General features: G+C 48.7%; 1 protein-coding gene across 1 annotated transcript; it reads left to right on the top strand.

The window, feature by feature from the left end:
- The first annotated feature begins 183,164 nt into the window (after positions 1-183,164).
- On the top strand, positions 183,165-287,753 carry LOC135887576 (zinc finger protein 420-like). Its single transcript, XM_065415302.1, has 9 exons — positions 183,165-183,348; positions 184,113-184,361; positions 197,909-198,006; positions 201,528-201,670; positions 202,662-202,852; positions 208,358-208,471; positions 208,816-209,803; positions 262,490-263,454; positions 286,978-287,753. Exons 1-9 carry the CDS (start codon positions 183,165-183,167, stop codon positions 287,751-287,753), a joined length of 3,708 nt encoding a protein of 1,235 aa, XP_065271374.1.
- The last annotated feature ends 605 nt before the right edge of the window (positions 287,754-288,358 follow it).

Here is a 288,358-nt window from a genome sequence, read left to right as displayed (position 1 = left end):
TTCAGAGTTTATCACAGGAGGCTCTGAAGGGTGTCAGCTCACTGCTTGTCACCTCTTCACAGCTGGGCGTGGCATGGCAGCTCTCTCCCTCTTGTGGTGGCAGCTGCCTCTGTAATGCTGACAGACCCTGGTTGTTGGGACCTCTGGAGCTTAGTGCATGAGCCTCTTCAGCATGAGCTAAAAGCCAACTGGCTGTTAGTTAAGACTGTAGAGCAGACTCATTTTATCTTTCTCTCTAAGTGGTCTCGGTGCCACTAGATGGGACACACCACCACACCCAGAAGGTGTGTGGGTTACATACTTCCCCTAGCTGAGGAAGCGCGTCCTGAGCTTCAGAGACTTCCCAGTTGAAATCCCAGATGACCCCTGTAACGATGCGGCCTCTGGTGGGACACTACTGAGAGTATCAATTCAGGACAAATTGCTTGGAGCAGGGCAGTCACAGCCCAAGGCTGGGTGTCCTTTACTATTAAGGCACGCCAAACCAGCCAAACAGAAAGGACTTTGGTTTTACCCCACTGGCTAACCAGAAGTCATACAAGCAATTCCCTCAGATACCCCAGTTCCCTTGTATCACCACCAGCACCACTCCTTATGAGGATGAATGGTTATGAATACCAATGCAGAAAAGGACCTAGGGGTTACAATGGACGAGAAGCTGGATATGAGTCAACAGTGTGCCCTTGTTGCCAAGAAGGCTAACGGCATTTTGGGCTGTATAAGTAGGGGCATTGCCAGCAGATCGAGGGACGTGATCATTCCCCTCTATTCGACATTGGTGAGGCCTCATCTGGAGTACTGTGTCCAGTTTTGGGCCTCACACTACAAGAAGGATGTGGAAAAATTGGAGAGAGTCCAGCGGAGGGCAACAAAAATGATTAGGGGGCTGGAGCACATGACTTATGAGGAGAGGCTGAGGGAACTAGGATTGTTTAGTCTGAAGAAGAGAAGAATGAGGGGGGATTTGATAGCTGCTTTCAACTACCTGAAAGGGGGTTCCAAAGAGGATGGCTCTAGACTGTTCTCAGTGGGAGCAGATGACAGAACAAGGAGTAATGGTCTCAAGTTGCAGTGGGGAGGTTTAGGTTGGATATTAGGAAAAACTTTTTCACTGGGAGGGTGGTGAAGCACTGGAATGGGTTACCTAGGGAGGTGGTGGAATCTCCTTCCTTAGAGATTTTTAAGGTCAGGCTTGGCAAAGCCGTGGCTGGGATGATTTAGTTGGGGATTGGTCCTGCTTTGAGCAGAGGGTTGGACTAGATGACTTGGTGAGGTCTCTCCCAACACTGATATTCTATGATTCTATGATTCTAATACCCCAGTAAAAGAAAAAGGTTCTCCCGATCCCAAAGGACCAAGCCCCAGACCCAGGTCAATAGACGAGTCAGATCTTACCCACAAATCACGCTGTTGCCAATCCTTTCAAATCTAAAATCTAAAGGTTTATTCATAAAAAGAAAGAAATATAGATGAGAGTTAACATTGTTAAAGGAACAATTACATACAGCAATGGCAAAGTTCTTGGTTCAGGCTTGTAGCAGTGATGGAATAAACTGCAGGCACAAATCACATCTCTGGAGTACATCCACAGATTTGGATGGGTCATTCAGTCCATTGTTCAGAGCTTCAGTTTGTAGCAAAGTTCCTCCAGAGGTAAGAAGCAGGACTGAAGACAAAATGGAGGTGTTTCCCGGGCTTTTTCTATCCTCTGCCATGTGGAAGGACCCCTTTGTTCTTACTGTGGAAAATCACAGCAGCGAGGTGGATTTTGGAGTCACATGGGCAAGTCACGTGTCCTTGCAGGACTCAGTTCTTTACAGGTAGAACAACCATTGCTCACATGCTACCTTGAATGTTCCCAGGAAGGCTTCTCATATGTGGACTGGAGTCTCCCAAGGCCCATTGTCAGTTAAGTGTTTCTTGATTGGGCACTTAATCTGAAAATTCCTTTCTCAAGAAGCTGACCAAATGCTTCACTAATGCTACTTAGAATCAAACACAGTGAGATACAAATACATAACCAATACTCTTAACTTCAAATACAAAATGATACACACATACAGACAGCATAATCATAACCAGCAAATTACAACCTTTTCATAGAAAACCTCGTTTGACCTCCCTTGTACAAGATTTGGTGCAACTATAGGACCTTGGTTGCAACAATGATCTATACGGTAACAGTTCATGTCAATAACGTCACAACCCCCCACTTGTAACACTGACAGACCCCAGTCATCAGCGGGCAAGTTCAAACTTGGGACCTCTAGAGCTTAGTGCATGAGCCTCTATAGCATATGCTAAAAGCCATCTAGCTCTTAGTTAAGGTTATAGAGCAGACTCATTTAACTCTCTCTCTAAGTGTTCTCAGTGCCATTAGATGGGACAGAACACCACACCCTGGTGCAACAGGAACAGGTCGTCCCTTCCCTCAGGGAGAGGGACCTTCAGGCAGTTGCTGAGGGAATGATCCTGCCTTCCTTCAGGGCCTGCAACGTAGAGGTCCTTCCTCTTGCCTGGTCTGCCCACAAGTCCTCGTCCAGTCTGTGCACCCCCTGCAGGTGTGATGGAGCTGGGCTGGCTGAGGCCAGAGCAGCTCCTTAACCCCTTGTTCCCCAGTGTGGGGTTTGTATTCCCAATCACAAGTCCAAAGAGAGGGGAAAAAACCTTGAAGATATAGCTTTCCATACTCTTATTAGCTAACAGGCCTAGCAGGCCTGAGGGCGTATTTTTCCAAGGAGAGCTTTTTGTTATCTTGGTTATGCCGATCTAATGCTGCAGATGGAGACTTTAGATGATGCTTCGTGCAGCAGGGCATTCTTTTGCCTGTGTTGTCTGGGCTTTTCTGTTGCTGGATTCAGGAGGAGGGTTGATGAGATTCCACTCTGCTGCCTGCAGAACGCTGCATTCTAATCAAAAGTATGTTACTTTGGGTCCTAGTTTCCTTCTGTTCCTGGAAGGTGATGTTTGGAAGTTTTTCATGGAGCATGAAACAAAGTCCGAGTCAGTATTGGTAAATGTCCCCAAAACACGACTTCAGCCTACCCTGCATCAGCGAGCTCCAGCCTCTTAATTTCTTTGGTATTGATTTAAAGTAAAATCAGTGTTACTCACACACCTGCATAGGATGTGCATGTGTGAATCCTCCAAGGGCAGAAGTGAGATGGAGTGTACATGAGACTTTGAGTGATATCGAAGCATTCCACAATGTTGGAAATCATGGCCTTGTGGACAGACAGAAACCAAAGTGGGGGATTCTTTCTCCCTCCCACCATGGCAATACAATGAACATACCCTCCGTTTCATTCCATTGGAAGACACTTCCACACCTGCTGGGTCAAGCCAGCTGCCTGGGACTGCGGGTGCTGCAAGTGGCCAGCAGTGGGCCAGGAGGAGGAGGACCATGCAGGAGCTTTTGGAGATAGGGGCAAGGAGGAACAAGGAGCACGTTGCTTTCAAAAGTTCCAAGGAGGAAAGGGACACGGTCCAGGAAGAGAGGAAGAGCAGGGAGCAGGACTGATTGCTCAGAGAGAGAATGCAGGATATGGGGGCCAGCAGGGTGGTTCATCCAGGTCATGTCACAGCGCCAGCACCAGTGCATGTGCCAGCTGCTATGTCTGCAGGTGTGCAGGTACATGTAACTATGACAGTGGAATGGTATTCCTGGTCCTGGCTCAGAATGGTTAGAAGGTGGAGTTTGTGGCAGAGCTAGTGAGCAAAATTACAGATGGGGTTTCGGTTCCCAACTATTGACAGTTGTGTGTCTCAGAGAAAGATCCTCTAACCCCTCTCTCCAAGAGACGTACCCTTGTCTCCAAAACCAGTGAGGTGGCAGAGCGCCTACTGGTTTATGCCATATACTACAGATTTTCTGGCCAGCCTTGAACTCTCCAATTCCCTGATGAATGTTCTTCTGACACTTAATGGCTTTTATATTTTTGCTCTAGCAATTATTCAGACACTCAGCCCAATAGGCCAGATCCTGCTTCCATGTGGAGCCTCACTTTCCTCCTCTCTGAAGTGGGGATAATCCTAACCAACAATTAGACAGTGTTTGATCCTCAGATCTTGCTTCCCAAATCCCTGCCCTCCTGGTCCAACACCGGCCTCTTCCCCATTTCCCCAAACTTCCATATCTATGCTAGTGCCTGTCTCATCCCCCAACTGCAAGGTCTCATACACGGTCTCCTTCCAGCAAGCTGAAGCTGCCCCTGGCTCTGGAGCTGGAATCGCATGTCCTGAGAGCTTCCCTTGCATGGTGGATTCACCGTGGGCATGAGAAAGGACAATACCCATATGCAGGTAGAACATCAACCTCCACCTCCGTCCCAGCAGCAGGATGGCCTCTGGTCCCTGCTCCCTCGAACAGCTGGAGCTACTGAGAGGTGGGGTTGGAAGAGCATGAGAACAGCCCATGAGGTTAAAAAATGGCAGGGAGAGCCTCTTCCCTCCATGGGACATTACGTTGTCCCTCCGTGGGCAGTCCTTTCTTTCTGCAGGCTGTGCTTTGGTTCCTGGACTCTGCCCAGAGGCCCAGCTCCCATCCCTAGCAGCTTGGCTGTTCCCTACCCTGCTGTGCACCAGGCCCTCTGCAGAGAGCTGTTCTGGGCAAGGACTGCAGAGCCAGCTGTCATCCTCGCAGGTGTAACCCCAGGTTCCATAACCCTGACCCATGGTCTCCCTCCGCTGACAGGCTCTGAGCAAGGCCTGCCCAGAGAACATGGATGACGAGTTCTAGATCCTGGTGACAGCAGCCCCCAGCACAGACAAACTCCAGCACATCTTGGAGGTGAGCAGAATGGGGAGGGGCAGCAGGGGTTTTACCTTAGCGCTGGGGACTCCTAGAAAGAAGAAACTGGAAAATCCATGTTTCTATTGGATCCTTCCGAGTATGCATTCGTGATATAAACTCACTGGGTGACCTTGGGGTTAACTCACTTCTCCCTTACGGCATCAGTCTTCTGCCCTATCAAATCTACCCTGGGGAATAAGGACAGAAGCCCCGACAATCACCTTCACCTGTGGGTGTCTGGCCCAGGGAGCCTAAACCAACTGGACTATCTGCCCCATCACCTAAACTGCCCTGTATTTTCCTCCTAGGGCCTTAAATGCTCAGCCTGACCCCTTCCCGACTTGTCCCTGACCTTTAAAGGACTATCCAAGCCCACCACCCATACCCGCTCCCCTTGGGGTCTCTCTCCTGGCTGAGTACAGGCTGCCCTTATATCTCTCAGCAGGCCTGGGTCCCAGTCACATGCTGATTCTTGTCACGTGACCCCCACACTTATTCCCTTCACCCTAGGGAGCTGCATAACCTGGGCTAAGTGCAGTTGAGCACCAACCCCTTTCCTGGCCATCTCACCCAGGGACAGGTTGAAACTGGAAACCTGTGGGCTAACAGCAACTGTTTGGTCCCAAAGGTGCTGAAGACACAATGGAAGAGGAAATCCTTTGGCCTGGATTTAAATTATTCCAACTGAAAGTGAATGAGAGAAAATAGATCCAGAGTTATCTTCCTAGCAGCAGAAAATGTGGAGACTGATAGACGTTAAGGTCAGAAAGGACCATTACGTGCATCTAGTCGCACCTCCTGTATAACTCAGGCCCTAGAATGTCACCAAGTGGTTCCTTCAGCCAACCATAGCATGGGACTGAGCCAGAGCATGTCTTTTGGAACGACGTCCACATGCATTAGAGGCAGCTGGCTAACAGAAAATCTCTCTTCTGCAGTGACGTGGGATTAAGGGACATGGGGGAAAAGACATGGAGGCTGTGATTAAAGTTAGGGCAGCGAGGCCAGGATAACTGGGACTAGGTCCCAGGACTGGCTATCACAAGACCTGCCATTTTCTATTCCTGGCTTTGGGACCATGAACAAGTCTCTTCACCGCTGGGTGCCTCGGTTTCCCCAACTATCAACCAGAGCTAATCAAGGTTTTGTTTGTTGTCCCCATTTTACAGGGTGGGAAACTGAGACACAGTTGGGACCTGGCTACACTACAGGTCTGTAGTGCATTTGTAAGCTGCTGACCCCCACATGTTGATCAGAGCCTATGGACAAGACAGCTCCTAAAGGTGTGTTTGTTCTGTGCTTATCCCCTATGTACCAGCAGGGCTGGACGGCCTTTTCTCACTCATAGACTCATAGACTTTAAGGTCAGAAGGGACCATTATGATCATCTAGTCTGACCTCCCGCATGATGCAGGCCACAAAAGCTGACCCACCCACTCCTGGAATAATTCTCTCCCTTGACTCAGCTGTTGAAGTCCCCAAATCATGATTTAAAGACATGAGCTCCCAGTGTGATGCTGTGGTGAACAGGGCTAGAGCCATCATTAGACATACGAGCAGAGCCGTGAGTACTATAGGGAGGTGATACAGCATCAGGGAGGCTGATACTGGAATACGGCATCCGGTTTTGGTGTCCTCATTTGGAAAAGATGTTGAGAAATTGGAGCTGGGGCAGCAAAGAGCCACCAAATGTTCTGAGGGCTGGAGAAAAATGCCTTCTAGAGCGCTATTGAAAGATCTCAACCTGTTTAGCTTATCAAAGGAAGCTTGAAAGTTGACTTCATTGAAAAGTTGAAGTGCCTTAATGGAGAGAAAATATTGGGTATTAAAGGGCGCTTTAATCTAGCACAGAAAGTCATAACAAGACCCAATGGCTGGAAGGTGAAAAGAGACAAATTCCTATTACAAATAAGGCACAATTATTCAACAGCAAGGATGATTCACCACAGGAACAAGCTACCAAGGAAAGTGGTGGATTCTCCATCTCTTGATGTCATTTAATGAAGACTAGACACCTTTCTGGAATGTGTTTGCCCAAAAGTAGATATTGTGGTATGCAGGAGGCCTGTGATATGCAGGGGGTAAGATTAGATGCTCTAAAGGTCTCTTCTGGCCATAAAGTCTACTAATTTCGGAAAAACTGAGTAGCATTGGGAGCAACCTCTGATGTTTTACTGTCTAGCCGGTTTGTTTCCTAGTATGAACACTCATTGAGTGGGATGATCCACAGGGAGTAGCTCAAACCTCCAACGTGTCTGGCCAGCGGCAGGACATTAGCACTGCAGGGGAGGGGTGTGTGTGTGTGGCAGTGACATCACAAAGGCCTTTTGCAGGACCTCAGCCTATCGGTCAAAGGTGGTGGGGAGGTGGGGAGTTCACAGAGAGATGCTGACATCAGCCAGGCAGGACAGGGGTGCAGGGCCAGGGAAACCTTGGAGACCCCTGTAGCTTTCCTTCAGCAAGTCTCCTTCTCGAGGTCTCTCTTTGAGGACTGAGAGAGTATTAGGGCTCACGTATGTGAGCGTGAGGAGGAACCTCTTTTGAGTTTTCTCCTTTCCTTTTACTGATTTTACTAGAAAACAGACATCCCTGTTTAGAAGGTAAGAGCCTCCAAGTGGTTTGGAACCTGTTCAGTCTGATCCACCTGGTGCCAGCTGAATTCTAGGCATGGAAAACACTAGTTTAAGGTGGCAGAATGTTATTCCCCACCTGGGATTTTTTCCCTTAGAATCACTGGGGACATTAGGGTTTCTCCTTTTTGTTTTACCTTTTCCTCCATCTCTCCCTCCTTTCTCTTCATCTCTTACTTCTTTTCTCCTTTCCCCTGTTCCCCTCCCACCACCAGGATGTGTAGAGTTTGTGTGTGTGTGTCGCGGGGTGTGTGTGCTCTGCAGCTCCCATTGTGGGAGCTCCACCCAACAAAGTGGGGCTGAAATAGTCCTCTGACAGTGATCCCCACCGGTGACTTGGGCCAACCTTTGGGCTCTCTGGTGAGAACCCTCAGCCTCCCGCCCCTCAGTGGCTGCCTCCATCCTGGGGCCACTAGATGGAGATGCCGTTCTAGCCCCAGGAGTTGGAGCCTGGCTCTGGGCAATCTGCTAATGCCTCACATCCTGTTAGTTTTAGGTCTTCGGAAAGTTCTTCTCGGAGTGACAGAGAAGATTCTTCCTCCGGATGGCAGTGCTGGCCATCCACGACCCCCTTCTGCGTGTCAGCCAGGTTGGGCTGGTCCTGGCCTACTCCCTTTTGGGGGAAGCTCAGCAGCTGATGGGGGACAAGGTAAGCAGCTGCATTAGACTCAGGAGATTGGGGCGGGGCCCAGGCCTCATTCCCATCCTATTGCCATTCGCTGGCCTGACAGCAAGGAGCCTGGTGGGGAATGAGAGCGAGAGCAGGTGCTACTGGGAAGGGAGATGAATTCACCTCCATGAGCAGGAGGGAACCAGCTTGTCCCCGGAGCAGCTCCAACACAGCTCTTTAGCAAGGCTAATTAATGACAAGCATTACCTCATCACGGACTTATTTTCTTTGGAAACGGTGCTTTTGCTCTTGGGAAGAGCAGACGAGTCCCCTAAGTGCCATCTGTGAGCCTCTCCTGTCCAACAGGGCCTCACCGAGCTCCCGGTGACCTAATGTCTGTGTCAACCAAGCCACCACCTACAGAGAAAGGGAGGATTCAGTCAGCAGGGGCTGCTGATCTGCCCCATTCACCAGGGCCACCATCCTGTGGCTTCAGCATTAGTGTCTGGGATGACTTGGGGCAAGATCTCGACCTCTCCGCAACCCACTTCCCTGCTACCAGAATCCCTCCTGCCCACCCCTGCTAGAGTCCCCTCCCTGCCCAACCTGGGTGGGGGTGGGAGGAGAGGGTTCTGAGAACTTGAGCTGTGGTTTGGAGGTGGATCAGCTGTCAAAGGCACTGAGGGGGAGGTGGCAGGAGCTCACCCTTCAAGGAGGGGGTTTGGCACTGGAGGTTAATAGAAAGGACAACAAGACTCCATTCTGGGGGTCAGGAGGTGAATCCATCCCTCAGTGGAGGGCAGGTGCTGGGTGGAAATGCTGCTGGTTCCAGGTGCTCTTAATTCCCCCTGATTCCTCGGGGCGTTTGAGTCTCTGACAGGTTCTCGTGCCCTTGCAGCAGGAGGACGTCACGGCCAAAGTGAAGCACCAGCTCTGCATCATCCGGCACTTGCGCCAGGTGCCTGAGGCACTGCAGGGGCTGTGCCTCTGAGGCCATCAGAGCAATTCCCGCTCCGTGCTGCAGGTACTGCTCTGGCTCACTGTAAATGGGGAGCTAGTGGAAGGGGAAATGGAGCCCCCTGGCACTCACTAAAAGGGAAAGTGGTGGATTCTCCATCTCTTGATGTCATTGAATGAAGACTAGATGCCTTTCTGGAATGTGTGTGCCCAAAAAGTAATTATTGTACTATACAGAAAGCCCGTGATCATGCAGGGGGTTAGATTAGATGCTCTAAAGGTCTCTTCTGGCAATCAAGTCTACTAGTTTTGGAAAAACTGAGTGTAGCATTGGGAGCAGCCTCTTATGTTTTACTGTCTAGCTGGCTTGCTTCCTAGAATGAACATGCATTGAGTGGGGTGATCCACAGAGAGTAGCTCAAACCTTCAAAGTGTCTGGCCAGCAGCAGGACATTAGCACTTCAGGGGAGGGGTGTGTGTGGCAGTGACATCACAAAGGTCTTTTGCAGGACCTCAGCCTATTGGTCAAAGGTGGTGGGGAGGTGGTGACCTCACAGAGAGATGATGATATCAGCCAGGCAGGACAGGGGCGCAGGGCCAGGGAAACCTCAGAGACCCCTGTGGCTTTGCTTCAGCAAGTTTCCTTCTCGAGGTCTCTCTTTGAGGACTGGGAGAGTATTAGGGTTCACATACGTGAGTGCGAGGAGGAGCCTCTTTTGAGTTTTCTCCTTTCCTTTTACTGATTTTACTATAAAACAGACGTCCCTGTTTAGAAGGTAAGAGCCTCCGAGAGGTTTGGAACCTGTTCAGTCTGATCCATCTGGTGCCAGGTGAATTCTAGGTTCCATAACCCTGACCCATGGTCTCCCTCCGCTGACAGGCTCTGAAGAAGGCCTGCCCAGAGACATGGATGCCGTGCTGAAGAGCTTGCTGATAGCAACCCCCAGCACAGACAATCTCCAGCACATCTTGGAGGTGAGCATAATGGTCAGGGGGAGCAGGAATTTTACCTTAGCCCTGGGGAGACCTGGAAATGAGAGACTGGATGATCCATGTTTCCATTGTGTCCTGCTACCTGAGAGCCATCCGTGGTCAGGGCAGTGAGAGCAGGGCAGTGTTGGGGCCCTTCCACCTTCAGGGATAGAGGGAAGGCGCTGGTGCTCGACAACAGGGCTCTGCCTGGTTCTGTTGAGCACTAATTCCAAGGCCCCAGGCAGGCTTGTGGAGTGAGAGCATCAGACCCCTGTGAGGTCCAGGAGAAGGCCCTCAGAGAAGAACACTGGCTCCTTCCTAGGAAGCTGCTGAGATTCTCAAGGAGGGATTCATCCCTTCTCTCCCATGGACACAGAGGATTGTAAGGAGCAAGGCGTTGTCCTTTATCCAACAGAGACCTGTCGTAGCTCTCACCCACAAACCTGGGAGAGAGCTGGGCACTTGACCGGATCCTACCCCTGCACTTGCCCTGGTACACTTTCTTCTCCCCTTCTGCCTTGGCTATTAGGCTATGGCTCTATGAACATGAAACAAACAGGAACTTCTTCTCTGTCTCTAAGCCAAACTGGTTTATCAAGTCTGACCCCTCAACATATTTCAGGGGGCGTATTTGCAGTACATTTATAGAACTCATTATTCCCCACTCAGACCTGGTCACGCGGATTCGACGGTGTTTCTGCGGGTGATCTGACAGTCCCGTGCCTTCGACATACCTGCCGCCGAATTGCCACCGAAGACTGTCTGCGCTTGCTGCGCTGGTGCCTGGAGCCGCCCCTGCAGGGCAGGCAGCCCTATGAAGTAGTGCAGCAACTGGCCTACTCCCACTGCATGTGCTCTAACCCAACCAATATCCGCCCACCTCCAGAGCTCTCTGCCATGGCTTCTAATCAGAATGGCCCTGTCTGGCTCCCCAGTACAAGAGAAGGGACCAGCCCCTTCACCAGAGCCTAGCAGGTCCTTCTTTATTTGATAGAGTTATAGGGGAGGGTTGAGGGTTGTTCCTGGGCGGCTAGCAGGGCTGTTTTGGAGCTTTGATTTATTGCCTTCTTTTAATGTTTTATCTAATCCAGAGTATCTGGAGAGACATTTCCCTCCGTGCTTTACATACAATTTTATTGTAAACCCTCAGTTGAAGAGTGTCATGTTCACGGTCTCCCAGCTTCAGAACGGCCAGGTCTGTGTTTCAAGTGAACGTATCAGTATTTACGACTGCATTGCCCCCTAGACACGTGTGATAAATGAAGGCGGGGGTAGCTCCCTTTAATGGACACCCAGCCAGCCAGTTAGCTATAAAATCCCTGTTAGTAGCTGTTCTCTACTTGCTTTATCTGTAAAGGGTTAAAAAGTCCATAGGTAACAGGAAGAGAGTGAGCACCTGACCAAAAGAGCCCATGGGAAGTCTAGAACTTTTTAAAATTGGGAAAAAACTTTCCCTTTGTCTGTCTGTGTTTGTTCTCCCGGAAAGCAGGGACGGGGCTGGAACTAGGCTGTAAAAGCTTGTGCCAGGTATGAAAATCATCAGATCATACCTAGAAACTACTCTTTTGAAACCCCAGATATGTAAGTAGATCAGGAAATGTCTAGGAAGACGCGATTAGGTTTATCTCTTTTGTTTCTTTATGGCTTGTGGACTCCTCAGTGCTAACCCCAGGTGCTTTTGTTTTGCTTGTAACCCTTAAGCTGGACCTCAAGACGCTATCTTGATGCTTAATCCTTGTAATTGTTTTTTTTAAAACCTAGCAAAAAGCATAAGTTCCAGATGTATTTTTCTTTCCTTTTGTTTTTAATAAAATTTACCTTTTTTAAAGACCAGGATTGGATGTTTGTGTCCCTAAGAGGTTTGTGCGTATGTTGTTTAATTAGCTGGTGGCAACAGCTGATTTCCTTTGTTTTTTTTCCCTCAGATCTTCCCTGGGGAGGGGGGGTGAAAGGGCCTGAGGGTACCCCACCGGAAGGAATTCCCAAGTGTGCCTTTCTGGACTCTCAGAAGGGTTTTTTTTTGCATTTGGGTGGTGGCAGCATCTACCCATCCAAGTTCAGAGAGAAGCTGTAACCTTGGGAGTTTAATACAAGTTTGGCGTGGCTAGTATTAATTTTTAGAATCCTCACGGGCCCCCACCTTCTGCACTTGAAGTGCCAGAGTGGGGAATCAGCCTTGACATGGTGGCAGAGCGGTGGGATCATTTTGAACCAGAAGCACAGACCTCAGGATTTTAAAAGGACACATTTTTTCTTTTGGCAGCCTGCAAAGCCAGGGAGGTTTCTTTTCTTTTCTTTTCTTTTTCTTTTCTTTTCTTTTCTTTTCTTTTCTTTTCTTTTCTGCCTGAGGGGGAACAGGCACAAAAAGGGTTCAGCCTGCAAAGCCAGGGAGTCCAACATGCATTATTTTTTCTAGCTTCGTGGCAACAAAATAGCCAGGCTAGAGTAGGGCAGCCCTGTGCATGAGGTTGAGGTCGGGCACCAAAACTCTAGAGCAACCAGTCTTCCCAAAGAGGCACGCCATGGAGAAGACAGACACAGACCAAGCCCAGACATCCAGCTCCATGATGGAAATTCAGGGAGGGGATGGGGGAATGGAGAATTCCCAACCGAGATCCTGGTGTCAGGATGGAGGGATGCAATGAGGGGGGAGGGGCAATGGCAGAAACCCATCCCAAGGTGGCTCCTTGGGAGGAAGAGGAGCCAAAGGGGTCGTCAGAGAGGCCAGGGCTGGGAACACATGAACGGACCCCTCAGATCGCCTCCTGTTGCAGCAAGCAGGGGTCACTGCACAGATCTGCCCTGATGTCACCTCACCTACTGCCATGGATCCATACGATTGGTGCTACACTCTGGCTTTCGAACAGTCTCTCAGGAAGCCCTTTGATGTGCCAGACCCCCTAGAGGTCTCACTCTTCCTGCAGGGTAAGACACATGGCTTCACTGCCTCCTGTGACTGGACCTCTGGGCCTTCAGCACTCCTGCTTCACACCAGGAGCAGTGTTCAGCGAATCCAGCTGAGATAGACTCCTGATGGAGACTTGTGTACACTTCAGGGATTAAGGCACCTCACCAAGCATTTGCAGTGACATTCAGAGCATTGACTAATTAACCAGGGTGACGGCCTGTCCCAAATTGGGCGGGACAGTCCCAAAATGCAGAGTTCAAGTCCCGGTCCCGGGCTGAATGACTCCAGGACAGCATCTCCCTCTGGGTCATTTGTTGCTAGTTGTCAATGCCCGGGCAATTGGGTTTGCCATCTTCAGTTCAGTAGGGGTGCAGGGTGCGGCAGGGGGCTTAGGGCAGGGGGTTGGGCTGCAAGAGGGGTGCAGGGTGCGGCAGGGGGCTCAGGGCAGGGGGTTGGGATGCAGGAGGGGTGCGGCAGGGGGCTCAGGGCAGGGGGGCGGGTTGCAGGGTGTGGCAGGGGGTCGGGTGAAGGAGGGGTGTGGGGTGCAGGAGGGGTGCGGGGTGCAGCAGGGGCTCAGGGCAGGGGGTCGGTGTACAGGAGGGGTGCACGGTGTGGTGGGGGTTCAGGGCAGGGGGTTGGGGTGCAAAAGGGATTCAGGGGGCGGGCTCTAGCCCAGTGCGTACCGGGGGCAGGGCAGGCTCCCTGCCGCACCGCGCCGCTCCGGAAGCGGCCGGAACCTGGGGGAGGCAGGGCACAAGGGTCTGTGTGTTGCTGTTGCTTCAGGCACCGTCCCCAGCAGCCCCATTGGCCGGGAACAGGGAACTGCGGCCAATGGGAGCTGCAGGGGGCGCTGCCTGAAGCAAGAGCAACACACAGACCCCTGTGCCCCCCTTCCCCAGTTCTGGCCACTTCCCGGGGTGGCGCGGGGGCAGGGCAGGCAGGGAGCCTGCCCTTCCCCCGGTGCGCGTCAGGCCGGAGACGCTCTAGGTAAACGTTGGGGGAGGGTGGGGGGGCCACGAGGACCTTGCGGGCCGCAGAAAATACCCGGCCCACGGACTGCGTGTTTGAGACCCCTGGATTACAGCATTACGGTGCAAAACTCATTGGTCCCAATGAAGGAAAATCACTGTATAAACAGGGTGTCTTGCCATGAAACTTTGGGTTTGTCCTGCCAAGACTTCCCTGGGGCATCATGTCATGACCAACAGAACCTGGCACCTACCTACCTGTGACCAACCTAGCTGGCCACTAGATTGATCCAGACTCTGGACTGGTAACTATAACATCACCTGGCGGGGGGGGGGGTGCATGTGTATGTGTGTGTGTGTGTGTGTGTGTGGTGATTAAATACATATGCTAATTGTTGTATCTTTAATAAATGCGGCGTATTGCCTTTTCCCCTGAAACAGCTCCCATGTGCTTCTTATAAGCATAACAGGGTGGGGTGCCTTACCCTTAGCAACCCTAATCATAACTCCAAGTGGCCTACCTACAGGAACCCTAATGCTAGGTCAGGGAGCCATACCCATAGGAATACTAAAACTAGGGCAGGGAGCCCTAGCCATAGGAACCCTAACCCTAGGTCAGAGAGTCCGAAACACAAGAACCCTAACACTAAGGAGGGGAGCCCTAGCCAGAGAAACCCTAACCCTAGCCTGGAGAGCCCAAACCGTAGGAACCCTAACACTATAGTGAGGACCCCTACTCACAGGAACCCTAATCCTAGGGTGGGAAGCCATACCCATAGGAACCCTAACCCAAACTCCAAGTGGCCTATCCATAGGAACCCTAACCTTAGGTCAGGGAGCCATACCCCCAATGGGTATGGCTCCCCACCCTAGTTTTAGGGTTCTTTTCTGTAGGGATCCCAGTCCTTGGGTTAGGGTTCCTATGGGTATGGTTCCCCAGTTTAGGGTTAGGGTATCTATGGATAGGTCACTTGGAGTTAGGATTACGGTTCCTATGAGTAGGCTACTTGGAGTTAGGGTTAGAGTTCCTATGGGTTGAGCTCCCCTCCGTATGATTAGGGTTGGTATGGGTTGTGCTCCCCGCCTAGAATTAGAGTTCCTGTTGAAAGGGCTCTCCACCCCAGGGTTAGTGTTTATATGGGTAGGACTCCCCACCCTATAGTTAGGTTTCTTGTGGGTAGGGCTCCCTGCCCTAGGGTTAGGGTACCTATGGGTAGGCCACTTGGAGTTAGGGTTCGGGTTCATATGTGTAAGCCACCCCAGAGTTAGGGTAGCGCTGGTGGCATTTTACAATGCTGAGAATGAGGGTCCTATCTTTAATTTCATGGCCTCCTTCACCACAAAGAAGATCTTTCTTTTCTTTGCAGTGTGGGGTCCCAGAGACAAGCTCAGGCTGGCTCCCCCAGATCCAGAGTAACCTGCGGCCAGCACTCCGTACACCAGCATGTATTTAGCCCCAGCAGCCCTTGTACCATTCCCCTCCCATCTGAAGAAACAGGGCCAGCAGGTTAGTGCATCGGGGCCACGCAGGACTGAGGGGGGAGAGCATTTTGGGGGGTTGGGGAGCTGCCGGCAGCTCCAGTGCCTCTGATGAACCTGGCATTGCTTGTAGCTCGGAACAGAGGCCCCTACCCTGCTGATGCCAAGCACAGCATCCCAGAGGTTCAGCCATGCCGGTCGCCCTGAGCCTATCGCCCTGGTGCTCCCTGCTCTGCACTGGATCCCCCAGAACGCAGTCTGTGCTGACGCTCCCAGGCCCCATGGGACGGGGTCTGGCTCGCTGAGATACACCTCTCCCTCACCCACCTTGGGGTGCCTGCCGCCAGAGCTGTGAAACCACCAACCAGCAATGGGCACTGCTGATCAGTGACCACAGCAGCCAGGCCCAGCCTGGGGAGCTCACCATGGTGAGAGACACAAGATCTCGTACCTTATGGAGCTCAGAATTAAAGCCAGACGCTGCTTCTCTCGGCAATAGACGCACCCGTGTTCATATGCTCACACATTCACACACACGCTCACACTGACCTGCCCCCAAACACACACATTAAGGACTGGTCAACATCTAACCGAGTGATTGAGTCCTGCATGCCAGATGAGCGGGGAGTGATATTACTGTGATAAGAACATAAGAACGGCCATACGGGGTCAGACCAATGGTCCATCTAGCCCAGTGTCCTGTCTTCCAACAGTGACTGGTGCCAGATACCTCAGAGGGAATAAACAGAACAGGACAATTATCAAGTGATCCATCCCGTGTCATCCAGTCCCAGTGTGTTGTGCTACCTTAACAGTCTATCAGTGTAGGATTTTAATGAATGGTCTGTTTTGGGGGGTTTGTTTGTTTGATTGATTGTTTGTTTTAGTGCCTCAATTCAGTGGGGAGAATTAAATAATTGTCGCAAAACTTGTATGTATCTTTAAAATGAGCTAGTAAGAGACCTTAAGGAGAAGGGAAACTGATCCTTGGTTTAAATGCATGAATCTTAGATTGCAGAGAATAAACATGTTTTTGAAAATTCACTCTGATGATGTCAGGCACTTTTCTAAATATATTATCTAATTCCAGGCTCTATCATGAGTCCTCAAAGGTGTACAAGATGGAGCAATTCTATTGGAAAAAGGCAAATATAGTGCCCATCTTTAAAAAAGGGAAGAAGGAGAATGTGGGAAACTACAGACTGATCAGCCTCACCTCAATCCCTGGAAAAATCATGGAACAGGTCCTCAAGAAATCCATTTTGAAGCACTTGGAGGAGAGGAAGGTGATCAGGAACAGTCAACATGGATTCACCAAGGAAAAGTCATGCCTGACCAACCTGATTGCCTTCTATGATGAGATAACTGGCTCTGTGGATATGGGGAAAGTGGTGAACGTGATATATCTTGACTTTAGCAAAGCTTTTGATACGATTTCCCACAGTATTCTTGCCAGCAAATTAAAAAAATGTGGATTGGATGAATGGACTATAAGGTGGAAAGAAAGCTGGCTAGATTGTTGGGTTCAACAGGTAGTGATCAACGGCTCGATGTCTAGTTGGCAGCTGGTATCAAGCAGAGTGCCACAGGGGTCGGTCCTGGGGCTGGTCTTGTTCAACATCTTCATTAATGATCTGGATGATCGGATTGATTGCACCCTCAGCAAGTTTGCAGATGACACTAAGCAGGGAGGGAGAGGTGGATATGCCGGAGTGACCTAGACAAATTGGAGGATTGGGCCAAAAGAAATCTGATGAGATTCAACAAGGACACGTGCAGAGTCCTGCACTTAGGATGGAAGAATCCCATGCACCGCTACAGGCTGGGGACCAACTGGCTAAGCAGGAGTTCTGCAGAAAAGGACCTGGGGATTACAGTGGACGAGAAGCTGGATATGAGTCAGCAGTGTGCCCTTGTTGCCAAGAAGGTTGGATATTAGGAAACACTCTTTCACTAAGAGGGTGGTGAAGCACTGGAATGGGCTACCTAGGGAGGTGGTGGAATCTCCATCCTTAGAGGTTTTTAAGGCCCGGCTTGACAAAGCCTTGGCTGGGATGATTTAGTTGGGGTTGGTCCTGCTTTGAGCAGGGGGTTGGACTAGATGACCTCCTGAGGTCTTTTCCAATCCTAATCTTCTATGATTCTATAACTATTGCTTTCCCCAGACTTGTGGCCACTTAGCATAGGATTTTGGTGTGCCACAGAAGAAGCATTCAGAGGTGGAGTAAAAGCTCCTGGCAAAGTCATGTTGCACGAGTTGTACCCTGGTATGAAGGCCATTTAACTAGACCTGCCTGTTGAGGTCTTACTAGACAATGTCAACATTCAACTCCAACAAGAAGCTAGTCCTTACTTTTGCAAAAGAATCTTTCGTCTGTTATACAGTTTGTCCTTCCATTCTCCCTCTCCAATTCAAACCATGCCCTGCTAGTTAAAACCCCAGAAAACAGTGTCTCCCATATTTCTGGGTAGGAAGTCTTCATTTCAGGCCCACTGAGAGAATATTGTGGCCTCTCATGATGCTACTAAAGTACTCTTTGAAAGGAGTCATGCCAGTTTTCTGGGAGAGCATGAGTAGTGATAACATCTTGGTGCAGCTGCTCTGTAGGAGATGCAAACAAGCAAACAAACAAAAAAGAATCAAAACAAAAACAAACAAAACCCTGACCTTTCTCATAAAAATAGGGGGTTTCCCGAGTGCCCCAGCTAAAATGTCCCCACCTTTCACTTTTAGGTGAATGAGTGTGTTAGCTGTTGTCTTCCACCCCAGAAGTGGCAGCATTTCAGAGGTACTTTCCTCTTCTTCTAGAAAGGATGGTGTTATACTTTGAATATTGTATGGTAAAGAGCACTTGGATGGGTGTGACACTCTGTACCCCAAAGCAACACCCTGGAACCCCCATATTCACCAATGTCAGGTAATTATGATAGGTTTCATACAAAGCATGCCATATAAGGTATCATATAAAAAGTCATGATCTGCTGATACCCATTGTTCTGTCCAAATCTGTATATCATTAGTGTGTATAAGTTATAAGATGATAAGATTTTTCTGTATGGTTGTTACCAAAATACGTTACACGCTGAAGAGTCTCTGCAGCCAGGTGGGTGTTGACTGCCCATTAATCAACTGTGTGATGCAACTACACAACGGAAACTGCTCGATCACTGTGATTTGGGGACTGCTTGATCACTGGGACTCAGCAAAGCCCATCAGGACATGCCTGGGCTAGTGTCTGTGAGGCCCGTGGGCCAAGGGTATAAAACAAGGGCAATAGCATCATGTCTTGGCCTTTCTCCCTCCCCCACTTACGCTGGAAGCAATGAAAATGCTGGAAAGGCAGAAGACTTGAACTGAAGGAGATTGATCCCCAGTGAAGCTTGTGCATTAAGAACTGTAACATCCAGTTGGGTGAGAAAACTACTTGAACTAAATATTGCCTAGTGTTATAAGGTTTAAGATTTAGATTGTGCACTTACCTTTTATTTTCTTTGGTAACCATCTCTAACTTTTTATGCCTACCACTTATAATCACTTAAAATCTATCTTTCTGTAGTTCTGTTTTCTATTTTACCTAAAACAGTGTATTTTGCTTGAAATGCTTAGGAGTTCTCAGCTGAGTTACACAGGCATATGCATGTCCTCTCCACATTGAGGAAGGAGCGGACTGGGTAGTAAACCTACATTGGTGAGGCTTCTGACCAGGTCTAGACGGTACAGCTCTGGAGTGCAAGGCTGGGGAGAGGGGGGGAGTTGGCTGGTGCCTTTCTGTGATTCATAAGTGTCTCTCTGAGGATTCATGCAATCTAACTGGGTGTGGAACTCCATATACTGGTGGCTGAGTGGGGCAAGGAGGGGTTTGCTGCTTGTCACTAGCAAAGCGTTGTGAGAGACAGATCAGGCTGGAGAGTATCCCAGCTCCAGGCTGTACCCTGGGGATCATGTCACAGTGGGATCCTTTATCAGTGATATTTGGAAGAGAGGCAACAGACAACAACAGTCATTCTGCTGATGCTGCAGTGATTTTGGGGTAATGGGATAGTTTGTCAGCCATGCACCTATTCCCCTGGCTGTCAGGCCAGTAGGCCAGCCATAAAATGCACAGGGTAGGGAGGAAATTATCAGGGGGTAGCCATGTTAGTCTGTATCCACAAAAACAAGGAGTCCAGTGGAACCTTAAAGACTAACAGATTTATTTGGGCATAAGCTTTCGTGGGTAAAAAACCCACTTCTTCAGATGCATGGAGTGAAAATTACAGGGTAGGGAGGAATCTCTTTATCTCTTGATTTATAAAATGCACTTCCCAAGCAGCTTTTTGGAGCTGGGCAATGTCTGCTTGTATGTCTGGGAAGCACCTAGCACATTGTGGCCTCTAAATAAATAATACTCTGAGTGTATGTGTGAAGATTAAAACATACGCTGCTCACTGTCTGCTGATTTCTGCAAAATGCTGCTAATTGCTGCCTTCCTCTCGCTCATTGACAAGATGAGCCTTATGCACTTCCTGAAGGTCAGCGGAACAATTCTCCCTAATCTAAGGCACCCTAGCTCTGTGCGCATTTGTAATCAAAGTCCACTTCTGAGGCAAAACGTTCATTGACTCTGTGGGCTCAGTTTAGAACCGATTCCTAATGACTTAGCAGGGAAGACGTCCTGTGGTAGCTGGTAATGAGACTTAAAACTGCTTCTCTGTTTCTGCAGATCTCTGTACTTGAGCTCCCTGATGTTTATATGCAGGGAAAGATCTTCCTGCAACCAGACTCCTTGTGTGCTGATGCCGTCGAGGTGGGCTCCCCATCCCAGATCCGACACATCGGAGACCAAGGTCACTGAGGGACACAGGCCTGAGAATGGGATCCCCTCCAACACCGATCGGGGTTCCGTCTTCCACATCAAGGATGCCAGGATGTGTGATGGCTCTGTAACCACCTAGTCCAAGTCGTGCCTGCCTGGCACATAGACCGAAGCCAGCCATACCTGCAGCGGTCTGAGACGCAGACGCGCATGCTGGACACGTAATACATGAACCCCAGACCGTTCACACAGGCCAGCAGGTGGCTGAGTGGGGCCAGCGGCCAGGACTCTGGCTGGCAGGAGCCGGCAGACAGAAGGTGGCACGTGAGCCAATTTTTTTTTTAATGGCAGACTGCGGGTCCCAGCTGCCGCTGAGCCCGCTGCTGGTCTGGGGTTCCGGCCACCAGCGCCTGCCAGCCAGGGTCCCGGTCGCCGGCCTGCTGCCGGCCCCGGTCAGCCCACTGCCGGCTGAGAGAATGGAACTCCAGGCCGGCAGTGGGCTCAGCGGCAGCTGGGACCCACAGTCTGCTATTAAAAAAAAATCGGCTCACGTGCCACCTTTGGCACGCGTGCTGTAGGTTGAGGACCCCTATTCTAGTGTATACTGTGTGTAATGTACTTTATGGAAATTTTCACTATATGCGATTTTCCTCTTTCGCGCTCACTTTAGAACCTAATCCCTGCGTAAGATGTGACGCCGCTGTAGTGTAAAAACATTATTTTAGGCACTGCTTTTTAGCGCCCCCAAATCTTGGCACCCTAGGTGGTCGCCTAGTTCGCCTAGTGGTTCCACCGGCCCTGCTGAGCGTGAGCCCTAGTTCCAGTTCTTTCTTGCCGAGAGCAAGGAGGCAGGAAATGGGGTGGGAGAAGGAGACTTTGTGCTGTTTCTTTTCACCTGTATTTGCTGAAATGCCGATTTTCTGTGTGTTCTTTTCCCCCCCACTTGTCCTCCATGGACTCTGGTTACAACTCATATGTGTGATGAAGTGGGGAGTTTGCATAAAGTTTTGTATGAATGCTCCATGTGTCCCTCACCAGGGACTCTAAGCAGCTTCTCATTGCTGCCCATTAAAGCTCCTTCCCCTTTGGGTCTCTATGTTCTGGGGCAGCTGCTCTCCTCAGGGACACTGCGCCGGCTTAGGGCAGGTGCATGGCAAGGTGGAGATTGTAACTTCTTCATCACAAATGTAAATAAAATTAATCTGTGACAACCAGCGGCATTGGGCTTGTTTCTTAAAGTGCAGAATAACACATGGACACGCTCCACCACACGCAGTGAAATGAAGTGCCCCTTGTGACCAGGTTGGGCAGTACATGGTGAATATCTCTCCCATTGGGACAGTGACCCTTGCTGGCCAAGTGGGATAGTGCCCTTTGTGTATCTCCATGTGGTGTCCAGGTGTGGCAGTGTCCTATGTGCATCCCCACCACCCCCACTGCAGGACATGGATCAGCGGGCATGTCACACGCCCCGTGAGTGCCCAGCCCGGGCCGGGGAATCTAATGATCCAACCACCGGACCAAATTCAGTGATGAATCCTGGTCATGTGCCACCTGAGGCAGGTTGCGCATATGCTAAGAACCACAACCACTGTGACAGTGACCCCTGGTGGCCAGGCAAGCAAGTGCCCTGGAGGTGCCTCCCTGTTGGAGCAGTGACCCCTGGTGGCCAGATGGGACAATGCCCTGTATATATTACCCCCACCCACACCCCACCATTTCTGCAGTGACAATTGGTGGCCACTGAGGGCAATTACCTGTGTGATCCACCCCCACAATTGTGGCAGTGACCCCTGGTGTCCAGGTGAGGCAGTGTCCTGTGTATATCTCACCCACTGGAGCAGTGCCCTCTGTGTATCCCACCCTCAACTCAGTGACTCCTGTTGGCCAGGTGGGGTAGTGCCCTAGGTGTATTCCCCAACCCAACCCAAGGTGGCAGTGATCCTAGGTGGTCAGGTCGGGCAGTACCCTGGGTAATGTGGCAGTGACCCTTGTTCCCAGTGTGTATCACCGCTCCGCAATGGGGACTTGTCCACTGATGCCAAAATGGGGCAGTACCCTGTGTATATGCCCCCAAATGAGGCAGTGACCATTGCTGGCCAGCTGGGACAGGGCACTGTATGTTTCTCCTCCATTTGGGCAGTGACCCCTGGTGGCTAAGTGAGGCAGTGCTCTCCGGTTATTACCCCCCCACACACACAGATAGTGACCTCTGCTGGCCAGCTGGGGCACTGCTCTCTGTGTATCTCCATCAATTGGAGGACTGTCCCCCCAAGTGGCACGGTGTGGCAGTGCCCTATATGTATCTGCCCCACACTATTGTGGCAGTGCCACCTAGTGGCCAGGAGAGGCAGAGCCTGCATGTATTCCCACCCCATCATTGCAGTAGTGACCCCCTTGGAGCCAGCCAAAACAGTCCATGCTATGTGGCCTCTGGTGGCCACTAAGGGCACTGGCCTGTGTGAACGCCACCACCACCACCGTGGCAGTGCCCTGCATGGATTCCCATCCCACCACTGCATTAGTGACCCCTGGTAGATAACATAGTGCATGCTGTGTGACCTCTGGTGCCAGGTAGGGCAGTGGCCTGTGTGAATTACCTCCCCCGACAACCATTGCGGCAGTGCCCCCTGGTGGCCAGGCAAGGCAGTGCCCTGAACATATTCCCCACCACCGCTGCAGTGCTCTCAGGCGGTCAGTTGTGGTAGTGGCCTGTGTGTACCGCACCTGTTGGGCTGTGACATCTGGTGGCCAAATAACACAGTGCACTCTGTGTGACCCCTGGTGGTCATTTAGGGCAGTGGCCTGTGTAAACCCCCACCACTGTGGCAGTGCCCCCTGGTGGCACCACCTCTGGGTTAGGCACTAGGGTTGGTAATATGGGTGCGGATGGGTCCACGCTGTACCCAGAAGCACTGGAATGGCTGGTGTTCTGGGTAGAGGACTCCACCTGGTATTTAGCTGTGACACTCTGAGCACCTTTACCAGCCCTTTAGAAGAGCCCTGCCTGGCTCAAAAGCTTGTCTCTCTCCCCAAAAGAATTTATTCCAATAATAGATATTACCTCCCCGCCCTGTCCCTCAGCATTCTGGGAACATGTGAGTGGCCACCTTCACTGTCTTGGTTGCTGCAGCTCTCCAGCCCCCCTCCACCCGCCAATCCTCCCATCTTCCCCTGACCCCAACCTCCCAGGGCACCCCACCCAGGGCCGGCTCTAGGCACCAGGAAAGCAAGCAGTTGCTTGGGGCGGCAAATTTGCAGGGGCGCAAGAATCCAGCATGGGAGCTGAGAACCAACAGGGGGCCCTGGGAGCTGTAGTTCCTTAGTTAGCTCCCTGCCTATAGAGCCAGCCCTGGAGCAGGGAAAGAACGACATTTCCCAGCATTCCCTCAGCCGCAATTAACAGGAAAGGGAGGGGGAAGGAGTGTGGAACTGAAACCTCACGCTGCAGCTTGCTGTGAATGGTAGGGGCAGAGCCAGCTGTTCAGAATCAACTTGGCATACCATGACATAAAAACTAAGAAAGCATGTAAGGTTTATGTGTCTCTTGGAGGTGGTGGTTTTTAACCACCATGATGTGGTCCAGGTCAGGTTTCAATCCAGTCTCCAAAATTATGTGCCCCAGAAATAACAACTCTGTTTGTCAGAATTGGCATTTGGCGCAATTCAGTTTCAGCCCTGCAGTTTTGATGTGGTTTAGTACTAGGGTGACCAGATGTCCCGATTTTATAGGGACCGTCCCGATTTTTGGGTCTTTTTCTTATATAGGCTCCTATTAACCCCCACCCCCTGTCCTGATTTTTCACACTTGCTGTCTGGTCACCCTATTTAGTACTGCATGGAAATGTTTTTCATGTTCCTCGTAAGTCTTCCCAAACACAATAATTTCATCCAAATAATACTGGACTCCAGGCTGATTCTTCAGAATCACTGACATTATTCTTTGGAAAATGCTGGGTGCCAATACAAGTCCGTATGGTGCATTTTTCAAGTGGAATAGATCCTCAAGCGTAATAATGCTGTGAGATCTCTCTGTCCTCCTGTAGTATAACTTGGTGATATGCATTCTGTAGATCGAGAGTAGAAAATGTCTTTGTGTCACAAAGATCCACCAATGCTTCTTCTATGTGTGAGTGGATAGCTGTCAATCACAATGGCCTTATTAGGCTCCCTTAAATCTATGCTAAGACAAATACCTCCAGTCTTTCTCTTTATCACTACTATTGGTGAGACTCATTCAGATGATGCAATCTCTTCAATAACACCATTTTGTACTAATTTTTTTAACTCTTGTGCTACAGCATCCCTGACGGAGAATGGTAGAGAGGGAAACTCTGTCATATAGCTGTCACTTGAGGTCAAAATTTAATTTCGTGAGCAAATCCAAATGCACAGCCACTGGGGCTCCTCTGTACCATCCTCGTTAAGAGCAGAGACCAGAGTTTGTGCTGTAGTGGTGCCAGGTGGGGTAAAAGCAATGTGCCCATTGCCTGCCTACATGTTTAGTGAGGGAAACAAATCGCTGTTTAGGATAGCAGTACCCCTAGGCATAGGACAGAATTCTGCCGGTACACATTATGTATCAAATGTCAGGGTTGCAGGTAGTCAACCAAGCACAGGGATGTGGTTCATCAAGTAGTACACTAGGTGTAAGCTCAGCTCAGTAACTGACACATGTCCAAAGTATTGCAGGCAAATCAATTCAGGTAGTATAGAAACTGCTGAGCCAGTGTTCAACATTCATTCCACCACCTGGGGCTTCACTCCTGCATCAGCAGAGACATGAACAGCACACATTATTTTATCCACAGTGTCTGTGGAGCTGCTTCCATCCACACCCAATGCAGTAACCTCTGGCATGGTAACCGCACGTACTTGTTGATTAGGATGGGTTGCTTTAGCATACCTTAGGGAAATGTCCACTCTTTTTGCAGGCCACTGAGCTCCCTCTGCAAGCTTTCCAGTATAGTCCAGGGATCGGCAACCTTTGGCACACAGCCTGCCAGGGTAAGCCCCTGGCGGGCCTGGCTGGGCTGGTTTATTTACCTGCCGCGTCCACAGGTTCGGCTGATCGTGGCTCCCACTGGCTGCGGTTCACTGTCCCAGGCCAATGGGGGCTGCAGGAAGCGGCACAGCCCGAGGGATATGCTGGCCACCCTTCCCGCAGCCCCCATTGGCCTTGGACGGTGAATCGCGGCCAGTGGGAGCTGCGATCAGCCAAAGCAGCAGACGCGGCAGGTAAACAAACTGGCCCAGCCTGCTAGCGGCTTTCCCTGGCAGGCCACGTGCCAAAAGTTGCCGATCCCTGTGTAGTCTGTAGTGGGGTGTTACATTCACAGTGGTGACATTCTTTTCCTTGTGTGTTTTGAAATCACTGGGCATGTTACTTCTCATTTACATTGCCCTTGTAATTTTTCAGCTGCCTTGTTGTAGTCCAGATATAGTGGTTGCACGGCTTGCATCGCACCTGCTGTTCCTGAGCTCATTATATTCACCTCCACCATTGCTGACTCGATGTGATTAGCAATGGTTACAGCTTTCTGCCATTTCAATTCTGGTTCAAGCAGTAGATGTTCTCTAATACGAGGCACAGCTGTTTTCTCCATGAGCCGATCTCAAATAATTTCATCTGCCATGTTGCCAAAAATCACATGTGACAATCAGTTCCCTTAAAGCAGCAATATACTGATCTGTCAATTCCCCTGGTTTCCACGCTGGTGGAATTTATAGCATGCAGCTACCACATTCACTTTAGACACACACAAAAATTAATGCAGAGAGTGCTGTATCATATTTATTATTCAGAAGGGAAGCATGTAACATATAGCTGCCCTTCTGCTCCAAGGCACTTAAATAAGCAAAGCACATTTTCTTACTTCAGAGAGTTCTCTGTCATTAACTGCAAGGACATTGTACTCAGATACTCTTATCCAAGCATTAAAAGCAATTGGAAGCTCTCCTAGGCTTTGAAGAAAGGGTGCAGGTGGATTCAGGGGCAGGAGAGCCATCCTATTCACCACTTTGTTGAGCAGTGGAGGCCGAGACCAAAAAAGTGAAATCCAACATCAAACACTTCAGAAGCAGCTGCTGCAGCAGCCCCTGGCCTCAGCACATCCAGATGCGCTTACCCTTCCTGCTAGTTCTCTAACCTCAAAGACTACAGCTCCCAGAAATCAATACTGTATCTAGCAATATCACACGGGGCTCTGCTAGGCCTAGTTTGCACACTGGGGGGAGTTGGGTTGGGGACTCTCAAGTATTCATAGAATGTCCCCACAAAGCATGGCAGGGAGGCAACTGACAATTCATTCTCTAATCAAAGAATCTGCATTGCCTTTGTTGTAATAACCTGGAGCTACCCCCTCTCTGAGCCCTGAGTATTTTTCCAGGGGAAACCCCTCACTTCACACGAGTCCCAAAGTGGATTTGGATCTCAGTCAGTGTAGGTCAAAGACAAAGAAACATAATCAAAAGAAGAAATAAAAGATCTGGTCCTGCTGATGTAGATGCTGCTCTCTCTGTAGTTTCCAGCCCTTTCTAGGATGGACACTTCAAGTCATCAGAAAAGGATGTTTCTCTTTCTCCTGCACACACCCTTAGAAGTTGTGTGGCAAGAAACAAGAGCTGATTTTCAAGCATTTTTCTTCACCTTTTTATCTCCTCTTGCTGTTTTCTCCAAAATTAAAGGTCTAATAGTCTTTAAAAGTCTTTCATAGGTTCATTCACAGATTCATAGATTCCAAGGCCAGAAGGGACCATTATGATTCTGACAGCAGATCTTTTAGAAAAACAGCCAATCTTGATTTTAAAATTGCCAGTGAAGGAGACACCACCACAACCCTTGGTAAGTTGTTCCAATAGTTCAGTGGTTCTCAAACTTTTTTGTTTGGGGACCACTTGAAAATTGCTGAGGGTCTCAGCGGACCACTTAACGATCTTTCCAAAAGTTGTTGTACCATTAACTAACTATTGTAAAGCGCGTTGGATAAAAAAACACCTTAATAATAATTAACATTTTTTTTTGTTCTACAAATAAAAGCACACAACTCATATTTTAATATCAGTATTCTTACCTTTCTAATGCGATGGATGTGCCTCTCTCCCCCACCACAGCCGACACAGAGCTGAGGCTGGGAAGGAGTGGGGTCTCTCCCTCACCACAGCAGCCACAGAGCTGGGACTGGGAAGGAGGGGGGTCTCTCCCCCGCCCCAGCACCCAGAGAGCTGAGGCTGGGAAGGAGGGCCTTCCCTCCCCAGCAGCCGCAGCCCTGGAGCTGAGGAAAGTCGCCTTTCTCTGGCCGCTGCAGCCCTGTATGTCCCAAATTCCCCCCACCTCCTCTTCTCACCCCACTGCCCCCTCCCACTTACCCCCTATTCCCCCCAAGGCCACAACCTCACCTTACATATGTGTCTTCTCCAGGGTCCAGGCACCTAATTAGTGGAGCCACGCCTGGGTGGGTGGCCCTTCATTCTCTCATGTGCGGCCTTAGAGGGAACTATCTGCGGACCACCTGAATGGAGCTCGCGGACCACAATTTGAGAACCACTGCAATAGTTAATTACTCTCACTATTAAAGAATTATGCCTTATTTCCAGTCTGAATTTCTCTAGCTTCGACTTCCTGCCATTAGCTTGTGTTACACCTTTCTCTGCTAGACTGAAGAGCCATTATCAAATATTTGTTCCCATGTAGGTACTTATAGATTTTCTCACAGTTCTTGCACAACAAAGATGTGAAAAGAACACCCAGAGTGTGGAGAGACACACATTGAAATCTGTTAGCTTATGCCCAGGGCATAGGCTCCTGAACAACTGATGGGAAATAACTGGCAGATAGAAGGGAATTCTGGATACTCGCATGAAAATGAGACACATCAAGTTCCACATCAAAATAAATTATTATTCTGCTGGGAATTCAAATTAGCAGCCCAAGTTACTGACCTGTCACCTTCAGTTCCAGAGTGGCTTCCGCATAAAATCTGCTTGATCGGAAGAAACAGATAAACTGCCCATGGTCAGAGGGGGTGATGTTGCGTATACGCAGGACAACGCTTCCATCCACAATACCATCCTTCAGTAGCTCTGTTCTGCCCTGATAATTTGGTATTTGCTGCTCAGCCTGATCTTTTTCATTCTAATACAGATGGACAGGTTCAGAGAACTTGGATCGGTACCAGCGCACCTTCATCTTCTGAGCACTTGTGTTACGGAAGAGGTGACAGGGTAACAGGGCATCTTCACCTGCAGAGACCATGATGGGATGATGAGGTCCAATCACCTTGAAATTCACTGTTAAAGGAACCAAGACACACAGAAAATTAGACCAGAGGGGAGCTGGATTGCTTTCATAGGTAATGAATGGTGATCTCTCACAACTGCCTAGGCTGCAACTTGACCAGCTAAAACTGAGCTAATGGTGTCTCACTTTATCTGCACTGGAAAACAGGTCAAGTTAGGACAGGCTTAGCTAGCACATGTTAGCTAACCCTTGAGCTAAACTCAGCCACTTTTCCTAGTCAATACCAATCCAGACAGAATTAAAAAATGGGTGATCTCTGTCTCTAAATGTTGTGAGCTGGTTAATGGCTGAAACCAGAACAATTAACCTGTGGAAGACTGTTTGCTAGACTGGAACCGAGGCAGGTGGCCTCTAGAGAGAAGGATGATACAGAACACCTGAAAGGAGAGGCTGTGTCTGTGACATGCTGTGGAGCTTAAGGCCTGGTCTACATGGGAAAGTTTTACTGGTTATGCAGGTGTAATTATACTGGTATAACTCCTATGTGGACCCCCTTATTCTGGTATAATAGTGACCTTTTTCAGTTTGCCTTAAACCCCTTCCCCAGTGACATAAGCTAAACTGAAAAAAAAAAGTACTTTGTTTTATATTTGTAACTTGCTATGTATCCTTTCAAATATAGATATTTGAAAAACAATAAAATATAGTACAAAATCCTTCTTTACCCCTTCCACTTATGACGTTCTCTGCTTGGTAGCACATCACACAAAATGAATTTACAGCATGTGTCAGTCACATTCAGTTCATATCACTCTGTTTCATATATTTGACTTATTTGTGTAATGTGCAATTCAAACTTTTGCAGCATAGATTCATAGATTCCAAGGCCAGAAGTGATCATCTAGTCTGATCTCCTGTGTAACACAGGTCACAGAACTTCCTTGTATTTCACACTGGTGACGCCCCTGCTGGAATTCTGTGTCCAGTCCTGGTTCTCACAATTCAAGAAGGATGTTGATAAATTGGAGCGGGTTCAGAGAAGAGCTATGAGAAGATTAAGGAATGACTTGATAATGAGCTCAATTTAGCAGAGAAAGCTATAACACAATCCAATGGCTGGTACAGAAGCCAGCAAAACTAAGTAAATAAATAAATAAGAGGTGAAAACAGGGGAGTTTGAGTGGGAGTTCAGTGGGAGGAGAAGGAAGGAGGCAAGCACCTATTCCATAGGGGACAGTGAGTGAGTTTTTGTAGTTTTGTGTGGGTTTTTTTCTTTTTTTTTTTCTTCTTTTTTCTTCAGTTTGCAGAGGCTGGTAGGGCATAGTTTTTTGTGAGAGAAGCAGAGTTCAGATTAGGGGGCAGGGCTTCCCTGATTAGGCAGTGGGGCTTCTCTGATTGGGGGTCTATAAAGGCAGCCAAGCAGCCATCCAGTGGCACAGGAACCAGCAAACAGAGCTGAAAACAGGGGCGTTTGAGTGGGAGGTTGGGGAAGGGAGTGTGTAATGGTCTGTTTCTGCTTTGGTGTTCATTGGGGGGGGATTTTGTTTGGGGAGCTGTTATTTTCTCCTTGACAGGAGCTTAGGCGGGAAGGCTGTGACAGATACAGAGGCAGCAGTGGTAGTGAGACAAGGAATGGGTGAGACAATGAAGACAATCAGATGTGGAAGCTGCAGGATGTAAATTATCCGGAAGCGGGTACACAAAAAGAGCTTGGTTTGTATGAAGTGCCGCCTGTTAGACTAGATGGAAGAGAAGATCAGAGACTTGGAGATGCAAGTGGAAACTATGGTTGTTTAGTTTTGATGGGGATTCAAGCAGATGATGGAGGGAAGACAAGAGAAGGCTGAAGGGAAAAGTCAAGACTGGCAGATGCAAGCTGCACTGATGAACTCTGAGGGGAGACTGCTGGATGAGGAATGCGGCCACTGGAAGCATGTGACTATGAGAACCAGGCAGAGGGAAAGACTGGCTAATGAAGGAGAAATAGAACTCAGGAATAGGTTTGCTGAGTTGGAAAATGAAGAAGGGGCACAGCAGGCAGTCACAGAAGGTGGGAGGTCAAGGAAGAAGAGAAGAACGGCTAGTCCTATAAGAAGAGGGGAAGGATACAGGATGACTCACAAAAGATTGCAAGTGTCAACAAAAGACAAGAGGACTTGCAATCAGAAGGAACAGGAGGAAGCAGGGCCGGCTCCAGGCACAAGCACAGCAAGCTGGTGCTTGGGGCGGCTCATGGAACGGGATGGCACGTCCGGCTCTTCAGCGGTAATTTGGCGGCAGGTCCCTCAGACCCTCTCGGAGGAAAGGACCTGCCGCCGAATTGCCGCCGAAGAATGAAGCGGCGCCGTGGGGCTGCCGCCGAAGTGCCGCCGATCGCGATCGCGGCTTTTTTTTTTTTCCGCCGCTTGGGGTGGCAAAAACCCTGGAGCTGGCCCTGGGAGGAAGCCCAGAAAATCACAACAAAACCAAGAAAAGGAAGGTCTACATGATTGGGGACTCCCTACTAAGAAGAACAGACAGGCCTGTCACCAGAGCTGATCCGGAGAACAGACGAGTGTGCTGTCTGCCAGGAGTTAAGATACAGAATGTGGACCGGAGGCTGAAAAGAATTCTAATGGGAGCAGTAAAGAATTAACTGATTGTCCTTCACATGGGGAACAAATGATACTGCTAGATTCTCACTGAAATGCACCAAAGGAGACTATGCCAAGCTGGGGAAGACACTTAAAGAAATGGAGGCTCAGGTGATCGTCAGTGGGATTCTGCCTGGCCCTAGAGGAGGAGAGTGAAGGCAAGACAAGATTATGATGATCAACAGATGGCTCAGGCAGTGGTGCTACAAGGAGGGTTTGGGGATATTTCATGACTGGGATGCATTCACGGACAGAGGACTGTTCTCATGGGATGGACTCCACCTGAATAGGGAGGGAAATAGACTGCTGGGGTGGAGGATGGCACAACTGATTAAAAGAGCTTTAAACTAGGAACTCAGGGGGAGACTGCTGGGAGATGCTCATGTAATCCTCATGCCTTATTCTAATATTGACCGGCAGGAAAGTCAAGAGAGAATACTCCAATGGGGAAAGGAAGAGCAGTATGTAGGAGAATGGACAGTAAGAGGAAAGATAGTGCCAATACCAATGAAGCTAAAGTCAAGTAGGCAATACTGTAAGTAGAATAATTGTACTCAATCGGGTGAGGAATCTGAGTGAAGCCAAGCAGCAACAGTTAAGATGTTTGTACACCAATGCAAGGAGCCTGGGTAACAAAATAGAGGAACTAGAACTACCAGTGCAGGAAGTGAAACCAGATATTATAGGGTTAACAGAAACATGATGGAATAGTAGTCATGAGTGGAGTACAGGAACTGAAGGGTACGTGTCGTTCAGGAAAGACAGAAATAAAGGCAAAGGTGGTGGAGTAGAATCGTATATTAATAAGGAGTTAAACTGTAAAGAAATCAGAAGTGATGGAATGGATAAAACAGAGTTTGTTTGGGTCAAAATCACTTTGGAGAAGAAAGCTACCAGAGGCTCCCCTGGATAGTGCTTGGGGTATGCTAGAGACCCCCTCCCCCCACACATCTGATTTGGATATGGATAGAAACCTTTTTATGATTATGGGAGACTTTAACTTCCCAGATATAGATTGGAGGACAAGTGCTACTAATAATAGTAGGGCCCAGATTTTCCTGGATGTGATAGCTGACAGATTTCTTCTTCAAATAGCCACCAAACCAAAAGAGCTGATGCTATTTTAGATTTGGCATTCATGAGTAGTGAGGACCTCTTAGAACAGCTAGTTGTAGGAGACAACCTTGGTTCAAGTGATCATTAGCTAATTCAGTTTAAACTAAATGGAAAGATAAAAAATAGATCTGCAATTAGGGTTCTTAATTTCAAAAGAGCAAATTAAAAAAAGTAAGGGAATTAGGGAACTGGACTAGACTGAGGAACTCAAGGATCTGACTGTGGAGGAGGCTTGGAATTACTTTAAGTCAAAGTTGCAGAAACTATCTGAAGCCTGAATCTCAAGCAAGGGGAAACATTTGTAGGGAAGGGTTACAGACCAAGTTGGATGAGCAAGCATCTCAAACTATTAAGAGAAAGCAAAAAACCAACAAGGAATGGAAGATGGGATGGATCAGTGTGACACTCTTTACCTCAAATTAGCACCCTGGACCCCTCATATTCACTATTATCATGTGATTATGGTTTGTTTTGTAAAAAGTATGCCTTGTGAAGTATCATTTTAAAAGTGTGGATCTGTTGGACCTTAATATGCTGTGGATTTTATGTACTATCATTGTATGTGAAGTTATGAAGTATTGCTATACATGTTACGGAAATATGTTATGAGGTTGAGAGATGCCTACAGCTGGACTTTCAGTAGGGACAAAGAAGCCGCCATCGCTGGCCAGACAGGTGTTAATGGCTCATCAACACCCAGCCTTCTATCTCAGAGACTTCTTGGAGAAGGCACATATGCAGTGGGGCAACCTAACTCACGTTACAGCAAGGATCTTTCTAGCATCCTGAAGAAAGCATAAAAGAGAGACAGTGACATCATCTCTTGGCCTCTCTCCCCGCCACCTCCATCTCAACACCTGGAAGATCGTCTGGAAGAGAATGGTCCCAGGCTGGAAGGGTGTCCAGTCCGTGTATTAAGGAACTGTAAGCTACCTGTAGGATCTGTTACGGTGAGAGACAACTTGATTCAAATCTTACTTAGTCTGTTAAAGTTAAAATTTAGATTGCATTTCTATATTTATTACTTAGGTAACCAACTTTGATTTCTATGCCTGCTACTTATAATCACTTAAAATCTTAGTTAGCCTTTTTTGCATCTCCATCACATTGTTGACTCATAGTTAAGGCTAAGATTTTGGTATGGGTATTTTTAATAAAAGTCACGGGCAGGATGTGGGCAATAAACAATAAATCATGGAAGCCCAAGCCCCGCTATATGGGGCTGGAGCCTGAGCTCCACCTCCCAGGGCTGAAGCCTTAGCTCGGCCGCCCGGAGCTGAATCATAATTTTCAGGAAGTCATGGAGGTCCCATAAAATCATGGAATCCATGACCTCCATGACTGACTCATAGCCTTATTCATGTTCAATCGGTGATCCACTGTAAGCCCCGGGTCCTTTTCAGCAGTGTTACCATCTAGTCATTTATTCGCCATTTTATAGCTGTGCGTTTGATTTTTCCTTCCTTAGTGAAGTGCTTTGAACTTGTCTTTATTGAAATCCATCCTGTTGATTTCGGACCAATTCTCCAATTTGTCCAGGTCATTTGGAATTCTTATGCTGTCTTCCAGAGTTGTAGCAACCTCTCCCAGCTTGGTGTCATCTGCAAATTTTATCAGCATACTCTCCAGTTCATTATCCAAGTCATTAATGAAAATATTCAATAGTGATAGGTAGAGTCGCAAAAGTTTAAGATGAGACAGGAGGAAAGTTTAAGGTGAAATATGATGTAAAAGTCCACTGAGTACAGGTTACACTGAGACCAAGGGGAGTAAAAAGGGAGAAAAATCAATATCTTCCCCTGCCCCCCCCCAAAAAAAGATTTTCTTTCTCAAATTTACATAAAATGCTCTTATTATGAATTGTTTCAAAATAACAAAAGATCAATGGTATTCAAACTGTTGAGAGAAAGTAGAAGACACTCTGTGACAAGAGGCTTCCTACCTGATTCCAATGTAGAAACATGGACCGTAAAAAAGAAAAGGAGGTAACTGGACAGAGAGGGGTTGCCCATGGCACAATGCGAGTGGAAGGAAATCCTCATCTTCATTGTAACTTGATTCACACACCAGAAAGGAAAAGAAAAAACAAATTCCAAGTGAGCAACATGCTGTAATTTGGGATACAAATTCATTGAGCACAATATGAACCCTAGGACATGTGCTAATTAATAATTGCATCAAAATGTGCGTGTTTGCTACTGTTTTTGTCAAAAGACATGTTACAAGACATAGCAAAACTCGGCTTCACTGTTCACCATCTCAAATTACAGTCCAATATTCTGGACAAAGGCCTTAATACTAGCATTTGCAAAATTCATTGAAAAATATCACAAAAATCACTAACTTTTTGGTTGTAAAATTACAAAGAGAAAGTAGCCAAGAAGAACAAATGTATTTTGTATCTGTTTTTATAATGCAGTGTGAGAAAAGGCATTGCAATTTCTGGGTCTGGGTCACGTGGATAAATACAGAGCATCTAAAGTCATTAGTGAAGCTTCTCAAGTGGAAAAAGGAGCATTTTAAAAACAAATTAAAGGATGAGAACTTCCTGCCACGTACCTCATGAGCCCAGGAGAAACTTCCCAGCAGTTACAGGATCACTGGGACATTTCTAGCTTCTCACAGTCAGTGAAATGGACCCTTAGTCCAGGAGGTGCCTTACAATGAAAGAATTCAAGTTATAGTATAAAGCAAAAATAATTTAGGAAAAGAGAATCAGTTCAGTATCATCTGTCCTTGTGCACTTTTATGGTGATGTTTTTTAAACAGCAGCAGAATTTACTCTTTTCTCCTGCATGTAGCAAGGCTGAAGATGCAAGTGAAATTGTAAAGCAGAAAGCCACCATTATCATGTAGATGGTGCTATGAAATTAAAGAGTCCTTATGGAAATCTGCATACAGCAATGTGCTTATCCTCTCAGACCCAGCCGGCTTAGCCTCACACACATCCCGGTTGGAGCAGAGTCATTCCCACTGTGGAAGAGGCTGCTTCATCCCAGTATGATGGAGTGATGATAGTCACTCCATAGTTTAAGACTCTAATAGTTTCCTTTATAACCCTGATTTTTGACCCTACATCTATAAACTACAGGAAGATCCTATCAGCCTCAAAATTGGAACCTTAAATCTGGGGCTGAAGTAAACTATTTCTACCAAATTTGATGTGAATTGGACAAGTGGTTGCTGAATTATAACACCCTGGAAAGGAGGGTTCACCAAAGTTAAAAATCTTTTTTGCTGCTTTAAAGCATAAAGAACAAACACAACCACCCATTTGCTTATGGCTCCCTGGCCCCTCTGCTCCCTGGACCCTCTACAGCAGAGGTTCAGGGGCTGCCCCACATATGCGATCCCTGGCACAGTGCCCTAACCCTCTGAACATTCTGCTTTCACGAGACTTGCCCAATGCTCGGCTCTTCCTGCAGCCTCTTGCCTCGTTCACGTGGCTGGGCAGGGGTAGCTCCATTGCACAGACAGCATAGCTAAGCACATAGATTTGGCACAGTCATTCCAAAAAGGCAATGGCTAAGTGGGAGTGACTTGGGTCTGCCTCAGGAGAGACTGACCTTCTCTTCCTAACTCTGCTAGAAGTGAGCTTGAGCAGTGTCTCTGGTCCTCAGTTACCGCCTCTGTTAGAAGGGGGAGAACGGTACTTGTTGGCCTCCTAGGATAGGGACATGGGGTGGTATTCACAAAGGTACTTCGGTGCCTGAGTCCCATTTTTAGGCACTGCTGAGACCCCCGAAACTGCTGCTTGGCTGCTGCACAACCCTGTAGGTGCCTTAGCTCACTTGGCTGCTTAGTGCCTAAGTTTCTGCAGCACAGATTCCCTACGTGCCTAAGTCTCTGCCTCCATGCATGTGCTCTGCTGCCTCCCTCTAGGTTTCCAGATGCCTCTCCCCTGCCTAACCCCCAAATGTGTCCTTTATAAACAATTGATTAATATGGAGCTTCCCTGAAAGTTTTATTACTGGGGGCAGGAATAATTAACAATCAAACCCAGTGTCTTCATTTTAATTTCAAGGGTCAGTTTCCATATTATTCTAAATAAGGAGGATTTTTGGTCACATATTTGCAGATTTACTATGAAACAAGCGATTTTCTGTCTTTATCGAGTACCTCTATGCTTTGCCCTAGGGAGAAGGCTAATGAAAAAGAAAAGCAAACAGGGTGAGGCAGTGAAGTAGCTTCCTGCTCTGTAAAGCCTCCATCACACACAGCACATGCTAGTCAAGGGCTGTTAGAAAGAGTTCTTGGTTTCCCAGTTTGTAATCCAGGGATGACAACACACTCCTGCCTTTGAACCTGTGAAGGAAAAGCCCTGCAGAGGGGCTCAACCGGTCATGCTGATGGTGCCAACACTTGACCCCAATTCCCCACACAGCTTTGATGGCTGCTTGTTTTGATGCCCTTAGGAGCCTCAACTGCTAATGAACAGCGCCCGGACACTTGTTTGTGCTGCAGACTTTGTGGAGAGTGATTCCCAAGGGCTCTGGGCTCAGCGGGCAGCAGCGTGGCCTGTACATGACTGGGCCCATAGAGCAGTGGTTCTCAAACTTTTGTACCGGTGACCCCTTTCACATCGCAAGCCTCTGAGTGTGACCCCCATTATACATTAAAAACGTTTGTATACATTTAACACTATTATAAATGCTGGAGGCAAAGCAGGGTTTGGGGTGGAGGCTGACAGCTTCCAACCCCCCATATAATAACCTCCCGACCCCCAGTTTGAGAACCCCTGCCCTAGAGGGCCTGGCCGGGCTGGTGCAAGCCCTGGTGCACTCGAGCAGGGCCCCACACAGGCGCTGGGTGTTCCCAGGCCAGGGCCTGGCCCAGCCCCTGGGGAACGGGCAGCACAGGCAGTACAGCCAGATGAGCCCATGGGGTGGCTCCCTGGCACTGCCGGGCTGCAGCTGCGGGGTCTAGGGCGCCACCGATCCCCCAAGAGCCGCAAACGGAGCTCGCGGGGGGAACGGGAGGAAGGAGGAACTAGAGGATATGTTGCCCCGGTGCTCCCTCTATTAGAGTCTAACCTGGAACAGTTACCGGAAGTTATGTTGCCCCGGTGCTCTCTCTATTACAGTCCAACTGGGAACAGTGACCGGAAGTGACAGCACTCAGTAACTCCTTCTAACAGATTCCCAACGGGAACAGTGGGCGGAGGTTGCTCCTCTTCCATACCTGGGGGATTGGGAGCTAGTGGAGAGGGGGAGGCCTGGCGGCATTGAGACTGGGGGCACCTGGCAGGTATTGGGGTGGGGGGGGGAATGAGGAGGGGCGGGGTGTGGGGGTCCCTGCTGCAGTGCAGCAAGCTGGACCCTGCACCCGCGCGCGCACTGGGGATGGTGCAGAGCGGCGCGCGGGGCAGGGAGAGAACATCTCCTGGGGGGGCTTCCCAGCAAGGGCGGCCCCTCCCCAGCGTCACAGTAGCTTTCGCTTTCGGCCTCGCACCACCGGCCCCTCCCTCTAGAAATGGGAAGGCGGGGCCGGGCTTGGCAGCAGCTAATGGGAGATGGAGTCAGGGGAGAAACTACATCTCCCATGGTGCCATGGGGTCCGCAGTGGCAGATGGGAGATGGAGGCCGGGGAGACACTACATCTCCCATGGTGCCATGGGGCCCGCAGTGGCTGATGGGAGATGGAGGCAGGGGAGACACTACATCTCCCATGATGCATTGCCTCACTCCCGCTGCTTCTTGCAGGGGTAGCCTCACAGGGTTATTGAGCTATGGCCCTGGGATTTCCCCTCCCCTGCCTAGAGCCCCCCAACCCCAGGCTCCGTAGGGTTTGCAGGTGGGGTCAGGGCCGGCTTTAGGTTTTTTGCTGCCCCAAGCAAAAAAAAATTTGGCTGCCAACCCCCACCCCCCCCCACACCAGCCCTGAGCTCTCTCTCTCTCCCCCCCCCCCCCCCGCACCCTCCTGCTGCCCCAGCCCTGGGTCACTGGTAACTCGCTCCCAGGGCGGGTCATTCAGCAGGAATTTTGGATGTTCACAGAACACAGACAGGATTGGTTCCCATATGGTTACAGAACTGCAGTAAAGTGGAACAATTTTCAGCTTGTGTGATTGGAGGATATCTGGATGCATATTATAAGACTGTCCTACATAAATGAGGACAAGTTGAGGTGCCTTTATTATTCTTTTGTTCCATTCTTTGTTTCTATGGGGAATTTGCCAATGCAATATTACTGTCTTCCTTTCAAAGAAATAAAACTAAAACTAAAAAAAAAAAAAAAAAAAAAGCAGTGACTGTTGAAAATAGCAATTTCAGTCCTAATAACCACTGGGAAGCATTTCTTGCTCAATTTATTCTACTTTTTCTACAGCAAGTTACAGTGGATCAGTATATTTGATTTGGGAGAAATGAAGTATCAGCTGCCCAAATTGCGCTTGAGCACTCCTGAATTTTGAGGGTGTTCAAATCTGGAAGGCAGGTGCTAGATTCCCTTTCTGAATATTAGCTATATCTGGAAAAGAAAAGTCAATTTCTGCTTCCATGGCTCAGAAGTGTAAATCCTCCTACGTGCCTGGTACTGTATCTAAAGCTGCCCAGGTCCTAGTAGAGCCTCCCCTCCCTTACTTTTCCATTTAAATTCTAGTGGGATCCACGTACCTCCCTTGCAAGGCTTCAGATAGAGAGGTGCACTGTCCATTTAGTCCACCCAATTCTTTCTTTGGGGGAGAGCCCAGGGCTGGGGTGGCAGGAGGTGCGGGGGGGGAGGGAGCCCAGGGCTGGGGCAGCAGGAGGTGGAGGTGGGGACCAGAGCTGGGGCAGCAGAGGGTGCGGGTGTGGGGGGGAAGAGCCCAGGGCTGGGGCGGCAGGAGATGTGGATGGGGGCCAGACCTGGGGCGGCAGGAGGTGTGGGTGCAGGGGGGGGAAGAGCCCAGGGCTGGGGCAGCAGGAGGTGCAGGTGGGGGCCAGAGCTGGGGTGGCAGGGGATGCGGGTGTGGGGGGGGGGAGAGCCCAGGGCTGGGGTGGCAGGAGATGCGGGTGGGGGGAGAGCCCAGGGCTGGGGCAGCAGGGGGGTGCAGATGGGGGCCAGAGCTGGGGCAGCAGGGGGTGTGGGTGGGGGAGAGTCCAGGGCTGGGGCAGCAGGAGGTGCAGGTGGGGACCAGAGCTGGGGCAGCAGAGGGTGCAGGTGTGGGGGGGAAGAGCCCAGGGCTGGGGCGGCAGGAGATGTGGATGGGGGCCAGAGCTGGGGCGGCAGGAGGTGTGGGTGCAGGGGGGGGGGAAGAGCCCAGGGCTGGGGCGGCAGGAGGTGCAGGTGGGGGCCAGAGCTGGGGTGGCAGGGGATGCAGGTGCGGGGGGGGAGAGGCCAGGGCTGGGGTGGCAGGAGATGCGGGTGGAGGGAGAGCCCAGGGCTGGGGCAGCAGGGGGGTGCAGATGGGGGCCAGAGCTGGGGCAGCAGGGGGTGTGGGCGGGGGAGAGTCCAGGGCTGGGGCAACACGGGGGTGCGGGGGGAGCGCTGGGGTGGGGGGGGCAGCAAAAAACCTAGAGCACAAGTTGTTTTGAAACAGTGAAAGATTTGACTGAAAATAGTCCAGCACTTGCATTGTTTGACCCTGCCTCAGACTACAGACTGGGAGCAACTCTTACTCAAATCCAGGATGACAACATGGAGGACACTGTTGCATTTGCTTGAAGAACACTTACAGAAGCCGAGAGGAAGTATTCATCTGTTGAAAAGAAAGCACTTGCTTGCTATGGACTATGGAAAAATGGAGAACTTAGCTCTGGGGCCAGACTTTCAAGTCGCATACAGATCATAGCTCTTTGATGACACTGTTAACTTCGAAAGGACTTGGATGAGTGAGAGGCCAGATTGCTAGATGGTCAGCAAGACTACTGTCTTTCATGTATGTCACAGAATAACGGCTGGGAATTCAAAATGTGATGCTTGTCCTCCCTGCCCTTGCCGACAGATGGTGACAATGTAGTTGCACTTATAGCAGGCACCCCCACATCCGTTACACAAGAATAATTCAAAGCTGCTTACTTAGCATGCCCCATTCAACAAAGATTGCAGGAACAGCTGATAACAAAATGGCTACACAACCCCAAATGCTTGATCCAGCTTTGCCCCTTTACTGTGGCATACTCAAAACAATTCTGTTCTAGATGGATGGGTATTATGAGGTACTGACTGGTTGATTGTACCCGACACACTGCAGACAAAATTCATGCATCTGGCACATGATACACATCAAGGGACTGACAGAATGAAAGAGTGTCTATGTGACCTGTATTGGGGCCAAGAATGCATGCTCAGGTTGAAGCAGCTGTAAAAACGTGCATTACTAGCCAGTTACATGACAAAATGGTGGTGATCATGTGCCACCATTACAGCCTGTTCTTCTTCCAGATGCCACATGGGAAAAGCTTGCCATTGATATTATATGTCCATTATTATATTTATATGTCATCTCTGCTACACTCATCAAGTTTGTGTCGATTGTCTTTAGCAGGGAAGGGAACCTGAAAAATGTGTGTTGGACAATGGAACACAATTTTCCTCACTGGAATTTGAAACCTTTCTGGCAGAAGGGAACATAAGTGGCTCTGTGGATATGGGGAAAGTCGTGGACGTGATATAGCTTAACTTTAGCAAAGCAGTCTCACACATTCTTGCCAGCAAGTTAAAGAAGTATGGATTGGATGAATAGACTATAAGGTGGATAGAAAGCTGGCTAGATCGTCGGGCTCAATGGGTAGTGATCAACGGCTTGATGTCTAGTTGGCACCCGGCAACAAGCGGAGTGCCCCAGGGGTCGGTCCAGTTTTGGGCACCCCCACTACAGAAAGGATGTGGACTATGACACTCTGTACCTCAGAGTAGCACTCTGGAACTCCCATATTCATCACTGTCATAGAATTATGATACGTTTTGTACAAAGTTTGCCTTGAGAGGTATAATTTTAAAAGTCTTGATCTGTTGAACATTAATATCCTGTTGGATTGTATGTGCTATCATGGTATAGGAAGTTATGAAGTTTTGCTATGTATGTGTTACTGAAATATGTTGTGAGGTTGGGAACACCCACAACCAACCTTTCAGGTGCAACAATGGAGGAGGCAGACAGTAGTTAATGGCTCATCAACACCCATCAAGGAAAGGATCTCAGAAACTGTATACAATGGAAACTTCTCAGAGAGAACACGTAGACAATGGAGACTGCTTGACCAATGGAGACTACCTGATCCCCACACCACAGCAAAGGATTTTTCCAACAAGCTGGAAGAAACTATAAAAGAGGGGAAGTGACAGCATCACTTGGCCTCACTCCCCCCCACAACTCAACACCTGGAAACATGTTTGGAAGACAAAGACTTTGTATGTGGGAGGGCGGTTTCAGGCTGGAAAAGAGTCCCAGCCTGTGTATTGAGGAACTATACTATCCTGTTTAGTTTATAGAACTCAGATTGTGAATTTACTTTTATTTCTTAGGTAACCAACTTTGATCTCTACATTCGCTACCTATAATCACTTAAAATCTATCTTTCTGTACTTTATATTTTACCTAAAACAGTGTGGTTTGGTTGAAGTGCTTGGGAAATCTCAGCTCAGTTTACATCGAAGCAGGGGCAGTCTGGGTAATGAACTTATTCTGGTTAGGCTTCTGACCAGGGCAAGATGGTACAGCTCTGGGGTGCAAGGCTGGGGAGCTGGGGGGAATTGGCTGGGGAGCTGGGGGGGGGAATTGGCTGGAGCCTCCCTATTGTTGGTTCATGAATGACTGGGAGAAGCATTCATGTAACTCAGCTGGGTGTGTTGCTGTCTATGGATGGCTGTGTAAGGGTAGTGCCTGCCAGGGGTATGTGGCTTGACACAGCATCACAGTGTGAGGGGCACCCCATGTTGGAGGGACAGAGGGCTCAGTGGTCCCACAGTCCATGTTGCACCCCAGAGACCCCGTCACAAGGACCTCACGCTTACAAGCTGTCAGATGGTCAGTCTGGAGCACTATTCATCTTGCCCCTGCTTACTAAGACATAGTGCAATGTTTCAGACTATCTAACTAGCCCTTTGCTGCTGACAATACAGGATAACTGAGAGGATATTGGGCCTGACAAATATGCTGTCAGAGTCTGACAGCCAACTGTATTGGCTAGAGACTGTGTTCTGTAATTATTAAAGGAACAGTCTTCTATTATAACTAGAATTCTAATTACAGTTACATAACTACTTCTTAGTTATTGTTTATTTGCTAATTACATAATTTATGTTTATTATAGTAGCAGGTTATTGGATTATTATTACTGCCGTAAGATTGAGTTTGTTCTAAGACGAGGGAAATGTGGTGTTGCTAGATCCAGCATTAATTGCTGAGAGCTGTAGTCTTTGTTTAGAAGCCAACAGGAAACAGGAAGTGTAAATATGGGTGTTGCTTCATTGTTGTTGTAATAAACCTTGTTGGATTTCACCCTTTTGGTCTCAGCTTCCACTGCTCACCAAAGAATGAGATAATATTCAGTTAGGTAATAAATACACCATGATCTCCCCAGGCAGAGCTGCCAAGCAGCTCCTGGTGCCTTTTCACAATGAGGCTGCCAGAATGTGACTTAGGGCTTTCCTACACTAGGGGGGCTACAGTGGCACTCTAGCTATGCCGCTGCAACCCCATAGTGCAGATGCAGACTAAAGCGATGGCAGGGTTTTCCCATTGCTGTAGGTAATCCACCTTCCCAAGCAACAGGAGCTAGCTCAATAGAAGCACTCTATTGTAATTCTTCACACCCCTGAGTGACATAGCTGTGTCAATCTACATTTTAAGTGTAGACCAGGCCTTAGAGCCTCTGGCCTTCTCTGCATGGGAAAGTTGTATCAGTTTAAATTAAATTGGTTTTTAATCCAGTTTATTTAGATGAGTGCGAACTCCTATGTGGACGCTCCTACATCCGTTTAAAGCAGGGGTCTCAAACTCAATTTACCTTAGGGCCAGTGCCAGTCCTCAAATCCTCCCAGTGGGCCACTAGTGTGACTGAAGATGGTGTTCAGAAAAGAAAACGTTTATATTGTATTTTTTTTTTTGAGTTTCTTAGAAATAATAAAACTGTTATACAACTTTATACAATTCTTCGCCTGCCAGAGAGTTTTCAGTGTTTGCCAGACACCTGGCAATGCTTCAGTTCTGTCAGTTTGTTGATGTTTGGCCTCAGTGACTGTGCAGTTGAAACCTTCAGGATTGCAGCAAGGTGTGCATCAGATAGTTGTGTTCGGTATTTTGACTTGTTTATATTCATTGTGGAAAACCGTGATGCTGCCTCGATGGCTGACTCTGCCCGGCAACTAATGATGCTGCCTCCATGGCTGATTCTGCCCGGCAACTAATGATGCTGCCTCCATGGCTGACTCTGCCCAGCCATTAGTGATGGTATCTCTGTCCCTCTCCCCCAGCCAATGGAAGCTGCAGGGGCCGCGCCTGCAGCAAACATTGCTGGCAGCGTGTCTGCATGCGTTTCTCCTCCGCAGGTCGCAGTGGGGAGGTTCTTGGGCCACAGATGGCCTGCAGGCCGGGACCTTGAGACCCCTGGTTTAAAGGCAGCTATCACTGGTTTAGTTAAACCTGTTCCAAACTGAGTTAAAATAAACAATAAAACAAAAGGCCTCTCTTACACAAAAATCAATTTCATGTGGCATTTTGCACCAGTTTAACTAGATGGTTTTCAACTTACACCTTGTGTTAAATCACTGCAGCTTCACAAGGTCTTTGTTTAGCAACTTAGTCATGAAAACCTGCAGCAGCCCATGGTGCTACAGCCCAGGTCTACCCTAGGAGTTTGTTCCTAGTAGCTATGCCAGAGTACACTGTCTTCAGATGTTGATAGATATTTGGCTGTGTGTGTGTTCTTTCAGCGTGCTTTCCAGCTCTGCGCAGATAGCAGAGACAGCAGGCTGTGATTGAACCACCCAATAAATTCACAGACTCGGTTTTCAGCAAAGTTACTTGGTCAGGTTTATTGCTGACGAGGCATGGTACTAATGCCCTGGCTCAATGGTTACAGGTACACTAACACATGTATGCCTGTGACAATGGACCAGCTCAGTGAATGGCCCCGACTTTCCATTTTCCCCTCGGCCAGACAAAGACACCCCCTCTGAGATACATCTTTATACACATGTTGCCTGCCCAGAACTGGGCCCCGAGATGGCAAACAGGGTTCATTGCCCGGTGTGCTTGGCACCAATAAAGACACCGAGGGGAGAAAGCAAGCCAAGTTTATTTCAGAGCTCTGAAATGGCACTAGGAGACCAGCATGTCTCAAATCCAGTGTAGCACATACAAATAAAATTTTCCCTTTTATATTCCAAGCTGTTTCTGTGTAAGCCTTTGTCTGTTACTCCCTCTTACCCCTCCCACCCCTCCCTTCTGTAGCAGTTACAATTAGAAAAATTCCCATTCGTCTGCTTATCTTTTGGCCTTGCAAGGCCTGTTTACAGCAGTCTGAGCAAAACAGCAGCTGTATGCTAGAGAAAAGCTGACCAGTACATTTCTGCTTCAACATGTAAGCAGTTAGCATAGAAGTAGGTGAGAGTTCACAAGATGGAGTTTTGTGGTTCAGGTAGGCCCAGAGCAGAAGAGCTTCATCGGCTCTTTTGGCCTTCCACTCCCCTGAGTTACCTGGTAGCTATGCCTAGTGACACCAACACACAGATACAAACAAGTTACTCATTACTCCTGATGTACCAGGGTGCCACCCTCTGACGTATTAGGGTGCCACCCATTGATGTATCCAGGAGCCACCCATTACCTTGTACATGTTGGTTCGATCAAAAAATCTCTATCCATCATGCTGTCATCTTGACTTTTTCCTTAAGATGGGTCGTCAGCGTGTTCCTGTTCTCTTTGGGGAATGTGCTTGCTATCGAGGTGTTCTGGTGCCACCTTTCTGGAATGTGTTTGCATATATTTGTGCCTAACACTACTTAGGAATGTGTGTTTCTGCAATATCAGCCCTATTCTTGCCAGATTCTGTCTGCTTGCAAGCAGGCAAAACCCGACTTTGCTTCTTTGCTTTATATCAACAAAACTACTTTAGTTCAGGCTAGGGTGACCAGACAGTGAAAAATCGGGACGGGGCTGGGGTGTAATAGGAGCCTATATAAGAAAAAGACCCAAAAATCAGGACTGTCCCTATAAAATCGGGACATCTGGTCACCCTAGTTCAGGCCTCAGGCCTCACACCAGGCCTCTGATACAAGGGCTTATGTTTCAGGCCCTCTTCCTGCTACATAAACTATACCAGCAAAACGGTCCTGGTGGTTTATACCGGCAAAGTGACTTTGTACCACCTTATTTCACCCACCCTGAGCAAATCAAGTTTTACGGGGAATGGTCACAGCTTTGCCAGTATAACCGTATTTACACTAGGGGTATCTTGCTTTCTAGCATTGCCAGGCAACTGAGAATATCTTCCTTATGAGTGTGCTACAGAATTCAGGAAACAGAGCAGGACCAGGGATATAAAGTTTAAACCAGAACTCTCGTTATAACATGACAAGATGGCTCCTACAAACTTTCAGTATACAGCCTCTGCGTGTATCTGATTCATGTGAGAGACCCCTGATAATGGGAGGCCTTCTGGTGATTAAACAACTAATTTTAAAGAGACTATAAATACAATATACTGCTGCATCACCCTTGCTTCATTCTTTAAACTTGTCCCAATAAATAACTGATCTTCTCAAACAAACAGGCCAGAGGCATGAGTAGAGAATTACAGCACTGATTGCTGTTAAATCTTCATCTGCGTGGGTCTGAGACTGTTAACGCTTAACCTGCTGGCACTTATTTTTACCACTGGCGCAATCTGTCATCTATGTATGGGGGGAGGGATAGCTCAGTGGTTTGAGCATTGGCCTGCAAACGCAGAGTTATAAGTTCAATCCTTGAGGGGGGCACTTAGGGATCTAGGGCAAAATCAGTACTTGGTCCTGCTAGTAAAGGCAGGGGGCTGGACTCAATGACCTTTTAAGGTCCCTTCCAGTTCTAGGAGATAGGATATATCCATTAATTTATTTTATTTTTATTTATTTATGTCATCTCTGTAGACAATTGTCATACGAATCCTGGTTGCAAATGTGTGTGTGAGAGAGAGAGCGGGGGGGGGGGGGAGGCAATAGGCCACATGTCCTCCCCTTCCTTACTAAGGCTGTGGAGTAACTGCTCACCTGCTACTGCAACTTGGCACTTAAGGTTTCTAATCCTCAGCCCCTCATACATTCCATAGAGTCATAGATGTTAAGGCCAGAAGGCACTTTTATGATCATTTAATCTGACCCTCTGTATGACACAGGCCAGAGAATTTCTCCCAGTGATTCCTGCATCCAGCCCAGTAACTTATGGGTGAGCTAGAGCAATTCTTTATTAATTTATTTATTTTTAAGGAAGAGACTTACAATTCTGATTGAAGGACTACAGGAGATGGAGACTCCACCATGTCCCTTGTTCCAGTGATTTAAGTACACACATTGTGAAAAATTTGCACCATATTTTGTCTGGTTTCAACTTCCTGCCACTGGAATTGTTATTTCCTGGAGCTCACAGCCAGTTTAGTTGGGCTGCTCGCTCTGTTCAATTATACGCCTTATCATTTTATCCTGGAGGTCTGGAATGTGTTTTCCAAAAAAGTAACTGTTGTGCTATAAAGGAAGCCCATGATATGCAGGGGGTTAGATTAGATGCTCTAAAGGTCTCTTCTGGCCATAAAGTCTACTAATTTTGGAAAAACTGAGTGTAGCATTGGGAGCAGCCTCTGATGTTTTACTGTCTAGCCGGCTTGCTTCCTAGAATGAACATGCATTGAGTGGGGTGATCCACAGAGAGCAGCTCAAACCTTCAAAGTGTCAGGCCAGCAGCAGGACATTAGCATTACAGGGGATGGGTGGGTGTGGCAGTGACATCACAAAGGCCTTTTGCAGGACCTGAGCCTATTGGTCAAAGGTGGTGGGGAGGTGGTGACCTCACAGAGAGATGCTGACATCAGCGAGGCAGGATGGAGCGCAGGGCCAGGGAAACCTCAGAGACCCCTGTGGCTTTGCTTCAGCAAGTCTCCTTCTCGAGGTCTCTCATTGAGGACTGAGAGAGTATTAGGGTTCACGTACGTGAGCGTGAGGAGGAGCCTTTTTCGAGTTTTCTCCTTTCCTTTTACTGATTTTACTAGAAAACAGACATCCCTGTTGAGAAGATAAGAGCCTCGGAGAGGTTTGTAACCTGTTCAGTCTGATCCACCTGGTGCCAGCTGAGTTCCAGGCATGGAAAACACTAGTTCAAGGTGGCAGAATTTTATAGCCCACCTGGGATTTTGTCCCGTAGAATCACTGGGGACATTAGGGTTTGTCCTTTTCGTTTTACCTTTTCCTCCATCCCTCCTTCCTTTCGCTTCATCTCTTACTTCTTTTGTCCTTTCTCCTGTTCCCCTCCTACCACCAGGAGGTGTGAGTGTGTGTGTGAGTGTGTGTGTTGCGTGTTGCGGGGGGTGCTCTGCATCTCCCATTGTGGGAGGTCCACCCAAGAAAGTGGGGCTGAAATAGTCCTCGGACAGTGATCCCTACCGGTGACCTGGGCCTTCCTTTGGGCTCTCTGGTGAGAACTCTCAGCCTCCCGCCCCTCAGTCTCTACCCTGATTGGTTGAGCAGGGGGTTATTGAGAGGGAGGAGACTCAGGTCCTTTTTGTTCTCTTTTAAGAACAAGTAAATAAGTCATAACCAGTTATCTGTTTGACAAATTTTGCTGCTTCTCTACATTAATTGTCTCTGCGCAGTTCATGAACTGTTGTTGGTCTGGAGCTCATTTGAGAGCACTTTATTCAGGCTCTGGCTTTGGCAGGGATGGGGAGGGACCAAAAAGGCTGGTTAGTGAGAGGCTGCCTTGACCCCAGACTCATGCCTGCTCCCCGCTCGGTTCCAGGCTTTCCAGGCTCCTGAGGAGGTTCAGGAAGAAGGCTCTGCAGGTGGCCCCAGAGCCTGAGGGAAGCAGCTGCCATCTTCCCAGGAGCAAAGCGGCTTCTCCGTCCCTGCTGGCGGGGAAGGAGCTCCCGGCCGAGCGAGGAGGTGGAAGTGCCCAGCCTTCTGGCAGAGGAAAGCCGCTCCTGGTGCAGGCACTGAGGTGAGAGAGCCACCAGCCAGGCTGAAATGGAGCTGGCCCAGGATGCGGCTGGGCAGGCAGGACCCAGCCCAGAAGGGGAGCCGGGCAGGGTGGCTCTGGGGCTTGTTGTGTGGGAAGCACCGGCCCCAAGAGCCCAGCCCTGATTCTCAGCAGGAGGCATCGCCCTGCCTAGTCCCTGAGGACCTTCCAGCCTCCCCAGGGCAGGAGGTGGAGGATCCCTGTCGCAGCACCAGCAGCTCGGCCCACTCCCCAGGGGACAGCAGCAGCACCTGGGACTCAGGCAGTAGTGAGGCCGATGGGCGCTGCTGCTTTGTTCCAGGTGAGGAGCCAGGCTGGGCTCAGGGAGGGGTGAGGAGGGGGCTGTGAACACCCTGGGCCACGCACTCGACCAGTACTATGGGGGTGGGTCCCCAGCCCAGGTGTCTGGTCTGAGCCACGTGAACGCCACTGACACTAGATGCTGCCATCCTGTGGCTTAGCATTAGTGTCTGGGATGACTTGGGGCAAGATCTCAACCTCCCTGCAACCCACTTCACTGCTGCCAGAATCCCTCCTGCCCCCCGTGCAAGAGTCCCCTCCCTGCCCTACCTGGGTGGGGCTGGAGGAGAGGGTTCTGAGAACTTGAGCTATGGTTTGGAGGTGGATCAGCTGTCAAGGGCACTGAGGGGGAGGTGGCAGGAGCTCACCCTACAAGGAGGGGGTGTTACCAGATGTGCCCATTTCTTTGGGGTATGCTCATTTATTCGGGTTACTCTTCTGGGGAAGGGGGTTCTGTAATTCTATCAATGTACTGCTTGTGTCACTTGTGTTTTCATATGAAGCTCTACTTCTCCCTTCTGCAAGTCCCCTCCCAGTGGAGCTATCCTGCAGGACCTAGGCTCCCTAGGGCTGGGTTACTCCAGCCCCAGAACTGGATGAACACCCACACACCCACACATACATTAACAGAGCAAGTGTGAGCAGACCGGGTGAATCAGCACTGTCAAGCTGACCCCTTATATGTCTCTGGACTCACTGGGCTGGATGAAGCAGCACTTTCAAGCTACCTCTCCTTATATTTTGGGTGCTGCAGGGATCTTTAGCTTAGGTAAAAGAAGCGTTGCTGTAGAGTGAATGGGGGAAGCTAAAAACACAAAAGAGTAAAGTTCAGCAACAGAGAGAGAAGCAACCAAGTTAACCATAAAAGTTATTTATTGAATAATAGTGATAACTACACAAGGAGAGTTAAACCAACATAACATACATTATTAAAGGTTAATACCTAAGGTAGAAAGGAAAACACAGAGAGAGAAAGAGGGGGGATCTCACCCACTCCATGAGGATTGAACTGGTCGGGGTTCCCAGGTGATGGTGGTCGCAGAGGGTCCTGAATGTAGGAGACAGGAAGAGCCGCCAGCACGATCAGTCAGGAGAAGATGGAGTTCCAGTGGAACTGATGCATAGTTTGGATCTAAGCATCAGAACCCTGACTACAGGGTGAGTAGGGATTTTTGTAGAGAAATTGCAATTGTTCAAGGGAGAACACTAGATTTGTTTATAGGTAAACTGATGACTCAAAGGTTTTCTTTAGACTAGACAATAGGAACTGATCACTCTTGGCTATGGGTGGTGTTTTCTTCCAGGGAGCTCACAATGCAACTAGGCTACTTCAGTATTTGGATATCAATTAAGGATTCATTACTAGAATTGGTCTGATAATTGCTGAGCCGGGTGTGTGCAGCCATAGGTTCATTAGCATCTGGAGCAGAGATTCCCGTGATGCAGTGCTTCCCTGCTTTTTCTGGTCCCAGAGTTCAGTGTGGTTCTCTGTTCTCCATTCTGTATGTAAATTGAGATGTCTTCCTGTCTCATCTTTCATGCAGATGAGGCTAGGGGAGTTGTCTCTGCTCTCCATTCTGTATGCTAATGGAGATGTCTTAATCTTGTCACCCTTGTCAGGAGGGGTCTAGGTGTGTCACCCAATGCCCTTCACTGCTCTCTGCAAGTTTTTTCCTCTGATGGGTTTTAATTTAAGCAGAGGTGGGGGGGAGGTGTCTTTCATGAATCAGGCTGGAGACTGCACCCTGGTTCCCCAAGAACACAGAGGTGTCTGGTATCAGGGGGTTGCCACTGGAGGTTACTAGAAAGGACAACAAGACTCCATTCTGGGGGTCAGGAGGTGAATCCATCCCTCAGTGGTGGGCAGGTGCTGGATGGAAGTACTGCTGGTTCCAGGTGCCCTTAATTCCCCCTGATTCCTCGGGGCGTTTAAGTCTCTGACAGGTTCTCATTCCCTTGCAGCAGGAGGACGTCACGGCCAAAGTGATGCACCAGCTCCGCATCATCCGGCACTTGCGCCAGGTGCCTGAGGCACTGCAGGGGCTGTGCCTCTGAGGCCATCAGCAACTCCCGCTCCCTGCTGCAGGTACTGCTCTGGCTCACTGTAAATGGGGAGCTAGTGGAAGGGGAAATGGAGCCCCCTGGCACTCACTAAAAGGGAAAGTGGTGGATTCTCCATCTCTTGATGTTATTGAATGAAGACTAGATGCCTTTCTGGAATGTGTGTGCCCAAAAAGTAACTATTGTACTATACAGGAAGCCTATGATATGCAGGGGGTTAGATTAGATGCTCTAAAGGTCTCTTCTGGCCATAAAGTCTACTAATTTTGTTAAAACTGAGTGTAGCATTGGGAGCAGCCTCTTATGTTTTACTGTCTAGCCGGCTTGCTTCCTAGAATGAACACGCATTGAGTGGGGTGATCCACAGAGAGTAGCTCAAACCTTCAAAGTGTCAGGCCAGCAGCAGGACATTAGCACTTCAGGGGATGGGTGGGTGTGGCAGTGACATCACAAAGGCCTTTTGCAGGACCTCAGCCTATTGGTCAAAGGTGTTAGGGAGGTGGTGACCTCACAGAGAGATGCTGACATCAGCCAGGCGGGACAGGGGCGCAGGGCCAGGGAAACCTCAGAGACCCCTGTGGCTTTGCTTCAGCAAGTCTCCTTCTCGAGGTCTCTCTTTGAGGACTGAGAGAGTATTAGGGTTCACGTATGTGAGTGCGAGGAGGAACCTCTTTTGAGTTTTCTCCTTTCCTTTTACTGATTTTACTAGAAAACAGATGTCCCTGTTGAGAAGGTAAGAACCTCCAAGAGGTTTGGAACCTGCTCAGTCTGATCCATCTGGTGCCAGCTGAATTCTAGGCATGGAAAACACTAGTTTAAGGTGGCAGAATTTTATTCCCCACCTGGGATTTTGTCCCGTAGAATCACTGGGGACATTAGGGTTTGTCCTTTTCGTTTTACCTTTTCCTCCATCCCTCCTTCCTTTCTCTTCATCTCTTACTTCTTTTGTCCTTTCTCCTGTTCCCCTCCCTCCACCAGGAGGGGTGAGGCGGGCTGGCTCCAACTGGCTGTAGGATCTGCTGCTGCAGGGGTTGGGGGTTAGTAGTGTTCGTCTTGGGGAGGCAGAGGCAGAGCAGAGAATGAGCTTGGCTGGAATCAAGTTGTTCTTGTCCTGGTTAAGTGGTGACTGGGCTTTTAAGGGGACCATGCTCCAGGTTCATGCCTTCATGTCATCCTGGAGCAGCTGGGGAAGCAAGTCCTCATGGACTGCCCATATCCCTGTTCTCCAGTCTCCCTTGGGGGCAGAGGAAATTAAGGGTCTAGCTCTAGCTTCTATCCTCTAGCATCTCCTGCAGAGGGGCTGAGGGGAAAAAGAGAGTCCTGGCCCACGGGGGACTGGGAGCTGGCAGGAAAATGCTGATGGAGTCCCCTCTCCCTCTCCCTTCCATTAGAACTCAGCAGAATTCCCCAGGATGGGTCACCACGTGGCACAGCTGGCTCTGTTTATCAGTGACCCAGCCCAGGACAAAAGATACATTATAGACACAGCAGGATATTACAGAGTGGTAGCTGTGTTAGTCTGTATCAGCAAAAAGAACGAGTACCTGTGGCACCTTAGAGACTAACAAATAGCCCACCTTAATTGATTTGTCTCGTTAGAGCTGGTATGGCAACACCCATTGTTTCATGTTTTCTGTGTATATATCCTCCTACTGTATTTTCCGCTGCATGCATCCGATGAAGTGGGTTTTAGCCCATAAAAGCTTATGCTCAAATAAATTTGTTAGTCTCTAAGGTGCCACAAGTACTCCTCATTCTTTTAGCAAGATTTTAGATTTGTTCAGTGCCGAGACGACTGCCAGCCAGCTGCTACACATCTTGTTTTATTTATGCATCACTCAAGAATTCTTACTTAAAGGACCAGACCACAGATAAGCCAGGCTGGCTTGTTAAAACTGTGCACACCACACCTCTGAATGCAGGGGAAGGGAAAAGGAAAAATGCAAATACTCCAGTCTAGTTGCCCAATTTCCATTATGGGCTGCATTTACTTCTGTTTACTGATTTCTAGATAGGAAAATAGTCTGATCTGGCCAGGCCTTTATGAGCATGCCATTTGCATCATGTTGTAAGACTCCTACCACTTTGTGATACAGACCAGACTCATTACCTTCAGAACCTCTGTTTGTCATTTTAAAGCTCTGAATAAAATCTTGAATGAAAAGAACAGAATAAAATGTGTTTATATCTGATACCACCCTATTTTGTTTACTCATTCAAGTCTAAACAATTTGCTGATGGTGAAATATTGAATGTGTCTTGCAAGCAGAGTTCTTGGAGTGTGGAAAAAGGAAGGTGGCCAGGGTGATGTGTAGATTCACCAGAAGGAAAGGCATATTAGAAAGACACACACACACATACACACAGAGTCTGGTCTGAAGGCCGGTAACTCCTGCCGCTAAAGACTTGCCTGCATTTTTGCACTGATGTAGCCATTTTGGTTCAAACCCCTATTATAGATGTGCTGCACCAGTGTAAAAAGTGACTTGTGCCAGCCTACCTTTTCCCAGTTTGCACATCAGTATAGCTAGACTAGTGCAAACCCCTCCTCCATCGTAGACAAGTCCCAACTCATTGTGTGACCTTTAGCAAGTTATTTAACATCACTGTGCCTCAGTTTTTCTTCCCCTCCCCCCCCATAAAATAGGGACGATACTGACTAACCTGCCAGACAGGCATGTTGCAAACGTTAGTGACTGTTTGGGGAGCACTGTGAAGTGTTATCATCGCTTGTAGCTACATCACTGGAAGATGAATGATGCCATGGAAAGAGAAGTTCTGCTCCTGGCATCAGTAGAGCTAGAGTTTAACTATGGGGGTCCATGTATTTAGTTAGCCAGGAGACAAAACACCTGTTTACTCGTGGCCGGATGGATGGTAGAGTGCCCCGTTTGGAGATAGATGTACTACACTTGCCATTCTGGGCACATGTAGTGTCCTTCTGCCTCCCAGAAAGAACAGCTCTGTTAGTCTAAAACCCCTGGTTGTAATTCTTGAAGGCAGAGAAAATCCCAGGAGTCAAAGGTGCAGGGCACACATAATCTGGATGTTTTAAGGATTGCCTTTTCACATCCATACACAAATTATTAACCCTGACAGAAGTTAGGACTTGGGGCCTGGGCCCACCTGGGTCATAAGATGATTTATACTTTGGTCTATCAACAAGCAAATAGGAATGGGGCTGGACACATCAAATAAGCTGTTATTGGTTCACAGCCATCTCTATCTGCGTACCACTGCTCATGCCCACAAACAGCAAAGGTCTGGGGAATGTGCGTGTTTGACTGTCTTCGGTTGAGTAAAGCGATGGAAAAAGCCTGAGCGTGCCCTTTCTTCCTTGGAATGCTGTTTGTCAGAAAGAGAGAGCACTGCTAACCACCCGCCCTCTTTCCTACACCTCTGCGACGCGCACACATTCTGTAGGACTAAGCGATGGTCACTGGAAGTTTGGGGGTATGCTTGTGTGTTTTAAGTCTTCTCCCTCCCCTTGATTGGTTTATTGCACCCAGAGGCCTGAATAGCAAATAAAGGACAGCAGCAGTTTAAATTGTATTTTAATGTTATTAGGGTGGAGAAAGGGTGACCAAAATAAAATGCAGCCATTGACGGGGTGTCAGAAAGGAGAGTCAGATTCTGAGAATGGGCCCTTTCTCCCCACCTCTGGCTGAAGGTACTTTCAAATCATGACTGTTGCTGCAAGTAAATGGCTCAGCGAGTCACTGCCATGCAAAGTAAGCCAGTGAATTGGTTTCACTCATTTTTCACAGATAGTAATCCTTGACATAATAACTAAGTTTAGTTTAAAAAGAAACACATGAATGCTCCGTTGCCCCCTAACTCGGATTGTGAATGGTGCTACTTGATTTCAAAAAGAGCTGCCTGTTACGTTGTGCAGTCTATATGGTTTTATAAAAACTTGATAATAAGTCAATATAATGTAACTGGGATAGTTTTAGAGAAAATACGGTAATAAGTGAATGTAACGTAACTGGGATATCCTTCATGCAAAAGGTCTCTTGTAAGGTATCATTACAAAGCTTATAATCTACTGAGCATGATCATCTGATTTGTATAAATGTACCACTCTTGTATCTAAAACTAGAAATATAAAATGTAACTCTGAGGGCCTATTGTAATTATGTAAACTGTGGGCCATTAATGATGGTTTGGAATCTTGATGACTCCCATTAACCAGGACCATTGTCTGCAGATGGCTGTTTACCTGTGAGTCTCCCTGTATATGTGTGTGCTGGCAAGTGAGTAATGAAGTCTTGCAGTGACATGTGATCATGTCACCTGAACTGGAATCCATCTTTAACCTGGTGCTTTTCCAGTGAGGGGGGGTGGAAACCCAGAGGGACAAAGGGTTCCCGCCTTATGCAAAAGATATATAAAGGGGTGGAACAGAAGAGAGAGAGAGAGGAGCCATCATGGAGAATCCCCTAGCTAACACCTAAGCTGGAACAAGAGCTGTACCAGGGGAAAGAATTGTGCCCAGGCCTGGAAGGTGTCCAGTCTGAGAAAAACTTACTGAAGCATCTCTGAGGGTGAGATTATCTGTATTTAGTTTGATTAGGCATAGATTTGCGCATTTTATTTTATTTTGCTTGTGACTTACTTTGTTCTGTCTGTTACTACTTGGAACTACTTAAATCCTACTGTCTGTATTTAATAAAATCACTTTTTATTTAGTAACTTACTCAGAGTATGTATTAATACCTGGGGGAGCAAACAACTGTGCATATCTCTCTATCAGTGTTATAGACGGTGAACAATTTATGAGTTTACTCTGCATAAGCTTTATGCAGGGTAAAACGGATTTATCTGGGTTTAGACCCCATTGGGAGTTGGGCATCTGAGTGCTAAAGACAAGCACACTCCTGTGAGCTGTTTTTAGGTAAACTTGCAGCTTTGGGACAAGTGATTCAGACCCTGGGCCTGTGTTGGAGCCGGACAGGAGTGGCTGGCTCAGCAAGACAGGGTGCTGGAATCCTGAGCTGGCAGGGAAAACAGAAGCAGGGGTAGTCTTTGCACATTGGGTGGCAGCTCCCAAAGGGGATTCTGTGATCCAACCCGTCACACTGCCGATTTGCTGTTTCCAACAACGATTCATTAAATGGGAGTAAATCTGGAGTAACCCCTTGGAAACAATGAGATTCGTGACCCCAGCATCACGACCATTGCTTTCAGTGTGTTTACGCTGAGCACACACCAGTGTAACTGAAAGAAGAGCATGGCTCCTCACTGCACTGAGAGTTGCCATTTTACTGTTTATTGCTAGTTTCTAGCAGGAATATTAAACCAACAAGAAGGGAGCTCTGGTCTGGATCAGGAGAGGGAAACGCAGCTCGGTATCAGACCTCTGGCAAAGGGAGCTGAAATTCAATTTTCTTGTCATGATTTTTCTTTAATAAATCTTAAAACTCACCCTAATGTTGGACATGTCCGATATTCATCAGACTTTCAAAAAGGATCTGATTTTCTGGGCCTGCGTCTGATCATATTTACACCACTGACCTCAAAGTTTGGTGTGGAGGTCATGGGTGTTCCTCTTCAGCTGCAGTAAAATCTTGGATGGCAATGGTCTCTCGCCCTAGGAGCATATCAATTCAATAGTACCCGAACCCTCACTACGATGCTGTCTAGCTTCATTGTCATTACAAAACAACAGTACGTTATTCTTGCCTTCCTCCTGTAACCAACCCCATTGGGCCTCATTTCAACACAGCATTTAAGTTCACGTTTAACTTTAAGCTCTTCCCTAGTCAGCAAAACACTTTACGTACTAGACGGGAAAGGGATAGACTTTCGGACACACGCTGCTGAATGAGGGCATTAGTCTGTATAGCTCAGAGGGAAAAGGTCAAGCAGCAGGCACCATGCCTGAGTGCATGGAGGCAGGGGACGTTTCATTCCTTTATCTATAGCAGGGCAAAGTTGTTCAAACGTCAGCACAGGGCAGGAAAGACACCTCCTCAGGCCACTCCTGACAGGACTCTTTTTCCATGTAGGGGCAGGAGGTCTTGTCTGATGGAAATTTATGAGGGGAAAGAAAGTGCTGCAGAGTATTCACAGCATGTGGGCAATGGTAAAAGGCTTCCTCCAGGGCTATTTCCTCTCAGGACAATTCACGCCCAGCCACCCGAGAGTCATGTATTAACCCTTCGGAACTAGGAGAGACTTTGCTGTGCTGGAATCCTCTCTGCCTTCAAAACAGTTAATTCCTCACTCTTCCACCACCAGACTTCCTTCTCACACCCTCCATCCATCTAATCCCCCCAGGGCGAGCTGGGTACTGGAATCAAAGTGTGGCAAGAAATGAAAGGAAATGTGGCACCTGTAGAACACTCCGAGGAGTCGAAGAGGAGATGGTGTCAGGTGTGGGCCAGGATACACTGAGACGGGAGGGACAGAATCAGGCCCCACCAGTGGTGCTAGAACAATTTTTATAGTGGGGGTTCTGAAGGCGGAAACCATGTATTTGGGTTGTTATTACTAAATCAAGCCAGGGGGTGTGACAGCAACCCTAGCTCCAGCACCTATGGGCCCCAGAGCTTTCCGCAGGCACTACAATATTTACATTGGGGAAAAGGTTTCATTATTACAGCAGTGCGGAGGCCCCAATGTGCTAGGCATTGTACAGACACAGCGCAGCGCCTAGGATCCTAATAGACAAGACAAGGGGGAAAGAGAACATACAAGCCATGTGCCCAGAGGGGAACCTGCCTCATTCACAGCACAGAGATTCAGGAACCCTACTGGGAATCCCTGTAGAACAGGATCCCCTGCTGCAGGATTGCCCTGCTCTGTTTAAAAACACAGGTCCAAATTCATCCCTGCTGTAACTCCAGTGAGGTCAATGGGGTTTGTCACCAGGGATGAATTTGGCCCGCAACATCTCTTGTTCACTGGCTCTCCCTCCACTGCTGCTGTAGCTGAGACTTTTGGAGTGGGATGTGGAAGGAGGAGAATGAACATCCTGACAGCCAAGCTTCCTGGCACCCTATGTTGTAAATGAGTCACATACACCTGGAGGGCAAAGTCCTACCCGCCTCTTTGGAGCTGATCCTGCCCCTGCTGAACTCAGTGGGGAAGCTCCCACAGGCTTCAACAGGAACAGGAACTGTGTTTTAAGGATTGTTCCTGTGATTTGTAAGTCAGCTGTAGGATCCATACCTCTGCCTGCAGATCTGTCCGCCTATGCTGCGAGGCCTCATTGAGCAGTCAAATAATGCAGCTAAGATCGAAATGTGAAAAGCTCAGAAATCAAGCCTTTGGGCTGTACATTTATGGGGATGCACTAGAAGTCAAGTAACAAATATACCCTGAGAGGAGACACTCTGACACTCAGGGACTGATTCATACTGGAGTAAAGCAGAAGCAGCTCCACCAAGGTCAATGGAGTTAGTTAGTTACATTGGGGTAGGTAACATCAGAATCCAGGGTGACATCCTGGCTCTATTGCAGCCAATGGGAGTTTTGTCTTTGACGTCGCTTTTGCCAGCATTTCACCAAAGGTCTTCAAACATGTCAGCTCTCCTCAAAGCTTAACATTAAGACTTTTTTCTCTCCCTTGCCTCCTACTTTCTTTAGGTATCTCTGTCACTATATATATGGCTTGTAGATCTGTTTTATTTATATTAGATTATTATTCATTAGACCATTCTAACGATCATTGCTGCGGAAAGCATAATGTTCATGTCAAAGGGTTAATGCAATACTATATTATATAAACAGATCACTTGTTTTCTATAGAGTCAGAAGCAGGCTATGCAATGGGACACACTCCTAGTAAATGCTGGTACAATGAAACACCTTTTATACAGCACTCATCCCCCTGCTATCCATGTGCCTAGAGATGTATAGAGAAATGGAACAAAAGATGTGCACTGTTCAATGCACTGCAATGTGCAGACCATAGTTCTGGTCACAGAAATCATTCGGGGGTGGGAGAAAGAGAGGGGTTGGGGGGAATGACTCAAGCTTAATAGGAGATTCACTGTAACTAACTCAGAGGTGCGTTTTTACAACAGAAGAGAATAAGCCAGATTCTTCTGTTGCTCTGGATATAGGCCAGTACAAGTACCACCCGAAAGCAGTATTTGACCCAACTTGTCTTTCACCCCAAGGAAGCCTTCAGGACACACATTCTAACAGCCACCCACTGTATTCCTAGACAGCTGTTACTGTACCACTCAGCTGCTGGGAGCTTCAGAAATGGTAACTCCTTCCAACCCTCACCCTCCCTTTGCAAGCAGTGCTCCAAGCATGCAGGACATGAATTACAGAACAAGATAATTAACTTGCATATCTCCATGTGCTACTAATTAGGTTGGGGTTTTTTTTTATAGCTGCATCATGCAGAGAGTTAAGTAGCAAATGTACACACAGCTTCAGCTAGGTAGGTAAAGAGCGAGAGAAACATATGGTTTGCCCAGAGGTGAAGGCTGGTTCTGTTTGTCTTCTTGCCATTCGCTCTCATGAATATTCTGCACACATGGAAACCTAGAATTAAATATTTGCAGAGCGGCGCTATGGCCAGAATTTCGCCTATAAAACAATAGTTGTATGTTTAAATGACAGCGCCTGCCAACTGTACAAACACCCCCTTCCCAGGCAGTTCTTCCCCACCTCCTTGTAATTCCATCTACTACTCTAAGTGCGGTGTCCAGTAGTACATACCAGCAACTCAGGCGGGCTAATTCTTTAGTTTATGGGTAGGAGGAGGAAAATATATAACAGAGGCCAGATTCTCAGCTGATGTTAAGTTCCACTGACATTAATGCTGATTTATATCAGCTGAGAATCTCGCCCCTGCATGATTTTGAAACAGGATGAGAGTATTAAGCAAAAAACATTATTGCAGATTTCTGTGCTGTTTCATCTGGAAGTTAGCATAGAGGCGTGTGGCGATTTCAAACCTGATTTTTACCAGGTGACATCCTGTGATCATTTTATTGAGCACAAGTGAAAATAACATAATAGTTTAAGAATGTCTCAGTGTAGATTTAGCCATAGACTTTGCCACACTGAGCAATTACTCACTCTCAATGTATTAGGTTTTCTCACATTATATAGCCAAGACTGGAAAACAAGGGCAGTGTCTAACAGAACCAGGGATAAGTACCTATCCGAACATTAATACATCCTCTCTGCCCAATCCCTGCATTTTTCAATCCCAAATTATCTGCTCTAATTTAAAAAAAAATGTTCCAGCAGGGAGATGGGAGAAAATACACGTGAAATGAGCTTTGCTGGTCTCTGCCCCAGGTGCATCACAAACAGCACTTATTGGTGACCTCCCACCCTTGCTAGAGGCAACAGCCAAGAGACCAGCCTAGTGTAATACGGGTCTGATATAAGACATCTTTATTTCCTGGTACTTCTCACGTCACTCAGGTTGGTTCATAATCTGCAGGCATTTTTTTGGCATTGGCATATTGGTCAAGAACCATCCAAGCATAATTAAGGAATGAGTGATCTGCAAGCCATTTGTATACGGTGAGCCAGAAAAGCCAGCCTCTATGAACCTCCAGCTGCAATTTACCAAGGAACTTTCCCTTTTTGGGGATTGGGGGGCGGAGGGTTGCCTCTGGCCTTGTTATATCTCAAGCTTTTCCTACAATAATGGAAGTGATGAGAGCAACTCAAAGTCAGAAAAGTTACTTTATAAGAGGCATTGCTGATGAACTTCTAGTATTTTCTTCTCGCTTCAGCAACTTCCCAAATTTGCTCAGTGTTACAAATCAAAAGGATGATTTGTTCCACCTAACAATACAGCAAACTCTTTTAAATTACAAATCATGCTAATTCTCCTTTTTACTTCACCAGCACCAGTTCTTCTGACTGCAGAAAAAGTTAAAGGAGTTGATGATGCAGAATCCAGTTCACTCAAGTTCATTTATTTTTATTTAAATATCTAAAATAATAACTAATAAGCCAAGTCTCCAGGTGCCTTAACACCACCATTAATGATATAACTAAATCCCAACAGCATTAAAATGATGAATGCAACAGGAACTCAGCCAGTCACCCACCTACAAAAACGCCTTCCTGCCCTTTTGTCACCATAGAAAGAATACCTTCAGCCTTCTCACAAAAACACTATCAAAGCAGATGTCTTTTGCAGTGTGAGAGGTGATCACCAAAGTCAAACTATTTCAGACCCATGGTGGAGACAGAAACTTGTGTCTAAGCTGACAGATCTAATTCAAAGATGTAGAGAAGCAGATATGAGTGTTAAAAAGGTACCATTTTAACTCGTAATTTTTATGATTACGAGACACAGAGGGTCAGACTCCCATCTGGTGTAAATTAGCACAGCTCCACTGAAGTCAATAGAGCTAGGCTAATTTACACCTTCTGGAGATCCTTAGTTTCTCTTTTTTGCTTAACAGCAAGTTCCTTTGAACATTGTACTACATAGCTGAGTGTGCTATGTACTCTATTGAATCTTCCTGTTGCTGGAGGATATTGAGATGACTAATACGTTTTAAATTTTTATTTAACTGAGAAAATATATTAAATACATGGGTAATATTATTGAAGTCACCCTTTTCTTTGCAAATACGAGAGGTGGGGGAGGAGGAAGACATCCACACTAAAGAGCTATGTAACTGCACTAATGGTTATCAGGTCATCTAGACATAAACAGTCCCACTGATTTGCAGGTAGCTCTTTTACCTAACTTCATTAATCATTTCTAGTTTAAGTGGATATGACTATGTTTTCCAATCTGTTGCATTAATTTTATGCGATAACTCATAAGGAGTCCTAACTCCCATTCTCTAGTGGTCATAAATTCAGATCACAAGAGATGTGTACATTTTGATTGCGTCAGAGTTCTGCATCGCATGGCAATAAAGGCAGTTAATAAAGTAAACAGACAGTATCTACTTCTCCATACAAATAATCTTGCAGGAATAAAAGGGTTCCCATTTTATTCAAGTATTTAAGAGTCTTAGGTCTACATTCAGCATATTTAGGATATGTACATAGCGGTTAGATTAAGGGAATGGGAGTCAGGACACGTGGGCTCTATTCCCAGCTCAGTCACTATGAACTTGGGCAAGTCACTACCTCTTCCTCAGTTTTCCACCATCTGTAAAACTGAAGTGATACTGATCTACTATTGGACTCGGTAAAGTTCTACAGCTTGTGTTATGCAGGAGGTCAAACTATATGGTCATAAGGCTCCCTTCTAGCTCTAAAAGCTACAAACCTAATGTCAAGGCTGTATCCCTACTTTGAACTTTAGGGTACAAATGTAGGGGCCTGCATGAAGACTTCTAAGCTTAACTACTAGCTTAGTTCTGGTCCGCTGCCACCATCCCAAAGCTAATTCCCTTTCCTGGGTAGCCTTGAGAGACCTTCACCAATTCCCTGGTGAATACAGATCCAAACTCCTTGGATCTTAAATAAGGAGAAATTGACCCTTCCCCCCTCCTTCCTTTCACCAACTCCTGGTGAATACAGATCCAAACCCCTTTTGGATCTTAAAACAAGGAGAAATCAATCAGGTTCTTAAAAAGAAGGCTTTTAATTAAAGAAAAAGGTAAAAATCATCTCTGTAAAATCAGTATGGAAAATAACTTTACAGGGTAATCAAACTTAAAGAGCTTAGAGGAACCCCCTCTGTCTTAGGTTCAAAGTATAGCAAACAAAGATAAGCACTCTAGTAAAAGGTACATTTACAAGTTGAGAAAAACAAAGTAAATCTAAGACGCCTTGCCTGGCTTTTACTTACAATTTTGAAATAAGAGAGACTTGTTTAGAAAGACGGGGAGAACCTGGATTGATGTCTGGTCCCTCTCAGTCCCAAGAGCGAACAACCCCTTAAACAAAGGACACACACACAAGCCTTTCCCCCCCCAAGAATTGAAAGTATCTTGTCCCCTTATTGGTCCTTGGGGTCAGGTGTCAGCCAGGTTACCCGAACTTCTTAACCCTTTACAGGTAAAAGGATTTTGGAGTCTCTGACCAGGAGGGATTTTAGTACTGTACACAGGAGAGCTGTTACCCTTCCCTTTATAGTTATGACACCCCCCCCCAAATCACAGATAGTGTTGGACGTTCGGTTCCACACTGGCTGTGATTTCTTCCTGGAGTTTTAGGAGAAAACAGAGTTAACAAGACACATGTACCTTTAGACATACTACTGATTATATAAAAACTAACAATATGTTTCATTACAAGAACAATTGTTAACCAGTTAACTCTGGGAAACTTTCCCGGGAGAGTGCATCAGCCACTTTGTTAGAAGCTCCCAAAATGTGTTGTATTTCAAAATCAAAATCTTGGAGAGCTAAACTCCACCGAAGAAGTTTTTTGTTATTTCCCTTGGCGGTATGAAGCCACTGTAGCGCAGCATGGTCTGTTTGTAGTTGGAAACGCCGTCCCCAAACATATGGGCGTAACTTTTCCAGCGCGTACACAATGGCGTAGCATTCCTTTTCGCTGATTGACCAGTGGCTTTCCCTCTCAGACAGTTTCTTGCTGAGAAACACGACAGGATGGAATTCTTGATCCGGTCCTTCCTGCATTAAAACTGCTCCCACGCCTCGCTCGGAAGCATCTGTGGTTACTAGGAACGGTTTGTCAAAGTCTGGGGCCCTTAGCACAGGGTCAGACATGAGTGTTGCCTTAAGCTGGTTAAAGGCCTTTTGACACTTATCAGTCCACTGAACTGCATTTGGCTGTTTCTTTCTGGTTAGGTCTGTCAGCGGGGCGGCGATTTGGCTGTAGTGTGGTACAAATCGCCTATAATATCCGGCCAAGCCTAAGAAGGATTGGACCTGTTTTTTTTGACTTTGGAACCGGCCACTTTTGGATAGCATCCACTTTGGCCTGTAGGGGATTTATAGTTCCTTGACCCACCTGGTGCCCCAGGTATGTCACTTTGTTTTGGCCTATTTGACACTTTTTAGCCTTAACAGTTAGTCCTGCCTGCCGGATGCGCTCGAAGACTTTTTTCAGGTGCTCCAGGTGTTCTGTCCATGAATTAGAAAAAATGGCCACATCATCGAGATAGGCAACTGCAGATTCTCCCAATCCCGCTAAGAGACCATCTACAAGTCTTTGGAAGGTGGCGGGTGCATTTCGCAACCCGAAAGGGAGTACATTGAATTCATACACCCCTGCCTGGGTGACGAAGGCGGACCTTTCCTTAGCGGGTTCATCTAGTGGTACTTGCCAGTACCCCTTGGTTAAGTCTAAAGTAGAGATGAATTGGGCATGTCCCAATTTCTCCAATAGCTCATCTGTGCGTGGCATTGGATAGTTGTCAGGATGAGTTACAGCATTTAGCTTACGGTAGTCCACGCAAAAGCGTATTTCCCCATCTGGTTTGGGAACTAGAACCACTGGAGATGCCCATGCACTGCTAGAGGGGCGGATTATACCCATCTGTAGCATGTCCTGGATCTCCCTTTGTATAGCGGCTTGGGCATGAGGTGACTCCCGGTAGGGTGGGGTTCTAATTGGGTGAGCATTACCTGTGTCAATGGAGTGGTATGCCCGTTCGGTCCGCCCTGGAGTGGCTGAGAAAATCGGTGCAAAGCTTGTGCACAGCTCCTTTATCTGCTGTCGCTGCAGACGTCCCAGGGTCGTGGAGAGGTTCACCTCTTCCACGCCACCATTCCTTTTTCCTTTATAGTAGACACCTGCAGGCCACTCCGCGTCATCAGTTTCCTGGGCTGTAAACTGGCAAATGTTTAATTCTCTAGAATAAAAGGGCTTAAGAGAATTAACATGGTATACCTTAGGCTTTATGTTGGAGGTGGGGGAGGCTATGAGATAGTTAACAGCTCCTAGGCGCTCCTGGACCGTGAATGGTCCTTCCCACGACGCTTCCATTTTATGGGCCTGGAGCGCCTTTAAGACCATGACTTGGTCTCCTACTTTGAAGGACCGTTCTCTGGAATGTTTATCATACCAGGCCTTTTGCTCTTCCTGAGCATCCTTTAGGTTTTCTTTAGCAAGGGCTAAAGAGTGTCGGAGGGTGCTTTGTAGGTTGCTTACAAAGTCTAGAATGATAGTTCCTGGAGAAGGCGTAAACCCCTCCCATTGCTGCTTCACCAACTGTAATGGCCCCTTAACCTCGCGGCCATACACAAGTTCAAATGGTGAAAACCCTAAACTGGGATGTGGTACAGCCCTGCAGGCAAAAAGCAACTGCTGCAACACTAGGTCCCAATCATTGGAGTGTTCATTTACGAATTTACGTATCATGGCCCCCAAAGTTCCATTAAACCTCTCCACCAGACCATTGGTTTGATGGTGATGAGGGGTGGCAACCAAGTGATTCACCCCATGAGCTTCCCACAGGTTTTTCATGTTCCCTGCCAGGAAATTAGTTCCCAAATCTGTAAGGATGTCGGAGGGCCAACCTACCCTGGCAAAAATGTCTGCTAATGCCTGGCACACACTTTTAGCCTTGGTGTTGCTTAAGGGTACAGCTTCCGGCCATCGGGTAGCAAAATCCATGAAAGTCAGTATGTACTGCTTTCCTCTGGGTGTCTTCTTTGGGAAAGGACCCAGAATATCCACAGCTACTCGCTGAAATGGGACCTCAATTATGGGTAGTGGCTGGAGAGGGGCTTTAACCTGGTCTTGGGGCTTCCCCACTCGTTGGCACACCTCACAAGACCGGACATAATTAGCAACGTCCTTGCCCATTCCCTCCCAGTGGAAGGACTTCCCCAACCGGTCTTTGGTTCTGTTCATCCCAGAATGGCCACTGGGATGATCATGGGCTAAGCTCAAGAGCTTTACCCGATACTTAGTGGGAACTACCAACTGTCTTTGAGGATGCCAGTCTTCCTGGTGCCCACCAGAAAGAGTCTCCTTGTATAAAAGTCCTTGTTCTACAACAAACCGGGATCGGTTAGAAGAGCTGAGAGGCGGTGGGGTGCTTCGTGCCGCCGCCCAAGCTTTTTGAAGGCTGTCATCTGCTTCCTGCTCGGCCTGGAACTGTTCCCTTGATGCTGGAGACATCAGTTCCTCCTTGGACTGTGGACTGGGGCTTGGTCCCTCTGGAAGCGATGCAGGTGCTGGGGCTGTTTCCATTGACTGTGAACCGCTGTCCGCTGGTGCACTATGTGGTATTTTAGGCTCTGGCTGGGCCTCTTGGGTAGGGTTATGTGCTGCTTTTACCAGTTTAGACTCGCTGGTGCCCTCTGGCATTGGAGTTGTAGACGGGCTTGCAAGCGCTGGACTCAGTGCTGGCAATGGTTCTGGTGCTGGGTGCGTTGCCAGTTCCGGTTCTGGGACTGGCTTTGGCTGGGTCTCTGGGATTGGATCCACTACGGCTGTTGCAGTCGTTGGCAGGGGATCCGGTTCCACCACCGTTGTTTGGGTCTCTGGTAACACAGACGGGGCCCTGGTGGACAGCTCAGGAACAGGGATGGGGGTGAAAGCTTGCTTAGCCTGGCTGCGGTGACTATTCCCACCCTCTTGGCTAGCTTCACATGGTTGGCCAAGTCTTCCCCCAGCAGCATGGGGATGGGATAATTGTCATAGACTGCAAAAGTCCACATTCCTGCCCAGCCCTTGTACTGGACATGCAACTGGGCTGTAGGCAAGGTTACAGACTGTGACACGAAGGGTTGAATTGTCACTGTAGCCTCCGGGTTGATGAGTTTGGGGTCCACTAGGGATTGGTGGATAGTTGACACTTGTGCCCCAGTGTCCCTCCAAGCGATAACCTTCTTTCCGCCCACTCTCAAGGTTTCCCTTCGCTCCGAGGGTATGAGAGAGGCATCTGGGTCTGGGGTTCTTTGGTGTGATTGGGGTGTAATTAACTGTAATCGGTTGGGGTTCTTGGGGCAGTGAGCCTTTATATGCCCCAGTTCATTACATTTAAAACATCGCCCTGCTAAGGTATCACCGGGGCGATGTTGGTTGATGGAGACTGGTGTGGTGGGGTGAGAAGGCGTCTGGGGTTTCCCTTGGGATGTGGGTGGGGCCTTGGGTTGTCCCCGGTGATAAGGTTTTGTTTCGGCTTGCCCCTTCTGATATTCGCTCCAACTGCTACTAGCTTTTTTCTTTTCTGTCACCTCCACCCATTTGGCTCCAATCTCCCCCGCCTCGGTTACAGTTTTGGGCTTCCTATCTAGGATGTACCTTTCTATTTCCTCAGGAACACCCTCTAAAAACTGCTCCATTTTTACTAGGGAAAGCAGATCTTCCAGAGATTTAACATTTGCTCCTGATACCCAGGCATCAAAATTTTTGTCAATGTGGTAGGCATGCCGGGTAAATGACACATCTGGTTTTCACCTTAGGGCTCTGAACCGCCGACGGGCATGCTCAGGTGTTAGCCCCATTCTGAGTCTGGCCTTGTTTTTAAAAAGTTCATAACTGTTCATGTGTTCCTTAGGCATTTCAGCCGCCACCTCTGCTAAGGGTCCACTGAGCTGCGGCCTCAGCTCTACCATGTACTGGGTTGGAGGGATGCTGTATTCAAGGCAGGCCCTTTCAAAATTTTCTAAGAAGGCCTCAGCATCATCGCCTGCCTTGGGGGTGGGGAATTTCCTGGGATGGGAAGGGGTACCTGGAGAGGAGTTGCTAGGATGGTTTGATGCATCCTGCCTAGCACTTGCTGCTTCCAGTTCATGCTGCCTTTCTTTTTCTTTCGCCTCCTCTTTGGCTTTTTCCAGCTCCATCTCTTTTTCTTTCAGCTCCATCTCTCTTTTGTGGGCCTCCTGTTTGGCCTCCTCTTTGGCTTTTTCCAGCTCCATCTCTCTCTTGTGGGCCTCCTCTTTGACTTTCTCTTCTCTTTTATGGGCCTCCTCTTCAGCTTCTTTCTCGAGTTTTTTAATTTCAAGCAGTCTCTGATGTTTTCTCTCATTTTCTTCTGCTTCTAGTCTGGCCAGTTCTATTTTGTTAGCTGCTTCTTTGGTAGTCATTTTCCTGTTTTCTTGTGCTGGGTCACACCCTCTGCAGTTGACTGAAACTGGGATGTATTTAGCTTAGGCTCCTGCTGAGTGCTGCTGAGTTAACAGAGACTTTCTAACTAGCTACTTCCGAGGATGTAAAAAAAAACAACAAAAAACAATTCAGCTTGTAAATTACCTTTACCAGATCAAAGTTTGCTCACTGATTGAACCCTTCTCTTAACAAAGCCCCTCGTTAAAAAAAAACTTAACACCTCTGCCTTCAGGCAAGGAGAGATAAGATATGCATCTACCTTCAGCTCTACTCTCCAAGCAGCTAGAAGGGAAAAAAAATCTCTTACTGGCTTTTGGGTTTAAAACGATCCCACCGCTGCCACCATGTCAAGGCTGTATCCCTACTTTGAACTTTAGGGTACAAATGTAGGGGCCTGCATGAAGACTTCTAAGCTGAACTACTAGCTTAGTTCTGGTCCGCTGCCACCATCCCAAAGCTAATTCCCTTTCCTGGGTAGCCTTGAGAGACCTTCACCAATTCCTTGGTGAATACAGATCCAAACTCCTTGGATCTTAAATAAGGAGAAATTGACCCTTCCCCCCTCCTTCCTTTCACCAACTCCTGGTGAATACAGATCCAAACCCCTTTTGGATCTTAAAACAAGGAGAAATCAATCAGGTTCTTAAAAAGAAGGCTTTTAATTAAAGAAAAAGGTAAAAATCATCTCTGTAAAATCAGTATGGAAAATAACTTTACAGGGTAATCAAACTTAAAGAGCTTAGAGGAACCCCCTCTGTCTTAGGTTCAAAGTATAGCAAACAAAGATAAGCACTCTAGTAAAAGGTACATTTACAAGTTGAGAAAAACAAAGTAAATCTAAGACGCCTTGCCTGGCTTTTACTTACAATTTTGAAATAAGAGAGACTTGTTTAGAAAGATGGGGAGAACCTGGATTGATGTCTGGTCCCTCTCAGTCCCAAGAGCGAACAACCCCTTAAACAAAGGACACACACACAAGCCTTTCCCCCCCGCCCCCCCAAGATTTGATAGTATCTTGTCCCCTTATTGGTCCTTGGGGTCAGGTGTCAGCCAGGTTACCCGAACTTCTTAACCCTTTACAGGTCAAAGGATTTTGGAGTCTCTGACCAGGAGGGATTTTAGTACTGTACACAGGAGAGCTGTTACCCTTCCCTTTATAGTTATGACATCTAGGGTTGGATTTTCAGAAGCTCTCAGCATAGACCTAACTCTGCAACCGTTGGCATCAATGGGAGTTTTATCATTAATTTGAATGGGAGCAAAGCCAGGCCAGTATTGATTGCTTATGAAAACGGCACTTCTGAAGCACTATCTAACAAGCTAAGTGCAATCATTACCACCTCATCTCATCTCACCTCAGAAGGGTTGAAAAGTTTAATTAGTGTTTGCAAAATGAGTTCAGCTCCCCAGTTGAAAGGGGTTCTAGAAGCAGAAATTATTTTCATTCCTCTGTTCTTGCCTTGATATCCTATTGAAAGCCAGTGCAGAGGGTGAAGGACTGGTGTGGAGAAAGTGAAACGCTCCCTCATATAACACAAGAACTAGGGGGTCACCCAATGACATTAATAAGCAGCAGGTTTAAAACAAACAAAAGGAAGTACTTCTTCACACAACAGTCAACCTGTGGAACTTTTGCCAGGGGCTATCGTGAAGGCCAAAACTAGAACAGGATTCAAAAAAGAACTAGAGAAGTTCATGGAGGATACATCCATCAATGGCTATTAGCCAGGATGGGCAGGGATGCAACACCATGCTCTGAGAGCCTCTGTTTCCCCGAAGCTGGGAGTAGATGAAAGGGGATGGGTCACTCAATAATTGCCCTGTTCTGTTAATTCCCTTTGAAGCACCTGGCATTGGCCACTGTCGGAAGACAGTGTACTGGGCTAGATGGACCATTGGTCTGTCCCAATATGGCCATTTTTATGTTCTTATGTAAAAATTAATTATAATAAAAATGTTTAGTACAGAAACTCCCAACACCAGCCAAAATTGATCACTTGGGCAACACAGCTCTGTCTGCTGGATCCCTAAGCAGAGTAGGTGAGTTCATGTAAATACAGTCTGGTCCTGCAGCCTTCCCCCAACCCCGGCTCATCATTAGCTGTCAGGGGAGAGCTCATTCAGACCTTGCTTACAAATCATAATTTTAAATGATGAGGTTGGCCAACATTGCCAAAACCAATGTGCCAGCATTGTCAGAAAAAACAGCAGCTGTGTGAGGAAGCTTCTTTGTTCATGCTTTTCAAACCTATTATACTTTTTCAGGTACAAGTATTTGATCATACATTGTATATGCTTTTAAAGTGTGTATTAATGTGTCACTTTCAATTCAAATTTCCAACCAATGACAAAATTGGCAACACTGTTGTAACTAGTTGATCACTCGGGGAGGGGGTTGGGGAAATTCGGGAGGGGGGTGTACAGCCCCCTGGGGTATCTGGGGAAGGTCTGGTTTCACTGAAAGAAGTCTCCTGCTGCAGCACCTCAGTAGGTTACATCAAAGAGGCGCTGCAGTGGCTAGGCATTCGCATGCCTGTGCCTTTAAGAACCCAGCCCTGGGAAGCCCATGCTGAGAGGTATTGTCCTGTGGGAGGGGAAATAAAATAGAAGAGGGCTCCCCCCACCCTATTTTTTGCCAAACGCTGGTGTCTCAGTCCACCGGGGTAACTGTTACCCCCTCTCTGTGACGGGGTTTTGCCCTCTGTCACCCTCTGGCAGCACCTCAGCCCTGGGCTTAACTCTGTCTCCTTCCCGTCCCATCCCTGATTTTGCCTTCAGCCCCTATCCTAACCATGCTTCCAGCTGCTTGACCCCCCTGACCAGTCAATTTTCATCCCCTGCTCAGACGCTGGCCACTCCCTCCTCTGATTTGCCCCCTTTGCCCCTTTTTAACCCATGTAAAAAGCAGTCAGTAGAATCTTATGGCTAATAAGGACAGGATGAAGGGCAATGACTTCGGTAGATGTTACTGAGCATGCTTAGTTCATGTGAGCATGCTCGGTACATCATAATAGCACATTCCTACAGGGAGCAGTTTCCTGTACTACACCTGCCCCGGCCCAGGACCTGAAGCAACAGCTTGGATGTACTTCTGCTAACAAGGCTTTTTCCTAATCCTGCACATCAACCAGGACTATGGGGAAACTTTGGTTCCTACACCAAAGTTCCTACTAGTGCTATATCACCTTCAAAAACAACTAGACACAGGATACAAATTAGCTACATTTCAACGTTTTTAGTTACCTGTATCAGTTTAATTAAGCTTCACTCAATGTAATCTGAATCTTTAAGAGGCTAGAGCGATTAATCTGTGTATCTAACCGGTTTCATATCACTCTGTCTTCACATGTAGTATCATGGTCCCATGCTATTGTTGTTTTTCTGTATTCAAACTGACCACTTGAGATTCAGTAGAAGCGTCTGCTATTGTTTGCTAGGGTTGCCAGGCATCCAGTTTTCAACTGGAACACCCGGTTGAAAAGGGACCCAGGTGTCTCTGGTCAGCACTGCTGATTGGGCGGTTAAAAGTCCGGTCGGTGGCACAGCGGGTCTAAGGCAGGCTCCGTTCCTGCCGTGGCTCCGTGAAGCTCCCGGAAGCAGCGTCATGTCCCCCCTCCGGCTTCTAGGTGTAGGGGCAGCCAGGGGGCTCTGCACACTGCTCCGCCCAAAACGCCCCAACCCTTTCTCGCTCAGTGTCAGATATAGATATACAGTACTGACAGCTCCACAAATTCAAAGATCATGCACCATGCAGTGCCTGAGGATGGAGCAGTGTGCAGACCCACACCTCCACACAGGAACCGGAGGGGGGGACATGCCGCTGCTTCCAGGAGCCGCCTGAGGAAAGCGCTGCCCAGAGCCTGCACCCCTGATCCCCTCCCGCACCTCAACCCCCTGCCTCAGCCCGGAGCCCCCTCCAACACACTGAACCCCTCAGCTACACCCCCCAACCCGGACCCTCCTCCTGCTCCCCAAACCCCTCATCCCCAGCCCCACCCCAGAGCCCGCACCCCCAGCCGGAACCCTCACCCCCTCCCACACCCAACCCTCTGAGCCAGCCCGGTGAAAATGAGTGAGTGAGGCCTGGTCTACACTACAAGTTTCGGTCGAATTTAGCAGCGTTAAATCGAATTAACCCTGCACCCATCCACACAACGAAGTCATTTACTTCAACATAAAGGGCTCTTAAAATCAATTTCTGTACTCCTCCCTGACGAGGGGATTAGTGCTGGTTCGAATTAGGGTTAGTGTGGACGCAATTTGATGGTATTGGCCTCCAGGAGCTATCCCACAGTGCACCACTGTGACCACTCTGGACAGCACTTTCAACTCAGATGCACTGGCCAGGTGTACAGGAAAAGTTCCACAAACTTTTGAATCTCATTTCCTGTTTTGCCAGTCGAGCTCATCAGCACAGGTAACCATGCAGTCCGAGAATCGAAAAAGAGCTCCAGCATGGACCGTACGGGAGGTAATGGATCTGATCGCAGTATGGGGAGACGATTCCATGCTATCAGAACTACGTTCCAAAAGACGAAATGCCAAAACATTTGGAAAAAAATCTCCAAGGGCATGATGGATAGAGGCCACAACAGGGACTCAATACAGTTCCGCGTGAAAGTTAAGGAGCTCAGACAAGCGTACCAGAAAACCAAAGAAGCAAACGGAAGGTCCGGGGCAAAGCCGCAGACATGCCGCTTCTACGCTGAGCTGCATGCAATTCTAGGGGGGGGGCGCCACCACTACCCCACCCCTAACCATGGATTCCGAGGAGGGGGTACTCTCAGCCATGCCTGAGGATTTTGCGGACGGGGAAGATGATGATGAGGAGGAGGAAAAGCTTGAGGAGAGCACACAGCACTCCGTTCTCCCCAACAGCCAGGATCTTTTTCTCACCCTGACTGAAATACCTTCCCAAACCTCCCAAGGCGGTATCCCGGACCATGAAGCCGGAGAAGGGACCTCTGGTGAGTGTACCTTTGTATATATAATACATGGTTTAAAAGCAAGCGTTTTTTAATGATTAATTTCCCCTGAGGACTTGGGATGCATTCGCGGCCAGTACAGCTACTGGAAAAGTCTGTTAACATGTCTGGGGATGGAGCTGAAATCCTCCAGGGACATCTCCATGAAGCTCTCCTGGAGGTACTCTAAAAGCCTTTGCAGAAGGTTTCTGAGGAGAGCAGCCTTATGCCGTCCTCCATGGTAGGACTTTTTACCATGCCATGCTTGTAGCAAGTAATCTGATATCATTGCATGACAAAGCCTGGCAGCATATGGTCCCGGTGTTTGCTGACATTCAAGCAACATCCGTTCTTTATCTGTCTGTGTTAACCTCAGGAGAGTGATATCGTTCATGGTAACCTGGTTGTAATATGGGAATTTAATTAAGGGGACATTCAGAGGTGGCCGTTCCTACTGGGCTGTTTGCCTCTGGCTGAAAAGAAATCCTCCTCGCAGTTAGCCAAGCGGTGGGGGGGGGGGGGGGGCATTGGCGCTGAGCTGTTCGCGTTTGGCTAGCAGGGATCGTCCCTGATACCAGCCACATGGTGGGGGCAGGGGTAAAGCGATCATCCCAGAGAATTGGATGAGGGGGAGTTACTTTGGTTTCTGCTGCTGCACGTTAACACGAAAACCGCAGCATTCAACGGGCTTTGCTTCGTATGGGAAAGGAGGGCTCTGCTTTTAAGAAGGTTGCAAAAGCCGAAAGACTATGGCTTACTATGGCCACCTGCAAGCCGAATTCTGTTGCCCGGTCCTGCGTCTGTGATCTCTAACACCAAAGCCGCAGGCACTCAAAATGCGACCTTGTACCAAAATCACATGTGCTATGTAATGTGAATAGTGTTGTTCACCGTGAAAGAGTATACCCATTGTTCTCTAAAATGTATCTTTTTAAATACTTCTCTCCCTTTTTTCCCTCCCGCAGCTGCAAATTTTTCAAACCTCCGCCTCCGTCCCGAAGGCTATCTCAGATAAGGCGGCAAAAAAAAACCACACTCGCAATGAAATGTTCTCTGAGATCATGCAGTCGACCCGCAATGAAAGAGCTCATCTGAATGAGTGGAAGGACACAGTATCACAGTACAGGAAAGCAGCCAATGAACGTGAGGACAGGAGGGACGATCGAGATGAGTTGTGGTGGCAGGAAGCTCAGAGGAGGCAGGATGCAACGCTGGGACTACTGCGGGATCAAACGGACATGCTCCTGCATCTGGTGGAGCTTCAGGAACGGCAGCAGGATCACAGAGTGCCGCTGCAGCCCCTGTTTAACTGCCTTCCCCCCTCCCCAAGTTCCATAGCCTCCTCACCCAGACACCCAAGAACAGGGGGGCGGGGGGAGGGGAGGCTCCAGGGACCCAACCACTCCACCGCAGTGGACAGCCCAAGCAACAGAAGGCTGGCATTCAACAAGTTTTGAAGTGGCCTTTTCCTTCACTCCTCCCATACCCCACCCGGGCTACCTTGTCAGTTATCTCCCTATTTTTATAATCAATTAATAAAGAATACATGGTTTTTAAACAATAGTGACTTTATTTCCTTTGCAAGCAAGCTGTGATTGAAGGGGGGAAGGTGGGTGGCTTACAGGGAATGAGTCAACTAAGGGGGCGGGTTTTCATCAAGGAGAAACAAACAGAACTGTCACACCGTAGCCTGGCCAGTCATGAAACTGGTTTTCAAAGCTTCTCTGATGAGCAGCGCTTCCTGGTGTGCTCTTCTAATCGCCCTGGTGTCAGGCTGCGCATAATCAGCGGCCAGGCGATTTGCCTCAACCTCCCACCCTGCCATAATCGTGTCCCCCTTACTCTCACAGAGATTGTGGAGCACACAGCAAGGAGCAATAACAATGGGAATATTGGTTTCGTGGAGGTCTGAGCGAGTCAGTAAAGTGTGCCAGCGACCCTTTAAACGTCCAAATGCACATTCTACCACCATTCTGCACTTGCTCAGCCTATAGTTGAAAAGCTCCTCACTACTGTCCAGGCTGCCTGTGTATGGCTTCATGAGCCATAGCATTAAGGGGTAGGCTGGGTCCCCAAGGATAAATATAGGCATGTCAAGTATCAGAGGGGTAACCGTGTTAGTCTGGATCTGTAAAAAGCAACAAAGAGTCCTGTGGCACCTTAAAGACTAACAGATGTATTGGAGCATAAGCTTTCGTGGGTGAATGCCCACTTCATCAGACGCATGTAATGGAAATTTCCAGAGGCAGTTCTAAATATGCAGCAAGTTTCTTCATGAGGTTGATAGATTGGAGCTTATGCTCCAATACATCTGTTAGTCTTTAAGGTGCCACAGGACTCTCTGTTGCTTTTTATAGGCATGTCAACATCCCCAACAGTTATTTTCTGGTCTGGGAAGTAAATCCCTTGCTGCAGCCATTTAAACAGACTAGTGTTCCTGAAGACGCGAGCTTCATGAACCCTTCCCGGCCAGCCCATGTTGATGTTGGTTAAATGTCCCTTGTAATCACCAGTGCTTGCAGCACCATTGAAAAGTACCCCTTGTGGTTTATGTACTCGCTGCCCTGGTGGTCCGGTGCCAAGATAGGGATATGGGTTCCATCCACAGTTAGGGAATCCCATTGCAGCAAAGCCATCCACTATGACCCGCATGTTCCCCAGAGTCACTACCTTTGGTAGCAGAAGCTCAGTGATTGCCCTGGCAACTGGGATCACAGCAGCCCCCACAGTAGATTTGCCCACTCCAAATTGATTCCCGACTGACCGGTAGCTGTCTGGCATTGCAAGCTTCCACAAGGCTATCGCCACTTGCTTCTCAACTGTGAGGGCTGCTCTCATCCTGGTATTCTTGCGCTTCAGGGCAGGGGAAAGCAAGTCACAAAGTTCCATGAAAGTGCCCTTACGCATGCGAAAGTTTCGCAGCCACTGGGAATCATCCCACACCTGCAACACTATGCGGTCCCACCAGTCTGTGCTTGTTTCCCCGGCCCAGAATCGGCGTTCCACGGCATGAACCTGCCACATTAACACCATGATCTCCAAACCGCCAGGACCCACGCTTTGAGAGAATTCTGTGTCCATGTCCTCATCTCTCTCGTAATCACGCTGCCATCACTTCCTCCTCGCCTGGTTTTTCAGGTTCTGGTTCTGCATAAACTGCACGATAATGCGCGAGGTGTTTACAATGTTCATGACTGCTGCGTTGAGATGAGCGGGTGCCATGCTTGCCGTGGTATGGCGTCTGCACTGAAAAAAGCTGCGAAACGATTGTCTGCCATTGCTCTGGGGAGGGGCGACTGATGAAATGGCTTACAGGGAATTAAAATCAACAAAGGGGGGTGGCTTTGCATTAAGGAGAAACATAAACAACTGTCACACAGAATGGCCCCCTCAAGAATTGAACTCAAAACCCTGGGTTTAGCAGGCCATTGATTTCACGGAGGGAGGGGAGAGCAAATGAATACAAAACAAATCTGGTCTATTTCTTGTTTTGATCCACTCCATCTATCTTTTACATCTTAGGCTAGCAGCAGACGGTGCAGTACGACTGCTAACCATTGTCATCTCCTGGGTGCTTGGCAGAAGATGCTGCATTAAGACTGCTAGCCATCGTCATCTCCGGGCTGCTCGCCAGAAGATGCTGCATTATGGCTGCTAGCCATTGTCATCTCCTGGGTGCTCGGCAGAAGATGGGAAATGACCTAGCTGAGTCACTCCCATGTCTGCCAGGGTGCCCCTGACCGACCTCACTGGCTAAAAGACCACCCAGGAATACAACAACAATGGCTACCTGTCCTAATGCACCATCTGGTGCCAAAAGGCAATGAGCTGCTGCTGTATAGCAATGCAGTCCCATGTCTGCCAGCACCCAGGAGACATACAGTAATTGTCAGCTGTGCAGGCTCCGTGCTTGCCGTGGTATGGCGTCTGCACAGGTAACCCAGGAAAAAAGGCTTGAAACAATTGTCTGCCGTTGCTTTCACGGAGGGAGGGAGAGGGGGGCCTGAAGACATGTACCCAGTACCCAATGTTTTTTGCCTCATCAGACATTGGGATCTCAACCCAGAATTCCAATGGTCGGGGGAGACTGCGGGATCTATGGGATAGCTACCCACAACTACCCACAGTGCAATGCTCCAGAAGTCGACACTAGCCTCGGTACTATGGACGCACACCGCCGAATTAATGTGCTTAGTGAGGACGCATGCACTCGACTTTATACAATCTGTTGCCAAATATCGAATTTTGTAAAATCGGAGTAATTTCGTAGTCTGGACAGCACTTTGAACTCTGATGCACTAGCCAGGCACACAGGAAAAGCCCCAGGAAATTGTTGAAATTCATTTCCTTTTTGGTCAGCGTGGCGAGCTCAGCAGCACAGGTGACCACGCAGTCCCCCCAGAATCACAAATGAGCTCCAGCATGGAGCGAACGGGAGACACTGGATCTGATTGCTGTATGGGAGAAGAATCTGTGCAGGCCGAACTCCGATCAAAAAGAAATGCTAATATATAAATATGCCAAAATTGCACAGGGCATGGTGGACAGAGGCTACAACAGGGACACACAGCAGTGCTGCATGAACGTTAAGGAGCTCAGGCAAGCCTACCAAAGGACAAAGGAGGCAAATGGTCGCTCCGGGTCAGAGCCCCATACAAGCTGCTTCTATGATCAGCTGCATGGCATTCATAGACTCTACCACTCCCCCACCACTCTCCGTGGACATCTGCAAGGTGGGACTCTCCCACAACACGGAGGAGGATTTTGAGGAGGAGGAGAATGCACAGCAGGCAAGCGGTGAATCCGTTCTCCCCAGCAGCCAGGACCTTTTCATCACCCTGGAGCCAATACCCTCCCAAGGCGAGATCCCCGACCCTGAAGCCAGAGAAGGCACCTCTGGTGAGTGCACATTTGTAACTACAGTACAGGGTTTAAAAGCAATAGTGTTTAATGTGTGATTTGCCATGAAGAATTCAGATGCATTCACGGCCAGTACATGGAAAAGTCTGTTAATGTGTCTGGAGATGGAGCGGGAATCCTCGAGGGACATCTCCATGAAGCTCTCCTGGAGATGCTCTGAAAGCCTTTGCAGAAGGTTTCTCGGGAGGGCTGCCTTATTTCGTCCTCCACGGTAGGACACTTTACCATGCCAAGCCAGTAGCAAGTAGCCTGGAATCATTGCAGCACAAAGCATGGCAGCGAATGGTCCTGGGTTTTGTCACATTCAAGCAACATTTGGTCTATATCTTTCTGTGTTAGTCTCAGAAGAGTGATATCATTCATGGTCACTGGTTGAAATAGGGGAATTTTTGTAAGGGAACAGTTAAAGGACCCTGTTCCTGCTGGGCTGTTTGTGCTTGGCTAAAAGGGATCATCCCAGAGAATAGCCATGCAGAGGGGTGGGAGGAGGTGTGTGCTGCACATCCACCCAAAAACCGCAGCCTCTCCTTTTAAATGTGAAACCCAACTGGCATTGCTTGCTATGGGAAAGGAGGGTACTGCAATTTGAAACCATTCCCCCATGTTATGAAGGTGTTAGAAGCCAACCCCACGTACCCCTTGGCTTACCATGGCTGCCTGGCAACCAAATTCTGTTGCTCAGCCATGTGATGTGTCACCACACCAGCAGGTGCTGAATATAAAAGGCAAAATGCGACCTTGTACCTAAAGTACACGTGCTGTCGGCTATGAATTGCTTTATTCGCTATGAACGAGACTAACATTTCTGAGACCAAAAGGATCATCTTAAATTGTACTCTCGCAGATTAGAAGGCAAAAAAACCCCGCACTTGCGATGACATGTTTTGCAAGCTCGTGCAGTCCTCCCGCACTGATGGGGCACAGCTCAATGCATGGAGGTATTCAATGGCAGAGGCCAGGAAAGCATTAAGTGAGCGAGATGAGCAGAGGCAGGAGATGATGCTGAGGCTAATGGGGGAGCAAATGGACAGGTTGAGGCATCTGGTGGAGCTACAGGAAAGCCAACAAGACCACAGATCCTCCCCCCCCCCCCCGCATCCACTGCACAACCGCCTGCCCTCCTCCCCAAGTTCCATATCCTCCTCGCCCAGGAACATGGGGGAGGCTCCTGGCACCCAGCCACTCCACTCCAGAGGATGGCCCAAGCAACAGAAGGCTGTCATTCAAACAGTTTTGATTTGTAGTGTGGCTACAATAAGCAATGTGGCCTTGTCCTTCCATCCTACCCCACCTAGGCTACCTTGTCAGTTCTCACTTTTTCTTAATTAATAAAGAATGAATGCATGGTTTCAAAACAATAGTTACTTTAGTTCCTTTGCCAACTGTGATCAAAGGAGGGAGTGTGGTTGGCTTACAGAGAACTAAAATCAACAAAGGGGATGGGTTTGCATTAAGGAGAAACACACACAACTGTCACACAGTAGCCTGGCCAGTCATGAAACCGGTTTTCAAAGCCTCTGTACTCTTCTAATCGCCCTGGTGTCTGGCTGGTCAAAATTGGGCACCAGGCAATTTGCCTCAACCGCCCACCCTGCCATAAATGTCTCCCCCTTACTCACAGGGAGCACACAGCAAGCAGCAATAACAATGGGAATGTTGGTTGCGCTGAGGTCTAACCTAGTCAGCAAACAGCACCAGCGAGCTTTTAAACATCCAAATGTACATTTTACCACCATTCTGCACTTGCTCAGCCTATAGTTGAACTACTCCTTACTACTGTCCAGGCTCCCTGTGTACAGCTTCATGAGCCATGGGAGCAAGAGAGGCTGGGTCCCCAAGGATAACTATTGGCATTTCAACATCCCCACCAGTAATCTTCTGGTCTGGGAAGTAAGTCCCTTCTTGCAGCTGCTCAAACAGCCCAGAGTTCCTAACGATGTGAGCGTCATGCACCTTTCCCGGCCATCCCAAGTTGATGTTGGTGAAATGTCCCTTGTGATCCACCAGTGCTTGCAGCACCACTGAGAAGTACCCTTTGCGATTTACGTACTGGTTGGCAAGGTGGTCCAGTGCCAAGATAGGGATATGTGTTCCATCTATCACCCCACCACAGTTAGGGAACCCCATTGCAACAAAGCCATCCAGTATGACCTGCACATTTCCCAGAGTCACTACCCTTGATAACAGAATGTCAGTGATTGCATTGGCTACTTGGATCAGAGCAGTCCCCACAGATTTTCCCACTCCAAATTGATTCCCGACTGACCGATAGCAGTCAAGCGTTGCACGCTTCCACAGGGCTATTGCCACTCGCATCTCAACTGTCAGGGAAGCTCTCATCTTGGTATTCCTGCACTTCAGGGTGGGGGAAAGCAACTCAAAGTTCAAGGGAAGTGGCTTTACGCATGCCAAAGTTTCACAGCCACTGTGAATCATCCCATACCTGCAACACTATGTGGTCCCACCAGTCTGTGCTTGTTTGCCGGGCCCAGAAACGGCATTCCACTGTATCAACCAGCTCCACTGCCGCCAGGATGTCCCAGTTGCCACAGCCTGTGCTTTCAGGAACGTCTGTGTCCATGTCCTCCTCACAATTTTCCTCTTAGCCAGGTTCTGTACATACTGCAGGATAATGCGTGAGGTGTTTACAATGCTCACAACAGCAGCAGTGAGCTGAGCGGGCTCCATGCTCGCTGTGCTATGGTGTCTGCATGGGTAACCCAGGAAAAAAGGTGCGAAACGATTGTCTGCCATTGCTTTCATGGAAGGAGAGAGGGGAGACTGACGACATGTACCCCAAAACACCCGCGACAATGTTTTTGCCCCATCAGGCATTGGGAGCTTAACCCAGAATTCCATAGGGCAGCAGAGACTGCGGGAACTGTGGGATAGCTATCCACAGTGCACCACTCCGTGAGTTGATGCTAGCCGCGGTATTGAGGATGCAGTCCACCGACTTAATGCGCTAGTGGAGACACACACAATTGACTGTATAAAATCAATTTCTAAAGATCGACTTCTATAAAATCAACCTAATTTCGTAGTGTAGACATACCCTTAGAAAATGTATAGGGCTGTTGAGTAATCGCAGTTAACTCACACAATTAACTCAAAAATTAATTGTGATTAAAAAATTAATTGTGATTAATCAATTTTAATTGCACTGTTAAACAATAGAATACCAATTGAAATGTATTAAATATGTTGGATATTTTTCTACATTTTCATATACATTGTATTCTGTGTTGTAATTGAAATGTGTTTTTTATTATAAATATTTGCACTGTGAAAATGATAAACAAAAGAAAGTATTTTTCAATTCACCTCATACAAGTACTGTAGTGCAATCTCTTTGTTGTGAAAGTGCGACTTACAAATGTAGATTTTTTTTTGTTCCATAACTGCACTCAAAACCAAAACAATGTAAAACTTCAGAGCCTGCAAGTCCACTCAGTCCTACTTCTTGTTCAGCCAATCGCTCAGACAAACAAGTTTGTTTACAGGAGATAATGCTGCACTCTTATTATTTACAATGTCACCTGAAAGTAAGAACAGACATTTGCATGGCACTTTTGTAGCTGGCATTGCAAGGTATTTACATGCCAGATATGCTAAACATTTGTATGCCCCTTCATGCTTCAGCCACCATTCCAGAGGACAAGCATCCATGCTGATGACGCTCATTTAAAAAAAAAGTGTTAATTAAATGTGTAACTGAACTCCCTGGGGGGAGAATTGTATGTCCCCTGCTCTGTTTTACCTGCATTCTGCCATATATTTCATGTTATAGCAGTCTTGGATGATGACCCAGCACATGTTGTTCATTTTAAGAACACTTTCAGTGCAGATTTGACAAAACGCAAATGTGAGATTTCTAAAGATAGCTACAGCACTCAACCCAAGGTTTAAGAATCTGAAGTGCCTTCAAAAATCTGAGAGGGATGAGGTGTGGCGCATGCTTTCAGAAGTCTTAAAAGAGCAACACTCCAATGCAGAAACTACAGAACCCAAACCACCAAAAAAGAAAATCAACTTTCTGCTGGTGGCATCTGACTCAGACAATGAAAATGAACTTGCGTCAGTCTGCACTGCTTTGGATTGTTATCGAGCAGAACCCGTCATTAGCATGAATGCATGTCCCCTGGAATGGTGGCTGAAGCATGAAGGGACATATGACTCTTTAGCACATCTGGCATGTAAATATCTTGCGACACTGGCTACAAGAGTGCCATGAGAATGCCTGTTCTCACTTTCAGGTGACATTGTAAACAAGAAGCGGGCAGCATTATCTCCTGAAAATGTAAACAAACTTGTTCATCTGAGCGATTGGCTGAACAAGAAGTAGGACTGAGTGGACTTGCAGGCTCTAAAATTTTACATTGTTTTATTTTTGAATGCATTTTTTTGTACATAATTCTACGTTTGTACATTCAACTTTCATGATAAATAGATTGCACTACAGTATTTATATTAGGTTAATTGAAAAATATTATTTCTTTTGTTTTTTTTTATAGTGCGAATACTTGTAATAAAAAATAAATGTACACTTTGTATTCTGTGTTGTAATTAAAATCAATATACTTGAAAATGTAGAAAACATTCAAAAATATTTAAATAAATGGTATTCTATTATTAACGATGCAATTAATCACAATACATTTTTTAATCACTTGACAGCCCTAAAATTTATTATTTTATTATTAAAGCATTTTTAGTATTTTAATAATAATAAAACGTATATGTTCGGGGTACTTTAAACAGCTGACCTTGGTTTTAATAGCCTTTTATTTTTATGGTACATTAACTTTTTGTTCCATTCTCCCATTCTGATTAGCAAAACTGCAAACATGCAGCTATTTGGCCTTGCCTTTCACAGTCCTTAAAATTATTCCTAGCTATATGATATTTGGTTTTCAGCTGGCAGTGGCTCGATACACACAGGGCCGCCCAGAGGATTCAGGGGGCCTGGGGCAAAGCAATTTTGGGGGCCCCTTCCATAAAAAAAGTTGCAATACTATAGAATACTATATTCTCGTGGGGGCCCCTGTGGGGCCCAGGGCAAATTGCCCCACTTGCGCGCCGCCCCCCCATTGAACAGGTTGGACAAATATTTTCCGTCAAAACTTTTTTTGGATCGAAAACTAGGGGTTTTTAAAAAGCAGAAAAAATCACGGACAATGTCTGCTTTCCTTCATTTTGTTGTGTTTTTTAAAATTGAAAAGCTGAAATTAGTCTGCCAAAATCTGAACATGGTATGGGGTTTCAGAAGTGTGTGGCCAAATATTTGCTGCTTGCTGTGTTTGATTGTTTAAAGAAACAATAAAAAAATTCTGCTTAAAAAAAATCCAAAACTTTTGAACCACCTCAGCTTGTGACCAAACGCCTGAGCCCATCCAGTCAGAGATGTTTCCAGGTTTCTGATACTCTGCTGGCTTCCTTGACTCATATCTGTCTCCATAACTTTGGGTTCATTTAGGTTAGAACATAAGAACGGCCATACTGGGTCAGACCAAAGGTCCATCCAGCCCAGTATCCTGTCTACCGACAGTGGCCAATGCCAAGTGCCCCAGAGGGAGTGAACCTAACAGGTGATCTCTCTCCTGCCATCCATCTCCACCCTCTGACAAACAGAGGCTAGGGACACCATTCCTTACCCATCCTGGCTAATAGCCATTAATGGACTTAACCTCCATGAATTTATCTGTTTCCTGGAGACTGGCTCCATGGGGTCCCTCACAAACTGGAGACAGTTACTGTGGGTTTGTCTTTAGTACAGCTTATGTACATACTCCACGAACTGAGCATTTGAGCTTGTTCCAGAATTTGGGATGAGCCTATGTTGTGAAAACTGAAATGCTCAAAATAGCACATGCATGTGAATGGACACAGGGAGTTAAAATTAAATTAACCCAGGGGTTAATTTAACCCCACAAACTGGGGTTCGGGATGCCTCAGAGGGTAATGAGGTTATTACTGGGGGGTCACGAGCTGTCAGCCTCCACCTCAAACCCCGCTTTGCCTCCAGCATTTATAATAGTGTTAAATATACAAAAAAAGCAACAGAGGGTCCTGTGGCACCTTTAAGACTAACAGAAGTATTGGGGAGCATAAGCTTTCATGGGTAAGAACCTCACTTCTTCAGATGCATCTGTTGCTTTTTACAGATTCAGACTATCACGGCTACCCCTCTGATACTATACAAAAAAAGTGTTTTTAATTTATAAGGGGGGTTCGCACTCAGAGGTTTGCTATGTGAAAGAGGTCACCAGTAGAAAAGTTTGAGAACCACTGAATTAACCCCTCTGGAGCCTCGGGGAATGCAGGGGAGGGGGGTCTCCCTTGGTAGGGTTGGGAAGGAGGTAGGTGGTATAGGATATTGCTCTTCTCATGTGATCCCTCCCCCATGGCTCTCTTGGCTCTATCACTGTTAATCTAAAGTGGCTAATTTTAAATGAAGCTACCCTCCCCTGACATGAATCTCCCTATGGCACTGAAATTCAGTGTAGACTATAATTTGGCATTTGAGAAGTGAAAGGGATGGTAGCCCTAAGGGAAAAGATAACAGCTTGGCTCTTTGTGTTAAATAGCTGTCTGCAAGCTTCAAACTGCTGAATGAGCTTTAGGGTAGGGAAGGCTGTGCCCCCCCCAAACAGCCTGGCCCTGCCCGCTATCCGACCCCCACCCACTTCCTGCCCCCCGACTGCCCCCCTCAGAATCCCCAACCCATCCTGCTCCTTGTCCCCTCACCGCCCCCCTAAAACCCCCCCCAACCACCACCCCGGGACCCCACCCCCTGCTCCCTGTCCCGACTGCCTCGACCCCTATCCCCCCCCCGCCAAGTCCTGACAGACCCCCGGAACGCCCACGATCCAACCCCCCGTTCCCCGTCCCCTGACCGCCCCCCCCAGCAGCGCTGTCCAGGGCCGCTCCTGGGTTACCCCCGCCTCTCCCCTCTCTCGGATCCTCAGCGCGCCACGTCCAGGAGCTACCCTGGCCCCTGGACAGCGCTGCAGCAGCGTGGCTCCGGCGGGACTGGAGCTTGCAGCCTTGCCCCCTTACCACGCAGCTCGGACTCGGCAGGTGGAGCTCAGGTCCCGCTGGAGCCATGCCCCTGCAGCGCTGTCCAGGGCCGCTCCTGACGTGGTGTGCTGAGGCGCCGGGGGCTGGGGGAAGGCGGGGGTGGGGCTGGGGGAGCCTCAGACATTTGCCTGGGGCCCACTTGCCCCCCCCCGGGCAGCCCTGGATACACAAAATGGCTGATTGCAGTAATGTCAAGTTTAAGTCTCCCACAACACTCCCCACTTTGCAGCATGTTTTTTTTAATAAGATTTGCACAAACACATATAAAACAACTTTAGTGGATTACTAGTGAGGCCCAGCATAGACTTAAGGTTTTTAACTGAAACCAATCAATAATTATATATTTTTTTGCTGGCACTTTGAGTTTTTACTTTTGATTTTTGCCTTATTAGAGACCAGACTTCATGTAATTTCTTTGAGAGGGGGGGAGCTTTGCAACCAATTTCTTTTTCATTTATTTATTTATTTAGCATGTGTCACAGAGTGTGCGAGAGTCACACTGCACCCCCAATTCCTGAGATTCACCGTGCCTCTCAGCCAGCCAATAAAATGGAAGGTTTACTGGACATCAGGGACACAGTCCCAAACAGGGGGCAGGGAGCTTAGACCCCAGCTTTTGGGGCTCCCTCCATTTCCCCAGCCAGCTCCAAACTGACAAACCCCTCCAGCAGTCTTCTCCAGCCACAGGCTCCTCCTCCAGCCTGTGTCCAGTTTCCCGGGCAAAAGGTGTCACCTGGCCCCAACCCCCTCCTGGGCTCAGGTTACATGCTCAGGTATTGTCACCCTGGTATCCCATCACCAATGCAGACAGTCTCAATACAACTCCCACGCAACATCCCCAGGTCAATCCGCCCCACTCCCTACTCTGTCACACCTCTCCCCCCTTCGAGACTGAACTGAGTGGGGTCACTCTGATCAGTGATTTGGGGAAGGTCAGGGTCCCCTCTCCGGGACAATGCATCCGCTATCATATTGGCACTCCCCTTCACATGGACCACGTCCATATCATAATCCTGCAGGAGCAGGCTCCACCTCAGGAGCTTGGCATTGGCTCCGTTCATCTGGTGTAGCCAGGTCAGGGGAGAGTGGGCGGTGTACACGGTGAAGTGTTGCCCAAAGTGATATGGCTGGAGTTTTTTAAGGGCCCACACCATGGCCAGGCATTCCTTCTCGATGGCCGCGTAGTTTTGCTCCCGGGGTAGCAACTTCTTGCTCAAGTACATGATGGGGTGTCTCTCCCCCTTTTCATCATCCTGCAGTAACACCACCCCCAGCCCCATGTCTGAGGCATTGGTTAACACCATAAAGGGCCTGTCAAAGTCTGGGTTTGCCAGAACTGGGCCACTGACCAGAGCCTCCTTCAGCGCACAGAGAGCCCTCTGGCACTGCTCGGGCCCGACCACCTTGTCTGGCTTCCCCTTCTTGCAGAGTTCAGTGATGGGGGCGGCTATGGAGCTAAAGTGGGGCACAAATCTTCGATAGTACCCCACCATCCCAATAAAGGCTTGGACGGACCTGCTTTTTGGTTTGGGGAGCAGGTCAGTCTTGGATCACCTCCACCTTGACTGGTTCTGGCTTTAGGCAGCCGCTCCCTACCCGGTGGCCCAGGTAGGACACTTCAGCCATCCCCACCTTGCACTTCTCAGCTTTTATGGTCAGTCCGGCCTCCTGGAGTCGGTCTAGCACTTGTTTAACCTGGGACACATGGTCTGGCTAAAGACACAGATGTCACCAATATACGTCACAGCAAAACTCTCCATCCCCGTCAGTAGCTGTGGCTGGCGCCCCCTTGAGGCCAAAAGGCAGGGTCAGGAACTCATAGAGCCCCAGAGGGGTGATAAAGGCCGATTTCAGCCTGGCATCTGCATCCAGTGGCACTTGCCAGTAGCCCTTTGTAAGATCCATAGTGGTAAGGTAACAAGCTCCTCCCAATTTGTCTAGGAGCTCGTCAGGCCTGGGCATGGGGTAGGCATCAGATACAGTGATGGCATTGAGCTTCTGATAGTCCACACAGAACCAGATCGACCCGTCCTTTTTGGGGACCAGCACCACCGGCAAGGCCCAATGGCTGGAAGATGGCTGGATCACCCCCAAAGCCAGCATGTCATTGACCTCTCTTTCCTGAGCAGTTTTCCCTGTGACTCGGAAAGGGGAGCATCTTATCGGCGGGTGCGATCCTGTTTGCACCCGGTGGACAGTCAGATTAGTGAGTCCAGGCTGGTTGGAAAACAGCTGTCAGTACCAATGCAGCACCCCTCTGATCTCAGCTTGCTGGGTAGGGGTTAGCCGATCAGAGAGAGGAATTGTTTCCTGGGAGGAGCCAGCTCCTGTCTCAGGGAATAGATCTACTAAACGGTCATCTCCCTGCTCCTCCCAATGCCCACACACGGCCAACACCATATTCCCCCTGTCGTAGTATGGCTTCATCATATTCGCATGTGTAACTTTAGCGCCCTCGTGGCCAAGATGGAGTCTGCTCTGCAGGCAGCTCTGGTCAAGAGAAGGCATGCGCAGGAATGCAGCAGGAGAAATCCCTTCCACCCCAGGGGCACCTGTTCCAAACCCCCCAGAGTGAACACACACATCCACAGGAAAAGTACAATGGATATAACAAGGGAAATATTTATTTACAGAGGGATGAGAGGAGAAAAACAACAAGGGGAAATATAAGGGAGGGTAAAACAGGGTTGCATCCAAGCCAAGGCCCCACAGGCCCAGTGGTAGCACAGTCTGGAAGGGCAGACACTGAGCAATGTGTCTGCACACAGAGTTCAGGAGTCCTGAGCAAAGTTCCAGTCCAGTGGTGAGTCTTGGGTGCTCTTGGTCATCTTCAGCGCCAGTGAACTTTCCCCCAACAAACCCCTCCGGTGCCCTCTTCTGCCGCTCTCTGCAAAGCCACACAGAGCAACCACCTCCCCACTTAACTAGCTAGCAACCTCCCTCCTTGTTCCCAATGCAGAGTCCCAAGCTCCAGTACTCACAGCCCCATGCAGCTCTGAGCAGCCGTGATACTGGGTCCTTCTCGGGCAATTCCTCCCTGGCACAGTGCTCCTCCTGGCTCCTGTCCTAGGGTGTCCCCGATCGGCCCTGTCCTTCTCAGGCTTCAGGAAGGTTCTCTGCTGCTTCACTTTTCCAGAGCCTGCAGGCTGCCTCTCCCTCTCCTTGGAGCTCCAGCGCTGCCCCCTGGAGTTTCCCTCCTTTTTTCTTACTCTCCCCCTCCCCCTTAGGAAAAAGATTTAAAGGGGCCATGCTCTCTAAACCCCAAAGGGGTTACACATGGTACACCCGGCGGTGATGCACCCAGTTAAACAGTTCCACCACATAGTTTACCTCATTTAATTGCTTGACAACCTTAAAAGGGCCTTCCCAAGCGGCCTGTAGTTTGTTTTTTTTCACGGGGATGAGAACCATCACCTGATCCCCAGTGGCATAGGCGTGGGCCTGCGCCGTGCGGTCATACCAGACTTTCTGCTTCCTCTGGGCTCTAGTCAGATTCTCCTTGGCCAGGTCCATGAGCTCAGCAAGTCTTTCTTGGAAGGTCAAGATATACTCCACCACTGATTCTCCATCGGGAGTGGCCTTCCCCTCCCATCTGTCTCTCATCAGGTCCAGGGGCCCCCTTACCCTCCTTCCATGTAACAGTTCAAAAGGCGAGAACCCGGTAGACTCCTGGGGTATTTCCCTGTACGCGAATAGCAGGTGAGGTAAGTACTTGTCCCAATCCTGCGGGTGCTGGTTCATAAAGGTTTTCAGCATCATCTTTAGTGTTCCGTTGAACCTCTCCACCAGCCCATTGGACTGGGGGTGATATGCTGAGGCCCAGCTGTGCCGGACCCCACACTTCTCCCACAAGCACCAGAGCAGGGCCGACATGAAGTTGGATTCTTGGTCTGTCAAGACTTCTTTGGGGAACCCCACTCGGCTGAAAATGGTCAGCAGGGCATCTGCCATGGTGTCTGCTTCAATGGAAGATAAGGGCACTGCCTTGGGGTAGCCGGTGGCGAAATCTACCACCACCAGAATGTATTTATTCCCTGACTGGGTCATCTTGCTGGGAGGTCCCACTATGTCCATAGCCACCTTCTGGAAAGGCTCCTCTATGATGGAAAAAGGTCTCAAAGCTGCTTTCCCTTTGTCCTGGGCCTTCCCCACCCTCTGACAGGGGTCACAGGATCGGCAATACTGTTGGACAGTGGTAAAGACAGTAAAAATTCTGTAGCAGCCTTTGCCTGGTGCGCCGGATTCCCTGGTGCCCTGCGAGAGGGATGTCATGGGCCAGGTAGCTTGCGGTGATACTTCTGGGGGACCACCGGCTGCCTCCTGATCCCTCATGACTCCATTTCCCCTGGGGGAGCCCATTCTTGGTACAGGAACCCCTTCTCCTACAGGAACCTCTCCTGGCAACCTCTCCCCACTGAGGTACCACACTGAGGTCGGCCAATTCCCTTAGCTTCCTCAAGGAGGAAACTTTCTGCAACTTGGCCTGGAACTCAGCGGCTGGGGAAGGGATGGGGACCTGCTCCTCTCGCCGCTGGGTCTGACGCCACAGCCTCCCTGAGCCTTGTCCCTGGGCACTCCCTCCCCACCAGGGTAGGTTCCTGTGCCTCCAGTGAGGTACCCTCTCCAAGGTCAGGGTGTAGTGCCCCTCGCCGGCTCTGGCTACGGGTCACAACCAGGGCGTTCTGGGGGTTGGTTGGCCAATCCTCTAGGTCCCCCCTCATCAACACCTCAGTGGGCAAATGGTGGTGCACCCCCACATCCTTGGGCCCCTCCTTGGCCCCCCATTTCAGATGTACCCTCGCCACGGGCACCTTGCAGGGAGTCCTGCCCACCTCCGTCAGGGTCAGGTAGGTGTTGGGCATCACCCGATCTGGAGCCACAACCTCGGGCCGGGCCAGTGTCACCTCTGCACCCGTATCCCAGTATCCATTGACCTTCCTCCCATCCACCTCCAGGGGAACAAGGCACGCGCTCTGCAGGGAAAGCCCCGTGCCCATCCTGTAAACGGAGAACCTTGAGTCCAGAGCATCCAGCCCTCCAGAGGAGCTGGTCTGGGAGACTCCTCCTTCCTGAGCAGTTGGAAAGCTGTCAGCCCCCCTTGCCTGGGAAGCCTGCCCCTCCTCCGGCTGGGTCCCTACCCAGTTAACCCTGTGTGGGTTCGGTCTGCTCAGTCTGTCCTTGAGTCTGGGGCACTGGGTCCGTATGTGGCCTCTCTGGCCACAGTAAATAGCAGCTCATGTCCCATTGGTCCCCACGAGCGGGTCAGTTGGTCCTGACGCCAGATGTTCCCTTTGGGAGGGGGTTCTCCATATTCCCCCTTTGGGAGGTCCCATGGTGACTATCTCTCTCTGCATCATGGCGAGCCTGTTCCTTTGGGACTCCTCTCTGTCACCCCTTGACCGGCTCTTCACAAATTCATTGGCCATCTGCCCTGCGCATTGTGGGTCCTCTGGCTTTTTGTCCTCCAACCATAGCCTCAGGTCGGATGGGCACTGCTCATAGAGTTGCTCCAGTACGATTATGTCAAGCAGATCCTCCTTCATCTGGGCCCCATCTGCCCACTTGTGGGCATATCCCTGCATTCAGATGGCCTGTTGTAGATATGTGACCTCAGGGGTTTTACGCTTTTATGCTGACTTCGGGAGTCAGTCCAAACTTGTGTAGCAGGGCCTTTTTGAATAGTTCATAGTCCCCTGCCCCTGCCATTCGGCTGTACATCGCCATGGCTTTGGGGTCCAGTAAGGGGGTGAGGAACCGGAGCCTGTCTGTCGGGTCAACTCTGTGCAGCTTGCAGGCATTCTCAAAGGCATGCAGGAACAGTCATCTATGTCCTCCCCTTCCTTACGCTGGGCCAGGATGAACTTATCAAAGCTCCATGCAGTCCTGGGTCCCCCCTCACTCACCACAGTGGGGGGCTCTATGCTCTTCAGCCTCGCCAGCTCCAGTTCATGCTGATGCTGTTTCTCTTTCTCATCCAGTTCATGCTGATGCTGCTTTTCCCATCCTTCCTGCTCCTCCTGCAGTCCTGCTGCCTCAGCTCCAACTCTCTCAGTTTTAGCTCCCTCTCCCATTCCAGCCACCTCAGCTCCAGGGATGAGGAGCTCCGCCAGGAGGAGCCCCTGCTGGTCGCAGGGGTCACGGTGCCCTGGTATTCGCTGGGCTCCTCCCAGCCCCTCCCCTGGGCATAGGAAGGAGGGGTCTCGGGATGCCCTCAGTAGCAGTCTGACCCCTCCCAGCTGGGACAGACCCCGGTGCCTGCCTTGCATCTGCCGGGCTGCTTCCCTCAGAGACAGGGAATAGCTCCTCCGAGCGATCCTCCTCCTCCAGCTGGGCAATCAGCTGTTCTTTGGTGAGCTTCCCAATGTGCAGCCCCCTCTGCTGTACAGCTCGACCAGGTCGCTCTTAAGGCGCTTGTTATACATCTTCCCCTAGTGTGCCAGCACTTCTCCAGGTCACCACCTCTCTCCCAGGGTCAAGCCGCAGACTCCTCTGCCCCTGAGACTGGGACTGAGCCCCAGGGGGACCCCATTATTGCAACAGTCCTTCTCACTGGTCACACACTCCCAGGGATTAAGCGTAGCTCCTCCGTCTCCCGAAACCGCTCCTCTCTGAATCTTCAGCACGCCTTGTCCCCGTCAATCCCTCTTTGTTTTACTGCTTCCCACTCACTTACTACAGGAAGCGCCGTCCATGGGGTCCCAGTCACTTACTGCAGGAAGCGCCATCCACGGGGTGCAGTAGATCCCACCACTGCTACCAGTTGTCACGGAGTGTGGGGGAGTCAGGGCCCTGCACCCCCAGTTCCTGCGATTCACCGTGACTCGCAGCCAGCCAATAAAATGGAAGGTTTATTGGATGACAGGGACACAGTCCCAAACAGAGTTTGTAGGTACAGCCAGGACCCCTCAATCAAGTCTCCAGGGAGCTTAGACCCCAGCTTTTGGGGCTCCCTCTGTTTCCCCAGCCAGCTCCAAACTGACAAACCCCTCCAGCAGTCTCCTCCAGCCCCCGCCCCCCAGCTCCTCCTCCGGCCTTTGTCCAGTTTCCCGGACAAAAGGTGTCACCTGGCCCCAACCCCCTCCTGGGCTCAGGTTACATGCTCAGGTATCGTCACCCTGGTATCCCATCACCAATGCAGACAGTCTCAATACAACTCCCACACAACATCCCCAGGTCAATCCTCCCTACTCCCTACTCCGTCACAGCATGTTAGCACCAGCAACAACAAATTCTGTCCAAATGCCCCTCCTTCAAATTTTACATAAAGTGTGACCCTCCCCACTACCACGAGTGTACAAACATGCCACTATTGGGGGACATAGGGGCATCTGGCCTCCCTTCCTTCATGTTCAGCCAGCCTTAACAAAAGTTCTGGGGTGCGCAAGCCATTTTTTTGGCCTGCATTTTATGAGCTGTTTTTAAATTTTTACCCACCAGGGATTAGGGGCTTTCCCCACTTTTGTGGGGCCTGCTTGTTTGTTTTTTGTCCTTGCCTTTTTTTTTTTTTTTTTTTTTAGGAGTCTTATTTGGGAGGGTTATTACTTTAAATGGAGTTGCTTCATGCGGAGCCACAGATCCTCTTATGACCATGAAAATAAATAGCAATTTTGGGGCCTAGTTCTTTTTTTGTTAATGTATTACTTTTTTAAAAACTGTTTTTAAGGAAGTAATTAGGATTAGTAGCAAAGTTAATATTCCTATTGCTTGGCAATTATGTTTTTAAGGAGAGTAGAAATATTTTTAGCTGTGGAATTAACACAACTTTTAAAATAAAAAGCACACAAAAGAAAAAAAGCAGTGGAAGTTGTGTGGAGAAAGAAAAAAGCAGAAGCAACAAATCTAACAAACTAAAAGTAAGTGGGGCTTCATGGGCCAAAGCATCTGGAAACCCATAACCTGGTCCCTGTCCTGGCTCTGAGAGGAGAGTGCAGGTTGTCATCTGCTCTTGGAAATTAATATGCCTTTGGGCACCTGTGATAAAGTGTTTTTTTTCCACCTTGTTATGTTGCATGTGAGTCTTACTGTCCTATACTAATACTGTGTACCTCAGTTTCCCTGTGTAATGCACCAATGTCTATGTGGTGGGAATTGGATGTGTCTTTTGCTGAGGTCCTTGGGGCAGGGAAGGCTGCTCAGCTGTCTGTAGGTGGTGGCCGATGCCCTTTGTAACCTGAGAGCCAGGAGGGGGAGACGACCAGGTGACTCTTTGCCTGGGAAGCAGGACAAAGACTGGAGGAGCAACAGGCATGTGGGAGGCCAAGCAGCAGGGTCCAGGGCAGTCTGCCCTGGTGACAGTATGCTCAGAAAGAGGAGGTATGCTACCACGGAGTCCTGACTGGCTTCATACGGAGTTATTCCTGAGCAGCGCCCTGATGACTCTGACAGCACCTTCTTTTTCAGGAGGCATCCCTACTTGGATAGCATAAGGGAGCCCTGCAAAATCCTCTGGGGCAATGCATTCCCTGATCAAGGCCACCACATCTACTGGAGTAAGACCAGGGGTGCCAGCTATCCTTGCCAGCCATCCCAAGGCTGTGCTCCAGTTTAACGGGCCAACAACTTTCCCTATGGCTCTGACCTGGTCAGGAGAGAAGGGCCTGACCTCTACCCCATCTTCCCATCCTTGGGGACCAATCTTCCTTACCATGATGTTTACTGTGGAGGCTATGGTTGGAGGCTTCTGCAACTCTTCAAGTGTATCAAGCAAGGGACCATACGGCAGCCTGGATGGGCCCAGGGGAAAGGGACGCTCATGTGGATCATCGCTCTCATAATTATAATAAAAATGATGGAATTTGAGTCTCCTTTGACCCATCTCCCCTCCCCAGACTGCTACTTCCTTTAATTGCAGCCACTATTCCCTTCTGCTCTCCCAATTTGGCTCCAACAGCATAACTTGGTTTCTTACATTCCCCGGGATTTGCCTGGGTCTTATTCTGGGAATCCTTCAGTAAGGCTCTAACAGTGCCTCCACTTTCCATTGTTTGCTGTTTTAATTCAAATACCTCCTGATTCAGCCTGTCACTCTTTCACTGTCACACATCTGCTTCTGCAGTGCCACTACCTTTGCTGACTGAGTCAGGTTTATTGCCCAGAGGGTGTTTGACTCGGCCTTCAGGCTGGCTTCTTTTTAATTTTAATCTTATTTATTTTTAAAATTTTTGCTTTTAATTAATGTATTTATAATTGCTACTCTCTGCTTACAGAGCTGCAGGAATGCCCAGGGCCAGCGAAGACTCCAGGCTTCCAAAGACCATTATCATGTTCCTCTGCAAAATCAGTCAAGCTGTTTTCTAAAACCATTTTGAGGAAAATGGTTCTCTCTTTCTTTCTAGATGTTCCCTTTCCTTCTGACATTTTTTTCATTCAACCAGGCTACCAGCCTGAGCCCTGAGTCCCACTAACACAATGTATCCGTAAATGAACTCTCAGACTAGGACACAGAAAAATTACAGATAGCTATCCTGCCCTGCTCCCCTCTACTCTTGAACAGCAAACCCTTTGTAATGTTAGGCTCTGGTAGAGGCCTCCCTACGGGATGGGGGAGCAGGCAGATAGCACACACAGTGTTGGTATATAAGACTCTAAATACCTTTATGGATTACAATATAAACCACTCACTCCACATTCACACCCCTTTCATACTACACAGAGTCCAAAGATCAGAACGATATCCCGATGGCCAGTCGAAATTCAGTCCGATCACAAGGTGTGGGCAGCCAACGTTACATGCCTCTTCTTTATCAGGGCTCTGTATCAATGTCTGACTCCAAATTTCAGATATGTCAGGCAACTGTTTATAGATCAGTCATCAGCTCTTTGTCTCTGTTTACTAAGCCTTTTACCCATAACTCCAGGAAAACTGTTCCGGGCAGGCCACCATAATCCAAGACATTCCATTTCCTCTTATGGACATGACAAACTTATTTAACACTAACCAGTCCTTGACCACTTGTTACCTTAAATCCTCGCTTCAGTTGCAACACGTACCTCACGTACTCATGTCAAGCACACAGCATTCATACTAGGCCTCCATGGCCTATAGTGTATTACAATATATATGACTTATATCCCACCAGTACCAGTCATCCCCTCCTCTCCACCACTCCTGGCTGGCTCGCCAAATCTGTTACCCAGGGGTTGCAGAAGCCAAAGCTGTGGTAAATTAACTTTTTCTTTCCAGGTTTACATCAATGGGGACTAAGCTCCTCGGATTGACAAATGATTGATACAGACCAGAGTGCTTTTTAAAAAAAAAGTAGGTTTTAAGCATATAAACAGACATATATGCTATAGCAGTAGGTTTAGAGAATTCCAAACATTATAGTTACCCAAAGTCTGAGATGGTTTCGAGTGATTAACAGTCAGCCTTCCGGGGGCCCTCCTTCTGTCCAGTTGCTGGGGCGTTTAGGTGTCAGGTCCTTGCCCGAAGAAAACCTCCCTTGGACTGTCCCAAAGTATATTTTTTGCTTAATTTTTTATAGCTAACTTAAACAAAGCACATAACTCATAGTGATGCCTAGTGGATCACCATAGGAACCCCTAGTGGGTCACTAATTCTTCTAGTTTTAGCAAATTTATTATTTTTTATTAAAGCATTTTTAGTTATAATAAAAGTTATATGTTAGGAGCACTTAAACCCAAGGTCAGCTGTTTAAACACACCTTTTATGGTACATTAACTTTTTGTCCTATTCTGATTAGCAAAACTGTAAAAACGCACCTATAAATTATTCCTAGCTATGTAATATTTGGGTTTCCACTACCAATGGTTGGACACACAAAATAGCTAATTCCAGTAATGTCAAGTTTAATTCTCCCCACAACACCATGACTGCTTACTTTGCTTAAGAGCGTTTAGTGAGGGACCTTATCAAAGGTGTTTTGAAAGTGTAAGTTTACTGTATCCACTGGATCATGCTTGTCCACATGTTTATTGACCCCCTCAAAAAAATCTAATAGATTGGTGAGGCATCATTTCTCTTTACAAAAGACAAGTTGATTCTTCTCCAAAAAATCATGTTCATCTATGTGTCTGGTAACTCTGTTCTTTTATGGTTTTAACCAATTTCCCTGGTCCTGATGTTAGGCTTGCCTACCTGTAATGTCTGAGATTGCCATCCTCCAGTCATCTGTTACAGAACCGTATTTCAATGATAGGTTCCATACGGCAGTTAGTAATTCTGCAATTTCATATTTTAGTTCCTTCAGAACTCTTGATCAGGAGTGTGATTTACCCAAAGTTGGTGGGCACAAACAAAGATCTCTGAAGTAATTGCCAGTTTTGAGAGAATGCAGTCTCCAAACTACACAGGGACCACAGATAGACTGCAAGGAGCACATGAGTACGTAAATTGCAAAGGGTACTACCCCATTGTTATGCAGGCCTTTGTTAACCACAGAGGCTGATTTATGGATGCCAATGTAGACTGCTGCAGAGCACAGCTCTACCAGTCAGTATTATTTGCAGTACAACTGTATAGGGGGATTCAAACACTATGTTCTGGGTACTGGCTGGGCGTTGCCATGTTGGATGGATCAAGCCTCTCTACACCTGCTCGGCTTTCCCCACCCTGACATACAGCATGCTCAAAATGGCATTGACACCAAAGACTTTTAATGGGTTTATTTCCCTAAAAGTATCAAATCCCACAACCATCAGCGCAACTTGCCACCCAAGATTCTGGTCTGCCTAGTGCTCTCTCTCCCACCTGGTCCACTGGTGCCCTCCCTCCTCCCCTTTCCAAGAAAATGGCATTTTAGTATTTCAGAAAAAAAAAAAAGATTGCAGATACAGAAAGAATAAAGGCAATAGAAAATGTCCTTTGGCTCACAATGTGATCAGCCACCTGCATATCTTCCAGATGTGTCCACTACCTTTTTAAACAAGGCACTTCTGTGCCTATTGGAGACTGCTTCAGGGTAACATCCTCCTTGCTTCAGGGTAACAGCCTGTAGAGTTGCACCCATAGTTACTATCCTGACCCCTGCTCCCAAGGAAAAGCATAGAAAAAGGAAAGGACATGCAGGAAAGGAAAAGACATGCTGCAGAGGTCGTGCTGAAGAACATGCGACAAGGAGCCAAGTTTGCATGTGTGCAAGTGATATGCTGAGGCATCTTTATCTTGATGCAACTTGCATCGACCAAAGTTTGTAATGTAAACGTGGCCCTAGTATCAAATACTTCACTGAATTTATACTTGGTTAACTCGATTTAAAACTCTAACTTGACTTGATATTAAAACTTTTAAACAAAAAATGAAATTGGACAAAACTAGATAGGGTGGATGGGACAATGGAATTTAAATCAGTGTCAACTTAACAAAATCTAGCAAAATCATTAATATTCTTAGGCTAAGCCTGATTCTTAAATGAAATTCACAGTCATATGATTACTACAGTTTGAAATTCAGACATCTCTAGCTGAAAATGGTTAGAATAATGCATACAAAAGTTGGGGTACATGAATTACCAATTCTTCCTGGTTCAAAGCAAGAAAATCACAAATAAACCATTGTCCTGGCTCAGTGCCCAGAGCCAAGTTGGGACATCACATTGACAACCACAGTCAGAGCAGTAGAAGTGTTTCTCTCGTGTGTGGATTCTCCTATGTCTAACAAGGTCTGAGCTCTGACTGAAGCTTTTCCTGCAGTCAGGGCAGTTATAGAATCTCGCTCTTGTATGTAGTATCTGATATTTTATAAAGTATGAGCTCCAACTGAACCTTTTCCTGCTGTCAGAGCAGTTATAGGGTTTCTGTCCTACGTGAAGTCTCTGTTGTGAATTGAGGTGTGAGCATTCACTGAAGCTTCTCTCGCAGTCAGAGCAGTTGAAGGGGTTTTCTCCTGGTTGGATTATACGATATCTGTTAAGATTTGAGCGCCGACTGAACCTTTTCCCACAGTCAAGGCAGTTAAAGGGCTTCTCGCCTGTGTGCGTTCTCTGATGTTCAATAAGGTATCAACTCTGATTGAACTTTGTTCCACAGACAGAGCAGCTATTGGCAATGTTCCTTCTAATATTTTACATCCATGTGGGGAATGAATTTTGTTATATGCACCAATATGGAGGTGATGTGTGGTGGGGGTGGGGTCCGAGCGGTTCAGAGAGTGTGTGTGTGTGGGGGGGAGGGGCTCAGGGCTAGGGCAGAGAGTTGTGCTGCATGGGAGTGAGGGGTCTGGCTGGAGATGCGGGCTTTAGGGTGGGGCTGTGGATGAGGGGTTTGGGATGCAGGAGGGGGCTCAGGGCTAGGGCAGAGGGTTGGGATGTAGGGGGTGAGGGCTCTGGCTGGGGGTGCAGGCTCTGGTGTGGGGCCAGAGATGAGGGGTTTGGCGTGCAGGCTGCCCCAAGGAGAAAGGACTCCCCCAGTCCTCTCTTGCCGCACCAGCCCGGGTCCAGGGGAGAGTGCCTCTCCGTCTCTCCCCGTCCGCGATAGCTCTGGGGCGGAGGGAGAGGCACCTCTCAACCATCCACGATAGCTCCTGGGGTTGGGGCCGGGGGAGAGGGGCCTCTCCCCACCTGGGCAGCCCTTGATAGCCTGCTGCGCAGCCCTGCAGCTTAGAGGGAACTTAGGTTATAGGGTTTCTGTCTTGTGTGAATTTTCTGATGTGCAATAAGGTGTGAGCTTTCACTGAAGCTTTTCCTCCAGTCAGAGCAGTTATAGGGTTTCTCTCTTGTATGTAGTATCTGATGTTTAATAAGGTATGAGTTTCGACTGAACCTTTTCCCGCAGTCAGAGCAGTTATAGGGTTTCTCTCTTGTATGTATTATCTGATGTTTAATAAGGTATGAGTGCCGAGTGAACCTTTTCCTGCAGTCAGAGCAGTTATACGGTTTCTTTCCTGTGTGGATTGTACAATGACTGTTAAGATTTGAGCGACGACTGAAGCTTTTCCCACAGTCAGAGCAGTTGAAGGGGTTCTCACCTGTGTGGATTCTCCTATGTCTACCAAGGTCTGAGATCTGACTGAAACTTTTCCTGCAGTCAGGGCAGTTATAGGGTTTCTCTCCTGTGTGGATTCTCTTATGTCTAACAAGGTCTGAGCTCTGACTGAAGCTTTTCCCACAGTCAGGGCAGTTGAAGGGCATCTCTCCTGTGTGGGTTCTCTGATGTTCAATAAGACTTGAGTGCTGACGGAAGCTTTTCCCACAGTCACTGCAAGTGGAATGTCCCTCTTGATGGGGGATTTTCTGTTGATCAGTTTCTTTGTTTCTTTTCACCCCTCTGCTCCTGTGAGAGGATTTACCCCGTCCCTCCCCTGGATGGTTTCCCTGCTGCCTTTCTGGCTTGCGCTGACTCTTACAGGTTTCTCCCTGCTCAGGACTCTGGGAAATATGCCCTTCAGATCTTCCCCATAACATCCCACACGGTGCCACTTGCTCAGGACCTTCCTGCTGAAGACTTTCCTTGCTGTTCTCATTCACCATCCCCTGCCCTGTGGGACAGAGAGATAATCCAGATAGGAGTCATTCTCTGTGCTGGAGGGAAAGAAAATTCTGAAAGGGGAACAGGAAAAGGGGGGAACACACCCAAATAACAGCTGGGGAGGTTGAAATATCATGAGCTGAGTTCATCCTCCTTCCTCAAAATCCTGCCCCAGAGGAGAGAATCCATCTTTCCTCCACATCCTCTCACTGGAGATGAAGACAGGCTGAAGGGTCACATACACTTGATTAAAATGCACAAGTGACATCTGCTATGAGGACACAGTAATTGGTTTCTGAGTCAGTTTAGCTGATTCCTCACCTGTGTGGGTGTCGCTGATGATCTCCCCTTCCTCAGAGCCCTGGAGATCCGAGACTCGCAGCTCCTCCCCTCGCTCCACCCAGGAGATCACATTAGGTTTGGAAATTGGAAATTCTGCTTGGGAAACAATTAATCAAGTGTTGATTATGTTCATTAAGGTCAGTCCTATTACTACTTCCAGACCCAGTATCTCAGTCACCCACCCAGAGCGGCTCCTTCCCCATCTTACAGAGACTGGGCTATAGATCATACAAGGTCCCATGACACACTCATCTGGAGTAAAGGTGCATCACCTCTGCCTCGGGAATGCCCCAGCTTATTCCCCGGGGGAGCTGAGCGCTCTGCTACACTCTAGGGTACAACTAAATCTCCATTATGGAACGTTCCATTCCCCGTATCCCAGGCCAGAACAGGAACACATTACTTAAAGCTCCTGTGAGGGCTTGTAGGTCTGAAACCGAGGCCCACAGGCAATGCTCAGACTGCAGCTGCCACCTGGCAGATCACTTAGAACTTGTAGAGAAAGGATCTAGCAGAGTTCTAGCTCCCCAAGGGCTCTGTTCACAAAGCTCCTGACTGGGGGGCATGGCTAGCCCCACTCTTTGGCTCGGATGCACTATTTAATCCAGAAGGAGAGAGAGGAAGTTGTCTGAGGAACTAGGTGAATCCTTGGCTGTCTGCTTCAGACCCTGCCTACGCTCCAGAGTCCTGAACGCCTTACTGCCTGTGCCTGGGTGGGACCCTCCATTTGCCCACAATAGCTGCTGCTCCCGCAGCTGGCCATGGTGGTGTTTGGCTGTGCTGATCCTCCGGGGGGGGGTGGGGTGGCTATTGCTGCAGCTGAGCTCCCCCTCTGCTGCCTTGGTTCTACTCTGCCAAGAGCAGCAGCAACAGTCTCTTTCTGTTGTTTCCCAACCATCCTCTGGTGCCCATTTCCCCACCTCCTTCACCTTTGTCTGGGTGAGGTAGCTCAGTCACACCCCTCTTGGATGGATAGAATCTACCTTGGCTTGGCTGGGATGATTTAGTTGGGGACGGTCCTGCTTTGAGCAGGGGATTGGACTAGATGACTTCCTGAGGTCTCTTCCAACCCTAATATTCTATGATTCTACGTTTCACATTTTCATATCTTCTGGGCCCATTCAGCCAGACCCCTTCTCAGACCTAAGTTCCCTCTAAGCTGTGCGGCCACACAGCTGCCTATTAAGCCCTGCACACGGGCTCAGGGCTGCAGAGGGGAGAGGCGCCTCTCCCTGCCGGCCCCAGCACAGACTTGCTGTGGTGGGGAGAGAGGCACCCCTCCTCGCCGGCCCCAGCGCAGACCTTCCCCGGACTTGCCACGGCCAGGGGAGAGGAGCCCCTCCCTCGGCCAGCCCAGGCCCGCCGGAGCTGCCGGGAAGAGGAGCCCCTCCCTTGGTCCAGCCCAACCCTGCCAGAGCTGCTGCAACTGGGGAGAGACACCTCTGCCCCCAAGCTGCTGCAGCGAGAGAGGGCTGGGAGGAGTCCTCTCTCCCCACCACAGCCCCGGGGCAGCCTGCACCCCAAATCCCTCATCCCTGGCCCCAATCCAGAGCCCACCCCCCCACACCCCAACCCTCTGCCCCAGCCCTCCCGAACCCCAAACCCCCCATCCCCATCCCCACCCCAGAGCCCGCAGCCCCAGACAGAGCCCTTGTCCCCCCACATCCCAATCCTCTGCCCAGCCCTGAGCCCCCTCCCACACTCCAAACCCTTCGGCCTCACCCCCACCACATGAATTTTGTTATGTGCACCAATATGATGGTTCTGTGTCACACATCACCTCTATATTGGTGCACATAACAAAATTCATTCTGCACATGGATGTAAAAAATTAGAGGGAGCAATGTCACAGACCATCATTTAGTCCTTGGGAAGGTCCTCCTGTGACATTATATGGTTAAAATATGACCATGTAAATCATTCTTGCTACCACTGTTATACAACTGCAACAAATCTTGTGCAAAGTATGTCATGTGAGGTGTCAATGGAAAAGTTATGATTTGTGGACTATGATTATCCTGTTTGTATGTGTATATCATTTTTGTATCTCAAGTTATGAATATTGTCTATGTACTTCTATTTCAAATGTGTTTGCTCTTGTGGTAACACCCACAAGGTAGTTTACATCTAGTCTAGCCCGCACATTGTGAATAGAGTATTTAGGTTGATGACCTATCAACAAAAAACATGGACCATGGAAAAAGCTCATCCGCACCTGATGGACTTTCCTATGGACGTTTCAGACAAACTATGGGTAATGCCTGCCATGACTCATCGAAGCATGCAAGGGCATTTGACCAGTTCATGAGATACTAACCACCATCTTGTGCCTGTACTTTTCAACTCACTACACTGGGGGCTTTGCTTGAAACAATGAGTTTCACTCCACATGGCAGAAGCTACAAAAGGCCCTAGAAACATCTTCATTTTTCTGCTTTCCTGCTCTGATCTCTGGACTATGGACTTATACTAATGGGAGCATTCTAACCAAAGGACTGAGGACCTTCCAATCTTTTGGAAGGAAGCAGAGACTTAACAAGCCAGGAGTTTATGCCATCACTGCTTCAAACCTGATACAAGAACTTTGCAATGTGTATATGTATTTGATTCCGTTAACCAATTTTAACTCTCACCTCTTTCTCATATAAATAAACCTTTAGATATTAGATTGGCAACAATGTGATTATTGGGTAAGATCTGAGTTATATATTGACCAGGGTGCATGGCTGGTCCTTTGGGATCGGAAGAATCCTTTGGTTGATGAAATTGGTTTTAAATAGCCACTCATCATCATTAAGTCTAGCGTCGTTTGGGTGTTGAAACAAGGACTGGAATATCTAAGGAGGCTGCCTTTCTGACTTCTTGTTAGCCAGTGTGGTGAGACAGAAGTTTGTTTTTGTTGCTGGTGTGGTATATGTTATGGAAGAATAACCATCAGTTTTGTGGTGTGTCTCTCCTACTTCTTAGCAGTTCGTCCTGAATTTGGTATTCTCAGTTGTGACCCACGGAGGCACAGTTTTGGTAGAATCCATGGAACCAGGTCAATTAAACTTTGGATCAGAACCCCACACTATTCAAAAATTTGAAATTTTATATTGAGAGTTCTGGTGGTTAAAGAGTAATTACAATGAGTGAGCAACGATCATATGAGGGGCCTGACAAAAAAAACCTGGAAGATTTGTGCTCCCGAAAAGCTTTATCCTTTAAGAAGAAAGCCACAGATCAAGAACTGAAAAATCTGCTAAAGGACTTTGACCAGAAAGAGGGTACCCAACACTGCCACCTTTTATGTAAATGATGTTACTGTGAGCTCAGGAGGAGGTAACCATAAATTGTTCCAATGGTATGTATGGGGGTGGCAATAGGAAATTCCTAAAGAGTGTAAAAATCAATGGTAAAAGCTGTTTAGGACAAGTTACAGCTTCTAACATCACTCTAGTTTAAGCAGATCTTGTCAAAGAGGAAGATTATTTACCAGATAAGAGTGTAAATATTGTAATCCTCTATGAGTTTAATGTGAGTGTGCCTTTAGCCAGAACCCTCCTGAAATGGAATGGTAGTAAACATGAAGTTATAGTTGGTGTAAGGAATTTATTGCCACAGATCTTTTAACTTGGGATGACATTAAAGCTTTATTCAAATCAAGTTAATATCATGAACCAGCAACAGAGGGTCCTGTGGCACCTTTAAGACTAACAGAAGTATTGGGAGCATAAGCTTTCGTGGGTAAGAACCTCACTTCTTCAGATGCAAGTGAACCAGTCACAGAAGAAGTATTAAGGTATGCCCTGTGCCTTACCTGCTACCAGTGTGGAGAGTTGTGACCAGGAAGGGAATGATCCTAAGCCTGTGTCGATTGGTTTGTGGGTGCAGAAGCGGCAGAAGATAGAGAGACTCACCTGTGCCCTGTTACACGTGCGGGCTTGTCTCGGATCCTGAGCCAACGGACGTGGTTGGCGGCCTGATGGAAGAGACCCTGCAATGGCTTGTAAAACAGCAAGAACAGATGCAGAAGGCCCTGCAAGGCTTCCAGCAGTCCCACCAAGCCGAGAAACAGGCCTTACCAACCTGGCAGGCAGAAAAGCCTACAGGACTTTACGAGAGACCATGTCAGCATGCAGCAGCAACTACTGCAACAAATGATGAGTCCCACGGTAGGGGATGGCAGCTGGCCACCAGGCTTGGGACTCTGTAAAATGGGCCCGGCAGATGACCCGGATGCCTTCCTCGGTACGTTCGAGCGGGTAGCCATGGGTGGTAGATGGGATAGGGCAACCTGGGCCCTATGGCTGGCTCCCTACCTGGTGGGAAAAGCTCAAGTGGCTTACATGGCCTTGCGTGAGGAACAGGCCCGGAACTATGAGATGGTGAGGGTGGCCATCCTAGACTGGATGGGCCTGTCGGTGGAGTCATACTTTGCTACAGGGCCTTCCAGAGAATATCCAACTCTGGGTCAGACAACATCAGTCAAGTATGGTCGATGCAGCAGTCAAGCTAACCGAGGAGTACACGGAGGCAGACGTTCCCCGAAGAGCTATGGGGACATCCAGCACAGCTATGGGGACATCCACCCCCTGACCTTGGGGCATGAAGAAAAACCCCAGGAGATGACGCAGGTGATTGCCCGAAAGAGGAGGAGAGACTTCCCAGGACGAACCCCACTGGAAGGGGGTGGAGAGGCCGAGGAATGACGAACCTGGTGGTTCATAAGGGGGGAGATGTGTGACAGGGTGCTGGCTAGGAAACCCTAATCCAATCAGGAAAGTGAATTGGAGCTGGCTGAGTAAGCCCAGGCCTAAGTGGCAAATAGGGAAGAGCTGCCAGCCTCGTTAGCCAGGGGCTACATAAAGGCTGGCAGGAAGGAAGCCAGGGAGGAGGAAAGGGAGGAGCCAGGGAGTTAGAGGCCAATCTCTCCTGCTGGCTGCAGAAGCTTGGGTTCCTGAGGCTGTAGGCCTGACGCTGTCTGTAGCTACAAGGTGGTGGGAACTTGTACTGTAAATAAAGAGCACGGGTGATTGCACTAAAGCAGACGTCTCTGGCTGGTTTGTTGGTGCAGAAGCGACAGAAGATAGAAAGGCCCACCTGCGCTCTGTTACACTTGGAAACTTGCTGAAGACTTACAACATCGATATCCTCATGTTGCAAGAGACCCATGTTGGCAACGACCAACAGGCTAGGCGCTACTGTATCTATGGATACAACCTAACGACTAGCCATTATCATCCTAAATATGGCTTGGCAATATACATCAGGGACATCATTACAGATTTTAATATTATACCATCAACCGAAGAGGAGACCACCTTTACCACAACTATCAAAGTAGATGAGCTCCACATTACCAACATCTATAAAGCCCCTAGCACAAGATGGCCAAAACCAGCACTACCCAGCATTCCTATTCCATGCATCTATTCAGATGATTTTAATAGTCACCACACTATGTGGGGCTATAAAACAAATGAAACTGATGGCAAAAATCACATCGACTGGATATCTGCACAAGACTTATAACTAATCTATGAACTAAAACAACAATCAGCATTCCATTCAAGCTGCTGGCAACATGGGTACAACCCAGACCTAATATTTGTGTCTAAAGACCAAAGTGGTAACACTCTCATCGTAACACATGAAAGTATGATCGGCATTTCCAAACAGTCAACACAGGCCTATAATGATCTACGTAGGCATTGAAATCCCTGTGTTCTTTCCAAAACAGGTACCACGATGGAATTTTGCTAAAGCTGATTGGAATGTGTATACACAAACTGTTGAGAAAACTGTTGCAAGGATTTCAGCAAGACCAGAATGCTATCAACAGTTTGCAGGACTCCTGAAAGTAGCAGGAAAGAAGAACATTCCCTGAGGCTTCCAGAAAAAGCACACTCCCTGCTGGACGAGAGAGACTAATAGACTTTAAGGTCAGAAGGGACCATTATGGACATCTAGTCTGACCTCCTGCACAATGCAGGCCACAGAATCTCACCCACCCACTCCTGTAACAAACCCCTAACCTATGTCTGAGTTACTGAAGTCCTCAAATCGTGGTTTAAAGACCTCAAGGTGCAGAGTATCCTCCAGCAAGTGACCCGTGCCCCACGCTGCAGAGGAAGGCGAAAAACCTCCAGGGCCTCTGCCAATCTGCCCTGGAGGAAAATTCCTTCCCGACCTCAAATATGGCGATCAGTTAAACCCTGAGCATGTGAGCAAGACTCACCAGCCAGGAGTTGCTCCAGCAATACAATCAGACCAGGAGCTCTCATACCGCAAAAGCCCTGCTACACTCCCTTGACACAGCAAGATGCCAGTGATGGCTTGAGTGTGTGCAAAACCTTGATTTTACAAGTTCAAGTCATCGAGCCTGGACACTACTATGTCTTGGGGCCACTAATCCCACAGAGTACCGGCCACCAAAAATCCAGCCAAACTCAATAGCCTCCAAACTGGTGGAGAACACAAAATGACCACTTGATAAACACACAAGAAGAGAAGTGTATCAACAACTTTACCGAACACTTGCATCAATCCCTGAAATATGGCGTGAGGCATGAGGTGTGGTGCTCCTGTCATGCAGGTGGGCTGTGCTAGTAGTATAAGGGGCCTACCATCAATCAAACATAGGCCCTGCCCCCGACCCCTCAGGCCCCACCCCGGGGTCAAGACGAACACATGACTGGAAACAAAAGGTGTCATGTGACCCCTCTAAGAACTCCTCCCACCACCCACTACCAATCAGGATAGGTTTTTCCCCTGAAGGACCGCCCCAAGAGGAGATTTGACCAATCAGGGGGAGTTCCGGGGTGGGGTGACCCACTCAGAAGAGGGTCATGTGACCCCTCTAAGATCTTCCCCCTACTGCCCTCTACCAATCAGATCACAGCACCACCCCGGGAAGTCCCAGTGCCGTGCAGAAGACACCATTTCGTTCCAAGAACGCGTGTTTTAGAAATCATGGAAAGGCTGAGAGGAAAATGGACTCCTTCCCCACACCCATGAGAACTTCAGACTTTGTTTTAGCTCTGAGGGCCTTCAACCGCCAGTGGAGGAAGCGCTACATCAGCGACAGTTCCAAGGAGGAGGAGGGACCGGCCATGGGGAGCCCTTTGGCCCACCTCTTGATGGATACACGGGAACCCAACCCCGAAACCCAAGCACTCGCAAGGAAGACCAACAAGCGTGATGGCCTCTCGTCGTCCACCCCCCTAGAGGAGGAAGGCAACCATGGCTTGCAGGAATCACCGATGGACAAGGTGAACAGAAAAGACGTCGCTCGATGATGCCTTTCTAGAGGCTCTGGAGTCCCCGGACAGCATTACATCAGACAGCGGAGACGAACCGGGCGCGCCTTGTTTTTGTTCACACTGATGCAACTCATTGATGAGGATGCTGAGGATGATGGCTATGTGGAGTTTAGGAGAAGGCTTCGCATGGAACTAACTGAGCCAGTGCCACATCGTGAGCATTAAAAAGTCTATTGTACGTGTTGCTGTTTATGCTGTCCTTAATCACTGCCTTAGGGAAAAGCTTTTAGAAGATTGTGAGGGCTGTGTCATAGACGCGCCGGCCAACAGCACCATGACTATGTGACTTGGACTTCAGAGGATATAAACTGCAAACTGCGGCACCTATGTGCTGAACTGTGTTTGGAAAGCTTATTAAACGCTCTTATTGTCATAGGTTATGCTATGCAATGTCTGTGCTTAACTCAAGAACATTTAGCATAAGGGGTGACCTTGGTAAATGCTGTGCAATTTGGTCGAGATCCTGACAGTGTTTTAAAGAAAATTACCAAACCGGAGGATGCCTGCTTAGAGCGTTATATTGACTGTCTGATCCACACAAAAAGTTACAGAACCCTGCTTAAGAAAAAGACTATTTGTAAGAAATCTAAAAGGATTAAGTTAGAGAATGGTGAGGGGACAAACGTGATATAAAACTTGGTAGCTGTAAATAAAAATATCTATTGAAAAGGACCTGTGTTTCTGTTAGAAGGTCTGTGTGGCCCTTAAGTAAGATAAAAGTTTTGATGGAGCATCTTGGTTTGTTTGCAAGGGCTGTATGTCTTTTAAATAAAAAAATTAGTTTGTGAGAACCCAGCTATTGTGTCTTTGTGGAAAGAGCCCTATTTACAGCAAAAAGCTGAAATGCGTGTAGTAAAATCCTGAGGAAAAATAAAAAATGTGTTTAAAATAAAGCTGACTCACCCTGTTGAACTGATAGTTTAACCACACCCCCACTGAATAGCCAGGGTGACTCTATTGAGTCTATAGGTCTAGATGTGATTACCCACCCCTGTTTCCATCAGAGTTAAACGTATTAATGATCAGTAATTAAGTTTGATGGAGGAACACCCACAGTAAGGGAGGTGGGTAGGTGAGGATGGTGAGCTCTGATTAATATTAAATGAAATAAAACCTCAGGAGTTTGTAGAACACTAAAGGACAATTTAAAGATAACCTCAGGAGTTTGTAGACGCTATTGGACAGTTTAAATAAAACCTCAGGAATTCGTTGACTGTCTTTCTAGTAACTCAAAGTCATTAAAAGTTTAAAATAATATATTTACATACATAAACCCAAAACTGAAATGTTTCAAGGGTTCACAAACCTCCACCATTCTTTTATAAAATATGCATTTGCTGTAAGAACAATCAAACATTTAAAAGCTATGAAAAAAACCCTAAGAATCAAACATTTAAAAGCTATGGGTATTTGTAGAGTGTTTACTATGGATGTGCTACATCCATTTTATATCAAAACAAACCAAAACTTTAAGCATGAAAGAAACATGTTTAAAAAACAAAAACAACCCCCCCCCCAAGACATTCATTGATATCTGCAAGATCCTCCCAGTCAGGAAAGGGTACAGTAACATTAAGGATTGTTGTGTATGGTGATTTACTGTTTAATACTGTAAGAAGGCCCTACAATGCTTTTTTTCATTGAAACAGGAAAATGTATTTTAACTTAAAAAAAAAATCCCAGTTGTGCAGATCACAAAAGGGGGATGTTTGGAGAAGGGTGCCTAAAATCCTTAAGTATCTATTAATTAAGAGTTGTAGTGATCAAATCAACCTGCTAACTACAGACTTTAAAGTTTGTTTGAAACAAAGAGTTAGAATGGTATAAAAACTCTCAGCTTTTTGGAGACTGTCCTTTTTTTATCTTGAACAAAACAACTGCTGGACTGCGAGACTAGGTATGTTGCTTGTTTTTTTAACTCTGGAAATATATAATAACAGGAGTACTTGTGGCACCTTAGAGACTAACAAATTTATTAGAGCATAAGCTTTCGTGGGCTACAACCCACTTCTTCGGATGCATATAGAGTGAAACATATATTGAGGAGATATATATACACACATACAGAGAGCATGAACAGGTGGGAGTTGTCTTACCAAGTCTGAGAGGCCAATTAAGTAAGAGAGGAGGGGAAAAAAAAAAAAAAAAAAAAAAAAAAAAAACTTTTGAAGTGATAATCAAGATAGCCCAGTACAGACAGTTTGATAAGAAGCAAGTGTGAGAATACTTACAAGGGGAGATAGATTCAATGTTTGTAATGGCTCAGCCATTCCCAATCCCTATTTAGCCCTGAGTTGATTGTGTCTAGTTTGCATATCAATTCCAGCTCAGCAGTCTCTCGTTGGAGTCTGTTTTTGAAGTTTTTCTGTTTTAAGATAGCCACCCGCAGGTCTGTCAAAGAATGGCCAGACAGGTTAAAGTGTTCTCCCACTGGTTTTTGAGTATTATGGTTCCTGATGTCAGATTTGTGTCCATTAATTCTTTTGCGTAGAGACTGTCCGGTTTGGCCAATGTACATGGCAGAGGGGCATTGCTGGCAAATGATGGCATATATCACATTGGTAGATGTGCAGGTGAACGAGCCCCTGATGGTATAGCTGATGTGATTAGGCCCTATGATGGTGTCACTTGAATAGATATGTGGACAGAGTTGGCATCGGGCTTTATATGTTTCACTCTATATGCATCCGAAGAAGTGGGTTGTAGCCCACGAAAGCTTATGCTCTAATAAATTTGTTAGTCTCTAAGGTGCCACAAGTACTCCTGTTATTTTTGAGGATACAGACTAACACGGCTGCTACTCTGAAATATATAATGTTACTCTTTGCCCAGGCCGTCCTTACTAATAATGATACATGTCTTTATTGCAGTGTGATCTGTTTAGCATGGAAACAGCAACTTCAAGCTGTATTTCACCAGGGCAAGGTAAAACCCTATTTTTAACTATAGTTGTGCTTAATACTGTTTAATAAAAAATCCAGGTATTAAACAGGTTATATGGGGGTTTGATGCATTTGGGGAATAATACTAACTAAAACAAGACAGTTTCATATGTTTTATAATAATAATGTTGCCTGCTCCACAGTACCGTCAAAACATGAGAGATCCTTAGATCAGATGGTAAACAAGCTGAAAAGAAAAAGGAAAGAGACAGCTGAAAATGAAAATTCACCAGCATCAATGGCTGATGGATGGTTGAAGCCCAGTAAATATGTTTTGCTTATTGGTTTGGTTATTTTATGAGGCTTTGTATTTTAAGCAAGTATTTTAAGGTGTGGGTGAGAAAGATGGTAAAGTTAAGTTTTGTAAAATGTTTATTTGATGCTAAATTGGAACATCTCTGTTTTTCTTAATCAGGCATGGGAAACTCTCCTGACAATGCTGTAGTCAGAGCTACAGGGACACCTCCACTAGAACCACCAAAGAACCAGAAATCTGCTCTGAGACCTTTAACAACAACAACAACACCAATGCACAACAGCACAAGAGCGCAGACGCAGCATCAGAGCACTCCAAAGCTCGTATACGTCAAACCCAAGGACAAAACAAAAGACTCTGGTAAAAAGCAACCATACAAACACAAGTCCAGTTCCTCAGCAGTCAACACCACACCAAACTCCAAGAAAACTGTGAACGAAAACACACATATTCACAAACGCGGAGCATGTGCTTTAGGGGTTGTGAATAAAAACACAAGGATTGAAAGCTCCTGCAATGCAGGGGTAGCTCCTTATGAAGTATCCGACAATTGTTACGAACTATTTTCCCACCTCCATAAGCGCGGCAAAGCGCTTCGGTATTCTAAAAAGATTTGGGAAAAATAGGACTCTTCGTTCAGAAAGCTGATGGGCGCTGTATCCTCAGGGGTTCTAAAAGAAAGGATGACTGGAAACTACATCAAAAATGCAAAAGCTTTTGTTTTCCAGAGGGTGGCTCTGAGCAGGCGTGACTAGTCGTGGAAAGGGGTCTGGGTAAAAGGGGCATCCTCAAGGGTACGCATCAGCTAAGGCGTAAACAAGAGGAGGGACAGCGTTTGGGGGATAAACGGATGGCTGCCCAAAAGTTACAGGCCAGGATTGCTGTAAAATTTTTTTAAAAGGCTAAAGAGGTGATGAGGAGAAAAAAACAAAAAGAGATGCCCCCTATTGGAGGCTCTCAGACTGATGTGTCTGAGAATGTGGAGGCGAAATCTGACCTGCGGGGTGGTGGTGACTCTCAAACAGAGTCTGATTTAGAAAATTCCCCAGAAGGCTCTCTAGACGGGTCTCTGTCTACTCCTGATGATCCTCGCGGTGGCCCCTCGGAATCTGACTCTCAAATAGCGTCTGACATAGAAGATGCAGCTGATGGTCCCATAGAGGAACCCCCAAGTAACCCTGAAAATGCAGATGCAGACCCCCCCAAACAGACCTGTATATGGAGTGAGTGAGAAGTTGGCAACAGGAATTACCTAGATTTGGGGGTTCAGTGTATTATGAGGAATTTCGTTTTGTCAATCTTGAGCGAATAAATTCAGCTCAGCAGGTCATCGAAGCCATACATAGGGGGATACAGTTAGTTCTCGATGACGTTAACAGTAGAGTAGCCCCTGACGATTACGCTCTGTTACGTTTAGAGAGTCATAATTTAACCAACCCTTTTTTTTCGGTAAGAACTAGGGATGAGCTGTCTGCTGAAGACTTCTTAAATCAGACCTCAAAGCTGTATGAGAGATGCATGTCGATGGGACGTTGCGCCTCATTGTGACAATTGTAAAAAACATGGGCAGGGCTAGCTGTAGAGTTTTAAATTCTATCCTCAGTAGTCAAATCATCCATAAAAAGAGACAGTGTTTAGTAGACCTGACTTACACCAGTGCCAATCTGTGTTTTGCAGGTGGGCTCTTGGCTGTCATGTCTGACTGTAAACCCACAGACGCAGAATTGTTAGACGGGGCGAGAAAGTTGCATCAGAAACTGGGGTGGTCAGATCAAAAAAAGATTATGCTCAGCAACGTAGCGGCGTTTGAACAGCATTTAGGAGTCAACATACAGGCAGTGCTTTATGCGGTGAAAGGCGGATGGGTTTTTTTTTTTTAAACGGGAGGCCCAGTGTACTCCAAGACTTTTTTAATCCTATTGCACGATGAGCATTATTATGGGGTTCTGGATGTGAAAAAGTTGTTCTGTGCGAAAAATTATTGTGAGTTTTGACACACGGTGTACGGTCACGACCACTCTTGCAGGTATCTTTGTCGCCTCTGCTTGAGTGCGACGAGCTCAGAGAGTGTGGGTGTGGGTGTCCTAGCTGTAGACTGTATTGTCGCTCCAAAGAGTGTTTAGACAAACACATCGACTGTGCATCGAAAAAAACAAGTCGAATGCCTGTCTAAAACTTTGTGTGATAAGTGTCAGTCTTACGTGGACAAGCGGCATAGGTGTAAAGGGAGGTGTTGTAAGCAGTGTCAGGGTTTGAACACCAGTGATGTAGAGAGCCACCTGTGTTTTATGGATGCATTAGAAAGCCTGAATCATTGGAAAAGTATATTTTTTACGATTTTGAATGCATGCAGGGGTTGCATGTGCCCAATTACATTTTTGCTATGTCCCTAAAGCCAGAAAAATCCTGGGAATTTAAGGGCGGTGAGTCTCTTTCTACCTTTGTTAAGACCTTTATTGGCAAAAGGTTCCAGGACTACACATTCCTAGTGCACAATTCCAAAGGTTACAATGCGTACTTCATCGTTAGACAGTTACTGAAGGAAAAGAAATTGCACAGAACTGATAACTCAGGGTAGTAAACTAATGTGTGTGGAAGTTAAGGCCCTGGGCATTCGTTGTATAGACTCTTTAAACTTCTTGCCCATGAAGCTTAGCAAGCTCCGCAAGCGATGGGGTTTGAAGATTGGAAAGGGTATTTCCCACATTTTTTTAACACTTTAGAAAACCAAAATTACGTGGGCCCTATGCCCGGGGTGGAGTACTATGGCGAAGACAGCATGATGCCCGGGGAGAAAGCAGACTGGTATCGGGACAACAGATATGAGATGTTTGACTTGCAGAAAGAGCTCGTGTATTATTGTCATCAGGATGTCAACATTTTGAGATGGGGCTGTATCCTGTACAGAGAAGAGATCATGAAAATGACAGAGATGGGACAGAGAGAGGCCCTGGTAAATTCACAGAGGTAAAATTGGGTATAGATCCTTTCCGGTATATAATGCTGGCATCTGTCTGGCATGGCTATGTACAGGTTTATGTTTTTGCAGTCTAACACAGTAGCTCTTTTCCCTCCAGACAACTATCACAGGCAGAAAAAGAGATATTCGACCCCCTCTATTCAGTGGCTGTTGTATACCGCTCACAAAAAAATATACAGATACGGCATGCTTTACGGGGTGGGGAATTACAGGTAGGCCCCTACTTTCTAGACGGTTACACCGTCGTTGATGGGGTATGCACAGACTTTGAGTTTAACAGGTGTTTTTTCCATGGCTGTGTCACCTGTTATTGTGAAAAAGAACAGAACCCTATGACGGAGAAAACTTTTGGGTTTCTTTATTACAAGACGCAGCTCAAGACCAACTCTCTGAAAAGACTTGGTTATGTAGTGAGGAGGCTCTGGGAGCATGAGTGGGAGGTGATGATAGGGAGCTTGCGCATTTCTTAAACGAAGCCCAGCTGCCTCAGCCTCTCATGCCTAGGGATGCACTTTTGGGGGGGGAGGATTAACGCTATCCGCCTATATTACAAATCTAACCCCAGTGAAGAAATCCATTATTATGATTTTACCATCCTGTACCCTTTTGTAAACAAAACCAAAGAATACCCTATCGGACACCCCGATATAGTTCATGACAAATTTGGATCCCATGCAAATTATTTTGGAATTGCAAAAGCTAAAGTGTACGCCCCGCGAGGCCTTTTTTTCCCGTTGTTACCTGTCAGAGTGGGTGGCAAACTTATGTTCCCGCTATGCCGAACCTGTGCGGAAACTGAGCAGCGGGAGACGTGCATCCATACTGACGAGGAGAGGGCCATTCTGGGGACTTGGTGCACGGTGGAATTGAACGTGGCCGTAGCAAAGGGGTACGCGGTGGCTAAAATCTATGAAATCTGGCATTTTGAAAAAAATCTGACAAACTTTTTTCAGGATACATAAAATTACACCTCTGCCAAAAACAAGAGGCTTCAGGGTATCCCAACTGGTGCACAGACAAAGAAAAACAAAATAAGTATGTTAATGATTTCTACCGGAAAAGAGGCATGTGTTTACGCCAACACAAGATCACGTTGAATCCCACTAAGCACCAAATCGCTAAACTGTGTTTAAATTCTCTGTAGGGTAAATTCAGCCAAAGAACACACCTACCCAATACCAGCATTGTGAGAGACCCTGACGAACTATTTCAGTACCTGTTTCCCCCCAATTATGAGGTTTCATCCTGCGAGTTTATCTATGATGAAACAGCGTGCATGTCTTGGAAGCACGCAAAAGACCTCTGGGAATGCCAGCGTCTTCATAGCCTGTTTCACCACTGCTTATGCCCGCTTAGAACTATACAACCTGCTAGACAGGCTGCAAGAGTGGTGCCTGTACCACGACACTGACTCGGTGATATTTGTGAAAAGGGAGGGTGACTGGAACCCTCCTCTGGGGGATTATTTAGGGGACCTCACAAGCGAGATCCTGCTCAACACATCACTGAGTTTGTGTCAGCCAGCCCAAAAAAATACAGGTACAAGTTGTCGGGAGTATGAAAGCTGCATGAAAGTCAAAGGGATTACCCTGAACGTAGCAAACTGTGAAAAGATCAACTTTGACAGTTTGAAAGATCTAGTCCTGGACTATAGCTAGAGGTGCAGCAGCCCTCTACCGTAAGAAACAAAAATCAGTGGCAAATAGAGACAAAGACCCTTAAAAAAAATGCAGAAAGTCGTTTACAACAAGAGGGTCCTCAGAGAAGGGTTTAAAACCCTGCCCTACAGCTTTTGAAAATGGATACGAGGTGGAAACACCCCTTTTCTGTAATTCTCGCAGGGCCTAGCAACTGCGGGAAAAGTTATTTTATAAAAAATGTGTTGGATAATGCCGAACGAACATTGTCTGTTATGCCTGAGAACATTGTGTGGTGTTACAGTTGCTGGCAACCTCTGTATAAAGATCTGCTCGGTAAATATTCCTTTATCAATTTTGTGGAGGGGCTGCCCGATGCTTTTGACGATGATCGTTTGTTTCCTACCAATAAAGTAAATATGATTATTGTAGACGATCTGATGAACTCTGCTTGTGAAAGCGATGAAATCAAGAAAGCCTTTACCAAGTACGAATCTCACTTATTCAGATGACTTGCATCTGAAGAAGTGAGGTTCTTACCCACGAAAGCTTATGCTCCCAATACTTCTGTTAGTCTTAAAGGTGCCACAGGACCCTCTGTTGCTTTTTACAGATTCAGACTAACACGGCTACCCCTCTGATACTTTACCAAGTACGTGCATCACAGGAACCTGAGCATTATGTATATAGTTCAGAACGTATTTTGTCAGGGAAAAAAGAGTGGCAGAATTAACCTAAACACAAAGTACATGGTTCTGTTCAAAACCCCCAGGGATAAATTACAAATCGCTATGCGGTCGATTAACAAAGAACGATCTTTCATGTGTTTACCAGCCGTCTGTACCAGATTCATATATTCTCTCACACAGTGTCTGGCCTCTAAGTCTGGTTGCAGAGGCTTGGTTGGTATCTGTTCACCATCCACATAAAAGGCCACAAAATTAATATCGCAATGTTTAAAATGAAAGGAGTTTTTAGTGTAACTTCTGCTAAAGGCATCATTATCAACAAACCCTAGGACAGTAATTTTGGGTAACTGTCCCAAGAACAGGTTCTCCTGGTTACTGACCCTGCTGCTAAACACTTTCATTCCTACACGGGGTATTTAGCATTAGCGGTAAGCAGGGCCTCCGCACGCCCCAGATGGATGCCCGGGGCCACCCGTACTGTCTTCACAAAGGGACGCTGATACAATGCACAGTTTAAAGCCTTCGGCTGCCCTGCCCATTAAACAGAAGGTGTCTTTACTGCGTGTCAGTTTAATTTTCACATCCACTCCGTTCAACAAAAGTTTTCATTGAAAAACCAGGGCCCAACAGCTATATATATAGTCCTGCTTAGGGCCGTCAGCTTTGCCCACCTCACAAACCCTAGATTCCCGCCATCCAGCTCCGTTTCTTCATATTGTCCGGAGGTGTCTTTGTAAAACAGGCTGGTGGAAAACTGCATGGCGAGGGTGTCGTCGCTGTAATTGAGCACCGATTCTATAAAGGCCCTGTAAGGGTAACAGTTGTTGCTTTGGCTTATGAGGCTGTCTCCCAGTGTGACATCCAACTGACTGAAAATAGAGGCCACGGGGAATTCACCAGGCATCCCTGGCGAGTTCAGTTCCGTCTCCTTTTACAATCTTGCAACATAGGTACAGCAGTGTATTGTTTAAATCATATAATGTGCCATTCCCTGCTATTAAAAAGTCGATGACGGCAGCCTCCGTAACGGCCGATAGAGACGGCACCTCGATGTAGATGATTTTCTTGATGCTGGTCTGCATAGGGGCTATTTGGAACAAGTCTACTTCAGATTTGGTGCACTCTTCAGACCCGCAGTGAACAAAAGCCATGTTAATTAAAATATCTCTCTTTTACCAGGCAGAGAGCGTCTCCTATTTCATCCAGGCTTCCTCTTGGACTTTTGCTTATGGCTGGCCCTGCGTGTCAAAGCCCTTCTTTTAAAGGATTTTGGGGGACCCGTGTGTCGCAGGTATGACGCATTTCTCTTTCTCTTCCTCCTTTTAATGTGCATCAGCCCTGATCCCTTCTGTGCAGCTGGATCCCCCACCTTCTCCAAAACAGCACTAGCTATGTTATGAATGGTGGTTTTTACGTGGGGTTTAATAATCTCTAGCCCCCTCCTCAAAAGCGGTACAGCTTTTTGAAAGAGGCTACAGAATATTCTGCCCATGCCAGTCCTGTACATCACGGGGCCCCATGATATCCAGGAAGGGCGTATCCAGACTGGGCTTTGTAATAGTTCCTTTAGACAGTGGGGTCGCCATAATTTTTTAGGGTCACCATAGTGCTTTGTTTTTTAGAAACCTCACTCTCTCCAAGGACGCAGGTGCAGCTTGATGATCACCCTGCCAAAGTGAAATGAGATGTGTCTGTTCTGATCTGTCTTTATTTCAGCGGTGATGGTGTCGACGTGGTGTTTACTGACAGGGACGTAATGAGGTTTATCATAGGTGATGGTGACAAACTCATTGTTCCTTCCTCGGACGGGGACGCAGCGTAACAGGAACGGAAAAGTTTAAACGGAAAAGTCCACAAACTGGTGTTCTACAATATCCGTATACAGATACAAGGAGTTGAAACCCCCTGTGATGTCTGCCAAGAAGGGGATTTTTTGGATGCTGTGCTTGGGGCCCAAACCCAGAATGTTAGCTAGCTCCCCGCCGGTAGAAAACACATAAGTAAAATCGGCAGATTTAAGTCTAACTTTTCTACCCACAGGGTCGCACTTCATGACCACCTCAGGTGGTCCGGGATGACAAGCTACGGTAATGTTCATATGATCCAGTAATTCGGGTATGGATGAGTAATAATCTCGTTGTAGGATGAAACTCCACGCCACATCTCCAAAGGTGATTTTGAAAGGGGTGTCTTCGTTGATAGTGTTCCAGCTGTGTGGGTATTGTATTTCCACTAACCCCACCTCCCAGGGACCCGGGAGATCCAAGGGCTTAATTAGCCATATTGTAAAGTTTGAGCTGTTGTTTTGGGGGAAAACCGCAGAGCTGGTGTTGCTGGGAAAAGTAATGTAAAACCCGCCATCGCTCATTTCTCTCTCTCTCTCTCTTTGCTGGAGGAATAGTTTTCGCTTGTGTCTAAATGTCACAGAGTTGAGAAGCTTCCACCCAGCTGTTAAACTTATCAGGCCACCCCAACCATTTCACCAGTAGCTGCTTTTTTCTCCCTTTTCCTTTCTCCACTAGAACTTTTTCAATCCTGTAAATCCTGTCTCGTTTGGGCTTTACATTTTGTAATTTTTCAGGGTAAAAAGATCCAGTAACTGTCTCACCCTCATAATCTTTTAATAGGTATATAGGTCTCTGGCCCCTGGTTAAGGTTTCATCCACTATGAATATCTCACGGTAAATGTTTGTTCATAACCTTTTTCAAAAGCTCCTTTGGTTTTAGATAGTCTCATGTGGTCGCCTTTTCTAAAAGGGGCAACAACCTTGATTGAACTGCCCAAGAACACCACAGACTCAGGTCAGGGGAAGGTGCTCAGCCAGGTTTATTGCCAACCAAGCATGGTAGTAGTGCCCCAGCTCAATGGTTACAGGTACACCAATACATGTATGCCCGTGACAACGGACCAGCTCAGTGAGTGGTGGGATTTTCTGCTCTCCCCTTGGCCAAAGATAGCCCTTCTATCACCCCTCTCTTATACATTGTTACAAACAAGTTACATATTGCCCCTCTCTCTTTGCAGGAGGAATCATTTTCCAGGTAAGTCTGGGGAGTGGCCAAACTAGTTCCTCAGGGACAAAGAGCAAGCTTATGCCTCAGTCAGGTGAAAACAAGGCTGATGGACCATTACCTGCTAAGTGGCCGTTCTTTGGCAAGAAATGGGGTGGGACAAAAATCTACATCCTAGCAAAGAAAAAGCATGGAGTTTCCATCCATACAGAACGCCTGTCGCCTTGCCCCCCAGGTGGAAATGCTTCTCAAAGGGAGGACAGGACTATAAAAAGGGGAAACACCACAAGACACCCCCTCCCTCTCCCTGTCTGTCTCTGGCATTGCACCTAAGAAGACAAAACAGCTGTTGGACTCTGGGAGAGGGGTCCTGACCTAAAGAGTTTGGTCCGTAAGACTGCTGAAAGCATGTGATGAGAAATTTTGCTTGAACAGAACATAGTTTGTTAAGAGAGGAGTGTGTTGGGGTCACCCTGAAGTAATCTTTAAGGCTGGCAAAAGCCAGGGTGTGGCAGGCTAGCTGACTGCAACACATATAGATATAGGTGGGAGTGCTTACATGTTTTTGTAAAGAGAAATCATGCCTCACTAATCTATTAGAATTCTTTGAGTGGGTCAACAAGCAAGTGGACAAGGGAGCTCCAGTGGATATAATGAACTTGGACTTTCAGAAAGTGTTTGACAAGGTCTCTCACCAAAGGCTCTGAAGCAAAGTAAGCAGTCATGGGATAAGAGGGAAGGTCCTCTCATGGGTCAATAACTGGTTAAAAGACGGGAAACAATGGGTAGGAATAAATGGTCAGTTTCAGAATGGAGAGAGGTAAATAGTGGTGTCCCACAGGGCCATTCTTATAGTTTTGAGGTCTTATGCCTTCCTCCACTGACTGTTCTGATATGACCAGCAACTTGCTTTCCTCCATCTGACATGTCTCCTCCAAAATCTCTGTGAACTGACAGAGATCTCTTCAGGCCCCGCAAGTTGTTCTCTGCAATCAGATCTTTCGCGGCTGCCGATGGTGAACACTTCCTTCCAGATCTCCTATTGCACAATCCACATCTTGTGGCAGAGGGGGTGGTGGTTCCCTGGGTGCACCAAAGGCTGGTTTTGGCTGGTGTCACCAAAGTCAGTGAGCCTCTCAGCCACATCTCAAGAGAATCTATACACACACACACACACACACACACACACACACACACACTCACCCCAGTTCATTTCCTAGCACTCGTGTCCTGCCCAGATACAAAATGGCTGGACATTTTATCACCTATTGAGGAGGAGGAGCCTTAGTGGGCCAGCCTGTATTCCACCTTGATTCCACAGCCCACCAGGAATATAAATTGGTTGGGCTCTTTCATGGAGCATAGACATGTTGTTGACACAATTTTCAGACTTCCCTGGCACTTGTTCATTCAGTGGGAGAGGGAGACCCTGGCATATGTGTACCTGGAGTGTGACAGATGGCAGCCCCTTTTCCGCATCCTCCGTAACCCCTTGTGCAGGGGAAAGTGCAGCAAGAATCTCAACATTTTTATTTACTCCCTGCCCATCTCGGGGCCTCCTCATTGGCCTACTCCTCACCCTGGTCAAGAATGCCATATATCTGTCCAGGAGGAGGACATTGGATGGGGTGTCTTTTGTGACGGGCGGTCAGTGACACGGCATCCTAACTGAGGCACATGTTATTCAAAACCATCTTGTTCAGTGTCTGGTAACCAACTCTCAATCCTGACAAAGCAATATTTGATAATTAAAAAAAAAAAAAAACTGGAGGGGGAAAATAAACTGTCCACAGATCATATGAGAGAATGTGGAGACCACTGGACACATGGGGCATGAATGTATAGATGGGTAAGTGAAATGGCCAAGAAACAGTGTTTAGCCCACTGAGCATTTTCAGTTCATACACTATGCTTTTCCGGGATGATGGATAAACACCTTCCCATGAAAAGACAAAAAAGGGGAATGTAGGCCTTGCTGGAGCCCTAGGCATAACTAACCATGTGAACCAATGGCTGGGAACCAGAATAGATCTGGCCTTGGCAGAATGGTAGCACACTAGCTAAGCAAGTAAGCACATTCCTGACCAGTAAGGAGGGTATAAAAACACACAGATCTCTCAAGTAACTACATAAACACATTGCTAAGAGATGGTAGAGGATCACACTGACCCCTTGTGAAAATAAGGAGGGGATGACATGATAACGGATAAGGATGTTTTGTTCAAACTAACTGGTACAAGGATAAGGATGGTAGCTACAGTTGGAGTGTAAGATGTATATTGTTTGCATCAACGTATAAAAGGAAAAGTCACAGGAGGGGATATTTGTGGTAGCTCAGGGGACAGCATCTTGGTTTTCTAATTGAGCCGGTACCATTGTCGGTGGGGGGGGGGGGGGAGAGGAGAATAAAACACGTGTTACTGTACCTGTGCCCATTGAGCTGGGACACTAGTACCGTACTTCATCGACAATAAACCTGGCCAAGTGTTTTAGCCACCGAACTGAGCCTGTGGTATTTTTTTATGATCAAGACTGAGGTCTGCTGAATGGGCAAGCTGCCCTCTCTGCTAGTACAGCTGACTCAGAGCTCCAGAAACAGCAGCACTGAGCAGCCGTAATAACACTCTGTGGCGCTAACAACAAATCATACATCACTGCAGACACTACGGGAAGCAAAGATTATTAATTACAGCCGCACCTGGAATCTCCAGTCTAAATCAGGAACACATTGTGCTATCAGTGGTGCTCGTATGGGCCCCCATGATCACAGTATCTGAGCATCTCCCAGATTTAATACATTTATCCTTACATAGCACTGTGAAGTAGGGACATATTATAATACCCATTGCAGAGACAGGGGACTGAGGCACAGACAGTCTAAGTGACTTGCCCAAGGTTACACAGGAAGTCTGTGGCAGAGCAGGGAATTGAACGGAGGTCTCCTGAGACCAAGTGCAGTGTCTGAAAACAAGAAGAGCTCTCCTCACTTTTATCTATTACAGTGATACACCCCACAGAACGCTTGAAGAGCATTAACTACTTCATAAGCCCTCACTCAGCCCCAGAACCCAGCCCCACTCACTGGGAGGAACTGGCATTTCACAGAGATCAGCCATAGCCAGGAAAGGACTCCAGGAACTGCACCCTCCTTCCCAGGGTTCAGCACACTGGCACAAGAGGTAGGCCTGGAGACACTAACAGCAGCCAGACCCAGCCCCAGAATTCTGGTACATGCCATTCCTGACTAGGCCCTTCCACTCACACCTTTGGCCAAGGCAGAACATGGACAAGATGGTGGTGAAGCACATTGAAACCTTGGTTGTGGGAAGAGTAGCACCATTGTTATGTCCCTGAATCTGCTGTCGCTTGGGAGGGGACGTGGAGGGGACAGTCTCTCATGCAGGAGCCAGGGATTATTGGGGCTGATCCCCCTGACATATGTGGGGCCAATGAAGAATTTTGAGCCAAACTCAACCCAGCTACTCCAGAGCCCACACAGCTTCTGATAGCTGAGGGGACAGAAATCCTTACCCAGAGAGATCACAGTCTCATAATTCTCCTGCATCACATGCCTGTAGAGGGCCCTCTGACCCGGGTCGAGCAGAGCCCGTTCCTCCTCGGAGAAATACACAGCCACCTCCTCGAAGGTCACCGGCTCCGCTGCAGCCATTTCCTTTCCCTGTCTCTGGAGGGCATGGGATGATCTGCAGCAAGACATGGATGTTCTGCAGCCTGTCAGGGTGAGAAGGGCAATTGGAGACATTTCAGGAAGGGCTTTAATCCTTTCCACACCCCCATTCCCCCCAGACTCTTTTCCTGTTGACAGACATTCTAGACTCTGATGTTTTGGGCAAATGCTTGAGTCTAGATATTACACAAACAACACACAAAAGTTAGATCCCAAATCCATATTCATTTCTCTCAATACGTGGCTTGAGTTTCCAAATTACTGCGCCTGCAACAATGGGATTCAGTTCTGAGTGTCCAGTGTTTCTGATTAACAAGCTGCTTATTCAGCTGCCTGAATATGGATTTAGGTGTCTAAATTTAGGCTCCTGTATTTAAAGCCCCTAGTCTTCATCAATCTATCTGTAGCACAGAGCTAGGCCCTCTAACCAGGACTAAAAAAACAGACTTTTTAAACCCTCTTCACAACAGAGATTAGGTGAAGTCAATGGGACCATTCAGATGCTTAATATTAAACATGTGTGGTGAGTGTTTGCAGGATGAGATCCTAAGATCCATAGATTCAGGGCCAGCCCACAACATTTTGGCACCTGAGGCGGGGAGCTCAAATGACGCCCCCATGCCCACTCGCTTGGAACAAAACTTTGAAAGGTCTCAATTCTGCCTTCTTCCTGTTCTACTCCTCTCATGGTACTGCTCTGCTACCTACCCCACTAAAGGAGAACTAACAACTTAAAATGCCTTGTTCAAAAATGTTAAGTAACACTTAACTTTCAAATGCCCGAACAGCAAATGTAACTTTTCTCGTCTGCATAGTAAACACTGACATTTTTATCTTTTTGAATAATCAAAGTGGTGCTGTCCGTGCCTTCTTGGTTGCAAAGATTTGAACTGCTTCCTGCTGAAGGCCCACAGTCTGGGCCAGCTCATGCTCTATTGAGATGGTTGCAAGGACGACCAGCCTCTCCTGTGTCATTGTGGAGCATAGATGTGTTTTTATTAACTTCAGCTTGGAGAAGCTGCGTTCTCCACTGGCAACTGTTACAGGAAGTGTAGGAAGTATGCACAGAGCAACAAAAGCATTTGGAAAGAGGGTGGGGATCTTATCTGTGCACATATATTCCAGAACAGCCTTTGGAGTTGATCCTGCTGAAATGTATCTTGAAAGGGCTTTCAGTTCATCACCTAAATCACTCGCATCAATATTGCGCATGTCATCATGTGTCAACACTGTCTCTAGTGCCCTGCATTGCTGTATAGTGAGGAGTTTTGGAATATCATACAACATCCCAAATATACTGCTGTGTTCCTTGAAATGCATGAAACGTTCTTCAACTGACTGTATTGCACAATCTAGCACCTGGTTAAAGAATTCAACTTTGAATTGTTGTTTGGGGTCTCTTATGGGATTATCCCGTGTCTCATAATCAAAATGTCTTCTTCTTCGGTGACTCTTGTATTCTTGAATGGATGGGAAAATAGCTTCAGTGTGAAGTTCCTCTGCCAACTTCTGTGCACTCTTCAGAACGTTTTGAAATCCCTCATCTGACCGGTAAGACTGTAGGTATGACTTTGCTTTGTCCAGTTGTTCCACTGTTCCAGATATATCAAGGTCAACACGTTGGAGTCTCTTACTTACAACATTTATTTCAAAAAGTATGTCATGCCACAACACTAAGCCACACGGAAATTTTACGTTATGTATGTTTCTGGTGATTCCATTTCCCTCTGCCACTGTTCTCCCATGAACAGTTCCTGTCATAGCATTATCCTCCATAATGGCAACTATGGCACCATCTATCATCCCAATTTGGTGTTTCATAGGCTTTATCGCCTCCATTCGACTTTCCCATCACGTGGCACTCAGTGGTTTCAGTGTCAGAGAAGATGTTCCCAGATGTTGCTTCAAAATTTGCCATCGATGAGTTGATGCAGATAAAAATACATAGATGCTTCAAATTACATTAAAATATTCAGCAGCCTCACTAGAAACCTATGCTGCATCACCCACCACCAAGTTCAATGAATGAGAACTGCATGGGACAAAAAAAGCTCGAGGGTTTAACTCTCAGATCGGTGTCTGCACTCCTCTGTTCTTTCCTCTCATGTTGGCACCATTATTGTAGCCCTGACCTCTCATGTCAGCTATTGCAATTCCCATATCTTCCAGCTTTTTAAGAAGCACATTTGTCATACCAACTCCTGTAGTATCATCGATGTCAATAAATTCTAGAAAATGCTCTCTGACAGTCACTATTGCAGGGACATTTTCACTAGGTTCTGGTGTTACAAAACGCACCATTCAAGTCATTTGTTCAGTATGGCTCATGTCAGGTGTGTAGTCCAGAATAACAGAGTAATATCTTGCTGACTTCAGATCTGCCACAATCTTCTGTTTGACTTTTGTTGCCAGTAACTGTATGATCTCATTTTGAATTGTTTTTCAAAGATAGTGGTGTGTGTACATTTCTTAGGTGGTGACTTAGACTTAGATGCTCCTGGAGTACAGCCAAACTCAGCCATCAGCTCCACAATTTCAAGGAAGTTTCCATTGTTTGGCACATACAGCTGATCTGAAGTGCCACGCAGTGCTAGGTTTTGGATAGCAAGGATTCTCACAATGGCAATGAGTCTTTTCAGAACATTTTGCCAGTAAAGAGACTGATGCAATCTTCTCGTGATGCTGATCATCTATGGTGACCTTTAACCTTAGTCTCATCTCAAGCTCTTTCTACCTATGGAATCCTCTCTGGTGATTTGCTGCCTTCTCATAGCATGCCAGATTTCTAGCCAGATTTTTCCAGTCCTTTGTTCCTGTAGAACCCAATGTGGCTGGAACATTAGACTGGAAGAGTTTGCAACAAAAACGGTATGCAGCATTCTGGGTTTTGGAGTACATAAGCCATGGCCTCTCCACTTTGTCACCATTGGGGATTTCACACCAGTAACATGTTGGATGGAAACTTCTATTTTCATTGTCTTTGGGAAACATTAAGTTTTTCACTTGCTGTGGCCGTGCAGTACAAGGAAGTCCCTCAGGCTACTGCTCAAGTGGGTCCACAGTCCTGGATCATCTAGACTTAAGGAACTAAACCCAGCAGCAGCTGTTTCTTGCGCCTCCACCACACTCTTCTCTGATCTACACTTTTCTTCAGGAATGTGCATTTGAGATGGAGATATGGATGCTGCAGTAGCTGCCAGGTCACCTGCATTCTGACTAACTGGACGATCAGGCATCTCCACACCAATCACATCCTCACTGGGGCCGGAAGGCTCACCGTGAACATTTGTGTCTATGTATCTCAGGAGAGCTCCTTCCTGCTTAGATAGAAAAGCTTCCTTTGCTTGCTTTCTTTTTCTGAATACTGCCCCAGAGGGGTGTTTTCTTCTTTCACTCATGACTGCTGTTCTGTGCCATCTATAGTGGCTCTCAACACTCAATTGAAGGGGACAAATAAGCAGGCTGATAGCAGGGCCTGAGTGAGGGAAGATATCAGCGTCTTAAGGGTCTAACTGGCTCCTACTACTTCAGTTGACTGCCTGTTCTCCTCAAGTGGGTTCAGGGAAGCAGCAGGAAACAGGAAGCTCCCTGAGAAGCTGGTGTTAATCAGTCCAGGCTCCAAGGGGTGCTAGAGAGGTACATAAGAGGCTCCTCCTCCTCTCTCTCCCTGCAGCTCCTGCTGCTTTCTGTTATTCCCTCTCACCTTTTCTCCTGCCTGCCTGTTATGTCTCTTGTGCCCTCCTTCCTCCAGCACAGCACTCCACCATCTCTGTGTATCTAGAGCAGAGAGAATACATATAAGAACATAAGAAAGGCCTTACTGGGTCAGACCAAAGGTCCATCTAGCCCAGTATCTGTCTACCGACAGTGGCCAATGCCAGGTGCCCCAGAGGGAGTGAACCTAACAGGCAATGATCAAGTGATCTCTCTCCTGCCATCCATCTCCATCCTCTGACGAACAGAGGCTAGGGACACCATTCTTACCCATCCTGGCTAATAGCCATTTATGGACTTAGCCACCATGAATTTATCCAGTCCCCTTTTAAACATTGTTATAGTCCTAGCCTTCACAACCTCCTCAGGTAAGGAGTTCCACAAGTTGACTGTGCGCTGCGTGAAGAAGAACTTCCTTTTATTTGTTTTAAACCTGCTGCCTATTAATTTCTTTTGGTGACCCCTAGTTCTTGTATTATGGGAATAAGTAAATAACTTTTCCTTATCCACTTTCTCAACATCACTCATGATTTTATATACCTCTATCATGTCCCCCCTTAGTCTTCTCTTTTCCAAACTGAAGAGTACTAGCCTCTTTAATCTTTCCTCATATGGGACCCTCTCTAAACCCTTAATCATTTTAGTTGCTCTTTTCTGAACCTTTTCTAGTGCTAGAATATCTTTTTTGAGGTGAGGAGACCACATCTGTACACAGTATTCGAGATGTGGGCGAACCATGGATTTATATAAGGGCAATAATATATTCTCAGTCTTATTCTCTATGCACCAGCAGCAGCCACAATTTTCTACACTCTGGGTCCTAGTAGTGCCCCCTCACAGTTTGGCACCTGAGGCACCGCCTCAGTTCGCCTCATGGTAAGGCCAGCCCTGTTCACAGTATCAGAAGGGATCGTTAGTCATGTAGTCTGACCTACTATTTGTCACAAGCCAGTACACTTAACCCAGTTACCAAACCTGTATTTCCCAAAAACATATTTTCTAGAAAGTCATCCAGTCTTGATTTGAAGACATCAAGAGATGGAGAATCCAGCACTTCCTTTGGTCATTTGTTTCACTGGCTAATCATCTTCACTATCAAACATTTGTGCCTACTCTCTAATCTGAATTTGTCTGGCTTCCGCTTTCAGTTGTTTGTTCACAGTAAGCCTTTATCCACTAGACCAGGGGTTCTCAAACTTCATTGCACTGCGACCCCCTTCTGACAACAAAAATTACTACACAACCCCAGGAGGAGGGATTGAAACCCAAGCTTGCCTGAACACTGCCACCCCAGGTTGGGGGGGCCAAAGCCTGAGCCCCACCGCCCCAGGCGGGGAGGAGGAGGGCAAAGCCCAAAGGTGTCAGCCCCAGCCAGGGAGCATGTAACCTGAGCCCCACCACCTCAGGATTCATCTTTGGCCCCAGCCCCGGGTTCCAGCAAGTCTAAGCCAGCCCTGGTGACCCCATTAAAATGGGGTTGCGACCCACTCTGGGGTCCCAACCTACAGTTTGAGAACCGCTGCACTAGACTGAAGAGCCCATGGGGATCCATTAGTTTCTCTCCATGAACATACTTATACAGTGTAAGCAAGTCAGCTTTCAGTCTTTCAACATATTTATTTGTTTAAACTACCGCTATATTTAAACTGAACAGATTAAATATTTAAGTCTCTCAGATTTAAGGTGCTGCAATTTATGTGCTTTAACTTCACCTCTTTAGTGTCACACCATGTAGACAAGCCCTTAATAACGGAACAGAATAACAGGAATTGAAGGTAAAAACCCTATGTTAATTCCTTTAGTTCAGTGGTCTCCAACCTTTTTGTGCCCAAGGTAACTTTTTGAATCTAAGGGCAACTCAGGATCTACCCCGCCCCTTCTTCAAGGCCCTGCCCCTTCTCCAAAGCCGCGCCCCCTCACTCCATCCTCCCCACTCTCCATCGCTCACTCTCCCACACCCTCACTCACTTTTGCCAAGCTGGGGGAGGGGATTGGGGTTTGGGAGGGGGTGCAGGCTCTGGGCTGGGGCCAAGGGGTTCACAGTGTGAGAGGGGGCTCTGGACTGAGCCTGGGGCAGGTGGTTGGGGTGCAGGAGGGGTGAGGGGTGCAAACTCTAGGAGGGAGATTGGATGCAGGAGGGGGCTCCGGCCTGGGGCAGAGTGTTGGGGTGCAGGAGAGGGTGAAGTGTGCGGGCTCTGGGCGGGAGTTGGGTGCAGGAAAGGGCTCCAGGCTGGGGCACAGTGTTGAGGTTCAGGAGGGGGTACAGGGTGCTGGCTCCAGAAAGGGGCTCAGGGATGGGGATTGGGGTGCAGCCTCCAACCGGGCATCACTTACCTCGGGTGGCTCCCAGTTGGCAGCAGGTGCAGCGAGGCTAAGGCAAGCTCCCTGCCCACCCAGGCCCTACACCGCTCCCGGAGGGGGCCAACGTGCCCCTGCAGCTCCTGAGGTGGGGGAGGGCACGTGGCTCCATGCGCTACCCCTCTCTGCAAGCACCATCCCGGCAGCTCTCCCAGTCAATGGGAGCTGTGGGAGCAGTGCTTGCAGGCAGGAGCAGCGGGGTCGTGGGGCTGCAGTGGCCACTTCCGGGAGCAGTGTGGGGCCAGAGGAGGCAGGGAGTCTGCCTTAGTGGCAACCACACTGCGCTGCCACCGGCAATCGACTGGGAGATCCTCTAGGATCGACCAGTCAATCGTGATCGACTGGTTGGTGACCACTCGATTAGATCAAGGTGACTCTGCAAGTCAATAACAGATGTGCAATGGGAGTTTCACGAACATAAGATAAATAGCACAGACGTCCCTCAATGGCTTAGTATTTCTTTTCAGTGTTACATCAGGACTTCATGTTACATTTCATTCAGTTTAGAAAAAAATAAATCATAGTAAAATCTTTATGCTACAAAATCGCAACAATCAGATAGAGCTCTCTCCTTACTAACATGGTATATATCTTTCGTGGAAATGGAGGATTTTGTTTGTTTGCTTTTAATAAAAACAGTGTCTTGTCTAACTTTTTATTCATTTTACGTCTACATTCCAAATGTGTGTAGCTGTACATATTGTGACAAAGTTCCTCCTCTATCTTGGTGGGTCCTGCGCTTATTGGCAGATTTTCTTGCCTCAGAGATTCACCATGTGGGTTGGGGAACAGCCCAGAGACCTTCCCCTCTGGAAGAACCCACGGTCCAGGTCAATTGGGAGGTTTGTGGGGAACCCGGGCCCGCCCTCTACTCCGGGTTCCAGCCCAGGGCCTTGTGGACTGCAGCTGTCTATAGTGCCTCCTGTAACAGCTGCATGACAGCTACAACACCCTGGGCTACTTCCCCATGGCCTCCTCCAAAACCTTCCTTATTCTCACCACAGGACCTTCCTCCTGGTGTCTGATAACGCTTGTGCTCCTCAGTCCTCCAGCAGCACACCCTCTCACTCTCAGCTCCTTGCGCCTCTTGCTCCCAGTTCCTCACACACACACCACAAACTGAAGTGAGCTCCTTTTAAAACGCAGGTGCCCTGATTAGCCTGCCTTAATTGATTCTAGCAGCTTCTTCTTAATTGGCTCCAGGTATCCTAATTAGCCTGCCTGCCTTAACTGGTTAAGAACATAAGAACATAAGAACATAAGGCCGTACTGGGTCAGACCAAAGGTCCATCTAGCCCAGTATCTGTCTACCGACAGTGGCCAATGCCAGGTGCCCCAGAGGGAGTGAACCTAACAGGCAATGATCAAGTGATCTCTCTCCTGCCATCCATCTCCATCCTCTGACGAACAGAGGCTAGGGACACCATTCTTACCCATCCTGGCTAATAGCCATTTATGGACTTAGCCACCATGAATTTATCCAGTCCCCTTTTAAACATTGTTATAGTCCTAGCCTTCACAACCTCCTCAGGTAAGGAGTTCCACAAGTTGACTGTGCGCTGCGTGAAGAAGAACTTCCTTTTATTTGTTTTAAACCTGCTGCCTATTAATTTCATTTGGTGACCCCTAGTTCTTGTATTATGGGAATAAGTAAATAACTTTTCCTTATCCACTTTCTCAACATCACTCATGATTTTATATACCTCTATCATATCCCCCCTTAGTCTTCTCTTTTCCAAACTGAAGAGTCCTAGCCTCTTTAATCTTTCCTCATATGGGACCCTCTCTAAACCCTTAATCATTTTAGTTGCTCTTTTCTGAACCTTTTCTAGTGCTATAATATCTTTTTTGAGGTGAGGAGACCACATCTGTACACAGTATTCGAGATGTGGGCGTACCATGGATTTATATAAGGGCAATAATATATTCTCAGTCTTATTCTCTATCCCCTTTTTAATGATTCCTAACATCCTGTTTGCTTTTTTGACCGCCTCTGCACACTGCGTGGACATCTTTAGAGAACTATCCACGATGACGCCAAGATCTTTTTCCTGACTCGTTGTAGCTAAATTAGCCCCCATTATGTTGTATGTATAGTTGGGGTTATTTTTTCCAATGTGCATTACTTTACATTTATCCACATTAAATTTCATTTGCCATTTTGCTGCCCAATCACTTAGTTTTGTGAGATCTTTTTGAAGTTCTTCACAATCTGCTTTGGTCTTAACTATCTTGAGTAGTTTAGTATCATCTGCAAACTTTGCCACCTCACTGTTTACCCCTTTCTCCAGATCATTTATGAATAAATTGAATAGGATTGGTCCTAGGACTGACCCTTGGGGAACACCACTAGTTACCCCTCTCCATTCTGAGAATTTACCATTAATTCCTACCCTTTGTTCCCTGTCCTTTAACCAGTTCTCAATCCATGAAAGGACCTTCCCTTTTATCCCATGACAGCTTAATTTACGTAAGAGCCTTTGGTGAGGGACCTTGTCAAAGGCTTTCTGGAAATCTAAGTACACTATGTCCACCGGATCCCCCTTGTCCACATGTTTGTTGACCCCTTCAAAGAACTCTAATAGATTAGTAAGACACGATTTCCCTTTACAGAAACCATGTTGACTATTGCTCAAGAGTTTATGTTTTTCTATGTGTCTGACAATTTTGTTCTTTACTATTGTTTCAACTAATTTGCCCGGTACCGACGTTAGACTTACCGGTCTGTAATTGCCGGGATCACCCCTAGAGCCCTTTTTAAATATTGGCGTTACATTAGCTAACTTCCAGTCATTGGGTACCGAAGCCGATTTAAAGGAAAGGTTACAAACCTTAGTTAATAGTTCCGCAACTTCACATTTGAGTTCTTTCAGAACTCTTGGGTGAATGCCATCTGGTCCCGGTGACTTGTTAATGTTGAGTTTATCAATTAATTCCAAAACCTCCTCTAGTGATACTTCAATCTGTGACAGTTGTTCAGATTTGTCACCTACAAAAGCCAGCTCAGGTTTGGGAATCTCCCTAACATCCTCAGCCGTGAAGACTGAAGCAAAGAATCCATTTAGTTTCTCCGCAATGACTTTATCATCTTTAAGCGCTCCTTTTGTATTTTCATCGTCAAGGGGCCCCACTGGTTGTTTAGCAGGCTTCCTGCTTCTGATGTACTTAAAAAACATTTTGTTATTACCTTTGGAGTTTTTGGCTAGCCGTTCTTCAAACTCCTCTTTGGCTTTTCTTATTACACTCTTGCACTTAAGTTGGCAGTGTTTGTGCTCCTTTCTATTTGCCTCAAAAGTACAATCATTACAATTAGGTAGACAAAAACTCCTCTATATCCTCAGTATCATTGTAAATGGGACACATCCTTTCCCAGTTTCTCTCATGGCGGGGGGGAAGTGGAGTAACAGGTGGGGATGACTTTCTCCGCTCTTCCATTACTTGGAGCTGAAGTCTGGCTGTCTCCTGTTCCATCTTGTGAGTCTCCTGTTCCATCTTGTGAGTCTCCTGTTCAGCAGCGAGCAGCTCTAGACGCCCCTTACGAGCTCTCTATTCTCTCTCATCAGCCTCCTTCTTTCTTTGATCGGCTTCTTTCTCTAATTCCGCTATTTTTTGCTTCTCCAGCAATCGAAGATCTGCTAGCTTCTGTTCATGCTCAAATTGCAGTTTACTTGTTGCCTTTTGCACTCTAATTTTTTCTGCATCTTCTGCAGCCTCAGGTAAGGGCTGTGCTCTTGCCCCCTGATCACTGGCTATTAACAGATTTCTCAGTTCTTCCTTTGTAGCTTTCTTTCTAAAGCTTATCCTCTTTTCTGAACACAAATTTTCCAGGGCTTTTTGCCAAGTCCCTCATATGCTCTTTGCTCCGCCATTGCAGCAGCTCTTTAACCAACAAAACTCTCAATCCCAAAATTCAAATGTGGATAGCGTGGGGTTCTGACCCAAAGCTTAATTGACCTGGTTCTGTGGATCCAAGCACGACTACGCCACTGTGATGATGCGGTTCTGGCGAAACCCAACTGAGAGTGCCAACTCAGGAAAAATTGCTCAAACAGGGCAATTACAGCCCAAGGCTGAGGTTTTTCCACCTCTAAGGCAAACCAAACCAGCCAGACTAAGAGGACTTCGGTCTCACCCCACTAGCTAACCGCAAGTCTCACAAGCAATTTCCTTAGACACTCCAGTTTCCCAGTATCACCACCAGTACCACTCGTTATGGGGACAAATGGTTATGGAAACCAATACCCCAGTAAAAGAAAAAAAAGGTTCTCCTGATCCCAAAGGACCAAGCCCCAGACCCAGGTCAATATATAAATCAGATCTTACCCACAAATCACGCTGTTGCCAATCCTTTAGAATCTAAAATCTAAAGGTTTATTGATAGAAGAAAAAGATAGAGATGAGAGTTAGAATTGGTTAAATGGAATCAATTACATACAGTAATGGCAAAGTTCTTGGTTCAGGCTTGCAGCAGTGATAGAATAAACTGCAGGTTCAAATTAAGTCTCTGGAATACATCCCCCGCTGGGATGGGTCATTCAGTCCTTTGTTCAAAGTTTCGGCTTGTAGCAAAGTCCTTCCAGAGGTAAGAAGCCGGATTGAAGACAAAATGGAGATGAGGCATCAGCCTTATATAGTCTTTTCCAGGTGTAAGAATACCTCTTTGTTCTTACTGTGGAAAATTACAGCAAAATGGAGCCTGGAGTCACATGGGCCAGTCCCTGCATACTTTGCTGAGTCTGAAGGCATATTTGCCTTCTCTCAATGGGTCCATTGTATAGCTGATGGTCCTTAATGGGCCATCAAGCAGGCTAGGCAGAGCTAATCCCAGCTTGTCTGGGATGTCACCCAGAAGCATAGCATAAGTTTGCCATACAGACAGTATAGAGCCAATATTCATAACTTCAACTACAAAACTGATACACACATATAGACAGCATAATCATAACCAGTAAACCATAACATTGTCTTAGACACCCCATTTGACCCCCTTTATACAAGATTTGGGTGCCACTACAGGACCTTGGTTGCAACAATGATCTATATGGTCCCAGTTTATGTCAATAACGTCACAACAGGAGACAGATGGGGCAGGATGCTAGAAAAGGGGGCCACAGGCATGAGAAGGCAGGATCTCAGGTGCAGATAGGGCGAAGGATTGGACATGGTAGGGCTGGACCCTGTGGGGTAAAAGGGGCAGACCCATGGGGGTTGGGGTGGGAGGTAGGCTAGGACATGGGACATATGGGGGAAAGAAGTATAGGGTGAGGGTTAGGACATGGGGAATATGGGGAGCAGGACTCCAGGTATTAAGAGCAGCTGTGGTAGGACTCCAGGGGTGGAGAGGGGCAGGAGGTTTGGGGAAAGGATGCCACATTCCTGGTCTCTGTGCACCTAGGGGGGGCCCTTTTCCTTGGGTATGTCCAGACAAAGGCTGCCAGGGGCCAGGTGGGTAGAGTGTCAAAGTCAGCTCCCCAGCAGGCTTAGCTTGTTTTACTGAGTGGGCTGCAACGATCTGAGGATGCTCAGTAATGTCTTCTGAAGCCACTGCCCTCACCCTGCCCTTATTTCCCATCAGACTCTGCTATCTCTTGAAAATCAGAGGTAAAAGGAAGGCAGAAGGAACAAATTGGAGGGGAGGGAGATGAAGAATTTGTGCAGAGTCCAAACTGTTTCCGGAGCAGGGTAAAGAGGATGGAGGGAGAGGAAAGAGCTACCCCCACATACTTGTTTTATTGCTAACCAGGGGTGAAAGTAACTTACAGGACTTACTGGTATGGCTGGAGTCCTGAGCGGGGGCGTGACCTCAACCGGAAGAGGCGGGGCCTCTCAAGATTTAAAGGCCCTGGGGCACCGGCTGTGGCTGGGAGCCCCAGGGCCTTTAAATCACCCCGGGGCTCCCAGCTGCAGAGGTGGCTGGGAGCCCCCAGGGCTCAGGGGCAAATTAAAGGGCCTGGGGCTCTGGCTGCCGTGGAGCTCCGGGCCCTTTAAATCCCTGCCACAGCTCCAGCAGCTGGGCTGGGGCCAGGATTTAAAGGGCCCGGAGCTCCCGCAGCAGCCGGAGCTGCGGGAGGGATTTAAAGGGCTCGGGGCTCCCCACAGCGGCTGGAGCACCGAGCCCTTTAAATCCCTGCTGCGGAAGCCAGTGCAGTCCGGCCCGGCATACTGGCTCTTGCCGGTACGCCGTACCGGACTGGACCGGCTTACTTTCACCTCTGTTGCTAACCACCCCCACCCCAACTTTCTCCTACGGGTAGCTCATTCTGATGCAGGGGACAGTCCTCTGTCAGAATGAATTACCCCCACTTTACTTTAGAGGAGCATCCCATCCATCAGAATAAGTTAACCCACGGAGAAAGTTATGGGCAGCTAATTCTGATATGCCCTGCCAGAAACTGCTAAATTCTTGTGGTAGCTGTTTCTGACACTACCCCTGGCTGTGGGCTTCCCCCGGGGTGCCCCCACCAGGCCCTTCAGCTGCATGCTGTATGCTGAAACCTCTGCACAGTTGGCAGAGAGAGAGGGATGGAGGGGCCAGGCTGGCATGTGGAAGCTGGGTCCACTTGTGGGTACACCCCAACTTAAATATAACCCAGCATTTATGGCAACCCCTACAGGCCCAGGGGAGACTCTACAGCTCCAGCTGGTGAGGAGATATGAAAATCTCCTGGAATCAAAAGATTGCTTGAGAATTGTAGCTTTCATTAATAATAATAATTAATTTTCAAAAGGCTCTAACCTTCAAGTTTGTGAGGAAAAAATCTTGAAAATATTCACATAGTGCACTCTAGGTAGTCAGAAACAAAACAGGGAAATAAGAACTATATATATATGTATGAATGTGTATATAAGTAATTCTTTGGTCATGACTTCCTATTTGAATTCCTGGGGTTATCAATACTGTATATCTATGGTTAGCAAAAATGACAGTAGAAATTTGTCTTTGAGAGGCATTTCATGTAAGGTAGTGTTACCCCTTTTGACCTGAGTGAATAGCTAAAGTTCAGGGCCTGTGGTTTTCCAGGTGGGAGGAGAATTTCATGATGGAGTCTGACACCTTTGATGCAGTTCTGTTCATTTACCAAGTCCTGTTTCCGTGAACACAGGTGGGACCAACACCCCCGTCCCCCCAAGCTGGTGTCTTTGCTCGCAGTGTCAAACACTATCAGCCAGTTTGTTTAGGCTGGCTGTGTCTGGGATTTCACACACACAAACAATGCCCAGCATGCCTCTCTATCTACATTGTTGAAATTCCTGAGTGGACTTGCCTGTGCCTTTTACATTTAACCTGAATGTAGGGCAGCTGCTACTTTTATCTGGCTAAGGGGCTTTCACTCGACTTATAACAATGGCAGAGTGCCCCTTAGTGAGCATTTTGGAAGTAAGTAAATCATGAGTGCGGTAGCACAATGACATCCAGCTGCACAGTATTAACCAAGGTAAGTGATGGAGTGCTAAGAACAATGAGCCATAAAACAATAACATTGAAAATTACTAATTTAATTACATTGACAGAGGATTGCAGGAAAGGGCGTCAAAATCAGGCAATCAGAACAGCAGATAAGAGGGCTTTTGCTGCTTGGCCTTGATTTTTCCCATCTACACCTCCCCTTCTCTTGCCTCCACCAGTTTTACCTTCCTCTGGACACATTTTTACCCCCTCCACATATTCTGTCCATCTCTCTCTTCTCATTTTCCAGCTCTGCTCCACTTTTTTAGCAACATATGCCTGAGGGGCACATTTCTCTGGGACTCTGTCTCTGGTTTATTTGCTCTTAAGGTTCTTTTTTTCAGGAAGGAGAGAAGGATTAAACTACTAGCAAAAGGAGAGGTGAAAAGGAGGGAAGATTTGAGCACTCAGCACAAATTTGAAATGTGGAGAAGAAAATTAATCAAAGAATGAAAGGACATGAAGAGAAGAAATTTTTGAATTGCCTATGCACCAGTGCTAGGAGCCTGGGTAATACACAACAGAATTGAAATTGCTCATTTGTGAACATAAATTTGATGTAGTTGATATTACTGAACCCAGGTGAGATGATTCCCTGAATTGAAAGGTTATAATAATTGTTTTTAATATATTTAGGAAGGATCCAGTGGGCAAAGGGGGAGTAGCATTTTCTGTCAAAATGGCAGTACTTTTTTCTGAGTCACTGATAACTCAGAAGAAAATGATCTTGAATGCTTATGGATCAGTGTCCTAATACAGAAAGCACAAAATGGAGTACTAGTTAGTGTCTGCTACAGACCATCAAATTACTGTACAGAACAGGATGACTGCCTCCTTATGTAGCTATCTACAATGTGCAGGGAAAAAATCATAACAGATGACAGTTTCCTAACTCAAAAAATGTTGCAGCCAACACTGAGGAATTCTGTGTTAGATCTTGCCCTAATGGATAAACATGAACAGATAATAGAACTAAAAATTAATGGTAGTTTAGGTACAAGTGATCTTGTCTTGATCACATTTCTAATGTGCTAGAAGAACAAAGTCCTGATCAGTTATATTCTTGCTGCTTTAATTAGGCCAATTTTACAGAGCTGAAAACAATTATGAGCCAAGTCACCTGGAAGGAAGAATTGAATCAGAAAAATACGAATGATAATTGGGAATCATTTAAAAATTGGGCCTTATTAGATGCCCAAAATGCTACAAAGGGAAGAAGGCTGTGCTTGTTAAAAACCAGCCTGGTTTGGAGGAGGAATGAAAGCAGCTGTATATATAGTGCTTAATTTGTGCCACCGCTGAGCCCCAGCACCTTTAGGCTTGGCAGTTCATAGCCCCGGCATCTCTGGGCTTGCTACATGAATTATGAATGTTAAAAAATTGCTCGAGCTCCGGCACCTAATTGCTTGAGTCCCAGCACCTCTTTCATTACAAATTAAGTACTGTGTATATAACAAATATAGGAAAAGGGGAATACAAATCAGAAGTTAGCAATTGAAGAAAATTGATATGTGAAGCCAAGGGAGACAAAGAGAAATCGCTGGCCAACAGAGTTAATGACAATAAGAAGGAAGCAACAAAGAGTCCTGTGGCACCTTATAGACTAACAGACGTATTGGAGCATAAGCTTTCGTGGGTGAATACCCACTTCGTCAGACGCAAGCAGGGCCACCCAGAGGATTCAGGGGGCCTGGGGAAAAGAAGGGGAGTGGACATAAAAAAAGGCGCCACCCGCTGCAGCGCTTGTACTCACCGGGCGGTGCTCCGAGTCTGCAGCGCTCCGCATCTTCGGCAGCACTGAAGGACCCGCTCCCGAAGTGCTGCCGAAGACCCGGACCGCCGCTGGGTGAGTAGCCAGGGAAGGGATTCTCGGCCAGGGCTCGCGGGGCCCGGGGCCTGGGGCAAATTGCCCCACTTGCCCCCCCCCCGGGGCATCCCTGGACACAAGTGGGTATTCACCCACAAAAGCTTATGCTCCAATACATCTGTTAGTCTATAAGGTGCCACAGGACTCTGTTGCTTTTTACAGATTCCAGAGGGGAATAAAGGAGGGGGGGTTGACATTATCGTATCAGAGGTGGAAGCCAAACTTGAACAGCTAAACAGGACTAAATCGGGCGGACCGGATGATCTTCATCCTAGAATATTGAAGGAACTGGCACGAGAAATTGCAAGCCCCTTAGCGATATTTTTTAATGAATCTGTAACCTCGGGGGTGGTACCGTTGGACTGGAAAATAGCTAATGTGGTTCCTATTTTCAAGAAAGGGAAAAAAAGTGACCTGGGTAACTACAGGCCTGTTAGTTTAACATCTGTAGTATGCAAGGTCTTGGAAAAAATTTTGAAGGAGAAAGTAGTTAAGGACCTTGAGGTGAATGGCAATTGGGACAAATTACAGCATGGGTTTACGAAAGGCAGATCATGCCAAACCAACCTGATCTCCTTCTTTGAGAAAGTAACAGACTTTCTAGATAAAGGAAATGCAGTGGATCTAATATACCTCGATTTTAGTAAAGCGTTTGATACGGTACCGCATGAGGAATTATTGGTTAAATTGGAAAAGATGGGGATCGATATGAAAATCCAGAGGTGGATAAAGAACTGGTTAAAGGGGAGACTGCAGCGGGTAGTACTGAAAGGTGAACTGTCAGGTTGGAAGGAGGTCACCAGTGGGGTTCCTCAAGGTTCGGTTTTGGGTCCGATTTTATTTAATCTATTTATTACTGACCTCGGAACCGAATGTAGGAGTGGGCTGATAATGTTTGCAGATGACACAAAGTTGGGAGGTATTGCCAATTCGGAGAAGGATCGGGATATCCTGCAGGGAGACTTGGATGACCTTGTAAATTGGAGTAATAGTAATAGGATGAAATTTAATAGTGAGAAGTGTAAGGTGATGCATTTAGGGATGACTAACAAGAATTTTAGTTATAAGCTGGGGACGCATCGGTTGGAAGTAACGGAGGAGGAGAAGGACCTCGGAGTCCTGGTTGACCGCAGGATGACTATGAGTCGGCAATGTGACGTGGCCGTGAAAAAAGCTAATGCGATCTTGGGATGCATTAGGCGAGGTATTTCTAGTAGGGACAAGGAGGTGCTGCTTCCGTTATACAAGGCACTGGTGAGACCTCATTTGGAGTACTGTGTGCAGTTCTGGTCTCCTATGTTTAAAAAGGATGAACTCAAACTGGAACGGGTACAGAGAAGGGCCACTAGGATGATCCGAGGAATGGAAAACCTTTCCTATGAAAGGAGACTCGAGGAGCTCAGTTTGTTTAGCCTAACCAAAAGAAGGCTGAGGGGGGATATGATTGCTCTCTTTAAATATATCAGAGGGATAAATACCAGGGAGGGAGAGGAATTATTTCAGCTCAGTACTAATGTGGACATGAGAACAAATGGATATAAACTGGCTGTGGGGAAGTTTAGGCTTGAAATTAGACGAAGGTTTCTAACCATCAGAGGGGTGAAATTTTGGAACAGCCTTCCGAGGGAAACAGTGGGGGCGAAAGACCTCTCTGGCTTTAAGATTAGGCTAGATAAGTTTATGGAAGGAATGGTTTGATGGGATAATGTGATTTTAGTCAATTAGGCAATAACGTGCCATTGCTGGTAAAATGAGGGTCCGGCTGGAGAATCTTGCCTGTATGCTCGGGGTTCTACTGATCGCCATATTTGGGGTCGGGAAGGAATTTTCCTCCAGGGTAGATTGGCAGAGGCCCTGGAGGTTTTTCGCCTTCCTCCGCAGCATGGGGCAGGGGTCCCAAGCTGGAGGATTCTCTGCGACTTGAAGTCTTTAAATCACGATCTGGAGACTTCAACAGCTGAGTTAAGGGAAAGTGGGTGGGTCAGCTTTTGTGGCCTGCATCATGCGGGAGGTCAGACTAGATGACCATAATGGTCCCTTCTGACCTTAAAGTCTATGAGTCTATGAGTCTATGAGACTAACACGGCTACCCCTCTGATACTTGACACCAAATAAGAAGGAGTTTTTTAAAAATATATTGGGAACAAAAAGAATCCTGACAATGGGATTGATCCATTGGTGGAATTGTTAATAATAATGCTGAAAAGACAGAAGTGTTTGATAAATATTTTTGTTCAGTATTTGGGGGGGGGAGCACATGATATAGTCTCATCAGATAGTGATGACAACACTCTTTCCATTTCCCTAGTAGCTGTGAAGGATGTCAGACAGAAGCTGCTGAAGTTAGACATTTTAAATTAGCAGGTTGAGAAGACTTGCATTGAAGCTTTCTAAAAGAACTGGCAGCGGAGCTCACGGGATCATTAATGTTGATTTTCAATAAGTCTTGCACTTCTGGGGAAGTTCCAGAAGACTGGAAGAAAGCAAATGTGCCCATCTTTAAAAAGGGGAAACAGGATGACCCTGGTAATTATAGGCCTGTCAGCTTGACATCGATCCTGGGCAAGATAATGGAATGTCTGATGTAGGATTCAGTTAATAAAGAACTAAAGGATGGTAATGTAATTAATACAAATAAACATGGGTTTGTGGAAAATAGATCCTGTCAAACTAACTTGATATCCTTGTTGTTGGGATTACCATTTGGTAGATAAAGGTAATAGTTTTGACTTCTGTAAGGCATTTGACGTGGTACCACCTGGCATTTTTGATTAAAAAATTAGAACGATCTAAAATTAACACGGCACACATTAAATGGATTCAAAACTGGCTTACTGATAGGTCTCAAAATGTAACTGTAAAAGGGGAATGGTCTTGGAATATTTCCATTGGGTCCCACAGGAGCAGTTCTTGGCCCTACTCTATTTAACATTATTGTCGATGTCTGGAAGAAAACATAAAATCATCACTGAGAAAGTTTACAGATGACACAAATTGGGAGAGCGGTGAATAATGAAGAGGACAGGACACTTATTCAGAGCAATTTGGATCGCTTGGTAAACTGGAGGGAAGCAAACAATATGCATTTTGATACAGCTACATGTAAATGTATCCATCTAGGAGCAAAGAATGTTGCTTATAAGGTGGGGACGCTATCCAGGAAAGCAGTGACTCTGAAAAAGATTTGGGGGTGGTGGTGGATAATCAGCTGAACATGAGCTCCTAGCGTGATGCTGTGGTCAAAAAAGCTAGTGCGATCCTGGGATGCATAAGCGGGAATCTTGAGCAGAACATGCAGAACCCAATTGCAATGTTGCATGCTTGGTATTTTTGAAACTCAAGCCACTAATTGAGAGAAATGAATATGGATTTGGGATCTAACATTAGGTTGTTGTTTTTAAATATCTTGACTCAAATAGTTCTCCAAAATGACAGTCTAGAATATCTGCCAGAAGGGAAAGAGTCTAGGGGGAATTGGGGTGTGAAAAGGGCTAAAACCCTTCTGAACCCATGCCAATTTCCCTTCTGACCTTGACAGATGCAGAATAACATCCACGTTTTGCTCCAGGTTATCCCATCCCCTCAAGATGCAGGGAAAGGAAGTGGCTGCAGTGGATCTGGTGACCTTTAAGGATGTGGCTGTGTATTTCATGGAGGGTGAATGGGCTTTTCTGGACGCAGGTCAGAGAGCCCTCTACCAGGACGTCATGCAAAAGAATTATGAGACTGTGACCTCACTAGGTAAGGATTCCTGTCCCCTTGGGTATCAGGGGCTGTGTGGGCTCTGAATCATCTGCATCAGCTTCTGTGCAGATATTTTCTTTGGTCCCCCAGATTTCAGGGGAATCAGCCCCAAAAGGCCCCAGATCCTGTGAGTGAGAGACTGTGCCCTCCACACCTCCTCCCGTGGGACAGGAGATTCAGGGACATAACTATGGTGCTGCTCTTCCCAGAACCAGGGTTTTCAAATGCCCTTCACCTCCATCTTCCTGTTGTTCCATATTGGGCAGCTGTGTTAGCAGGAGTCCATGGATGTTCTCTACTGTTCTGCCAGTCAGGAAGGGCACGGACCAGTGTCATGGGGCTGGGTCCGGCTGCCATTAGTGCCTCCGAGGCTACCTCTCATGCTCATGTGCTGAATTATTGGAAAGATGATGGTGTTCCTAGTGTCTTTTCCTAGTTCTGGTAGATCTCTGTGAAATGATGCTTCTTCATTGTGATAGGAGCTGACATCATTATACCTAACCCCTGGGGTAGACAGTGCTATGTTGACCGGAAGGCTTCTCCAATCGACTTAGCTCTCAGGGAGAAGGAGTGCCTGTGCCGACAGGAGAAGCTCTCCCATTGGTGTAGGGGCATCTTTGCTAAGTGCTATAATGGCGCAGCTGAGCAGGGGCTGCTGCTCTGCTGCAGTGCTGGAAGTGTAGACAAACCCTTATTCTCAAGTCTCTCTCTCTGCTCATCAGTAACCCATCCCTACCTTTCTCCATTCCTTTGTAGTTGTTGCCAGTGCTTCTTCATGGATTAGCAGGACTCTGAGTCTGGTTTTAAGCCTATGGGGGAATAAAGCAGCGCCTCCATGTTTCCTTGTCTGTGGCGCACAGGGTAGCGTGAGTGGATGAACTGAGCAATTCTTGTGAAAGGGAGAGTTCTGGTTTGTGCCTGAAGTAGGAAGTGGCATTTCTGGGCTGAGGACAGTGCAGATCTGGTGTTTCTGACATTTGTGTCCAGTCCAGGGTGTGGCTGGCTGTGTGTGTGTGAATGTATATTGTATGTGAGAAACTCAGGATATGCTCTCACTGCGGATTTAACTCAGATGATCATCGGGTCTGAGCACTTGGGATGTGAGCAGCCACCCTCCAAAACCCTGCCCGAGTTACTGTGACCTCACTGATGCTGTGCTCTCCCACGTGTCTCTCTGAAACTTCTAGGGGCCTGTCCCATGGTTCTTAGCACTGCAGTGAGCTGAGCTGGTGTTCAGTTGATCATGATATTCAAAAGCGGTGTTGCATTCTCTTCAGCCATGTCGCCAGGATGGACGCAATCACCTCATCACACTGTGCTCTTCTCACTGTGGCCAGAAGAGGGATGGACAGTGCAGAACACAGTTTTTTGGGGTGAAAATATGGGAGTGGGAGTGTGTGTGTGTGTGGGGGGTCACCCTACAAGTAGTAACCAAGGCTGCTGGGAGCCAGAGTGTGGTGGTATTTTCTGCCAGGTTGCTGGGGTCAGAGTTGTTGGACCAGGGCTGTGGCTATACACACACACTCAGGGTGTGACCTGCAGGTTGTTTGGCTGTTTAGGAGGAGCCCACGTTGAGAACTAGAGCAGCAAATGACTGTGAGGCACCCCAGGTTGCAGGGCAAGTGGTGACACAGCCCCTCACTGTCTGGATTGCACCTCGCAATGTCATCCTCCCCCAATCAGGAGTTTTGTGGGTGGAGTCCTTGGGGTTTGAGACCTGTTCTGCTCTATGTTGGGGAGGGAGGTGGGGGCGGGGGGGCAGGGATAGTTAGCAGTAGTGGAGATACAATTGTACCTCAGATACTGGGAGAAAGTAGTGACTCTGCTCAGCTCCCCTGGGAAATATGTTAGGACCATTCCCTAAGAAGAGGTCTGCCAGGCAGCGCCAGGGCCCGCCTCCAGCCCTCTGCAGGTTAGCACAAGCCACAGTCTCATAGCAACGGGATCAAGTCCCGGGGCTGCCAGTGTAGCAGTCTCGAACTCAGAATCTCCTCCCTGGGAGCTCATCTCCCTTCCTCAGAGTTCACCTCCCCCCTTCCTCAGCCAGGCAGCGCCAGGGGCCACCTCCAGGGATTAGCACAGGGGTTCTCAAACTGGGGTCATGACCCCTCAAGGGGTCATGAGGTTATTACATGGGGGGTTGTGAGCTCTCAGCCTCCACCCCAAACCCCCGTTTTGCCTCCAGCATTTATAATATATATTTATTTTATATTGTTAAATATAAAAAAAGGTTTAAAATTTATAAGGGGGGGGTCGCACTGAGAGGCTTGCTGTGTGAAAGGGGTCACCAATACAAAAGTTTGAGAATTATTAGGTTAGCACAATCGACGGTCTCACAGCACTGGGGTCACGGGGTCAAGTCCCGGGGCTGCCAGGGTTACAGTCTCACACTCAGAATCTCCTCCCTGGGCACTCATCTCTCTTCCTCAGGGTTCACATCCCCCGGCCAGGCAGCACCGGGGCCTGCCTCCAGCCCTCTGGGGGGTTAGTGCAAGCTGCAGTCTCACATTGGTGGGGTCATAGGGTCAAGTCCCGAAGCTGCCAGGGTAGAAGTCTCAGATTCAGAACCTCCTCCCTGGTGGCTTATCTCCCTTCCTCAGGATTCACCTCCCCCTGCCTCTACCAGGGAGAGCTAGGGCCCCCCCTCCAGCCATCCGGAAGCTGCAGTCGCACAGCGCCAGGGTCACAGGGTCAAGTCCCGGGGCTGCCAGAATAGCAGTCGTGGACTCAGAATATCCTCCCTGCGGACTCATCTCCCTTCCTCAGTGTTCACCTCCCCCCTTCCACTGCCAGACAGCACTAGGGCCCACCTCCAGGCCTTTGGGGTCCGCGGTCTCACAGTGCCGGGGTTAGGAGTTCAAGTCCCGGGACTGCCAGGGTAACAGTCTCGGACTCAGAATCTCCTCCCTGGAGGCTCATCTCCCTTCCTCAGGGTTCACTTCCCCTCTCCTGTGGCCAGGCAGTGCCAGGGCCCGCCTCCAGCTCTCCAGGGGTTAGTGCAAGGGGGTCACAGGGTCAAGTCCCGGGGCTGCCAGGGTAGCAGTCTCAGACTCAGAATCTCCTTCCTGGAGGCTCATCTCCCTTCCTCAGGGTTCACCTCCCCAATCCCTCTAACAGGCAGCGCTAGGGCCCTCCTCCAGCCCTCTGGGGTTAACGCAAGCTGCGGTCTCACAGCAGCGGGGTCATGGGGTAAAGTCCCCAGGCTGCCAGGGTAGCAGTCTTGGACTCAGAATCTACTCGAGGTGGAAGGTGAACCCTGAGGAAGAGAGAGAAGCTCCCAAGGGGGAGATTCTGACTGCCCGGGGAGGGATTCTGACTGCTACCCTGGGAGCCCCAGGACTTCACCCCGTGACCCCGGCGCTTTCTCTAATACTTGGAGGGCTGGAGCCGGGCCCTGGCTCTGCCTGGCAGAGGGAGGGGGGAGGTGAACCTTGAGGAAAGGAGATGTGCCCCCAGCCATGGCTCCAGATGCGTGCATCATGGGATCTTGTACTGAGATGGTGCAGGTGTGGAGAGGAAAAATCCTCTCTAGGTGGGCTACTTATATTCTGGGTCTGCAAGGAGTAATAGCATTGACCCTAATGAAAAAGATCAAAATTTGTTCCCTTGCCTCCATGCAGGATTTTCAATATCCAAACCACATGTGATCTCCCAGCTGGAATTAGGAAAGGAGCCGTGGGTCCCAGACCTCCGGGGCTATGAGGAAAGGGAGAACCTGAAAGTTGCTCACACCGGTGAGGAGTCAGCTAAACTGACTCAGAAACCAATTACAATGTCGCTTGTGCATTTTCATCAAGTCTGTCTGACCCTTCAGCCCCTGCCTTTATCTGTATTCAAAGGATAGGGAGGAAGGACAGTGTGGTGGGGCGGCTGCCCCACGCCCGGAGAGGATGGGCTGCGGCAGGCCTGGGCACCTGCAAAGACGCGCAGCCAATCAGAGAAGGGCTTACTGGGAGCCAATCAGAGGACAGATTGGGGCCAGCCAATCAGGGCCCAGCTCAGCCATATAAAAGGCTGCTCAGAGCGAGAGCAGGCAGTCTGTCCCAGGCCTTCAGAGGGGAAGGTCTGTCTCCAGAGCTGGGAGGCCAGCACCACGGACAGCGCAGTGCAGGCCAGCTTTAGAGAGTAGGAGAAGGCCTAGCACAGAGAAGGGCCGTTGGGGAAGCGGTCCAGAGGAGTAGTCAGAGGAGGAAGGAGAAGGAGGACAGCAAGACTGTCGCCAGAGGGCCTCTGGACCGGGACTCAGAGTAGTGGGCGGGCCTGAGTCCCGTCCCCCCTTTCCCCCCTTATTGTTCTATTGGGCCATACCCTCAGCCATAGGCCGCAGGGAGCGGCCGGATGGAACCACGCCCGATCCTCAACTGTAGGGACCGGACTCAAAGGTGTGGAGCTGTTGATCACCCCCCCCGAAAGGGGGTGCGAATAGACAGAAGGGCACTGTCGGAGGACAGTGTTCCAGAAGAGGATGCTGTGCGTTGGGAGCAACGCGAGTCCGTACGCCGACTGAAGGCGAGACGACAGGCGGGACGTCACCAGAAGGGGGCGCTCTACTGTATCGAACCAATTCCCCGAGACGACCAGTAGGCAGCGCCACAGTGGTGAGTCCCAACGCTGTCACACGTGGTGGAGAATGCGGGCATAGCGGTCCGCCCCTGATACAAGGGGCCAGGGCACGGACTGTGGACTATTGCCCGGAGCAGTGACTTGAGCAAACAGACGGTCGACCCAGATTGCGGGTACAGACCCGGACCTGTTAAAGGGTCCAGAGCGTGGGGGTTGAATCGGGAGTACCCCGCTGAACCCCAACATGGAGGCCGAGAAGCTCCTGAAGTGGATGCTAGAAAAGCAACAGGAGCAGTCGGCCCAGCAGCAACAGCAGCAGGTGCAAATGCTGCAACAAATGACCAGTCAACAGCAACTGCTGATGACTCAGCACCAAGAGAATCAGCAGCAGCTCCTCCGGGAGTTGGCCGCCCAGCAGCGGGCGCAGCAGGAACACCTGGTACAACAGATGGCCGCGCTATTACGCCCGGCGGGAGGCACCCCTGCCGCACCCATGGGGACCGGACATGGGGATGCCTTGGGGGCACTACCAGTACGCCTCACCAAGATGGGGCCTGAGGACGACCCAGAAGCATTTCTGGTGACGTTTGAGCGGGTGGCGACCACTGCCCGGTGGCCCTCAGAACATTGGGCCACCTTGCTAGCCCCCTATTTGACGGGGCAGGCTCAGGCCGCATATCGTAGCCTCGACCCCTGGGAGGCACTCGAGTACGCCCGAGTAAAGGCGGCCATCCTGGACCATACCGGCATTAGCCCGGAGACCTACCGCCAGCGCGTACGCAAGGAACAGTACCCTCCGGGGGCCCGACCCCGCGCCGTGGCCCAACGCATCCGAGACCACTGCTGGAAGTGGTTGAACCCGGAAGGCTTGACGGGACCCAAGGTGGCGGAGATGGTGGCCCTATAACATTTCACCCAGATCCTGCCCCCGGGAGGAAGGGCCTGGGTACGACGGCATCGACCGGCCACCTTGTCAGTAGCGGTGGCCTTAATGGAGGACTACCTATCTGCCGAGGGGGCTGAGGCGCCACCCCGAGCGGCAGGGAACCTTGGTCGCAAGGGCGGGACAGAGAAGTGGAACCTCCGCGGGTTGGGACCCTCCGAACCACTGGCAGGCAACCGCCATGGGCATCCGAGGCCCCCCCACCCCGAGACCAGACACAAGTTAACACAGGTGATGACGCGGAGGGAGCATCAACCCCCGGAGAGAGCAGGCCCCCTTGTGGGAGGCCCAGGGCCGGCCGAGGCTCGAGAGAGATGCTGGGGTTGCGGACAAGGAGGACATTTTCGAAGAGATTGCCCTTTTATGGACTGCAGCTACGGGCAAGCCTGGGTGGCCGGACGAAGGGCTTGGAGGAGAGGGATAGGAAAGCTGGTAGTCCCTGTCAGGGTCAAGGGGACCCCCACAAACGCCCTCGTAGACTCGGGGTGCAGTCAGACCCTCATACGAGAGGGCCTGGTCCCGAACCGTAATCTTTCGGGGGCCCCGATCCACCTACAGTGTGTGCATGGGGACATCCGCCCGTACCCCACAGCCTGGGTCAAAATAGGAGTAGGCTGTCGAGAGGAGGGTCTCCAGGTAGGAGTGGCCCCCAGGCTGGCCTACCCGGTGGTGCTGGGACGGGATTGGCCGGGCTTCGCAGAGGTTCTCCTGAGATATCAGCCGCCCGAACTCCGACCAGACAGGACTAAGGTGCCTAGAACGGGACTGCTCGGGCGCAGGCCAAGGAGTGACCCCGGCGAGGGGACCTCCGCAACCCCGGAGGCCCCCGTGGATCATCCTGGAGACAGGCCCCGTTCAGTGGAGGACGCCCAAGCAGAACTAGAGCGTGACGGGGACTTCTTACAGGAACAACGGGAAGACCCAACCCTAAGCAGAGCCTGGGAGCAGGCCACCAACCCTGACACCGAGGAGGACATGACGCCACGGCCTCCCCAGGGCCCCCGCTTTGAAATATGGTGGGACCGCCTGTACCGCATAGCGCAGGAACCCCAGACCCAAGAGACGTTCCGGCAGCTGTTAGTTCCCCACAGACTACGATCCGGCCTCCTCCAACTAGCCCACGCGAACCCTTGGGCAGGACACCTGGGGCGCGAGAAGACCCTACAGAGGGTAGCTCGCCGGTTCTTCTGGCCGGGCATCCACCGGGAGGTGGCGGACTTTTGCGCGTCGTGCCCAGAATGCCAGCGAGCCGGGCCGAAAGGGGTAGCCCGTGCGCCCCTGGTACCCATGCCGGTCAGAGGGGTACCCTTTGAGCGGATTGGGATGGACCTCGTCGGCCCCCTCGAACGAAGCAAGACAGGGAACCGCTTTATCCTAGTAGTCGTGGATTACACGACGCGCTATCCCGAAGCCGTCCCCCTAAAGACAGCGACGGCACCAACCATCGCGAACAAATTAGTAAAGATTTTCGCCCGAGTTGGGATACCCAGGGAAATATTGACGGATCAGGGCACGAACGTGTCCTCCAAATTAATAGCCGAGCTATGTCGCCTCCTCCATATACGGACCCTCCGGACATCGGTGTACCATCCGCAGACCGATGGCCTGGTTGAACGCTTCAACGGCACGCTAAAAGCTATGCTGCGGAAGTTTGTAGAGGAGGACCCCTCACATTGGGACACCTTGTTGCCGGCCCTGTTATTCGCTGTAAGAGAGGTACCACAGGCCTCGACGGGGTTCTCGCCTTTCGAGCTCTTATACGGCAGACAGCCCAGGGAAATATTGGATCTCCTGAAGGAGGATTGGGAAACCCAGGAAACGAGGGTCCTTGGAACCACGCAATATGTGTTACACCTCCGGGAGCGACTCCAAACATTAGGGGCCTTCGCCCGGGAAAACCTGGAACGGGCCCAGGCATGCCAGGAACCTCTATAATCGCGGGACTAGAGGGAGGAAATTCAGCCCAGGTGATCGGGTGCTGCTCTTACTGCCGTCAGCGGAGTCGAAACTCCTAGCCAAATGGCAGGGCCCCTATGAAGTAATCCGACGAGTGGGGCCGGTTGATTATGAGGTCAGACTACCAGGACGACGTAAGGAGACGCGCATTTATCATGTCAATCTTCTGAAGGTCTGGAAAACCCGGGAAGCCCTGTTCATTGGCCTGTCTACCCCAGAATCGGAACTTGGACCCCTAGCAGGAGATCTTCCCGACCCCAGACCGGCCACGTTGGGGTCAGGCCTCAATCCCAGACAGAGAGGGCAACTACAACGGATGGTGGAGGAATTCCCAGATGTTCTATCGGCCCGCCCGGGCCGGACGACTCTAACGAGTCATCATGTCGCCACCGACCCCGGGAAGAGGGTGACGGACAACCACCGACCGTTACCCAAGAGAATGTGGGATACAGTTTGACAGGAGGTAGAGACGATGTTAGAAATGGGAGTCATAGAGGAATCAACGAGCGAGTGGCGTAGCCCTATCGTCTTAGTCCCGAAGCCAGATGGGACGACCCGGTTTTGCATCGACTTTAGAAAGGTCAGCGCTATCTCCCGTTTCGATGCATACCCAATGCCGAGGGTGGATGAATTGTTGGAGCGCCTCAGGGGAGCCAGGTATCTGTCAACTATAGACCTAACTAAAGGATACTGGCAGATCCCACTTACACCAAACTCCCGTGCGAAGACGGCCTTCCCCATGCCTTTCGGCCTCTTCCAGTTCATAACCATGCCATTTGGGTTACACGGAGCGGCGGCTACGTTCCAGCACTTGATGAACAAGGTCCTCCAACCCCACGACCAATACGCGGCGGCCTACATAGATGATATTGTAGTTTACAGCCTCGACTGGGAGAGCCACCTACACCACCTGGCAAAGGTGTTGCAGGCCCTCAGAGCGGCCGGCCTAACGGCTAACCCGGCGAAATGTCACTTAGGGCAAGAAGAAGTGACCTATCTGGGATACATGGTAGGAGGGGGGAAACTAACGCCCCTGATTAGCAAGGTACAAGCCCTCAAAGACGTACCCGTCCCCACGACAAAGAAGCAAGTGCGTCAGTTTTTAGGATTAGCTGGGTACTATCGCCGTTTTGTGCCGGATTTCGCATCCATAGCCGCCCCCTTGTCAGACCTGACAAAGAACTCTCAACCTCGGCAGGTACAGTGGTCTGAACAGTGTGAGAGAGCCTTTGCCACACTAAAGGAACGGCTCACTCAAGAACCTGTCCTACGACACCCCGACTTCACGAAGGAGTTTATACTTCAAACAGACGCTTCCGAAGTCAGCTTGGGCGCAGTGATCTCCCAAGAAGTAGACGGGGAAGAACATCCAGTACTGTACCTCAGTCGTAAGCTGTTCCCCCGGGAAAGGCATTTTTCAATGATAGAGAAAGAGGCCCTAGCGGTACGGTGGGCTATCGACGCCCTACGTTACTACCTGCTGGGGAACAGTTTTAAATTGATCACAGACCACGCCCCTTTGCAATGGATCCACAGCATGAAGGACACTAACGCTAGAATTATGCGGTGGTACCTCGCTCTCCAGCCGTACGACTTCCAGGTGTTCCACCGCCCGGGTAAGGCCCATACTAATGCAGATTTCTTCTCCAGGCTGGGGGAGGAGGGCGAGGAAACGGACCAAGGTGGGGGATCCTTAGTGCAAGGGGAGGTTTGCGAGGGGGCAGCCAAGCCCCAACCCAACTACAGAGACCTCAGGCAGGTAGCCATGACGGCGGAGGGTTCGTCCCGCCCGTACGGGGTATGTCACAAATGCACAGAGAGTGCGAAAGAAGGGAGCATATCCCAGCCTAAACAGGCAGCCGTAGGAGAAGAACCTATGCAGGAAACCCCGGTGGAGGACCGGCCCGCACCCCTGGAGCCGCCAGGGACCGCGACTTCTCCAGGTCGAGGGGGAGCCTCACCATGGGAGGAACCAAAAGAGGCGGCGGACCACGAGGCCAGTGGAGAATCGGGAGACCTGTGGGACACCCCAGCATCCGAACTGATAGGAAGCAGTCTAAGGGAATTGACGGACTGGTACGTCAGACCCGGTAAGCCTCAGCGTGTTTCGGTGGGATCCCTGCTGAGACGGTGACTAGGCCGGGTTGCCCTGTGACAAGGGCTAATCTCCGGGACTTTGAGCCAGTAAGCCTTGTTACCCTAGGACGGGAGCTAATTTCCTAGACTTAGGCCAGTAGGCCATATTGCCCGGTGATGAGGGTTAATTTCCTAGACTGGGAGCCGGTAAGCAGGGCCACCGTGAGATGAAGGCTAAGTTCCGAGCTCTAGGCCATTAGGCCGGTTAGGACACCCCCCCGGGAGGGTTCTTAAGGGGGAGGGTGTGTGGTGGGGCGGCTGCCCCACGCCCGGAGAGGGTGGGCTGCGGCAGGCCTGGGCGCCTGCGTAGATGCGCAGCCAATCAGAGAAGGGCTTACTGGGAGCCAATCAGAGGACAGATTGGGGCCAGCCAATCAGGGCCCAGCTCAGCCATATAAAAGGCTGCTCAGAGCGAGAGCAGGCAGTCTGTCCCAGGCCTTCAGAGGGGAAGTTCTGTCTCCAGAGCTGGGAGGCCAGCACCACGGACAGCGCAGTGCAGGCCAGCTTTAGAGAGTAGGAGAAGGCCTAGCACAGAGAAGGGCCGTTGGGGAAGCGGTCCAGAGGAGTAGTCCGAGGAGGAAGGAGAAGGAGGACAGCAAGACTGTCGCCAGAGGGCCTCTGGACCGGGACTCAGAGTAGTGGGCGGGCCTGAGTCCCGTCCCCCCTTTCCCCCCTTATTGTTCTATTGGGCCATACCCTCAGCCATAGGCAGCAGGGAGCGGCCGGACGGAACCACGCCCGATCCTCAACTGTAGGGACCGGACTCAAAGATGTGGAGCTGTTGATCACCCCCCCCGAAAGGGGGTGCGAATAGACAGAAGGGCACTGTCGGAGGACAGTGTTCCAGAAGAGGACGCTGTGCGTTGGGAGCAACGCGAGTCCGTACGCCGACTGAAGGCGAGACGACAGGCGGGACGTCACCAGAAGGGGGCGCTCTACTGGATCGAACCAATTCCCCAAGACGACCAGTAGGCGGCGCCACAGTGGTGAGTCCCAACGCTGTCACAGACAGATAGATCCCTTCCTCTCTTCTCTGGGGAAGGGTTTTGTGGGGAAGAGAGTGGAATCAGCTCCTAGTATTTCTTTCCAGCAGTTATTTGGGTTTGTTTCCCCTGTTCCTGTTCCCCTTTCTGAGGTTCTCTCTCTAACCCATCAGGTGATGGGATGGTGAGTGTGAACAAGGAGGAGAATCTTCAGCAGGAAGATTCTGAGCAAGTGGAATCCAATGGGATTATATTGGAAACAGCTGAAGAGAATGTTTCCCAGAGTTCTGAGCAGGGAGAAGCCCATGACAGTCAGCACAGACCAGTGAGGCAGCTGACAAATCATGCAGGGGAGAGTCAGGGTAAATCCACTCACAGGAGCGGACAGGTCAAGAAAATCAAAGAAACTGTCCCCTCAGGAGAGGGACCCTACATGTGCGATGACTGTGGGAGAAACTTCCCTTGGAGATCAGTTCTTATTACTCACCAGAGAATCCACACAGGAGAGAAACCCTATAACTGCCCAGATTGTGGGAAAAGCTTCAGTCGAAGCTCAAACCTTTTGTCACATCAGAGAACTCACAGGCGGGAGAGACCCAATGAATGCCCTCACTGTGGGAAAAGCTTCAGTCGGAGGTCAATTCTGATTGAACATCAGAGAGTTCATACAGGAGAGAAACCCTGTAACTGTGGTGACTGCGACAAAAGCTTCAGTCAGAGCTCGCAGCTTATTTTGCATCACAGGATTCACACAGGAGAGAAACCCCATAGCTGCCCTGACTGTGGGAAAAACCTCACTAGGAATTTATACCTTATTGAACATCAGAGAATCCACACAGGAGAGAAACCTTACAGCTGTCCCGACTGCGGGAAGAGATTCAGTCGGAGCTCAAACCTTATCACGCATCGCACAGTCCACACAGGAGAGAGGACCTATAACTGCCCTGACTGTGGGAAAACCTTCAGTCATGGCTCAAACCTTTCTAAGCATCAGAGAATCCACACAGGAGAGAAGCCCTATAACTGCCCTGACTGCAGGAAAAGCTTCAGTAGGAGCTCATACCTTATTCAACATCAGAGAAGGCACGCAGGAGAGAAACCCTATAACTGCCCCAACTGTGGGAAAAGCTTCAGTAGGAGCTCATACCTTATTCAACATCAGAGAAGGCACGCAGGAGAGAAATCCTATAACTGCCCTCACTGTGGGAAAAGCTTCAGTTGGAGATCAAACCTTGTCACACATCATAAAATCCACACAGGAGAGAAGACCTATAGCTGCCCTGACTGCCAGTCATAATAAAGACATCACTAATCACCAGAGTACCGACATGGGAGAAAAGCCATATGCATGCAGTGAGTGTAGAAAAAGCTGCAGTCAGAGCTCACACCTTCTATCACATCAGAGAAGCCACAGGGAAGAGGGACCTTATGAATGCCCCGAGTGCGGGAATAGCATCAGTCAATCCTTATCATCCACCAGAAAATTCAGATGGGGAAGAAACCCTTTAAATGTCCAGAATTTGGAAAATCTTCACTGTGAGCTCAGCCCTTAATAAACATCAGAGAACCTACAGGGCAGTGTGCCCAGACTGCGGGAATGGTTTTCAACACAGCACAACCATCACAGACTCATAGACTTTAAGGCCAGAAGGGACCATTGTGGTGACCTAGTCTGACCTCCTGCACATGGCAGGTAGCAGAACCTCACCCACCCACTCCTGTAATAGACCCCTAACCTCTGGCTGAGTTACTGACGTCCTCAAATCATGGTTTAAAGACTTCAAATTACAGAGAATCCACCATTTACACTAGTTCAAACCAGCAAGGGAACCCATGCTGCAGAGGAAGATGAAACACTCCTAGGGTCTCTGCCAATCTGACCTGCGGGAAAATTCCTTCCCAGTCCCAAATATGGTGATTTAAGAAAATGCACCCAGGATGCAAACCCTAAAGGAGTCATGGCTGTGGATGAGTCAAGTGAATAACATCTTTGCTTATTCCCATGAATCTAAGAGGAAATCTCAGGCTGCAGTGGCCATGGAGTGCAGACATGCAACATTAGTAAAGCAGAGAATGAAACGTCCTTCCTAGAACAGAGCCATACAGAGTAAGGGTCTGAAATAAGATTCCCCCATTATGATGTAATTTGATTATAATATTTTGGGAAGTCTAAATGTGCTTTGTTCAGCTCTTACATTTAAGTTTGGTGTTTTACAGCTAAAACCATCTTTTTCTTATATGCTGTGACTTCTCATTCATCCTTGATAGTGTTTTAGGCTGGAATCCACCAAAGGACTTAGGTGTTGTGACACTGAGCATTGCAATGACTAAGTTTTAGGCACCTACAATATCAGAGGAATAGAACTGGGATCCACAAAGCCAAGTTCCTTATAAAACAAATGAGGAGAGAGAGGCGCTTTAGAATGGGATCCCCAAGTCTCAGCACATTACTTGGGAAGACACCTAAGCTAGCCAATGTGAGATGCTGACAAGGTATGTTCTAAGTCCTGCCCCTGGCATGGGAGCAGGGGCCTATCTCTGCTTCTGATTCATGAAGCAAGGAATCTAGATGTGTCTCTGCTGATGGGGCCCAGTACAGTATGTGTGTTGTATTCAGAGCTGTCTAACTCCACCCAAACCCAAACCCAAAACCTCCCTCATAACCTCTAGCCCTAGCCCACTGCTAAGTGTACTCACCAAGGATGTGGGAGACCCAGTTCAAGCCCTCCCTCCACCTGCTGAAGTAAAGGGATTTGAACAGGGATCTGCTACTTCTCAGAGGAATGCCATAATCACTGAGGCATAGGTGTCACATGGAGTGGGGGGGAGGCATGCGAGGTCACATGCCCCCCCAGATTTCTGCCAGAGTTGGACTTGGGTTGAATGTGGCTGAGAGGGACATGCCTGGGAAAGGCACCAGCAGTGAGCTCTCCCACTGAGCCCCCTTAGGTGGCATCCAGAACACGGAAGCAAGAACCGGGCTGGCAGCACCGCTCTCTGCCAGAGGGGTATGGGGAAGTCTGCTGAATCCATCCCTTCCTCGCCAGCCAACAGCTGCAGTTACCTGCTTGAGTACGTGTCTGGACTAGCTTGCCTGGGGTGCGCAGAAGGGAGCATGGGGAGTCAGTTAGGGCAATGGAGGGGGAGACAGCAGGGCCCGGGGGAGCTGGGAGTGGGGAGGGGATGGGGGGGTCATGGGAGGCATCAGGGACTGGGGCCATGGGTTGGAGACGGGGGAGGCAGCGGAGGCTATTTTCCCCAGGGCCGGCCTTAAGGGTGGGTGACATGGGCAACTGCCCAGGGTGCCATTTGGTCAAGGGGGTGCCATGGTCAAGAGGGTGTGGCTGAAGGGTGCCTTGGCAGTCACCAGGAAGCTGACTGTGGCTGTGTTGGTGAGGGGGGGCCTTGCCATTGTGCCCCCCCTCCTGCACACACTGTCAACAGTTACCAGTTACCTGTGCTCTGAGCTATGGGATATTCTGATGTGTTCTCTCAATCTGTCCTAAGGAAGCAGTTCTGTGTGTATAAATACTTAAGGAGTCATTGGGCTAGAGAGAGAGAGAGTGAAAATGACGCTATAGCCTGGTGGTTAGAGCACCTACCTTGAAGGTGGAAGACATAGATGGCGGGTGCCTCCCCATACTGGACACCATCTAAAGGAGACAATCTAACGGGAAGGTCAAATGATCGCCCCGCGTGTCCTCTGCCCAGTGACCCCCCTGTGCCACACCTGGGGCTGCTGCCCTCTTCCACCCCATGTTACCTGCAGGGGGGAGGGGTTGGCTCTGTCCTCTCTGTGCCTCCCCCCCGGCACATGCAGCCACTCTCCCTGGCAGCCGGCCGGGGAGCAGGACGGAGCCACAGAACTTCTGCCTGAGAGCCTGGCTGTGAGGCAGTGGCTGCCCGCTCCCTGCCCGAGCTCAGCTGCCGAAGACAGGGGCCAAGCATACAGGGAGGCAGGAGATCCAGCTCCCTTGGCCCCTGCCCTGGCAGAAAGGAGCTCTCTTTCCGCATCCCCACAGGTTTCTGGCTTTTTGAATTTTATACTCAGTTTTATAACACTAGTCCATTCAATTCAGTTAACCTACCATATTTTAATTTACTGTCAATTTTAGAATTTTGTGTTAAGAGGTTGTTTTAAGATTTGTTACATTGTATAATTCATTTTATTTGCCTTTTTAAAATGTGGCATATCTCATTTCCATAATCTTTGTTGATTTAAATTTGTATTGGTTTCTTTAGTCATTTTTGATTACTTAAATGAATGTTTCTGTATTTCAAAGAGTCCCTTAGCATATAGGAAAAAGAATCATTGGCAAATTATGTGGTTACCCCTGAATGTACTTGCATTGTTGATCAAATGAAACTAAAAACTCATCATGCTTCCTTTGTCTGTTGGCCAAACTAAATCAACGTACCCATGGTGTTTCATGGCCAGGGCAAAGGAAAAGTGAAAACTACAGCTTGTGAAACAATAGCACTCTTTCTACACCACACTCCTGTCATTCTGGGAGACAGTTCTCTGTATCCCTGACTTATGAACCATTTTCCTGGGTACTTGGAGAGGAGAAGGCAATATATAACTGCACCCTGAATAGCTGAAGGATGATGGTGGAGTGGGCATTTGGCAGACTGAAGGGAAGGAGAAGGAGCATCCTTGAAAGCTGGAGGCTGCTGAACCATATCTGCCTCATGTGATAAGTGATTGCTGTGTTTTGCAAAAAATCTGTGTGAGGGCAAGGGGGAGATCCCCACCAAAGGCTGGGAGGTGGAGGTGCATGGACTTTGTTTGTTATGAACAGCTTCTAAATGGTGCCCCAATTGGCCAGGGGTATAGGGCAAGGATGTGTGCTGGTGGAATATGAATGTGTTTTAACCAAGGAAATGGATGCAGTGTGTTCATGTAAAGAGTATATTAATAAGCAATGTGATGGGAACTATACCTAAGTGAAATATTTCAGCCAAATTGTACATAACAAAATCCTTAATTGATTTAACATAACAGTGCAAACTTCAGATCATAGAATCATCGAATATCAGGGTTGAAAGCGACCTCAGGAGATCATCTAGTCCAACCCCCTGCTCAAAGCAGGACCAATCCCCAACTAAATCATCCCAGCCAGGGCTTTGTCAAGCCTGACCTTAAGAACCTCTAAGGAAGGAGATTCCAGTGGACCTGTGACTGAGCTGGGCGCACACATGGCTGTGCTGATGGGCTAACAAAAAATGTGTTATGGGAACTATTCTCCCTGTGTTGGTGGGTGGAATAGTGCAGGCAGGACCTGCCATTTGCAGGAGCAAAAGGAGACTCCCAGTATGCTTTGTTCTCCAGAGACTGCAGGACATGGCTGGGTGGGGTGCTGGCTGTGAACATAGCACCACAATGTTCTCCAGCAGAGCTGTTTGTATCTGCACCACATCCAGCATCCTTTTCTGAGTGTACTTTCCTTTGTCCTCATGCTCCCTTGAGAGCAGGGAGTAGGATAGTAACGGTACGTGCACCTCTACAAGCTGTCCTGGCTTTGGAGGATGTTACCTTGAAGTGACTCCCCAAGAGGCTGAGAAGGGTCTTGTTCAAAAGGCAGCAAGCACAATGGGAACGTAAGCAGTGCTGCTCTTTAACAGTGTGATGTCCTCACCCCCAGCTTCTGCAGAAGTGGAAGGGAAACACCTCCTCTACTGGAAATCTGGGAAGTCTGCATTGCCTCACGATGTGTATGCTAAAATGTAGCAGTTCAGTGTAGCAGCTTGTCTACACTTACATTTTATAGCGCTCTAACTTGCTGGCTCAGGGATCTGAAAAATCACCTCCCCTGAGCGCAGCAAGTTTGAGCGCTTTAAAGCGCTAGCGTGGACAGGCTCCGAGCGCTGGAAGCCACGCTCCCAGTGCTCGGCGCTATTCCCCTCATGGAGGTGGATTACCAGCAGCGCTGGGACCACGCTCATGCTTCAAAGCGCTGCCGCGGGAGCGCTCCTACAAAAGAACTGGACATTTGTAGTATTTGGTCTAAACCAGGGGTCTCAAACTCAAATGACCACGAGGGCCACATGAGGACTAGTGCATTGCCCGAGGGCCGCATCACTGACACGTCCCCTTGCTGCCCCTGGCCCCACCCCCACTCCTCCCCTTCCATGAGGCCCTGCCCCTGCCCTGTCTCTTCTCCACCTCCTCCCCTAAGCGCGTGGCTCCCCACTCCTCCCCCTTCCCTCCAGGAAAGTGCTAAGCGCCACCAACAGCTGTTTGGCGGCGGGAAGCGCCTGGAGGTAGACAGAAAAAAAAAGAGAGTAATATAGTAGTATAGTATTAAAATATAGTATGCTATTAAAAGTCAATGTATGAACTTTGTATTAACTTCTTTAACTGTAATGTGAAAAGTCAGTGCTAATTTTGACAGTCATTTCATTTTTGGCCACTTAGCTGGCAGCGTTTTGCATCAACCAGAGCATCAATCTTAGGTTTGATATCCTGAGACGAAACCAATTTCAGTGTTGCTTGCAAATGTTCATCAGTGAGCCTTGACCTTAACACAGATTTGTTAATCTTCATGGAAGAGAAAAACTGTTCACATATATATGTACTTCCAAACATTGCCATTATCCTTGCAGAAGCAGAGAATAACATGGGAAATCTTTCTTGTGAAAGAAACCTGTAGAATTCTGGAATTCCAACATCTGTATACTTCTGCTTCAAAATCGTGTCACACTGAAGCTCCACTAACTCCATCTGCATTTCCTCTGCAACATTGTCAATTTCAACAGCAAATGGTGTAGAAAAAAGTTGAAAATGTGGTTCAAGTGCCTTTAAATCTTTAAACCACACATCAAACTGTTTGTGTAAGTTAGAAATGATCTCTGCATATTCTTTCAAGGATTTGGGTTCAACTTTTCTTAAGGAATTCAGAGTTGAGAAATGGACCAAATTGCCAGCAGTCAGCTGTTTCCCCCACAAAGTAAGCTTGACTTTGAATGACTTAATACTGTCATACATCTGTGTTATCACTTGTTTTCTATCCTGAAGTTTCAAGTTCAGTGCATTCAGGTGATCAGTTACATCTGTTAGAAAAGCAAGGTTGCAGATAAAAGTGGAATCAGCAAGCTGTGGAACCTCCTTGTTTTTCGTTTTCATGAAGGAATCAATCTCCTCTCTGAGTGCAAAAAAAATGCTTCAAAACATTTCCACGACTCAGCCATCTAACTTGTGTGATACAGAAGTTCCCCATATTCACTGTCCATACTTGCTAGAAAAGAAGTGAACTGTCTGTGATTCAGCCCTCGTGCACGTATAAAATTAACAGTTTTAACAACTACATCCATAACTTCCTTCATTTGTAGACTTTTACTACACAGGGCTTCTTGGTGCAAAATACAATGTATACTGGTGAAGCTAATTCCTGGTATATTGAGGCTGTTCAGTTTGGTCTTCAGTAATCCAACCACACCAACATTTTCAGAGCACATTGATGGCGCACCGTCCGTAGCCAAAGATACGAGTTTGTTCCATGGCAGCGCAGCTTTTTCAATGCACTCTTCCAATCCTTGAAATATGTCCCGTCCCGTTGTGGTACCCTTCAGTGGTATTAAGTCTAGCAATTCTTCAGTTATATTCAAATTGCAATCCACACCTCTAATGAACACTGCACACTGTGCGGTATCTGATACATCTGTACTCTCATCAAGAACAATTGAAAATGCTTCGAAGCCTTTTGCCATTTGAATCAATTGTTTTTGCACATTAACAGCTAAATCCGTTATCCTGCAGGCAACTGTATTGGCAGACAAGCTTATGCCTTCAAAAACTTTCTTCCTATCAGGACATAAAATTTCACTGGCCTTCATAAGACATTCTTTTACGAAGAAGCCTTCTGTAAAAGGTCGCGATGATTTAGCTATCATTTCGCTTATCACAAAACTTGCTCTTACTGAATCTTCGCTAGACTTGTTAATCCCCGAAAAGAAATTTCTTTGCTTGGCAAATGCTGCTTTAAGTTGCTGAACTTTTCCCTCTCAGATTTTTCCGGTGAATGCATCATATTTTTCACGGTGCATCGTGTCATAGTGCCGACGCACGTTATACTCCTTGGGAACAGCAATTGTTTGCTGACAAATAAGGCATTGAATTTTATCTTTTACCTCTGTGAAAAAATATAAATTCTCCCATTTGTCTTGGAAAACTCTCTTTTCCTCCATGAGTGTTCTTTTTTTCGACAGTCATTTCCAAGCGGTTTTAATAAAATATATACACTCAGTAATGCACCTCACTCAAAGGACAAAACACGCACTTAGTTAGATTTACTTCTGTTAAAGCCCCCTCCCCCCCGCTCTGCCTCTTCCAGGGGTGGCAAGTATGTAGAAATTTTGGTGCTGCCCAGAACCTTCCCCCCCCAAACTCCGCCCCCACCTGCCTAAGGCTCTGGGAGGGAGTGTGGGTGGGGGAGGGGGTCTGGAGTGCAGGCTCTGGGATGGAGTTTGGGTGCTTGGGACAGGCTTGGGGCAGAGGGTGGGGGTACAGGCTCTGGAATGGAGTTTGGGGATAGGAGGGGGTGCAGGGTGAGGGCTGTGGGGCTTGGGATGAGAGGCTCGGGGCATTGGAGAGGCTTGGGGCATTGGAGAGTCTCAGGACTAGGGCAGGGGAAGGGCAGCCTGCCCTGGCCCTAGTGGAGGGGGGCACTAGGACCCTGCGGCAGCAGGTGATGCCGGAAGCCAGCAGAGCGGAGAAGAGTCAGTGAGAGCTGCAGGCTCCGGCAGAGCAGAGCAGAGACAGTGTGAGCTGCAGGCTCCGGGGCGGTCAGGGGACAGCAAGTGAGGCCAGGGGACACTCGGGGGAGGAGCGTGGGGGGGCAGGCAGGGCCGGGGGAGAGACCCGGCCCCAAACATTGGGGAGCACCGTGTGGGGAGCTTAGCAGGCACAGAAAATAACTCGGGGGGGGGCGATAGGAAGTAACTGGGGGGGGGGGCGTGGGGAGCTTGGCGGGCCGCAGGGAAGAGCTCCGCGGGCCGCCCGCATGTTTGAGACCCCTGGTCTAAACCCAAGCTGTTTGCACTGTAGCCACAAATACCTTATTTTCTATGCCTTATGAATATGCTTGACTGAATTCTTTTATATATATAGTTTTGAAGGGTAATATCAATGTTTAATTTTAAGCATTTTATTTTGTTTTAAATTTTCACATTTGCTTGAAATTATGAGGGGCTGTGAGCGGGGTGGGACTCCCTGCCTAGGGGGTACAGTCTGTGGATGCAGCCCTGCCTAGTGGTTATGGGGTAGGGGAACCCGGGCCCTACCTCTCCACCAGGTTCCAGCCCAGGGGCCATCTTGAGCACTATAATGCAGGAGTCCATTACATGCAGCCTGGCTAGTTCTCTGCCCTGGGCCTCTTCCAACCACTCTGCCCCTCTCCCTAGGACATGTCATGGTTAGCAATTGTCCCTGGTGAGCTAGTCCACACATTTCAGCAGGGTAGGGAGTCCTGGCTCCCCCTAGCCACCCTTCCCTTGGGAATGCCTTGACCCAGTCCATCTGCAGCACTGAGGGCAGGTCTGTTTCTCTCCACCTGCTTGGCTGCAGAGAATCCCTTTTAAGTCCCTCCTCTAACTGGAACATGCCCAGTTGTCCTGTCAGGGCAGGGCTTCCTGGGCCCAGAGTTGTTCCTGTACTCTTAACTGTTCATTGTGCGGTCTATTCATCCCATCACACACACTCCCCCCTTAAATTGTGTGCTGGGGGGTCTGAAACCAAACCTTGCCATCCCCCAGCCCCGGAGAAGAAGTTCTTATGTTGGTGTTTGTTCCCTGGCCTTTGGCAAATACAGGGGAAATATCACCTCCTAATCTGGGGGTCTATATCTTTCCTGGAATTGAGCCAGCGGAGGGGTGTGTGATCCATTATCATGAGGAAGGGGTTTCCCAGTGGGTAATTTCATGATGCCTCTGTGGCTCACTTCACCAAGAAAGCCTCTTTTTCTACAGTTGAATAAGCTTTCTCCCAGAGAAACAGTTTTTGGCTGATAGAAAAGATCAGGTGTTCTGCCCCCTCAAAGTCCTGAGACAATACTGCCCCCGCCCTATGTTGGAAATATTGCTATCGAGTATGAACCTTCACGTGGAGGCTGGGTGGAAGAGGACTGGTTCACTGCTCAAGAGGTCTTTCAAGGTGTTGAAGGCTTGGATGGAGGATTAGGACAAGGAAATTTTCTTGGGTTCTTCACCAGGTCTGTGAGGGGTGTGGCTAGTGTGGTGAAGCTGGGTATGAATCTTCTATAGTAGCTGGCCAGACCCCAAAATCATCTTACTTGCCTCTTTGTTGAGGGGCTAAGGCAATCCTTCAAGACCTGAACCTTCCTGTTTAAAGGCCTAAGTTTGCCCCTTCCAATGGTGTATCCCAGATACATCACCTCATGAAACCCTAATCAGCACTTTGCTAGGTTCACAGTGATGCTGGCATACTCAAGGGCCAGCAGATTGTGCTCATGGTGTTTGTCCCAATCACAACTGTAAAGGACTATATCATGCATGTAGGCCACTGCATATCATCATTGTGGTTGCAGGATTGCGTCCATCAATGTTTGGAAGGTGGCTGCAGCCTCATGGAGGCTGAGGGGCACAGTTTCGAAGTGGTGCGGACCAAAAGGTGTTGCAAAGGCCTTTTTCTCTTGAGACCTCCTTGTTAGAGGGATCTGACAGTAGCCCTTGGTCAGATATAGAGTAGATATGTATTTCATGCCTCCAATTGCTCTAACAACTCATCAACTCAGGACAAAGGATATGCAACAAATGTGGATATTGCATTCACCTTCCTAAAGTTGATACAAAACCAAGTCATCCATCTGTGTTGGGTACCAGGACAATGGGACTTTGCCACCTACATTGAGATTCATCTTCCACCCTCTGTTCCAATTTCATATGTAGCTCCTGGTGTACTGTGCCCCATATCTTTCTAGGCAAGGGGTGGTTGCTTTCCCAGACCTTCTGTCTGGGCTCTGTGGTGATATGGTGACAAATCACCTGGGTTCACTGGGGTCATACCAAGAACACAGAAAGTAAAGCTTGGAACAAATGCAACATCTGGATCCCTTCATAACACCAGAACCCTTCCTCCAGAGAGGAACTGCATTGGAGTCCTGGGTACTGGAGCCTGGTGTCCCAGTATGGGATCAGAAGGGAAGGGTGTTATGAACAAACTCTAATGGTCCTGCCAGGCCTCTAGAAAGTTTGTGATGAACCTGGGTCTTTTTCCTCTCCCTTTGTTGCTGAATCTTGTAATCTACTGTTCCCATCACTTTGATGGGCCCTTGCCTTCGAGCCCTTAATTTTAACTCCAAGCTGGGCAGTAGCAGCAGGACTCTGTTGCCAGGTTGAAATGCACATGGGTGGAAGTCCTTGGCATAGGCTTGCTTTTTATACTCATGGGCCCTGTGGAGGGTTTGTGCCGGGGCTTGACCCTCCCGGGCAGGAGGGGAGCCACACCGACTCACTACCGGTGGGGCAGCGGTATAGTTCGCTGGGTCGCTCCTCCCCTTTTCACAGGACTGAGTGACACACAGTATAGGGAGCTCAGGCCCTTCGGTGCAGGGGCTGAGCAATAATACAACAGTTAGGGGGCTCAGGCCCTTCGGTGCAGGGGCTGAGCAACAGTACAACAGTTAGGGGGCTCAGGCCCCTTGGTGCAGGGGCTGAGCAACAGTAGAACAGGTAGGGAGCCCAGGCCCTTGGTGCAGGGGCTGAGCAGCAGCAGCACAACAGTTAGGGGGCTCAGGCCCTTCGATGCAGGGGCTGAGCAGCAGCACAACAGTCAGAGAGCTCAGGCCCTTTGGTGCAGGGGCTGAGCATTGGGAGAGGGGGAAGCCTGCCAGTAGCCCTTGCTAAGGTCGAGGGTGGTGATAAACTGGGCCTCTCCCAGGCGGCCCAGTAATTCGTCTACGCGGGGCATCGGGTAGGCATCGAAGCGGGAGATGGCGTTCACCTTCCGAAAATCTATGCAGAAACGGCGGGTGCCATCTGGCCTGGGCACCAGGACCACCGGGCTGCACCACTCGCTCCGGGACGGCTCAATGACGCCCAAAGCCAGCATGTCTCGCACCTCCTCTTCGACCTCTTTACGCATCCGGTAGGGCAGGGGCCGGGTTGTTTCCCAAACAACTTTCCCGGGCTCAGTCTGGATCGAATGCCAGACCAGGGTTGTATAGCCCGGTACCGCCGTGAAAGTCTTCCGGAAGGCCTGCAGGAGACAGTTAGCCTGTTTATGTTGTTCCTCCGTGAGCGACTCACCTAGGAGGGGTGCCGGGGGGGTCCTCCTTCGGGAGTACACGGGGTCCGAGCTCCGGTTCGGGCGGGCAAGGGTTAATCATGAGACCCTCCCGGCCACGCCACAGCTTCAACAGGTTCACATGGTAATGTTGGGTTCCTTTGCATTTATCCGGTTGCCTAACCTTGTAGGTGACCGGACCCGCTTTGCGTACTACTTCATAAGGCCCCTGCCAGCGGGCTAACAGCTTTGATTCCCTTGACAGCAGGAGGAGTAGGACTCGATCCCCGGGCTGAAACTCCCACACTTGGGCCTCCTGGTTATAGGCCCGCTCCTGTCGTTCCTGCGCCATCCTTAAATTTTCGCACGCCAGGGCTCCCGCCTGGGTAAGGTACACCTGCAATTGTAGGACGTATTTTAAGAGGCCCTGAGCTGGGGAGGCCGACTGTTCCCAGGTCTCTCGCATTAGATCCAAGAGGCCCCGCGGCCTGCGTCCGTATAATAGTTCGAACGGAGAAAACTTCGTTGACGCTTGAGGAACCTCCCGGATGGCTAACAGCAGGGGCGGAAGGAACTGATCCCAGTGGCGGAGCTCGTCTAGGGGGAATTTCCGCAACATTCCCTTAAGCGTTCGATTAAACCGTTCCACTAACCCGTCTGTCTGCGGGTGGTAAACTGAGGTGCGGAGTTGTTTGACTCCTAAGAGTGTACAGACCTGGCGTAACAACCGGGAGGTGAAGTTAGTTCCCTGATCGGTTAAGATTTCCTTAGGCAACCCTACCCGCGCGAAGATCTTCACCAGCTCGCCCGCGATAGTCCGGGCGGTAATGCTCCGCAAAGGGACGGCCTCCGGAAATCAGGAGGCGTAGTCCACGAGTACCAAAATGTACCAAAACCCAGCAGCGCTTTTTGGGAGCGGGCCCATGAGGTCCATGGCGACCGTGACATTCCGGGCAGGAGGTGCAATACTTCTTCACATCCTGGTAGACTCCCTGCCAGAAGAAGCGCGCTAGGATCCGGGCGAGGGTCTTCTCTTGCCCCAGGTGCCCAGCAGCCGGCACATCATGGGCGAGTTTCATTACGGCTCGCCGATGACAGAGGGGCACCATCATTTGCGTCTGTGGCTCCCGTGTGCGGGGGTTGCGGTCCACTCGGTAGAGCCGGTCCCTGTGCAGCTCGAAGTGGGGCCATTGGGTGGCTTGCTGGGGATCTGCGACGCTCCTGTCCACCGCCGCGAGCTGCTCTATAAAAGCGGCTGAGGGTAGGATCCGCCCGTTGATCTCAACAGAAGTCGGTGTCGAGGCGGGGTTTAAGGGTGGGCCCCGGCTGCAGCACTGCCTCGTCCGGGACGTCCGCCTTGGTTGCCTCGACCTGGGCGGTGGTCTCGGGTGAGGACCCCTGGTGGTCTGCTTCCAGGGCCAGCGTGGGTCGGAGGACTTCCTCGAAAGCGGGCCAGTCCTGACCCAAGACCACGGGATATACTAGGTGGGGAGCTACGCCGACCACCAGATTCCGGGTGACACCCGCGATCGTTAGGGGAACCCGGGCGCTCGGATACGGTCGGACGTCCCCGTGGATACACTGCAGATGGATCACCCTCAAGCGGGTATCGGTCTGAGGTACCAGCTCCTGCCGGACCAGCGTTTGGCCACAGCCCGAGTCGATCAAGGCCCGAGTTACCTGACCCCCAACGGCCACGGGGACTGTTAGCTTGGGGTTCAGGGATGGTCGGGCCCGATTGTGTCCCGCCCACACTTGTCCGTAACTGCAGTCCATGTCGGGACAGTCCCGCTGGAGGTGTCCCCTTTTCCCGCAGCCAAAACAGGGACCGAGTTCAGGCCACCTACCCCGGGGGCCCACTCGGCTTGGGCTCCGGGGGGGGCTCCGCCGGGCCCTTGGGGGCCCCTGGCCAGGGGGCATTGGCCCCGTCCGGGGAGCCAACTCTATGCACTGGGCCCGGGGCTCCGTATGGGGGTTGGTTTTGGGGACTGGGTGTCGAGGCTCACTCGGGGTGTTCTCCTTCTTCTCACCGCAGGCCGGTTCGGACCCAGTGTTGGGGCGCCGAAAGGTGGGGCCCACCGCATTTTCGGGGGCGAGGAAGTCCTCCATCAGCGACACAGCCGCGGACAGCATCGCCGGCCGGTGGCGGAGCACCCAGGCACGCCATTGGGAGGGCAGGGTCTGGATGAACTGTTCCAGGATGACCTGTTTGGTCACTTCCTCCGCTGTCCGGGTGTCAGGTTGTAACCACCGCCGACATGCCTCCTTTAGGGTCTGGGCCACCAGCCGCGGTCGGGCCCCGGGGGGGGGGGGGTAAGTCTGGCCCCGGAACCGTTGTCTGAAGGTCTCAGGGCTGACGTCCAGCGCGTCTAGTATCGCAGCTTTCACTCGGTCATAGTCGCGGGCTTCCTCTGTCGCCAGTCCGTGGTAGGCCACCTTGGCCGTCCCGGTCAGATACAGGGCTAAAAGAGTAGCCCACTGGTCTCGGGCCCACCCGGCGATGAGTGCCACACGCTCAAAGGTGACCAAGAAGGCCTCGGGGTCATCGTCCGGGCCCATCTTGGTCAGGCGGAGGGGAGCAGCTGAACGCGGCACCCCCCCGTTCTCCCCCGCTGGCCCCACAGTGGGGCGAGGGAGCGTGACCAGCAGCTGCTGTAGCTGGTTCCCCAATTGCTGCACCAACTGCTGCTGTTGCGCCAGCTGGGCCGTATGCTGCTCCTGTCGTTGCTGGAGATGGACAGCATCCCGCTGCTGCTGCTGCGCGAGTTGAGCGGCCTGCTGCTGCTGTTGCTGCTGCTGCTGCAATTGGGCCGCCTGCTGCTGCTCCTGGCTCTCCGCAAGCAGCTGGAACAAACGCTCCATGTCCATACTCCTTACTACAACAGGGGGGAGGGCAATGGCCCCTCCCTCTTCCAGCCCCTTCTCACAGGGGCAGGGACTCGCAGGTCCCCACTTCTGGTACCACGTGTGGAGGGTTTGTGCCGGGGCTCGACCCTCCCGGGCAGGAGGGGAGCCACACCGACTCACTACCGGTGGGGCAGCGGTATAGTTCGCTGGGTCAGCGCTCCTCCCCTTTTCACAGGACTGAGTGACACACAGTTTAGAGAGCTCAGGCCCTTTGGTGCAGGGGCTGAGCAACAGTACAACAGTTAGGGGGCTCAGGCCCTTTGGTGCAGGGGCTGAGCAACAGTACAACAGGTAGGGAGCCCAGGCCCTTTGGTGCAGGGGCTGAGCAGCAGCACAACAGTCAGAGAGCTCAGGCTCTTTGGTGCAGGGGCTGAGCATTGGGAGAGGGGGAAGCCTGCCACCCGTGAGCGGGAGTGGCGGGGGGGACACAGGCCCACCCACTCCACTGCGTCCCAGCCCGGGGCCCTAGCAGCGGCAGAAGACCCGCTGCTTTGTCAGTGGGGATCCTGGCCGCAACACACTGACATAGGCTCATACGTGGCTACAGCCTGACCGGGGTCGGCTACCCCCGGGCTACTTCCAGGTTCCCCCTCGGGGCCTACCTTGTCCGTGGCACCGGGCCCAGTCCAATCCACCAGCATGGGTTCCTCTCGGCCGGGGCTGGGTGGCAGGTCCGGCAGCTCCTCGGGGAAGTCCGGCCAATTGGACTCAGGTGGCTCCTCCGGGTAACAACAGGGGCGGAGGGGCCCTGGTGGCGTCTTGCCTTCGGGGTTGGTGTGGGGGAGTTCCAACGGCTCCTCCCAACGACGGGAGCGGGCGGGTTCCGGTGGCTCCTCCTCGTAGTGGGCTCGGGGCAGCTCCAGCCAGTTAGGGCAACGGCCGCGGGTCTCGGAGGTCTCCCGGCCGTGAGCTCCCGGCCACACGTCTGCTCCCTGCGGCGGCTGGGACCTCACTGAGCTCTGGTGGCTGGCTTTTATACTTCCTGTCCCGCCCCTTGACTTCCGGGGGGCGGGAACAGGCGGCGGAGGCTCCGCCCACTTGGGCATCTGTAAGGGGGCTCCCTCTGCTGGGCAGGAGGGGAGCCACACCAACTCACTACAGGCCCTTAACAGGTTTTCCTTTGCAGAGGGCCCTAGTGTCTTCAGCGTCTCTCATAGCTGAGCAATGTACTGTACTACCTTGGTGCCTCTGTGCTCTTGTTCCTCCCAGACTTCCTGAACTAGGTCTAGGATTCCCCAAGGTTGCCTCCCATACAACAACTACTCAAAGATGTAATAGAGAGAGCGAGCCTGGGGCACTGGGCCTGGTGCAAGATCTGAGACCTGAACCAGAGGCTGTGAACCAAAGTCAGATCATGTATTAAGGCAGATGCTCACAAGTTCACTGCCTTTTACATGAACTTGGCAAAGTTGCTGCTACTGTACTAGGCACTAGAGATTTACATAAATATATCCCAGCTAGTACAGATACATCCCAATCTAATATAATATGGTTTGACAAAAATTATGAATAGGGATGTTTTGTCCAAGGTATCAGGAATAAGGGGAGGTAACAGATGTCATGACACACGTAAGGTGGTGTGTAAGTTGTTTATCTCAGTCTATAAATGTTGGGGTACCTCGCCTTAAGCCTTTGTGTGGCTTAGGGGACAGCAGAAACTCCTGCTGCTGACTGAGTCACTCTTGGCCTCTGGGCACTCATGTGTCAATGTACGTGTAACCATGGAGCCAGGGCATTAGTACTGTGCCCTGCGGGCAATAAACTGGCCAAGTGCCATTGTCACTGAACTATGCCTGTGGTCTTTCGTTATGAGTAACATTGAGGTCTGCTGAATTAGCAGGCTGCACTATCTTCTGTTAGTACAGAAGCACTGAGCAGCCTGAACAGCGTTACTAAGGCAACGACATCCCAGCCTTCAGCACTTAGCAACAGAAGGGTGAGAACCCATCCAGGCTTGGGGGACCTTCCCTACTGCAAATAGGAGAGGTGGTAACAGGCAGTCCCAGTGGCAGAGTTCTTCAGCCACAAACTTTCTTAACAGCCATTTCAGGGTCCCATTGAAACTTTCGATTATTCCAGCTGTTTGGGGAGGGCAGACAGAAGTCCTCAGAGATTCAATTTCAGCAGCTCGCACAAGTTCAGTTTTCATAGAATCTTAGAATATCAGGGTTGGAAGGTACCTCAGAAGGTCATCTAGTCCACCCCCTGCTCAAAGCAGGACCAATTCCCAACTAAATCATACCAGCCAGGGCTTTGTCAAGCCTGACCTTAAAAACCTCTAAGGAAGGAGATTCCACCACCTCCTTAGGTAACCCATTCCAGTGCTTCACCACCCTCCTAGTGAAAAAGTTTTTCCTAATATCCAACCTAAACCTCCCCCACTGCAACTTGAGACTATTACTCCTTGTTCTGTCATCTTCTACCACTGAGAACAGTCTAGATCCATCCTCTTTGGAACCCCCTTTCAGGTAGTTGAAAGCAGCTATCAAATCCCCCCTCATTCTTCTCTTCTGCAGACTAAACAATCCCAGTTCCCTCAGCCTCTCCTCATAAGTCATGTGCTCCAGCCCCATGATCATTTTTGTTGCCCTCCGCTGGACTCTTTCCAATTTATCCACATCCTCCTTGTAGTGTGGGGCCCAAAACTGGACACAGTACTCCAGATGAGGCCTCACCAATGTCGAATAGAGGGGAATGATCACGTCCCTCGATCTGCTGGCAATGCCCCTACTTATACAGCCCAAAATGCCGTTAGCCTTCTTGGCAGCAAGGGCACACTGTTGACTCATATCCAGCTTCTCGTCCACTGTAACCCCTAGGTCCTTTTCTGTAGAACTGCTTCCTAGCCATTCGGTCCCTAGTCTGTAACAGTGAATGGGATTCTTCCGTCCTAAGTGCAGGACTCTGCACTTGTCCTTGTTGAAACTCATCAGATTTCTTTTGGCCCAATCCTCTAATTTGTCTAGGTCCCTCTGTATCCTATTCCTACCCTGCAGCGTATCTACCACTCCTCCCAGTTTAATGTCATCTTCAAACTTGCTGAGGGTGCAATCCACGCCATCCTCTAGATCATTAATGAAGATATTGAACTAAACCAGCCCCAGGACCGACCCTTGGGGCACTCTGCTTGATACCGGCTGCCAACTAGACGTGGAGCCATTGGGCACTACCCGTTGAGCCCAATTATCTAGCCAGCTTTCTATCCACCTTATAGCCCATTCATCCAGCCCATACGTCTTTAACTTGCTGGCAAGAATACTGTGGGTGACCGTATCAAAAGCTTTGCTAAAGTCAAGGAATAACACTTCCACTGCTTTCCCCTCATCCCCAGAGCCAGTTATCTCATCATAGAAGGCAATGAGGTTAGTCGGGCATGACTTGCCCTTGGTGAATCCATGCTGACTATTCCTGATCACTTTCCTCTCCTCTAAGTGTTTCAAAATTGATTCCTTCTTATTATTCTGATTATCTTATTATTTCCTTGGGGATCCCCACCTTCGTGAACACCTTCATGAGTTCCATTGCTATAATCATTGCATCCACCACCCGGTTGTGCTGTAGTCATTGCATCCACCACCTAGATGTGCTGTAGTCATTGCATCAACCACTCTTTTAAGTCTGCTGTCCAACTGGAGCATGGCCAGCTGGCTTGTCAGGGTGGGGCTTCCTGGGCCTAAAGTTGTTTCTTCACTGTAAACTCTCTGGTGTGGGGTTTATCCAGCCCAGCACAGGGCCTCTGACTATTATTTAATGGCTTCAGAATTGAGAATCAAAAATGTAAAGCTTCAAAAATTGTTAAAATATGAGCTGTCAGCATTCCATGTCAAACTATGCAAAGTAGATATCAAATCAACAAAGTATCTCTGTTTTTAGTATTCATACACTAGCTGATTTGTAACAAGCCTAATTCAAAACTCTAAATCACTGAACTTTGATTCTAATAAGTTCTCAAGCAGCATTTTTCTTACTAACCTTGCCTATCTGTACAATTTGGCTATTAGTGATGGAGATTGGTACACAGAAACGGATGAAAAAAACTATGTTTATGATAAAACTTTAATCCGTCCAAGCCTCATTATGTAATATCACTGTAGACTCATTTGGGCAATTAATCTCATAATGTAGCATGCCTTTGAAAGTGTAAAGGTAGCTCAAAACTCAGGGCAATGATCACACTGTGACCCAGAGGACAGTCTCTATTGCTTTCTGTATCTGCCACTACAATAAACATACCTGCCCTGCAATATGTTGCATTTTATTAACCACCACAAGGCCATCAACTGGAGCAGAGGAGGATGGAAGGCTATAGTGGACCAGGAGGAAAAGGGAGAACCAAGCAGCATGGGAAAGAGGGTAGGGGGATGACACTTTTGGCCAATACTTCAGGGAAACAAACACTTTAGAGGTGAAATCTCTGGTGTGGTTGCTAGTTTGATGACACTAGGGATGTGAAGTATCAGAGGGGTAGCCGTGTTAGTCTGAATCTGTAAAAAGCAACAGAGGGTCCTGTGGCACCTTTAAGACTAACAGAAGTATTGGGAGCATAAGCTTTCGTGGGTAAGAACCTCACACTAGGGATGTGGATGGGGGAAATCAAGAGCAGGGAGTGAAAGGCTCATAGCTGACAATGACCCAACATGGCAGCACCCAGCCAGTGCCTGGAGCAAAGCTGTTTAAATCTCTCTCAATTGTCTGTATTTCAGTACAGCCCTTAATCTCACTGACAGAACTTCCCTCTGTAGCAATCTCAGTCTTGGTCTTCTCATGGACTTCAGCAGTATCTCCAGCACCTGGGTCTCTAACTCAGGCAGCCAGAAGATGTTTTGTCTCTGTGAGAGATTCTCACCCTCATCAGGGTCTAGGATTGTTACCCGCATATTCTAGGAGTACCTACCTTTACCCTGTTCCTAGGGTTCAAGGTGTAACCCTGTTAATTTAGGCACCCCGTCCTTATCCTTCCATGGGCTCAAGATGTAACCTTACATTCTGCAGGTTTGCAAGGTCTTTTATCGGTAAAAGAGCCTTACACAATAATATCCTTAACCTCTATTTATTAACAGTTATCCAAACAGAATGCACACGCTAAGTATACAATGCTCACCCCTCCCAATAAGACAGACAAACTTTTCCTGGTGGCCAGTCAGGATCAGGTTGTCCAGGGACTCCAGCTTCTGTACGATATAGTTGGCAGGGTGTTGAGATCTGGCAGCTCTGATCTTGAGGCTGTGTCCTGGAGTTGGTTCCAAAGAACTTCCTTTTGGACCCCAGCTTATACAGTGAAACTGGAGTCCTGCTTAGCTGTACCTTAACCAATCATTTTACTAAAGTATTACAAAATAATTCTTTGACCAAGCCTATCATATTGAGAAACAATTCTTTTACCAATCATACCCCACCACCTTAGTAGTTTTAAATTTTGTAAAATTAGTTATGCAACTAATCAGACAGAGACCATATAGATAAACAATAGAGAAGTGGGGACCATAAAAGCAAAACAATAACAAAGTAGGGATTTCACACCCAACTGTTGATAGGTGATTCCTGGTCAGACAGAATGCTATCAAACAAAGTTTTCTTTAAACATCTTAAGATCGGTTTCATCTGGTGATGGTGGGTACTATTAGGACAGTAGCTCCTCCTTAACAGCCCGATATTACATTATTTTTAATGCAATTTAGATGGACTGTGAGGATGTGACTTTCCGCTTCTTGGCTTATGGCAGCTGCTGTCCTAATGGCTGCAGAAATAGGCCTTATATCTTACAGGCAGCATGTTAGTTCAGCAGACCTCAGTGTTACTCATAAAGAAAGACCACAGACACTGTTTGGCTGTGAAGGCGCTCAGCCAGGTTTATTTTCAACAGTGCATGGTCCTAGTGCCCTGGTTCTGTGGTTATGGGTACATTAACACATATATGCTTGTTACAATGCACTCACCTTAGTCAGCGGGGGGGGGGGGGGGGCTTTCCACTGCCCCCTTGGCTGCACAAAGGCTAAAGGCAGAATACTCTGGTAAGCAACTGGAATACACAGCTTGCACACCACCTTACCTGTGTCATGACAGCTGTTTGTTACCCCCTTTGTTCCTGATAACTAGGACAAAACATCCCTATTCATTTTTTGCCAGACCATCTTATCTTGTACAGTAGAACCTCAGAGTTATGAACTGACCAGTCAACCACACACCTTACTGGGATTTGGAAGTATGCAGTCAGGCAGCCGCAGAGACCCTCTGCCTCCCCCCAAAAAGCAAATACAGTACAGTGCTGCGTTAAATGTACACTACTAAAAAAATAAAAGGAAAGTTTAAAAAAAAGATTTGACAAGGTAAGGAAACTGTTTCTGTGCTTTTTTATTTAAATTAAGATGGTTTAAAGCAGCATTTTTCTTCTGCATAGCAAAGTTTCAAAGTTGTATTAAGTCAATATTCAGTTGTAAACTTTTGAAAGAACAACCATAACATTTTGTTCAGTGATACGAACATTTCAGAGTTATGAACAACCTCAATTACCAAGGTGTTCATAACTCTGAGGTTCTACTTTACTAGACTGGGGGCATATCTGTACTAGCTGGAATGTATTTATATACATATCTAGTGTATAGTACACTAGCAATAACTTTGCCAAGTTCATGTACTGGACAGTGAACTTGTGAGTATCTGCTTTAATACATGCTCTGACTTTGGTTCACAGCCTCTGGTTCAGGCCTCAGATCTTGCACCAGGCTGAGTATTCCAGGCTCTCTCTATTGCATAGGAGTATGGACAGGTGAAAAGACAGACAATGGGCTAGAAAGGGAATCCAGATTGCTTACCTGGAATTGAAGCATGATAGAATCATTGAAGTTAGGCCACATGTCATGGAGAGGGTGCTCCTGGGTCAACAAATAAAGCTTGACAATGCACAGGAGAATAGATACAGATTTGCATGGTTGTCGTTACCAAATTTTAGAGGGATCCCACATTCCTGGAATTTCTCCCTAACATCAGGCCTAAGAGTTCATCAACAGAAAGGTGTCTATTGTTGCAAGGCCTGGTTGATCACCATGGAACATTCACCAATATTAATATGAGGCGGTCTGGACAGGTCCATAATGCCAAAAGCTTTAGACACTCAACCCTGTTTTACAATTTGAAAAAGGGAAGTTTTGTTCCATAGCCACTATGGAAACTAATGGTCTTGTGATTCCTCCTGTGGAGCCTAATGGATCAGATTTAGACCCCTGAACATGCAAACTGAATTAGAGATTTTGGTGTATAAAGTCATAGGGTGTGCTTATATATTAGTAAACCGAGGACTTTTGTATAAAGCTAAAGAGTAATAATTATGAATTTTATTAGAAGACATTATTAGTAAGACATGGCCTCATTTTTGTATTGCTAACATTTTCAAGTATCTAGGACAATGCTTAAAATAAGCTAGATTGTTCTAATCATTTGGAGTTAGGATACTGATTTTATAATGAACCTTGAATTTGTTAAAAGTAGAATCAGAATGGGGGTAATTTCATCCTGCATTTGGAAGTGGGATGGAATGAAACTCTCTTCAAATTAAACTTAAGAGTAAGAAGAAAAAAGAATAAAGCTTCCAGAAGGTAATTATCGAGTTACAACAAAATATGAGAAAAATTATTCGGTTTTTAAATGGTTCATGAAAGAGTATCAAAAGAAAATTGAGCCCAAAGACTTTTTTAAACCATTCTGTTGGTGTTTTTTTTAATTAACTATGCTAAATAAAAAATGAAGGATTCCCAGGAGAGACTGAAAACCCTTAGAAAGGAACTTTTTGTGCAGCTCAAATGCTACCTACTGGATGGGCAGGAAAGTTAGCATGACACTTTGACCTATCTAGTTAATAAATGACTACCTGCAACAAAAGGAAATGGCTCCTAAACAAAATGGGCCAATGGAAAATTGGCCAATATGAACTTTGGGCGTAGAGCAAGCCCCCAGTGCAACCAAATGGGGAAGGTAATACATAAAAAGCATTATCAAGTCCCAAACTTTTGTCCAGCAAAAATCTACATCTGTTGGTCATGTTTAGCAGATCAGTGCCTGATCCAGAGGAAGCTAGTCCATTCCATGTAAGAAGTGTTCATTTAAATCTAAGAGAGGGTATTATTCTTTTAATGAGATTTCTTTAAAGACAAAAAATTAGATCCTGGAATGCTAAAGTCCAGATCCCAATTATAAGCAGTTTGGGGAAAAAGATTTTTCCCTGAACTCAGAATCTTAAGTCCTACCACCAAGAAGAAGATTGCACATTGAACAACAGAAGGAAGGCTGAGAAATTCCACCTCTCTAAAAGTGCAGAAAGATTTAGGAAATCAATGACTGTGGAGAGCATAATTATTGTTTTCTAAAACACTGAACTCACTGGAGTTCAGATCTATATTATAAAACAAGACCCTGGGGCTGGTAGGAACTCTTAACTGGAAAATGCCGAAGTCATATCCATCCAACTATGAAAAAAATTTTAAATGGTACATGTAAGCAGAGTCAGGATGAGCTCTACCGTGACATCTGGTGGTGAATTATGGCAAGTGTGGAAGAGAACTCCAGGGGCTGATCTTGTTTGCATAGGCACACCCACCCCGCCTAGCATGAGCCCACGGCAGCCCAAAATGGTCATGTTGGCTGCTGTGGGATCCCCAGTTTCTCTGTTATTGGGGCAGGAGGAATAAAGTGTTACCCTGATTATGTGAATCAAGGACAATGAAACTGTTTTATGACAGAGGGTCTCACCATCACCTAAGTAGCACTCGCTAGACAAGGGACATGGGTTCCAAAACACAATGAATTGAGAGAGGATGGGGACAGGTATTTGTACCTGATGGGTCTGGTCCCCTTTGAGGGCCTGAAACACCCATTGCACCACCTTCTCTCTCCACTGTTGAATAGCAGAGCTAATTTTGATTCTATTGAGAGTCTAGTTACAGGCTGCTATGTGGAATTCACTTTGGGCCACTCGTGCACTAGCACTGGGCCTCCCCTACTACAAGCTGAAATAGCTAAAGTTACTAAGAGCTGAGATCACTGAGTGCTGTGTTAACTAGTGGGGGAGACTGAAGCTATATTGCTGAGCGGCCCACGGAACGGTGAGTGGAGCTGAGCAGTTTGTAGGACGGCTGGTGGAGTGGAGCAGTTTGTGGGACAGTTGGAGCGGCCCATGGAATGGTGAGCAGAGCTGAGCAATTTGCGGGGGACGGCTGGAGGAGCTGGTAGAGCGGAGCAGATCGTGGGGTGGCAGGAGCGGCTCACGGGACAGCTGGAGTGGAGTGGAGTGGCTCGTGGTGAAGGCTGCAGCGGAACCCCACGGAGAGGCGGACAGTCGGCCTCGGACCACATAAGGTGCCCCTTAACACCCTGCGTGCCCCCTTCCCATTTCCTCCCAGGCTGGGGGAGGGTAAAACCCTGCAGATAAACTTTTGAACTCTGGGGCTGCACTGACCAGGGGCAGAGACTTTTGGGTTGTTGGACTTTTGGGACTTTGGGTGATTTTTGGGTTGCTGGGTTCAAGAGACTTTTGGGGTGTTGGACTTTGGGTGATTTTTGGGTTGCTGGATTCAAGAACCAAAGGGAAAGACACGGCCCAATTTGCTGGGGTGGGTCTTTTGCTCAGGGTTTGTGTTATTAATCCTGTTTGTGGTGTTTTTTCCAATTTACTGCTGATGTCGTTTACCTCATGTTATTAAACATTTTCTGCTACACTCAGACTCCATGCTTGCGATAGGGGAAGTATTGCCTCTTAGAGGCGCCCAGGGGGTGGTATGTAATTGTCCCAGGTCACTGGTTGGGGGCTCGAGCCAGTTTTGCATTGAGTTATTGAAACGGAACCCCTAGATACTGAACCCGGCCCTTGTTGCTGCCAACTCAGATAGGCAAAAGGGTTACATACAAAAGAAAAGAATTACATTAGAAACATTAAAAAGAAATAAAGCCTGAAAGCAGTTTAAGATAGAGGAAAATTTTATACCCAGTTTTATAACACTAGTCCATTCAATATAGATCACTATCCTCATTTTAACTTGCTTTCTATTTTAGAATGTCATGATTAATAAAGAGGTTGTTTTAAGAGTTGCTACATTATATCATTCATTTTATTTACTGTTTTTTAATCTGGTGTATCTTATTTTGATAATCTGCCTTCATTGAATTGTTTATTGGTTTCTTTTATCATTTTTAATTACTAAATAAAAGTCTCTTCATTTCATAGTCAAGTTCAATTGTTTATTTTGGGACATCCCCCTTAGTGTATAAGAAAAAGAATCCTTAGTATGTTTTTATGTGGTTTTGTCCTGAGTGCAGTCGTATTAATAATCATAATCAATAAATCCATATTTGTTTGGGTTTTCCTCAGCTACTCATATGAGAAGCAATTAATAATCCCTTCTAATTAATTGTTTCTCCCAATTATCATTTTTGATCATTATTTAGTTATTTTGATAATTTTTCTTTGAATATTACTTGTCATTCTACCCCTTTCTACCCTGCACCTTTGATAGTCCGCATCCCTGTCTTATGAACCATTTTCCTGGCCACTTCACCAGGACAAAGGAGCTGTTTAACTCTGCTCTGAGTAGCTGCACATTGTGAGCATTTGGAAGACTGAAGGGAAGGAGGAGGAGGAGTTCCCTGACAAGGTTGGTGGCTGCTGAGCAACATTTGCCTCATGTAATAAGCACTTGCTGTGTTTGGTACAACATCTGTGAGAGCCAGTGGGAGATCCTCACCAATGGCTGGGAGGTAGAGGTGAAGTGATTTTCTTTGTTATGAACAACCAGAAAGGGGGCCTCTACCAACTTCCCCAAGTAGTCCGGAACATGGGGCAGGGATGTGATCTGCTCCTACTTTGATGTCAGAGTGTAATGGTAGAATATGAATGTCCTACAACCCAGGAAATGAATGCAGTGTGTCAGGGTAAAAATTTAATAAAGAATTTATGTTATTGGGAGAGGCCGTACCTCAGTGAAATTTTTCAGCCGAGTTGTACCTTTAGGGATAAAACCTTTAGGGATTTAACATTACACAGGGCAAACTTAAAAACAATGGAACAGTGGCAGAACATGCCCAAAAGGTTGAGCACATACAGCTGTGCTGATGGACTTACAAAAATGTGTAGATGGGAACTGTTCTTCCTTTCTTGGTGAGTGGCATGCGGGGGAGCGAAAGGAGGCTCCCAGAGTCTTGTGTTCTCCACAGGCTTCAGGACATGGCTAGGTTGGGGTGCCAGACGTGATCATAGTGCCACAATGTTCTACAGCAGAGGTGTTTGCCTCTTCATCACATCCAGCATCCTTTCCTGCATGCCCTTTCCTTTGTTCAGATGCTCCCTTGACAGCAGTGGACAGGATAGTAATTTCATGTGCACCTCTACAGGCTGTCAATATACTGAAAAGTATAACCTTGAAGTGAGGCCCCGAGAGGCAGAAATTTGTCTTTTCAAACATGCAATGGGCACACTGGGAAGACATGCATCACTGCTTTTTACCAGTCTGTACCCCACCCCACTACTGCTCCCGAACTGGTGCAGGAGTGGAAGGTAAACACCATCTATATTTCAACACTGGGAAGGACTCATAAAGGGGTGCAACTGGCTGTGAGCCAGAATTTAGATGGGAAAATGTCCTCTGGTCAACATTACTCCAGAGCAGTAGAGGACATGCAGGTAAACACACAGCCAGGTCTGAGTGTAATTCAATACACTGTGAGATAGCAGTGGGAGGCCTGCCAGAAGTGGTATAGTTAATGCAAAATACGGATGTTGGCACGAATCTGTCCTTGGCTGAGTGCCCACTCTGGGAGCTATGTGGGCAGCACACGTATGTAGGTCCATTTGCCCCCCACAGCTGGCTCTACAGGTTGTGTCCATCTAGCGGGGCTAGTGACCTAACCTCCAGCTAAGACCTTCTGGATCTTCCCCCACCCACCCACCCCCGCCCCATGGTCCCAGGTGAAACAGACAAAAAACAGTCCTCCAGCAGCAAATGAGGTTAAATAAAAGCATAAAAGATCACCACACCAACCTTCATAGATCCAGTAACCACCTCAAGCACACCAAGAAATCCGTTATCTACAGCCAGGCACTCAGATACCACAGAACATGCTCCGAGGAGAAAGTCTGGGATATCCACCATAACACTCTCAAAATCACCTTCACCAAACCAGGACACTCCACCAGAGACATAGATTACATCATGGAACAGGCCACCCAAATACCTTGAGAGAACCTGCTTCAATACAGAAATAAAACCCGCTCCAACCGCACACCCATAGTTGTCAGCTACCACTCCACACTGGAGCCCATATGGGGTATCATCAAACAACTACAACCCATACTCGATGGGGACTCCATCCTGAAAGAAATCTTTCCTGAACCACCTCTTCTGGCCTTCAAACAACCGCCTAACCTCTCCAAGCTTATCATCAGAAGTAAACTCTCAAAAGACCAGGACACATTAACCCAAAGCCTCACCAGACTCTGCCAGAACAACAGATGCAAAGCCGGCAGACATATCTCCACTGCTACTGTAATGAACACTCCCCCTCAACACACCTTTCAAGATCCATGCCTATTACAACATGTGGTGTACCTCATCCAGTTCACTAACTGCCCCAATAGCAACTACATGAGTGAAACCAGACAATCATTATGCTCTCAAATGAACTCACATAGGAAAATGATAAAAAAAGACAAAAACACTTAGGTGAACACTTTTCACAAAGTGATCACTCCATATCTGACCTCTCAGTCCTCATCCTCAAAGGAAACCTGCACAACACTTTCAAAAGACAAGCCTGGGAGCTTAAATTCATAACTCTGCTTGACACTAAAAAATCATAAACGGAATATAGACAATGGATTTATGGCTTATTACAACAGAACAATCTATAACCCACTACCAACCCCTCATCATCTGCTTCCCCCTCCCTTTTCTCCTTATGATGGGAGAGGTGTTAACGGGCCACTTTACCTTGAATGGTCCCTTGAAAAAAATTGTTAACTACTTATGCTAAACACTCTGTTCCATGTTGTATTTAGCAGTGATGGTCTGATTAAGTTTCCCAGACCTGAAGAAGAGCTCTGTGTAAGCTTGTCTCTCTCACCAACAGAAGTTGGTCCAATAAAAGATATTACCTCACCCGCATCTCACATATATACCTTGACATGAGTGAACAAGAATGAACATAACTCATAACTTTGGGCTAACATTTCTATATAATAGGTATAATATTAATGTGATGTGCAATACATATTAATATGGTGTGCAATACATAGAACATATACATTGGCTAACAAAAGGAAGAAAGGTAGGTCTAGCAGCTAGATTGTTGGACTGTGACATAGACAGCAGATTTTTAAAAACCAAAAAGAAATACTTTTTTCACACAATACATGATCCACCTGTGGAGTTTGTTGCCATGGGATGTTGTGATGGCCGCAAGTATAACTGGATTAAAAAAAGAACTCAATAGTTCATGGAGAATAGGTCCATCAACAGCTATTAGCCAAGATGGTCAGTGACACAACCTCTTGCTTTGGATGTCCCTAAACCTCCAACAGCCAGAATCTTAAACTGGACTACAAGGAATGGAGATTTTGAAATTGCCCTGTTCTGTTCATTCCCTCTGAAACGAGTGACACTGGCCACTGCCAGAAGATAGGATACTGGGCTAGATGGACCATTGGTCTGACCCAGTATGGCTGTTTTTATGAGACCTGAGAGTTCAATTTTTGGCTCAGCAACAAACTTCCTGTGTGAATTTGGACACAGCTGTTAATCTATTCTGTGCCACAGTTCACCTTATTTAAAATGACGTAATAATCCTGTATCGCATAGAGGTGTTTTGACTTTGAACATAAGAGTATTTGGGGAGTGGGGGAGCAAGACATTTTATTTTACTTTGTATATTAACTATTTTTTACAGCATATAATTCCCACCCCCATTGTGTCTTTTGACCAGCTGGTTTAGAAGCTCTGCTTTGGCCTCAATGGTAGCAGTTTATTCTTACAAACACAGGAATCCTGGATTCAATCCCTACCAAGCAAGGAAGTTACCATCTCCTCAAAAAGAAATCAAAGCACTCTGGAGGTTCTTTAGAGATGACCCCTACTCAGCCCTACTGTGATAAATGAAGGGTGGGGAGGTAGCTCCATTTTATGGACACCCAGCCAGCCAGTTAGCTATAAAGTCCCTCTTGGTGGCTGTTCTCTGCTTGCTTTACCTGTAAAGGGTTAACAAAGTCCCACAGGTAAAGGAAAAGGAGTGGGCACCTGACCAAAAGAGCCAATGTCTAGTTGGCAGCCAGTATCAAGCAGAGTGCCCCCGGGGTCAGTCCTGGGGCCGGTTTTATTCAACATCTTTATTAATGATCTGGATGATGGAATTAATTGCACCCTCAGCAAGTTCGCAGGTGACACTAAACTGGGGGGAGAGGTAGATATGCTTGAGGGTAGGGATAGGGTCCAGAGTGACCTAGACAAATTGGAGGATTGGGCCAAAAGAAATCTGATGAGGTTCAACAAGGACAAGTGCAGAGTCTTGCACTTAGGAAGGAAGAATCCCATGCACCGCTACAGGCTGGGGACCGACTGGCTAAGCAGCAGTTCTGCAGAAAAGGACCTGGGGATTACAGTGGATGAGAAGCTGGATATGAGTCAGCAGTGTGCCCTTGCTGCCAAGAAGGCTAAGAGCATATTGGACTGCATTAGTAGGAGCATTGCCAGCAGATCGAGGGAAGTGATTATTCCCCTCTATTCGACACTGGTGAGGCCTCACCAGGAGTATTGCGTCTATTTTTGGTCCCCCCACTACAGAAGAGATGTGGAGAAATTGGAGAGAGTACAGTGGAGGGCAACAAAAATGATTAGGGGGCTGGGGCACATGACTTACAAGGAGAGGCTGAGGGAATTGGGGTTATTTAGTCTGCAGAAGAGAAGAGTGAGCGGGGATTTGATAGCAGCCTTCAACTACCTGAAAGGGTGGTTCCATAAAGGATGGAGCTAGGCTGTTGTCAGTGGTGGCAGATGACAGAACAAGAAGCAATAGTCTCAAGTTGCAGTGGGGGAGGTCAAGGTTGGATATTAGGAAACACTATTTCACTAGGAGGGTGGTGATGCACTGGAATGGGTTACCTAGGGAGGTGGTGGAATCTCCATCCTTAGAGGTTTTTAAGGCCCAGCTTGACAAAGCCCTGGCTGGGATGATTTAGTTGGTGTTGGTCCTGATTTGAGCAGGGGATTGGACTAGATGACCTCCTAAGGTCTCTTCCAATCCTAATATTCTATGATTCTAATGTGAGGGCTAGAACTTTTTAAAATTGAGAAAAAACTTCCCTTTGTCTGTGTGTTGTGGTTCTCTGGGAGAGATCGGAGACACGGAGCAGCAATGCTATAAACAGCTTTAAAACCTGGTATGAAAAAACATCAAATCATACCTCAACCCTACTTATCTGAAACCCCAAATACGTAAGTAATCAGGGAATGTCTAGAAAGATGCTATTAGTATTATTTCTTTTATTTCTTATTAGCATGTGGACTCCTCTGTGTTAATCCCAGATGCTTTTGTTTGCTTGTAACTTTTAGGCTGAACCCCAAAGAAAGTTATTTTGGGTGCTTCATTTTTGGAATTGTTCTTTTAAAATCTAGCAAAAGCCTAAGTTCCAGATGTATTTTCTTTCTTTTTTGTTTTTAATAAAATTTACCTTTTTTTAAGAACAGGATTGGATTTTTGGTGTCCAAAGAGCTTTGTGCATATGTTGTTTAATTAGCTGGTGGCAACTTTTCTCAGCTCTTTCCCAAAGGGGTGGGGGGTGAAAGGGCTTGAGGGTACCCCACAGGAAGGAATTCCCAAGTGTGTCTTCCTGGATTCCAAAAGGGGTTTTGCATTTGGGTGGTGGCAGCGTTTACCCAAGCCAAGGTCAGAGAGAAGCTGTAACCTTGTGAGTTTAATACAAGCCTGGAGTGGCAAGTATTAATTTTTTAAATCCTTGCGGGCCTCCACCTTCTACATTCGAAGTGCCAGAGTGGGGAATCAGCCCTGACATGGTGGCAGAGCGGTGGGATCATTTTGAACCAGAAGTACAGACCTCCGGATTTTAAAAGGACACATTTTTCCTTTTGGCTCTTGAAAGCCAGGGAGGGTTTTTTTTCCCCTTTCTTTTCTTTTCTTTGCTACCTGAGAGGGAACAGGCATGTAATGGGTTTGGCCTGCCAAGCCAGGGAGTCCAACAAGCAGTTTATTTTTTTTTCTAGCTTGTGGCAATGAAATAGTTAGGCTAGAGTAGGGCAGCCTGTGCATGAGGTTGAGGTCAGGCACCGAAACCCTAGAGAAACCAGTCTTCCCAAAGCAGCATGCCACAGAGAAGACAGACCCAGATCAAGCCCAGACATCCAGCTCCATGACAGAAATGCAGGGAGGGGATGGGGAACTGGGAACTTCCCAGGAGGGAAGAGTCAGCCCTCCCCAACCCGAGATCCAGATGCCAGGATACAGGGATGCCTTTAACTCAGGCAGAGTTCTAACTTAGGCAGAAAGGAATTTCTTCCTAGAGATGAAGCTCTTGGAAGTGGAGGACAAGCACTTGGAGGCGGAAGCAGAGAACAAGCGCTTGGAGGCGGAAGTGGAAAGAGAGCCGAAGCACTTGGAGGCAAAAGTGGAAAGAGAGGCGAAGCGCTTGGAGGCGGAGTTGGAGCTGAAGCGCTTAGAGATGGAAAGGGCTAAGCTGGGTCCACCAGGTAACCCTAACAGTCCTTCTCCAGGTACCGTTCCCCATTCCAAGAAATTCCCCACATACAAGGTAGACGATGATACAGAGGTCTTCTTAGCCCTGGTCTACACTACGAGTTTAGGTCGAATTTAGCAGCGTTACATTGATTTAACCCTGCACCCGTCCACACGACAAAGCTGTTTTTTCCAACTTAAAGGGCTCTTAAAATGGATTTCTGTACTCCTCCCCCGACGAGGGGATTAGCGCTGAAATCGACCTTGCCGGGTCGAATTTGGGGTAGTGTGGTCGCAATTCAACGGTATTGGCCTCCGGGAGCTATCCCACAGTGCTCCATTGTGACCACTCTGGACAGCGCTCTCAACTCAGATGCACTGGCCAGGTAGACAGGAAAACTTTTGAATCTCATTTCCTGTTTGGCCAGCGTGGCAATCTGCAGGTGAGTGTAGATCTCATCAGCAAAGGTGACCATGATGGAGTCCCAGAATCGCAAAACAGCTCCAGCGTGGACCGAACAGGAGGTACGGGATCTGATCGCTGTATGGGGAGACGAATCCGTGCTATCAGAACTCCGTTCCAAAAGACAAAATGCCCAAACATTTGCAAAAATCTCCAAGGGCATGAAGGACAGAGGCTATAACAGGGACCCGCAGCAGTGCCGCATGAAACTTAAGGAGCTGAGGCAAGCCTACCAAAAAACCAGAGAGGCAAACGGCCGCTCCGGGTCAGAACCCCAGACATGCCACTTCTATGATGAGCTACATGCCATTCTAGGAGGTGCAGCCACCACTACCCCAACCCTGTGCCTTGTCTCCATCATTGGAGTAGCACGCAACAGGGATGTGGGTTTTGGAGACAAGGAAGATGAGGAGGAGGAGGATGAAGATAGCTCACAGCAAGCAAGCGGAGAAACTGTTTTCTCCAACAGCCAGGAACTGTTTCTCACCCTGGACCTGGAGTCAGTACCCCTTGAACCCACCCAAGACTGCCTCCCGGACCCGCCAGGCGGAGAAGGGACCTCTGGTGAGTGTATCTTTGTAAATATTATACATGGTTTAAAAGCAAGCATGTTTAATGATTAATTTGCCCTGGCATTCGCAGCCAGTACAGCTACTGGAAAAGTCTGTTAATGTGTCTGGGGATGGAGCGGAAATCCTCCAGGGACATCTCCATAAAGCTCTCCTGGATGTACTCCCAAAACCTTTGCAAAAGGTTTCTGGGGAGGGCAGCCTTATTCTGTCCTCCATGGTAGGACACTTTACCACGCCAGGCCAGTAGCACGTAGTCTGGAATCATTGCATAACACAGAGTATGGTCCCGGTGTTTGCTGGCATTCAAACAAGATCCGTTCTTTATCTCTCTGTGTTATCCTCGGGAGAGTGATATCATTCAGGGTCACCTGGTTGAAATAGGGTGATTTTATTAAGGGGACATTCAGAGGTGCCCATTCCTGCTGGGCTATTTGCCTGTGGCTGAACAGAAATGTACCCCGCTGTTAGCCACGCAGTGGGGGGAGGGGTGAAGTGATAATTCCAGAGAATTGGGGGGGTAGTTGGGTTTGTGCTGCACGTTAACCCGAAAACCGCAGCCCATCCTTCTAAATTGCCAACCCATTTTAAATAAAGAGTCTACCCATTGTTCCCTAAAATGTGTCTTTTTAACTACCACTCTCCCTTTTTTTCCCTCCGCCAGCTGCAAATGTTTCAATGCTCACACTATCTTCTCCTTCCCAGAGGCTAGCGAAGATTAGAAGGCGAAAAAAATGCACTCGCAATGAAATGTTCTCTGAGCTCATGCAGTTCTCCCACACTGAAAGAGCCCAGCAGAATGCGTGGAGGCAGACAATGTCAGAGTCCAGGAAAGCACAATATGAATGCGAGGACAGGTGGCGGGCTGAAGATAATAAGTGGCGGGCTGAAGATAATAGGTGGCATCAGCTTGGTGACAAAAGGCAAGAGGCAATGCTGAGGCTACTGGAGGAACAAACTGATAAGCTCTGGCATATGGTTGAGGTTCAGGAAAGGCAGCATGAGCACAGACTGCCGCTACAGCCCCTGTGTAACCAACCACCCTCCTCCCCAAATTCCATAGCCTCCTCACCCAGACGCCCAAGAACGCACTGGGGGGGGGCTCTGGGCACCCAACCACTCCACCCCAGAGGACTGCCCAAGCAACAGAAAGCTGACATTCAATAAGTTTTAAAGTGCAGTGTGGCCTTGTTCTTCCCTCTGTGGGGGAATAGGTCTGGCTGGCCTCCCTTGCACCGATCAAAACATCGGCGAAGACTCATCATATAGGCCCGCCCTGCAGGCCACAAGCCTGAACCAAACTAAGTGCCGTGTTCTCTGCCAGTCTCGGTCAAGGGTCATGACCAGAGGAGGGAGGGGGGCCAAGGAGGGAAAGAATAAAAAGCCCCAGCAGCAGCACTAATGAAATATGTTCATGGCTGGTGAAATATAATAACCGCTTGTGTGAAGCAATAGGTAACTTTAGCTAAATGCAAACTGACTAAATGCAGCTTCTCCTTTGGGTGATCTGTGACACCTTCCCCCGCCCCTCCCCCCCGTGATTCCAGCTAAATGCAAGGTGGCCAATCATGGTTCTCTTCTGGGTGCTCTGTGACCTCCCGAATTTCTAGCTAAATGTAAACTGACTAATCACGCTCCTTCTTTGGGTGCTTTGTAACCCCCCGCCCCCCCCACAGTGCACTGTCGGTAACACCCCAGAAAAGTAATATGCACCCTGCCGAGAATACACCCCAACTGGTGCCAAGTACTGCCCATATCGGAAACCACCAAGAAGCCCTCCACCCAATATGCACCCAATTCTCGAAAAAATAATAAGGAAGGTGCCGGGAAAGGGAGCAGACCCTAACTCTTTTATTTTCATAAATGACGTGTAACTTGTACTATGTTTGCAGTTTGTAAGAATAAAAGGAGCCTGCAAGCTCAGTTCTGGTGTGTAGTTTCTGACTGCAACCCCCAACGCGTTGGTATGTATTGCAATAAACTGGCCTCAGGCTTGAGTCTGTGAACTAAAATCAATGCGTGGGTGACTTTTTCCATGACAATTTGGGGGCTCGTCCGGGATCACTCGACGTTCCACCAGACCGGAGGACCGCGGACCGCTTCCACACCGACCCCAGGCGCCAGGTGAGAGATCGTTGTCTGTATTTGGGCTTTGGTGGGGAGCTGCCTGTAGGCTCTGGGTTTAGGTGAGGCCGCGCTGTGATCCGAACCTTTTGAGGCTAGACTCATTTGCCAGACGCCTGTTCGTTTTGTGTGTGTCCGTTTTGTAACTTGTCTGTGTTGGGTTTTGTTTGTTTTGTGTCAGTTAGCTTCATGTGGCTCGACCTTCGGGGACTGGTCCCCCCGGAGGACAATTGACCGGCCACTGGGAGACTCCGGGAGGAATAGATCCCGGAGTGGCCGAGTGGGGTGGAAAGGCTCCCACCAGCAATAGGCTGGTAGTGGTGAGAGATGCCGTAATGGATATCCCGATTTAGGTGTGCTGTGAGACTGTGGGTTGTAAGGTGTCCCTATCCTTGCCTTTCCGTGAAGTGCCGAATTAAGCCCCTCCTTGCTCGAAGAGCAAGGAGGCCCCGGGAAACCGCCCACGGACTCCCAGGTAGTAGGGTAACCTATCCCGTTCTCTAGAAGGCGGGCTGGTGCTCACTGCTGAGGGAGGGGTGTGCGGGGACCGTGCCTTTCCTGCCCCTTTTGTGTGGCTGACCCACGATCAAAACCATGCCCAAGTTTTCCTCTTGGAGCTATGGGCTCCCTCCCCTGACTCAGAGAGAAGGGGAGTCCCTGGAAATTGCCCGCTGTACCGAAGGCAATAGGGTTTCCTATCCCATTCTCTTGTAGGCGGGCCAGTGCCCTTTGCCGGAGGGGGACGTGCGAGGACCACCCTTATACAACCTTCCCTAGTGGTGTAAATGTTGAGGAGCTGACCTCACCTAGAGAGGAGGTCTAGGAGAGGAGGCCTCGCCAAAGAAAGGAGGCCTGGGCTTATTGCAGTAATGTTTTAAGTAATTGTTTGGTAGGAGTAGTAGGTGTCGTCATATATATAAAGCAAAATAGATCTAGGCAGAAATTAATCACCTCCTTAATTTAGCTAAAAGTATAAATAAATAAAAGGGGGGTTAGCCAAAAAGCCCACCCTCCTTGCTGAATTGGTAGTAAAACAATGCCTGTGCCCATGGGGAAAAAAGTGAACCAGCAAGAAAAAAGGATCGGGCCCAGACAAGCAGGCAGCCGCAGTTTAAGGAAGTTAAAAGAAAGAAAGTAAAAAAGTTAACTCTGTAGTTACTGGGAAAAAATTAAGCAGTAACACTACGTAAATGTTAAAAGAAGGTATTATAAAGAAAATTCTTGGTTTCTTTGCGGCCATTCCTTTGGGAGCGTCCGTGGGTGGTCCAGGCGGGGGGTTGTTTAAGTGGAGTCATTTGGCTGTGGACAGGTTGTTCAGGTTTGCTGGGAGGCACTCCTGGTGTGTACGATCTTTGTTTTGTAGGTTTGAAGTGGATTGGTGTTGCTTTGGGGTTGTGGAACATGGGAAGGTGCTTTTGCCAGGCGGGGTAGACTAGTGCTGTTTGGTTTTGGTATTTAGCATTTAATCCTTAAAGTAACTTAATGCTTTACAAAATTTAAATTGTTTTAAATAAAACCAAAGTTGTGGCTGCAGCAGGGCAGCCAAAGGCAGGAAAATGGTAAGGGTTCTTGGACGGGTTGCTGCAACAGTTTAGGCAAAGGTGTTTCTTGGTTTGCCGGAGCTCTTGTGGAGCTTGGTTTAGGAATTTTGTATCACAATTTGGCATACCTAAACAAACTGTAACCAGTTATGTGCAGCTTGACCAATATGGCCAAATGCTTTTTAAAGACCACTCTATATCAAAAGACCGAACTCAGCTCTCATAAATTTCTAACAGAATCATCCGATGCGACTACCGGCAGTGCCCTGCTGGCCCTGGCTCAGATAAACAGTCGTTTAATAAATTACACAATAGTCAGGCACTAACGAAATGTGTTAGGTCTTTTTATATACATCAGTCCTGCCACTCACTGAAACCAGGAGACTGGGTCTACATAGAGGTCCATCAGCAGAGAACTGCCTGGCCCCATGCTAAGGGACTCTTATCAAGTCCTGTTAATTATCAACACCGCTGTAAAGTACTGAGAATTGACTACCCGCCCATGTTTCTCATTGAAATGGCTCTTTGACTGATCGGTCTATCTTTCCTTCTGGCGTTGTTTCTCCTTCTGGACAGCAAAAGTGAAGGACAAGGTAAAGGGCTGGTAACCTCTCCTTTGTCCGCTGACAAACCCACTGACTCTTTGGATCTTGCTAAGAAAACAACCTCTCCACCTGAGGACATCATAAAGCCTCCAACCAAGCAAGGTGATTGTGCTAGTAACCCCTCCCTTGCTGCCTCATTGCCGGACAGCTAAGTGAACTAAGACTATGAAATCTCGAAGAATAGCTTGCGGAAGCTAGCCAAAACTACCTGAAGATAAAACTTTTACCTCTAATTTAGCCTGTACCATGTTGTAATCTTATTATCAAAGCACAGTTAACTCAGGTCCAGGCTGAAGTTGGTAAATTGCATGTCATTTCCGCCCTTAGTGCAATAACCCAGAAACTGGTTAACAAAAATGGTATTAAGTATCAGCAAGTCTAAAAAGGCATTGCAGTGGGATCTGACATGTTCAAAAGTTTGGGATTTTCTGAATGACCAGCTCACGGCTGTTCGGAGCAATCTTGAACATCAGGTGTGGCCTACTGCCCTTACAGACACCTCGAAAGTACCATCTAATCTGTTGCCATGAAGACATACTTAAAAATTTTCTGGGTAAAAGTGCAAACGTTCGCAATGCTCATTTCAAGCATACGGGCCGGTTGGAGGGGTGTGGGCTCCCACATACCAAATCCTGCCAGGTCCGTAAAAGGGATGCAAATTTAAAATTGGGTAATTCACCAAAACATTTGAAAAAATGAACCACCTGGTATGCCTAACCAATTTATAGTAAGTGCTCCTAAAATAACACCTAATATTTAAATAGGAATAAAAAAATCAATGAACACTCTGGCCATTAAAGTCCCCACAGCTTCAGACCCCTTCCCCAGGCCCTACTCTTCCCCATCACCCAGCCCGAAAATAACAAGGCTGAACTCAAAAAAAAAAAAAAAGTTCAGCACGCGCTGAAAGCTAAAACGGAGGTTGTAGGCCCACTTAGTGTCAGTATCCCTAGCATTAACTCCCTTAAACAGGCCGGCACCAATCTCGGCACTCCCAAGCTGGCCAGTTCACGATCCTCAGCCATGTCCAGGAAAAACGAATCTTGGTGATGCCTACACGGCATCAGAGGAGGGAAATTGTGGGGGGATAGGCCTGGCTGGCCTCCCTTGCACCGATCAAAACATCAGTGAAGACTCGTCATATAGGCCCGCCCTGCAGGCCACAAGCCTGAACCAAATTAAGTGCCATGTTCTCTGCCAGTCTCGGTCAAGGGTCATGACCAGAGGAGGGAGGGGGGCCAAGGAGGGAAAGAATAAAAAGCCCCAGCAGCAGCACTAATGAAATATGTTCATGGCTGTTGAAATATAATAACTGCTTGTGTGAAGCAATAGGTAACTTTAGCTGGATGCAAACTGACTAAATGCAGCTTCTCCTTTGGGTGATCTGTGACCCCCCCACCCCGTGATTCCAGCTAAATGCAAGGTGGCCAATCATGGTTCTCTTCTGGGTGCTCTGTGACCTCCCGAATTTCTAGCTAAATGCAAACTGACTAATCACGCTCCTTCTTTGGGTGCTTTGTAACCCCCCCCACCCCCCCCGGTGCACTGTCGGTAACACCCCGGAAAAGTAATATGCACTCTGCCGAGAATACACCCCAACGGGTGCCAAGTACTGCCCATATCGGAAACCACCAAGAAGCCCTCCACCCAATATGCACCCAATTCTCGAAAAAATAATAAGGAAGGTGCCGGGAAAGGGAGCAGACCCTAACTCTTTTATTTTCATAAATGACGTGTAACTTGTACTATGTTTGCAGTTTGTAAGAATAAAAGGAGCCTGCGAGCTCAGTTCTAGTATGTAGTTTCTGACTGCAACCCCCAACGCGTTGGTATGTATTGCAATAAACTGGCCTCAGGCTTGAGTCTGAACTAAAATCAATGCGTGAGTGACTTTTTCCATGACACCTCCTCCCCACCCCACCCGGTGCTTCCCTCCTCCTCCACCCCTCCCGGGCTACCTTGTCAGTCATCCCCCTATTTGTGTGATGAATTAATAAAGAATGCATGAATGTGAAGCAACAATGACTTTATTGCCTCTGCAAGTGGTGATCAAGGGGGTAGGGGAGGGTTCATCAAGGAGAAACAAACAGAACTTTCACACCATAGCCTGGCCAGTCATGAAACTGGTTTTCAAAGCTTATCTGATGCGCACCGTGCCTTCCTGTACTCTGCTAACCGCCCTGGTGTCTGGCTGCACGTAATCAGCAGCCAGGCGATTTGCCTCAACCTCCCACCCCACCATAAACGTCTCCCCCTTACTCTCACAGATATTGTGGAGCACACAGCAAGCAGTAATAACAATGGGAATATTGGTTTCGCTGAGGTCTATCCGAGTCAGTAAACTGCGCCAGCGTGCTTTTAAACGTCCAAATGCACATTCTACCACCATTCTGCACTTGCTCAGCCTATAGTTGAACAGCTCCTGACTACTGTCCAGGCTGCCTGTGTACGGCTTCATGAGCCATGGCATTAAGGGGTAGGCTGGGTCCCCAAGGGTAACTATAGGCATTTCAACATCCCTGTAGTAGGGTTGAGCCGGGGCTCTACCCTCCGAGATGGAGGTGTGCCACACCGGCTCACTAAATTGCAGACAGTCTAGCCTCAGGTCCCTTTACGCAAGGGCTGAGCGGCTCACAGTTCCGGAGCTCAGGCCCTTAGGTAGGGGCTGACCGCTAACTAACCGTCTAAGCAGGCCCAGGCCCTGGGTCAGGGCGGGGCACAAACAGTCACAGCTCAAGCCCTTTGGGGCAGGGGTTGAGCAAACAAGCAGTTAAGGGGCCCAGGCCCTGGGTCAGGGCGGGGCACAAACAGTCACAGCTCAAGCCCTTTGGGGCAGGGGTTGAGCAAACAAACAGTTAAGGAGCCCAGGCCCTGGGTCAGGGCGAGGCACAAACAGTCACAGCTCAAGCCCTTTGGGGCAGGGGTTGAGCAAACAAGCAGTTAAGGGGCCCAGGCCCTGGGTCAGGGCGGGGCACAAACAGTCACAGCTCAAGCCCTTTGGGGCAGGGGTTGAGCAAACAAACAGTTAAGGAGCCCAGGTTCCTACCTGAGCGTTGGGTGAGGGGGAAGCCTGCCACCCGTGAGTGCGGGTGGCAGGGGGGGACGCAGGCCCACCCACTCCACTGCGTCCCAGCCCGGGGCCCTAGCAGTGGCTACTGTCGCTGCCGGTCAGTGGGGTATCCTGACCGAAACACACTGACATCGGCTCACAGGCCTCTGCAGCCTGACCGGGGTCGGCTATCCCCGGGCTACTTCCTTGTTCCCCCTCGGGGCCTACCTCCTTGGCGAAGCCGGGTTCGGGCCAGTCCAGGAGCATCGGTTCCTCAGGTGCGGGGCTTGGGGGCCAGTCCGGCGGCTCTCCCCCAGGGTAGCTGGCCCGGGGCAGGCTTGACTCCTCCTCGGGGCAGCTGGTCCGGGGCAAGCTTGGCCAGTCCTCCTCAGGGTAGCTGGCACGTGGCAGGCTGGGCCAGTCCTCCTCGGGGTAACGGCTCCGGGGCAGGCTGGGCCAGTCCTCCTCGGGGTAACGGCTCCGGGGCAGGCTGGGCCAGTCCTCCTCGGGGTACCTGGCGAGAGGTAGGCTTGACCGGCGCGGGGGTGTAGCCGGCAGCTCTCGGCCTGCGGCGGTCTCCCAAGCGGGAGCTCGGCCCGGGACGTCTGCTCTCTCTGGCGGTCTGGGCCTCACTGAGTTCTGCTGGCGGGCTTTTATACTTCCGGGTCGGAGCCGTGACCTCGGAGGGGCGGGCCCCGGACCCGGTGGCTCCGCCCATGCTGGGATTGGAGGAAGGTCGGCCCTGTCGGAGACGGAGGGGTGCCACACCAGCTCACTACAATCCCTAACGGTTATTTTCTGGTCTGGGAAGAAAGTCCCTTGCTGCAGCTCTTGAAACAGATCAGAGTTCCTGAAGATGCGAGCATCATGTACCTTTCCCAGCCATCCCACGTTGATGCTGGTGAAACGTCCCTTGTGATCCACCAGTGCTTGCAGCACCATTGAAAAGTACCCCTTTCGGTTTATGTAATCGCTGCCTTGGTGCTCTGGTGCCAAGATAGGGATACGGGTTCCGTCTATCGCCCCATCACAGTTAGGGAATCCCATTGCAGCAAAGCCATCCACTATGACCTGCACATTTCCCAGAGTCCCTACCCTTGATATCAACAGCTCTTTGATTGCGTTGGCTACTTGGATCACAGCAGCCCCCACAGTAGATTTGCCCACTCCAAATTGATGCCCGACTGACCAGTTGTTGTTGCAAGCATCCACAGGGCTATCGCCACTCGCTTGTGAACTATGAGGGCTGCTCTCATCTTGGTATTCTTGCACTTCAGGGCAGGGGAAAGCAAGTCACAAAGTTCCATGAAAGTGCCCTTACGCATGCGAAAGTTTCGCAGCCACCAGGAATCGTCCCAGACATGCAACACTATGCAGTCCCACCAGTCTGTGCTTGTTTCCCGGGCCCAGAATCGGCGTTCCACGGCATGAACCTGCCCCATTAACACCATGATGTCCACATTGCCAGGGCCCGTACTTTGAGAGAAGTCTGTGTCCATGTCCTCATCACTCTTGTCACCGCGCTGCCGTCGCCTCCTTGCCTGGTTTTGCTTTTGCAGGTTCTGGTTCTGCATATACTGCAGGATAATGCGCGTGGTGTTTACAGTGCTCATAATTGCGGCGATGATCTGAGCGGGCTCCATGCTTGCCATGCTAGGACGTCTGCGCTGAAAAAAGGCACAGAACGATTGTCTGCCGTTGCTCTGACGGAGGGAGGGGCGACTGATGACATGGCTTACAGGGAATTAAAATCAACAAAGGGGGTGAGTTTGCATCAAGGAGAAACACACACAACTGTCACACAGAATGGCCCCCTCAAGGATTGAAGTCAAAACCCGGGGTTTAGCAGGCCAATGCTCAAACCACTGAGCTATCCCTCCTCCCACTATTCATGGAGGGAAGGAAGGAGGGGGGGAGCAAATGAATACAAAACAAATCTGGTCTCTTTCTTGTTTTGATCCACCCCATCTCTCTTATACATCTTAGGCTGGCAGCAGACGGTGCAGTACAACTGCTAGCCATCCTCATCTCCTGGCTGCTCGCCAGAAGACGGTGCAATATGACTGCAGGCAGGACTAAATCTCCATGAGACGAAACTTAAAAAGAGAATGACCTGGAGTCACTCCCATTTATGTCCAGGCGCCCCTGACCGACCTCACCGAGGTCAGCTAAAAGAGCACGCAGGAGACGACGACGATGGCTACCAGTCGTAATGCACCATCTGCTGCCAAAAGGCAATGAGCTGCTGCTGTGTAGCAATGCAGTACCACATCTGCCAGCACCCAGGAGACGTACAGTGGCAGTGAGCTGAGCGGGCTCCATGCTTGTCATGGTATGGCATCTGCACGGGTAAACCAGGAAAAAAGGCTCAAAACGATTGTCTGCCATTGCTTTCACGGGGGATGGGGGGCCTGACGACATGTACCCATAACCACCCGCGACAATGTTTTTGACCCATCAGGCATTTGGATCTCAACCCAGAATTCCAATGGGCGGCGGAGACTGCGGGAACTGTGGGATAGCTACCACAGTGCAATGCTCTGGAAGTCGACGCTAGCCTCGGTACTGTGGACGCACTCCGCTGAGTTAATGGTCTTAATGGTCTTAAGTGGGGACACACACAATCAACTGTATAAAATCGATTTCTAAAAAATCGACTTCTATAAATTCGACCTAATTTCGTAGTGTAGACATACCCTTAGAAAATGTTGAAAGGGCCTGCCTTGGGTACAACACCCTGACAGACCAGTATATGGTGGAACTGATGTCGCAACTCAGTGGACCCTTAGCAGAGGTGGCAGCTGAAATGCCTAAAGAACACATGAGCGAGTACGAATTTTTTAAACAAAAGGCCACAATTAGAATGGGACTAACACCCGAGCATGCCCGTCGGCGGTTCAGAGCCCTAAGGTGGAAACCAGACGTGGCATTTTCCCGACACGCCTACCACATTGTAAAAAGTTGGGATGCCTGGATATCAGGAGCAAATGTTAAATCTCTGGAAAAATCTGTCTCTCCTAATACAAATGGAGCAGTTCTTAGAGGGTGTTCCTGAGGAAATAGAAAGGTACATCCTAGATGGGAAGCCCAAAACTGTAATTGAGGCAGGGGAGATCAGAATCAAATGGCTAGTAGCAGTTGGAGCGGATACCAGAAGGGGCAACCCAAGACGACACCCCACCATCGGGGTCAGCCCAAGGCCCCACCTCGCAAGGAGGAGCCCTCCACACAGTAAGGGAAACCCCAGATGCCCCCTTGTCCCACCACCCCACTGTCCAACCACCCACTTCACCCCAGCCCACAGTCAGCTGGGCGATGCTTTACATGTAATAAGCTGGGGCATGTGAAGGCCAACTTCCCCAAGAGCACCAGCCAATGGCAACTCATCACCCCGGGGTCCCAACGAGAGCCTTCAGGGTATATGCCTCGCAAATACCCCCAGAGCGAAGGGAAACTGTGAGTGTGGGCGGGAGGAAGATTACTGCGTGGAGAGACACTGGAGCACAGGTGTCAGCTATCCACCAATCCCTGGTGGACCCCAAATTCATTGACCCAGAGGCCCAACTAACGGTGCAACCCTTTAAGGCCAACTCTTAACTTGCCTACAGCCAGGTTGCCTGTCCAGTACAAGAGCTGGTCAGGAATATGGACTTTTGCAGTCTATGATGATTATCCCATTCCCATGCTGCTGGGAGAAGACTTAGCCAACCATATGAGGCTATTAGAAAGGGTGGGGATGGTCACCCACAGCCAGGCTAAACAGGCCTCCACACCTAACTCCATTCCTGAGCCTCCTACAGGGACCAGCCAGAGGTGGTGGAACCCAACCTCAAACCAGATTCTATGACAGAAGACAGCCCAAGGACTGGAACTGTGGTGGAGCAGTCAGCACCAGAGCCCATGCTTGCAAACCCCCCCCCCCCCCGAGTCAAGGGAGCCAGCACCAAAGGGCGCCACAGAGCCTGCACCTGCAGCAGCAGCTAAACCGGGACAAGAGGCTCAACTGGAGCCTGAAATACCACCTAGTGCACCATCAGGGAGTGGTTCACAGTCAACGGAAACAACCCCATCACCTGCATCACTTCCAGTGGGACCCAGCCCAAGTCCACAACCCAGCGAGGAACAAATGTCTCCAGCATCAAGGGAGCAGTTCCAGGAAGAACAGAAAGAGGATGAAAGCCTTAAGGGAGCTTGGACAGTGGCACAGAGCGATCCACCGCCTCTCAGCTCTTCCAATAGGTCCAGGTTTGTTGTAGAAGGAGGACTCTTATACAAGGAAACCCTTTCTGGTGGGCACAAGGAGGACTGGCATCCTCAGAGACAGTTGGTAGTTCCAACTAAGTATAGGGAAAAGCTCTTGAGCTTAGCCCATGATCAGCCTAGTGGCCATGCTGGGGTGAACAGGACCAAGGACTGTTTGGGGAAGTCATTCCACTGGGAGGGAATGGGCAAGGACATTTCTACCTATGTCTGATCTTGTGAGTTATGCCAGAGGGTGGGAAAGCCCCAAGACCAGGTCAAGGCCCCTCTCCAGCCACTTCCCATCATTGAGGTTCCATTTCAACTTGTAGCTGTGGATATTCTGCGTCTTTTCCCTAAAACGACACCCAGAGGAAAGCAGTACACACTGACTTTCATGGATTTTGCCACCCGATGGCCGAAAGCAGTAGTTCTAAGCAACACCAGGGCTAAAAGCGTGAGCCAGGCACTGGCAGACATTTTTGCCAGGGTAGGTTGGCCTTCCGACATCCTTACGGATTCAGGAACTAACTTTCTGGCAGGGACCATGAAACTTCTTTGGAAAGTTCATGGGGTGAACCACTTGGTTGCCACCCCTTACCACCATCAAACGAATGGCCTAGTGGAGAAGTTTAATGGGACTGTGACGGAGTCTCCTTACCCCGCCCTAGCCCAGAAAGGGTTAAGCCTATATTATTGACAGTGGAAGACCCGTCTCCCTGGTGGGACTGGGCATGCTCCAAATGCTCTATCAGTATAAAGGGAGGAAGCCCAGCTCATTCTGGGCTGGAGGCCGCAGGGGAAAGACCTGTCTGGGAAGCTCCTGCGGCGGGCCAGCCACAACTCCTGACTGTGCTGGGAATCAGAGCCTCCCCGGGCCCGCTTGAACCCCGGCGACTGGAGGAGCCACAGGAGGCAACCGGCACAACTGACCACGGAGAATCCGAAGCCTCATGGGAGACCCCAACGCAGATACTGGTAGGAAGTGACCCAGGGAGGGTGACGGAGTGGTACCTCTAACCCGGGAAATCTCAGCGTGTATTGGTAGGACCCCCCTGCTGAGTCAGTGGCAAATTGCTCTGCCACTGTTAGGGCCCTGGGTCAGGGCCTGGTGGAGTTGGGTGGGCCCGGGCCCCATACTGGGGCTGTCACACCCCTTGGTGGGTGCTCCACCCCCTATTGAACTCTGGCCACTAGGCCACACTGCCCTGCACCCCAAGGGTGGCTCCATTGAACTCTGGCCACTAGGCCATGCTGCCCTGCACCCCAAGGGTGGCTCCATTGAACTCTGGCCACTAGGCCACGCTGCCCTGACCCTAGGGGCCTTCACCTGTATTTTGGACTTTAGACCTTGAACCGGTCATCTAGAAAGCCTGGGAGAGGACTCGTAGGCAGTACTCTTCTGCCCTCAACCCCCTGTTTGTGTGAATTGGGGTGGGGGTGGCGTAGACCGTCACAGGGACTTTGGGGGCCATGATACATAAATTTGTGAATGAGCACTCCAATGATTGGGACCTAGTGCTGCAGCAGTTGATCTTTGCCTACAGGGCTGTACCACATCTCAATTTGGGATTTTCACCCTTTGAACTTGTTTATGGCCATGAAGTTAAGGGGCCATTACAGTTGGTGAAGCAGCAATGGGAGGGGGTTACATCTTCTCCAGGAACTAACATTTTGGACTTTGTAACCAACCTGCAAAACACCCTCAAGGACTCTCTAGCCCTTGCTCGAGAAAAACCTACAGGATGCTCAACAAGAACAAAAGGCCTGGTATGATAAACATGCCAGAGAGCGTTCCTTCAAAGTAGGTGACCAAGTCATGGTCCTGAAAGTGCTCCAGGCCAATAAGATGGAAGCACCGTGGGAGAGGCCATTTATGGTCTGAGAGTGCCTAGAAGCTGTTAATTACTCATTTTGTTCCCAGACCCTACCCTAAAACCTAAAGTATACCATGTTAATTCTCTAAAGCCCTTTTATTCCCAAGAATTCAACGTTCTCCAGTTTATAGCCCAGGAGAGAGATGATGCTGAGTGGCCTGAAGGAGTCTACTATGAAGGAAAAAGCCATGGTGGCATAGAAGAGGTGAGCTTTTCCATCACCCTTCGGCATAAACAGTGACAGCAAATCCAGGAGCTGTGAACCAGTTTTGCACCAATGTTTTCAGCCACCCCAGGATGGACAGAACGGGCGTACCACTCCATTGACACAGGTGATGCTCGCCCAATTAGAGCCCACCAGCTGGCTCCTCAAGCCAAAACCACAATAGAAAGGGAGATCAAGGACATGTTACAGAAGGGTGTAATCTGCCCCTCTGAGAGTGCATGGGCTTCTCCAGTGGTTCTGGTTCCCAAACCAGATGGGGAAATCCACTTTTGTGTGGACTACCGTAAGCTAAATGCTGTAACTTGTCCAGAAAACTATCCAATGCCATGCACAGATGAGCTATTGGAGAAACTGGGACATGCCCAGTTCATCTCCACTTTAGACTTAACTAAGGGGTACTGGCAAGTCCCGCTAGATAACCCAGCTAAGGAAAAGTCAGCCTTCATCACCCATGTAGGGCTGTATGAATTTAATGTGCTCCCTTTTGGACTGCGAAATGCACCTGCCACCTTCCAGAGACTGATAGATAACCTTCTAGCTGGATTTGGGGAATTTGCAGTTGCATACCTTGAGGATGTGGCTATATTCTCAGATTCATGGGCAGAACACCTGGAACACCTCCAAGATGTTTTCCAGTGCATAAGGGAGGCAGGATTAACCATTAAGGCCAAAAAATATCAAATAGGCCTAAACAGGGTAACGTACCTTGGACACCAGGTGGGTCAAGGTACTATCAACCCCCTACAGGCTAAGGTAAATGCTATCCAAAATTGGCCTGTCCCTAAGTCAAAGAAGCAGGTCCAATCCTTCTTGGGCTTGGTCGGGTATTAACAACTATTTGTACCACACTACAGCCAAATTGCCACCCCACTGACAGACCTGACCAGGAAAAAACAGCCAAATGCAGTTCAGTGGACTAAGAAGTGTCAAAAAGCCTCCAACCAGCTTAAGGCGGCCCTTACATCTGACCCTGTACTGAGGGCCCCAGACTTCAACCAACCATTCGTCGTAACCACAGATGTGTCTGAACATGGTGTAGGCGCAGTTTTGTTGCAGGAAGGACCAGATCAACAATTCCATCCTGTCGTGTTTCTCAGCAAAATACTTTCTGAGAGGGAAAGCCACTGGTCAGTCTCAGAAAAAGAATGTTATGCCATTGTGTATGCTCTGGAGAAACTACGCGCATACATTTGGGGACGGCGTTTCCACCTGCAGACTGACCATGCTGCACTGAAGTGGCTTCACTCAGTCAAAGAAACTAACAAAACTTCTTTGGTGGAGTTTAGCTCTTCAAGACTTTGATTTTGAAATACATCACATTTCAGGAGCCTCTAACAAAGTGGCTGATGCACTCTCCCCAGAAGGTTTCCCAGAATTAGCCAGGTAAAAATGTCCCTGCATTCTAAGTCATTGTAGTCCTTGAAATGTAAAATGTACTGTTTAGTTCTTCATGTAATTATTAGTAAAATTAGAGGTGCATGTATCTTATTAACTCTGTTTCCTAAACTTCCAGGAAGAAATCCCAACCGGTGTGGACCCGACCTGAACCAGGCTGGCCAGCACCGTCTGTGATTTGGGGGCATATGATAAATTAAGGGGCAGGAGGTAGCTCCCTTTTATGGGCACCCAACCAGCCAGTTAGCTATAAAGTCCCTCTTGGTGGCTGTTCTCTGCTTGCTTTACCTGTAAAGGGTTAATGAAGTCCCCCAGGTAAAGGAAAAGGAGTGGGCACCTGACCAAAAGAGCCAATGGGACGACTAGAACTTTTTGAAATTGAAAAAAACTTCCCTTTGTCTGTGTGTTGTGGTTCTCTGGAAAAGGGCGGAGACACAGAGCAGCAATGCTGTAAGCAGCTTTAAAACCTGGTATGAAAAAACATCAAATCATACCTCAACCCTACTTATCTGAAACCCCAAATATGTAAGTAATCAGGGAATGTCTAGAAAGACGTGATTAGGGTTATTTTTTTATTTCTTATTGGCTTGTGGACTCCTCTGTGCTAATCCCAGATGCTTTTGTTTGCTTGTAACCTTTAAGCTGAACCCCAAAGAAAGTTATTTTGGGTGCTTAATTTTTGGAATTGTTCTTTTAAAATCTAGCAAAAGCCTAAACTCCAGATGTATTTTCTTTCTTTTTAAATAAAATTTACTTTTTTCTTTTTTTAAAAAAAGAACAGGATTGGATTTTTGGTGTCCTAAGAGGTTTGTGCATATGTTGTTTAATTAGCTGGTAGCAACAGCTAATTTCCTTTGTTTTCTTTCTCAGTTCTTCCCCAAAGGGGTGGGGGGTGAAAGGGCTTGAGGGTACCCCACAGGAAGGAATTCCCAAGTGTGTCTTCCTGGGTTCCAAAAGGGGTTTTGCATTTGGGTGGTGGCAGCATTTACCAAGTCAAGGTCAGAGAGAAGCTGTAACCTTATGAGTTTAATACAAGCCTGGAGTGGCAAGTATTAACTTTTAAAATCCTTGCAGGCCCCCACCTTCTGCACTCGAAGTGCCAGAGTGGGGAATCAGCCATGACACCTACTTACACTGAGAACCTAGGGCCCCAGATCATCGTGGGAAGCCTTTGGGTCTTACCACAGTTTTAACAAACAATTATGACAATTCAGCCACACTTTCTCCTTTGTTAATTGCTTTGCCATTGCTCCTCCTGCAATGAGTATAAATTAATTGAGCTGGAACTTGAGGGGCTGTAAATCAGCTGTGGTTCCAATGGTGAAAGGGGATGGATCACTTGATGATTACCTGTTCTGTTCATTCCTTCTGGGGCACTGTCAGAAGACAGGATACGGGGCTAGATGGACTTTTGGTCTGACCCAGTATGGCCATTCTTATGGTGCCAGTGGACCAGAACCCCAACTGGTGTGAAATGATTTTGGTCTATTAGAGGTGATTGTGCCAGATTGTGAATAGTAGGAAGCTGCACTGGAAACAGTCGAGCTAGAATAATTCATATCATATGAATATCTACCCATCTGATTTTTAAACAGCCCCAGCAAGTAGAAATAATATTAAAAACAAACCAGAGTACGGCCATTAAAACCCCACCTGTGGGACCAGTTCCCTCTAGCAGCCCCAAGAGGGCATCTCAGCCTTCTGGCAAATCCTCAAAACCTTGGCAAATCATTTCTCTGCCACCCACCATGACAGCCTGAATGGGTCTTGGGTCCATCAGCAGCTGTGATAGCAGATCCCCTGTGCCAGATTCCCAGCCTGCAACGCCGGTTCTCCTTAAGGGGGAGTCTAAAGATCATGGTTATATCAATTTTTGACTCCTCCCCTCTCCCCCACACAGCAGATGCGGATGAGAAGTAAATAGGGGAAGGAAGGGTTAATTCACAAGGCGTGGGGTCTGCTGCGGGTGGGAATATTAAATAAATTACTCCAGGGCTGATGGACACCTGGTCCCGGGGGTACCAGTAGCTGCGGATGGCAGCAGGTGACACATTTCTCTGGGACTGTGTGTCTAATTTTTGGCTCAAGGTTCCTGCTATTTTCAGGAAGGAGAGCGGGCTTCTGGCAGCGGAGGGGTTAACCTGTGGTCCCAGCCCGCGCAGCTTGTTGCTAAGGGCGGGGAAGTTCCTCTGGATCTTGCAGCTCCGGGGCTGAGCTTCCCGGGTCACACGCTGCTGCCGCCTCCATTGTGAGCCGGGAGCCCGGGCTGAGGCGCTACTGCTGCTCCGCAGCGGGGGGGAGAGCCCCTGGCTCTGCCGACACCAGCCCCTGAGCCGGAGCCTGCAGGTGAGGGGAGAGTCCCGGGGGAAAGGGCTGGGGCCGGGCAGGAAAGTGACTCTGCACCAACGGTCTCAAGTCTGCTCCCGGGCGGGTCTCTACGGCCCTCCCTGACCCCCCGCCCCTCCGACCAAGCCTTTGCGCCCCTGCAGGAACCGAGCCAGCTCCGGGAGAGCGAACGCCCTCAGGCAGAGGCAGTAAGTGGTGATACCTTTATTAATAACAGGCCTAGCACAAATCCCCCAACCCATGTTCCAGGTTGTGGGGATGTGCTAATACCCACCGGGGTGGTGGGTTAGAAGCAGTACAGGCACTTTTGTTTAAGGGCTGTGGTACATCGTTGAGTCTATCTTTAAAAATTAATATGTTGAAAGATTGAAAGGTGACTTTATTACACTCTAGAACTACCATCATGAAGAGAAAATGTGTACCCACGGACTCTTTAGTCTTGTAGATGAAAGCTTAATATGAACAAGCAGCTGGAAACTGAAGCTAGAGGTAATCAAATTAGAAATTTGTCACAAATATTTAATCATGAAGGTAATTACCACTGGTACAAATGACCAAAGGAAGTGGTGGATTTTCCATCTCTTGATGTTTTCAGATCAACACTGGATGAGTTTCTGGAAAATCAGGCTTTAGGTACATAAAGGGATAACTGGGATAATTTAATGGCCTGTGACATACAGGAGGTCAGATTAGATGATCTAATGGTCCCTTCTGACCTTAAACTCTCTGAATCTGAGACTCCTAAATTCTCATCCCACAAATACATGTTTAACATTAAAGCATCAGAAAGCTGCAAAAAGTGGCTTATCAGCAATATCAATGCTCAAAACTGAACCCCCATGGTGTAAGTTCAGCCTTTGAAGCCTCCCCAGTTGCCCTTCTCATGCGGCCAGGCTGGCAAATAACATCCACATTTTGCTCCAGATTGTCCCATCATCCTGGAACATGGCTGCAACAGATCCAATGACCTTTGAGGAGGTGGCTGTGTATTTCACAGAGGAGGAATGGGCTCTGCTGGACCCAGGTCAGAGAGCCCTCTACAGGGACATCATGCAGGAGAATTATGAGACTGTGACCTCGCTGGGTAAGGATTTCCGTTTCCTCGGTTATTAGACACTTTGGGGTCTCTGAAGCATCTGGGGGCAGAGTGAGGGTTAATGAAGTACTTTATGGTCTGGGAGTGTTCTGTGGGGTATATCACTATAGTAGAAAACAGTGAGGAGGGCTCTTCTTGTGTTTGAGGCACAGCCCTGGATCTCAGGAGAGATGGCTTCAGTTCCAGGTGTAATCACAGGCTCCCTGTCTGAGCTCTTCTAAATCACTGAGTCTGTGGCTTTCAAAGGGACTCCGGAGAGCTAGACACCGAAGCCCCATTGGGTATGTCTTCACTGCAATTAGACACTTGGATAATAAAGTGGAGAGTGTGTTTATCAAATCTGCAGGTAACACCAGACTGGGAGGGATTACAAGCACTTTGGAGGACAGGATTATAATTCAAAATGACCTTGACAAATTGAAGAACTGGTCTGAATTTAACAAGATGAAATTTAGTAACGACAAGTCGCAGGGCAAGCGCACCCCATCCCACTGTTGGGGCAAAGTAGTGGCTGTTATAGCCCCGCTGCTGAGTTCACCTGAGCGCCATTTGCCTCAGGGTGTTTCAGCCTAATGGCCAGAGTCAATATAACTGCCCTTTCCTTCAGGGCTGTGTGGCCTCATGGCCAGAGTCAATATAACTGCCCCCTCTGTTGGCAGGGGGGGCTGCATGGCCTGATGGCCAATGGGGAGAAGTGGGCCATCACCTAGGGGTGGGTGGCAGCTGCGGTAAGGGGACCCAGGCCCTCCCTACTTTACTGGGTCCCAGCCCAGGGCCCTGGTGAGTGTGCTTGCTACTGAGTCAGTGGCGATCTGACCAAAACGCGCTGACTTATTGCTCAGTTCAGCAACTGGACCACTGTATTTTCCCTGGGCTACCTATCATGTATTCCTGTGGTGTCTGGGTCTCCAGCCTGTGAAGCTCCCAGCAGTTCCGCTGTTTCCTGGGTGTCCAGGGGTAGCTGGGTATCTGTCTGGACCCTGGTGGACTAGGCCTCCACTGTCCCAGGCTCCAGTAACTCCCGGGCAGGAGCCTGCTGCATACATCCTCCCTCTTGGTGGTCAGCCCAGACTGAGCAGGGCTGCTCCCGTTTTATACTGGTTTCCAGCCAGAGCATGCCTAGCCGGGCTGAGGGGGCATGGCTTCCTTGGCCCATAGGATTGAGTTAACCCTTGCAGGCTCAATGCAGGGCAAGCGCACCTTGTCACACAACTGCAGAGTACTCCACATTTGAAGGGGAAAAAATCAAATGCACAGCTACAAACAGGAGAATAACTGGCTACTCAACAAAACTGAAGAAAAGGATCTGGTGGTTGTGGTGGATCACAAATTGTATATGAGTGAACAGTGTGATGCAGTTGCTAGAAAGGCTAATATCATTCTGTAGTTTATTTACAAGTGTTGTATGTAAGACACAGGAGTTAATTGTCCAGTTTATCTGCATTGGAAAGGCCTCATGGAGTTCCGTGTCCAGTTTTGGGCACTACACTTTGAGGTCTGGTCTACACTCTAGATCTATATCGATATAACTATGTCACTCATGTGTGTGAAAAATCCACCCCTCTGAGTGATGTAGTTATACCGACCTAACCCCCATGTAGATGGGATTATGTCAACAGGAGAGCTTCTCCTGCTGACATAGCTACTGCCTCTTGGGGAGATGAATTAACTACGCTGATCGGAGAGCATCGATTTAGAGCATCTTTGTTAAAATGCTACGGTGGCTCGGCGTTTTAAGTGTAGATGTGCCCTAAGAAAGATATGGACAAATTGGAGAGTCCAGAAGAGAGCAACCAAAATGATACAAAGTTTAGTGACCTATGAGGAAAGATTAAAAAAATAGGCATATTCAGCTTTGAGAAAAGAAGATGGGGGGCGGGAGGCGGGAGGGGACCTGATAAGTCTTCAGATCTGTTAAGGGCTGTCATAAAGGACAGTGATCAATTGTTCTCCATGTCCACTGAAGGTAGGACAAGAAGAAGGGGGGTTTAATCTGCAGCAAGGAAGGTTTAGTTTAGATATTAGGAAATACTTTTCAACTGTCAGGCTAGTTCACCACTGGAACAGGTTCCCAAGAGAGGTGGTGGGATCCCCATCGCTGGAGGTTTTTAAGAACAGGTTGGACAAACACCTGTCAGGGATGTCTAAGTTTACTCAGCAGAGGGGGATGGGCTAGGTGGCCTATCAAGATGCCTTCCAGTGCTACATTTCTATGATTCTACAGTTTCAGCCCAGGTGAAAGGAGAATGGCTGCTTCTCCTCTATAGTTGTCCTCTCTCAGGTCTGTGCTGTATGGAGTAGGCTGAGGGGGGGGGGAGTGTTAACGAGAGCCAGAGCCAGCCTGTGTTGCCAGCCAAATGGCTGCCTGCAGGAGTAGAGCTGGTCTCATGGGTGATTGGGAAGAGCAGATTGACCATTGATCAGCCAGGGGATGAGGCCCTAGTATGACCCCATGAGAGGAGACTCTGCTCTCAGTGTGGCACTGGGGGCATGTATCCAGTGATCTTCTTTATTGAACTTGACTGGCATTTCCTTGGTTTATTTCTTCATATCTTCTCTTAGGGAAGCACCACCTAGATGCCCTGTCATGTTATTGACTTGAACTGGGACCGTATAGAACATGGTTGCAACCAAAGTCCTGTAGTGGCACCAAATCTTGTATAAAGGGGGTCAAATGAGGGGTCTAAGACAAGGTTATGGTTTGCTGATTATGATTATGCTGTCTATATGTGTGTATGAATTTTGTAGTTGAAGTTATGAATATTGGCTCTGTATTATCTGTATTTCAAACTTATGCTATGCTTCTGGGAGACATCCCAGACAAGTTGGTATTAGCTCTGCCTAGCCTGCTTGATGGCCCATTAAGGACCATCAGCTATACAATTGACCCATTGAGAGAAGGCAGATATGCCTTGCAACTCAGAAAAGTATGGAGGGACTGGCCCATGTGACTCCAGACTCCATTTTGCTGTAATTTTCCACAGTAAGAACAAAGAGGTGTTCTTACACCTGGAAAAGACTATAAAAATCTGATGCCTCATCTCCATCTTGTCTTCAATCCTGCTTCTTACCTCTGGAGGGACTTTGCTACAAACTGAAGCTCTGAACAAAGGACTGATGACCCATCCCAGCTGGGGATGTACTCCAGAGACTTGATTTGAACCTGCAGTTTATTCTCTCACTGCTACAAGCCTGAACCAAGAACTTTGCCATTACTGTATGTAATTGATTCCATTTAACCAATTCTAGCTCTCATCTATATCTTTTTCCTTTTATGAATAAACCTTTAGATTTTAGATTCTAAAGGATTGGCAACAGCGTGATTTGTGGGTAAGATCTGATTTGTATATTGACCTGGGTCTGGGGCTTGGTCCTATTGGATCAGGAGAACCTTTTTTTTTTTTTTTTTTTTTTTCTTTTTTTTTTTCTTTTACTGGGGTATTGGTTTTCATAACCATTTGTCCCCATAACGAGTGGTACTGGTGGTGATACTGGGAAACTGGAGTGTCTAAGGGAATTGTTTGTGTGACTTGTGGTTAGCCAGTGGGGTGAGACCAAAGTCCTCTTTGTTTGGCTGGTTTGGTTTGCCTTAGAGGTGGAAAAACCCCAGCCTTGGGCTGTAACTGCCCTGTTTAAGCAATTTGTCCTGAATTGGCACTCTCAGTTGGGTCCTGCCAGAACCGCATCGTTACAGGCCGCAATAAAGGATCACAGCCCCTATGAGCTGGGCCCTGCACGGCCATTTAGTGAGAGACAGTCCCCACCCCAAGGAGCTCACAGTAACAGGAAGCAATAGTTTTCTGCTTTGGCTTGTGTTGGTGAAGGATATGAGTGAGTTTGTGTGTATGTGTGGGGTGACCAAAGAATCTGTTGGTGCCAACTGCCATAGGGCATTGCTGTATATAGGCGTACTGGGATCCCCCTGTGTTCAACAAAAGAATGTCATGTAAGGTCTCTAATAAAAGCCTGTATCACACTGGTCATTATAACCATTGTGAGATGCATGTACAGAAAATACGTGTGTGTGTGTGTGTGTGTGTGTGTGTATATATATATATATATATATATATATATATACACACACACACTAAAAAAATATGTTCTCTAGGTCTGTAGTTAAAAATAGGTCACTCAAAGGTAGCACTTCTTGAGACAAACTCCTTCACATAGGGGTTGGAGACACTTATCTCCATGGGAGGAGGCACTGTACATTGTGTCATACAATAGGACTCTATTAGCATTCGTTGTCAAATGCTAATGAAGAGTTGTTAGAAACTTCAGAAAGAAGCTAACCGGAAGAGGTAAACAGCCTGAGGTGGAGGGAACCCTACCTTGAGGTGTACTCAAAGCTCTGTTCTGGTATATTGAGGTTGCAAAGAGACACCCTGGCAACCTTCACCTATGAAGTAAACTCACTTGAGTTTGCTTCATGAAATGGGGATCTCAGTCAGGCTTGGCTGAAAGCACTGTGAAGAACTTTGTGTGAGGTGATGTTCTTTGGACAGGAGGATAACCTGTTAGTTAAAGTTAGAATTTCATGATGTTGTTTTACATGTAACCATTTGTTCCCATCTCTCACACCGATTTTCATTTAAATCTATATTCTTCCTTAAATAAATCTCATTTGTTTTATACTTGAACTCACATCCTGTGTGGAATACAGGAGCAGTGGTTTAAGATAAAAACTGGCAAACTGTGGTAAGCTTTCCTTTGGGAACATAGGATCTGTGAATTCTCTGGGTATCAGTGATCAGGGGCTGGCCCACAGAGATATCGCTGATGTGACTGGGGCTTCAGGGGCTGGAGCGCATCTGTTGTCAACCTGCAAGGCAAAGACAGGACTGGTGTATCCCAGAGGACACTCGACCTGGTCTTTACCTCATCTCTAGTTTCCTAACTTATCTTGTCCATTGTTAGTAAATGGTTCTCCCTCCCTGGGCTGTTTTCCTTCTTATCTTAGCTGGCTCAGTCTATCTTTTTAGCTTACTGACGTATTTTCTTATCTTATTTAGCAACAATCTGTTTACTTCCCTAATTCTATCCTCCAAGTAATGGGGCCTCCCTCCATGTGTCAATTACTCATGTCAGGACAGGCCTCTGCTACTCAGACAAGCCTCCCTCATGCTGGAGGCTGGTGATAACAAGGTGACTCACAGCCCTAGATGCCCTGAGAAGCATCATGGGGGCAGGGTGGATTGGCTGAAACTGGTTATACCCCAGATAGTTAAAGTGTAGCAATTCTGCTCAACTCACCATGGGAATAAATTAAGGCTATTCCTTAGGTAGAGTGGATGAACCCTTGCTCCAGATTAATGTGTTGTCATGGGCTATTGTATGATTTATAGCCCTATCCCTCTAGGATGGGGGCGGGGAGAGGAAGGAGCCTCTCTGGGCGGGCTATTCAGATCCCGGGTCTGAAACTACTAACAGCCCTGACCTTAATGAACAAGATCAACACTTGTTTCCTTGTCCCCCTCCCACCCCCCGACGCAGGATTTCCAATTCCCAAACCTGATGTGATCTCCCGACTGGAACGAGGGGAGGAGCCGTGGGTCCCCAATCTCCAGGGCTATGAGAAAAGGGAGATCCTGAGAGAAGCCCATGTAGGTAAGGAAACAGCTAAACTGACTGAGAAACCAATTCTTGTATCTTCATGGCAGACATCACTCTTAGGTTTTCATCAAGCTTGCCTGACCTTTCAGCCCCTGCCTTCAGCCCCTGCCTTCATCTATATTCAGAGGATGTAGAGGCAGTATAGGTCCCCTCCTCTCTCTCCTCTGGGGAAAAGGTTGGGAGGATGGGGTGGATTCAGCTCCTGATATTTCAATCTCCCCAGCAGTTGTGTGTTTGTTCCCCCATTTTCTCTTCCTCTTTCTGAGGTTTCTTTCCCCTCCCACTCTACTCCAGCACAGGCAATGACTCCTGTCTGCATTCTCTCTCTGTCTCAGCAGGTAATGCGACACTGAATAAGAATGAGGAGAATCCTCAACATAAAGTTCCTGAGCAGGTGGATTCACACAGGACGGTATCAGGGGAAACCAAAGGGGATGTTTCCCAGAATCCTGATCATGTACATGCCTGGGATAGTCAGCAGGGAAACCAGCCAAGGGAGAGGCAGGGTAAATCCACTCAGAAGAGAAGAGGGGCCAACCAAATCAAAGATATTGTTCAGCAGAGAGTCCCCACAGGAGAGAGACCCTACATGTGCAGTGACTGTGGGAAAAGCTTCCGGTGGAGATCAGCCCTTATTACTCACCAGAGAATCCACACAGGAGAAAAACCCCACAAGTGCCCTGACTGCAAAAAAAGCTTCAGACAGATCTCAGCCCTTACCTATCATCAGATAATCCACACGGGAGAGAAACCCTATAACTGCCCTGACTGTGGGAAAAGATTCAATCAGAGCTCACACCTTATTAAGCATCAAAGAATCCACACTGGTGAGAAACCCTATAACTGCCCCAACTGCAGGAAAAGCTTCAGTCAGAGCTCACACCTCATTATTCACCAGAGAATCCACACGGGGGAGAAGCCTTTTAAATGCCTGGAATGTGGGAAAAGCTTCAGTGTGAGCTCACACCTTGCCGCACATCAGAGAATCCACAAGGGAGAGAAGCCCTATAGGTGCCCCAACTGTGAGAAAAGCTTCAGTCAGAGCTCATACCTCATTATTCACCAGAGAATCCACACAGGGGAGAAACCCTTTAAATGCCCAGAATGTGGGAAAAGCTTCAGTGCAAGCTCCAACCTTGCTGCACATCAGAGAATCCACAAGGGAGAGAAGCCCTATAGGTGCCCCAACTGTGAGAAAAGCTTCAGTCAGAGATCAGCCCTCACTAATCACCAGAGAATCCACACAGGAGAGAAACCCTACCGATGCAATCAGTGCGGGAACAGCTTTAGTCAGAGCTCAAACCTTATTTCGCATCAGAGAATCCACACCGGATACAAACAGTAGAAATGTCCTGGCTAGGGATGGGCCAAGGGAATAACACCTTTGCCGATTCCCCTGAATCTCAGAGGGTCAGGCCAGGTTGGAGTGGCCATGCAATGAGGACATGCAACAGTTACTACAGTAGAGAATGAAACCATCTTCCTGGAACTGAGTTGTGCAGACCCAGAGGCTGAGATAAGATTTCCATGTTGTGATGGGATTTGATTATTACTTTTTGAGACGCTCTGAAAGGCCTCTGTTCTGCTCCTACATTCACGTTGGTGCTAGAAACCTAGAACACACTTTATCTTGTATACGGTTGTGATGGGATCCCCGAGGTGCAGCCTGGGACCGTGGGACCGCTGTGCTTCCTTAGCCCAGGCTGGGGGAGTTGTCTCTCACATGCTTTGCTAGTGACCAGCAGCAAACCCCTCCAGGAGCTGTTATCACTCAGTACATCTGCATGTGGAGCCCCACACTGAGCTAGATTGCATGAATGCTCCTAGAGCCACTCACGAATCACACAGAGAAAGGCACCAGTGAAATCCACCCTCCCAGCCTTGTACCCTCAGGAATATACCATCTTGCACCGCTCAAGATGAGCGGTGCAAATGTATTAATTGGTTCACCACTTCATCAATGGAAAGTGGATATACACCAGCCTTTGTAAACCTGAGCGAACACCCTTACCCAACACTTCAGGCAAACTCACTGGTAAAGGTAAACAGTTAAACACATTTATTGACTACAAAAGATAGATTTTAAGTGAGAGGCAAAAAGTCAGAATGGTTACCAAAATAAAATTTAAGCACCCAGTCTAAACTCTCAACCCTATTAGACTGGGCAACATATAGATTAAGCAGTTTTTCTCACCCTACTGGATATTGCATTTCATAGTACACAGGTTTCACCCTTGAAAGCTGGGCCAGTCCCTTCTGTTGGAGTCTTCAGTGTCCTTGTTGCTTGCAGCGTAGGTGGGGGAAGGAGAAAGGCCAAGCATGGGGCCCCTGTGTTCTGTTTTATACACTAAGGCCTGGTCTACACTACCCGCCGGAATCGGCGGGTAGAAATCGACCTCTCGGGGATCGATTTATCGCGTCCCGTCAGGACGCGACAATCGATCCCCGAATCGACGCTCTTACTCCACCAGCGAAGGTGGGAGTAAGAGCCGTCGACGGGAAGCCGCGGAGGTCGATTTTGCCGCCGTCCTCACAGCGGGGTAAGTCGGCTGCGATACGTCGAATTCAGCTACGCTATTCACGTAGCTGAATTTGCGTATCTTAAATCGACCCCCCCCCCGTAGTGTAGATGTAGCCTTAGTCCCATGTGCTTGGAGAAAACAAGTCCAGGCATGCCTAGTGGGCATTGCTGAGTCCCCAGTAAAGGTTGAGCAATTCCCCTGGTGTGGCTTTGTGCAAGTGAGTCATTGAATTATAACTCCACTGCTGAACAATGGTTGGTGGTGTCTGTTCAGCACCCACCTGGGCATTGGTTACCTCCCTTGTCATTGTCTCTGGAGAGTTAGTATCTGGGTGCCTCCCAAGCCCACAGCATATTTTAGTGACAACCATACAACACAACTCTCATAACTACATATTCATTAATGATATACATATTGCGACAGACCCAGACCAGTGGGGTACAGGAGTCTGGTAGAAGGCAAATATACTGGCCACTGGATTAATATTTTTCTGTTCGCTGAGTGACCAGAGCAGGGGCTGCCCTAGAGCAATCAGGGACCTGCTAAAACCAATTAAGACAGGCAAGCTAATTAAGACACCTGGAGCCAATTAAGAACACACTAGAATCAATTATGGCAGGCAGGCTAATCAGGACACCTGGTTTAAAAAGGACCTCCCATCAGCTAGTGAGGGGGCGCACAAGGAGCAGGGAGTGAGAAGCTGCTGGAGGACTGAAGAGTACAAGCGGGATCAGGTTTCAGGAGGAAGATCCTGCAGTGAGGATAAAGAAGGTGCTGGGGGAAGTAGCCCAGAGAGTTGCAGCTGTCATACAGCTGATACAGGGGACATTGTAGACAGCTGCTGTCCACAGGGCCCTGGGCGGAACCTGGTGTAAAGGGTGGGCCCGGGTTCCCCCCCATCCCCCAACTCCTGATCGGACACCGGAGGAGTTGACCTGGTCTGTGAGAAACAACAGAAGGGAAGGTCTAATTTGGAAAGGGATTTGGCCTGTCCCCGACCCACTAGGTGGGACACAGAGACTGCTGGGATTGTTCTCCCTTTCCCCCATCCTGGCCAGTGATGAGGTTAGTTGAGTGAATGGCAGGTTTGAGCCTCTATCAGAAGCGGCCAAACTGAGGGCTGCTGTGAACCTCTGAGGTGAGCAATTCCGCCAAAAAGTGCAGGACCCACCAAGGCAGAGGAGGAACTTTGTCACTTGTTTTTCTTCAGCATGATGGATGATGTAGTGCAGGCCCTGATACAAGCCACGGCTGCCCAGCAGGAGGTTACCTGTGTCCAGGCAGCCACCCAACAGGAGGCAGTGTGGCTGCAGCAAGAGACCAATCACCTGTTGATGGACCAGGCCGCTCAAGACCATGCTATGTTGCGGGAACTAGTAAACCAGGTGAAGGCTCTTACAGAGCTGAACCGCAGCCGTGATGGGATGTGGGTCATACGGGCCAGCAATTGGCTGCAGAAAATGACACGGGAGGATGACCTAGAGGCATACCTCCTGGCCTTTGAGAGGACAGCCCTACGGGAGGCTTGGCCTCAAGATCAATGGTCTGGCGTCCTCGCCCCATTCCTGTGTGGGGAGGCCCAGAATGCCTATTATGATATGTCTGAAGAGGCTGTGGCAGACTACCCCAAGCTGAAAGCAGAGATCCTGGCCAGATCTGGGGTAACGACCGCAGTGCGGGCCCAGCGGTATCACAAGTCGAGGTACCAGGAAAACAGAACCCTGCTCGCATGAAAGTGGTTACGAACCGAGTCTCAGAGTCCAGAAGAGATACTAGAGGTTCTAACTACCGCCAGACCTTCGCCCCTGGGTAAGCCAGAACGACCCTTCCACCTATGACGAGGTTGTTGCACTGGTAGAGAGGCAAACGATGGTGAGGGAACTGATCCGAACAGTTAAGGAAGAGGCGCCCCGGGTTAAACTAGTGGCACCGACCCCCATATCTCAGGCAACTGAGCCCCCCAGGAAAGCCCAGATGGAAAAAGAGAGGGACTGAAGGCCCACCAGAGGCCACCAAAAGTCAAAGCACTGAGGGTGAAGAGGATTGTGACATTAGACTACCCAAACCGAGAGACCAGGGAATGCCGAGGGCCCCATGCAGATGTTACACCTGCGGGGAGTGGGGACACACAGCTGTACAGTGCCCCAATGCTGAGGAGTCTATACAACGTAACCTAGGCAACCGGGAAAATCCATGCTCCCTAATTCATATTGTGGGGGTTGCACTAACCCCACACAAATATACCAGGCCATTGAGGTTAAATGGAGTAGAGACCACAGCACTGATAGATTCGGGGAGCGCCATCACGCTCATCTCAGGAAAGCTCATGAAACGTAGTCAGTTACTACAGGCAAAATGTACAGGGGTGACATGCATCCATGGGATGGTTAGTTACTACCCCACCATCCCGGTAAAAATTGAAATCCAAGGGAACGCCAAAGAGGTAGCAGCAGATGTAGTGCCTAAACTCCCTTACCCGGTGCTCATAGGGAGGTCACTCCCATTGTGCGGGAACACCTAGAGAAGGTGCAAGAGGCCCAACAATCTCAGTACAATCGCCAAGCTAAAGTTCAGCAGTTCCAGCCCGGATACCGAGTAATGGTATTGGTACCCACAACAGAGTAAACTTTTGGCCCAGTGGCAAGGACCCTATGAAATAGTTGAACCCGTTGGGGAGATAAATTACAAGGTGTGACAACCGGGAAGTCGGAAACAAGAGCAAATATATCATGTCAACCTTCTGAAACCCTGGCATGCACAAGAGGCATGCACAGCTGTCCGAAAAGACTCTGGAAGTGGATAAAGGGAATTTGAACATAGAGATCTTAGTCTCCAGGAATAGACCAAGAGTCAGGCTAACAAGGTCAGGCTGACACTGACTCTAATAACGCGAGACTTGAAGGCAGGGCCTAGGCGGGTGGAAAGCGAGAAAGCGAATGGGAACAGACTGTAAGAGATACTGTTTTGACCTTGTGTTAGATAAGAATGGAATGTAGACTGTGGCAGAAATTAATGAGAGAAATGAGATATCAGGAAGAAAAATGTATATACAAAATGCAGCTGTTGCTCATTATTGTATGTAATGAAAGGTATAAAAGCTTGCCTAATTGTTTACCTAACGGAGACCTGTCCGTGTGTACTCTCCCGTGCATATTGCAATTGCTCGAAATAAAGCTGCCTCTGGCTTGTTGCTTCAAACTCAGAGTGAGGACTTTGTTTTCCTCCACAATTTGGTGCCATGAGTCGGATGTCAACGCCCGGCTGAGACAGCAACAAACTACTCCAGACTGTTCCCCTGCGAACCCCATGGTGCCATAATAGAGGTAAGAGACCTTTAGAAATCTCTTATGGGGTGTTGCAGGAGGACTGCCCGTGGAGCTGTCTGTCCCTTTGGGGCTCACGCCATCCGAACTTATTGTTTTGCAACAAGACCAGATGCAGAGCGGTTCTGAGGAATTTGTTGCCGCCCTCAAGTAGGTTAGTTATTGTGGTTCAGATGTCCTCAATAAGGTTAATGCACCGGTGCTGAGGGGTTTTTACCACCTCAAATAAGGGAAAGGTTGTATTGAGTCTGGACATAATGAATTAAGGTTATTGTTAAATAAGATGCATCGAGATGGGGGAATGAATGTGTGTGTGTGTGTGTGAGTGAATGAATGAATGAATGAATGAATGAAGAGGGGTATGAGCCACTGACCAGGTCTAAGACTAAGCTGACTCCAGCCGCCCCAGGACTATCCCATGTGGGAGTTTTGAAAGCAAGGGGGGTCAGCCGAACCTTGTGACCCAGCGGATAGGAACTTTTCCTTGTTCATGAGCCACTGACCAGGTCAGGACTTAACCCGCTAGTCGGTGGAACTCATGGCCCAGTGGACCCTTTCCCGGGGATACGAGAGAGTGAGAATTTTCTCTAGTTTATGAGCTGCTGACCTAGCGGACAGGGTGTCCTGTGTGTGTGTAACTCTTCCCTAGTTCATGAGCCGCTAGTGGACAGGGCAGTCCCCTGTGTGTCTGGAAAATGGGGGAGGGCAGTCTAAGAATTCCCCCATGCCATCAAAGGGCACCCCTGCGTATTACATGTATGTGCACTATGGCCCAAGGACCTGCAGGTATTTAGAGAATTGGAATTTTTACATGCGTGATAATTCTCCATCCAAACAATTCCCCCTAGAAGGTACCTTCGATCTAGATAAAATTATATACCTCAGAGGAACACTTACATCACCAAAAGCCTCTGATAAACAGTGGGAGCAATTTGTCTATTGGTGGGAGGAAGCTACAAAGAGACTCCATGAGTCTCGAGTGAGGAGTCTGAAGGACTCCCAGGAAAAGTTTAAAAACTCAAGTACAGGATTTGAAAATGAAATGCAAAGCATCCGGAAGCCTGCCTACCCAAACCATTTCATCAACCCCCTCAGCTCCTTTATATCCCCAATTAGTTAAGGCTGAAGGGAGGAGGGAAAGGAATGGGTTAATGTGAAAATTCAGCTTGGCCTAGAGAAAAAGAGAAAGCTGCTCTGCATTCAAGGTCAAGAATCAAAACAGTCTGCCTTGCTCTGCATGCCAAGCACCAAAAAAACCCAGCTGGCTGTGGAAAATATAGACAGAGGCAAAACAAAGGCAACACAAGTTATAGGACTGAGGCCTGGTCTACACTACGAGTTTAGGTCGAATTTAGCAGCGTTAAATCGAATTAAGCCTGGACACGTCCACACAACAAAGCCCTTTTTTTCGACTTAAAGGGCCCTTTAAACCGGTTTCTTTACTCCACCTCCGACGAGGGGATTAGCGCTAAAATCGGCCTTTGCGGGTCGGATTTGGGGTAGTGTGGACGGAATTCGATGTTATTGGCCTCCGGGAGCTATCCCACAGTGCTTCATTGTGACCGCTCTGGACAGCACTCTCAACTCAGATGCACTGACCAGGTAGACAGGAAAAGCCCCGCGAACTTTTGAATTTCATTTCCTGTTTGCCCAGCGTGGAGAGCACAGGTGACCACGCAGAGCTCATCAGCACAGGTAACCATGATGGAGTCCCAGGATCGCAAAAGAGCTCCAGCATGGACAGAACGGGAGATACAGGATCTGCTTGCCATATGGGGAGATGAATCAGTGCTAGCTGAACTCCGTAGCAGTAAACGAAATGGCAAAATATTAGAAAAAGTCTCAAAGGCCATGAAGGACAGAGGCCATAACAGGGATGCACAGCAGTGCCGCGTGAAAATTAAGGAGCTAAGGCAAGCCTACCACAAAGCCAGAGAGGCAAAAGGAAGGTCCAGGGCAGAGCCGCAAACATGCCGCTTCTACGCAGAGCTGCATGCCATGCTAGGGGGTGCAGCCACCAGTACCCCAACCGTGTGCTTTGACTCCATCAATGGAGAATCACGCAACAGGGAAGCGGGTTCGGGGTACGAGGAAGATGATGAAGACAATGAAGATAGCTCACAGCAAGGAAGCGGAGAAACCGGTTTCCCCAACAGCCAGGATATGTTTATCACCCTGGACCTGGAACCAGTAACCCCCGAACTCACCCAAGGCGTGCTCCCAGACCCTGAGGGCGCATAAGGGACCTCTGGTGAGTGTACCTTTGTAAATATTACAAATGGTTTAAAAGCAAGCGTGTTTAATGATTAATGATTAATTTGCCCTGGCAATCACGGCCAGTACAGCTACTGGAAAAGTCTGTTAACGTGTATGGGGATGGAGCGGAAATCCTCCAGGGACATCTCCAGAAAGCTCTCCTTCATGTACTCCCAAAGCCTTTGCAAAAGGTTTCTGAGGAGGGCTGCCTTATCCCGTCCGCCATGGTAGGACACTTTACCACGCCAGGCCAGTAGCACGTAGTCTGGAATCATTGCATAACAAAGCATGGCAGCGTATGGTCCCGGTGTTTGCTGGCATGCAGACAACATCGATTCCTTATCTCTCTTTGTTATCCTCAGGAGAGTGATATCATTCACGGTCACCTGGTTGAAATGGGGCGATTTTATTAAGGGGACATTCAGAGATGCCTGTTCCTGCTCGGCTGAACAGAAATGTTCCCCGTTGTTAGCCACTCGGTAGGGGGGAGGGGTGAAGGGATCATCCCAGAGAATTGGGTGTGTGTGGGGGGGGGGGGAGTTGGGTTTGTGCTGCATGTTAACCCGGAAACCGCAGCCCCTTCTTTTACATTGCAAACCCATTTTAAATGGCCAACCCAACGGGTGCTTGGTATGGGAAATGAGGGCGCTACTGTTTGAAACCATTCCCACATGTTAAGAAGGTTAAAAAAGCCAAAAGACTGTGGCTTACCATGGCTGCCTGCAAGCCGAAATCTGTTGCCTGGCACTGTGTGAGTGATCTCTCACACCAAACCGGAAGGCCCTCAATATAAGAGGAAAAATGCGACCTTGTAACGAAAGCACATGTGCTGTGTAATGTGAACAGCAAAATTTAACGTGAAAGAGTGTACCTATTGTTCTCTAAAATGTGTCTTTTTTAACCACCTCTCCCTTCTCCTCCACCAGCTGCAAATGTTTCTCCTTCACAGAGACTAGTGAAGATTAGAAGGAGAAAATGGCGGACTCGGGATGATATGTTCTCAGAGCTCCAGATGTCCTCCCTCGCTGACAGAGCACAGCAGAATGCGTGGAGGCAGTCAATGTCAGAGTGCAAAAAAGCACAATATGAATGAGAGGAGAGGTGGCGGGCTGAATCGTGGGCTGAAGAGAGCAAGTGGCGGGCTGAAGAGGATAGGTGGTGTCAGCTTGCAGACAGAAGGCAAGAGTCGATGCTCCGGCTGCTGGAGCATCAAACTGATATGCTCCAGCGTATGGTTGAGCTGCAGGAAAGGCAGCAGGAGCAGAGACCGCCGCTACAGCCCCTGTGTAACCAACAGCCCTCCTCCCCAAGTTCCATAGCCTCCTCACCCAGATGCCCAAGAACGCGGTGGGGGGGCCTCCGGCCACCCAGTCACTCCACCCCAGATGATTGCCCAAGCATCAGAAGGCTGGCCTTCAATAAGTGTTAAAGATTTAATCTGCAGTGTGTCCTTTTCCTTCCCTCCTCCGCCACCCCTCCCGGGCTACCTTGGCAGTTATCCCCCTAGTTGTGTGATGAATTAATAAAGAATGCATGAATGTGAAGTAATAATGACTTTATTGCCTCTGCAAGCGGTGCTTGAAGGGGGGAGGGGAGGGTGGTTAGTTTACAGGGAAGTAGAGTGAACCGGGGGGGGGGGGAGGGTTCATCAAGGAGAAACAAACAAGTTTCACACCGTAGCCTGGCCAGTCACAAAACTGGTTTTCAAAGCATCTCTGATGCGCACCACGCCTTGCTGTACTCTTCTAACCGCCCTGGTGTCTGGCTGTGCGTAATCAGCGGCCAGGCGATTTGCCTCAACCTCCCACCCTGCCATAAATGTCTCCCCCTTACTCTCATAGATATTGTGGAGCGCACAGCAAGCAGCAATAACAATTGGAATATTGGCTTCGCTGAGGTCTATCCGAGTCAGTAAACTGCGCCAGCACGCTTTTAAACGTCCAAATGCACATTCCACCACCATTCGGCACTTGCTCAGCCTATAGTTGAACAGGTCCTGACTACTGTCCAGGCTGCCTGTATACGGCTTCATGAGCCATGGCATTAAGGGGTAGGCTGGGTCCCCAAGGATCATGATAGGCATTTCAACATCCCCAAAGGTTATTTTCTGGTCTGGGAAGAAAGTCCCTTCCTCCAGCTTTTGAAACAGATCAGAGTTCCTGAAGACGCGAGCATCATGTACCTTTCCCAGCCTTCCCACGTTGATGTTAGTGAAATGTCCCTTGTGATCCACCAGGGCTTGCAGCAGCATTGAAAAGTACCCCTTGCGGTTTATGTACTCGGTGGCTTGGTGCTCCGGTGACAAGATAGGGATATGGGTTCCGTCTATCGCCCCACCACAGTTTGGGAATCCCATTGCAGCAAAGCCATCCACTATGACCTGCACGTTTCCCAGAGTCACTACCCTTGATATCAGCAGGTCTTTGATTGTGTTGGCTACTTGGATCACAGCAGCCCCCACAATAGATTTGCCCACTCCAAATTGATTCCCAACTGACCGGTAGCTGTCTGGCGTTGCAAGCTTCCACAGGGCTATCGCCACTCGCTTCTCAACTGTGAGGGCTGCTCTCATCCTGGTATTCTTGCGCTTCAGGGCAGGGGAAAGCAAGTCACAAAGTTCCATGAAAGTGCTCTTACGCATGCGAAAGTTTTCAGCAACTGGGAATCGTCCCACACCTGCAACACGATGCGGTCCCACCAGTCTGTGCTTGTTTCCCGGGCCCAGAATCGGCGTTCCACGGCATGAACCTGCCCCAGTAACACGATGATTTGCACATTGCTGGGGCCTGTACTTTGTGAGAGGTCTATGTCCATGTCAATTTCCTTATCACTCTCGTCGCCTCGCTGCAATCACCTCCTCACCTGGTTTTGCTTTGGCATGTTCTGGCTCTGCATATACTCCAGAACAATGCGCGTGGTCTTCATAGTGCTCATAATTGCCGCGGTGATCTGAGCAGGCTCCATGATCCCAGTGCTATGGCATCTGGGCTGAAAAAAGGCGCGAAACTATTGTCTGATGGAGGGAGGGAGGGGCGAGTGATGACATGGCTTACAGGTACAGGGAATTAAAATCAACAAAGGTGGCTGTGCATCAGGGAGAAACACAAACAACTGTCACACAGAATGGCCCCCCCAAAGATTGAACTCAAAACCCTGGGTTTAGCAGGCCATTGATTTCATGGAGGGAGGGGGAAGCAAATGAATACAGAACAAATCTGGTCCATCTATTTTTTACATCTTAAGCTGGCAGCAGACGGTGCAGCATGACTGACAGCCCTCGGCATCTTCTGGGTGCTTGGCAGAAGCTGCTGTACTACGACTGCTAGCCATCATCAAGACGGTTCAATAGGACTGCCGGCAGGACTGAGTCTCCAGGAGACAAAACATGTCTGCCCAGGTTCCTCTGATCGAACTCACTGAGGAATATGACGATGACGGATATCAATCGTAATACACCATCTACTGCCAAAAGGCAAGGAGCTGCTGCTGTGTAGCAATGCAGCCCCACGTCTGCCAGCACCCAGATAGCCGATGACAGCTACCAGTCATACTGCACTGTCTACTGCCAAAAGGCAATTAGCTGCTGCTGTGTAGCAATGCAGTACCACGTCTGCCGGCACCCAGATGACATATGGTGAGGGTGAGCTGAGCTGAGCGGGTTCCATGCTTGCCGTGGTATGTTGTCTGCACAGGTAACCCAGGTAAAAAGGCGCGAATCGATTGTGTGCCGTTGCTCTGACGGAGGGGGAGGGGCCTGATGACATGTACCCAGAACCCCCTGCGACACTGTTTTTGCATCATCAGGCATTGGGATCTCAACCCAGAATTCCAATGGGCGGCGGAGACTGCGGGAACTGTGGGATAGCTACTCACAGTGCAACGCTCCGGAAGTCGACGCTAGCCTCGGTACTGTGGACGCGGTCCACCGACTTAATGCACTTAGAGCATTTTATGTGGGGACACACACAATCGACTGTATAAAACCGATTTCTATAAAACCGGCTTCTATAAATTCGACCTAATTTCGTAGTGTAGACATATCCTGAGATTACATTTGGAAAGGTTGGCCGCCCAGTGAGACCCAACAGTCTGCCTTTGCGACCCTGGAGCCGGTGTGGTTTGGGGACTCTGAAGAAGCCACAGGCAGCTGGCCTGGACTGGAATACTGAGCAAAGGTCTCTGAAAGGGATGCCCCAAGAGACCCCAGGGCAGAAAAAACCCAAGAGCAGAAGCAAGTTGGAGATTGCTTGCATTGTTCCTCTGGACAACCTGTGCACAGGATAACCTCCCGCCCACCTCTCTCTGTCTCTCCTACCCCTGGGCCTGGCCAGCCCGGGAAGCATGTTCGTGAGTATTTAAAAAAAAAAAAAGGTTGCAGGTGGGTCTACCCCCAGTCATAGCAGGACCGGGCAATAAGAGGAGTTGGGGGAAAAGAGAAGGAGGAAAAAATGGAACAGTTAAAATGCCAATTGGCCATGCATTCTGTCCAGGTGGTAAGCCTCAGGGGGGAGGCTTCAGGTAGCCTTGTGAGTGAGAATGTTTAAGAACAGGACCTGGAGGGGTCGGAGTTAATTGAGAAGACCACCCTCCTTGCTAAATTGGTAGTGGAAAAAGCCTGTGCCCATGGAAAGGGACGGTGCAGCAAAGAAAAAAGTATTGGGCCCAGACAGGCAGACAGAGAAGGGGAAAAAATGGAAAACCGGTTGGAAGCCCTGAGGGGCGTGGTGGCAGGACTAAGGGAAAGCAGTAAATATAGGCATGGGGAATTTAAACCCCTGGAACAATAATTTGGTAAAATCTGAGTTGATTGAGGTGTCGTTTTGGGAAAATAAGCAAGTGATTTAAGAAAAGAGAGTGAGAAGTTAACTGTAGTTGCTGGAGGGAATTATCAGTTGAACGTTGTAACAGTGTTAAAGGAAAAATAATTCTTGGTTTCTTTGCAGTCATTCTGAAGGGAAAATGGGCCCTTTTCCAAAGAAATGTCTGTAAATAAATCCAGGGAAAGAGACTATTTAATTAAAATCATTTGGCTATGAACATTTTAGTCGGATTAGAAAAACATACAGGGTGTCTATTGGAATTTAACCACCCAAATTGTATGAAAGGAATGTCAAGGAAAAGAACATGTGTAGTGTACATTGTAAAAGGGGTGAGGAAAAAGCAAATATGCAATGCTACTTTAATTAAAATCCTATTAGGCTCCAAGGGACTACAATAGGTGGTGTTTTCCTTTTTGGATTACTGTGTGTTTTTGAAAACAGGAGTTAAAGGTAACAGGCAATCAGAACTCTGGTAAAAGTTAATTGTGTCCCTTTTAAGTAAAAGTTTTTAACCTGTGAATGGCTCTGGATCTAAAAGCGAGCCAGAAAGCATATGTGTGCTAATGCAAATTACCTAATTGATAAGGTAGAAGCCACTGAAACCGGGCCTGCCTATGAAACAAACACAGAAAAATATGGGGGTAATTCCTCTGTTTTGCCTGCAATCAGCAAGGGTATTTGTATAAGAAAGAAATATTTTAAACAATGACTGATTGCCCCAGAAGGGGTAGAAATATGTTTTTGTCTTTTAGAAAATTAGAGAAAGCTAATAGCAGCTAAAGAGCAATCCAACATACCATGCATTTACTGGCACAATAGAAATTGTATTCTGTGTTTTATGTCCTTGTGATGTTTTGTCTTGTGGCTACAATTGTTGGGTTTACTTTTCTACAGGACAGCCTAGTTCAAAACCAAATGGAAGGGTTAGAGCTAAATGCAGATATTTGTTTTATCCAACTTGGAATACAAAGTGGTTTGGATACTATCAGGAATACTAAGGTTTTAATATACGTGACAGAGGCTGCGCCAAAAGCTGAGAAATGTTTTTGGAGTGCTGCTGGGTGCACTTTACACCCTGATCAGCTTTGACACTTCCCAGACAGCCGCCTGGTTGCACCTCAGGTGCTCTTGTCCTATTTTGAGTAAAAGGGGGTTTGATTGCTGCAGTTAACGATATTGGTGTGCACCTAATTTTAATTTGCCTGGTAGTTGGTGTTTTCCATTTCTGTAGTCTTAGATCTGCTGTTTTCCTTCCTGCTGGCCTTGCTATTTTTCAGGCCTGTGCAGCTGGATTTCTTTTGGGCACATTCAAGCCCCTGTTTTTCTCAGCTGTCAGCCAAGTCTCGGCTATGAATAGTGTCCTTGGGTGGGAGTCAGCGTTTTATCTTTGCACTGAGTTTGCTAGTTGCAGTGTTGAATTCATTCATTCATTCTCTGCTCCTTTCTTCTTCTTCTCTTCCCCCCTCGGCCTCTTGTACCTGCAAAGGAAATTTCCACTTTCCACTCACACACCTTTGGCCCTCCCCAGGATGCTTTGCAATGCTTGCAACAGTGTTGGCCACATACAGTGCTGATCTGCCTTTCCTGGAGACTCACTGAGGGAAGAGGGTCAGCAATATAATATTGGAATAATACTGCCAGCAACATAATATTGGAAAAGCAGTTAAAGCTAGGAAAGCAGCACACCCCTTGGGGATCTTTTGTAAATATTTAGATTGATTTCATTCAAATGTCTAAATGTTGTAACTATGAGTGTGTTAGTATTAGTTGATGTTTTTCAAGCTGGGTTGAAGCCTTCCCCTGCAGAAGGGGAGATGCCAAGTCTGTTGTGAAAATTTTGCTTAAGGATTTCATTCCAAGATTTGGCATACCTGTGTGTATTAACAGTGATCGTGGAACTCATTTTACTGGACAGATTGTAAAGGTTGTATGTGCAGCCTTGCAGATTCAGCACAACCTCCACTGCCCCCAACACCCGCAGTCTGCCGGGACAGTGGAACATCAAAATGGGATTTTTAAAAATAAACTGGCCAAGATTTGTGCTGAGACAGACTTAAAGTGGCCAGATGCCCTCCCATTAGCATTGATGAATATGAGGGCCACTCCTAATCCTAATAGAAAGACTGGACTCAGCCCCTCATGAGATTCTGACAGGACGCCCGATATGGCTTCCAGCGGCATCTCCACTGACCCTTGCCCAGATGGACATTCATTTAATGGATGACACAATGCTTAATTATTGCCAGGCACTAGTGAAATGTGTCAGGTCTTTTTATACACAGGTGAAAGAAGCACTACCCAAGGATCCTGAGCAACCCTGCCATTCGCTGGAACCAGGAGACTGGGTCTACATAAAGGTCCATCAGCGAAAGACTGCTCTGGCTCTGCCCTGGAAAGGCCTTTACCAAGTTCTGCTAACTACCAACATCGCTGTGAAGTGCCAATAGGGTGACCAGATGAGAGGAAGAAAATATCGGGACACCGGGGGGGTCTGCCGGCGGAGCAACAACAACAACAAAAAAAAGCCGAGTGCTGCCGGCGGAGCGAAATATCGGGACAAATTGCGTCGCGACCAAAGATCGGTCGGGACACGGGACAAACACCTAAAAATCAGGATGGTCCCGATTTTATCGAGACATCTGGTCACTCTAAGTGCCAAGGACTAACTGCCTGGACCCATGCGTCTCACTGCAAGAAGGTCCCTCCACCTCGAGATGACCCTCCGACTGCTGATCAGCCTGTCCCTCCTTCTTGTACTACTTTTCCTCCTTCTGGACAGCAGGAGAAAAGGACAAGGTGAAGTGCTAGTAACCTCTCCCTTGTCCATTAACAGAACCACCATACATTCACCATCTGCTGGAGGAACCCAGTTATTACAGGGTGATGTGCTAGTAACGTCTCCCCTGTATGATGCTGAACCACGACTGTTCCAGGAAAGAAGAAGAAGAAAGTATGTTCGTTCCGCTGAAACTGCCGAAGTTCAGGGATTCTTGACTACAAAAGACATTAAGAATTGGCCCTGGTGGAAGAGATGGAGTATCGTAACCTGGCAGGGAGGAACTTGTGGGAACCGCACTTGGCACTGTGGTATTGAGTGGTGGTTTGGGTTTATTCCGGGGACTGGGCTCTGTGCTTTCAGACAACTACCTTCAGCATGTATAGCCCTCCCTAATTGGCTGTCAGATGACAAATACCAAAGGCGCCATGCTGCCATGACCACTGCCCCCGCCATTATCCTCACTACCACTACCACCCCTGTAACACATCCTAATACAGACAATACCATATACTCTGGTGAAACCCAATGGCCAAGGCCTTTACACCTTAGTGATCCCTATGGGATGGTGCCAATAGTGCAGCAGCAATTTGGAACATTTACAAAGGCCAACAACATGATCAGAAATTAGAGCAACTGGAAAAAGGCCACTGGTCTTATTATTGGAACACAGTTAACCCAGGTACAGGCTGGGGTTGGTGAATTACATGTTATTTCTGCCCTTAGTTCAATGACCCAGAAGCTGTTGACAGGGATGGTATTGAATATCACTGAGGCAGGAAAGGAATTGCAGTGGGATCTGGCATGTTCAGAAATTCAGGATTTTCTGAATGACCAGCTCATGGCCATTCAGAGTGACCTTCAGCATCAGGCTTGGCCCACTGCCCTTACTAGTGCTTCTAATCTGTGGCCATGGAGACATACTTGGAGATTTTCAGGGTGGAAGTGCAGACGCTCACAGTGCTCTTTCCAAGCATATGGGCCAGTTGGAGGGGTGTGGGCTCCCACATATCGAATCCTGCTGGGTCCGTGGGGAGGATGCATGTGGGGTTGGATAATTCGCAGAGACATTTGGGAAAGTAAACTACCTGGTATGCCTAACCGATTTATAGTCAGTGCTCCTGGAATAACACCCAACATTTGGATAGGGATAGGGAGTCAATGGACACTTTGGCCGTTTACGTACACACTGAAGCTGTGGGGGTTCTAACTGAAGCCCGGGGAAGTTGTCACTGTTTATGACAACGTCTGTTGGGAAGGTATGGGACAAGGAACTACCCTGACAGGACACCTGCTTTTCCAAGCAAATAACAGCTGTGTGTACATTAAGGCCATCACTTTGCAAGACATACATTTTAATCTCACCACTGCTGAAGGCAAGAATATCATTTATTGGCCTGCGAATAGAGTTTTACAATCAGCCCTTAAGTTTCAGATACCCTTTAATTGGACTGCCTTAGTACCTGATCGGTTTCACTCCTAACAGAAGTCCAGAAAATTTCTGAATTACAAGGGAAAATTCATGTGCTCCAAAACATGTATCAAATTGAAAAGTATGCTTTCCATACCGCCTATAGAGTGTGTACTTTATGTACTAAGTATGATGTATTGTGTTCTGTGACTAAGGCTATACGACAACCCCATCATATTGCTACAATGGGAATGTTAATGCTTTTAGTGTTGTTTAGTTTAGGATGTTACTGTTGTTGTAAAGGACGTAATAATACTAGCACCTTCCATGTTCATACTAACCATGCATTGTCGTTGCATCCAAGCAAAACTCATAAGACTGAACCATTTGATCTGAAATCAGAAATACAAGGTTTGATGAATATTGAGGTTTAAGACTGATAGTTGTGCTGAAAGCACAAAAGGGGGGAGTGTGGAAGTGGAGAAAGGGATAAAGGGAATTTGAACATAGAGATCTTAGTCTCTAGGAATAGAGCAAGAGTCAGGCTAAAAGTCAGGCTGACACTGACTCTAATAACACGAGACTTGAAGGCAGGGCCTAGGCGGGTGGAAAGCGAGAAAGCGAATGGGAACAGACTGTAAGAGATACTGTTTTGACCTTGTGTTAGATAAGAATGGCCGAAATTAATGAGAAGTGAGATCTCAGGAAGAAAAATGTATAACAAAATGCAGCTGTTGCTCATTATTGTATGTAATGAAAGATATAAAAGCTTGCCTAATTGTTTACCTAACGGAGGCCTGCCCATGTGTACTCTCCCGTGCATATTGCAATTGCTCAAAATAAAGCTGCCTCTGGCTTGTTGCTTCAAACTCAGAGTGAGGACTTTGTTTTCCTCCACAGGAAGACCTACCCCAGGAAAACAAACCCTCCGAACAGGCGAGTGTGTCTCCCGATTTAACACCAGACCAGAAGAATGAGGTGTCTGAGATGATCTTCCAGAACCAAGATGTGTTCTCGACAAAACCGGGTCGAACAACTGAGACCTATCACCACATCGTCACGAACCCTGGAGCCAGAGTAATTGTAATCCTACCGGGAGCCAGCAGCCAAAAGGGAGGAAATAAAAGAGGTAAAAAAAATGCTGGAGTTGGGGATCATTGAAGAATCCCAGAGTCAGTGGTCCAGCCCAATCGTGTTAGTGCCCAAACCTGATGGCACCACAAGGTTTTGCAATGACTTCTGGCGACTAAACGAGGTATCCCAGTTCGATGTGTACCCCATACCTCGTATAGATGAACTAGTGGACCGTCTGGGCAATGCCCGGTACTTGACTACCCTAGACTTGACAAAGGGGTACTGGCAGATTCCCCTTGCCGAAGACTCAAAGGAAAAGACTGTGTTCGCTACACCAGAGGGTCTTTTCCAATATACTGTCCTCCCTTTTGGACTACATGGGGCCCCAGCTACCTTCCAGCGCCTCATGGACAAGCTATTTTGACCCCATAATCATTATGCTGCTGCCTACCTGGATGATGTGGTCATTCATACCCCAGACTGGGAAATCCACCTAGAGAAGGTGGAGGCAGTCCTTGATACCTTCAGGCGAGCTGGCCTTACAGCAAACCCTGCCAAGTGCGCCGTAGGGTTTACAGAGACCAAATATCTTGGCTACATTGTGGGGAAAGGTCTGATAAATCCCCAACTGAATAAGTTAGAGGCCATCCAAAATTGGCTTATCCAAGTCGCAAGAAACAAGTCCGGGCATTCCTAGGTGTGGTGGGGTATTACCGATGATTTATCCCCCACTTTGCCACAAGGGCGAGCCCTCTGACAGACCTAGTGAAGGCCTGTGGACCTGATCTGGTGAGATGGTCTGACACAGCAGAGAGAGCATTCACAGACCTATGGACTGCCCTCTGCAGTAACCCTATACTGATAGCCCCAGATTTCACCAAGGAATTTATCCTGCAGATGGATGCATCGGAAGTAGGGTTGGGGGCCGTTCTATCACAGATGGTCGGGAAGGAGGAACACCCAATTCTCTACCTCAGTAGGAAACTCTTTCCGAGGGAACAAAAATATGCAGTGGTGGAGAGAGAGTGCCTCGCCGTGAAATGGGCCATGGAAACATTGCGCTACTACCTGCTTGGGCGCAGATTTGTCCTCGTGACTGACCACGCCCCTCTTCAATGGATGCAGCGGAACAAGGAGAAGAACGCAAGGGTGACCAGGTGGTTCTTATCCCTCCAACCTTTCCAGTTCCATGTGCACCACAGAGCAGGGAGCCATCACGGCAATGCTGATGGCTTGTCACGTGTGCACTGTCTGGTGTCCCAAGTTGCCCAACCCCTTGGTGTTGAGCAGGGGGGAGGAATATGTGACAGACCCAGACCAGTGGGGTACAGGAGTCTGGTAGAAGGCAAATATACTGGCCACTGGATGAATACTTTTCTGTTCCCTGAGTGACCAGAGTAGGGGCTGCCCTAGAGCAATCAGGAACCTGCTAGAACCAATTAAGACAGGCAAGCTAATTAAGACACCTGGAGCCAATTAAGAACTTACTAGAATCAATTATGGCAAGCAGGCTAATCAGGACACCTGGTTTAAAAAGGACCTCCCATCAGCTAGTGAGGGGGCGCGCAAGGAGTGAGAAGCTGCTGGAGGACTGAAGAGTACAAGTGGGATCAGGCTTCAGGAGGAAGATCCTGCAGTGAGAATAAAGAAGGTGCTGGGGGAAGGCCATGGGGAAGTAGCCCAGGGAGTTGTAGCTGTCACACAGCTGATACAGAGGACATTGTAGACAGCTGCTGTCCACAGGGCCCTGGGCTGAAACCCAGTGTAAAGGGTGAGCCCAGGTTCCCCCCATTCCCCAACTCCTGATCAGACACAGGAGGAGTTGACCTGGTCTGTGAGAAACAACAGAAGGGAAGGTCTAATTTGGAAAGGGATCTGGCCTGTCCCCGACCCACTAGGTGGGACACAGAGACTGCTGGGATTGTTTTCCCTTTCCCCCATGCTGGCCAGTGATAAGATTAGTTGAGTGAAGGGCAGGTTTGAGCCTCTATCAGAAGCAGCCAAACTGAGGGCTGCCATGAACCTCTGAGGTGAGCAATTCCGCCAAAAAGCGCAGGACCCACCAAGGCAGAGGAGGAACTTTGTCACAATATTTAGATAGAACAATGACTTTCAGAAGATCATAACCTTTCCCCTGATACCTTACATAGCATGCTTTATATGCAAGATCACAATTTTATATATAAATGAGGGTTACAGGGCACTCCCCCAAGGTATAGAATGTCACAACTGTGACTTCTCATTTATTCTTGGTAGTGTCTTAAACCTGGATCCACCATGGGAATTAGGCATTCTGACACCCAGCAGCACAATCATAGAATCATGGAAGTGTAGGACTGGAAGGAACCTCAAGAGGTCATCTAGTCCAGTCCCCTGCACTCATGGCAGGACTACGTAATAACTAGACCATCCCCAACAGGTGTTTTTTCTAACCTGTTCTTAAAAACCTATAATGATGGAGGTTTTACAACCTCCCTAGGCAATTTGTTCCAGAGTTTAATCACCCTGATAGTTAAGAAGTTTTTCCTAATGTCCAACCTAAACCACCCTTGCTGTAATTTAAGCCCATTGCTTCTTGTCCTATCCACAGAGGTTAAGGACAATATTTTTTCCCTCCTTGTAACAACCTTTTACTTGAAAACTGTTATCATATTCCCCTCTCTCTTCTCTTCTCCAGACTAAACAAACCCAGTTTTTTCAATCTTCCCTCATAGGTCATGTTTTCTAGACCTTTAATCATTTTTGTTGCTTTCCTCTGGACTTTCTCCAATTTGTCCACATCTTTCCTGAAATGTGACACCCAGAACTGGACACAAAACAGTTGAGGCCTAATCAGCATGGAGTAGAGTGTCATTGTGTAACTTGTAGGCACCTAGAAAATTACAGGAATAACACTGAGTTAGGGTAATTTGAAATAGGGGGTCTTCTGTGAGTCCCAACTCAGGTGAGTAACCTAACTACTGGGCCAAAGGTTAAGAGGGTCAGCCTCCTCCTTCCCAGCTCCCATCTTTATTGTATGGAGTCAAGCCTGAGGATGCAATTTAAAAAACCTGGTACACTAGCCAGGGAGCTGCCTAAGCTAGCCCACAGGAGATGCCAATCAGAGGGGTGTGTCCTAAGTCCCACCCCTCTTAAGGAGATAGGCACTTAAACCCAGGCTGCTGATTCACAAACTGGGCAAGATGCTGCTCTGACTATGGAGCCCAGTCTGGTAGGCATTTCCAGAAGCTGCCTATCTCCACACTAAACAACAGGTAGGGTACTCACCCAGGATCCTACTAATACATCCCAGAATGATGTTTGCTTTTTTTTTTTTTTTTGCAACTGTTGACTCATATTTAGCTATGACCCCCGGATCCCTTCTGCAATACTTCTTCCTAGGTAGTCATTTCCCATTTTGTATGTGTGCAATTGATTGCTCCTTCCTAAACGGAGTACTTTGCATTTGTCCTTATTGAATTTCATCCTCTTCTTCAGGCCATTTTTCTAGTTTGTCCTGATCATTTTGAATTTTAATCCTATCCTCCAAAGCACTTGCAACCCTTTCCAACTTGGTATTGTCTGCAAACTCTCTAAGTGTACTCTCTATGCCATTATCTAAATCATTGATAAAGATATTGAACAGAACTGGACCCAGAACTGATCTCTGTGGGATCCTGCTCAATAGGTCCTTCCAGTTTGACTGTGAACCACTGATAACTACTGTCTGGGAATGATTTTCCAACCAGTTATGAACCCACCCTAAGTAGTTACATCTAGGTTATATTTCCCTAGTTTGTTTATGAGAAGATCATGTGAGACAGTGGGTATGTCTACACTGCAAAGTATTTGTGCAACAAGTTATACCACCTTTATTAACATGCTGGAATTAAACTGCTGGTGCATGTGCACACTGTGCTCCTTATGACAGTGGAGTGCATCCACAGTAGTAGCACTTGCAACGGCAAAGAGAGCAGTGCATTATGGTAGCTATCCCACTGTGCAACTGGCCGCAGGATGGTTTGGGAAGGGTTTGCAATGCCTCATGGGGCAGGCATAGCGTCACATGTTGCAGGTTTCCCAATCCCATTGTTCCATGGGCATCCTACTACATTGCCAGCCATTTTTCAACTGACATGGAGGGGGGAGTGTGTGTGTGTAGGGGGGGGGTAAGAGAGACAGTTGTTTTGGGGAACAACGAGTGTGTCAGCACACTGTATTGTAAGTTCAGACAGCATCAGGCAGCAATCAGTCCTGTGGGAGGGGGAAACCCCGACATCAGCCCCCCAGCTCTCTGCACAGCAATCACACCCACCCACCTCCTGCCTCTGTGTTCAACAACACGAGCATTCCACAATAATGGTTAGCTTTGTGTCCCGGAGCAGATCAGCACAGCACTCAAGGGTTGTCAAAAACAGAGCTTTGAAAGGGGAGAGGCGCATGCCTTCAGGGCAGACAGCTGAGTTCAAAACAATGAGTAGAGCGGCCACTTGAGGGATTATGGGACACTTCCAGAGGCCAATTACAGCACTGAAAGCAATTGATGATTACACTGGCAACGCAGTGCAGGAGCATCTGCACTGTAAGCCTTATGACTCTTGTCAAGGTGGTTTTTTTGCAACGCTGCAACTGAGGAGTTTCTGCGCGCTAAGTGGCTTGGCAGTATGTACACCTGTAACAAGCCTTGTGGATAGGGGGAAGCAGTAGATGTGATATACCTTTACTTTAGTAAGGCTTTTGATACTGGCCTTGTCTACACGAGCAAGTTATTGTGCAGTAAAGCAGCTTTCGGCAGTGTAACTCCTGAGTTACTGCACAATAACTTGCTCGTGTAGACAAGGCCAGTATCAAAAGCCTTACTAAAGTAAAAGTATATCACATCTACTGCTTCCCCCTATCCTCAAGGCTTGTTATCCTGTCAAAGAAAACTATTAGATTGGTTTGACAGGATGTGTTCTTGATGCTGACTATGAATTATCACATTATTATCCTCTAGGTGTTTGCAAATTGATTGCTTAATTATTTGCTCCATTATCTTTCTGAGTACCAAAGTGAAGCTGACTGGTCTGTAATTCTCCTGGTTGTCTTTATTTTCCTTTTTATAGCTGGGCACTATATTTTCCCGCTTCCAGTCCTCTGGAATCTCTCCTATCTTCAGGGACTTTGTGAAGATATTCGCTAATGGCTCAGATATCTCCTCAGTCAGCTTTTTGAGTATTCTATGTACACCAGTGGTCTTGAGAGTCCTCCTGTAATGCATAAAGGGTCTGATTTTGATCCTTGACTACGTGGTTGTGATATCCTTTTACTTAAAAGTTAAAGGAAAATGATGGAATGAAATAGTTCATACTTGAATCTTGTATTCAAACCTAACCAAGTTCTGATTTTAGGACAAGTTACCTGTAGTTGAACCGTGACTTGCTTTGAACCGGTTTATTCTTCTCTCTTGCATCCCAACTTAAAAGACCTTTCTAACTGTATTAATGTTATCTTGTGGCTTCCAAGAGGAATATATGGTTGTGTGGTGGTGTAGGCACACCCCGCCCCCCTTTGAGGTGGATTGTGGGTGTGGTGGCACCACAATTACAGTCTACTAGAATGTCCTGCGGCTCAAGACGGTGTGGCTCAATGGCCAGAGTCTGAGTGGCTGCCCTTGGGTTCAAGGCTGCGTGACCTAATGGCCCAAGGCAACATAGCTGCCCTCAAGTGCAGGGCTGTGTGGCCCAGTGGCCAGTCAATATAGTGGCCCTCAGGTGCAGGGCCATGTGACCTAATGGTCAAGTCTGGGGACTGCCACAAAAGGGGGCTGGCAGCTGGGTAGGAGGACCTGGGTCCACCTGACTCCACTGGGTCCCAGCCCAAGGCTTTGTCAGCAGTGAGCGGGTTCCCCACTCCATCAGTGGAGATCCTACAGCAACATGCTGACCTTACACAGGCAGGAGATACCACTCACTCCACCTCCCTGGGCCTCTTCCTACTGTGCTTCCTGCAGCTGTAGTTAATAGGACATTTGGAGTCTCCCAGCTCCTCGGCGCAGGTAACTCCCTGGGACTCCGACTCCAGATGATCAGCTGTAGGCAATAAGTCTCCAGTCTGGATCTTGGGATCTCCAACTCCCGCAGGCAAGGGCTGTAACAGCTCCTGGGATGGAGCCTCCGCCAAGCGTCCTTCCACCTTGGCGGTCATCGCAGACTGAGCTGGGCTGCTCTCCTTCATACTAGCACAGCGGTTGGAGCATGCTCAGCACGGTCTGAGGGGGTGGGACTCCCTCTGTCCCTAGCATGATATTAACCCTTTCTTGCCTAGTGTGGGATATGCACACTCTGTTACAGGTTGTAAGGGAAGGAATAAACAAAGGCGACTCAATGTCTCCACACCTTCCAGACCCTAAAAAACTTAGGTCTTCCTTCCCAACACACATTTTAGATTTCTATTTAATATTTTGAATAAGCCTGTATTAAACTAAAACACAAATTCATATGGGGTATCATTCAATAATTAAAACTCATACGTGATGGGGACGTGTAGTAAGGTTGAGCCGGGGCTCTACCCTCCGAGATGGAGGGGTGCCACACCGGCTCACTAAAGTGCAGACAGTCCAACCTCAGGTCCCTTTACGCAAGGGCTGAGCGGCTCACAGTTCAGGAGCTCAGGCCCTTAGGTAGGAGCTGAGCGCTAACTAACCATCTAAGCAGGCCCAGGCCCTGGGTCAGGGCGGGGCACAACCAGTCACAGCTCAAGCCCTTTTGGGGCAGGGGTTGAGCAAACAAACAGTTAAGGAGCTCAGGCCCCCTGGTGCAGGGGCTGAGCGGACAAGCAGTTAAGGGGCCCAGGCCCTGGGTCAGGACGGGGCACAAACAGTCACAGCTCAAGCCCTTTGGGGCAGGGGTTGAGCAATCTAGCAGTTAAGGGGCCCAGGCCCTGACTCAGGGCGGGGCACAAACAGTCACAGCTCAAGCCCTTTGGGGCAGGGGTTGAGCAATCCAGGAGTTAAGGAACTCAGGCCCTCTGGTGCAGGGGCTGAGCAGACAAGCGGTTAAGGTAAGCCCAGGCTCCTACCTGAGCGTTGGGTGAGGGGGAAGCCTGCCACCCCTGAGCGGGGGTGGCAGGGGGGAACGCAGGCCCACCCACTCCACTGCGTTCCAGCCCGGGGCCCTAGCAGCGGTTACTGTCGCTGCCAGTCAGTGGGGTATCCTGACCGAAACACAGTGACATCGGCTCACCGGCCTCTGCAGCCTGACCGGGGCCGGTTCCCCCGGGCTACTTCCTTGTTCCCCCTCGGGGCTTACCTCGGCGGCGATGCTGGGTTCGGGCCAGTCCAGCAGCATCGGCTCCTCCGGTGCGGGGCTTGGGGGCCGGGCCGGCAGCTCTCCCCCAGGGTAGCTGGCACGGGGCGGGCTTGGCTCCTCCTCGGGGCAGCTGGCACGGGGCAGGGTTGGCCAGTCCTCCTCGGGATAACGGGTCCGGGGCAGGCTGGGCCAGTCCTCCTCGGGGTACCTGGCGAGAGGGAGGCTTGACCGGCGCGGGGCGTTAGCAGGCGGCTCGCGGCCTGCGGCTGTCTCCCAAGCGGGAGCTCGGCCCGGGACGTCTGCTCTCTCTGGCGGTCTGGCTCTCACTGAGCTCTGCTGGCGGGCTTTTGTACTTCCGGGTTGGGGCCGTGACCTCGGAGGGGCGGGCCTCGGACCCGGTGACTCCGCCCACGCTGGGGTTGGAGGAAGCTCGGCCCTGTCAGAGATGGAGGGGTGCCATACCGGCTCACTACATACCCCCCCCCCCCCTCAAGGCCGGTTCCCGTCCGTCGGGGCCGGACTCGTCTAACTCTCCCATGCGGGACAGAAAGTCCGCGTTGGCATGGTCTTTACCGGCCCTATGGCGGATAGTATATGCATAAGGCTGTAACGCCAGGTACCACCGCATCAACCGCATATTATTACTCTTCATTCGGGCCAACCATCGAAGCGCGGCATGGTCCGTGACCAATGTGAAGGGGGCCCCCAGGATGTAATAACGTAGGGCGTCACAGGCCCATTTCACCGCCAGGGCCTCCTTTTCTATTACCGCGTAGTGTCTTTCCCGCGGGAACAGTTTTCGGCTGAGATATATGACGGGGTGTTCCTCCCCATCCACCTCCTGAGACAGGACTGCCCCTAGTCCTACCTCCGAGGCGTCGGCCTGGAGGATAAACCCTCGGTCAAAGTCGGGGCTGTACAGGACCGGTTCGCGACAGAGACAGTCCTTGAGGGTCCGGAAGGCGCTGTCACATTCCGGGGTCCATTCCACCCGTCTGGGACTGGTTTTTGTGAGGAGCTCCATCAAAGGGGCCGCAATGGAGGTAAAGTCGGGGATAAACCGCCGATAATAGCCCACCAGGCCCAGAAATTGGCGTACTTGTCTCTTCGTAGTGGGTGGTGGGCATGCTGCCAAGGCTTGAACCTTCCCGACAAGCGGCTTCACTTGTCCTCCCCCAATCGTGTAGCCCAAGTAGGTGGTCTCCTGCCACCCGATGCGGCATTTCTTTGGGTTGGCGGTTAACCCGGCAACTCGCAGGGACCTCAGGACAGCTGCTACCCGCTCCAGGTGGCTCTCCCACCGGTCACTATAAATTACTACATCGTCCAAGTAGGCGGCCGCGTATTCGCGGTGGGGAAGCAGGAGGCGGTCCATGAGTCGCTGGAACGTCGCAGGGGCTCCATGGAGATCGAAGGGCATCCGGGTGAATTGGTAGAGGCCGGAGGTGGTGGCAAACGCAGTTTTCTCCTGTGACGTGGGGTCAAGGGGAATCTGCCAATACCCTTTGCACAGATCCAGGGTCGTGAGGAAGCGGGCCTTGCCTAACCGGTCCAGCAGCTCATCTACGCGGGGCATGGGGTAGGCATCGAACTTCGAGATGGAGTTGACCCGGCGAAAATCGATGCAAAAGCGCTGGGTGCCGTCCGGCTTGGGAACCAGGACTACTGGGCTGCGCCACTCGCTCTGGGATGGTTCAATGACGCCCAGCTCCAGCATCGCTCGTACTTCCTCCTCAACGACCTGGCGCATACGGTAGGGAAGGGGTCTCGTTGACTCGCGGATTACTACCCCCGGCTCCGTCTGAATATTATGGTACACGAGGGTCGTGTACCCCAGCTGATCGGTGAATGTCCCGCGGAACGCCCGCAGGAGGCACTCCGTCTGTTTCCGCTGCTCCCCAGTCAAGGACTCTCCGAGCTGCGGGGTGCCGACGTCCTCGGCCGGTGTAACCCGAGGCCCCAACTCGGGTTTGGGTGGACAGGGATTAATCAGGAGGCCTTCCCGCTCCCTCCAGGGTTTCAAGAGGTTAACGTGATACCGCTGGACCTTTTTCTGGTGGTCGAGCTGGTTGATCTCGTAGGTGACCGGCCCAACCTTCCGGACCACCGCATACGGTCCCTGCCATCGCGCCAGTAGTTTGGACTCACTGGAGGGTAAGAGAAGGAGAACCTGGTCGCCCGGCTGGAACTCGCGGACTCGAGCCGCTCGGTTATAGGTTTGGGCTTGGGCCTCCTGCGCAGCCTTCAGGTTCTCTCGAGCGAGCGTTCCGGCTTGCGCTAGGCGTCCCTGTAGCTGGAGAACGTATTGGAGAAGGCCCTGAGTAGGTGACGGGGCTTGTTCCCAGGTCTCTCTCATGAGGTCCAGCAGTCCTCTCGGCCGATGGCCGTATAACAGCTCGAAGGGAGAGAACTTGGTGGAGGTTTGGGGTACCTCACGGACGGCCAGGAGTAATGGCGGGATCAGCTGGTCCCAGCGGCGCAGGTCCTCCGGGGAGAACTTGCGCAGCATGTCCTTCAGGGTACGGTTAAATCGCTCGACTAGGCCGTCGGTTTGCGGGTGGTATACCGAGGTGCGCAGCTGTTTAATTCCAAGAAGCCGGCAGACCTGTCGTAGTAACCGGGAAGTAAAATTGGTGCCCTGGTCGGTTAGGATCTCCCGGGGCAGGCCCACGCGGGCAAAGACTTTGACGAGCTCGTCGGCGATGGCCCTTGCAGTGATACTCCGGAGCGGGACGGCCTCCGGAAAACGGGTCACGTAGTCCACGATGACCAGGATATACAAAAACCTGGCCCGGCTCCTCAGGAGGGGTCACACCAAGTCCATGGCCACCCGCTCAAACGGGGTCTCCATAATGGGCATCGGAACTAGTGGGGCGGGGGCTGTTCGTGGGGGAGCAGCTAGCTGGCACTCGGGACAGGAGGTACAGTAGTTTCGCACCTCTTGGTGCACTCCCGGCCAGAAGAACTGGGAGAGGATCCGTGCGAGGGTCTTCTCTTGACCCAGGTGCCCGGCGGCGGGGACATCGTGGGCGAGCCTCATCACCGCCCGACGGTGGCACCGGGGCACCATCAGTTGCCTCTGGACCTCCCCGGTGCGGGAATCGCGGTCGACTCGATAGAGGCGGTCCCGTCGTAGTTCGAACCGGGGCCAAGCCTTGGCCCGGGCGGGATCAATCAGCACATCGTCTACCGCGGCCAACTGTTCATAGGCCCTGCTCAGGGTGGGGTCTTCCCTCTGGTCCCGGCAGAAGTCAGTAGCGACCTGAGGGTCATCTCTCGGTATTAGTGGGAGGTCTTTAGGTTCCCCTTCCTGGCTCCGATGTCCCACCTCGGCAGTCTCCTCCGGAGGGTCTTCGGGGCAATCCCCTTCCAAGGCGGGGGTGATATCAGGAGTCTCCTGTGCCTGGGAGCCTAGGATGTTCGGGAATTCTGGCCAGTCCCGCCCCAAGATCACGGGGTAGGCAAGTCGCGGGGCCAGGCCCACCACCATGGTCCGCGTGACCCCGTCAACAGTCAGTGGGACTCGGGCACTGGCATAAGGGCGGACGTCCCCATGGATGCACTGCAGGAGGATGCTCCCCAGCTGGGGGTCTTCGGGGAAGCCCAGGCTTTGGTGGACTAGGGTCTGTCCACAGCCGGAGTCAACCAGGGCTCGGGTCTGGCAACCTCCCACAACGACGGGCACGGTGACCTTGGCAGCCTGCGGGGGTCGAGCACGGTTCTCCCCGGCGCACACGTGCCCAAAGCTACAGTCCATCTCCGTGCAGTCACATTGGAGATGCCCACGCTTCCCGCAGGAGAAACAGGGTCCGATTTCTGGTCGCCCGGGTCTGGCTGGGCCCCGCACTGGGTTCTTAGGGGGACTCCGTGGGCCACGGCCAGTCCCGCTCTCAGGTCCCATGGGGGCAGGTCGAGGGGCACCCTCGTGACGTCGATACTGAGGCTCCTGACCCTCCGGGGGATTCCGTAGTTCGATTCGGGGGTTCGCCCGTCTCTCGGGGTTGGGGCGATTGAGCCCCGGTGGATGACCCCGCATACCCGGCCCCACCGGGGTTTCGGCCGCCAGGAAGTCCTCCATGAGGGTGACGGCAGCTGCTACAGTTGGAAGCCGGTGGCGGAGGACCCAAGCCCTTCCCCGGGATGGGAGGATGTGAATGAACTGCTCCAACAGAACTTGCTCGGCAAGCTCCTCGGGGCTCCGCCTCTCAGGTTGTAGCCATCGTTGGCACAGGTCCCTCAGCTCCTGGGCCACCAACCGAGGACGGGCGCCCGGGGTGTAGGACAGGGCCCGGAACCGCTGTCGGAAGGTTTCGGGGCTAATGTCTAAGGCGTCTAATATCGCCGCCTTTACCCAGGCATAATCTCGCGGCTCCTCCACAGACAGGCCCCGATAGACGGTTTGCGCCGTCCCCGTCAGGTATGGTGCCAGGAGGGTAGCCCACTGGTCCGGCGCCCACCCGGCAACGTGGGCGACTCTCTCGAAAGTCACTAGGAAGGCTTCCGGGTCATCCTGTGGTCCCATCTTGGTCAGCCTTACCGGCAGGGTGGAACGGGGAGCCCCGCCCGGGTCTCCTGGCTGGGGCCCCGCGGGTCGGGGCAGAGCGGTCGCCAACTGCTGAAGACACTGTTGCTGGAATTCCTGGGTTTTCACCATCAGGTCTTGTATCAGCTGCTGCTGCTGCTGCGCTCCCATCTGCTGGATGAGCTGCTGCTGCTGTTGCAGTTGGGCGGCCTGTTGCTGCTGCTGCTGCTGAATCTGGGCCGCCTGCTGTCGCTCCTGGCTCTCCGTCAGGAGTGTGAAAAACTTTGTTAAATCCATGTCACCGGCGGGGGATCGTTCCCCCCCGGACCCCTTCTCACAGGGGTCTAGGGCTTGTGCCCACATGCTGGGCAAGAGCTCCTGCCTGGCTTGCCACGTGTAGTAAGGTTGAGCCGGGGATCTACCCTCCGAGATGGAGGGGTGCCACACCGGCTCACTAAAGTGCAGACAGTCCAACCTCAGGTCCCTTTACGCAAGGGCTGAGCGGCTCACAGTTCAGGAGCTCAGGCCCTTAGGTAGGGGCTGAGCGCTAAGTAACCATCTAAGCAGGCCCAGGCCCTGGGTCAGGGCGGGGCACAACCAGTCACAGCTCAAGCCCTTTTGGGGCAGGGGTTGAGCAAACAAACAGTTAAGGAGCTCAGGCCCCCTGGTGCAGGGGCTGAGCGGACAAGCAGTTAAGGGGCCCAGGCCCTGGGTCAGGACGGGGCACAAACAGTCACAGCTCAAGCCCTTTGGGGCAGGGGTTGAGCAAACAAACAGTTAAGGAGCTCAGGCCCCCTGGTGCAGGGGCTGAGCGGACAAGCAGTTAAGGGGCCCAGGCCCTGGGTCAGGGCGGGGCACAAACAGTCACAGCTCAAGCCCTTTGGGGCAGGGGTTGAGCAAACAAACAGTTAAGGAGCTCAGGCCCCCTGGTGCAGGGGCTGAGCGGATAAGCGGTTAAGGGGCCCAGGCCCTGGGTCAGGGCGGGGCACAAACAGTCACAGCTCAAGCCCTTTGGGGCAGGGGTTGAGCAATCCAGGAGTTAAGGAACTCAGGCCCTCTGGTGCAGGGGCTGAGCAGACAAGCGGTTAAGGTAAGCCCAGACTCCTACCTGAGCGTTGGGTGAGGGGGAAGCCTGCCACCCCTGAGCGGGGGTGGCAGGGGGGAACGCAGGCCCACCCACTCCACTGCGTTCCAGCCCGGGGCCCTAGCAGCGGTTACTGTCGCTGCCGGTCAGTGGGGTATCCTGTCCGAAACACACTGACATCGGCTCACTGGCCTCTGCAGCCTGACCGGGGTCGGCTACCCCCGGGCTACTTCCTTGTTCCCCCTCGGGGCTTACCTCGGCGGCGATGCTGGGTTCGGGCCAGTCCAGCAGCATCGGCTCCTCCGGTGCGGGGCTTGGGGGCCGGGCCGGCAGCTCTCCCCCAGGGTAGCTGGCACGGGGCGGGCTTGGCTCTTCCTCGGGGCAGCTGGTCCGGGGCAAGCTTGGCCAGTCCTCCTCAGGGTAGCTGGCACGGGGCAGGGTTGGCCAGTCCTCCTCGGGATAACGGGTCCGGGGCAGGCTGGGCCAGTCCTCCTCGGGGTAACGGGTCGGGGGCAGGCTGGGCCAGTCCTCCTCGGGGTACCTGGCGAGAGGGAGGCTTGACCGGCGCGGGGCGTTAGCAGGCGGCTCGCAGCCTGCGGCTGTCTCCCAAGCGGGAGCTCGGCCCGGGACGTCTGCTCTCTCTGGCGGTCTGGGCCTCACTGAGCTCTGCTGGCGGGCTTTTGTACTTCCGGGTTGGGTCCGTGACCTCGGAGGGGCGGGCCTCGGACCCGGTGGCTCCGCCCACACTGGGGTTGGAGGAAGCTCGGCCCTGTCAGAGACGGAGGGGTGCCACACCGGCTCACTACAGGACCACATCATGAAATAAATCTTTTCTGACCCCCTCTTCTAGCCTTCAAAGAATCTCCCAACCTCACCAAACTTATCATCAGAAACAAGTTCCTCACAGACCAAGACCCATCAACTCAAAGTGATACCAGACCCTGCCAGAACAGCAGATGGAAAACCTGCGGTCACTCTACTGCTATAGTGATCAATGCCCCCTGCAACACACCTTTCAAGATCAATGGGTCCTACACATGCCTATTACAACATGTAATGTATCTCATCCAGGACTCTAAATAGCCCAGTAACAACTATGTGGGTGAAACCAAACAATCATTACGCTCTCAAATGAACTCACAGAAAAATGGTAAAAGACAAAAACACCCCATTACCCATTGGTGAACACTTTTCACAAAATGATCCTTCAATATCTGACCTCACCATCAAAAGAAACCTCCACAACACCTTCAAAAATTGACCCTGGGAACATAAATTCCTAAGGTTGTCTACACTACCACTGATGCCAGCAAAACTTATGTTGCTCAGAGGTGTTTAAAATATTTTAAAAAAAAATAAAAACACCACATCCCTGAGCAACATAAATTTTGCCAGCATAAGTGCTTATGTGCACAGTACTATGTCAGTGGGAGACATAGCTACCCCAGCCCGTTTAAGTGGTTTTATTATGTCAATGGGCCTAGAGCAGCTACCTGAGGGTACGTCTACACTAGAAACTTCAAATTGCTGCCACGGGAGTGCTCCTGCAACAGCGCTTTGAAATACGAGTGTGGTCACGCGCGAGCATTGGGAGAGAGCTCCCAGTGCTCCTGGTAATCCAACTCCATGAGGGGAATAGCTCCCAGCGCTTGGAGCCTGTCCACACTAGCGCTTTAAAGCGCTCAAACTTGCTGCACTCGGGGGGGGGGTGATTTTTCACCCCCTGAGCCAGCAATTTAGAGCGCTATAAAATGTAAGTGTAAACAAGCCCTTAGTATCAAAAGAGATGTGTTTCAATTCCTTTCCTCAATGAGTGTCATTGATGTTGACGTACGAGAATTCAGCAAACACTATAGCTGAACATATATATGAGAGCTAAGACTAATGAGAGAACTACAAACATGGTTACATGTGGAACAGACAAAATTGTCTATGAGCATTGCAGTTTTTTTTTGTCCTTGCTTTGTGCTGTTCGCGTCTTTCACAAAAGGTGTTAACACGCCTTGCTTCAAAGTGGTTAATGCCAACGTGACACATCTGCCGCCACCTTGCTCTGCCATGGCCTGTTGCTTGAGTCTACCTTTGAATACTGGGTGTTGAAATGGATCTTTAATGGCCCACAGGTGGGCAGATTGTTACCGGTACCAGTGAAAAACTCAAGTACAGTATGCTTAATGCACAGAAATTTATTTGAGAAAGAATTACACAAGCAGTTAAGGTTACATAGCACACATCTTTCCCAATAAGCCTCAGCTCCACAAGTATAAACCCTCAGTAACTATGTTAGCTTTACACAGTATCCTGATCGGCAAACCACACAGGTATATATACACTCCAATTCTAGATGGAGACTTCTTCTCTTCTTCTTCCCTCTCAGGTACTTGGTCTGTCAAGTGTCCTCCGAAGCAGGGTCTAGGTCACTGTCACGAGGTCACTCACCACACTGGCATCTCCCGCTAGCCATTTCGGGATTTAGCTCTGGTCAGTGGATGTGCCCTCCGGTGGTAGTGGTTCTCCTGTCCTTGTCTGCGCCTGCAGACCCACTGCAGTTCCAGTCTCACTGCCTCTGCTTCATGGCACAGCCCTCCGGCCGTGTCACAATCCAGGTTCCCCCCTTCTGGGGGACTACCACAACAGTCTAGCCACTCCTCACAGCAGCTTGGCAGTCCATAGCCTGGCCGCTTCTTCAGCAGTGAGTTTTAGGGGGGGATCCAGGCCCGCCCACTACTTTGGGTCCTAGCCCAGGGACCCTGTAAACAACAGCTTCCTGCTGCCCCTCCTTTCTTTCTCCACCAGTCTGTCTCAATTCCCTGGGCCACTTCCTCACTTCCTGCCTCTGGCTCCTTCACCCTCTTTTCTGGACCTCAAGTGCTACTGTTCACGGTGCTAGTCTCTGCAGCCCTCTAGGAAGCCGGTCCCCTCACTTGGGCTTCCTGCAGCAGACTGACTTGCTCTGGCCTGCAGCTCCCTTTTATATGGGCTGGCTGGGCCCTGATTGGCTAGTCCAGCCGCTGCCCTAATTGGCTGTTTCTTTGCAGCCCTCCAGGCTGGGTTTTAACCTTATCAGGGCCAATGCAGGGCAGACACCCCATCACAGTCACCCTGAACCCTTCTGGTTCTAGAATCCTGCAAAGGTCCTTTGAAGCAGAGTCTAGGTTACCCCGAGGACTTCTGTCTCACAGTCTTGAATCTTTTCAGATGTTAATTGGGGAATTAACTTAACTAATTTGCTTTGCTTAGCATTTATACCTTTTGTTTTCAAAGGAGTCACATGTCACAGAAATATGCCCTGTGGGTGTCTTATTACTGTTTTTCTTTAATATTTTAGAAGGGACTGCAAAGCAGACACAGACCAAAGCTAAATCAACTTTTACCCTCTCAACAATCATTCACTTAGCGTGATGCCATCCAGAGTGGTCATTTTGACCCGGGTCAGCTTTTACCAAGCCCACTGATCACATGATTTTATGTGGTCTTTACTTTGTGAGCTGGTTCCCCTGGCTGATATTCCAAAGTTTGATGTTGAAACATGCTAGCATATAGGCTTGTTTGTCATCCTGAGATAGATTTTTGGGTTTGACTTTTTGATACTCTTATATCTTATACTAATGTGTGAACAAAGGGATTCTTACTAAAAACAAAGACAGACTGTGTATGTTGCTTCTACCTAGTCAGCTGGATTTGTTAGTACAATGGGAACAGATAAGAGCAGTTAGCATAGTTAAAGTAGCTTGATTAAGAGAATGGTTGCACAGAATGGACTAGGCAACCACAGAAATATTGAACTGATACTAAGCTTGGATATTTTAGGAGAGGATCATTGGCAGATATCCAACTACCAGCTTGCTTTAGCAGTAGTTGTCTTGTATGATAATGAGCCAAAAGGCATTAATATGCTAGCCTATCAGATAAAGGCACCTCCGTATTATGAGGGTGAGGAAGTTGGATACAGACTGAGGAGGCTGGGTATCTGAATGAATATTCATGGTGGTACCCAGGCCCTATATAGGCAAGAACCCTCATGTTGAAGGAAGGTAGCCCTCCATTCTCCAGCTCTTGAGTGTTATTATCTTCCATCGACCTTTGAGCATTGAGGATCTGAACCATCGGATTCATTTGGCATACCAAGGACAGGGCTCGTCTCTTTCCATCTTCCTTTGTCTCTTTCCACCAGTCTCTCCAAGAAAGGGTATGAGTGTATAAGTACATGAGCATATGCTATGCAAGGGATGACATTAAAGATATTAAAAATAGCATACTATATTACTTCTATTTGTTTATGTGGTTTGGAGCTTTTCTGTCTTTACAAATTGTATTGATAAAGGTAGTTAAGGTTTTACTTTGCTCTCTGTGTGAGTGTCCTTGTCATACACTCCAGGATTCCCTACAAGATATTGAACTTGTTAGTTTTAATTCTGTTATGGCTGATTCTGGGATAAGAACCTTATTACACTCCTCTCATTAATTAGTGCCAATTGGCAACCATTAAAGAATCAGGCTACACCAGGAAATACAGAGCTAAGGTTCATACCCATGCAACCTTAACTCTGGCATCTTTGAGCAATACCCAGATACATCCACAACACCTACCCACACACTGTCTTTTCACTGTAATGACCGGAAGCTACCTACACCTGCCATACACTCAAACACTTTAGTCTACTCCACAGAAAGAACACCACATCTGCTAAATTTTACAACTTCTTCAATCCCTTTAACAAAGCTTTCACCTTTATGCACACAAAGCCATTCATTCGTTCCAAGGCCCGAAGGAACCATTGTGATCATCTAGTCTGACCTCCTGTGTAAACACAAGCCAGAGAACTTCCACAAAATAATTCCTAGAGCAGATCTTTTAGAAAAACAGCCAATCTTGATTTTACAATAGTCAGTGATGGAGAATCCACCACGGTCTTTGGTAAATTGTTCCAATGGTTAATTACTCTCACTGTTAAAAATTGATGCCTTATTATGCCATCTAACCTTCATTAATCTCACTGATCACAATTGAAATTTGAGTTTTCCTGAACTGGATATTCCCCTCCTCTAAAACCCTCTAAAACTCCCCTCCTCTAAAACCCTCTAAAACAGGGATCTTTCTTGCTGCTGGTTCAGCGCCTAGCCACCATAATGAGACAGAAGCACCTGTGTCTACTAGCATCTTTTGGTTAAGTCGTCCAAACTATCCCTCTATGACCATGTTGGTAATGGGTCTGCCCCAACTATCGATGGATAATGGTTGGAGACGGACGGGGAGCTTGGCCTCATCACAATAGATTTGGCGTCGTCTTCTCCTGCGGCTGCTGCTGCTGCTGAGTTCTTTCAAGCTGCGCCAGCTTCTGCAGGAGTTCTTCCATAGGTAGACGATCAATGTCTTCTCTGTTTTCATAATGGAGGAGCATCTTCCAGATGAACCTTCTGAAAGATTTCAACTCCTCTCTGTTTAGGACCTCTTCACGGCTGCCCTTGTCTTTCTGAAGAAACTTGGAGCTTCTTCTTGGGGACTCCTTCCCTGACTGGCCTCGGGCCATGACAACTGCCACCTTCTTTTTTGCACCAGGAGCTGGGAAGGCTTCTCATTGAACCTCATAGGTGTTATGGAGCTTAGCCTCCAGCTCTGGCAATGAAATGGCTAGATGATCTACTGGCCCTAATGCTATTTTCAGGGTTGGTGTTAATCCTTGCAGGGTGGCTTCCTTAAACTCCGGGGTGTCACACATCACAGCGCCTGCTATTCGGTACAGCAGCTTCTTCCTGTACCGATACCTTTCTGGTCGCTCAGATGAATGTTGGCGCTCAGAATAATATTGGCCTATGAAGTTCTGTTGAGGGTGGTAGAATCTCAATATATCCTCTAGCATTTTGTTAGTCTCTAAGGTGCCACAAGTACTCCTGTTCTTTTTTTAGTGAAGATTCAGTGTCAGCTACCTGAATATTGATTGGTAGTGCCCCGAACTCCTCACTGGACATGCATTCCCTAGTGATGGCTGCAATGTCCTCTCTGTCTAAACCAGGCAGGGCATACACTCTAGCAGCCCAATCTACTACAGTGTCCCGATTTCATGGACCCATAGATTTCTCAACTGCATGGGCCTGTTCCTGGTTTACCTGTGTAACCCTTCTGCCCATCTAAGTTGGCAGCAACAAGGGCCGGGTTCTGTATCTAGGGGTTCTGTTTCAATAACACAATGCAAAACCGGCTCGAGCCCCCACCCAGTGACCTGGGACAATTACATACCACCCCCCTGGGTACCTCTAAGAGGCAATACTTCCCCTCTCGCAAGCACGGAGTCTGAGTGTAGCAGAAAATGTTTAATAACATGAGGTAAACGACATCAGCATAAGATTGGAAAAAACACCACAAACAAGATTCATAACACAAACCATGAGCAAAACCCACCCCAGCAAATTGGGCTGTGTCCTTTCCCTTTGTCTCTTGAATCCAACAACCCAGCAACCACCCAAAGTCCCAAAAGTCCAACAACCCCCAAAGTCTCTGTCCCTGGTCAGTGCAGCCCCAGAGCAAAAAGGGGGGGGCACACAGGGTGTTAAGGGGCACCTTACGTGATCCGAGGCTGGCCAGCCGTCTGTTTCTCCGTGGGGGTTCCGCCGCAGCCTTCACCACGAGCCAGTCCACTTTCCTGCCATCCCACGAACTGCTCCGCTCTACAAGCTGCTCCGCTCCGCTCACCGACCTGTGAGCCGTTCCAGCCGTCCCCGCAAACAGCTCCGCTCGCCGTTCCTTGGGCCACTCCAACCGGCCCCACAAGGCTCCACGCCGCTCGCTGCTCCTCCAGTCATCCCCACAAATTGCTCCGCCAGCTGCTGAGCAATATAGCTTCAGGCTCCCCCACTTGTTAACACTTCACTCAGTGATCTCAGCTCTTAATAACATCAGCTCTTTTGTGATTTCAGCTCTTAGTGATTTCAGCTCAATAGTAGGGGAGCCCTAGTGCTGGTGCACCATTGGCCCAAAGTGAATTTAGCTCAGCAGCCTGTAACTAGACTCCTAATGGAATCAAAGTTAGCTCTGACATTCAACAGTGGAGAGAGGAGGTGGTGCAATTGGTGTTTCAAACCCTCAGAGGGGGCCCATACCATCAGGTACAAATACCTGTCCCCATCCTCTCTCAATTCACTGGGTTTTGTAACCCATGCCCCTTGTCAAGCAAGTGCTACTTAGGTAATGGTGAAGGACTCACTCAGTCCTTCTGTCATACAACAGTTCCACTGGCCTTGATTCACAGAATCAGGGTAACAAAACTTTATTCTTCCTGCCCCAATAATAGAGAAACTGGGGATCCCACACCAGCCAAAGTAACCACTTTCAGTTGCTGTTGTTCCATGCCAGGCGAGTGGGTGTGCCTATGCAAACAAGATCAGCCCCTGGAGTTCTTTTCCACACTCGCCATAATTCACCACCAGATGTCAGGGTAGAGCTCATCCTGACACTGCTTACATCTGAAAGCAGCTAACAGAAGTGTTCCTGTCTTTAACACTCAGATGCCCAACTTCCAATGGGGTCTAAACCCAAATAAATCTGTTTTACCCTGTATAAAGCTTGTACAGGGTAAACTCATAAATTGTTCGCCCTCTATAACACTGATAGAGAGATATGCACAGCTGTTTGCCCCCCAAGTATTAATACATACTCTGGGTTAATTAATAAGTAAAAAGTGATTTTATTAAATACAGAAAGTAGGATTTAAGTGGTTCCAAGTAGTAACAGACAGAACAAAGTCACCAAGCAAAATAAAATAAAATGTGCAAATCTATGTCTAATCAAACTGAATACAGATAATCTCACCCTTAGAGATGCTTCAGTAAGTTTTTTCCTCAGACTGGACACCTTCCAGGGCTGGGCACAATTTTTTCCCCTGGTACAGCTTTTGTTCCAGCTCAGGTGGTAGCTAGGGGATTCTTCATGATGGCTTCTCTCTCCCTTGTTCTGTTCCACCCCTTTATATATCTTTTGCATAAGGCGGGAATCCTTTCCACACCCCCTCACTGGAAAAGCACCAGGTTAAAGATGGATTCCAGTTCATGTGACATGATCACATGTCACTGTAAGACCCCAAGTCTTCATTCCTCCCAGCCTGACTCACAGGAAGGCTTGCTTGCAAACAGAGCCCCAGTCAATTGTCCTGGTTGATGGGAGCCATTAAGATTCCAAACCACCATTAATGGCCCACACTTTGCATAATTACAATAGGCCCTCAGAGTTATATTTCATATTTCTAGTCCCAGATACAAGAGTGGTACATTTATACAAATAGGATGATCACACTCAGTAGATTATAAGCTTTGTAATGATACCTTACAAGAGACCTTTTGCATGAAGCATATTCCAGTTATATTATATTCACTCATTACCATATTTTTGTAAAACCATATAGACTGCACAACATCACACACAGTTCTTTTAGGAGCTCACGAATAGCTTCTTGGGTTTCTTCCTGCTTTAAATTTGCCTGGTGATGCTCCTTTTCCCTTTTATTTAATTTAATGTGGATAAATGTAAAGTAATGCACATTGGAAAAAATAACCCCAACTATACATACACTATGCTGGGGGCTAATTTAGCTACAACGAGTCAGGAAAAAGATCTTGGCGTCATCGTGGATAGTTTTCTAAAGATGTCCATGCAGTGTGCAGAGGCGGTCAAAAAAGCAAACAGGATGTTAGGAATCATTAAAAAGGGGATAGAGAATAAGACTGAGAATATATTATTGCCCTTATATAAATCCATGGTACGCCCACATCTCGAATACTGTGTACAGATGTGGTCTCCTCACCTCAAAAAAGATATTCTAGCACTAGAAAAGGTTCAGAAAAGAGCAACTAAAATGATTAAGGGTTTAGAGAGGGTCCCATATGAGGAAAGATTAAAGAGGCTAGGACTCTTCAGTTTGGAAAAGAGAAGACTAAGGGGGGACATGATAGAGGTATATAAAATCATGAGTGATGTTGAGAAAGTGGATAAGGAAAAGTTATTTACTTATTCCCATAATACAAGAACTAGGGGTCACCAAATGAAATTAATAGGCAGCAGGTTTAAAACAAATAAAAGGAAGTTCTTCTTCACGCAGCGCACAGTCAACTTGTGGAACTCCTTACCTGAGGAGGTTGTGAAGGCTAGGACTATAACAATGTTTAAAAGGGGACTGGATAAATTCATGGTGGCTAAGTCCATAAATGGCTATTAGCCAGGATGGGTAAGAATGGTGTCCCTAGCCTCTGTTCGTCAGAGGATGGAGATGGATGGCAGGAGAGAGATCACTTGATCATTGCCTGTTAGGTTCACTCCCTCTGGGGCACCTGGCATTGGCCACTGTCGGTAGACAGATACTGGGCTAGATGGACCTTTGGTCTGACCCAGTACGGCCTTTCTTATGTTCTTATGTTCTTTATTAATTAAGTCACTAAGATCTTGAATTTGCACATCCCGTGTCCCAATCTGGGTCACATAGCGAGCATTCTGTGACTCCAGGTCCTCCACCTGGCCACCCAATTTTTCCAACTCCACATTTTTGGCTTTGATTTGCTGTTCAAACTGGGCCATCTTGGCAGCCTGAGTTCCATGGAACTCATGCAGCTCCCTACAAGCTATGAACAAGCCGTAGTTCAATGCCCTCTTTTTCTCCTTTTTATTGGGTCTTGGCTTATCTACGACAAAACCTTCCCATTTTTCAACCAAGGTGGAGTAAGCATGCCTGTCTCTGAGCAGCCCCCCTGCCCAGGGATTCTTGCCCTTCCCAAATAAATCAACACAGGAGACAAGAGATGTGTTACTTGCTGCCAGCAGCCAACCGGCCTCTCCATAAGTCTGGACACTCATCTTGGATGAAGTAGTTTCACCCAGATATGGACTTGAGATTTATTGTCCTTCAGTCACAACCTCAGCGGTTACGGGTTCTTTGGCACTCAGCGGTGGCTGAGTATAGCCGAACTGATAGTGGCATAGCACTGATAGAATGGGGGTTACTCCTATGATGCTGGGCTAGGAACTCTACCCGCCCAGCACTAATGAAATGCCACTATCCCACTGCGGATCTGGGTCTAGCACCACGTTAATGAACTGGGCCTATGCCACAGTACACCATCTGAGTAGTGCTTTCTTGACACAGTCCAACCGCTCGCTTTCTGACTCAGTGGCCAAAAAGTGCAGGCAAGTGGGTTCTAGAAGCGGACAGCACCCACGCTGTTTGGGCCCAACTGGAAGGAGACCGTATCCTTCTACTGCGCAGCTTTCATGCCGCGAGAAACAATATCCCTCCTGCACACAATAGCCCTCCTGCACACAGGTCAGGCAGAGGTATTTCCTGGCAGGGGCTTTCACTTTAACTGACGGCCCAGCGGCCTACCTGCTAGTGGGATTTCACAGCAGCCTACCAGCCGGCGGCCTCCACGGCCCACCCCGCTGTCGCCACTCCGGTGCCTTTGGTAATGACGACTCTCCCTCTCAGCCTGCTGGCTGTGTGTTAACAGAGCCGAGAACAAAACCAAACCAAACAAAATAAACTACACAGCTAGGGAGTCCTGCCATGGTCGCCACAACTGTTAGCCCGAGACGGTTGGAATTAGGTTTTACTTTACAGAAGATGTGCTATCTGCAGTGTTCTACCCCCTCTGCATCTATCATCGGTAATTGTGTAGTTAAGACAAAGGCAGAACCTTTCCTACCCAACAATCCCAGAAGCTTCTGTTTTCAGAATTAAACCACCAAATACTGCCATACTCACGATAAAATCACCAGTGTCTAACACCCATCACATTGGTATCAATGAGAATATTTGCACTGTGTATGTAAAGTTAACGACTTGTTTAACTTTTTTTCTGCACAGAGGGCATAGTCTGCAGGCAGATACTGCACCCATTGATTGACTGTTAGTTCACCCACAAAAACCTTATGGCTAAAATGATAACTTCAAATATATAGTTTTCACCCCTTTCTAATAAAAAACCACCACAATTCAGCAACTAATTCTATCATCCTGCCATGCTTTATTACCTTGTTAGCCACATCAATGTTAATTTTTTCTCCTGAAATGCTTATTGTTCTAATTGGACAAGTTACTTTCCATGCCACCTCTCCAAGTTTTCCCAGGCTCATCTCTTTTTTGAGGTAGCTGTCTGGGACATCTGTAAAGGTGCTTACTTAGTACACACTGCCAGTGTAGCTGTCTGGGAAATCCATAAGCATTATCAATACAGGTTGCCAGCTGTCCCATTGATCTAAGACAGGGGTAGGCAACCTTTCAGAAGTGGTGTGCCGAGTCTTCATTTATTCTCTTTAATTTAAGGTTTCGCGTGCCGGTAATACATGTTAACGTTTTTTAGAAGGTCTCTCTCTATAAGTCTATATTATATAACTAAACTATTGTTATATGTAAAGTAAACAAGGTTTTCAAAATGTTTAAGAAGCTTCATTTAAAATTAAATTAAAATGCTGATCTTATGCCGCCAGCCTGCTCAGCCCGCTTCCAGCCTGGGGTTCTGTTCACCTAGTGGGCTGAGCAGGGCGACTCGAGGTCAGGGCAGAGGGCTGGGGTGTGTGTGGAGGTGCAGGACAGAAGGCTGGGTGTTGGGGGGGACTCGAAGTCAGGGCAGAGGGCTGGGGGGGGGTTTGGAGGTGCAGGGCAAAAGGCTGGGTGTTGGGGGGAGGTCAGGACAGAGGGCTGGGGTATGTGGACGTGCAGGGCAGAAGGCTGGGTGTTGGGGGGAGGTCAGGGCAGAGGGCTGGGAGGGGTGTGGGGGTGCAGGGCAGAAGGCTGGGTGTTGGGGGCGACTCGAGGTCAGGGCAGAGGGCTGGGCGGGGTGGGGGAGTGCAGGGCAGAAGGCTGGGTGTTGTGGGGAGGTCAGGGCAGAGGGCTGGGGGGTGCAGGGCAGAAGGTTGGGGTGCTCGGCTCGTGGGAGTGCTCCCAGCCCCCTGCCCTGAGCGGCTCATGGCAGGGGCTGGGAGGGATATGCCCTGTTCCACCCCCTTCCCCCAGGCCCGTCCCTACCTCTCTCTGCCTGCTCTATGGAGCTGTGTGCACGCTGCCGCTCTTCCCCCTCCCCCTCGCAAGGGCCATCGCGGGCAGGGAGAGGGAGGAGGAGGGGCAGAGGGGCCGGAATGCACCAAGCTGTGGGAAGAAGCGGGGGAGGAGGGAAACTTGGCGGCTGCAGGACCAAGCTTCTGCCTCCTGCCCCCACAGGGGAGAGTGGTGGGCGGGGGGGGGGCTGAGTGGGGGGGGGCCGGGACCCCCCCCACCGCTGTCCCCTGCCGGGGCAGGAGGCAGAAGCTTGGTCCTGCCACAGCCAAGCTTCCCCCTCCCCCGCTTCTTCCCCCAGCGTGGCGCTTTCCAGCCCCTCCGCCCCTCCGCCCCTCCTCCTCCTCCTCTCACCGGGCAGGCAGCGTGCCACTCAGAATCGGCTCACGTGACGTGTTTGGCACGCGTGCCGTAGGTTGCCGACCCCGATCTAAGATCATCCCACATGTCCTGGATTTTGTACTTCAAAGGTGCAACCCTATGTCATGGCCTTTTCTCTATGGTAAATTTTTGAAGGATACATTTCAGTAGTGTTCATCATTCTGACAAGTTTACTCTTTGTTTGTTCTTCCAAAACCAATAAGGATTTTTTTTAATGAATACTATGTTACTCCTTTGCATTAGTCTCAGAATCCACATTCCATTGCTGTCACAGTAGCTATAACATGTGTATATGATTCTAACCAATCAGGTTTATATTAGCACTTTCCCACAACATGGAAGATGGGCTAGAGAAGTTTTTACTATTATTAATACCATCACTGCCTGCTCTCCCATAGCAGTACACCCCGAGACCATCCCTGGTGTGAACCCCACTCCTGACACCCCTAACCCTGCATATACCCTGATTATTTTTTTCATTTGGAATATTTGGTGCAGCTCTTAGTTCGCTCTTCCCAGCCTTGGTCTACACTACGAGATTAGGTCGAATTTAGCAGCATTACATCGATTTAACCCTGCACCCGTCCACACGAAAAAGCCGTTTTTTTCGACTTAAAGGGCTCTTAAAATTGATTTCTGTACTCCTACCCCGACGAGGGGATTAGCGCTGAAATCGAACTTGCCGGGTCGAATTTGGGGTAGTGTGGGATAGTGTGGTTGCAATTCGACGGTATTGGCCTCCGGTGCTCCATTGTGACCACTCTGGGCAGCGCTCTCAACTCAGATGCACTGGCCAGGTAGACAGGAAAAGGCTCACGAACTTTTGAATCTCACTTCCTGTTTGGCCAGCATGGCAATCTGCAGGTGAGTGCAGATCTCATCAGCAAAGGTGACCATGATGGAATCCCAGAATCGCAAAAGACCTCCAGCATGGACCGAATGGGAGGTACGGGATCTGATCGCTTGTAAGGGGAGATGAATCCGTGCTATCAGAACTCTGTTCCAAAAGACGAAATGCCCAAACATTTGAAAAAATCTCCAAGGGCATGAAGGACAGAGGCTATAACAGGGACCCGCAGCAGTGCCGCATGAAACTTAAGGAGCTGAGGCAGGTCTACCAAAAAACCAGAGAGGCAAACGGCCGCTCCGGGTCAGAACCCCAGACATGCCGCTTCTATGATGAGCTGCATGCCATTCTAGGAGGTGCAGCCACCACTACCCCAACCCTGTGCTTTGACTCCATCAATGGAGTAGCACGCAACAGGGATGTGGGTTTTGGGGACGAGGAAGATGATGGGGTGGAGGTTGAAGATAGCTCACAGCAAGCAAGTGGATAAACCGTTTTGCCCGACAGCCAGGAACTGTTTCTCACCCTGGACCTGGAGTCAGTACCCCCTGAACCCACCCAAGGCTGCCTCCAGGACCCACCAGGCGGAGAAGGGACCTCTGGTGAGTGTACCTTTGTAAATATTATACATGGTTTAAAAGCAAGTGTGTTTAATGATTAATTTGCCCTGGCATTCACGGCCAGTACAGCTACTGGAAAAGTCTGTTAACATGTCTGGGGATGGAGCGAAAATTCTCCAGGGACATCTCCATAAAACACTCCTGGATGTACTCCCAAAGCCTTTGCAAAAGGTTTCCGGGGAGGGCAGTCCTCCATGGTAGGACACTTTACCATGCCAGGCAAGTAGCACGTTGTCTGGAATCATTGCATAACACAGCGTATGGTCCCGGTGTTTGCTGGCATTCAAACAACATCCGTTCTTTATCTCTCTGTGTTATCCTCAGGAGAGTGATATCATTCAGGGTCACCTGGTTGAAATAGGGTGATTTTATTAAGGGGACGTTCAGAGGTGCCCGTTCCTGCTGGGCTGTTTGCCTGTGGCTGAACAGAAATGTTCCCCGCTGTTAGCCACGCGGTGAAGGGGAGGGGTGAAGTGATCATCCCAGAGAATTGGATGTGGGGGGGGGTTAGTTGGGTTTGTGCTGCATGTTAACCCAAAAAATGCAGCCCCTCCTTTTAAATTGCCAACCCATTTTAAATGGCCAACCCAACGGCTGCTTGGTATGGGAAATGAGGGTGCTGCTGTTTGAAACCACATGTTATGAAGGTTAAATAGCCAAAAGACTGTGTCTTACCATGGCTGCCTGCAAGCCGAATTCTGTTGCCCGGCCCTGCATGAGTGATCTCTCACACCAAACCGGCATACCGTCAATAAGAGGCAAAATGCGACCTTGTACCGAAACCACATGTGCTATGTAATGTTAACAGCAAGGTTTACCGTGAAAGAGTCTACCCATTGTTCTCTAAAATGTGTCTTTTTAACTACCACTCTCCCTTTTTTTCCCTCCACCTGCTGCAAATGTTTCAACACTTCTCCTTCCCAGAGGCTAGCGAAGATTAGAAGGTGAAAAAAACGCACTCACAATGAAATGTTCTCTGAGCTCATGCAGTCCTCCCACACTGAAACAGCCCAGCAGAATGCGTGGAGGAAGACAATGTCAGAGTCCAGGAAAGCACAAGATGAACGCGAGGACAGGTGGCGGGCTGAAGATAATAAGTGACGGGCTGAAGATGATAGGTGGCATCAGCTTGGTGACAGAAGGCAAGAGGAAATGCTGAGGCTACTGGAGGAACAAACTGATATGCTCCGGCGTATGGTTGAGGTTCAGGAAAGGCAGCATGAGCACAGACCACTGCTACAGCCCCTGTGTAACCAAACACCCTCCTCCCCAAGTTCCATAGCCTCCTCACCCAGACGCCCAAGAATGCGGTGGGGGGGGGCTCCGGGCACCCAAACACTCCACCCCAGAGGACTGCCCAAGCAACAGAAAGCTGACATTCAATAAGTTTTAAAGTGCAGTATGGCCTTGTCCTTCCCTCCTCCCCCACCCCACCCAGTGCTTCCCTCCTCCTCCACCCCTCCCGGGCTACCTTGGCAGTTATCCCCCTATTTGTGTGATGAATTAATAAAGAATGCATGAATGTGAAGCAACAATGACTTTATTGCCTCTGCAACCAGTGATCGAAGGGGGGAGGGGAGAGTGGTTAGCTTACAGGGAAGTAGAGTGAACCAAGGGTTCATCAAGGAGAAATAAACAGAACTTTCACACAGTAGCCTGGCCAGTCATGAAACTGGTTTGCAAAGCTTCTCTGATGCGCACCGTGCCTTCCTGTACTCTGCTAACCACCCTGGTGTCTGGCTGCGCGTAATCAGCGGCCAGGCGATTTGCCTCAACCTCCCACCCTGACATAAACGTCTCCCCCTTACTCTCACAGATATTGTGGAGCGCACAGCAAGCAGTAGTAACAATGGGAATATTGGTTTCACTGAGGTCTATCTGAGTCAGTAAACTGCGCTAGCGCGCTTTTAAATGTCCAAATGCACATTCTACCACCATTCTGCATTTGCTCAGCCTATAGTTGAACAGCTCCTGACTACTGTCCAGGCTGCCTGTGTACGACTTCATGAGCCATGGCATTAAGGGGTAAGCTGGGTCCCCAAGGGTAACTATAGGCATTTCAACATCCCCAATGGTTATTTTCTGGTCTGGGAAGAAAGTCCCTTCCTGCAGCTTTTGAAACAGACCAGAGTACCTGAAGATGCGAGCATCATGTACCTTTCCCGGCCATCCCACGTTGATGTTGGTGAAACATCCCTTGTGATCCATCAGTGCTTGCAGCACCATTGAAAAGTACCCCTTTCGGTTTATGTACTCGCTGCCTTGGTGCTCCGGTGCCAAGACAGGGATACGGGTTCCGTCTATCGCCCCATCACAGTTAGGGAATCCCATTGCAGCAAAGCCATCCACTATGTCCTGCACGTTTCCCAGAGTCACTACCCTTGATATCAGCAGCTCTTTGATTGCGTTGGCTACTTGGATCACAGCAGCCCCCACAGTAGATTTGCCCACTCCAAATTGATGCCCAACTGACCGGTAGCTGTCTGGCGTTGCAAGCTTCCACAGGGCTATCGCCACTCGCTTCTCAACTGTGAGGGCTGCTCTCATCTTGGTATTCTTGCGCTTCAGGGCAGGGGAAAGCAAGTCACAAAGTTCCATGAAAGTGCCCTTACGCATGCGAAAGTTTCGCAGCCACTGGGAATCGTCCCACACCTGCAACACTATGTGGTCCCACCAGTCTGTGCTTGTTTCCCGGGCCCAGAATCGGCGTTCCACGGCATGAACCTGCCCCATTAACACCATGATGTCCACATTGCCGGGGCCCGTACTTTGAGAGAAGTCTGTGTCCATGTCCTCAGTCACCGCACCGCTGTCGCCTCCTCGCCTGGTTTTGCTTTTGCAGGTTCTGGTTCTGCATATACTGCAGGATAATGCGCATGGTGTTTACAGTGCTCATAATTGTGGTGGTGATCTGAGTGGGCTCCATGCTTGCCGTGCTATGGTGTCTGCGCTGAAAAAAGGCACAAAACAATTGTCTGCCGTTGCGCTGATGGAGGGAGGGGCGACTGATGACATCATAGAATATCAGGGTTGGAAGGGACCTCAGGAGGTCATCTAGTCCAACCTGCTGCTCAAAGCAGGGCCAATCCCCAGACAAATTTTTGCCACAGGTCCCTCAATGGCCCTCTCAAGGATTGAACTCACAACCCTGGGTTTAGCAGGCCAATGTTCAAACCACCGAGCTATCCCTCCCCCCACTATTCATGGAGGGAGGGAGGGGGGAGCAAATGAATAAAAATGAATACAAAACAAATCTGGTCTCTTTCTTGTCTTGATCCACTCCATCTCTCTTATACATCTTAGGCTGGCAGCATACGGTGCAGTAGACTGCTAGACATCTTTGTCTCCTGGGTGCTCGCCAGAAGACAGTGCAGTACGACTGCAGGCAGGACTGAATCTCCAGGAGACGAAACTTAAAAAGAGAATGACCTGGAGTCACTCTCATTTATGTCCAGGCACCCCTGACAGACTTCACCGAGGTCTGCCAGGAGCACCCATGTCTGCCCAGACACCCCTGACCAACCTCACCGAGGTCAGCTAAAAGAGCACCCAGGAGACAACAACGATGGCTACCAGTCGTAATGCACCGTCTGCTGCCAAAAGGCAATGAGCTGCTGCTGTGTAGCAATGCAGTGCCACGTCTGCCAGCACCCAGGAGACGTACGGAGACGGTGAGCTGAGCAGGCTCCATGCTTGCTGTGGTATGGCATCTGCACAGGTAACCCCGGAAAAAAGGCTCGAAACGATTGTCTGCCATTGCTTTCATGGAGGGGGAGCTGATGACTTGTAACCAGAACCACCCGCGACAATGGTTTTGACCCATCAGGCATTGGGATCTCAACCCAGAATTCCAATGGGCGGTGGAGACTGCGGGAACTGTAGGATAGCTACCACAGTGCAATGCTCTGGAAGTCGACGCTAGCCTCAGTACTGTGGACACACTCCACCAAGTTAATGGTCTTAAGTGGGGACACACACAATCGACTGTATAAAATTGATTTCTAAAAAATCGACTTCTATAAATTTGATCTAATTTCGTAGTGTAGACAGACATACTTGGCACTCCCAGAGCTGGCTCGGCTCCTGCAGGCGCTCAGGGGAGCAGAGCCTGGGGGGGGGGGGTCAGGGAGGGCAGCAGTTCTGGGACTCGCAGACCCCCGCCCGGGAGCAGAGCTGGGCGAGGAGGGGCCGTTGGTGCAGAGTCACTTTCCTGCCCTGCCCCAGCCCTTTCCCCCAGGTTTCTCCCCTCACCTGGAGTCTGCGGCTCAGGAGCTGGTGTCGGCAGAGCCCAGGGCTGCCCCAGGGGCTGGTTCCAGCCCCCAGAGAAAGTCCCCCTGACTGGGCACAGAGGGGCACAAGGGAAGGGCTCTCCCCACACACACCCCGCTGGGGAGCAGCAGCGTCTGACCCAAGAAGCTCTCAGCCCCCGGGGAGACTGAGCGCTTCCAGCTCTGCCCACTACCCACTGCAGCAGTGCCCAGCGTGGGGGGGTCAAAGGATCCTTCCCCAGAACCTCCCTTTGCCCCACTCCCCCCAGGGATGTGCCTGAGCAGTGCTTCTATATCGTGATGCCAACTTTTCCCAACCTAGCGCTAAAAATTTCCCAAATCTGGTGGAAAATTCCCAGATAACGTTTTTTACAGTGCTTCTATATCCTGGGAAATTTCCCCAAACCTGGGAAATTTGTGAGTAAAATGTTTCAACTTGTGAAATTGAGAATTTTCATTCAAAACATTTTACTCAAAAATTTCCCAGGATATAGAAGCACTGTGCCCGAGGCGATCACAGCCTGCCTCCGCTGGGCTCGGAGGCCCTGACACTGCGAGCCCCCGCCCCTGCCTGGGCGTGCAGCTTCCGGCGGCTGAGGAGTTAACGCCCCCCGCCGCCGCCGCGCAATGCTACTCTGCCCATCCGGGAGGGAGGCGGCTGCTCTCTCTGTTTCTGAGCAGATCCGGGGCTGAACTTCCCGGGTCACGCGTTGCTGCAACCTCTATTGTGAGCCGGGAGCCCGGGCTGAGCGCTGCTGCTCCCCAGCGGGGTGTGTGCGGGGAGAGCCCTTCCATAGCGCCCCTCTGTACTCAGCCGGGGGGACTTTCTCCGGGGGCTGGAACCAGCCCCTGGGGCAGCCCCGGGCTCTGCCGACACCAGCCCCTGAGCCGCAGACTCCAGGTGAGGGGAGAGACCCGGGGGAAAGGGCGGGGCGGGGCAATGGCACCATCTGCTGCTTTGCTGCTCCTGCAAACCGAGGCTGCTCAGTCCCAGCTGCTGGTGCCCCGGCTCCCACCCTGCACAACGCGCTCGAGGGGGCAAATCGGAGGGAGGGGCAGTGTCTGTGCAGGGGGCAAACTGACTGCACGGGGGGCGTGGGGTGTCACACAGCTGGAGGCAGAGCCAGGAGAGGGGCCAAGGAGCAAAATCAGGGCAGGGGGTAGGCAGCGGGGTTAAGAACAGGATACAGGCACTGCCAGCCAGGGGCAGAGGGGAAACCCCACGATAGGGAGTGGCAAAGGGGATAGAAGTGACCCCAGACGGGGGAGCCATCTGCAATCTTTGCAAAAATAGTGTGGGGGCAGAGGGGCTGCCCTCTCCCCTCCCTTCTGCAGCTCAGCACCCACTTTCTAGGGCTGAGTTCTTGAAGACACTGGGCAGCCCAATGCATAGGCCAGGCAGATCTTCCCTAAATAACATGGTGTATTGAGCTGCCAAAGGAGACTTGGTTCAGGGACATATTTGACATACAGCTCCTCCACCTTCCCCCCCCCCCCCCCCACACACACACAAAAAGGGTAATTGTCAGACATGTTTTTAGGGTTTGAAAGAGTCCCTTATCAGTTTCTGTGTCTGCATAAAACCTCGTGGCAGTTCACAAAGTGCCCTAGTTGCTGTTCTCATTGCCTGAATTGCTCTGCCTTTTTCTTGTGATCCATGGAACGTAGTTGCATTCTTTTAAGTTGTTTTCTTTTTAAACTGTTCTTTTGCTCACTCTGAGCACTTCATAACGTACCTGCATTAACATTCTGCAGGTGGATGTCATTGTGCATCACTGTGCAATAATCATTGAAAATATTAATTCGCTAGTGGCTTTAGCAATCCGATCTCAGTGTTTCTAGTATAACAGTTCCCATTTGCCTTGCAACATTTTAATTTTAAAATTTCCTGGGGGGATATTTTCTCTTTTTTTAATATACAAGTTTATTCTTTGGGATCATATGTCTTCAAGGCTTTCTGATTTCCTGGGTTGGTGTCAAAACTTCTTTCATTTCTTTGATTCATCAATGGAAACTGCCTTTTTCAACTGTTATTTTGTCTTTCTATCCAACACTCTAGTGCTTTTTCTACACTTGTCTGTAGAATTTGGTTGCCAAATATCAGGGCTGCCCAGATGGGGGAGGGGGGGGCAAGTGGGGCAATTTGCCCTGGGCCCTGCAGGGGCCCCGTTGAGAATATAGCTCCTTGGAGCTTGTTTCTGGGACCTTGAAGTGAAAAAATTCTATAGTATTGCAACTTTTTTTTATGGAAGGGGCCCCCGAAATTGCTTTGCCCCAGGCCCCCTGAATCCTCTGGGTGGCCCTGCCAAATATTCCCTAAAGGCCATGTTTTTAAACCCTCCTACATCAGTGTCCTAGAGCCTGGGCTACATCCCAAGCCGAGACATCTACACAGCAGTGAAACAACCCCGCAGCCTGAGCCCCATGAGCCTGATTTGGCTGGCACAGTCCACCCATGGGTGTCTAGTTGCAGTGTAGAGCTACAGAAAGGGGGTGTAAGCACAGCTCCCAGAATTAGGGGATAGCTGTTTTGGGGTGTGTGTGTGTTGGGAGCATGGTCAGAATGTATTGCACGACAGCTCTTCTGCCTCTTGGGGCCCATAGGGGGCTGTGGAAAGCAAAGTGTAAGTTAGAGCCGCATTAAGGCTGCTCTAACTTACACCAAGAGCCAAGTAGGACTTTGCATAGACCCTGAATATAAGGAGTGTAAAAATGAGCCACACCCAGCTCCCTGATGTGCCATCTAGCAGGCCTGGCATGGTGGGAAAACTGAAACTGAGGTCAACTAAATAGCCAGAAACACAGTGAAAATTAATCTGAGGTTTCTGCATACTCTGCCAAGAGCCACAAAGAGGGTGAGATTTAAACATCTATTTAACTGTTGGCAACGTGATGCTGGAAACAGCGCAGGGGGCAGCAGGTCTGTGTGGGACGGGGTAACTTGGGGCTGACATGAGGGGCCAGTCAGCAGGGGACGTATGCCAGGGCTCATGGGAGCTCTAACCCAGCCAATAGGGCAGATGGCAAGGGAGGCTGAGGAAGGGGAGCAAGTGACTGAACTTGTGAGATTGTGCTGGGGCAGCATGTACTGAGTGAGGGACCCTTGCTGTTTCAGCAGCCAGTGACTTTCAAGGAGGTGCCTGTGTATTTTCCTGAGGCAGTGGGCTCTGCTGGACGTCATGCAAGAGAATTCTGAGACTGTGACCTTGCTGGGTAAGGATTCCTGTCTCTTTGGGTACTGCAAGCTGAAGCATCTGGGTTGGGTTGTGTTCAAGGATGTTTCCTGGCCTCTTAGATTTCAGAGGGAGCCAGATTTCAGAGGGATAGCTCAGTGGTTTGAGCACTGGCCTGCTAAACCCAGGGTTGTGAGTTTGATCCTTGAGGGGGCAACTTAGGGATCTGGGGCAAAATCAGTACTTGGTCCTGCTAGTGAAGGCAGGGGGCTGGACTCGATGCCCTTTCAAGGTCCTTTAATTTATTTATTTTATTTTATTCCATATCCCACGTGTGAGAGACCGTCCCCTCTGCACCTCTCCCACGGGACCAGAGATTCAGGGACATAACGATGGTGCCGCTCTTCCCATAAGTAAGGCTCCCAAGTGGGAGAAACTCCCTGTTCCCAGCCCCTCGTTCCCAGGGCAGGTTCCATCCTGTGGGGACTGTGACCCCTCTGCCAACTCAGGGGTGGACTTGTGTCTCATGAGTCGGCTCTGCCTAAGTCCCCCAAAGGCCAGGTTTTCAGGGGTATTTAGACATCTAACTATGCAGATAGCTGCCTCATGGGATTTTCCAAAGCACAATGGAGATAGGTGCCTTGGTGCTATTGAAAATCCCACAAGGAGCCTGTCTGCATCTTTAAGCACCTAAAGACCTTTAAAAATCTGGCTTCAAGTTCCCTGTCGGTGCAGATCCCTAGACTCACTTCAGTGACTCAGCATCTGGGCCACACAGCTGCCTTTCCCAGGGGGCTCTGGGACTATTTCCCTTGTTGTTCGTATTAAATGTTCCTACAGCAAAGAAAGGGGTTAATATCCTGGCATAGCCTCCCTAACAACCACTCAGCAAACAGAGGGTAGGTTTGATTCCACTTGCTTTCTGTCCCCTGAGCAGGATTTCCCATTCCCAAACCCAGCATCACCTCCTGGCCAGAGTAAGGGGAAGAGCTGTGGGTCCTGGCTGTCCAGGGCTCTGAGGAAAGGGAGCTCGCTGGGGTGGTTCAACCAACTCAGAAACAATCAGTGAGGGAAGCAAAAATCTGAGATTCCCACAAAAGGTCCATGAGCTCCACCAGTTCTGCCTCTTCTCACCCAGGTCAGGATTATCCCCAGCAGGGGTTGTATTCTCATGGCAGACGTCACTCACCATAGCTTCCCACCCACCCTGACTAATAGCTGGCAGTCTCTCCCTCTCTCTTAGTGTTCAGATGTGATGTGGAAGAGAATTGGTCCCCTCCTTTCTCCTCTCAGGTATTCAGCTCCTGAATCAGCTCCTCTTTGGCTTGTTCCCCCCTTTCTTGTTCCTCTTTCAGAGGTTCCCATTCCCCCCAGCAAAGGGACTGACTTCTGTCTGGATTCTCTCTCTGTCCCAGCAGGTGATGGGGCAGTGAGCAAGAATGAGGAAGAGAATCTGCAGCAGGAAGGTGCTGAGCAAGTGGAACCGCCCGGGATGTTATTGCAACATCCTGAAGGGAACGTTTCCCAGAGCCCGGAGCAGGGGACTGACAGGTGGAATCTGCGCCGGTCCCTTAGGCAGAAAGGAAAACAGCCTGTGGGGAGAGAGCTCAAAGAAACCATCCACCAGGAAATCCCCACTGGAGAGAAACCAAACACATGTGGTGAGTGTGGGAAGAACTTCCGGTGGAGATCAGCTCTTATTGATCACCAGAGAATCCACACAGGAGAGAGGCCTTATCAGTGTGACGAATGTGGGAGAAGCTTCAGCAGGAGTTCGAACCTCGCTACCCATCAGAGACTGCACACGGGAGAGAGACCCTACAAATGCCTTGACTGCGGGAAAGGCTTTAATCACAGCTCCAATCTTTCTGCACATCAGAGAACCCACACGGGAGACCTGCCTTACAAGTGTCCCGAGTGTGGGAAAAGCTACAGCGTGAGCTCCTACCTCCTGAGACATCAGAAAATCCACACGGGAGAGAGACCCTATAAGTGTGATGAGTGTGAAAAGAGTTTCGGCCAGAGCTCAACCCTTGTTATCCACAAGAGAGTGCACACGGCAGAGAAGCCCTATAAATGCCTTGAGTGTTGGAAATGTTTCAGGAACAGCTCTGACCTTATTAGACACCAGAGAATCCACACGGGAGAAAGACCTTATAAATGCAGCAAGTGTGGGAAAAGTTTCAATGAGAGCTCGCACCTCACCAGGCATCAGAAAACCCACACAGGGGAGAGATCCTATAAATGCCTCGAGTGCAATAAATGTTTGAAGAACAGCTCCAGGCTCGTTAGACACCAGAGAACCCACACAGGGGAGAAATCCTATAAATGTCCTGACTGTGAGAAAAGCTTCAATCGGAGCTCAAACCTCATTGTCCATCAGAGATCCCACATGGAGCAAAAGCCCTACAAGTGCCTGGACTGTGCTAAAACCTTCAGCTGCAGCTCACAGCTGATCAGACACCAGAGGATCCACACAGGAGAGAAACCCTATAAATGCCCCGACTGCGGGAAAAGCTTCACCGTGAGCTCACAACTGACTTCCCACCAGAGACTCCACACTGGAGAGAAGCCCTATGGATGCCCCGAGTGCGGGAAAAGCTTCCGTCACAGCTCAGGACTTGTGTCACATCAACGGAAACACAGGAAGGAGGGCTGCCCTGTGACAGTCCCTATTGTGGTGACAGCCCAGACTTTATTGCATATTACAGTGGTGCCCATGCAAAGTAGCAGTGCCTAGATCCCACGCAGGAGAGAGACACTATACATCTGTAGAATGGGTTGAAACTTTCCCATGAAAACTATTTTTGATGGAAAATTGGGGGGGTTGATTTGATCCGTTTTTGTGAAAAGTGTCAAGTGTCTGCTTTCTGGGGGGGGGGAATTGGTGTGGGGGGGGGTTGGTGGGGGGGGGGGGGGGCTGGCAAAAAAACTGACTGTCCCGATCCTGAAATATTTTGCTTTGGAAATGTTGCTACGTTGCCTCATGGGAGTTATAGTTCGGTTGCCTCCTCATGTCCCCATTCTCCCCTATGAGCCAGGCTCTCAGCTGGATTACATCTCCCATGATGCACCACCTCCCTTCTCTAAGAGTATGTCTGCACTGCAGCTGGTAGTATGCTTCCCAACTTGGGCAGACAGCACGTGCTAGCTCTGCTCAAGTTAGTATGGGGAAAATTGCAGAGTGAGCCAGGGCGGCAGCTTGAGCCAGCCACCTGAGTACGAACCCACCCAGACTACCCCGGCTGTGCTGCTGTTTTAGTGCACTAGCTTGAGCAGAGCTAGAATGTGTCTGTCTACCCACTCTGGGATGCTCCCTCCCAGCTGTTGGGTAGATGTACCCCAAGAGGGAAAAGTGTGGTGCATCATGGAACATATAGGTGAACCTGGCCTATAGAGAACAATTCAGGCATGAGATATCCACGCTATAACTCGCATGAGGCACTGTGATGACATTTACCATTCAAAATATTTCTGGTTTTGGCCAAGCTAAAGATGAGTCGAATATGAGTCAACAGTGTAACACCGTTGCAAAAAAAGCAAATATCATTCTGGGATGTATTAGAAGGAGTGTTGTAAACAAGACACAAGAAGTAATTCTTCTGTTCTACTCCACGCTGATTAGGCCTCAGCTGGAGTATTGTGTCCAGTTGTGGGTGCCACATTTCAGAAAAGATGTGGACAAATTGGAGAGTCCAGAAAGGAGCAACAACAATGATTAAAGGTCTAGAAAACATGACCTATGAGCAAAGATTGAAAAAACTGGGCTTGTTTAATCTGGAAAAGAGAAGACTGAGAGGAGACATGATAATAGTTTTCAAATCCTTAAAAGGTTATTACAAGGAGGAGGGAGAAAAATTGTTCTCCTTAACCTCTGAGGCTAGGACAAGAAGCAATGGGCTTAAATTGCAGCAAGGGCAGTTTAGGCTGGACATTAGGAAAAACATCATGTCAGGGTGGTTAAGCACTGGAATAAATTTCCTAGGGAGGTTGTGGAATCTCCATCATTGGAGATTTTTAAGAACAGGTTAGACAAACACCTGTCAGGGATGGTCTAGATAATACTTAGTCCTGCCCTGAGTGCAGGGGACTGGACTAGATGACCTTTCGAGGTCCCTTCCAGTCCTACACTTCTATGATTCCACTAGTTCAAAAATCTCTTCCCGAAGAGGAGGCTTATTAACCATGAAACAGCCAGCAAAGGAAAGAACTAGATTGACCTCCCCTCCCATCAAAGGTGTGAAAGCAGGACACACTTCAGGATCCAAACATTAAAAAAAGGAAATGGGCAGCAATTATTAAAATTAGGTAGAGGTTACATTTAAACACAGTCATACAATACAGACTACTATCGGCCCCCTTGCAACCACCTCTCAAGGAAGTGCCACTTACATCCCCCCAACTGCAAGACATTATCCCACAGTTCAGCACTCCCACTGGACAACTCCAGCAGCACTGGTGTGCCATAGACTACAGGAGTTTGTGATGCACTGGCGGGATCCCTGTGTTTTTGCATAGGAACATGCTTAACACACTACTGGAAAGCAGCATAGTTGTAGCTGTGTCAGTCCCAGGTTATTAGAGAGATAAGATGTGGGAGGTGATATCTTTTACTGAACCAACTTCTGTTGGTGAAAGAGACAAGTTTCAAGCCACAGGGAGCTTTTTTTCAGGGCTGGGAAAGGCACTCTGAACATCACAGCTAAATGTAAGTTGGAACATTGTTTAACATAAGTAGTTAGCACATAGGGACCATTAGCACTCAAATACTATGGTGGGGAGCACAGTACCTATATAAAATAATAGATAAAATAGAACATAGGACTGGAAGGGACTCCATGTCTCTGAGTCCAGTTCCATATTACTACAGGCAACCTCAACATATACTCTGATTCATAAATGTACCAAGCTCGATCTTAAAACTAGTGAAGTTGTTTGGCCACCACTCCTCATGATGGGAACCTGTTCCAGAACCTCACTCCTCTAATGGTTAGAAATCTTCTTCTCGATTCCAGTCTAAACACATGCATGACCAGTTTATACCCATTTGCAGTTTATCTCTGGGGTGGGTGGGGTTCTGTACCGGGGAAAGGAGAACACAGTCATAAGTTTATGGTTTGTGGTACAGTTGTTAGTGACGTTCACATTTTGTCAACAGAATGGACTATTTATTGGTGAATTGCATATTGGCAAATATGGTGAGTGGAAATTATCAAAGCCTACAGATTAACTGGCAGATCTTTGACACTCTGTACTTGGGTACTGAAGGAAGTTGTGCTAACATGTTAATATAAGGTCTGAATTTAAAATGATTTAGTTAAATCAATGCAAACTCACTTGTGGGCATTCTTATTTTGGTTTAAGAGTGGCCAATTGCAGTGCAGCTTCAGTCGATAATGAATAGGGTGAAGTTAACTGAAATAAACCACTCTTCAAATGTGAGGGTTACACTGATTTTACTAAATCATTTCTTTAACCCGTTAAGTCAGTGCAAAGTTGTGTGTGAAACAGGACTCTGCTCACATTTTCAAGGTGGTATTTGCACACACAATACAGAGAGACTGTGGCCTATACTCACAAAGGTACTTAAATACCTAATATCCAGTTTTAGGCATCTTAATTCTAATCCCATGCTCCTAGCACTGGATTATTGCCTCAGGTGCCTAACTCCAAGAGAGGGTTCCCTGCAGCCTGGATTTAGGCCCTATCTCCATGGGGGTGGAGGTTGCACACCACTCCTTTCATCGGAATCTCCCACTAGCGAGCTTACGTGGCTCCCTGCAATCTAAGGCACATGCCTCTCCCCATTCATTGAGCCTGAGCACCTACCTCAGGCTTTATGGATAGCAGGGGTGTTCCTGTGGCTTTCATGTGCCTAAATGTTCGGCACTGTGACGTTCAGTGTCAAAATGCCTATCCCTTCATTAATCTAGGCTTTACTTTTGACAAAGGAAATTGGAACTGACATGCTGGAGCTCAGAATGGTAGCTTCTGAGCAGGGCTGGTGTCCTGTCCCAATATGAGTGCAACCCAGAGAAGAAAGCAGCATTATCGGGACCGAACAAGACTACAGCTGAGGCAGGGAAGGCCTGGTCTGCACTTAATATGTAGGTTGATATAATTATGGCACTCGGGTGTGAAAAATCCACATCCTTGCACACTGTAGCTATGCCAACCTAACCCTGGCACAGATGCAGCTAGGTCCATGGAAGAATGCTTCCATTAACCCAGCTACTGTCACTTGGAGAGGGAGTGTTCCTACAGCAACGGAAAAACCCCTTCCCTTGCTGTGCGCTACGTCTGCACTATAGGGTTATACCAGTGTAACCACAGTGCTGCAGCTATGCCATTTTAATTGCCAGCGTGTAGATGTGGCCTAGAACGTCCGTGAGCTGGACTGAAGATTCTATCTACCCTGAACAACCAGGTGTTGTGACCTGTCAGATTAAGCTGGTGGGTTTGTCTATGCACTGGTTTCATTGGTTAAGTAACAAGGACCTTCTGTACTCAACTCAATGGCATTTCTCTCTTGTCTATGTGTAACTAACATGACAACTTTTGAAAGCCATATCTGATCAATTCCAAAATTTCAGGGAATGTCCTAGGCATTAATGGACAGAACCCTACTGACTTTGGGGAAAATCAGAAAACTGTAAAATCACATTGGGTCCCTCAGGATACAGGTGTGCGGCTGTGATGTGAGAGTTAGATTAGGGTTAGTGGCCCCTCCCCCCACTCTGGCTAGCCCTCTTTTAGTTGGGCTCCTCGCCCCCCAACAGGGCTTAAATTCTCCTGGAGTATTTGCAGGAGCCCCAGGGCTTGGGACTTCAGCCCCACTGTGCACGCCGGGACTTGGAGCTTCTGCCCCGTGGGGCATGCCGGGGCTCGGCGTGTCTCTTACCCACACAATTTTAGATTCCACCCCTACCCATCCTCATGGGTACTCAGGGCATAAGGGACCCAACTTTACCCCTCTGTGGGCTCAGGGCTCTACTCCTTCCTGGGCTCAGGGCTAACATTCATTCCTGATGGACTCAGAGCTCTATTGATCTGCGAGGCCTTTTCCCAGTGCCTTCACACAGTGAATATCCTTAAATATGTACACGCATTTATTAACAATTAGCAACAAATCAACAGAATACACACACCAAGTATCTTATGCTCACCACTCCCAATAAGATAGACGTCTCCCGATGGCCAGTCAGGGTCCTGTCATCTGGGTTCCGGCTTCTCCACAGTCTGGTCATGCAGGGTTTAAAAATCCTAGTAGCTTTGGTCTTGAGCAGTATTCTGGAGTTAAGCTTCAACGAGCTTCTTTTCTGACCCTCATTATATAATTAAAATGAGGTTCTCTCTTATTTATGCCTTAACCAATTATTTTACTTAAAACATAGCTATGCAAAACCCACTAACCAATCATTCTCACTATACAGGGGTTCATGTGCCTAAGACCGCCTACTTGTTAGCTTTTGCATTTTTCAAAGTCAGTAAAAAGTTCTCAAGGTCACTTCTCTTTATGCTTCCTTAGTGGGATACACTTGCAACAGCAAAACCTCATACTTTTTATTATCAGGAAGAAACTGCAGAAACTCAAGGTTAGTTCCCCCCCCCCCCGACTTTGTGAATATCTAGCTATCCCTGTTAGTAATGCTGCAGCTGATACTTTTCTATCTGTCCACCTGCATCAAGGCCAAATTCTCCTGACTCTATAGTTTTTGTTTCTAATTTATGGTGACTGAGCATACAAGATGTCTGCGGGTTATGCTAAGTCCATACACAAGAAGGCTGTGGGTCATGTCAAGTCCAGACCTCTCGTTACATTTTGGCCCCACGGGGCGCACCGGCACTCGGGGCTTCTGCCCTGCAGGGTACATGGGGGCTCCCCTGGGTTTAAAAATATGGACCGGAGTTCCGATCCAGATGGCTCTGGCTGAATTTAAGCCCTGCCCCCCACCCCAACTGCAGGCATCCCCAAAATTTGGTCTTGTCCCTACTTCAGCCATCTCCTTTGTTCCCCTCATTCTGGTCAGAACCCTTTTGATTAGAGTGGAAATTGGAAAACTAGAAATGCCCAATTTTTATGGAAATCCATAATCAATCAGGTTCTGACCAGAGTAGGAGGTGAGAGGCCCTGCTGACAGTTAAGCTCAGACTACATAAACAATGAAGTGTGCAACTCTCTAGCCTAGAAGGATGGTGTAATGGGAATTAGATGCCTAAATACCTTTGTGAATCCCACCTGATATATTTATCTTTGAATAACCAAGAAAGTATGACCCTATGTTATAAAAGCTGGGTCATATGGCCTTGTCTTTCTTCTCTGGCAAGAGCTATGCAAGAGATCAGACTGGATGATCACAATGATCCCCTCTGACCTTAAACATCTATGAAATAAAGGATTTAACTCCCACTGTCTTGAAATAATGGTGAGCCAATAAGAGGCGAAGAGTCCTGAGACTAGCAAGGAATTGCTTAACAAGATTGGCAGGAGAATTGGTGTCATTCGGTTTCAGAGTGAACATGCAGGGGCTATTAATATTACCATTCCAAATTCTCTTGGAGCTCTTGTAGCAGCATGTCAATCCGAGACACCAGTGCCGCAGTGTGGCTCTGACAGGATCTCTGCAGAGTAAAGTCTGCAAGAAATCGCAGAAGCCCCAAAGAATCCCAGGAGACTCAAAACCTTTGGATTGGGCAGGAATTCTGCTCTCCCAAGTTCCAGTCCTCCAGCCCTGCCCATCCCTCTCTGCAGCAGTGTCCATAGTGGGGTACAGATACCCATACTCCCTGTCCCCACTCACCCTTCCACCCTAGCACACATGCATGTGGGACAGTTCCACCAGATCAAAACCTTCGCTGGGATGGGAGACACAGAGGCTGCTGGAACATGCCCCCTGCCTGTGAGAGCTGCTGCTACCAGAGACATGTATTGAATGCTACAATACCCAGCGACACTGGGGGAGACTAGCAGTGCTTAATTTGTAATGAAAGAGGTGCCAGGGCACAAGCAATTTTTTTACATTAATAACTGATGCAGCAAGACCAGAGTGCTGGAGCTATGAACTGCCAAGCCCACAGGTGCCAGGGCTCGGCGCTGGCAAGCCCTGGCACAAATTAAGCACTGGAGACTAGCCCTGAGGTTTTAAAGGCCAGGTCTAAACTACACTTAGAGGGGTGATTTTCTTAGCGACATTTCTATAGTGCAGACACAGTTATATCAGCATCACAGTGCTTCAGCTGTATCCCTGCAGCTTATTTTGCTTGGGCAGCAGCTGGTTTAAGCTCTGCTGGCAAAAGCACATCTTTGCTTGTATAAGCTGCATCCCCAGGAGGAGGTCTGCGCAAATCTATCTCTAGTGTAGAAATTAGCTGTTGCCACAGGAGGGCTCTGGATAAAGCTGTGGGAGAGGGCTGCTCTTTCTGCACTCAGATCAGGATATCAGCAATTGAGCTTCCGGGGTGAGACATTAATGACCTCTCCATTGTCATGTACGGGAGCCGGGGCTGAGCAGCCGCCGCTACTCAGCCGGGAGAGAGACAACGCCCCTCTGTGCCCAGCCGGGGAGACTTTCTCCGGTGGCTGGAACCAGCCCCAGGTTCTGCCGACACCAGCCCCTGAGCCACAGACGCCAGGTGAGGGGAGAGACCCGGGGGAAAGGGCTGGGGCCGGGCAGGAAAGTGACTCTGCACCAACGGCCCCTCCTCGCCCAGCTCTGCTCCCGGGCGGGGGTCTGCGAATCCCAGAGCTGCTGCCCTCCCTGATCCCCCCCGGCTCTGCTCCCCTGAGCGCCTGCAGGAGCCGCGCCAGCTCCGGGAGAGCGAACGGCCCGGGCCAGGGACCGAGTCTCCCAACCCGAGGGGAAGGGAGGAGGCAGGAGGGAGAGACTGGCAGGGGTAGCAGGAGCAATAGGTGGAGAAGGAGGTTCCCGGCTCCCAGCACTGCCCAGCCCCATTCCCTGCAGCACCCCGGGGCAGATTGACTTTCCTGGGGAGGAGCAGGGAGAGGAAAAGCCAGTTCCTGCCTCTGCCTGGTCTCCGCTCTGCTGGGGGAATGTGCTGCCCTGGGGACAGTGTCAGGGGGATTCCCCAAAGCGGCTCCTTTCATCTCTTTTCTAGTATTTGGTTCAGAGACTCTGGTATTGGGGCGAGTGGGGGGTTGAAATGTGGCAGTCCTGGTGGGAGGATCTGGGTCTGCACTGGCATGAAGTGACCAAGCCTTTTCCCACCACCACCGAGTCATGAGCATCTGTCTGCAGGGAAAAGACCTGGTGGGAATCAGGGTGTGAAATGGCGTAAAGCCCCTTCTGAAACCTGCCCCATCTTTTTACCCTGACAGGCTGAAGAACCACATCCGGTCTATTCCAGACTGCACTACCCTCCCGGGGCATGGGGCAGGGACATGGCTGGAGCAGAGTTGGCTCAGGTAGGGCATTCATATTGGAGTTCATGGAAACGAGAAGAAGGCAGCAAAAGGCTGGGGTCAAACAGGCCCTTATGCTTTGGATACAAACCTGTCCTGGAGGGTTGGGAATCCTCCTGTGGTGTGGAAGGTGAACCCAAGCCCCTGAAGGTCCTGAAGCCATATTTAAACTCCCTTATGTTTAGGGGCTGCTGGGAGTTTCTGAAGGAACTTCTCATTTCTGCTACAGGCCCTGTTTTGGCCCCACTGCTCTTTGGTAGTAGAGACCAGCACCGTTATGTCTGGGACTGTCTGAGCCACATAGTGCAATCAGGGAACCCTACTGAGGATGGCAGCTTGAGCGGGCCCGGCTCCCAGCACCAGCCCAGCAAGCAGGTGCTTGAGGCGGCCAACGGAGAGGGGCGGCACGTCTGGCTCTTCGGCGACAATTCGGCAGCAGGTCCCTCACTCCCCGTTGGAACGAAGGACCTGCCGCCGAATAAGCGCCGGCGGTAGAGCTGCCGCCAAAGTGCCGCAGATCGCGATCACGGCTTTTTTTTTTCTCTTTTGCTTTTGCTTTTTTTTTTTTGCTGCTTGGGGCGCCAAAAACCCTGGAGCCGGCCCTGAGCTTGAGGCCCCCAGACTACAACTCCCATGAGGCACCAGGGCAGCATTTCCAAATCAAAATATTTCTGGTTTTGGATACCATTTTCCATAGGAGTAGGTTGGTGAGGGGACGGTTTTTTGACCTGCATTTCGGAATTGAACTAGTTCAGATTTTGTCCAATTTTTTTCAGTATTTGAATTTTTACCAAAAAAAAATAAAATCCTGTTTTCTGCCCCGCTCCATTGATGCTTCTGTGAGTAACGAAAGCAGGGATGGAGCCATCAAGAGTCTGTGGGGTACAAGGAAAGTGGGGTGAGGGCCTTTTGGAAGGTGATTCTAACTCTAAGCTAGGGTTCATGGGAACTACACCGATCCCTGCAGGGCAGAATTCAGCAGAGGGCTCAACCAGGTCTCCCGTGATGAGCTGGTGGGACTGTGTCTGGAGCAGAAAGCTCTGAATGAGGGATTCTTGCTATTCCAGGAGCCGGTGACCTTCGAGGAGGTGGCTGTGTATTTCACCAAGGAGCAGTGGGCTCTGCTGGTCCCAGGTCAGAGAGCCCTCTACAGGGACGTCATGCAGGAGAATTATGAGGCTGTGGCCTCACTGGGTAAGGATTCCTGTCGCCTCGGGTACAGCTTGTGACCACGGGGGCCTCTTCCAGTCTTATGTTCTTATAAGGGAGCAGGGAAGGAACCCTGAGCAGAAGCCAGTGCAGGTGCTTAAGAGACCCCACATCTTAGGGATACATTTCATAGTCCCCAGATCCCATATGAGAGACACATCCTCCACATCTCTTCTCATGGGCCAGAAGATTCTGAGACCCACCAGGGATGCTTCTCTTAATATCTCTAGTGATTTGAACAGGAACACACTCACTTTATTCCCCCAAATTCCTGATAGTGGTTTAAACCCCCAATGGTTCCCTGTCCTCTTCTTAATCATTATTATTAGTGTGAGTATTTAGCTTGCAGTAGTGCGCAGAGGTCCAAGAGGCCAGGGCCCCATTCTGCTAAGCACTGTACAAACATATAGTAAATGACAGTCTGTGACCTGAGGAGTTTACAGCCTGAAAATCTAGTGTGACAGGTGCTGACACACACAGAGACAAAGCACATCTGTGGGATCTGTAAAGAAAATAGAGTTCCCCCTCACAGACTTTGTTTCAATTCAAGGCGATAATATTTCTCCCTAGCCTCTTAGTAATTGTGTCCGACACATTGGTCGGAGATGCCTGCCTTAAAACAACACAAAAGAGAGTGGGTTTATTAGCTGTCAGTGTTCAGGGGAGGCCATCGGCACAGCCTGCTTCAGAAAGAAGACATCATTATAACCATCTAGTCCAACCTGCATCACACAGGCCAGCGAATTTTACCCAGAGATTCCCAATATCTTGTGGTTGAACTGGAGGGTATTTTTTAGAAAGACATCTGGTCCTGACTTGAAATCTCCAAATGATGGAGAACACACCCTGTCCCTGGGTAAATTGTTCCAGTGGTTAATCCCCCTCACCGTTAAACCTGTGCATCTTATTTCCATCTTGAATTTATCTAGCTTCAGCTTCCAGCGTTGGACCTTGTCACTACTTTTGCCTACTAAATTAAAGACCTGACTACTATGTGAAATCTCCTGCCCATGTAGGTGCTTGTAGACCTTTCAGGTAGAGCTAGATGATAAATCGTTTTCCTCTCTTGTGAAAATTTTGAGATTTCAAAGGGTTTGGGAGTTTTTTTGGTTAGTTTTTTGTCCCATCCGCATCAGGACAAAAAATGAGACCTTTTGAAATTCTGTTGCAGAGAGATCCACCCAGAATAGCTAGAAGCCCAGGCATGAGGGAACTCACCTCTTTTCTAAGATGAACAGTTCCAGTGTTTTCAATCTTTCATTGTATGGAAGCTGTTCCACACCCCTAATCATTTTTGTTGCCCTTTTCTGTACTTTTTCCAATTCTAATATAACTTTTTTGAGATGGGGCGACCAGACCTGAATGCAGTATTCAAGGTATGGGTGTACCATGGATTTATATAGTGGCATTATGATATTTTCTGTTTTATTATGTATCCCTTTCCTAATGATTGCTAACATTGTTAGCTTTTTTTGCCTGTTGCTGCACTTTGAGCAGATGTTTTCAGAGATCTGTCTACAGTGACTTCAAGATCTCTTTCTTGAGTGGTAACAGCTAATTTAAACTCTCTTATTTTGTATGTGTAGTTGGGATTATGTTTTCCAATATGAATTACTTTGCATTGAGTTTCATCTGCCATTTTGTTGCCCAGACACCCAATTTTGTGAGAGCCCTTTGTAGCTCTTCACAGTCAACTTTGCTCTTAAGCATCTTGAGTCATTTAGAATTGTCTGCAAACTTTGCCACCTCCCTGTTTATTCACTTTTCCAGATCGTTTATGAATGTATTGAACACCACAGGTCCCACTACAGATCCCTGGGGAGCCCGCTATTTACCTGTTTCCATTCTGAAAACTGATCATTTATTCCTACCCTTGTTTCCTGTATTTTAACCAATTACTGATCCATGAGAGGACCTTCCCTCTTATCCCATGACAGCTTAGTTTGCTTAAGAGCCTTTGGTGAGGGACCTTGTCAAAGGCTTTCTGAAAGTCCACATACACTGTATCAACTGGATCACCCTTGTCCACCACATGTTTGTTGATGCCTTCAAGGAATTCTAATAAATTGGTGAGGCACAATTTGCCTTTACAAAAGCCACGTTGTCTCTTCCCCAGCTTATTGTATTCATCTATGTGTCTGATCTGTTCTTTACTATAGTTTCTACCAATTTACCTAGTACTGAAGGTAGGCTTACAAGCCTGTATTTGCCAGGGCTGCCTTTGGAGCCTTTTTAAAAAATCGATGTTACATTAACTATCCTCCAGTCTCCAAGCCCCCATGCCCCAACCCTACTCCCCGGCAGGAGCTCGGAAGGGATGGGGAGGACACTTGTTCTGGCCCAGGGCCCCACAAAACCCTAATCCACCCCTGTGCAAGGGTGTTAAATTTAACTACATTATGGTCACTATTACCAAGCAGTTCAGCTATATTCACCTCTTGGACCAGATCATGTGCGCCATTTAGAACTAAATCAAGAATTGCCTCTCCCCTTGTGGGTTCCAGGACTAGTTCCTTCAAGAAGCAGCCATTCATGGTGTCTAGAAATTTCTCTCTCCCTCCCATCCTGAGGGGACATACCCAGTCAAAACAGGGTAGTTGAAATCCCTGATTATGATTGGGTGATCTGTTTTTGTGGCCTCTCTAATCTCCCTGATCATTTCACAGTCACCATTACCACCCTGGTCAGATGGTCGGTAGTATATCCCTACTGCTACACTCTTAGTATTCAACTATGGAATTTCTATCCATGGAAATGATATGGTATAGTTTGATTCTTTTAAGATTTTTGCTGTATTTGACTCTATGCTTTCTTTCACATGTAGTGTCACTCCACCAGTGAGACCTACTCTGTCATTCCTATATATTTTGTACCCTGGTGTTCCCGTGTCCCACTGATTAACATCGTTCAATCAAATTTCTGTGGTGGCTATTATATCAATATCCTCATTTAATACCAAGCACTCAAGTTCACCCCTCTTAGTATGTAGTCTTCTGGCATTTGCACACAAGCAATATTTAGTTGACTGCCTTGCTGTGACGTAACTGTGATGGACTCTTTTTCGTTGAACTCTTTTTTTTTTTCTCACTTCCTACATGTACAGTACTTTATATCCTCTCCTCTTTACTAGAATGAGGAGTATCCACTTTAATAAATCCTCTCCTAAGGGCTGTGTCTGTCTGGACTGTGTGTTTCCTCCTCACCCATCAGCTTTCCCCCAGCCCTTAGTTTAAAAATGCCTCCACAATCTTTTTAATTATACATGCCAGCAATCTGGTTCTGTTTTGGGTTAGGTGGAGCCCATCCTTCCTGTGTAGGCTCCTGTCAGGGTTCCCTCCCCACTCTGAACTCTAGGGTACAGCTGTGGGGACCCTCATGAAAGACCCCCTAAGCTTATTTCTACCAGCTTAGGTTAAAAACTCCCCAAGGCACAAATTCTCCCTTGTACCTTGGATTAGGTAACGTTGCCCCCACCAAGTGATTAGACAAAACTCAGGGAAAGGACCACTTGGAGTTCCTACTTTCCCCTAATATTTCCCCAAGCCCTCACCCCCTTTTCTGGGGAGGCTTGAGAATAAACAAGATGAGCACAAACCAACCTTGGGTTTTTTTAGACCACTAAAAAAACCAATCAGATTTAAAAAAAAACAAAAAAAAAACACTGAAATGTATTAGAAAGAAAAAGGTTAAAAGAAGCACCTCTGTAAAATTAGAATGGAAGATAATCTCACAGGGCAGTCAGATTCAAAACACAGAGGATTTCCCTCTGGGCAAAACTTTAAAGTTACAAAAAAGAAAACCAGGAATACACCTCCCTCTCAGCACAGAGAAAATCACAAGCCAAAATAAAAGTAAGCTAACGCATTCCCTACTTACTAATCCTAATGGAGTTGGATTGCTTTGCTTCCTTGATCTGTCTCCGGCAAGGACAAAGAACAGACAAAACAAAGCCTTTCTCTCTTTCTCCTCCCCCCCCTCCGCCCATTTGAAAGTATCTTGTCCCCCTATTGGTCCTTTTGGTCAGGTGCCAGCTAGGTTACCTGAGCTTCTTAACCCTTTACAGGTAAAATGATTTTGTGCCTCTGGCCAGGAGGGATTTTATAGTACTATATACAGGAAGGTTGTTACCCTTCCCTTTATATTTATGACAGCTCCCCCTTCCCCAAAAGGTTCCCCACTTCCTAATAAACCTAAATCATTCCTCCCTACACCTCATTTTATCTGCACATTGAGACCCTGCAGTTCTGCCTATCTAGTTGGCCCTGCATGTGGAACAGGAAGTGTTTCAGCTTCAGAGAGAGGACCTGGACTTCAGTCTCTTACCCAGAAGCCTAAATTTGGCCTCCAGGACCTCTCTCCTATCCTTCCCTATGTCATTGGTACCTACATGGACCACCAGCTCCTCCCCAGCATTGCACACATGTCTATCTAGATTTCTTGAGAGATCTGCAACCCTCGCACCAGGCAGGCAGTTCACCATGCAGTTCTCCCGGTCATCACAAGCCCAGCTACCTATATTTCTAATGATCGACTCCCCTGTAACTATTACCTGGCTCTTCCTAATAACTGGAATACCGTGACATCATCTGGAATCTTTTCCCTCTGCTCCAGTTGGATGTTCTCCTTCCCCGAGACTTCCATCCTCCTCAACAGCACAGAGACTGTCAGACTGGGGGTGGGACCGTTCTGCTGTGTCCTGGAAAGTCTCATCTACGTACCTCTCGGTCTCCCTTAGCTCCTCCAGTTCAGCCACTCTGGTCTCCACAGCCCGTACTCAGTCTCTGAGGGCCATGAGCTCTTTTCACCGAGTGCAAAAGTATGCCACCGTAACCCACCCACAAGGCAGATAATCATACATGCTTCATTCAGGGCAATAAACTGGATAGCCCCCACACTGCTGCTGGGCTTCTGCCTGCATTCTTTTTTGCTTTTCCTGGGTTTGTTTGTTTGCTTGTTCGTTCTTTGGGGTTTTTGTTTTTGCTTTGGGGTTTTTTGGGGATGTGTGTTGGGGGGGTTATAGGCCTAAGTTTAGAGTATGTCTGTTAAGTGTAGCTTGCTCTCAGGCTCCCCCTCTAAGTTGCCTTGCAAAACTCCCCTGTTCACTAGCTCCTCTGGTCACTTAGGAGCAGGTTTTTTAAACCCCTCTTTTCTCTGAGTTAGCCTTGCTCCTTGTCAAGGGATCAAAGGATGGCCGGCTAGAGCCTCGTTAGTAAGGTCTCAGCCTAGCCTAGCAGGCCACTAGACTCAGCACACAGCCCCCAAAACAGACCACACTATAAACATAAATCAAGCAGGCACACAACAAGCTAACACAACAAAGTCACCCCCAGAATCACCTAGTCACTCCTCCTGTACCTGAAGAGCTCCCTCCCATGACTTCCCTGTTTGCAAGGCTCTGATTTGGAGCAGAGACCTGGCTCAGCCCAGTCCCTCTGGGGTGCCCTAATCCCCAGGCTGTGGAAACAATTTTTCTTATGTAGGCCCAATGAATATTTAATTGTTTATTCAAAGTGGAACAGCTCCAATGGGGGAAGTTCACAAAGAGTGAGAGAAATCCGAGCTGTGCCTGGGGTGCAGGAGGTATAGACTGAACTTGCTGCTCTGCTAGATTCTGGCCCGGGACTCGAATCTAGATCCCAGTCACATTCCCTACCCATTGGAATGGATGGGGCTCTCTCACCCTAGGCTCTATCTTGGACCTGAGAAATTGGTTTCCATAAATTGGCATTTTCTGATTAAAAAAAAAATCATTGTGTCAAAAATTTCCTCGCCAGCTCTGTTCCAGGTCTTTGCAGTAAGGGCAGGATTCATGTCCTTCCCCTGATTTCCCAGCATGCTTTGGCCCACTCTAGGACATTGACATAGAATCATAGAAGATTAGGGTTGGAAGAGAACTCAGGAGGTCTGTGACGATGCGGTTCTGGCGGAACCCAACTGAGAGTGCCAACTCAGGACAAATTGCTCAAATAGGGCAGTTACAGCCCAAGGCTGGGGGGTTTTCCACCTCTAAGGCAAACCAAACCAGCCAGACTAGGAGGACTTCGGTCTCACCCCACTGGCTAACTGCAAGTCTCACAAACAATCTCCTTAGACGCTCCAGTTTCCCAGTATTACCACCAGTACCACTCGTTATGGGGACAAATGGTTATGAAAACCAATACCCCAGTAAAAGAAAAAGGTTCTCCTGATCCCAAAGGACCAAGCCCCAGACCCAGGTCAATATACAAATCAGATCTTACCCACAAATCACGCTGTTGCCAATCCTTTAGAACCTAAAATCTAAAGGTTTATTCATAAAAGGAAAAAGATAGAGATGAGAGTTAGAATTGGTTAAATGGAATCAATTACATACAGTAATGGCAAAGTTCTTGGTTCAGGCTTGCAGCAGCGATAGAATAAACTGCAGGTTCAAATCAAGTCTCTGGGATACATCCCCCGCTGGGATGGGTCCTCAGTCCTTTGTTCAAAGCTTCAGCTTGTAGCAAAGTTCCTCCAGAGGTATGAAGCAGGATTGAAGACCCAATGGAGATGAGGCATCAGCCTTATATAGTCTTTTCCAGGTGTAAGAACACCTCTTTGTTCTCACTGTGGAAAATTACAGCAAAATGGAGCCTGGAGTCACATGGGCCAGTCCCTGCGTACTTTGCTGAGTCTGAAGGCATATTGGCCTTCTCTCAATGGGTCCATTGTATAGCTGATGGTCCTTAATGGGCCATCAAGCAGGCTAGGCAGAGCTAATCCCAGCTTGTCTGGGATGTCACCCAGAAGCATAGCATAAGTTTGCCATACAGACAGTATAGAGCCAATATTCATAACTCAACTACAAAACTGATACACACATATAGACAGCATAATCATAACCAGTAAACCATAACCTTGTCTTAGACACCCCATTTGACCCCCTTTATACAAGATTTGGATGCCACTACAGGACCTTGGTTGCAACAATGATCTATATGGTCCCAGTTTATGTCAATAACGTCACACCCCCAACGCAAAATTGATGCAGGAAGGGATGACACAAACATCACTGACTGCATCCCAAGAGCCCCCCATCCTTGGGTCTGTCTCGCTACAGCTAGTATTGGGTTAGAAGCCATACCAGTGTACAACAGAAATGGTTTATCAAAGTCATGTTCAACAACATGATTGAACCTCTTTACAAACTCAAGGTAAAACTTAGTTAGAACAATAGTGGATTGGATCTGCTCTTGCAGCATGGTTCCTGTATGTCTCATGTGATCTTGCCAAGAGCTAAAGCAAACAGCTACTTTATCCATACAAGCTCGGGCAAATGTTTGGAACCCAATTAACATCAAATAACTGCAGATATTAATGTTCTTCATAGTACAGGAATCTTGGCATTTAGCCATGAAAGCAATATGGTAGTGTGCCTCAGTCTTCCTTTTCACGCAGCATATTAGGTCTGGAATGTCTTTTTCCTTGTGAAAAGTTCCAATACTGTTTACAGGCATTAACTGTGAAACATCAGTATAACAAGGCCTTTTAACATAACATGTGTTCTCATGTAGTCCTTTTAACATGTTCAAGGGATTCTCCAAAAGATTAGGCACATTGTACATTTTTACAGTTTGTGGCAATAGCAACACATTCATTACAGAATTTACCATTAGCACTAACAACAAGTTCATTGCAAGTGTCCATCTACAATCATGTTTGTCATGCCCCACCTTTGGCTCAATACCATTGGAGTTTGGGCACTTTAGGGTTAACCTGAGGCTTCCCTTTGCAAAATTCAGTTTTCTCTTTCCTCCTTGTCCTGCAGGATCAAACCCTGATTTCTCTTGCTTAACAGAATTCACTGGCTGATGGGGTGAGCTCTCTGTGCTAACAGCTATTAGCAAGTCCTTCCTCTCCCAGCCAGGCAAGTAATTTGCACTACCCCAGACCAGAGCCAGTCCACCAGTTTTCATATTCGTAACTGCTATCATTTCCAAGGCTGGACTCTGTCTTACAGAGATACCACACAAATCTAAATAGTCTGAGGGTGAGAGTTTGCTTGCTCTCCCCTGCATCCTCAAGCATTTAGCCATAAAACTGTTCTGCTTTGAAACACCAGTAACCAAATCTGTCCTCAGACCCTGAAGCACAAACTGCTCCTTTAAAGAATCAGAATGGAGACATTCCTGTTCCAACAACATTGTCTCCCCAACAAGTTGGCCCCACACAGCCACTTGGCTATAGGGCTGCCTCAATTCCTTAACAACTTTTACTTCCTCTGAGACCTTCTCAAAGCTACCCACACTGGATCTTTCAAAAGGAAAGTCAGTGGATCCATTCACAACAGACAATTTCTGGCTGTTAGGAACTGAAACTTCCTTGATTAAATCACTCTCACACCCTTCAGTTGCAGGGAACTGCTTGCACAGATTTCCATGAGGATTCCTTTCCCCAGGAGCTTTTCTAAGCAGCAATTCACCCCTCACAGAAATTCTGCCCTTACCCTCTTCACCTAGGGCTTGCTCTAAAGGAACACTTTCCTGAGCAACAACAGACTCTGTCTGGGTCTTACTTACATTCAGGATCACCTTTGGCCCATCAGGCAGATTTCTACACAATCCCCTTTCAGGCAAACCCATAGACTCACTAGATGAAAGGTCAGAAGCATTCTCCTTTCCTTTGCCACACACAAGCTTAGGAATTTTGTCCTTTTTGCTACAAGTTGTTAAACTGTCCGTAGGTACCACAACCAAATTACCTTTCTGCTCTCCTCGTGCCCTGGCTAGGGTATCACCCTGATTAGACAGAGCTGTTACACCCTTCTCCAACCACACATGAGCAACAGGCAAAATACAAGCACCAGAATTGTCTGGTCTCTGGGATTTTGCTAAGACACTAACTGGATGCAACCTAGTTACAGTGCCATTCTCCCCAGCAGACACAAACTTGGGACCATTTCCTTCCTGGGCTTTAGTTGAATCCAGAACCAAATCTGAGACAACTGCACTATTCTCAACCATCACAGGCTGAAAGGCACCCTCTGTCTGCTCCACAAACAAAAAAGAGTTGGAGACACATTTTCCTTTACTATACATACAGTATGGGATTTCATTTCCCTTGTCCCAGCACACAGGGCTGTTCACAGACAACTGCTTGGAGACTGGGGTAGCTTCCTCCATAGGCAAGTGAATACCCCTGACAGACACAGGCACATTTCCTTCACTGTCACTATTCTTCACACAGGAAACAGGTAAGGGATAGGGACATTCATCTTCCACTCTCCTTGCCTTCCCAAACTGCTGACTAGATAAAGCCATCAGCTCACAAGGCTGCCTAGGCTCATCCAAAATCTCCTTGTTCTCCTCTCCCTTCGCTTGATCTAATTCCAGATTTATTTCTGAGACATTAGATAGACATTCAGAAACTTCATTCACAGCCAAACAGCTACTTTCCAAAGACAAACTTTTGGAGAAACCCTCCATAGGCACAACCTTAGGATCAATCCTCTCCTGTGCCTGGTTTGTGTTAACTTGACTGACCATAGCTTTAATATCATTTCCAATCATAATATCCTTAGGGATTGTGTCTTTTACTCCCACAACCAGGGTGCCCTTAAATCCCTTCCATTTCAGGTGGATTCTAGCCAAAGGCACCGTGACAAAATACTCAGAAAAGGCTACAACAGTCACATCTTCACCTGGCCAATAATCTTCCTCCCTGACAAGACTTGCTTTAACCAAAGTGATATCTGCTGCGGTGTCCCTCCATGCCATACACCTTACTCCATTCACTTCTGCCCTGCTAATAAACTCTGCATTATTTCCCCCATATTTAGCTTTAATGTGAGTTTTAAGGTCAAATTTTTCAGAGACCACAGAAACAGCATTTGCACACAGGAAACCAATGCTGGGCTCTGTGTAGCTTGCCTGTGAGTTTATAACAACAGGGTTAGCATTTGCCGTGGCATTTGGGGTTGCTGGTTTTGGGCTGCCCTTCAGTGTCGGGCAGTCTGGTCTCATGTGGCCCAGCATACCACAGTGATAGCATGTAACCTGTTCCGACCTGGGATGTGAGTTCCTACCCTCCGGGCCCCCTTGAACTCCTTTAGAAGAGTCAGGTTTACTTTTAAATCCTTCCCTCCTCTTGAACTGGGGAGAATGGTGATTAGTTTTCCCTGGGGTTTTACACCCTTCTCGAGCCCTGTTTTGGGTGTGGGCATCCGCAATCTCTGCTGCCCGTAGGACTGACTCAGGGTCCCTATCACACACAGCTGCTCTCACATTGTCAGGCACAATGTCTAAGAACTGTTCCAAAGTTATTAAATCCAGCAGTTTTTCAAAACTCCCATGCGCCTTGGCTCCCATAACCCACTTTTTAACAAAACCCATCAGCTTATGAGCACATTCTACAAAAGTACAATCATTAGACATCTTAAACTTTCTAAACTTAACTCTGTAAGATTCAGGAGTAACCTTGAACCGCCTTAACACAGAATCCTTAAACCGCTCATAATCCAAGGCTTCTTGTTCCCCCAATTCATTAAATACCTCCCTGGCTTTTCCAGTCAGTCTGGTCAGCAGGACAGGCATTCGCTGACCCTCGGGGATCTGGTACAGATTGCAGAGGTGTTCAAAGGTAGACAAAAACTCCTCTATATCCTCAGTATCATTGTAAATGGGACACATCCTTTCCCAGTTTTTCTCATGGCGGGGTGGAAGTGAAGTACCAGGTGGGGATGACTTTCTCCGCTCTTCCATTACTTGGAGCTGAAGTCTGGCCGTCTCCTGTTCCATCTTGTGAGTCTCCTGTTCCATCCTGTGAGTCTCCTGTTCAGCAGCGAGCAGCAGACGCCCCTTACGAGCTCTCTCTTCTCTCTCAGCAGCCTCCTTCTTTCTTTGATCGGCTTCTTTCTCTCTCTCAGCAGCCTCTCTCTCTCAGCAGCCTCTTTCTCTCTCTCTCTCTCTTTCTAATTCTGCTATTTTTTGCTTCTCCAGCAATCGAAGATCTGCTAGCTTCTGTTCATGCTCAAATTGCAGTTTACTTGTCACCTTTTGCATCCTAATTTTTTCTGCATCTTCTGTAGCCTCAGGTAAGGGCTGTGCTCTTGCCCCCTGATCACTGGCTATTAACAGATTTCTCAGTTCTTCCTTTGTAGCTTTCTTTCTAAAGCTTATCCTCTTTTCTGAACACAAATTTTCCAGGGCTTTTTGCCAAGTCCCTCATATGCTCTTTGCTCCGCCATTGCAGCAGCTCTTTAACCAACAAAACTCTCAATTCCAAAATTCAGATTTGGATAGCGTGGGGTTCTGACCCAAAGCTTAATTGCCCTGGTTCTGTGGATCCAAGCACGACTACGCCACTGTGACGATGCGGTTCTGGCGGAACCCAACTGAGAGTGCCAACTCAGGACAAATTGCTCAAATAGGGCAGTTACAGCCCAAGGCTGGGGTTTTTTCCACCTCTAAGGCAAACCAAACCAGCCAGACTAGGAGGACTTCGGTCTCACCCCACTGGCTAACCGCAAGTCTCACAAGCAATCTCCTTAGACGCTCCAGTTTCCCAGTATTACCACCAGTGCCACTCGTTATGGGGACAAATGGTTATGAAAACCAATACCCCAGTAAAAGAAAAAGGTTCTCCTGATCCCAAAGGACCAAGCCCCAGACCCAGGTCAATATACAAATCAGATCTTACCCACAAATCACGCTGTTGCCAATCCTTTAGAATCTAAAAACTAAAGGTTTATTCATAAAAGGAAAAAGATAGAGATGAGAGTTAGAATTGGTTAAATGGAATCAATTACATACAGTAATGGCAAAGTTCTTGGTTCAGGCTTGCAGCAGCGATAGAATAAACTGCAGGTTCAAATCAAGTCTCTGGGATACATCCCCCGCTGGGATGGGTCCTCAGTCCTTTGTTCAAAGCTTCAGCTTGTAGCAAAGTTCCTCCAGAGGTATGAAGCAGGATTGAAGACCCAATGGAGATGAGGCATCAGCCTTATATAGTCTTTTCCAGGTGTAAGAACACCTCTTTGTTCTCACTGTGGAAAATTACAGCAAAATGGAGCCTGGAGTCACATGGGCCAGTCCCTGCGTACTTTGCTGAGTCTGAAGGCATATTGGCCTTCTCTCAATGGGTCCATTGTATAGCTGATGGTCCTTAATGGGCCATCAAGCAGGCTAGGCAGAGCTAATCCCAGCTTGTCTGGGATGTCACCCAGAAGCATAGCATAAGTTTGCCATACAGACAGTATAGAGCCAATATTCATAACTTCAACTACAAAACTGATACACACATATAGACAGCATAATCATAACCAGTAAACCATAACCTTGTCTTAGACACCCCATTTGGCCCCCTTTATACAAGATTTGGGTGCCACTACAGGACCTTGGTTGCAACAATGATCTATATGGTCCCAGTTTATGTCAATAACGTCACAACTCTAGGACATTGACATAGAATCATAGAAGATTAGGGTTGGAAGAGAACTCAGGAGGTCATCTAGTCCAACCCCTGCTCAAAGCAGGACCAACCCCAACTAAAGCATCCCAGCCAGGGCTTTGTGAAGCCAGGCCTTAAAAACCTCTAAGAATGGAGATTCCACCGCCTCCCTAGGTAACCCATTCCAATGCATCACCACCCTCCTAGTGAAATAGTTTCTCCTAATATCCAAGCTAGACCTCCCCCGCTGCAACTTGAGACCATTGCTTCTTGTTCTGTCATCTGCCACCACTTAGAACAGCCTAGCTCCATCCTCTTTGGGACCCCCCTTCAGATAGCTGAAGTCTGCTATCAAATCCCCGCTCACTCTTCTCTTCTGCTGACTAAATAAGCCCAGTTCCATCAGCCTCTTCTTGTAAGTCATGTGCCCCAGGCCCCTAATCATTTTCGTTGCCCTCTGCTGGACTCTCTCCAATTTGTCCACATCCTTTCTGTAGTGGGGGGCCCAAAACTAGACACAGTACTCCGGATGTGGCCTCACCAGTGCTGAATAGAGGGGAATAATCACTTCCCTCAATCTGCTGGCAATGCTCCTACTAATGCAGCCCAATATGCCATTAGCCTTCTTGGCAACAAGGGCACACTGTTGACATAGCTACCAGAGTGAGCTACATTTCCCAGCATGCCCTGCTCTTGGGCAAAGACATCTGAGGGCGACTGCCTGGAACTCCCGGAAGCCATCTTGGCCCATCACTGGCAAGCAGAGCGCCAGCTTCTCTGGAGCTACTTGTACCATTCCAGCCTCAGGCGGAAAAGCTAAGGTCAGCAGTTGCTTCCTTATTCATTCCTGGCTGCTCTTCCAGTTCAGTGACTTGGTCTTTTGACCAAGCAGCCTGGAACTGGGCTGGCTGACCAGGTTCCCATTGTACACCTTAAAAAGTCTGTCCACTGTTCTATGACACTGTGAAATGGGCAGGTGGATTTTTACGCCCCAGGGACGTGTGAGTGTGTGTGTGTGTGTGCGCGCGCGCGCACGCATGCATGCATGGGGGAGCCTTAAATGGACTGCAGAGGACCCCGTTTGTCTGCTACTGGATGTGTGACCCTACAGAGTGGGTCTCCATGAATATTTTCCAGTTGCTTTGTCTCAAGCGCCCCCTCGCCCAGCAAAGAAAGGGGCTGATATGAAAGCAGAGAACTGTCTGCATGAGAAGCACAACATGAATACCAGCCTCAACCTCTCCCATTTTCTACCCCGAGCAGGGTTTCCCGTTCCCAAATCCCTCGTGATCTCCCAGCTGGAAGGAGGGGAGGAGCCGTGGGTCCCAGATCCCCAGCGCTCTGAGGACAGGGAGGTCCCAAGATGTAGCCACAGAGGTGAGGATTTAGTTAAACTAACTTGGAAACCATCCAAGCCTTCGGGAGCTCCCCCAGTTCTGCCTCGTCTCAGCCAGGTCAGGATTGTCCCCAGCAGGTGTCATATCCTCATGGCGGACGCAACTCAGCGCTTCCTGCCCACCCTGCCTGAGACATGCTGGAGCTCCCTTCCCCTGTGTGCTCAGATAGGCTGCGGGGATAGGCCTGGCTCTCCTCTCTCTCCTCTGGGAGGACGGAGGGTTTGGGGAATCAGCTTCTGATTTTTGACCCTCTCAATTCCTTTGTGACACTCCCTTTAGCATCCCCATTCCTGACACTCCCTTTCTGCCCGCAGAGGCACTGACTCGTGTCTGGATTCTCTCGATTGCAGCTGCCGAGGGGATGGTGAGGGAGGAGGAGGAGAGGCCGCAGCAGGACACCCCTGAGCAGCTGCAGAGCCCTGGTCAGGGAGCAGCCTGTGTGACTGAGGGTGGTTCAGGAAGGCAGCAGAGAAACTCGCCCTCGGAGTCGGAGTGTGAGCGAGGCACTGGGCCGCACCCCGTCCGGGGCCCATCCCCTCCCTGTGGTGGAGCCGTGGAGAGTCAGGGCCAGGCCAGGGAGCGGCCCAACATATGCAGCGAGTGCGGGAAAGGCTTCCGGCGCGGCTCAGACCTCACTAAGCACCGCCGGTCCCACGGCGAGCGTCCCCACCAGTGCCCCGAGTGCGGGAAAGGCTTCCCTGTCCGCTCGGCCCTGGCCACCCACCGGCGCATCCACACGGGGGAGCGCCCCTACGCCTGTGACGCCTGTGGGAAGCGCTTCGGACAGAGCTCCCACCTCATGCAGCACCTGCGCTCCCACACAGGGGAGAAGCCCCACCGGTGTCCCGAGTGTGGGAAGAGCTTCCGGGAGGGCTCCACGCTGGCCCGGCACCGCCGCACCCACCGCCAGGAGAAGCCCCACACCTGCCCCCACTGCGGGAAGGGTTTCCACGAGCGGTCCAACTTCGCCCGGCACCAGCGCACCCACGCCGGGGAGCTACTTCCTGCCCCAGAGGAGGAGGGGAAGTCCTTCATCTGCCCCGAGTGCGGGAAGGGCTTTGGCCGCAACGCCTACCTGACCCTGCACCGGCGCGTGCACACAGGAGAGAGGCCCTATGCCTGCGCCGACTGCGGGAAGAGCTTCAGCGCCAGCTCCAACCTGACCCGGCACCAGCGCGTCCACACGGGCGAGAGACCCTACCCCTGCGCCCGCTGTGGGAAACGCTTCTCCCAGAGCTCCACCCTCTTTGTGCACCTGCGCACCCACACCGGGGAGGCACCCTACCGCTGCGCTGCCTGCGGGAGGGGCTTCAGCCAGAACTCCACCCTCCTGACGCACCAGCGCACCCATAGGGGTGGGAAACCCTGCCGCCAGCCCCCGGGAGCCTGTGCCAGGGACGGGCCCTACCTGGGCAAGTGCTGTGTCAGTGACCCGCTGCTCCAGAGGCACCAGAAGACGCACCTGTGATGGGGGACCTGGCTCCACCCAGAGGCATGGTAGAGCGCAGCCCTGAGGACTAGCCCGGGGTCAGTTTCTTGCTCTGCCACAAATCACTTAGGCCCAGATCGTCAAAGGTATTTAGGCTCCTGACTCCTATTGATTTAAATGGGCTTTAGGGCCAAATTTTAAAGGTATTTGGGTGCTTAAAGATGCCTAAAAATTCAGTTCCAAAAGGGAACCAAAAAAAGTAGAAATTTCCCATGCAACAAAATTCCATCATGTTCTGGTTGTGACTTTATATGTTTATACACCTCTACCCCGATATAACGCTGTCCTCGGGAGCCAAAAAATCGTACTGCATTATAGGTGAAACCGCGTTATATCGAACTTGCTTTGATCCGCCGGAGCGCGCAGCCCCGCCCCTCCGGAGCGTTGCTTTACCGCGTTATATCCGAATTCGTGTTATATTGGGTCGCATTATATCGGGGTAGAGGTGTGTGTATATGTGTGTATATATATATACACGCACACACACACACACTATATATATATACACTAAACAAAAAACAAAAAATCATTTTAAAAGGAAAATCAAAATGGTCCCTCCCCAAAAGGTAGAAATGGAACCTTTC

Source organism: Emys orbicularis, chromosome 13, assembly GCF_028017835.1.
Source record: "Emys orbicularis isolate rEmyOrb1 chromosome 13, rEmyOrb1.hap1, whole genome shotgun sequence".
Classification (NCBI taxonomy): Eukaryota; Metazoa; Chordata; order Testudines; family Emydidae; genus Emys; species Emys orbicularis.
This window is presented reverse-complemented; position numbering and strand designations above follow the sequence as displayed.

What these genes read in the sequence shown, in the direction of transcription:
- LOC135887576 (XM_065415302.1), top strand. Translation starts at nt 183,165, where the DNA reads ATGAAGCTCTTGGAAGTGGAGGACAAGCACTTGGAGGCGGAAGCAGAG. An exon ending in AGGCGGAGAAGGGACCTCTG is followed by an intron (nt 184,362 to 197,908) that starts GTGAGTGTATCT and finishes TTTATTCCCAAG; the next exon opens with AATTCAACGTTCTCCAGTTT. An exon ending in GCCATGGTGGCATAGAAGAG is followed by an intron (nt 198,007 to 201,527) that starts GTGAGCTTTTCC and finishes TGCTATTTTCAG; the next exon opens with GAAGGAGAGCGGGCTTCTGG.